The sequence below is a fragment of the Delphinapterus leucas genome, chromosome 11, assembly GCF_059928025.1.
Source record: "Delphinapterus leucas isolate spDelLeu-1000000601 "Yukka" chromosome 11, BTC_Dleu_Yukka2, whole genome shotgun sequence".
Taxonomy (NCBI): domain Eukaryota; kingdom Metazoa; phylum Chordata; class Mammalia; order Artiodactyla; family Monodontidae; genus Delphinapterus; species Delphinapterus leucas.
Genome location: NC_143139.1, coordinates 4,318,558 through 4,606,915, shown reverse-complemented (window position 1 = coordinate 4,606,915; position 288,358 = coordinate 4,318,558). Strand labels below are relative to the sequence as shown.

Sequence of the window (288,358 nt, the reverse complement as noted above, 5' to 3'; positions counted from 1 at the left end):
CATTAAAACGTTAGCCGACTTGAAAGTTTCTTTGCCTACGAAGATGAATTTACCGAGCACCCTTCCAGGAAAAACAGAGATGTCACAATGAAAAGTTTTCCCTTTCATCCTGTGAAAGAATTCTAGGGGCTTCCCTGGTGGTGCAGTGGTTAAGAATCCGCCTGCCAATGCAGGGGTCACGGGTTCGAGCCCTGGTCCAGGAAGATCCCACATGCTGCAGAGCAACTAAGCCCGTGCGTCACAACTACTGAGCCTGCGCTCTAGAGCCCGTGAGCCACAACTACTGAGCCCACGTGCCACAGTTGCTGAAGCCCGTGTGCCTAGAGCCCATGCTCCGCAACAAGAGAAGCCACTGCAATGAGAAGCCTGCACACTGCGACAAAGAGTAGCCCCCGCTCGCCACAACTAGAGAAAGCCCGTGTGCAGCAGCAAAGGCCCAACACAGCCAAAAATAAATAAATAAATAGAAAAAAAGAATTCTAATGCGAATACCTCCCTGTGTATCATAGCACCTTCTGCTTCTTTAGGTTATTTTCACAGCTGCCATCTCATTTGGTTCTGTCAGGGAGTAAGAGGTAGACTGCCATCTCTTTTTATCCCTGGGACATTGGTTTGCTTCCTCCTTTCTGATAATAAGAATGATGTGGTTGATGGTATCTCATGTTTTGCTTTGGTTACCAGGAAGCTCAGAGCCAAATTTGTAGCTCAAACATCACTGATTCTCTGTTGTTCTGTACTATATTTTCAGAGTCTAGAGCAGTGCCTGGCACATTGAAGGCCCTCGATAAATACCTACTGAGTGAAAGAATCACTTACCACATGCCAAATTCTGTGCTAGGAGATGGGAACCAGAGCCTGTTTCATGGGGATGTGACCTTTGCTGAATCACAGGGCGCCACATTTGGTTGAAGGCTGTGCTGTCACCATCTTGAAATACCTAATACACTTTGAATGAGAAGCCCATATTTCCATTTACACTGGGCTCTGAATTCTATGATGAGTCATGATGGGGATGTTCCAGTGTTACTACCTGTATGAAGGTTTGATCTGGAGGAAGGAATTCAAAGAAAAGATATATATACCACGACTATGTATTTTAACATGAAAGATATATGTGTGTGCATACACACACACACATCTGCATGAATCTTTTGATTCAGAGCCAATGCCTTTTCTGTCATCTTTCTTGTATAAAACACACCCTTAATGCATCGTCCATGATTTCCTGTTTTCATTTCTTGAAAGGGGAGGGAGAAGTTAAAGACAGACTTGAAAAGAAATCTGCAGAATTCTTCTGTAGTTTGTTAATGCCCTCCCCAATTTTTTACAGCTGTTTCACTCACTGCTAAGCAAGTTTTGGTGCCTTACCTTTATCAGGTCTTCCCAAATGATTCAATTGAACTCTCATACAGATGAATACTTTTTGTACTCACATTTCATTGGCTTACATAATATTTAATTCAGTTACGTAAATTACAATAGCGTGCACAGCTAGCGTGAACCAATTTGGGAACAAATACAAATGACCCTTGATAAGCAAACTCTAAACAAGAGAGAAGCAGAAATATTCAATCACGTTAAAGAGTGGCCTACCAGCTTCCAGCATTCAGAGTATCATGGGTACCAATCATAGAGAGGTGGAAAGTGTTAGTGAATCTGGAAAGTCAGTTAAGGGGAGGTTGGTTAAGTGGATTTCTACTGTTTTAATGCTATGAGAACACATAACAGGGAGATTCAACTCCCTTTGGGCCAAGGAGGTCATAGAAGTCCTCCCCGAGGAAGTTATGACTGAGATGAGCACTTAAAAAAATAAAAATAAAGGTAGGGGTTGTCTAGATGAAGAGAGAGGAATGATCGGGGCTGTAGGAAGAGCATGTGCAAAGGTCCCGTGGAAGGATGGGTTTACAGCAGATTCAGAGACGTGAAAGAAGGTGGTGTAGCTGGAGCATACAGAATGAGAATCGTGGGGTGTGAAGCACAGAGAAGTCAGGAGGGAAAGACCTGGCAAGCTTTATGGGTCATGTTAAGGATTATGGGTTTTGCAATGGGAGTGAGGAAAGCTACCAAAGATTTTAAGCAAGAAATATGACATTATCAGATTCCAGTTCATAAAGATCACTCTGGCCGCAGTGTGGAGAACAGACTGGAGGGGAACAAGAGTGGTTTGGAAAATCAGCAGTAGTCCAGGGAAGAGGTGCTGTTAGTGTACTTGGGTTGTGATGATGGACATGAAGAGGATACTTAGAACTTGGTGATAGATTAGATATGGAGGGAGGGTGATGACTGATCGAGGATGACACCTAGTTTCTGACTTGTAAAACTGGGTGGATGTTGTGTCTATTCATTGAACTATTCATTGAAACTATGTTACAAGCCTATAGTAATCAAAGCAGTATGGTATTGGCATAAAAACAGACATATAAATCAATGGGATAGAATAGAGAGCCCAGAAATAAATCCATGCATATATGATCAATTTTTTTTTTGACAAGGAACCAAGAATATACAATGGGGAAAGGAGAGTCTCTTCAACAAATGGTGTTGGGAAAACAGGACAGTGACATGCAAGAGAATCATACTGGACCATTATCTTACACCATTCACAAAAATTAACTCAAAATGGCTTAAGGACTTGAGTGTAGGACCTGAAATTATAAAACTTCTAGAAGAAAACATAAGCAGTAAGCTCCTAGACATTGGTTTTGGTAATGATTTTTTGGATTTGAAAACAAAAGCAAGAATAAACAAATGGGACTACATCAAATTAAAGAGCTTCTGTACAGCAAAGGAAAACATCCATAGAATGAGAAGGCAACTTACTGAGTGGGAGAAAAGTATTTGCAAATTGTATATCTTATAGATAGTTGATATCCAAAAAACAAAAACCAAAAAATTAAAAAATGGGCAGAGTATCTTAATAGACATTTTTCCAAAGAAAACATACAGATGGCCATGAGGCACAGGAAAAGATGCTCAACATCATAATCTTCAGTAAAATGCAAATCAAAATCACAGTTGGGTCTCATCTCACAACTATTAGAATGGCTATCCTTAAAAAGACAAGAAATAACAAGTGTTGGCGAGGACGTGGAGAAAAGGGAACCCTTGTACACTGTTGTTGGGAATGCAAATTGGTGAAGCCACTACAGAAAACAGTATGGAGCTTCCTCAAAAAATTAGAAATAGAACTACCATATATGATTTAACAATTCCATTACTGGGTATTTATTCAAAGGAAATGAAAACACTAACTTGAAAAGATATATGTACCCCCTACATTCATTGTAACATTATTTATAATAGCCAAGACATGAAAGCAACCTAAGTATTCACTGACGGATGAATGGTTAAAGAAGATGTGGTATATGTATTCAACAGAATATTATTTAGCTGTAAAAAAAGAAGAAAATCTTGCCATTTGTGACAGCATGGATGGACCTTGAGGGCATTATGCTAAGTGAAGGAAATGAGACAGACAAAACAAATACCATATGATCTCAGTTGTATGTGGAATCTAAAAAAAACCCGAAAAAACAAACAAAACCTAAAAAACCTGAAACCATACATACAGAGAACAGATTGGTAATTGTCAGAGGTGGTGGGTGGGGGTGGGCAAAAGGGATGAAGGTGTCAAAAGGCACAAACTTCCAGTTATAATATAAATAAGTCCTGGGGATGTAATGTACAGCATGGTGACTGTAGTTAATAATACCATATTATATATTTGAAAGTTGCTAAGGAAGTAAATCTTAAAAGTTCTCACCACAGGGGAAAAAATTTGTAACTGTGTGTGGTGATGGGTGTTAACTAGACTTTTTGTGGTGATTATTTCTCAGTATACACAAATATCAAATCATTATGTTGTATGAAACTAATATAATGAAAAAATAAGGACTGTAAATATCCATTGAAACTAGCAACCTGGAGGTCACTGATGACTTTAAAGAAAGCTGTTTCCTGGAGTGATGGGATAGGAAGGCAAATTGGAGTGGGTTGATTAGGCAGTAGGAGATAAGGAGATGGAGGCTCTGCAAATCCTTTCTAGGAGGGAGACAGAGAGATAGATGGATGGATGGATAGATAGATAGATAGATAGATAGATAGATAGATAGATAGATAGATGGATGGATGGATAGATAGATGGACAGATACATAGATGATGGATGGATGGATGGATGGATAGATAGGTAGATAATGGATGGGTGGATGGATAGATGATAGCTGGATGGATAGATAGATGATGGGTGGATGAATGGATGGATGAATGGATGGATGGATAGATAGAGATATAGAGACAGATAGATATATAGATATATTTACACAAATATATGTGGAGATATGTATGGATATCCATTTGGATAGTCATATCTATCTCTATATATACATTTGTATACATACAAACAAATCCCTATTTTATTGTTGAGAAAACAGGTTCAGAGAAATTATATGATGTACTTAAAGTTGTACAGAAAACCTGTAGCCAAGCTATGACCATAGACTAGCCCTCTGACTCATCAGACATAGCTCAGCACCCGGAAAGGGGGCTGGATCTCAGAGCTCTTGGCAAATCACATATTTTCTCCAAGTCTCAGTTTCCTTAGCTTTACCTCATTGGTTGTGAGGATTAAATGCAAGAACCGCTCAACAACCGGACCCTAGCAGCACTCTGTCTCAGTTTCCATGTCCTTCCTACCCCTCAATTTCCTTTTCTCCTTAATCTGAGAAGAGGGAGATAGCATGAAAGGAGAGAGAGCATTTGGATATTTCTTTAGAAGGGTGATGAGCTGGAAATTAGGTTAAAATCAGCTGGAGAGATGGAGGGTAGATGTAGCCAACATACTGGCGGCCAGAAAAGTGAGTGAGCAGAATGTGCCATCAGGGAAAACCAGGAAATGTCTTTCCCTGGAAGTCTTTCAGCTGAGGCAATAATTCCTTTCTGCGTACTTTGAGCCGTTTGTTTAACGCTGCTGTCTCTGACCTTCACAGGGAGTGATCCATTAACAAGTCTGAGAACTTTGTCAGCAATCCCCAAATTGAGTCTTTATTAGCATTTCAGAGGAACATCTAAATGCCACCACTGAAGCACTGGCTCCTTGGTCTCCTGAAAGCCCGTGTGCAGAGTCCTGGCCACTGAGCTGAGTGACCAAGAGGGAATGAGGCTGCCCCCACCCACGCACCCACCTCTTCATCCTGTCCAGAGAGTCCAGAAAATGCAGGTTACCTAGGCACCTACGACTAGTCATCCTCTGCCTCCGGCCCAAAGATGTTAAACCAATTTAGATGACTGGGTTTTGGCAAAGGTATTTATTTTTTCCAAGTGATTTTCAGGCATGCCGTTATTTCCTAGTGGAGCCCAGTTTGAGAAGAGAACCGTTCCCTTCCAGCCTGAACCAACGTATATGTAGATTTATCTAAAGTTGGGGTGGCATGAGGGTGGACCGTGAATGACACTTGCAAGTTCTGACCAACACAAGGGGCACACAGTTTGTAGCCCTGTAGATTACCTTTGGGTTCTCCTACCCAGTGAGTTTTTCGTATTTTTCACATGAACCAAACCCAGAAGTTACAAATGCCATTCCAAGTGCTTGAAGAAACCATTTCCAAATAATTCATTCAGCATCACGGTGATGGCCAGAGGCTCTTTTTCCTGCTAGTTGTGGGCAGGTGTGGAGGAAGAAGTGGGAGGAAATTAAGCCAACTGGATACAGTCAGAATAAATACAAGAGTGGAAGGGTTGCATGGCCCATCAGACTCAGCTCCTGGAAAAGCTTAAGTAAATAACCTTCAGCTATGACCTGAGTGAAACGGGAAACTCAAACCTCCCATTGTATCAGAGAGGTTTCCACAGTTCACGGACTTAGCTGTACTCAAGGGCCCCCTTCCCATAGCTGTTCTCTCCCAGCCCCACACAAACACTTAGGTTCAAAGCATTCAACCCTTTTTTTTAAGGCTTGGGTACTCAACCATGGCATCTCTTTCCTTGGTGAACTTTAGGCCGTGGTTCAACATTTGGTTTATAATTTAAACATCACCCTTAAAAATAACTGAGTGTTTACAAACACATAATGTTCATCCTTCTCTTCTTATAGAATATTAAAGAAGGTCTTAGAGAATCTAGGACAACTTGAACATCAAGATGAATAATAATACTAAAGGAATAATTAAGACTCCATGAATCTACACTAGAAAGAAAGAAAAAGAGAGAGAGAGAGAGAGAAAGAAAGAGAGAGAGAGAGAGAGAAAGAAAGAAAGAAAGAAAGAAAGAAAGAGAGAAGAAAGAAAGAAAGAAAGAAAGAAAGAAAGAAAGAAAGAAAGAAAGAAAAAGAAAGAAAGAAAAGCTCTTCCTTATCATGGAAAGCCAACTAATAAATGTAGAAGAAATGACGGAATTAGAAAATCACCATTTGGCAACCATCATAATAATTGATTTAGGCAAGAAACATCAATGGATGCTAAAACCGATCGGTAAAAGTTTGAGGAGTATTCAAATTTTATATAATCTCAATGTCTACCCATCATACACTTACTAATTACAAGGGGGAAAATAGTCATTTTGCAGTGGAGAGACCTGGCAGACACCCCCTTAAATGAGTGATCAAAATTCACATCAGCAGTAATGGGACACATTGACTATGTGCTGTCTGAAATGGAGTTCCTGCCAAATGTGTAGAATCTAGTCACCAGGAAACATTAGACAAACCCAACTTGAAGGACAGTTTACAAACATTGAGCTCTACTCTTCAAAAATGTCTACGGCATGAAAACACAAAGACAGACTGAGGAACTGTTCCAGGTTAAGGGAGACTAAATTAGAGACATGATAAATGAACATAATACGAGTCTGGATTTTCTTTTTCAATAAAAGGGCGTTATTGGGGCAATTGGTGAAATCTTTGTCAAGTCTGTAATTCAGGTAGTAGTATTGTTATCAATGCTAATTTCTTGATTTATAGAGTTGTGTTATGGTAGTATTAGAGTATGTCTTATTTTTAGGAAAGACAGTCTGAAGTAAATAGGGGTAAAGGGGCTTCATGTCTGCAACTTAATCTCACACAGTACACACACACACACACACACACACATACACACACACACACACAAGAGGATAAACCAGAGTGAAATGTTAATCTTTGAGGAATCTGGATGAAGAGTGTAGATGGATTCTTTGTATTATTTTCACAACTTTTCTATATATCTGAAGTTGCATTTTAAGAACTTTTGAAAGATGTCTTGGCGATTAGTTGTTAAATCCTCTTGTTTGATGGTAGCGGTCTTGCCTGAGGACATCCAAGGGGCTGGTGGTGGGGTTAGGCTGGGCACTACCTCTGCTGCATGCCATAAATCCAGGGAGACAGAGGCAAAACCGTTTTGCTTTTCATTGCCAATCGTTCTGTGGGCTCTCCTTTGAGATCTTTCTGGATCTTTCATTGTCTGGTTTAAACTCAGATAATGTAACCTATGACAGAAGAAGACACTTAGAACAGCTGCTAGGGCTTGGTGTTAAGAGTGGGGCTTCTCTGATGAATCCTCCCCAGAACTGTCCTTGATTCAACCATTTCTAAGTGTACCCTAGAGCAGTGAATACATCTGTTGTTGAAAGGAAGGATATTTGAGTCCCCTCCCTGGCCTTATTCTAGGCAGATCTGTGACCTTGGGCTGGAAATTGAATCTGTGGTCCTCAATCTTGACTCTGATTTTGCTTTTCTTTGTGCCCTCGCTCAATTATCCAGGAATACCTTGATGGATATTCCATCAAGCGCTAAGATATAAATATTTTCAGGTTTTTAGGAAGGACACCTTCTGCAACACGTCTTACACGAACGTGGCCGTTGAATTCAATATCCTTAAAGAACTACCCACATATGTTTTTTCTCCATCCACAAAACATCCTGGTAGTGTCTACATTTTATCTTCATTTGATTTTATGTGGAAGCACTAGAGTGAGGGGAAATGAAGGAAATCCAGTTTCCAGCTGGACTATGAAATCCGTAATACATGGTCATTCCTCCTCAGACCCTCCCACCTTTCCTTAGCAAATACAAACTCCTTGCCATGGGTTCCTGACTGTCTCCAGCTGTTTTGTTTTCTCAGCGGTTGAGATGAGAGAAAAATGAGAATGGAAATAGCCCCTCTTCCCACCTTTTGTAGAAGCCTTTCCCACGCTATCCACCATTCCCCTCCCAACTCGCCACCTTTAAATCCTTAAAGTTCACTTTTTCTACGGAGGTTTCCCATGTTGATGCCACTGCATAAGAGCAGCTCATATTTATTGAGTTCCAACTTGTTGCATCAAATGAGAAAACCTATGCAAAGCGTGAGGCACTGGACTAGCATGTAACAAACACGTAATACATCTGATCGTTTACAGGTCCTCAGTGCTTTTCCAAAACCCTCAGGGCCAGATGAGTTTTGGAATTAATTTATTAATTAATTTTGCAGATATAAGAAAGGTAATGAGGTACTGCACTGTACATGAAAAAGACACCCTCAGCTGGGTCGGGGGGAGCATTCTCTAATCAAATGCATTAATATGTCTAAAATGAAATGTATGAATATTCATATTAAGTGGAATAAATAAAGCCTATAAATAGCTTTACTTCTGGTCAAGCCCGGTTTTGCAACCAAATGAGTTTGCACCAAACTTACAGTAGAACTTCCTGTTGGGATTCGGGGACTGTGGATGAGAGATTGTGGTGTATCAGTATTCTTAAGTTACTGATGCTCAGAGAGGTAAAGAGATTCCTATAGCTGGGAGCAGGGCTGGGATACAAACAGATTTTTCTGAACCTGGAGCCCAAGCTTTTACCAGGGACTGACTCTCCTTCCCTCCAGCTATAGCTCAGCCTTCTCTGCAGCCTTCCCTTTATGGGCCTGCATCCCCACTGTTCTGACTCCATCCACTACATTCACTCACCTTTCCCTCCTGGGTACGTTGTGAAGTCCTTAGACTGAGTCAGAAGTTCTGCCTTTCACATGCATTCCCTGGAGAGGCATCCAGGATTTCCAAAACCGGGATATGTACCACTTCCCCAGGGAAACAAAGGGCCCAGAGAGGCTCATCTCCACAACTTCTTTTAAAATTTTATAGAGAATTTAAAATGTTTATTGGAAATTTACATAACATAAAATTAACAACTTTAAAGTGAACAATTCAGTGACATTTGGTATCTTCACAGTGTTGTATACCCGCCACATCTATCTACTTCCAAAATATTTGCATCACCCCAGAAAGGAAACTAGTACCCGTTAAGCAGTTAATCCTCATTTCCCCCTCCCTCCAGCCCCTAGCAACCAGCAGTCTGCTCTGACGCTATGGATTTACTTGTTCTGGGTATTTCACATAAATGGAATCCTATATTGTGTGACCTAGAGTGTCTGGCTTTTTCACTGAGCATGATGTTTTTGAGGTTCATCCTTATGGTAGCATGGATCAGAACTTCATTCCTTTTCATGGCTTAGTAGTATTCCATGGTATAGATAGACAACATTTTGTTTATCTGTTCATCTATTGATGGGCATTAGGTTATTTCCCCCTTTTGGCTACTGTGAATTGCACTGTGAGGAGCATGCAAGGAAGTGCATTGTTTGCACAATTTCTTTTTAAGATAAACTCTCTGCTCCAGCCAAGCGTCAGCTTTCCCTTTTACTGCCTCACTCAAGGCCCCTCTGCTGGGGTTTGGTCCAGGTTGGAGCCGGTTCCAAAGCCTAGGATGAGGCTGAATATGCAAAGGACTGAGAGGAGATGAGGGGGCCGAGGAGGAAGGAGACAAAAGGATACTAGTTTTCTTTGCTTTGGCTTTAAATTGTATTTTTTATGCACAAAAGTAATGCATGTTAATTGTGGAAACTTTTAAATATGCAGAAAACACAAAGAAGAGCTTTTTGAACCTTCTCTTTAAGTCCATCACCCAGGGAGAGGTTTCTGGTCATTTGTAATAATATCGTTTATACTGTTTTTTTGCTTATTTGTTTTTAAAATAGACTACCTTTTAGAACAGTTTTAGATTTACAGAAAAATTGAGAAGATAGTAAAGAGAGTTCACATATACTACCTACCCAATTTCCCCTATTATTCACATCTTACATTAGTGTGGTACATTTGTTGAAATTAATGAACCCATACTGATACATCGTTGACTAAAGTCCACAGTTTATTTAGATGTCCTTATTTTTTACCTAACGTCCTTTCCCCAGGATCCTATCCAGGAAACCTCGTTACATCTAGTCATCATGTCACACAGGCTTTTCTTGGCTGTGACAATTTCTCAGACTTCCCTTGTTTTTGATGACCTTGGCAGTTTTGCGGGGGTCTAGTCAGGTATATTGTAGAATGTCCCTTTATTGGGATTTGTTTGATGTTTCTCTCATGATTTAGCTGGGCTTGTAAATTTGGGGAGGAAGATCACAGAAGTAAAGTGCCGGTTTCCTCACTTCATATCAAGGGTGCATATTATCAACATTACCTGTAACTGCTGACATTGGCCTGGATCACCTGGCTGTAACAGTGTTTCTCTGGTTTCTTCATTGTAAACTTACTCTTTTCTCCGCTCTTTCCATATTGATCTCTTTGGAAACAGTTACTATGCATAGCCCATACCTAAGGGGTGGGGAGGTCCCGTAGTGTTTTAAACGCCGTTATTTTGAACAGTAGGAGTTCACTAAAGGAAGTGATCACTTACCTGGTTAACCTACCCTTTCCATTCTGTTAAGTATCCTAAGTATGTGATACACTGAATACTCACTGAATTTAGGTGTCTAGGACACCTGAATCATTCAGCTCCTGCCCATTGAACTGTATCCTTACCAGTCAGTTCCATTCCCAAACCTAGGAATGCCAATTGTATTTGTTATTGTAAACCACATTATTTAATTATTAGGGGATTCAATAAACTATAAGTGATAAAACTATTAACCAACCAGTTAACAGGTCTAATTAAAATTCATGGACGCGGGACTTCCCTGGTGGCGCAGTGGTTAAGAGTCCGATTGCCGATGCAGGGGACGTGGGATCGATCCCTGGTCCGGGAAGATCTCACATGCCACGGAGCAACTAAGCCTGTGCACCACAACTACTGAGCCTGTGCTCTAGAGCCCGCAAACCACAAGTACTTAAGCCCACGCGCCTAGAGCCTGTGCTCTGAAACAAGAGAAGCCACTGCAGTGAGAGGCCCATGCACCACAACGAAGAGTAGCCCCTGCTCGCACAACTAGAGAAAGCCCACGTGCAGCAACGAAGATCCAACGACGAAGACCCAACACAGCCAAAAATAAATAAATAAATTTATTTTTTAAAAAATTCATTGACGCCTTTATTGTAATATTGTTCTATATCAAAAAAGTCCTGGCTTTATTTTCTCTGCTAGATTAATTTTACAATTAATTTGTCAAGATACGTTAAAAGAATCTGTTGCAATTTTCATTGGGATTTTTTAAATTCATGAATTAATTTGGGGAAATTAACTTTATAATATAGAACATTTTTACCATGGCACAGAAACTTCCTTTTACTCAAATCTTTTTTATGTTGTTCAGTAAAGAAGGTGTCATAGTTTCACTTTATAGATCTTATATGTTTCTTATTAAGTATATGCCTATTTTTAGGACTTTGTTGCTATAGTAAACGCTATTAGATTTATCATTTGGTTATTGATGATTTATAGGAAAGCAATTCGTTCTTGTATATTTTTAGCACTATCTGACATCTATTGATTCCAATAATTTTTTTTTTTGACCGTGCCTCGCGGCATGTGGGATCTTAGTTCCCCGACCAGGGATTGAACCCGCGCCCTCTGCATTGGGAGTACAGAGTGTTAACCACTGGACTGCCGGGGATAATTTTACATACATATATATATATATATATATATATATATATATAATCTTGGATTTTCAAGGTAGATGATCATGTAATCTGCATACAGTAACAGTTTTGTTTTTTCTTTTTTATTATGTCTGTGTATATTTTTGTGTGTACAGATTTGTCTGGATCTCCAGTAAAATGTTGAGTAACAGCAGTAATCGAGGTATCCTTTTTTTGTTCCTCATTTTGATGGGTAGGCTTCCGTTTTCACCATTCCTGGTAGATAACCCACATACACTGAAGAAAATTTCCTTGTATTCCTAGTTTGAAAGTGGGATTTTTTTTCTTATGATGTTAGTATATAAATTATGCCGCTAGTGTTGAACCAGCTTTGCATTCCTGAAATAAATCTTACTTGGTCATGAGCTATTATCCTTATATTATATGGCTGAATCTGATTTGCCTATATTTTGTTTAGGTTTTTTGCATCTATGTAAGGCTGGCTTATAATTTCTTTGTCAGACTTTGTCTTTGAGATCACATTAAACTTTTTAAATGAGTTTTGTGTTCTTCACCTTTTTTCTCTGCTCTGGAACAATTTATATATCACAAAGATTATCTGCAACTTTTAGGGTCAGGTAGAGTTCATCCATGGATACATCTGGGTCTAGTGACTTTAAATTTTTTTTAAACATTCTAATTGAAGTATGTCATACACAGAGATAAGCACTCAATTCATAAGTTTTGGCTTGATGAATTATTCCAGAGTTAACATTCTCCTAGGACCACCACCCAGGCCAAGAAATAGAGCATGACTTAGACCCAAGAAATAGAGCATGACTTAGACCCAAGAAATAGAGCATGGCTTAGACCCAAGAAATAGAGCATGACTTAGACCCAAGAAATAGAGCATGACTTAGACCCAAGAAGCCCCTTCCTGCCTCCTCCCAGCCTCTGCCCCCCACTTTCCTCCCCAGACATCATCGCTGCCCTGACTTCTATCACCTTGGATGAGTTTTGCCTGATTTTGCATTTTATATAAATGGAATCATACAGTGTATATACTCTTGTGTTCTTTTGCAGTGTGGAGCAAGAGTCTGTTCATTTTAGTTGTCTAGTATTTCATTGTATAAAATATGCCACAATTTATCTATTGATTCTGCTGTTGAGGGGTATTTGCATGATTTTTGGTTTTAGAGCGTTATGAGTAACCCTGCTCTGAACATTTTTGCACATGTCTTTGCGGCATTCACTCACACATTTCTACTGGGAGTGGAAAAATAGGGTCAGTGAATGTGCATATGTCGACCGTTACTAGGTTCCACCAACTGCTTTCCAAAGTGGGTGTATAAATTCATATTCCCAGAAGTAGTGCATGAGAACTTTAGTTGCTCAGTATCCTTACCAACACTTGATTATGAGTCTTTTTTTAAATTTTATTTTCGCCACTGTGGTCTGTGTTCAGTTGTATTACAGTGGGTTTAAATTTGCTGCTCCTGATAACTGAGTTGAGCACATTTTCCTACATGTTTTGGCAATTTGGATATCGTCTTTTGTGAATGCCTATTTGGGATGTTTACCTATTTTTTTCCCCACTTAGTTGTCTTTTCCTTATGTGTAGGATCATTGAGTTTTAGATTAAAAACTTAGCTCTCCAAATATATGCACTTAAGGCTATACACTTTACCCTGTAAGTACTATATTAGCTGTATCCCATATATTTTGATTTGTCATATTTTCATAATAATTTAAGTTTAAAATACCTACTATTTCTTCTTTGTCCTACAGGTTATTTAGAAGCATGTTGCTTAATTTCCAACTACATGGAGATTTTCTCGTTATCTTTGTATTATTGATTTCTAGTTTAACCTACTGTGATCAGAGGACATATTCTGCATAATCTGAAAATGTTTCGAGACTTGCTTTATGAACTAGCATATAGTCAGTTCTGGTAAATATATTTTGTCAAGTCTATATGCACTTGAATTCTGCATTTGTTGGGTATCATACATCGTATATGTAAATTAAGTCGTTTGTTAATTATGTTGTTTAAATCTTTTATAATCTTACTGACTTCTGTCTGCTTATTCTATAGTTCCTAAGAAACATATTATAATCTCCCACTATAAAGCATTACACTTATAATTTGTGTACTTTCTGTATATGATATATTTTGATAAGAATTTCACTAAATACCTCCCACTGTGGTTGTGAATTTGTCCATTTCACCTTTAAGTTTTGTCAATATTTGTTTATGCATTTTGAAGGTATGTTGTTTTTTGGTGTTTTTGGTAAATACAAATTTACAAGTTTTATGTCTTCCTGGTGAAATGACTTCCTTTACCATATTAAAATACCTTCCTCGTCTCTACTAAAGACGTATTTCTTGCTTTAAAATCTACTTTGTCTGATATTAATACAGCTGCAAGTTTTGTTTGGGTTAGTGTTTTCATTGTATAATTTTTTATCTAGATATTTTATATAAAATATTGGAGAGATAATTTGATTTTCTATGTAGTGTCCTCGTCCATAGAATTTTGTCGTTGTTGTTTCTTGTAGACAGTTAGATTAGGGCTGATCAATAATCCAACTAGAGATTTGAAGTGGGCTTTCGTGTTGGTGGGGGCCAGTATGGTTCTGGTTCACCCTTACCCCTAAGGTATAGTCTTTTGGGATCTCAATGGAAAACTGGGGAGGCTAACCAGGTATTTCCTCTTGGGGGGTTCTGATCTCCAAACTTTGTTCCCCAAACCTTGACAGGTGGTGAAAGTGATCTCAGCTTCACAGCCACAATTTTTGATCAAATGTCGCTAAGGGAAGAGCCACATCGAGTGTTGAACTCACCAATCTGGACTTCCCTCTGGGATCTTGTTCTTACAAATATTTGCTGTCCTGGTGGCTCCCCAGTGCCTTGAATAGATTATTTCTTTATTTATTTAACTTTTAATCCAGCTCTTCTACTTGTTCTCAGGGACAGGTTTGGTCTAAAACAGGCTGGAACAAGCTTCCATTACTGAAAGTAAAAAGGTTAGAGCATTTCCTGATGCCACTTTAAGAGTTACATCTTTCATTACCTTTTCAGTTTTGCTGTCATTATTGCTCTAAGTCAGGTTTTCTACATCTTTTGAATAAGTCTCCTAGAAAATCATTTATTTCATCTAAGTTAAAGTTGTTACAAAATTATATATGGTGTTCTTTCACAATTAAAAAATATCAGTATATCTTTTGTTATGTTTCTTTTCTCATTCTTAAGTTTCTAAAAATATTTAATATAGTTTTCTTTACCAGAGTTGGCAAATATTTATTTTATTGTTCTTTTCAGTAATCATATTTCTTGTCTATCAATTAAGTTTATGGTTTTAAAAAATTTGTTCCCTAGAGGATCTCAGTTTTTGGCCAAGTCAAGATGGTAACTTGAGAAATATTAAAAAAATAAATGAAAACCTTCCCTTTGGTGTAAGAGAGAGTCACGTTTCAATCCTGAATCTATCATTTACTATCTGTCTTATGTTGGGTAAATCGCTCTGTGTCTCTTAGCCTCATCTGTAAAAGAAGAAGAAAAATATCTATTCTACAGTTTGTTGTGAGATAATATATTAAAGAACTTATTACAATGCCTGGCATGTGATTAAATACAAAAATAAGTTGTTGTTATTATTCTGACATGTGAACAATGGAGCAACGACGACATAGTTAGAATTGTCATAGGGCAGATATCACAACTGCCAACACACATTTGGGATGCCACATAAAGAAATTACTCTTACAGAATGAGGTGTTGAAGGTAAGAGAGAGACCTAATTGGTCAGACTTGGGTTTGGATCTTGGCTCTACCACTTACTTAGCTGTGTGACCTTGCATGTGGTACTTAACATCTCTGAGCCTCAGTTTCTCACCTGTAATATGTAGATAATGATAGGATTATTTTGCGGGCTAACTGATGTAATGTATACAAAATTCTTAAGACAAGGTCTCGCACATAAACTTTAATACATTTAGCTATTACTATGAAATGGCTAACTCCAGAAGGTAGAACTGGGACCAACAAGTAGAAGTAAATCTTTGGCTCAATTTGAGAAGGATGTTTCCAAAGATTAACGTTCTCCGACAATGGACAGGGCTAGCGTTTGTAGTAATAAGTTATATACTGAGCAGCACATTCAATCTCCAAGGCGCTTTCAGCTCTGTAATTCTGTGATTTCACAACAGTATGAGTGTTCCAGATATTTTCCCCTTTCCAGATTCCTATGCTGTTTTACCTTTTCTCTCACTTGGCAATTGCTTCTCCATGTTGTGTGTTCTTTTTTGGCATTATTTGTTTATTCTTTCGTTCAATCGCAGTGCAGGAAGCCCCATGCCAGATGTTGATAATAAAGTGAGGAATGACACCAGACCACCCCCTACCCCCTCCAAACTCTCCTGAGGCCACAGGCCAGCAGGGGAGAGAGACATTAGTCAACATTCTCCCTACTGAGTGTGGGGCCACAGTCTGAGATGAGTGCCCCGAACATAGGTGAGCGTGGAGAACCTGACCCAGATGCATGCTTGGGGTCCCCCTGAGTAACTGACATGCACAGTGAAATTCACATCGGGCTTGGGATGGCTGAAGCAAAGTAGGGGAATGGGTGAGTCTTGTCATAGGTGTCCCTCCACCTCTCCTAAAGCCACCATCTCCCCCCACTTGGGTTCATGTTATTATCACATTGCATCCATCACTTGGGCAATTCCTCACGTTGGGCATCTCTCCTGAACCATCCTTCCTGACTTGTCAGAACTTACCTGTCTGCTGTCTCACTTCCTTATGCTTGGCTCAGCATTAAAAGATGCTACTTCTTTTCGATTAAATCTTTGCATTTTATCAGAAACTCTTACTGTATTAAAGAAGCAGGGTGTGTAATGAGGGCATTCCAGCTATTTTCTCAGGCTTGGGGAAGCCATATTTTGGGGCAAAGAGCTTTTCACTTCCACTCTAACCACCCCATGCAGTGGTTGTACACTTGATCTCCACTGAATCTCCACCCTGCTTCTCCCCACCCCATCTCCCCACACCCACAGACTTTCCACAATAGGCCTGGGTCCCTCCTACCCAAGCATTCACACTTGGGGTGTTCTTTCTGCGGGGCTCCAAGGGAAAACAACAGGCAAAGGAATCTGCTCCATCTGGTCCAAGGAAGGAGACCCCGAGAGGAAGCAACACTTCCTCTGCTCAGCCTTTCTTCCTGGGTCACAACTAGGATCAGCCACTGTCAGCTTCTCCCCCAAGGAAGAGAGACAGCATAAGGGGAGCCAGTTCCTGCTCCAGTACCTTCGGGTCTGGCTCTGTCGTCTTAAATCACCTGCCTCGAGCCCCTCTCTCAGGCACTGGAATACACAGAACCGTTTTACTTTGGGAGCAGACAGACTATGGAGTGAGCCCTCACAGAAGGCTTCTACTGAAATAGATAAAAGCCCTCTGTCTACTCTAAATAGTCTATGATATCAGCTGGTTACTTTTGTCTCTCCCTCCTCGTAAAAAAGAAGTCCAGGGCTTCCCTGGTGGCGCAGTGGTTGAGAGTCCGCCTGCCCATGCAGGGGACGCAGGTTCATGCCCCGGTCCAGGAAGATCCCACATGCCACGGAGCAGCTGGTCCTGTGAGCCATGGCCGCTGAGCCTGCGAGTCCGGAGCCTGTGCTCCGCAACAGGAGAGGCCACAACAGTGAGAGGCCCGCCTACCACAAAAAAAAAAGTCCAGGCAGCACCATTTGGCGATGTTGTTGTCATTATTATTATTATTGTCATGTTGGCAAGAATTGTCTGTGTGCATGCACGTTCTGTCTAGACTCATAGAAGAATTATTCTACATCAGTGATGACAAATCGATTGATGGCTGTGAGAGAAAGGAGAAAGTCTTGTAGTCTCAGAGAAGGAGAAGTCAACCAGGGTGATTAGAGTCAAAGAAAATAGATTCCCAGAGTGGATAACCTACTTCTTTGTTATACAGCAGAAACTAACACACAACTGTAAAGCAATTATACTCTAATAAAGATGTTAAACTTCTGTTGACGATCGATAGGTTATCAGCAGAGGAGCCGAGAGGGGGCAGTAGGCAATGTGATGATGAATGGATGGAATGCTTGACCTAAGGCAGTGGAAGGGGTGGCAACTACCTGCAGCAAGGGTGAGGGTATAAAGATCTAGAAGAAAGCTCCGGAAATGACCAAATGGCAGAACATGGGATTTGGGAAGAAAGACACCAGAAGTACTCAGAGAAGAGAACAGAAGATTGAGAAGTCTTTGAGGATATGAATGAGTCCGCAGGCCCTGCCGTTCTGGGGTCCAATATGGTTTTCCATCAATGGACATGTAAGTAAGACACGTCTGACCAGAACTGGTGGTCAGATCCTGGCCTGGACTGACTAGGCTACTAACAAAGATGGTCAGCATCTGAGTGCTTAGTCACATCTTGGCTTAGGAGTGGGGATACGGAGAAGCCACTGTCATGCAGTCTTTCTAAGCTTTCCTGAAGTAGGGTGTCCTGCAGGATGGGTGAGGCCAGTACACGGACAGAAGAGCACAAGAGGAGCCCGTGCCAGCAAAGGGCTGCCCGTGGTCCTGTCTACCTGCTCCACACCCTCCTCCTCTTAAACTTTTCTGTGGATGTGAATACATATATCAAGACATCAAGTTGTACACTTTAAATATATGCAATTTATATATGTCAAAGTTATCTCAGTAACATTGTTTAAAAAAAACTATGGTTAGATCTTTCAAAGTCTCTGAATAGATGGGGTATCAGACAACAAGTTTTGATGAGTAGCAGACAGAGAAGGGTCCAAGTCAGAGCATTATTGAGGAGGTAGGTCTTGAGCAGAGGGTTCCATGAGCACGCAGTGGAATGTGGGGATTGGGTGTCCAAGGTCATCCAAACAGCTGAGAGACATTCCAGGAGGGAAGGCAGTGGACCCCAAATTACTGATTTGAGGGCTTTTCTGAGCCAGTGGGAGTAGCATCCTTGCTAAGCTGCCATTGGGTCATATTCCAGCGCTAAAACATTCAGTTGTGCCCTTTTAGCTAAGCCCTCAAAGCCGCTTTTTTTTTTGCGGTACGTGGGCCTCTCACTACTTTGGTCTCTCCCGTTGTGGAGCACAGGCTCCGGACGCGCAGACCCAGCGGCCATGGCTCACGGGCCCAGCCGCTCCGCGGCATGTGGGATCTTCCCGGACCGGGGCACGAACCTGCATCCCCTGCATCGGCAGGCGGACTCTCAACCACTGCGCCACCAGGGAAGTCGTCAAAGCTGCTTTTCAAAAAATCATTCTTCAGCACCTCTTGCCCTCTTGTGGGCATATTTTTACAATAAAATCTAAAGTTAATCCTTTTCCAGTTTGTGACCAGGCCATTTTGCTTTTATTATTATTTTTTTAATAAATTTATTTATTTATTTATTTATTCTTGGCTGTGTTGGGTCTTTGTTGCTTCACGCGGGCTTTCTCTAGTTGTGGTGAGCGGGGGCTACTCTTTGTTGCGGTGCACAGGCTTCTCCTTGTGGTGGCTTCTCTTGTTGCGGTGCACGGGCTTCAGTAGTTGTGGCACGTGGGCTCAGTAGTTGTGGGTCGTGAGCTCTAGAGCACAGGCTCAGTAGTTGTGGCTCATGGGCTTAGTTGCTACACGGCATGCGGGATCTTCCCGAACCAGGGCTCGAAACCGTGTGCCCTGCATTGGCAGGCGGATTCTTAACCACTGCGCCACTAGGGAAGCCCCATTTTGCCTTTATCACTGCATTTCTCCCCAGTAAAAGTTTCTTGCATGATTGCTGGATGTCAGAACTCATGGTTAGTGGATGCATATTTCACTACTGGCCTGGATTGACCCTCAGTACTGTGTGGCAAGGCCATGATGGAGGTATGTATTGGGTGCTGTGGAGAACAAAAGGTGAAAACTTGACTTTTGCCTTGAAAACTAGAAGAGCATCCCAAATGAAATATTTGGGATGGGTTTTGAAGGATGAGTAAGAGTTTGCTAGGCCGTAAAGGAAAGAAAGGAGACAAGAGGTTTTAGGTAGAGGAATACATATGCAAAATAGAGATGCTCTAAAAAACACTATTTGTTTGGAGACAATAAGAAGTTCTGTAGGGCTGTGTCAAAGGTTAATGTAAAAAATTAATAGAGACTAATATTTATTGAGTGCTTACTAAGTACCAAGCACTATCTGAGCACTTTAAGTGTAGGAACTGAACTGAGTCTCCCAACAGCCGTTTGAGTTTTATCATCCGCATTTTAATGATGAGGAAACACAGATGCTCACGTGAGGGAGGGTATGAGATGTAGCACAGTAGAAGGCCGGAAATCTTGGGGCCAGATTGTGAAGGGCATTCTGTGTCATGCTAAGGAGTTGGCATCTTGTCTGTTAGGCCATTGTTTCTCAAGCTCTGTCATGTGAAGCCAGTGATCCTTTGGAGGTACCTTAAGAGCAGTTACTAGTATCAAGGGGGTGGTGGAGCAGGTTGTTTCCAGCTGTTACTCGTTATATTTAATGGGTTAGTGAATATTTCATGTGGAAAAACTGCTGCTGTTCAAAGGAATGTCTAGAAAAGCACTTCTTTTGACCACAAGGAGCCATTACAGTAAGTCCCCTACATACGAACCTTCAAGTTTCGAACTTGCAAACATGCAAACATGCGTTCGCATGTCCAATCACGTAAGTTAGTTCACGTGTCTGACGTACATTGTCACGTGCGTGCATCCTCTACAAGTGGCTGTGCTTTTGTGTACTTTACTGTACAGGACTGTGTAGAGTACCGTAGTGCAGTGTCTTTATTTCAAGCTAGATCTGCAGGAGGAGGACTTCATTGAACTCCTTGCCATGCAACACGAGGAGCTGAGTAACGAAGACCTGATGGAATTGGAGGCCCAGAGAAAAGGACGAAGAGAGACAAGAGGAACAAGAAGTAACTGAAGAACTGAAGAGATTCATGATGCAGGAAATGGCAAGGGGATTTTCTTTATTTGAGGAGGCACTGTTAGGTTTTGAGGCACAGGACCCGAACGTAGAACGGTGCGCGAAGGTTGCAGCAGCCGTTCAGAATGCAATCCAGGGCTACCGCGTCATCTGTGACGAGAAAAAAAGAGCTACTACCCAGACATCACTGGATCGTTTTTTCAAGAGGGTAGATAGAATTGAATCCAGCAAGGAACCAGAACCTGTGCCATCAACGTCAGGCGTGAGTGAAATTGCAGCTTGCTCTCCGTCTCCTGTTGCTGGCGATCCTTCAGCTCTACCATCTCCCACCTCCTCTCCCTCCTCCAGTCAGTAACTCTTCTTGCCTTTTCCCTTGATGCCAGCCCCTGTATGCCAGCTGTTGTACCGTACTGCTGTACTTTCCAAGGGACTGTACTGTAAGATTAAAAGTTTTCTTTATTTTTTGTGTTTCTTTATGTATTATTTGTGTGAAAAATATTATAAACCTATTACAGTACGGTACTATATAGCCGATTGTGTTAGTTGGGCACCTAGGCTAACTTTGTTGGACTTGTGAACAAATTGGACTTACGAGCACGCTCTCGGAAGGGAGCTCGTTTGTATGTAGGGGGCTTACTGTATAGAGTTTTAGACAAGAAAACAGAATGTTTGTACCTTTTCATGTCGACCTTTGTGGAGCAGGATTAGATGGGGGACACTGAGGGCAATGAATTGGCTTCCTTGTCAAGAAAGAAAATACCATGGTGCTTAGAATGCAGGACGCCCCTCTTAGATATTTGCCGAAGGTTCCAGGCTTTTTAGAGTTTACGATTCAGGCTTCACAGCCCTGAGAAATCTAAAACATGCACATGTAAGAGAAGCAGCTCTTTATGTGAACTGGGAATGGGATCATTTGTGTACTAAGATATTTACAAAAGCAAGGGCCTGTTCTCTAAATACAGTGATATCTCTTCTACTCAGACTTGCTTATTCTACAGCTTCAACATCCTAGAACCAGGAAACCTTCCGAGCAGTCAAAGCAGATATCATACTGCCCGTGCACTGAAACTCACAGACCTTACTCAGATCCATTTGTTCTTACTGACATACAATTCTTAAAGGCCATAATGCTGCATAAACTGCTTTCATATATATTATCTCACTTTAATTCCCACTCACTTTACTTTTTGAGGACTTCCTTACTGTCTGGAAGTGCAAGGTGCTCCAGACTTGTTTTGTGTATTTCCTGACCCAGTCTTTGAATCAGCTATTTCTTTGAGAAGCCTGGTCCCTTTCACTGGAGGATGGTGTTAGAAACCAAGATCTGGGTACTAGCTGTGCTCATTGCTACTGGAGTGCCATGGCTTTTAGGCTCTTTCAGCTGGCAAAGCAAGGCGATAAATGTGTGTACACTATCTCACGTATGTACACATATCAGTAAAGATTTCTAGGTGTAACCATGTGGGAACATGAGTTCATGCTAACGTCTTCAACTCTAATCCATTACCACATGGTTTATTCTAGCCTCCGCCCCTTGCTTATCTGTAATCTCTCACTCCAACAGTGGACAATTGGCCCCCACTCCCCACCTTGCATTTACTTAATTGTCCATTTCCAGGACACAGTTATAGCAGAATCATTTTGTTTACTCACACCCCCATAGGAAATAACTGTCAGCTGGAGTACAGTGCTTACGTGCAGTTGCTTTGCCTGTAGCCTTACAAGTTTTTATCTATTGATCTCCTGTTTTCAATTGTATTGATTTCTGCCCTAATTTTTCTTGTTTCTTTTTGGGGGGTGGTGGTGGTAATTTGCTCTTCTTTTTCTAGTTTCTTAAGATGGAAGCTTAGATGACTGATTTTAGATCTTTTTTTTTTCTAATGTATGTATTTGCTGCTATAAATTTCCCTCTAAGCATGGTTTTTGTTGCATCTCACAAATTTTGACAAGTTGTATTTTCATTTTCATTTAGTTAAAAAAATTTTTTTTTAATTTCCCTTGAGATTTCTTCTTTGCTCCTTCTGTTATTTAGAACTGTGTTGCTTGCTCTCTAAGCATTTGGGGATTTTCCACCTCCTTTAATTCCACTGTGGTCTGAGAGCAGACATTGTATTTTAAGATATGTTAGTATGTGTTTTATGGCCCAGGATGTGGTAATGTTCCTGAGCACTGCCTGTGAGCTTGAGAAGAATATGCCTTCTGCTACTGTTGGATAAATAGTTGATAGATATCAGTCATAGTCAGCTGACTGATGGCGCCATTGATTTCAATTTGTCCTTGCTAATTTTCTTTCTGCTCAATCAACCCATTTCCAACAGAGGGGTGTTGAAGTTTCCCGCTATAGTACTGGATTCATCTACTTCTCCTTGCCGTTCTGTCAACCTTTTGCCTCACAGTATGGCGCTCTGTTGTTAGGTGCACAGACATTTAGGATTGTTACGTCGTCTTGAAGGACTGGCCCCTTTATCGTTATGTAACGCCCCTCCTTATCCCTGATAACCGATCTTGCTCTGAAATCTGCTCTGTCTGAAATTAATATAGCTGCACCACGTTCTTTTGATTACTGTTAGCATGGTATATCTTTCTCTATCCTTTTACTTTTAATCTATATGTGTCTTTGTATTTAAAATGGTTTTCTTTTTTTTTTTTGCGGTACGCGGACCTCACACTGTTGTGGCCTCTCCTGCTGTGGAGCACAGGCTCCGGATGCGCAGGCTCAGCGGCCATGGCTCACGGGCCCAGCCGCTCCGCGGCACATGGGATCTTCCCGGACCGGGGCACGATCCCGCGTCCCCTCCATCGGCAGGCGGACTCTCAACCACTGCGCCACCAGGGAAGCCCCTAAAATGGTTTTCTTGTAGATAACGTATAGTTGGGTCTTCTTTTTTATCCTCTCTGACAATCTCTGTCTTTAATTGGTATATTTAGACCACTGACATTTAAAGTGCTTATAGATATAGTTGGATTAATATCTACCATATGGCTTCCCTGGTGGTGCAGTTGTTGAGAGTCCGCCTGCCGATGCAGGGGACGCGGGTTCGTGCCCCGGTCCGGGAAGATCCCACGTGCCGCGGAGCGGCTGGGCCCGTGAGCCATGGCCGCTGAGCCTGCGCGTCCGGAGCCTGTGCTCCACAGCAGGAGAGGCCACAACAGTGAGAGGCCCGTGAACTCAAAAAAAAAAAAAAAAAAAAAAAAATCTTCCATATATGTTACTGTTTTCTATCCCTTGTCTTTATTCTTTGTTCCTATTTTCGTTTTCCACTCTCTTTTATGGTGTGTGAATGTGTGTGTTTTACTGTGGTAAAAAATACATAACATAAAGTTTACCATCCTAGCCATTTTAAGTGCACAGTGCGAAAGTGTTAACTGTATGCAAGCCGTTCTGGAACGTTTTCGTCTTGCATGACTGAAAGCTTATACTTACTGACCAGCAGCTCCTTGTATCTGCCTCCCTCCAGCCCCTGGCTACCACTCTTCGACTCTCTGCTTCTGTGGGTTTGACTAATTGAGACACCTCATCTACGCGGGATCGTGCAGTATTTGTTCTTCTGTGACTGGCTTTTTCCACTATGCATAACGTCTCAGAGTTCATTCATGTCGTAGCTCGTGACAGGACTCTCTCTTGTGAGGCTGGTGTTATGTTGTGTTTATACCACATTTTCTCTGTCTCTTCGTCTGTTGATGAATGCTTAAGCTGTCTCCTCCTCTTACCTATTCTGAATAATGCTGCAGTGAACGTGGGAGTACAGATACTTCTTCAAGACTTATACACTACCATGTGTAAAATAGATAGCTAGTGGGAACCTGCTATAAAGCACCGGAAGCTCAGCTCTGTGCTCTGTGATGACCTAAGTGAGTGGGATGGGGGTGGATGGGAGGGAGGTTCAAGAGGGAGGAGATATATGTATACAGATAGCTGATTCACTTCATACAGCAGAAACTAACACAACATTGTAAAGCAGTTGTACTCCAATTAAAAAAAAAAATAAAAAAGAAGACTGTGCCTTCAATTCTTTTGGATAAATATCCAGAGGTGGGGTCACTGGATCATACGGGAGCTCTAGCCTTAGTGTTTGAGGAACCTCCATACCGTTTTCAATAGCAGTTGCACCATTTTCGATTCCCGCCAACAGTGCACAAGGGTTACAATTTCTTTACCTTCGGCACCACACTTGTTATTTTCTGTGCGTGTTTTTTAAAACTAGTAGCCACCCTAATGGGTGTGAGGTGTTCTCACTGTGGTTTTTGACTTGCGTTTCCCTGATGTTAAGGACGTGGTGCATCTTTTCACGTACTTATCCACCATTTTCATGCTTTCTTCGAAAAAATGCTTATGGAAGTCTTTTGCCCATTTTTAAATCAGGTAAAAAAATTTTTTTTTGCTACTGAGTTTTAGGAGTTTCTTTTTTTTTTGGATATTAATACCTTATCATATATATGGTTTGCAAATATTTTCTCCCATCCTATAGATTGCCTTTGAGTTCTGCTAATGAGCCCCTTTGCTGTGCTGGAGTTTGACGTAGTTCTGTTTCTCAGTTTTTGCTTTTATTTCCTGTGATCTCAGCGTAATATCCACTGCCTTTGTGGGCTTAATTGAGCATTTTACAACGATTCTATTTTCTATAGTTTTTTAGTGTATCAGTAATACTTCTTCTTTTTGAAAAAACTTGTCTAGTGGTTGCCCTAGAGTTTGCAATATATATTTACAACTAAGCCAAGTCCACTTTCAAATAACACTGTAGTGCTTCATGTATAAGTACTTTATACTAACAAAATAATCCTAATTCCTCCCTCCCATACCTTGTATCTTTGCTGTCCTTCATTTCACTTATATATAAGCATATATATAGATACATAAGCATACATAATAGAATATATTGTTGCTATTAATTCGAACAAACTGTTATCTTTTAGATGAATTAAGAACACTTATTCCTTCTTTAATGCTCTTCCTCTTTTTATGTAGATCCGAGTTTCTGACTGATATTGTTTTTCTTCTCTCTGAAGAACTTCTTCTAACATTTCTTCCAAGGCAGATACGCTGGCGATGAATTCCCTTAATGTTTGTCTGAGAAAGTTTTTATTTATCCTTCAGTTTTGAAGGATAATTTTGATGGATACAGAATTCTAGGTTAGTGAGGTTTTTCCTCAACACTTGAAATGTTTTTACTCCACTGTCTTCTTGCTTGCATGTTTTTTTGAGAAGTTGGACGTAATTCTTTTTTTTTTTTTTTTGGCGGTACGCGGGCCTCTCACTGTTGTGGCCTCTCCCGTTGCGGAGCACAGGCTCCGGACGCGCAGGCTCAGTAGTTGTGGCTCACGGGCCCAGCCGCTCCACGGCATGTGAGATCTTCCCGGACCGGGGCACGAACCCGTGTCCCCTGCCTCGGCAGGCGGACCCTCAACCACTGCACCACCAGGGAAGCCCTGGATGTAATTCTTATCCTTGTTTCTTTATAGAATAGATAAGGTTGTGGTATTTTCGCCCCCCTCTGGCTTCTTTCCAGATTTTTTCTTTATTTTTGATGTTCTGCAGTTTGTATATGATCTGTGTAGGTATAGTTTTGTGGCATTTATCCTGCTTGATATTCTCTGAGATTCCTGCATCTGTGATTTAGTGTCTGATATTAATTTGGGGAAATTCTCAGTCATTATTACTTAAAATATTTCTTCTGTTCTTTCTTTCTTTCTTCTCCTTCTGGTATTCCCATTACACAGGCATTACACCTTTTGTAGTTGTCACACAGGTCTTAGCCACTTTTTCTTCCCCCTCCCCCTCCCCCTCCTCTCCCATCTCCTCTCCCTTCCCCCTCCTTCTCCTTCTTCTTCTTCTTCCTCTGTCTTTTTCTCTCCTTGTTTTTCAGTTTTGGAAATTTCTATTGAAACATCCTCAAGTTGAGATATATAGAGAGAGATAGAGATTCTTTTTCCAATTCTTTTCCATTGTAAGTTATTACAAGGTATTGAATACAGCTCCCCATACTATACCTTGTTGTGCTAGGACCTTGTTGCTTATTGAGAGATCCTTTCCTCAGCTGTATGTGATCTAATGTGCCCATCAAAGGTATCCTTCATTTCTGTGACAGTGCTTTCTATCTCTAGCCTTTCTTTTAGATTCTTTCTTAGAATTTCCATCTCTCTGCTTACATTGCCCATCTATGTTATCCATTAGACCCCTTAGGTTATTAATCGTGGTTGTTTTAAATTCCTGGTCTGATCGTTCTAACATCCCTGCCACATACCAGTCTGGTTCTGATGCTTACTCCGCCTCTTCAGACTTTGTCTTTGCCTTTTAGTATGCCTTGTAATTTGTTCTTGCTGGGTGGACATGATATCCTGGGTGCAAAGACTTTAGGGATGTAGTGGTGAGGCTAGGGGGAGAGGAAGCCTTCTATGGTCCTCTAATAGGTCTGAGTCCTTTAGTGAGCTTGTGTCCCTGGAATGTGAGCTCCACAAGCACCTCTCAGTCCTCCACCTCCATGCTTTAGGGGGGATACGATGTCTAGAGTGGGCTGTAGGTATTTCCCTTCTCCCACTGGTTGGGCTGTGATCAGACCCCAGTAGGATAGATTCCAGTAAACTAGTTTCTCTTGAGCCCAGGCCTTGTTAAGAAGAGCAGAACGCTCTTCCTTTTCCCTTCCCTCCCCCCCCCCCCCCGCCGCCGCCAATAATCACTGTGAGAACCTGGTAGAGATCTTGGAGGTAGAACTGACAAAAATGGGGAGGGGCTCCCCCCGGAGTTTTACCTCTCAGACTTGTCCATCCTGAGGCTCTGGCATCTGTCAGTTACAGTTTAGGCTTTCCCGCCCTGGCTGGTGGGTTTCTAGTCCTCTAAGTTGTGCTCTTCCGTACTCACTTGTCTGTCTCTCCAGTCTGGGGGGCAGTGCTTTGCCTTCTGACTTCACCTCTCTGATGGATCTAAGGTTTGTTGATCGTTCGGTTTGTTCAGCTTCCTACTTGTTGGCAGGATGGAGTGACGACTTCCAAGCTCTTTCCAGGACAGACTAGATACTGGGAGTCGACGATACCCTCTCCATCCTTGGCAGGCACAGAAATCCAGTTCACACCCTCCTTGACCTTCATGGTGGTCCTTAACCAAGGAACTGCTCTCTCTGCCGTAGTGTCAGGTAGCAGCAGAAGTGTAAGCATCACGTGGCCACGTCCGAGGGGCTCCCCGGGTCACTAATCTGCTTGCCTGGGGGAGATTCTCTTAGACCAGTGGTAGTTCTCAACCGACAGAGATTTTGTCCTCCAGGGAACGTTTGGAAATGTCTGGAGACCCTTTTGGTTGTTACAACCGGGGAAGCTGCTACAGGCATCTAGGTGGTAGAGAACACTAACCATACTAATGGCACAAGATAGCACCCCCTTAACAAAGAGCCGTGCAGCCCCAGATGTCAGTAGCTGAGGTTGGGAAGCCCTGTCCTAGATTAACCTCGCAGTTTTCTTCCCCAATCACACCCCACGCCCCCATCTTCAATACAACCAGGGTTGAACCAACTTGACGCCTTGAAATTCAACTTTTCTCTTGATTATTCTTTGGTCTTTTCACCAACCTTAGGGGCCAGTCACGATTCAGCCAACATTTTACTGTTTATGGCTTACAGGGCAGCGAGCTCATTACTTTCTCTTGTTATCTTGCTTTATTCATTCTCATTAGATATTAACTGAGCCCTTACTATGTGCCAGGTGTAGTACCTCAATATGTGGGAAGGGTTCTACCCCTGTTTTTGCAGATGGGAAAGCTGAAGCTCAGAGAGGTTAAGTGATGTATCCCAAATCACACAGCTTGGAATTGGCTTATCTGCTGGATACACAGGCTGAGAGTAGCCACTGCAACCCTTCTCTCTGCTGGGATTTGCAGGTGCCCAGATGCTCTGGCCAAATGAGACTGGCGTCAGCATCTGGGTTGAGGAGGTGACATCATCGTGGCCAAGGGAAGAAGAGGCCCCCATGTTCCAAGTCCCCACCCAGGTGCTCTGCAGGCCTCCCAGAGAGCGTGAATGGGTTTTGATGGGGGATAATAGTCTCTCTCCAAATACACTCACTGCTGGCCCTTCTTACTGAGCCATTCAGCTTTCAAACGGCTCTGTACATTAGCCCAAAGGATGGGTGTTTTGTCTTCTTTTCCCCCTGCCTTTTTCTTTTTTTAGAGAAAGCAATTTGCTCCTTTCTGATGTAGAATGAGATCTGGCAAGTAAGTCCTTGCTCTGCTCCTTCCCCTGTACCCCTCCCACCCTCGGTTGGAAAAACGTTGCTGGGGGGAGCGAAGGGGGAGAGGAACACAGGATCCATGCTAAGCAAAACTATTTGCATAAGCCGTACACTTGGTTCTTAGAGCTTGGGCTGATCTAACCTATGACAAATTCCTCTGTCTCGGCTACCTGCCAGCTGCGTTTTCATCGGGGCTGGCAAGACAACTAAAGTCTACATTCTGTACCAATTAACGACCTTCAGGGAGAAGACCACCAATCGCAATGCCAGCGCACTCTGCTTGTTAAAGGGGACAGGGGGCCTTGTTGGACAAGGCCCAGGCTTTTTTCTTTAGGGTGGTGGGCGGCGGGGAAGCAGGCCAGGAGGAGTGAGGGGTGGACTGGGGCGGGAAACACACCAGAAAGACCAACTCTGAAGTTGCAGGACCCCTCCGGAAGCCATCTGCACAGGCCAGAACATCGTAGCGAAGCCTGGCGTATGCAAGGTGACTCTAGCAAGTAGGGCAGGGCCTGGAGTGAGGGGCTCCCTTTTGGGGAAAGGGACTTCTGCTGGCCCGGAGAGCTGCAGACGACCAAGGGCAGCCCTGTCTGGAAATGTCGGGGCTGCCTTGCCCACTGGCACCAGGATGGGAGACGGGGAGGTGCCTTGGCCACGCCCACCGTGCAGACAGCCGCAGGCTCTGGTAGCATCACCATCTCTGGTGCAGAGATCGCAGGTGTGTGTCTACAAGCCACAAAGGGAGGAAAGCCTCTCTTCCCCCAGGATTCCAGCGATTTCATTTTTCTTTACTGTTGGGCAGTGCGGAGCGCGATGACAGGACCTTCTGAAAGAACATTGGGGGTGAGGGGAAGGCCCATGCATGACCTTGCCATCTCTCCCAGCTGCCCACTTGTGTGCTATTGTACGTTGTATGGCCCTTGGCCACTTCCTGCAAACTCTGTAGCCATCCCGCTTTTCCTTCTTCACCTGGATGGAGAAGGCCTCCAACTCTAACACATGAGGGCCTGAGGGGACCCCAAGAGATCATTCCCCTGACCACCCTGGCTTCAAAACTTACCCCTCAGGAACTAACCCCAGGTGGGTGATGGCATGGCAAGTTTTTAAAGAATGAAAGAGGGTACCCAGCGTCCTGTCTTGCCTGCTCGGATGTTGGATGGCGCAGGGAATCTCTTTGTGGGAAGGATGGAGGCCCCGTGCTCCTGGTGGAACCCCCCTTCTCCCAGGACCTCCCTCCTACCTGCCCAGCTGTGCCTCAGTTTCCTTGAGGGGAAACGGCACCCTCTGTCTTCCGGCTCACATCCACCCCCCGAAACCAAGCATCCCATCTCCAGAGCCTCTGATGTGGAACTAGTCACATCCATCTGGGCAGTGAGAGGTAAAAGAGGGGCTGAGGGTCCTTTTCCTCTAGAGGAGCCTGGAGTGGAAAGATGGGGCGCCCCTGGCTCACCCCTAGCCCTCACAGGCCCCCAACCACCCCCATATCCCCAGCCCCATGCTTCATTAAGGGAGCACAATGTGTCCCCATGGTCGCCTGCCAGCCGGGATGTCCTGTGTGACAGCAGATGCAAAGAGAATGAACAGGCGGCTGAAAGAGCCGGGGACAAAAAGAGCACATTGTCCCAAGCGCTGAAAGAGCTGCCTGAGAGGGGACATATGCATCTGAAAAAAATACCCCAGTGGGTCTCCCCCCTGCTGGCCCCAGCCCGCCCTCACCCAGCCTTCAACCGATGCTGCACAAAGGGGTCCCCAAGCCAGGCAGGGCCGGCCCAGCTCCAGGCTGACAGCAGGACAAGCTTGGAGGGAAGGGTCTCAGAGGCACAGGCTCCCTCCAGGGAAATTCTCCACCCTTGTCCCCTGTCCGTCATGGAACCCTGGAAGCCGGGGAGCTGGGAGTGTCTCTGGAAATCACTGGCCCCGCCCCCTTAATTTACAGGTGACAACGCCCAGGCCCAGGATAGGTGAGGCCCTACAGCTGGACAGGAGATGCCAGGCCGCCCGGGTACCCAGATCTCCCACAAGCCTGGTTCCCCACACGTTGGGGCCATAGCCACGCATCCAGAGGATCACGGTGGGCTTCCAAAGGGGCCGGATAGTGTGGCTGAACCCCCCCCCCGCCGCTCTGCCGGGGTGTGGACCCCAAACTCAACTTGCGGAGAGACTGTGTCCTACCCACGAGAATCCCAGGGCTTGGCTGGATTTGTGAGACAGGGGCCTCAAGAAGTGGGAGAAGAAGAAAAAGCTAGCTTGAGAGACCACTTCACACTTTTGCAAAAGAAAAAGTACGTGGGTTTACAAGTCAAATGCAAGAGCCCGAGTCCTCTGTTCCGGTTTGTGAACTTGGGCGATCCAGGAAGCCTCTGTAAGTCTCAGCTTCCACGTTAGAAAATCAGCGTGGATGCTCTGCCCACGTCAGTATCCACATCAGTACCTATCCTGGTACCAACACGGAGGTTGGCGCCATCTGCCCACCCCTCCCAGACGGCCACCTGGGGGTCAGATGCCACAAGGGAAACGGTGAAAGCTCTTTGTGGACTATAGGGCGTGTACACGTTAAAACATTATTTTTAACCCTAGAAAGCTGTCGTGGTCCAGGACCATGTTCCTTTGTAGGACATTTTCTAACCAGCATTCGCTTCTTGACTTTGACTTTGGGGAGGGAGAAGGAGGACTGATGGGAGTGAAGTTTCTTTTTAAAATCCATTATACAGGGCTTCCCTGGTGGCGCAGCGGTTGAGAGTCCGCCTGCTGATGCAGGGGATGCGGGTTCATGCCCTGGTCTGGGAGGATCCCACGTGCCGCGTAGCGGCTGGGCCCGTGAGCCATGGCCGCTGAGCCTGCGCGTCCGGAGCCTGTGCTCTGCAACGGGAGAGGCCACAACAGTGAGAGGCCCGCGTACCGCAAAAAAAAAAAAAAAAAAAAAAAAATCCATTGTACATTTGATAATACCTCCTTTCAACCATAACGGACAAAGGGACTTTCTCGAAAGCAGACTCTCTTCATCAAGGCAGGCGTCCGTGGGCTCCCTCGCCCTTCAGCCTGTCTCCAGTGAGCTTTCTGACGTGAGAAAGGTCTCCTTCCACCTGGAGCCACTTCCTCTTTCCTCCGCAGCCCCTCCCGAGGTAGACTGACGTGGACCCCACAGACTCAGACGGCAGCCCCCGGGGAAATGAGCTCACCGACTGGATGCTAGCAGATGTGGGGAATCTGTGTGGTCTCTCGCACAGCTGTTCAGAATTCTTTTCCCCTGAAAGTTTCCATTCTGTATCTGGGGTGGTGGGCAGGGGGAGGGCAGGCCAGCAGACAGGGAAGGAATGTCAGCTCTCCACCCTGTTTGGGGGCTGCTTTGTTTCTTTGAGACCTTAGTGTGGCAGAGACATCATGCACCCTGCAAGATGTTAGAAATGCGTTTGTTTTGTTCCAGATGTGACACCAGGATCTCCGAATCGGATTATACATATTATGTTGCCATGCCAACACACACACACACACACACACACGCACACGCACACACGCACACATGCACACACACACACCAGGATCCCAAACTGTGCTCAGCGCTGAGGAGCGAAACAGAGGCCTAAGAGAAATAATGTTTTCTTTCAGAGAAATTTCCCATGTGACATTTCTGAACCAATCGGAGGCCTGGTCAATGTCATGCTGCCCAGAACCCAGAGGAAGGAGTTTCCCTTTGGATGGGGCTGATCAGAAGAGGCTTTGTAGGGAAGGTGGGACTTGACCTGACTGGAAAGAAGGCTATAACTTGGGCAGAAAGGCAGGGCTGGGCACCCTACACAGTGTGACAGGGTGAGGGAGAGGTGGAAGTGGGTGAGCCTCTTGCCCACGGGCACCCGCATATGCCCAGAAGCCATCTTAAAGACTCCTGGAGCTGAAGGCCAGTGGAGAACCAGGTCTGTCCCCACCACCAAACAGGATCAGGACCAAATTATCCTCCCTCATTTGGAAAGCCCAAGAAAAAGATTCCAGAATTTCTGGTAAGTTTTTCTGGAGTTTTATGACCATAATTGTCAACATATCTTCCCTCATATTTGCTTTGAATCCTTCTGGCAGCCTGGGATTCATACCTGAAACCAAGCCTTAAACTTTGAAAATGCGTGGCCCCAGAGAGGTTTTGTGGGCGGAGAGGTGTCACTACAAACATGATGAGCTCCTCCAGTGCACCAGGCCCGGTCAGGCGCCGGGCAGTCAGAGGTAAATTAGGATTTTCCTGCCTGCGGGACGCTCAGGATGTCATAAGCAATTGAAGCAGAACGTCAGAACGTCTCATAAATTATAGGCAAAAAGAATTCACAAAAGAGCTACCAGGTCTGCTCAGAGCTTAGGGCATGATCAGGAAGGCTTCCCAGAGGAGGTCGTGGTTGTGCTGAGCGTGAAAGGATGGAGAAGCGTTGGCCAGGTAGACAGGGGAGGCCCGGGCGTTCTACACCCTGACCCACAGGAAATGCACCAGGGCTGGGCAAGCATCCCTCTTGTTTCCTCCAAGATCTGGCTCTCATAGTCAACTTAGCATATGATAAAAGAATAATAAATAAACGAATGAGCTTAGAAGTAGTGCAGCAAGCCACAGCATCGTCCAGGGCATTTGCAAACCTTCTAGGTACCAGTGTCCATAGGGTCTTTTGTTAAATGGTTGGCACTCAAGACAGAGTGTTCGAGCTCTGACATTCCTGGCAGGGAGCTGAGTACGCTGGGGGCAGGTGGTCGTTCGCTCGTGCACAGACCATCTGAGAAAAGGATGCGGTGGGAGGTGAGGACAGCTTGAGCTGAGGCCGTGAAAGCTAGAATGATAATGGGGGTGGAGGTGGGGTGGAAGCAGTGGGAGTGGGTCATTGCTGGTCTACTGGGTGGCCCCCGGTCCGTCCTCAAGTTCTCCTGTCACGTTGTCTATGTCCATGGCCCCTTCCTCGTTGGGCTGGGAGGGCAGCACCGTATGGTAACAGTAACCGCAAAAGTAACAGTAACGAGGGCTTCCCTGGTGGCGCAGTGGCTGAGAGTCCGCCTGCCAATGCAGGGGACACGGGTTCGTGCCCCGGTCCGGGAAAATCCCACATGCCACGGAGCGGCTGGGCCCGTGAGCCATGGTCGCTGAGCCTGCGCGTCTGGAGCCTGTGCTCCGCAACGGGAGAGGCCACAACAGTGAGAGGCCTGCGTACCACAAAAAAACAACAACAACAAGAACAACAACAAAAAAAAAAAAAAAAAAAAAAGTAACAGTAACGCTGGAAACTCACCGTGAACCAGGCTCTGCTCTAAGCACCACATGTTTCTCAGGTCACTTAATCCTCATGACTCTGTGAGCTACGTGCGACATCAGCCCCCTTTCACAGACAAGGAAACTGGAGTGTCAAGTGAAGCAAACTGCTCGGCGTCACATCGCTGACCAGTATCAGGACCCAGAGCTGAGCCCAGGCGAGGGGGTCCCGGAGCCTGGGGTCCTGATCATGACCCTCTGGCCCTTCCTTCAGTGATAGAGGGCAAACCAGAACCCTTGCCCTACCCACTGATGCCTGTCTACTGCATTTCAAGTAGTGAGAATCGTTGTTATTATTATAACTGCCTTTCCTACCCTCCCATCTTCATTTTCTCCTAATCTCAGGATACAGGGGTAGAGGGGCCGCCCAGAAAATAAATGGGTGTCAGAGTGAGGATGGGGGCGGATCCCATATTGCCTGATGAGCTGAAAGGCGTTCTGGGCCTCTCTGTATCCCATAGAGTCCTTTTCTTTTACTGGAGGCGGGGACGGGATTAGAAGCTCCCCTTTGACCCTCCAAAACCCTAAAAGAAAGATATCTCATTACATAAACGGGAAACCGAGGCACTGGGACAAAGATTCATGTACCAGTCATAGGACCCTGAGCACATCAGGGCAGGACAGGACGGTGACTCCTGTTATACTGTCTGACTTCTCACTGTCACTCGTCCAGGACCAGACTGGGAAGGGGGGCAGCCACGCGGCACACAAGCCCGCATTTCCCATCCCTCCTCCAGGACAGACTTCACAAATCCGTGGGGCCTTCTTTCCCACTGAGCTTAGATGCTGACTCAGCAGACTTGTCAATTTAATGCTTTAGGGAGTCACTGTCTCCTAATCTCATTTGGCCCATGAGCTGAAACCCCCTTTGATACCCCTGGACAGCCATTAGCTGTTTGAAGGCCTTATTGAGATCTTGAGTATCTTCCTAGATCTATAACTAATGTACTGTCTCCAAGGGGAACTGGACATTTTCTCACTGTGAGACTATTGGGCTAACTCAGGTTTCTTTCATCTTTTATGGGACCAGGGCAGGAGGAGTAAAAATCTGAGCAGAGGGCTTCCCTGGTGGCGCAGTGGTTGAGAGTCCGCCTGCCGATGCGGGGGACACGGGTTCGTGCCCCGGTCCGGGAGGATCCCACGTGCCGCGGAGCGGCTGGGCCCGTGAGCCATGGCCGCTGAGCCTGCGCGTCCGGAGCCTGTGTTCCACGACGGGAGAGGCCACAACAGTGAGAGGCCCGCGTACCGCAAAAAAAAAAAAATCTGAGCAGAGGCCTTGCATTAGGTTGAATAAGGAAACTTCTGTTGTGTGCCAGGCCCTGTTAACCATACGATCCAGCTATAGCCCAAAGCTGCTGCTTAGAGCTGTGCGGGATATACTTAGACTGCCGTGGGAGTGGCAGCCCAGAGGGTTGAACAGTGCACAACCCGTACAACTGTCTCCTGAGGGCCTCGCCCGGGCAGCTCATAGTCTAGATGGGGAAGTGATGTCTAAACAGACAGCCATAAATCAGCCTTCTCCGCACTGTCACTGAGGCACCTCCAAAGAGCACAGTGAAGGGAGAAGCCAGGATCTTTCTACTTGGGAGGCGGGGAGGTCTTCCCAATGTGAGTGCCCTTAGCTAAGCATCGAACATTCATCGTGTGTGTGGCTCTGGTGGACGTCGGCTGACCATGTTTGCAGACCACACAGCGATGCCTGGGTGCCTGCAGTGAGGTCAGGCCCCTCCCAAGAATCCCCTTGTCTGTGCTGCTCAGGGCTGCCTGGGAAGTAAAGGTCCTCAGAGACAAGCATGACCAATGCAGAGAGGAAATGCAGAGATTTATTATTTTTTTAAGGCAGAAACCCCAAGCCTCAGCCCCATAGTACATCAGTGTGTAGCAATCAGAGCCACAGTTCACAGCCTGCCTGCGAGGGCTGGGAAGGGAGCCTTTCTGGGGGTGAGGTGAGAGCAAGGCAGTTCCGGGACATGCTAGGCTCTGTTTGTGCAGACCTCATATGGAATCTTTTCAAGCCGGGAGCGTGTGGGTTCCTCTGTTTCCCTCCAGGAAAATCCGTGACGTGGTGAAGACTGGGCAGCCAGAGCAGGGGGCCGGCGCCCGGGGGCCCTTTGCCCATAGCGGTGGTCTGTCTCCTGGGGGGAGCACAGAGCTTCAAAGACTGAGAGCTTCAGCTTGAGAGCGCCGTCTCAGGCTGAAGGTCAAGACCATGGCCTGGTTGAGGAGAGGGAAGGGAGTGAGGGTTCTCAAGAAAAACGCTCCAAGGACAGACAGATCCAGCCCCAGGCCAGATGAATCCCCCGGCCCAGGCCCCAGAGGGAAGTGTCCAGCGTGTCCTGCAGCCGCGGGGGAAAGTGTAGAAAGCACTGCAGCCTCAAGACACAGGGCCAAGGCCGGCTGACCACCAGGGCCAGCGCTATTGGACTTGGGGTCCGTGTCACTGTTCCCAAAGCTTCCATCCCTGTCCTTGTCTGTGAGTAGGACCCCGTGTCCTCGCTGCGGCTCATTTAGGTCCATCAATATCTTTCTCCATCCCCTCACAGCTCACCTGCCACATTATCGCTGTGGTTCTGGCTCCCTGGGCCGCAACCCACCAGGCTGTGCCTACAGCTCCTCTGCGGAAAAGCAGCCCAGCAGTGCAGCTGGCTCCCCAGATTCTAGCTCCAGCACCGCGATCCTGTTTCTCCTTCCTGCACAGGTGGACCTGTGTGCTTTGTGCCTTGGTTTAAAATAAAATTCAGTTTATCCAATAAAAAGATGAGTGGGTGTGTGTGTTTCATTGGATTTTGAACTTCTTAAGGGCAGGAACCAGTCTCCCACAGTGCCTTGTATAAGAATCTCACACAGTCACCGTGTGTTGCTGGAAGGAAGCAAGGAAGGGAGGGAGGGAGGGAGGGAGGGAGGAAGGATGGAAGGGAGGGAGGGAGGGAAGAGGGAAGGGAGAGATGGAAGGATGGAGGGAAGGAGGGAAGAAGTCATATATTTTTGTGAAGACTCCTCTGTTACGGAGGTGATTTCTTGTTCTTGAAGGCCGTCCTCACAGACACTGCCTTCTTGTGTGGATCTAACAAATTCTGTCTGAAACAGAAATCCCGTAAGCCATATGCTTTCACAAGGATATGTACGGGGATGTGGCGTTCCATATCTAATACACAAAGAACGACAGATAGTTTTAATAAAATGTGTCCTTAATTATTTTCAAGACAGATTTCTCCAGCACCTACACTATGGCAGCCGCTACACTGAAAAAATGCGGGATAGAGGTTGGGGTCTGTCCTCAAGGAGCTCAGAGTCTAGAGGAAAAGAGAAAACGGGAGCCCAAATCCACTCAAGGTCAAAGTCCTCGCATGGGGTGAGGGATGGAGAAGAGGCCCTGGAGACATGTGACACAGGGGCTTTCTGCCTGGAAAGTCTGGGGAGGAACTGTAAATCTGTTTATTGATTGCCAAGAATGCTTGCCTTGGAAACTAGAGGGCCGCAGAGGCAGTCCCAGTGGTAAAGCGTCTCTAAACTGGGTCAGGGACAAAAGCAAAGGACAGACGAGACCATAAATAACGAACTTATAGGGCAGAAGGTGTCAGCTCCAGCTCTGCAAGGGAGAGGGAACCAGGAGAGTAAGGATTTGATGAGCGGTTTAAGAAGGCTTCGAAACCAATCCATCAGTTCGTTATTTCTTCAGCACTTTTCGCACCTCCCTAGAATATGACAGCTACTCCCGAATCGATTTCCCCAACTTCAATCTCTCCTTGGTCTCATCCACGCTCTACAGCATTGCAAGGTTGATTTTCTGGGCTATCTCTTTGATCTCGTCATTTCTTTGGTTACAAACTTTCACAAGTTCCACTGAAAAAGAATAAAAATAAAATTTCGATGGGCATTCCAAGTCATTTGAGACTCTTTTTAACAAGCCGTCCAAGGAATTCTGAGGCCCGCTAAGGTTTGCGAATTATTCCTTATACGGCTTATCTCTTCTACCAAGGAAGTTGATCTCCCGGGGGAAGAGCCTCCCTAATACATCCGCTCAGAGGCCGGCGCATGGCAGGTGGTCAAGAAATCACGGAAAAGTGACATGTGTCTTCCGAGCAAAGGCTGCCTGTCAAGTGGCGTTGGGTGCCCTGGGGAATGGAGGAGAATTAGATGTGTTACCGTGCGTGGTTCAGAGTCTATCAGAGGAGACAGGATTAAAGACACAGGATAGCGCAGTGCCGGTCTGCAGTGTTGTTCCTGAAAGCGACACAGCGCAGCCGAAGGAAGAGGCCCCGGACGCTTTCATCATATGGCCTTATATGGCTGGACACTTTCTCCATTGTGCTTTTTCCATTCCTTAGCTGTTGAGGAAGAGGCCAGCAGACCAGAGGAAGATGACTATGGTGACAATCACAGTCCTATTACCGCTTGTGATAAGAGCAGCTGACCCCACTATGTGTCACACACTGTTCTCCACATTTTATATATTAGCTTATTTCATCCTCATCACGACCCAATGACAGGGATCGGAGAGAGGTTGGAGTCGGAGAAATTAATTTGGAAGTTATTGCGTTGTGCTAGGCAACCCAACGGGACGATGTTATTAACTGGTTTTACAGAGGTGGAAACTGAGGCACAGAGAAGTTAGGAGAGAATCTACTGATTTAAAGTGACAGGTTTGAACCCCCCGGGTGCTAAGGGGTTTGGGAAGGGAGGGACCTCGGTGGGACCTGCAAAGTGCAGAATGGGATTTTAGACCAAACCAGGAAATTCTTGACATCTCCAGCCTTATCCTTCCTTCTGGCCGGCTATTGCTCCTTGTTTGGCTTTCTGAGAGCTTTCTGGCTCTGTGCTGAGCTCACCTTTTCCCCTACTTGGGAAATCTCTCTTTCTCTTTATCCATCTCGCTTTAACATCCTTCCATCATCCTCCCACCCCTTCGGAAATCCTAGATGTCTCTCGGCGTGGTACCCCTACATCCAGTCACCCTCCCCTCCTTGCCCCTGGCTTGGATGGGCTCTCTTAAAACGCTGAGGATCTTTGAGGCGTCCTCCACCCTAGAACATTCTTTTCACTTCTTCCTTTCCTTCATCCCATAAGGTATGGAAAAACTAGGTCTTATAGCTCCTCGTATAACTAGAGCTTAAAACCAGAGGCACAGAGGCGTAGATCAGTGTGATCCTGCAGGGCCAGTGCTCTGGGGGACTCGCAGCAGCTAAGTTCTATGCCACCCCTGACTTACTGTGTGACCTCGGGGCCAGCCACTTGCCCTCTCTGTGTCTCAGTCCCCCGTGGTGGGATCATAATATCTACCGCCAAGCAGTGCTCCGAGCATGAATGAATTATTATCCCAAACGCCCTCTGAGCTTCTGGGACAAAGGTGCTGTGTTAATACACAGTATCCGTCTTCTTCTTCTTCTCGTTAGTATTATTCAAACCCAGATGGCATTATTATTGTTGTTGATTGACAGCTCCGCATAGCTCCATTCACGGGTGTCAGAGAGCCAGGCGGTAGTTAACACAAGCAAACACCATGTTTAAAACAAAGCCCAAGGAACACTCCAGTCGTCTGTGCCTTGGGTTGCTATTAGCACCAGAGCAGCTGCGGTGGCAACACGGAGGGACAGGGCAAGGAAAAGCACCCCGGAGCACAAAGAAGGAAAGTGGGTCTTGACACTGATCATATAATCGTGCTGGGCTTTTATAGACACTGGGAGGCCTCAGACAGAATAAATGCTTGAACTTTATCCACGGTTTACAGGCAGCGGCTGTAAAGGTCTTTGTTGCTGTTGCTGCCATATTAATGACCCAGCTTGGGGCACTGCTGCCGCCGCCGCCGGCCGCTTCTTCCAAAGAAAACAAATCAAAGTGAGTAACTCGATGTCCGGCAATGAGTTTTCCATTATAGAAAAATAAGTATAAATCTTGCCCAGTTGGGCAGCCACACCGCGATGTCGGAGGCTAGTAAGGAGGTCAAGGTAGCTAGACGCTTTGAACCCCTGAACCAGCGCATCAGAAAGAGGCAACTTCTCTTTGTTAACTGCAAAATCAACAGATAAAAATAAACCGTGGTGCACAGGCTCTGTAGACGGCGTTTGCCCCAAAGGAGTGAGGTTCGGACGTAGGGGGAGTGGGGTCCCTTGAACTGGTTCTCCATTACCTTTCCCACTCTGCCGATGCTGATAAAACCCCACGAGCCATTGACCCTGGACATGCAGAGACATTAATCTTCAGCTACGGGCCAGGCCCTGCAACGTCCAAGACATTGAGTCAAGTGGTATCTTGAGCAGAGGCAATGGAGTGCCTTGGAGGTTTTAAAAAATGACTGTCCCTAAATGTTCCTATTGTCTTAACAGAACTTGGGGGGCTTTTAGGAAACTGAGCAGTTGAGGCAGCACGCCTTTGGTTGCGGGTTCCGACCAATGGATGAATGACGTGCGCTCCTAGGGTGTGGAAAAGGGAGATGAATTGGGGGAGGGATCAGCGTGGGAAGTAAGTCAGGAGGAAGTAGAGGAGGAAGGTGGGGACCCTGAGTAAGAGAGAAGACTGGGGGGTTTGTCCCTGGTGGGGTGTGATGGTTTGGGGGTGCAGTGAAGGGCAGGGCAGGGACAGCGTTAGTACCAAGGGAAGGAAGTCAGGCACCTGGAGGCCCAGGAAGTGAGGCCTGAAGGGGGAGGCAGGTGATTCCTAAGTGGTGCTGGTTCTAGGGTCTGGGACCCCCTCCCACCCTCATCCTTCATTTAGAAGCAGCAGAAATAGCCCAAGGTGCCGTTTGGATGCAGGACTTTTCTCCCCTAAAATAGGAGTTACCAGCCCCTGCAAAAATATATGTGTTGCTTTTACCCAAACCCTTTGTTTTCTTCTCTGTATTTCCTCTCACCTTCCTCCTCACCTAACCTCCTTCCTTCACTGATTCCCCCCTGCCACCTTTTCTTTCCCCACCGACCACCTCTTCTTTGCCACCAGGTGAGCGTCCATCCATCCGTTCACTCTGTCAGTGTGGGACTCCTTCCAGAAACCATCCTAGATGAGAATAAGGCAGCGTGTCCGTCCGGAAGCATCAGAGGCAAGCTAGTTCCGAGCAAGCAGGAAAACAAGCCAGCGTGGGTGTGCCTGTGTCAGCTTCGGCGGGGGTGAGGGGTGGTACCAGCACGGAAGGCGTCAAGGAGAAGTGGGTGTCTGAGCCGAAACGTGAAAACCAAACGGGAACTCGCTGGGGAAGCAGGGCAAATGGATCTGACATGAAGGGGAAACGCCCCGTGTGCTCAAATGCATGTAAGTCGGCCAGAGAGAGAGAAAAGACAGAGTGAGAGGCAGAACCAATGCAGGACAGGGGAGGGGGGCCAGGCAGGCTCTGGGTGATGGGCTCCCCAGAGAGGCTGGAGCACACGGTGGAGAGAGGTTAGGCTGGGAGGTCAGTTCACAAAAGACAGATGCACCATGATGAGGGGCTCGGACCTGATCCTGAGGGTGTGGGATCCACCTCCGATCCTGGAGGTGCGGGATCCACCAAGGGGACTAGATCAGACTAAAGAGAGGCCACTGGGGCTGTGAGCTGCATGGGTAGGGGCCGGGGCCTGGGGAGGGACCGGTTGGCCAAGAGGCTGCGTCATCTCCAGAGAGAGACAACCTGAGCTGAGCTAAAGCCAGAAGGGGGCAAAGAAGACAGAGTGTCTAAAAAGGTGGAATCACCCAGAGGAAGGTGGGGAGAAGCAGGGAGAGGAACCTGCCAGAATCCCAGCAAGTCTAACTAACTCCCCATCCGACTCCCGCCTTCCGCAGCTTTTCCCTCGAGTGTATTCCATACTCCTCCCCTTCAGATTCCTCTCCTGTGTCTCTGCTTTTGTTCACATCTCCCCCCAAGAACTTCCTCCCACCTGGGTACATCACCGTGCTTCCAAACAATGTTCCCTCTCTACTCTCCTAAAATTCCTTCTCTGAATCTCATTTTCACCTTTGTCATTCTCTCCTTTTCCCAGTCCCATGCTTTTCCCAGCTTGATGCCATGCCACAGTGGGAGCCGGGACCTGCTGCTGGTTGCAGGGGCTAGACTGGCTTCCAGCCTCTTACTTCAGGGCTGCTTGGGAGACAGAGTTGAAGGCTTCTCCTAGGAAGCAGCATGGAGGAGATTTGGGCTGTGGAGGAGAGAAACCCAGAAAGATGACATCAAGGGTGGATTTAAGGCAGGCATAAAACTAAATGGGTCTTGTTTCTTCCCTGAAATAGTCCTTTGGGAACAGATTCAATGTGGTCCATGGAGATGTCCACATTCCATAGTCCTAAACTTGGGATTTTTTTTTAGTATGGGAGAGATCCTAATTCCTAGGAGGGCAAGAGGGAAGCTGCCTTCCCCCAACTCCTCCCCAGCAAAGCATCCTCCCGGGGGAGTGGAAACATAGACTCCTGATTCCGGAAGCTTCAGGAACGACCCGTGGAGGTTTCAGAGGAGCCATGAGGAGTCATTTCTGTAGTCTCCATGTTAATGAGGCCAGAGGAGGTTAGTGATCGTCTGCTGGATGCTCTGCTACTTTACATACTTCGCATCTCCTCTAACCCTCACATCAACCTTTGGAGGTAAGTGTAATTATAATTCCACTTTAGAGATGGAGAAACTGAGGTCTGTGGCCTTAGGAAACTTGCCCAGGTCTGCATGAGTCCTCAGCCTTCCCCACTTGGCCATGCACTGCTTCTACTGTCAAGCTAATGTTTGAAAACAAAAGTAAACCAATAACAACCTACCTTAGCCTAACATAAATTTAAGCCCACATTTTTTCTTTCTCTCTCCTGAGATGTTAGAAATGGATCTCACTGTCTGGGTTTTGCTTTCAAACAGAGAATTAAAAATGTTTCCCACAGAATTTTGATGCTTTTCTCCAGATGAAATATTTGGTACCCTGAAAAGGTATTTGTTTGTTTGTTTTTTTGAAGACAGCCTCCAATAAAAACTTTGACTAAGCCTGCCTTTCAGCTCTTTCCCAAGACAGCTCCTCTGGGGAACCGATCTTTGGAGGGATATGTTGGAAGGATTTCCCAGGACCTTCAGAAGGAGTCGAAGTTCTGGAAGAAAATTGTCTACCCACTGCATGGAAGGGGATTGGAAGCAGGCTTCATGGGCGGCAGCCGGAGGTGGAAATAGACAAGGGAGTCCAAAGTCAGTGTGCAGAAGGTGAGGGACAAGTGGAGTGGCTGCTGTCACCAAACACCTAAAAATATGAGAGTGGCTTTGGGACAGTGGAGGACGGCAGCTGGAAAGACCTTGAAGACAGTATTAGTAAAAATCTAAAGGGTCTCAAAGAGGCTGTTAGCAGAAGCCTGGTGTCCTTCGAGAAAGCTAGCTATCAGGATTAAAGAAAAATGAGGGAACTGTTATTGGCAACGAGACAGAAGAGGATCCATTATGTAGAGGTGGAAAGTTGAGCAACACTCTTGTCTGCAGTACTGGGGAGAATAGAAAGTGCACCCTTTGAGTTGGGTGATCTAGCTAAGATTTCCAGGCAGGGTTAAAGGTCACCCTGACGTCTTCTTGCTGTAAAATTTGAGAGCAGAGAGAGAAGCTCAAGGGAACAAAAAAGTTAAATATAAAGGACACAGACTCTGCACAGCAGTTTGGAAGGTCTCCTGCTTCTCCAGATGGAAATCAAGAATAGCTTCTGGAAAAAAATAAAATTCAGGGAATGGGCAGAAAAACATGGTGTAATGACAAAATTGAGAGTATGACTGTAAAGTCCTTTGATAAGCCCTTGGAAAAATTCAATGTAATGCCTTAGAGCATTTTGTTCATTCAAAAACAAAAATGAAAACAAAAACAAAATCCAGGACTTTTAAGAATCCTTGGTAGCTTTGGCAGAAGCCAAAGGGAGAGAATGATTTATCCCCAAGAGATTTGTGGATGTGACTTTTTATTTTTCTAATGGCATGAACCGCAGTAAGATTCATAGGAGGTTTCCAAATGTTTTAAGAAAATTGTACAAGCAGAAACACCACTAGCTTGGACTGAAAGAGACAGAGAACATACCAAAATAAAAGAAAAAGAAAAAGGTCTTTGGGCCCCCAAACTTTTACAGGCTGAAAATAGTCTGAGAAAATGTCTCAGCTGCAAATATAGGTTACCTTTTCAGGAAAAGGAAGAATGGCTGTTAGGACAGAACCAAGACCGCAGCAGGTAATTTCCAGGGCTTGGTCTCTAATCAGGGAACAGACCACATGTTCCCATCAGATTTCAGAGTTGCTTTAGACCAGGGACTCCCATATGTCTCCTGTTTCCCCCCTTTTTGAATGGGAGTGTCTCTAGTGGTTATTCCATGCCCGTCCCACCACTGTGTGTTGGGTGTAGGGGAGAGGGCAGATAACTTGTCTCGTTAGTTCCCGGGTGCTCAGATAGAGAAGACTGCCCTGGAGGGAGCGTGTGTCTCCTTGGACCGTCCAGCACAACCTCCTTGGCACTTTGCACACACTGTTCCCTCTGCCTAGACTTGTCTTCCCTCACCTCCCCGCCTGGTTAATTCCTATTTGTACTCTAAGATTCAGCTCAAAATGACCGCTCCACGAAGCCTCGCCAGTTTCATCAGCTAAAGTTAAGAGTTATGTTTCTGTCTTTCTGTAGGATTTGCTATGGCTTTTTATCACCCTGAACTGAAATGGTTTACATACTTTCTTCCTCCCCAGCTGGCCCATGAGTTCAAACGTGGTAGGGATTGTGTCTTATCATTTTTGTTGTTTATCCAAACTTATTGCAAAATTAACACAGAAGCTCAACCAATGTCTGACATTAAAGCAATAAATAGGAGGCTACAGATGGCCTAAAAGCTTTGATGAAGGAGAGTGAGTGAAGAAAACCTAAACGGTGTGCTTAGCAACCGAGGCCTGGAGAGGAGTCCTGTCCTGGAGGTCAGTGTCACCGACTTGGCATTTGGGAAATCTGCACGCACTTCCCAAGTGGTGAGCGAGCCCAGGGAAGAAGTAGCTTCATCCTTTTTGGGGAGGGGCTGGGCACCTTGTTCTCCTTGACATGTAATCAGCGACTTAGAACTAAGTGCTTTCAGCATTTGGCAACACATTAACAGAGCGTGAAGGGGGATCTGGGGATTCTGGAAATCGGAGCATCAAATTCCTAGAGATCATCTCAGACCTAAAATCTTCTCTTTGGAGAAACCACCTCGGAAACTTCTGTTAAGATCTATGAGACCAGAGACTGACTGTGGCCCCTTGTACCTGCTGGCACAGAGCAGGCACTAATTTTTTTTTTTTTTAAATGGTCGATTATTGGCAGATGTGAAGAAGGAAGAAGGGAAGGGGATGTTTTGGAAATGTTCTAATGTTGCTTAAACGGGTAGCGGTTTTTAAATGAATGGTGCGAGTTTATACATCAGTGGGTATGATATCGTAGGGGAGGTTTTATACCATCAGGACAGTGATATCCAATGGCTATGTCCCTCGGACCTTTCTCCAGAAGGCCTCCTTCATCTGGATGGGACTCTGTCCTCCCCTAATTCTTAGTAATACTCCCTCTGAGAGAGTCTGAGACTCTCATGTCCCCTGTTGTCATGGAAACCCCATCTGGATTCCAGGGAACCAGAGTCTTGAGGAGAGATGATTCATGTTGGGCCCAAGATAAGATTTATTGAAATGATTGATTTTTCTGTTTCTCCCTGAGAGAATCTCAAGGTCAAGACCTAAGAATGATCACAAATACACAAATATGTATCTCCTCAACTCCACAGAACTTATACAAAGACATTGCAGGAGGGCCACTTGTGAGATGCATCTTAAGAGGGGCTGGCAAGACCTCTCCCTAGCCCCCAAATCCCCCTTCAGCACAAAGCTGCCCCTGGCTAGGTCAGTGGCTTTGTGAAAAGCAGAAAAGTCGGCCCTTCCTTCAAGAGGACACGGCTCTGTGCCGGGGGGCGTGGCTTGGTGAGCAGAGTGCAGATGGGTTTACCGTCTCACTCACCCCTCAGCTTCAAGTTCTACGTCAAGAATAATCTACACAATCGTAAATGAAACTCCTATCGTCATGGAGTCCAAAATTCCATCACGAGGATCCATTCTACGTACCTGGACGAAAGCATCGTTCCCCACTTCATCAACTGTGAACAGCCCCACATACTGGGTACCCATCCAGCTCCTGTCGGCCATCTAGCACTGCATTCTGTTTACCAAACGACAAGAAGTAGTGGCAGAGATGGGGAGGGGACACCAGGCAGAGACCTGAGCTGTGGAAGATCCCAGGGGAAAAGACTGGTTTGTGGGAGGCCCTGGAAGGCCAGGGAGGCCGAAGTTCAGGAAAGAGGCTGGGAGCAGTGGGCTGGGGGGAAGATCAGCAGGGCCAGACCACATTCACCTATTTCTTTTTTTTAATAAATCTTTCCAAAGTTTGAAATGTTATTTTTTTATCTTTTTTTTTTTGTTGTTGTTGTTGTTGTTGCGGTACATGGGGCTCTCACTGTTGTGGCCTCTCCCGTTGCAGAGCACAGGCTCAGCGGCCATGGCTCACGGGCCCAGCCGCTCCGCGGCATGTGGGATCTTCCCGGATCGGGGCACGAACCCGTGTCCCCTGCATCGGCAGGCAGACTCTCAACCACTGCGCCACCAGGGAAGCCCTTTTTTAATCTTTATATTTTTTCCAATATTTGAAAATTTGCAAAACTTATTTCCTTTTAATCATTTTAATATGGCTACTAGAAACTTCCAAATTACATATGTGGCTTGCGTCATATCTCTATACGGGTCTAGAACTCCACTCAGCTCCTGGCACTTAGCAGATGCTCGTAAATGTGATTTGAAATGAAAAGAAATGAAATGTACCACAGGTACCTGTCTCAGAGCTGACGGATGCGTCCTCTTTAGACAGTGCTGCTTTTTCTTCGTGGCTATTGTTTGCTCTCCTCTGTCTTTCTTTCCCCCAGAGTTTTACTGAGATATAATTGACATGCATCACTGTGTAAATTGAAGGGGCACAACATAATGGTTGGACGTACAGATCTTGTGAATTTTGTTCTCCTCTTCAAAAATTCATAGTTGCGGGCTTCCCTGGTGGCGCGGTGGTTGAGAGTCCACCTGCCGATGCAGGGGATGCAGGTTCGTGCCCCGGTCTGGGAGGATCCCACACGCCGTGGAACGGCTGGGCCCGTGAGCCATGGCCGCTGAGCCTGCGCGTCCGGAGCCCGTGCTCCGCAACGGGAGAGGCCACAACAGTGAGAGGTCCGCGTACCGCAAAAAAAAAAAAAAAATCATAGTTGCTTAGCACAAAAGATCAAGCCAATAAGCAAAAAGATATTTCCAGATATTTTTTCTTTAAGTAGAAAAAATCCCCATGTCCCATTCCCTCATACCCTTCTCTGGGAGGGACTACGACCTCTCAAGTACAGTGAGATGGCTGGTTATACAAGGAGAAAAGACAGTTTATCGAATTTCGATCCTTTCTGTAGACGTTGAAATCGATTCAGAATTCTCAGTTGTCGAAAATCCAAATCCTTCCCTTTGAAGCCCCACGACGGCTTCAAAGTATCTATGAGAAATAGTGCAAGGAGCAGAGTAAGTAGTTAACCGCCTTCTGCTAAATAACGTTAAATGAATAAAGCTTTGAGGTCAGATTAGGAATGCAGAGGAAATAGCAATCTGGGGGAAAATTTAGCGTTTCTTTTTTTTCTGAATCACTAGGAAGAAGAAAAAACCTCACATAAATTAAATTTCAGGTTTTCAGAAGTCTGTGACGACTCCTGGCAACAGGGAGCAAAGTTCTGGAGTTAAATGTGATGATAAGTTCACCTTCGCTTCCGAATTCTCTTCCCCATGTTTTGCATATGTAGTTTTACCCAACACATGCCTGGGCCAGACACAGGAGCCCTGCCGTGACGGTGCTGGACCAGGGGAAGGTGGGCTTGTGGGAGAGGGGGTCACCATAGCTGGGATTTGGGGGAAGAGTTACAGGCAAGAAGCGGGTGTAGACAGGTGCCAGAGGAGACTGTGGTTTTAGGCATTTGTTTGTTTGTTTGTTTAATTACTTGTTATATTGGATTGCATTTCTTTGCCCAGAAGAGGTACAGGTTTGAGATGAATTTTAGATGTTTTTAGAACAAAAATGTTACTCATTTTTGAATCTTCTGTTTTTGCCGTAGCTGTGCGACCAAGCTGGAGGAAAAGAAAGCGCGAGGAACTCCCACCAGACTGAAACCCTTTTTGTTTCTCGCATGTCACAGAGCCTTCATTCTGTTCCTGAGGAAGAAATAGTATCCTGAAGGATTCCCGAAAAGCTGGACAATTAGGTAAATATTTTTGCTCAAAAAACATGCCATTTGGTACCACTTTCCTTGATAAATTCTTTCCCCTCTCAAAAAGGGAGCAAAAAAAAAAAAAAAAGTAACCTTTCTCCTGAGATGAAATCATAATGAATAGAAAGATACAATCGGGTTTTTATAGTGTTACAACAGTTAAGCATACTAGAGCTTGAAGAATTTAAGCTTTTTCCATCATATTTTAAACTTTTCTAAAAATAAAAAAATAGAGCTCAGGGTAACATCTGTTCTTTAAAAGGATACCCTGTTATTGAGGAAGGAAATGAGACAGTTGGTCCCTAATCATGTTGCCTTAATAGTTGTAAAAGTCACACTTTTACAAAAGGGATATAGGTTATCTTAACCAGCTTCATTTAGAGTTAGCATAATGGCCGTGATATAAGACAAGCTTCATGGAAAAACTGTCTCCACACTTTTCCCCTTATTTCTAAATGCACTTGATCAATATGATACACTACAGTTGATCAGAGCAGACCTCTAGATAAACAATTGACCATGGAGGTAACATTATGGCTGTAAACCACATGTACTTGTGTCTACTCAATCTTTTACACCATATGATTCATTCATTCATTCGTTCATTCACTCAGTACACATGTGTTGAGTGCATTGTATGGAGAAGAAATAACTTAGCCTAAAGGATCTGAAGCCAACTTCCCAGCTGAAAAGGTTTTTGATCAAAGTCTTGGAGATTACACGTGTGGCAGAATGGCCATCCTGACAGAAGAAACAGCACATATAAATACACGGAAGAATGAGAGCACATGCTATGTTCAGGGGGCAGCACTTAACTTCAAGTGAGAGAGGCCAGGATGCCCGCAGTGGAGTGGGCTGCACCTGGATTGCAAAAGGCCTTGAGTGCCAGCCCAAGGGGGTTATATTTTACTTTATAAGAAAAAGATGATATGAAATGGACCTCCAGTCAAGTAGGCTCCCCTTCATCTCATATTTCTCCATATTCCCTGTGCTCTAAGCACAAAGCAATGAAAGACAAAGTATGAAAAGAAAAAACAAACCTAAAAAGATATCGCCAAACTCAAAAAGAAGAAAAAATATCTTTATGGATCACTCAAAGCAGTGAGGAGGGAGGAAGCCATGGCCTTGCAGGCCACAGCAGAAAAGAGCCTGGCTCTTTTGGGGTAACAGAAGCTAAGTGTCCACGCAAAGGATGGTGGAAGCAGGCTAACTGTCCGAAGACAGGGTCTGACTCTCCCAGAAGGTACAGGATGAGGGAGGTGGGACCCAGGCTCCCAACAAGGAACTGATCCAGGTTCTGTGAGTGACTCTGCAATGTTCTTATTCTCACTGTGGGGCAGGAGACTCCAGGAAACCATCATAAACCTGGCTGTGGACTGAGGGCGCAGGGTGCTGGGTGGAAGCATCCACAAAGCTTTTCAACTGGATGCAAGAGAGAGGGAACAAAACAAAAAGCCTCCCGTATAAAGTGAGCCTGCAAACTTTCCAGAATATACATAGGAAGTGAGTGCTAAGAAAAACAATCAACAAAATCAATAATTCACGCCAACTGAAAATAATTTTACAAAGCAGTCTGATGAAGGCTTAAATAGAAAGTTTAAGATAATCAAAGAGACGAAAAAGAAATTTCATTCATTAAAAATAAACAATTTAAGATAATAAGAATTCATAATTCTGTACTTGCAGTTGGATTAAAGGCAACAACTGAAAGCAGAGATTATCAAAATGAATGAGAGAGAAAGAGAAAGAGATCCAGCCATATACTAGTGACTGGAAAAATACACCTAAAACAGTATCAGTCCAAAAGACTGAAAACAAAGAGTGGGCAAGAGAGAAGATAGATCATTCAAATTCCAAAAGAATGTTGAGCAGCAATATTAATATTAGACAAAATGGAATTTATAGCAAAAAAAATAAGGAAAAAGAGAGACACCATATAGTACAAAATGAGTCATCTGCCAAGATGATGTAGCAACCATGACTTTGCACACACTGAGCAACATGACTTCAAATGATACAAAAGGGGGAAACTGATCATTCTATACAAATAATAGATTTTTAACATTCTTCCAATAGAAAATGATGAATTGTAAAAAAAACCTTGTAAGACTGTAGAATATTTGAAGAAAATATATGTAAATTTACTTAACAGCTTTATACAGAACACCCACACACAGTAAATAAAGATTATAATTGATTTTCATGTTAACATGGAACATTTGCAGACTTGATCATGTCACAAAGAAGATTTTAACAATTTTCCAAGAATTTATATCATACATATTTTCTGATCACTATGCAATTAAATTCCATACCTACAAGCCAGGGAAAGAGGTTTTTGTTTTGTTTTTGTTTTTAGTAAGTGGAGAAAAAAGCATGTCTGGTAGCTTAAAAATGCTCTCCTAAATAACTTTTGGGTTCAAGAAGAAATCATAAAGTCCAAAATAATTTAAACTAAGAAAAAGGGAAAGGATTACATAAACACATGTGATGCAGTTAGTGTAGACTTATAAGGTTCAATTAAGACCTAAATTTAATTTATAAAAAGAAAGAAAGGTAAAAAGTAAATGAGTCTACAGTCAATCCAAGAAGCAAGGGGGGTAAAAAACAGCAAGACCCTAAAAAGAGAAGGAAGGAAAAAATAAGGGTGAGCTAGAAATCTAACAATACAAAAGATCGATAAAATCAAAATTTGATTTTTTGAATAAAAGAAAAAGTTCTAGTACGCATAATAAAGAAAAAGGCACGAATAAACAATACCAAGAACAAAAAGGGGAACAGAACTATATTGCCTTAGAAGGGAGATTAAACAGATCGTAAGAGAAAATGATACATTTATGCAAATAAAATTGAAAATTAAGAAGAAAGGATTAAGATTTTTTTTTACAATGGAATAAAGGGAGAATGAATACCAGGGTGAAATTAGCAGTCTCAGCCATACTTTCTAGGCCTAGTTTATTAAGTTTTTAAAAAATTCGTTAAGTCAATGATAAATTTTATTGAATGTTTTTTCTTCATCCCTTGAGAAAAGCATACAATTTTACCCTTTACATTCAGACGGCGGTACAGCATAATAAGAAGAACCTGGATCTCTGAGATGTCCCCAACGGACTGGGTTTCTTGAGCATGAAAAATAAATTTCTATCTTGTTTAACCCACTGCCATTTAGTCGTTTTGTGTTACCCTCAGCCAAGCCTAATCCTAACTGATAGGAAAAAGGAACACGTTAACCTAGTAAAGAGTATTTATTAAGATATATTACAAAATCGCATCTAGTGACAAAGTAATGTGAGCTGGGCCCCTGGAGTTTTGGCTTGCAGGGGTCCTGAGAAGTGAAACTCAGTAAGCACCCATGTCCAAGTCAGGAGGAAACAGAACCGCTCACTCTAGCTGCTTCTTTTCAGCCCTGTGCCAGAAGTCATAGCTAATACAATCAGATAAAGAATTTAAAAGGAAAACGGTCTTTATCAGCAGGCGGTGTGATAGTCTTAAGAACTGTTATAGATAAACTTTTGGAATGAATAAGAGTGATCACTAAGCTGGATGTAAGGCCAAGAAACAAATCAGTAGCCTTCCTTAATCGCCAGTCTTAGACGATTAGGAATGTAATTTTTTTTAAATGTCTTATTCGCAAAACTGAAGAAGGTGCTTGTGGAGAAGCAGATGGAATATTATTGAAGGAAATGATAAAAGACATGGTATATTAATTAGGATGCTTTCACGTGCAAGTAACACATGCCGACCAGAAATGCCTTAGCTATGAGAACATTTATCATTTGGTGTAACAAGAAGTCCAGCACAGGCAGGTGCGGGTTAGTCCTGCGACGCAAAGACGTCATCAGACGCCCAGGATCTTTCCATCTTTCTGCGGCAGGGCTTCTACCCTCAGATTTGTCCTCTCATGGCTGTAGGTTGGTTGTATTAGCTACAGTCTATGTGTAAAGTCCCCTTCGTACAGCCTCATTCTGAAGGAAGTAAAAGAAGTATCTCTTCACACATCGTGTTTATCAAACTGTTCTCATAGAATGTCGCCTCTAGTCGCACTCCCCGGGATTAAGTTGTGAGGTCATGCCTACCGGCAAGGGAGGCTGAGAAAGCATCTCATATTTTCAGTCTCTATCGTGGGAAGTGTGTTCTTCCAGTAAGAAAGGGGGTGGGGTGGAGCAGGTTACTGAGGAAGAGGCCACCCCCAAATAAACGGACGGAGGGACCCGATAGCATTACTGCTCCTCCAATTTAAGTCTATGAATTCAGGGCAATTACAATCAAAATGGAAATGAGTTTTTTTCCCAGGCACTTGAAAAGCTTATACAAAAATTAATATGGGAGGGAAAAAAGGGCCGAGAATAGCTCAGACAATTTTGGAAGGGAACAAAATTGGGGACACGTGCCCAACTAGAGATCGAAATACCTTGTAAAGCCATAATAACTAAAGGCGAGAACACTTATGACAACACCCACTTCACAAAACTGTTACAAGAATCACGTTATAAGGCCTACGTGAAAAAGGCTTTGTTGACTGTAAAATGCTGTCTAGATGTGAGACGGTACAGAGGACAAAGGTGTATATTGCATCTCTGAGCTACAACGCTTCCTCCAGCAGTAAAATTAATGACATCGACTTCTTTACTCCCTACCTGCCATAAATTCTTCCTGTGAGTGGGCTCAAAGGAGGGTAAGAAAGAAGCACGAAATCTTCCAGTTGGAGGGAATCTTGGAGGTTATTATTTCAGTCTCCCACTCAGCGGAGGAATCCTATCTACAAATTCCGGCCCCAGGTGGCCATCCTGTCTTGGCTTGAACACTTTCTGTGATGGAAGGGTTACTCCCTCTCAAAGCATCTCGGTCCTCGGGCAGGCAGCAGTGACAGTTAGAGATGGAGCTGAAATCAGACTCCCTCCAACCTTTTTCCACCTGTCTTAGTTCAACCTTCGGGAACAACACATAACGAATTCACTCCCTTCCACCCTTGACAGCAAATCAAGGGTTTGAAGAAGGCCATCAGGGCCTTTCCCTGGGATAAACATTCTCAGCTTTTTAACTGTCCCTCCAAGACCTTTCCCTAAACAGGCTGGCCTCCCCGGGGTGCCCACTCCTTGGTCAATATCCTTTTCAAAGCTGGTGGTACCTCCCTGCCACTGCCTCCAAATGGAAACAGCTTAAATGTCCACGAGTGAGTCACTTTAAACAAATTAAGGTATATGCATATGATAATGGATGGTGTGACTATTAAAACTGTGTTTTCAAAGAATATATAATGAGTTGGGGGGAGGAATTCAGGATATGATGTTAATTTCAAAAAAAAAATTTTCCCTCCATATTCCTCCGACTCACACAAAAAAAAGACTTGAAGGACACATACCAAAACGATACCAGTAGTTATCACTAAATGGTGACAGTTAGATCATTTTTGTTTTCTTTTTTTCACCTTTCTACATTTGTAGGTTTTCTACCATGACTATACTTTTCTTTTGTAATTAAAAAAAGAAAAATTACAGAGGCCCACAAAGCTGAATGTGAAGGAGAAACATGGTGCCTGGAACAGACCCGGATGCTCTGATGCGGGCAGCCAACGGGGTGCTCACCATCTTGGTGTGACCATGACAAGCATTAGTTTTTTGGAGCCATGTCAGAAATTTGTCAGAAAATTGAGCTTTTTGTTAACTAAAATCCTCAAGACTTTTTTTTTCACATGAACTCTCGTCAATAGTTTGAATAACTGAGTCTTTTTTTTTTTAATCAAAATGAAAATCTTTCATTTTCCCCCATTAAATTCCATGTGTTTGTTTTGGCTCCTTGCTTAGCAAACCATATCCTGTTTCTGCCATGCTGTGTATTACTTATACGTTTCCATTTTGTGTCAGCCCTCATTTATATGTTGGCCTACCGTTCGCGTCATTGAAAGATATTTAACAGAACCGGTCCCCACAGAAGGACCAGAGGCATCTTGTACTGTACACCTTTCTTTGGATGACTTGGCTCAATCATTCAGTGCTTTCTGGGTACAGTGGGTTGCCTAGTTGTGCCTTTACCCAGCTGGACATCATCTCTTCCTTATCTATTCATCTTACCATGAGAAATTTTGCCCAAATCCCTGCTGAAAGATTCAGTACCTCTGGGACAACCTGGTGATTTTTGATAACCTTTCAAGAAAGAAAAGAATATGAAATGATGTTAGTATGATGTGGTTTGTTGTACACAAACTTGTGCTGGCTTTTTGAGATTTCTGCTTCCTTTTTGAAGCGATTTCAATCTAACTCTTTAATAACCCAGGTTAAGGTTTGCTGGGGATCAAAGTTAAACTCAATGGTGCAAACTCTCCGGAAGCTACATATTCCCCCTTTTGATAACTCGGACCGTTTCCCATCACTAATCCTTTGGCATCACTCCTGAGATCCCTGAAAGATTACCGACAATGGTTCTGTGATGAAACCTACAAGTTCTGTCATCCCCGGGGATGAGATTTGTCAGGACCTGGAGACCTGAGCTTATTTGAAGAGGCCAGGTATTTACTTCCTGCAGAGCTTCACACCTAGGGCTGTAGTTTCCTTTTAACCATGTTGAAGATCCTTCTTGGAGATAGAGGAGATGACAGCTACTTAGGAGTGGAGCAACTCTGCTTTGTATCTGTCATCTTCTAGCGTAACACCGTCTGCCCCTGGCCCTTCCCTATTCTCCCAGGTCAAAGCACGCTCACACAAAGCTCTGTTAGCTGTTCCGGAGCATTTTTTTGCAAGTCTCAGCTAGATTCTGAGCCCCAGCCTTGCTAACACAATGGCTGCAAACCCATGACACTCTTTGCTGTTCTCCTCTTGTTCTGTGCTCCTCCCTTGCACTGTTATAAAGGCTCTTGGAGAACCTGAGGCTGCTGGAGGGCTTCCTTTGCTGGCTCTGGGTCTTCCCTTTGCTCCATTGTCGGGATCGTGGGAGATTGTACTGTCAGAATTTAATTTCGGGAAGAATTTTTTTTTAAGTTGAAGGATAGTTGATTTACAATGCTGTGTTAGTTTCAGGTGTACAGCAAAGTGATTCAGTTATAATATATATGTATATATATACATATATGTATTCTTTTTCAGATTCTTTTCCATTATAGTTTATTATAAGGTATTGAATACAGCTCCCTGTGCTATGCAATAGGACCTTGTTGTTTATTTATTTTATATACAGCAGTGTGAATCTGCTAATCCCAAACTCCTAATTTATCCTTCCGGATCCCCTTTCCCCTTTGGTAACCGTAAATTTGTTTTCTATGTCTGTGAGTCTATTTCTGTTTTATAAATAAGTTCACTTGTATCATTATTTTAGATTCCACCTATAAGTGATATCATATGATATCTGTCTTTCTCTGACTTACATCACTTAGTATGAAAACCTCTAGGCCCATCCATGTTGCTGCAAATGGCATTATTTCATTCTTTTTTATGTATATACAGTAGTATTCCACTGTATATACATCTTCTTTATCCATTCACCTGTCGATGGATTTTTAGATTGCAGGAAGAATGTTTCTTTAACACATCCTCTGTCCTCTTACCTTTAAACAACAAAACACCAACATAATAAAATAAAACACAATAACAACGGCAACCAAAAAGCTCCCCTTTAGGCTTGCTTCTCATCACGGATGCAAACGAGGTCTGATAAGACGCTGGAAGTGGGCATTTAGGCTCCTCGTGGTACATTTTCTTAGAAAAACATATGACAAATGATGAAAAATGTTGCTTAACTTGCTTCAAATACTAATGTGGAGGAGCTATTCTTTCCTGTTTATTGTGCAGTGGGAAAGACGGGAGAGGAGTGATGGAGAAACAAGGCAAATTAGTATTGAGTACCAACCACGTGGTTTCATTTAATCTTCATATCAATCCTGGAAGCACCGTCCCAATTTTAAAGGTGGAAAAAAATGAAGCTCAGGCTTAAGTAACTTGAAATAACTTTTTCTGTGGTCCAAAAGGTAGAGCCAAGGGTTGAACTCAGAATCAGTATGATTCTGCCGTTCATGCTTTTTTCTACATAACAGGTTGTAGGTAAGCAGCTCACAGGACAATCCAGTCCAGAGATGTGTTTTTTTGGACCACCCTGTATTTTAAAATTTTTGAATATATTGCCAACATTTACAATGTAGGAGATTTTACATCAAATTCCAGATTTCCAGCTTCTTTTGAAAATCTCTGGACCCACATTTCTCCCCATGGTGACCACTGGCCAAGCTGAATAATGGCGATCCCTTTAGAGAGACCATGCCCCCTCCAGGTTGCCATGATCTCGATCCTATCCTCATTTACATCCTCTACTTGGTCCTGCTGGTATTTGCATTTGCAATGCCCTAGGCCATGCTGATGCTCTACTGGTTTTCCTGGTTTCAGAGAGAAAGACTGCTGCCGTATGCAAAAGAAGGGAGCAAAGGATACGAAAATCACAGATATGTCTCTTACACTCAATTCAGCCTCATTATTGCCCTGGAAAGGGGGCTCCCAGAAACTCAAGATGTCCCCAAAAGAATGTGCTTGTTTGTCCCAGGCTCCTCTGTTCCCAGTTATGTACTCAACTCTCTGTACTCTTTCTTAAACCACAGCGTCTAGTAAGAGTATCATTTAAGACTTTGTAACCTCCGACAATGGGCAAAAGAGTTTGTTCCTATGACTGTTTAAACGGAGGTCTCAGGCATGATCAAACTCTGTGCTGTCCCAGAAACTCTGGCTAAGAGATCTCTCCATCCACAGCTGGATGCTACGGACAGAACAGTAAAAAATGTACGTAGGCTAAACAGGCCAGACAGTGGGGATATAAATAGGCCAGACAGTGGGGAACCAGGCTGGGGATCAGGAACCCGTTTCCTGCTCTTGGTCCTGTTCTTATAAGGACACCAGAGCGTAGGACATTACAGCGATACAGACCTGAAGAGGCAAGTCCGAAACTGGGGCTAGTAAGTTTGAATGACAAATGCAGGGAGAAATATGAAAATCATTTTGAAGGGAGAGATTCATTCATTCAGTCAGTCATTTGACACATATGTATTATGTGTCCACTACATGTCAGACACATTTTAGGCCGTGAGGATTCAGAAGTGAATGAGACACACAGAAATTCCTGCCATCATGGAGCTTACTTTTTTATAGGGAAAGACAGACCGTAAACAACCAAACAAACAAGACTAAAAAGGAAATATATATAATGTCAGTTGATGATAAGGCTGTGGAAAAACTCAAGCAGGGCAAGGGAGTTAGGGAGCTTTTTCTGAACGCTCGTGAGGCAGATCCAGTGGAGCCTGGGGTGGGGGGAGGGGAGAACTGCTGGGCCAGTGAGTGAATTTGAGGGCTGGGACCCCGCACACTCGTGGGGGAGCAGGCCAGCCCATCCCTGGGGATGGTATAAAGGCAGAGACAGATAGGCTGGTACACGGGGTGACCGGAGCTTCTATAGCCAGGCTGGTCACCAGGCTGAACACGGGGCCTGAAGGGAGGGGACAACTCAGGAGCCGGGACCAAAGGCCCACGGAGAGGTCGGTAAGGGGAGACGTCTTTAGTTCCAGTAACTGACTCTAGAGGACAGACCTTTAAACCATGAGACACAGGAGAGCTGGGAGTCACAAGGAAATGAAGACCGTGGAAGCTTCCATCAGAGCCTGAAAACCGGGGAAGGGGTGAACCCTCTAAGAAAGAGGGGATCAGAGAGAGGAGCCCGGGCCAAGGGGGCGCCTTGCAGGAGCCCCCACTCAGGGAGCCGTGTGTGTGTGTGTTTGTGTGTGTGTGTGTGTGTGTGTGCGCACGCACTGGGGTGGAAGAGGAAGCAAAGAGCCTTGCTTTGTCAGTCGGTTCAGACCTACTTTCTTGCCTGAAGAAGTGGAGACAACGGAACCTGCAAAGGAGTGGAGAGCATCGCTTGAAGGAAGGAAGGAGGCGCCAGCCGGGCCACCAGCCTCGGGAGGCCACGCAGAGGGGGATGGTGGCTTAGAAAGTCTCCAGACTGAGAAGAGGAAGGTCCCCGGCTTTCGAGGGAACAGCTGCAGTAGAGGAAGGTGGGCAGATGCCAGTCGCGGGGGCTTAAGATGTTGATTAAAGGACGAAGTGGAGCCAGCACGTGGGTGGGAGGTTCCACATGTTGAAGTGGTGTCCCTACCAAATGAACAAACAGAGGAAAAGCCATACGGTGCCTCCAAGGACCAAGCAAAACATTTTAAGGGAGTTGGAGGATGACATCAGGAAAGGGACCCTTGGAGAGGGCGGGATGGTGGAGACGGTGGTCACCACGCCCACACGCGGCCCGGGGTGTTTCTGTCTGGGCTTCCTCCCAGCAGATCTGGCAGCTGCAGGACATGTCCAGACCCTTCACTTGTCTCCGAGCCTCCTGGCAAGATGGTGCCCAACAAGGACATGGGAAAAAGGAGAAGCACGGTGTCCTAATATCTCCCAGATCTGTCTGGGTGGGAGCCTCCACGGCTGGCACGAGATAGCGTGAAGCAGAAGGTGTAGGTATCGGTCTTGTGTTGCTTTCCTCATTCTCTTTTTGACTTATTTCCCCACTTGTCCCTAAGTCTGGATGCAAACGTGTGTCTCTGGGGAGCGTTCTAACAGAGCTCTATTCAACATGAGAAGTCCGACGGTTTCCTCTTGCGGATGGTGACTTCAGGGCTGGACCCTGCCTCATTTGGGAAATAATAACACACTGTGCTTTGGGTCCCAAAACATCCTCCTAGAACCACCTTACGAAGGCCTTCATGGACACGCATAGCCAAAACCTTCAGCCACAGTAGAGCAGGACCGCTTCACACCCCCCTTCTGCTATGTACTCCTCTTACGCTCTTAGAGAAGGTCTTATTAAACCTTTTAGAGCTAACGCACCAGTGAAAATGTTTACTCTGGGAAAGAACTTCTGTTCTTCTTATATTTTAAAGATACATGTACTTATTTTTTGATGCATTGATTAATTTATTCATCAATACGTTAAAGTGCAGAAAATAAAGTTTAAAAAAGATCGCCTCTCCACTTAAGGGAACAGCCATTTTCATGTAATAAAACAGATATTACTGATAGTACGTGAAACATGCCAATCCTCGGCCCCGTGTCTGATGTGCGTGATCAGATTTAATCTTCAGAACAAATTGATGAGGGACGTAATTACTGTCCCTATTTTATAAATGCGGAAAAGGAGGCTCAGAGACATTCACCGGACCAAGAACTGGTAAAGGGCAGAGCCAGGGCCCCATGCCCCATCTGCTCCCCTGAACGCATGTTTCTACATCATTGGGATCCCCTGATGGGGTTTAATGAGCATTTGTTCACCGCCGCGGTGATGAGGGGCTTCCCCGTGGGAGGAAATCCTGCAACCCATCCCTTCTCATCCTGCCCTAGTGATGCCCTGGTTCCAAGAGGACCTGGACTACCTCCATTCCTGTCTCAGGAGAGCCTCTGGGGGTGGAAAGAGGCAGGAATGGAGCCTCCTGCTGGTGGGAGGCCGGCTGTGTAGATGCTCAGGGGCTCACAAAGCAGCCCCGTCCTGTCCCGGGACCCCTGGAAGCCTGACCTTGCCCTTCACTTGCTCAGGAGGAAGGAGGGGCTGATCTTACCCTCCTCCCTTGAAAGATCCAGCAGGGGAGTGGGAAGTATCAGAGACCAAGCTGGAAGGGAAGGGGAAAGACCGGCACAGCAGGGGTCCAGGCAATAACCCGCCTGGAATTTGCAACCTGGAATGCTGGGGGGACGAGGGTCAGGGGTTCAGGCACGGGAGGGATAAGGCTGGCTTCCCAGGCGTAGGATTTCCCAGGGAAAGTACTTCCTTAGCTCCTAGTGACAAGCTTTGGCAACAGCAGGAGCTGTGGCTTAGGTGGTGTCATTTCTGGATGATCATTACATGAAAGGGAGCCAGGGTGCAGGAGTTTATGTTCCCACGTCTGACGATCCATCCAGCAACACATGTGGCTGGGCTGTTCCTTCACACACTTTTACTTTTGCTTTCCTGGAAGGAGTTCCAGTGTTATCATTATGTTTAACAGTTATAAACACTCCCATCTATTACGAGCTTACTAAGCACCGGTTTCACTTCTCTTTGCCTGGGAAATTTGTGTTTATCACCCCCAACCAGGGCAATGAAAGCGCTGTACAAACACTGCTTTACAAGCTGGGAGTGACTTGTTAGTCTGCAGCTTCATTATAGCAAGTAAGCGATGCGGCCTCTCCGTCCCTGACTTCTCCTGGAGATGGAAGACTCCCCCTAAGTCAGAGGTAGTGACCCCAGGGAGCTGAGAGAGCCTCTTCTGACCTGTGTGGGGAGGTCTTAGGAGCGGGGAGAAGGTGTTTGCTAGTGTGGCCCAGGGCACTCCCCACAGGAAGAGAGATGTTCACTTCCTCCTAAGTTCTGGGCTGTAGCCTCACTGCTCACTGTCACAGCTCTTCTCATATCACAGTTTTTTGGCAGCCTCTCCCCCAAGACTGTGAACTTCTTGTAAGCAAAGTCTCTGTATTTTTTCTGTATCTCTGCATCCCTAGCGCCATGTCTGCAGCAGGGTCTGGTCCCTGGGGAATGCCCAGTGCATGTGTTTCTGACATGCTCAGGAAGCATGTGAGTAGCTTATTTTTGGAAAGACTTGACTTTTCCTTTGTTACAGTCTCATCACAAGTCTTTCTTCACAACTCTAGTACTTTTGTGACAGTGGTGTGATCCTGAAGTGTCCTGTTAAGATTACTCACTACAGTTTACAACTTACTACGGACAAGTGTCTCACAAATGGGGTGCGGGGGAGAGCCCGTCCTGTCTTTCCACGCGCTGATGTCTTTGCGGGTGTACACCTGGTACTGATGTAGGACACACAGAAGCAGTTCTCCCTTACTAAGAAATGTAACTATACTATTTATTAGGTAAGTATAAACCTGGCCTCCGACCCAAAGCTTTAGGTATAGGAAAGGTTGGACTAGCATAGGCACCAATGAGTCAGGCTCCATCCTGAACCAATTTAGTAATTTTGTACATTCAGCAACTTTTCTCCAATCCTTAATCTGCACTGGCTTCCAGAAGAAAGTGAGCCAGTTTGGGCTTCATTATCAACTGTGTTAGAGTCCCTTTTTTGTCTTGAAATATACCAAGAGGTCAAGAGTTCAACTACTGGAGCTCACCTTTCCTTGACTCCTAAGATGAAAAAGGCACTTCCTGGTGTTAGGGAATTACCTCGATGTTCTTTTTTTTTTTTTTACAGCATAGAGATTTTTTTTTTTTTTTTGGTTTAAAAAAATTTTTTTAACATCTTTATTGGAGTATAATTGCTTTACAATGGTGTGTTAGTTGCTGCTTTATAACAAAGTGAATCAGTTATACATATACATATGTCCCCGTATCTCTTCCCTCTTGCGTCTCCCTCCCCCCACCCTCCCTATCCCACCCCTCTAGGTGGTCACAAAGCACCGAGCTGATGTCCCTGTGCTATGCGGCTGCTTCCCACTAGCTATCTATTTTACGTTTGGTAGTGTATATATGTCCACGCCACTCTCTCACTTCGTCCCAGCTTACCCTTCCCACTCCCTGTGTCCTCAAGTCCATTCTGTATGCCTGCATCTTTATTCCTGTCCAGCCCCTTGGTTCTTCATAACCATTTTTTTTTTAGATTCCATATATATGTGTTAGCGTACGGTATTTGTTTTTCTTTCTGACTTACTTCACTCTGTATGACAAACTCTAGGTCCATCCACCTCACTACAAACAACTCAATTTTGTTTCTTTTTCTGACTGAGTAATATTCCATTGTATATATATGTGCCACATCTTCTTTATCCATTCATCTGTCGATGGACACTTAGGTTGCTTCCATGTCCTGGCTATTGTAAATAGAACTGCAGTGAACATTGTGGTACGTGACTCTTTTTGAATTATAGTTTTCTCAGGGTATATGCCCAGTAGTGGGATTGCTGGGTCGTATGGTAGTTCTATTTTTAGTTTTCTAAGGAATCTCCATAGTGTTCTCCATAGTGGCTGTACCAATTTACATTCCCACCAACAGTGCAAGAGGGTTCCGTTTTCTCCACACCCTCTCCAGCATTTATTGTTTGTAGATTTTTTGATGATGCCCATTCTGACTGGTGTGAGGTGATACCTCATTGTAGTTTTGATTTGCATTTCTCTAATGATTAGTGATGTTGAGCATTCTTTCTTGTGTTTGTTGGCGATGATAATGGCCTGGAATTCATTCAACATCCAGGAGGGTTTATTGAGCACCCCGGGAGTGATGCGGAAACACTTCCCAAGGGAATTGGTAATGGGAACTGGGTCTTAAAGGAGGAGTAGAATCTGACTGAGTGAGGTGGCTGGGAATAATAGTCCACCTTGGGGAAGTGACCTTAGGCCGGGGAAGAGCCCACACACACTGAAAAGTGGGCATGTCCATCTGAATGGAGAGAAGGCTGGTACCTGAGGAACATGGGTGGGATGGAATGTCAGGCCAGGTATGTTGCCTCTGAGTGGCACACTGAGGTGTTTGGATTCTAAACCAAAATGTATCCTCAAAACAAAAAAAGGAGGACCTACTTACAGCACAGGGAACTCTACTCAATATTTTGTAATAACCTATAAGGGGAAAGAATCTGAAAATATATATATGTATATACATATATATACACATGTATATATATCTCTGAATCGCTGTACACCTGGAACTAACACGACATTGTAAATCGACTCTACTTCAATTAAAAGAAAAAGGTAGAACAATTTTACTGAGAGGACACTGAAAGCCAAGATAAATGAGAACAGTTAGTTAGAAAATGTTAGCTGGCTCGAGATGTAGAACAGAGACCATCAGACCTTGAAGGGGCCTTCAACTTCATCTGGTCCAAATGCCTATTTCCCAGATGGGGAAATTACAGCTGAAATAAAATCAAAACCTGCCCGCGTGCGCTCAGCGGATAAAGCCAGAGCTAGAAACTAGTGTGGTGTTTTTTCCCCGCCCCTGCCCCCTTAATAAATTCAAATCTCCAGACTTAGACAAATCACATCCCAGGTTGCTCAAAGAACTCCCAGAACCCTTGTCAATAATGTTTGAAAAAGCATGGAGAATAGCGGAACTGTTAACAGACAAGAGAAGAACAAAGTTGTCCCGATTCTCAAAAAAGGGGGAAAGGGGCACATTATAAAAACGAAAAGCCAGTCAGCTTGACAATTATCCCTGGCAGAATATTCTAGAACAGAATTTTAAAAAGCTATTTACTCCACGACCATTATTATAATGATAGAAACGAAGGGGGAAATAACCCACAATTTGACCACTTTAACCCATCAACTGAACAGATTATTAAGTAGACTCTTTGTAAGTCTTTAGAAAAGCAGAGATCGCTCAGAGCCAACCCGAAATCTCAGAAAACAAAACACGTCTTCATTTATTCCTTTTTTGATGGGGATGTTGGACTAGTAGAAAGCAGTGGCGTCAAAACCATACTTGCTTTTAGCACGGCGCTTGACAAGATCCATCATAATCTCCTTGTGGCTAAGACGTGAACTGGCTCACAGCCAGTGGGAACAGCCATGGCTGGTGTAAGAATTGCACCTAAAGGCTGCTGATCAGTGCGTATATCAGCCTGAAAGGACGCTACGGTGGTGAGCCATGGAGGTCTCTCTTTACTCTTCCCTGAGAGTATTTTTGTCTTACAGGGGATGCTTATCAGATTTTCACATGACACGGCCAAGGAGGAATAGCTAATATGAAGGACCCTTGCTGTGTTCTGTGAATTATGTTAAATATACTTTTCCCACAAAATTACCACGCTTAAATCGTACCACCCTGGGAGGCAGGTAGGAATGTTATCTCCATTTTAGAGATGAGGAAATTGATGACTTGAGGCGAATCGGTTGCTTAAGACGACACAGCTCAGGAGGGGAGGGAACAAAATTCTGAATCCAGGTTTTTGTCTGGCACCAGAGTCGGAATGAAAAGATCGTGTGTAATTTGGACAGACCACAGCTATGAGCTTAAATCCACATTGTGTCACAGAGCTTAACACCTGCATTTTAATTCTAAAAATCAATTGCATATCCAAGGATTGGGCCAATCTGACCTACCACACCCATGGGAATGACCTGGGGGTTTTAGTTGCCCACAGGCTCCATCGAAAAAAACAAAAAAAACAAAAAAAAAAACAACAGTGAAGAGAGTTAACCTAAATTTTGATAGTGTTTAAATCAAGGCAGCTAAGGGTCCTGCTGGCTATGTGATCAAAAGATATTTGAAGATAAATCAGAGAAAAGTAACCAAGAGAGATGCAGAAACTATGTTGTATGAAAAATGGTTGAAGAAGCTGATACTATTCTAGGCTGAGAAGGCCGAAATCATCACAAATTCAATGAGGAGTCATATAAAAAAAAACAGCAGAACGGGATCCGGGAGTAGAAGTTATGAAGGGCCAGGCTTTGGCGCAATCTGAGGACGAACTTTCTAACTGTTGGAACTGTCTGGAAATATAAGACAGTGGTCAGTTTGCAGTTACCATGAGAGTTTAAGCAGACTGGAGAGCCCTCGTTAATGCGGAAGTGGTTACCGTGGGAGCTGACAGGGAGACAGAGGCCACATATTCTTCCCTCCAAACCCAAAATCCCGACCCCGCTTAGATGTTCGCTTATCGGAACTTGGTTAGTCGTTAGAGTTCAAATAGTGAATTATTCATCAACTGACCCTTCAAATAATCCTCACACAGCTCCAGATTTGTTAAAACAATATGGTTTCTTGGGAAGTAGGAGAGTTCCTACTGTAATTCCTAATTTCATTTGGGGCTACCCGAATTCAGGTCAGCATCATCTCACTGGCAAAGACCCATCCGTATCAGAATAAGAATCTAAACCTTATCACCAACTCCGTTTTTGGGCACTACTTAGTTAAGAGATTTATAGTTCTTTACTAATACTTTTACCCCGAAGTATTTATACTGCTTTCATTCAGTCCGGACCATTTCGCTGATTTAGGGTAAAACAGTACAGTTAGATCATCGCTATTCCAGAAAGCTATTCTGACATGTGCCTGACAAAAGCTGATCTTGGTTATCCAGAAACAAAGGAATTCTCTGGTTTATTAGGAAGTTTGTGCTCGCATTTTAACATCAGAGCCATTCTTGCCTGTCTGCCAGCGCCATCTAGTGATGCAATGAGCACATTTTTCCAGCCTGGGAGTAACAACCCAGTTTTGAATAATCTATGAGGGACCACCCTTCTTTTCTGGACCCCAGAATATTTGGATTGGAAGAAACCTCTTGGGGCCAAATGTTTAATACCCGTGTATCATCCAGGCAAGCCTTCCCCAAGATCCCACCCAGAGATATCAATTTCTAGTCTAGTCTCCAGAATGAGTATTAATCCAGGAGGCCAGAGCTCCCAGGAAGAGTGAAAATGAACAAATTGAATGGGAGAGATCATAGTGATTTTTCTCATCTATTTCCTTTTCGTTTCAATTTTTTTAGAACTCAGGGCAGGTTAAGACTTGATGCAAAGGCTTGTGACCGGACACTTGCAGAGATGTTGCAGAAACAGCCCCGGAGAGTAGGTGGCACTAGATAGGAAAATGCACAAATATCTTACAAAGTGGTGTAAGAACTTAATTTTTTTTCAGGGAACTGATTTTTGAGAAGTGGTTGCTGGGCAGATATTGTTCAAGTCTATGCCAATGACAAGACTCGTCTTAAACCATTTCTTATTTAACCCACTGGGCTTTGAAGAGAAGCATATTATGCGCATTCCTGTTCTTGTTTCAGGATTATTCAGGATCAAGGATAATGTTGAGGATATTCTATCAAATTATTATAAGCACAAGACAAGCATCCTCCCAAATGCTACATGGAGATGGAGGTGTTTGGACTGGATGATGCTAAGATCCCTTTTCTCCTCTGAGAGTTTCTTATTTGGTGATTTGAGGCCATCCACAAGATGGATAAGGTGTGCCTTTGTATTAGGGACACCCAGCCCATGAGATCCAGGACTCAGCAGGGTAAGAGCCTCCTTGTTGCTTTAGGCGCACAGGTGAGTCAAAGCAAGGTGAACTGGACCAGAGATCTGATCACTCCTGATTCTTAGCTACTTCCTGTCCCTTGCATTCTTTACATGGTTTATCTTATATCTTTGTCAAGTCTTACATGTGGCTCTCTTTTTAGTGTCCTCCAGTAAATGAAAAGTTCCTCAAAGGCACAGAGTGTATCTTTTGCTTCCTGTATCTCTTGCCTGACATATCTGACCCCAGCATCTCCTTATGGCATCAAATCATGGGCTGTGAGAGCTGGCAGCCACCCTGGAGATTACCTGGTCCACTTATCTCATCAGATGAGAAACACAGGCCCCAAAAGGGATGTGACTTGCTTAACACCATTCAGCTCATCAGAACCAGAACTTGGATCAGCCCCTGAATCTCCTGACTGTCCTAGACATTAACATGGCACATCCCATAGTGGCAGAGAGGCAGGACGCCTCCCCACCCCCAGCTGGGAGCAGCTAACCACGAGCAAGAAACTGCTCCAAACCCTCATGTATGTGAATATTGCCTTCTACTCCATAATATGTCCGTGTTTGTTTTAACATTAAAATGTTAGAATTATTTTTTCTCGTAAGGAAAATTGATACTGAAGTTATAATGGGAAAGAGCTGTTTGTCTTCCTTGGCATAAAGCTGTAACCCTCAGAGTCAAAACAAAGTTGTAACTTTTGTGCTTGGAGCTGAGGAACCGTGAACATCTTTCCGAGTGTGGCTCTGGGTCCCTGAGGATAGAGGTCAGGAGGAGGCGAAACCAGGGAGGGGAAAGCCAAGATCCTATCTTTTTAAAAAATTGATTGTTTTAACAGCCTTATTGAGCTATAACTCACATACCATACAATTCCTCCATTTAAATTGCATAATTCAGTGGGTTTTGGTATAAAGGTGCTTTGTCTTGAGTGAACAGCTACAAACACACATCCCCACACAGTGCCTGATGGAGTAGAAGGAAAGGCGAGATCTAGTTTTTAAATGCAATTTACGCTCCACCCTGCCTCCTCAAGATCTGTAGGGCATTCTTAATCCACAGAAGCACCCCTTCACTGCTCCCCAACTCCCCTTCCCAAGCTGAACGGAAGCTCTATCCATAGACAATTATTTAATTTTCTGGGCAGAAGCAATGGACCGCAGTGATGAACTTGCAGGAGAGGCAGTTCTAGGGTTGGTAGAGAAGGGAGCAAAGGGCCAGGGAGAGGGTTGTAGGTGATAGAGCAGGGAACAACACTGCTTTTTTAAAAAGAACATAAATTTGTCCTAGCGGAGTACTTGAATTCCAATTGCGATTGGGTGACGGGGCTGGTTGTAGAAGGGGATGGCTGGAAACCATGCAGAGTAGTGATTGGGAACACAGCTTCTGAGGCCAGGAACCGAGGTTCAGATTCTTGTGTTTGGACAGGTTCAATCATATCTCGGTGCCTCAGAAGGGGTTAAAGAGAGTACCTACTTTACAGGGTTGCTGTGAGAATTCTATTTGTTAATTACATAAAGAGCTTATAACAGTGTCAGGCCCTAAGTTCGTGTTATACCAGGCCCTGTTCCACCTGCACACCTTCTCCTCAAACACATACACACACAGACACACATACTCTCTCTCTCTCTCTCTTAGGAACTCTGACCAGCTGTTCCCTCTGCAAGGAATCCTCTTTGCCCAGATATCACTCAGCTTGCTCCCTTACTTCCTCAAATCTTAGCTTCTCAATGAGGACCATCTTGAATACTCTCAACGTCCCTTACCCATATCTGTGTTTTTTCTATAGCTCTTATCACCTTACAGCATACTATACAATGTGCTTGTTTATTACATCACGTTATCTGTGTCCATCCCCCCACACCCGAGCCCCAAGCCTGCCCCACCTCACCTTCCCCAGCACGTAAATTCCACAAGGGTAGGGATTTTCCTCTATTTTGTTCACTGATACAGCCTAGGAAGCTAGGGACAGTGCCTGGAACATTGAAGGAGCTTGCTAAATATTTGCTGAATGAGGAACCAAAGAGCAACTCATATTAGATAATCCGCTGTGGTTTCCTGACCTCCCTGGATGTGATTCTTAGGAATGTCTGCAGTGACCCAAGCGCAAGCGGGACACCCTCCAGCCACCCTTTCCACCACTCAGGGCTTGTACTTGCCTCCCTGTCTCCTAATTTTAAAAATGATATCCTATTGACGCGCTTTCCTGCTTCCCGCTTCTCACCTTGAAGATTCTCACACGCTAAGTCGTTTCTGTTCTCTCTTTCCAGATCATTCCTATTAAGTTCTTTTGGACAATGCGATGACCAAAACCCTAGAGTGGCATTCCTGGAAGGAAAGCACCAGCCAGGAATGTCACAGCCCGAGAGCCTTTTCAGAATTCTGCGTCCTCTAATTAGGATGGCCACACATCTCAGCTGCCGCTTTGGACTGTGCTGTGAGCTGCATGTTGATGTCCACATCTTCCCCCCCCGCCCCCCCACCCAGCAGCAAAAACGAATCATCAGTGGTATTCGCAAGAGAGCCTTTCCGTTCAGTGTGAGTGAATTATTTAGCACTTCATTTTATTTTTCAGTTGAATTTAATTCCTTGTCCTGTTTCCTAATTAGGAAGATTTACAGGATTCATTCTGATTTTTTGAAAAAAAAAATTCCTTCCTAGGGACGCTTATCTCGGCTTCAGCAAATGTTTCATCTGCTTATCTCACCTCTTAATTCCTGCTGGAGTTGTTAACTGTCAGACTCCAGCAGCAGGGCTGATTCTGGCGCTGCCTCACTGTTGGCTCTTTTTCAGACTGAGGCTGGGTCTTTATATTCAGGGCCGATGGGCACAAATGCAGCTTTTTCTCCCTCACTCCTGGACCCTCTCGCGGCCCCTCATCTCTCCCTGTGCCTCTTCCCGTCTCCTGCTTCCCCCTTTCTGTCGAAAACAGCCTGTCCCCCATATACATTCCTAGCTAGCCCCCTCCATTTCTGGCTGTCCATGTGGCCGTCAAAAATAAAAACAATTATGAAAATAACATTTAAATAATAGATAATACTATATAATGCATCTCACCAGTTACTTGGTTCTTTTTTCTCTTTCTGTTGTCTTAGGGGAGGTAGATTCCCCCCCACCAAATATTGACCTTGCCATTCTCTTCCTTCATCTGCCTGTTTTCTCCATCTGATTATTTTCTTGCTTTCCAGACATAAGATAGGTCTCCTCTGCTCCATTTCCCCCCCTCTCCTTTCCCCTTGGGCAATTCCTCCCTGCTCTCCTAGCATTCCAAGATCTAATCAACTCAACCAGGTGCGAGGGAGGCTGCCACCCCTCAGGATCCCTGGGCTGGGTTTAGCGTAGTTTAAGATATCATCACCCAGGACACACATAGGACACATGAAAGATAAAGGAAAATGTCTTCTATTTGTCTGGCTTTCCTGAGAAAACTAGTGACCGTGGTCAGGATGCATAGTTTCTACAGCTGTGGCACTTAGCCTGGAACGATGATGCAGAGGGAAGCCGTCCCAGCCCCAGACCGTGTCACAGACAGTCATCTCTTGGAAGACCATGAGAGGCTGAGCCCCATGTCTGAACCCTCCCTGGAAAAAGTTATGGGAAAGTGTATAACGTTGTTTCCTATGAGAACAGTTTAGAAAGTCCCAGAAACATTCCACTTCTTCAGCAAAGTAAGAGGTGCATTGTCATCAGTTATGAACCCAAATACCTAAGGGGCCCAGGAAGGTAATTTAAACGAGGAAAAGAGACACAGGTCAGGTAACTCAGGTAAAGCTAAGAACCCGTTCCCAGTCCAAAGGGGTCAGTATGACCAGTCGTTGGCACAGGAGAATGGTGTGTAAGGGAAGCTGGAGAAACACATTATTTAATGTGAAATCTCCCAGTTTTAAAATGGTGGGCACTTATCAAAACTTTTAAAATACTTTGTGGGCTAAAGCTCATTAGCTCTGTTTGTGACCCCTGGACTAAAGGATCTAAGGTCCCTTCCCACACTTGCTCTCTAACAGTGGTCATAAATCCAGAATAATAAGAATAAAGATAATTACCAGACTTTTCACAGCTCTTTTCAGTTTATGAAATGTGTTCTCTTCATATTAGGGATATGGCAGTATATTTTAAAAACATAGCCACCTGAGATATATATCCACGTCAGTTGTGTTCTCTCCATCTCCCTCTCTGACCACCAGCCCAGGCAACCCCAAGGCTTCAAGGAAATGAAGTATAGCTCCAACCCCCCCAAAAAGTCAAGGACTTCATCCTAATCTTTCCAATTAAACTTGCTTTGTAGAAATCCACTCCACCTTCGAAGAAGAGCTAGTTCCTAAATTATTTAAATTGCTACTGTTCACTTTGCAAAACTTAAAGACAATCACCAAAACCCACAGATAACAATGGATCAATTTCATGACTTATAAATAAATTTTATTCCTAAATAAAAGATTAACAAATTGAATGCAGCAGTTTTTTCAAAGAATAATGAATATGTGACTAAGCAGAGTTTATTTCAAGAAGGTAAGGATGGGTTGAACATTAGAAAACCTACTAGTATAGTTCATTATATTAATGAGTCAGAATAAAAAAGGAATATAGTGATAGAGCTCAAGAGACAGTTGATAAATTTAACATCCTTTCCCAATTAAAAGCTTATAGTGAACTAGGAATAGAAAGGAATTTTTTTAAAGATGATAGTGTATTTAAAGAATATCTAGGGGCTTCCCTGGTGGTGCAGTGGTTAAGAATCCGCCTGCCAATGCAGGGAACACGGGTTCAAGCCCTGGTCTGGGAAGATCCCACATGCTGCGGAGCAACTAAGCCCGTGCGCCACAACTACTGAGCCTGTGCTCTAGGGCCCACGAGCCACAACTACTGAGTCCTAGTGGCCACAACTACTGAAGCCCGCATGCCTAGAGCCTGTGCTCTTCAAGAAGAGAAGCCACAGCAATGAGAAGCCCGTGCAATGAAGAGTAGCCCCGGCTCACCGCAACAAGAGAAAACCCGCGCAGCAACAAAGACCCTACACAGCCAAAAAAAAAAAATATATATATATCTATCTAGCACCAACCAGGGCAAACGTTTGCCATACCTAACTAAAAACTGAATGCTCATTACCTCGTCCTGTATTCTTCAAAAATTTTCTGAAATTTTGGCCAATGCAATACTAAGAGTGAAAACTGCATTATTTGTAGGTGATGTGATTGTTAACATAGAAATTGCAGAGAGATTGGCTGACAAGCTATTAAAACTAATAAGACGTTTTCAGCATGGTAGGATGTAAGATACATACACATAGCATTTCATAGCTTGTACGCATGTTACACACATATACACTTGAAATAATCCACTGTGATAGTTAAGTAGTTTTCAATTTTTTACTATTCCAAAAAATACAGCAATAAACATTCTTGTACAGATTATTGTGTACATTTGTCTATTTACCTCCTTGAAATTAGTTCCTAGAAATGGAATTGTTTAATAAAAGATTATGGAAATTTCAAATTTTGATACATAATGCCAAACTAGACTCAAGAATAGTGTGTGTTGGGCTTCCCTGGTGGCGCAGTGGTTGAGAGTCTGCCTGCAGATGCAGGCGACACGGGTTTGTGCCTCGGTCCGGGAAGATCCCACAGGCCGCGGAGCGGCTGGGCCCGTGAGCCATGGCCGCTGAGCCTGCGCGTCCGGAGCCTGTGCTCCGCAACGGGAGAGGCCACAACGGTGAGAGGCCCTGCGTACCGCAAAAAAAAAAAAAAAAAAAAAAAAGTATGTGAGCAACTAAGACCTAACACAGCCAAAAATAAATCAAAAATAAATCTTTAAAGAAAAATAATTTGCACTCTCTAATTTATTCTGGTAAATGGATTGGGATAGGGATCTTCACTTTACCTTTTTTTTTTTCCCCTCTTTAATTTTTGCCAAATGCTAAACCAGTTGCCCCAGTATCACTGCTCAAATAATCCTTTCTTTCCCCACTACTTTGAAATAGAATTACTTTACATATTGGAATGAAGGATATCTATATCATAGTAGGTGAAAAAATCTGTAGGTATTCTTTGATCAAGTAAAAAAATTTTAATGTGTGGAGGCATAGAAAAATTCAGAAGGAGCTTAAACTGTTCCTTTTTCATTTCCTATGGGTATATGGTGCTTCTTTGCCTGGAAGATTCTTCCCCTCTTGTAGCTCAGGTTAACTTCAATAGGAGGGCATCCTTGAAGCTTTGGCTTAAACCTCTTGGTGGGGGGGTTGGATTGGGGGGCGGCAGACACCCTGTCCTAGGTAGGCACCCTCTCAAAGAACCCTGTACTTGCCATACTACCTGTAGACCATCCTGCACCTTTTAATTTTATCTAAATTACTTCTTACTTTTTTCTCTAGACTCTAAGCTCCATGAGGACTGCATATGGGTCACTTGCTCATTGCAGAGCCTAGCACAGTGTCAGTATCTGGCAAATAACCGTCACTCATTGAGCACTTACTGTATACCAAACACCATGCTAGGTGCCTTCAATGAGCACACTACACGCTTAGATACTATTATTATCACCTCTGAGCACGAGGAAACCGAGTCGGAAGCTTGTCCCACAGGCTATTAATTCCCAGGCCTGTCTGCCTCTTGGCCACTACACTCCCTATACGGTGATCAATAAATAGCGGAGGTCATCAATAAATATCGAGGCTTGAGGATCACTTGGAGGGGACTTTGCTGAAGGGATGCAGCCCTGGAGGGTGGCTGGGCTGGTAGCCCTTTAACAACCGCATTACAGGCCCCGCCCACTCCGCGCCGAGGCCGGAAGGGAGAGGCACTGGTGGGGGCGAGCTTCCGGGGGCGGGGCGGGGCGGGGCTGGCGCTGGTTGGCCGGCTTCGGCCGGAAGTCGGGAGGTTCGAGGGGGGTCCGAAGACGCCGGCTTATGACGGGGAGGCTTGCGTGGAGGTTGTCTCTGCGTTCTTTCGCTCCCTGGGCCCTCGGGAAAAACCCAGCACCCCGACCCCGTGGCCAGCCCCTTCCGCCAGGCTCTCTCCGCTCGATTTCGCCACCGTTATGTGGGAAGCGAATCCGGTGAGTAGCCGGGCGGGACGGGGCGGACCGATGGGCGGGGTTGATGGGAGAGGGCGGGAGGGTTTCCCGGGAACTACGCCCTCCCCCCCAGGCCGCGCAGACCGGCTGGTGAGTTCCGGGGACGCGAAGGCCCCGGCCCCGGCGGCTCGGGCAGTTGCCTTGCGAGCAGTGGAGACGGCTCGGTGGGTTCCCAGCGCCGTGCGGCTGTCCCGTCCCACTGATTGGACTCGCTGTGGTTTCTCCGCCCCCGTCCCTCCACCGTCTTTGTAAACTTGGCGTTTTGCTCTCTGGCTGGAGTTCCTGGGCTTCGGACCTGTGACTGACTGAGGCTCAGGTGTACTGCCAGCCCCACCCCCATCCCCGTCCAAAGCGAGGGGACTCGGCCTCCGGGTCCTGAAATGGGCCTAAGGGGGACCGCCGGGGCTCCTTTTCCCTTCCTGGTGGACAGCCATGGAAAACTGGGGTGGTCGAGCGTGTGTTCTAAGCCTCTAGATGGTGAGGTTCTTAGATTTTTTTTTTTCCCAGTGGACAGAAACTGATGACCTGGAGCTTTTCCACTGCAAGTCTTGTGTCTCCCTCCGGTATTTGCATTGTGTCTGCATGCGTTTTTGTTTACCTTGCTTTTGTACATTTATTTATTTAATATGCCGCCCTCAATGAGTGGAATCCGCTTGCCAAGAGTATTCCATTAATCTGTTAGAATTGAAATCGCCTAGTTACACGGCAGATAAGACACTATTTACGCCTTTGAGTTGACTGGAAAAATGGCAGAATCACGTATCAGCAAATTGTTGGCCTAAATATGTGCAACTACCCCACGTGCTGAGATAACTTCCTAAATTTAGTTTAATAACCCTGTTTCCATATTTGCAGTAACTCCTTTGCTGTAATCATTACTTCTTTTCTTTTCCCATTCCTGGCATATATTTCCAGATAAGTTAGAGAGTTTGTCCGTAAATTTGCTTCTGTTTTTACACTTTTACCCGGTAGAAACTAGTCTGTTGGTCTGGATCTTTTTGGTTGCGTATCATGGTTACATCCCAGGCCATCGAAGAGCGATGATCATTATCTAAGACCCACCCCTCTTTTTTTTTTTTTGGTTCAAACATACAATCCTTTAAGGCTACATCAGAGGAAAGTAATTGCTGGGTTTCGATTTTAGCAAAGATAATTTCAGATTGTGAGAATGTGCTCTCTCCTTACATATCCAGTGTCACTTAAGCTTCACTTTCTGTTATTATGTGTGTGTTTGTGTCGTATGCAGTTTTTACTGGCAGTCCTCCTCCTTCCTGGCTTCCCCATAAGACACCCTTTAGTCGTCCAAGTACATGTCTTGCCCAAAGTCACATGTCTTAAATCCTTCACCATGTTAGAAGCTCCATATGGGCAGAGACTTTTGTCTGTTTTGTTTACTGCGATATCCTCAGACTAGGGAACAGAGCCTGACATATAGTAGGCACTCAGTAAATATCCACTGAATTAACAAAGCGGTTGCACCAGTACTAGAAAGAGTCCTTTGCTCCCGTTGTTCATTTCTCCCTCCTCCATCACATATACATCAGAACTGGCTACTGGGTCACTCGTGTGTTTGTGAGGATTATAAAGGCATTAATGAGTATCTCATATATTTGCTTTGTTACAGCATTATCTCACTTCTTTGGAAGGAAGGCTTGGTTTTCTCTGAAATCTCCCTAATGATTTTGCTTGATTTCAGTAGAGCAGACTGACTTTTGTTAATAGTGGTGAACCTTCCACCTCCCAGCCCACATTCTTCTTTTGACCCTTATCATGCTGCTCTGATAGATCTTAATGCTCCTGTGTTTTCTTACCGGTCCTGTTTTTCTTCCTCTGAGCATATGAATGTTGTCAATAAGGACAGTTTCATTTTGTAAAAGTACAGTGAACATTCTGCATGTGGATTTCCTCTTGTAATTTGTTAGTTTCTTTCACTAGAAGAGGCATCTGAATAGTCTGTCCAGCTGTGCTTGTGGGATGGAAATTAATTTTAATGTTTCTCTAAGCCAAACACAATTGGAAAGATGAAAACAAAACCCACAGTGCATCCTAAAGATAAACACAGATGACTTTTGTATTACCCACCAATTTAAATTACTGTTTACCATTTCTTCCCATTGAATGATACAATAAATTCTGCTTTGTGGAGGAAGGCCATAGAGAGCTGCTTTAACTGAAGACTTCTGCTAGTTTCTCCCTGTATTTTTTTAGTAGCTTCCATGACTTTGATATGCCACCTGTGATCTGCAAATTTATCTCCTCTTGCAAATACGCCTTCAGTGTGATACTGTATTCCGCTTGCAAGTGTTTTGAGGAAATACTACACTGACTCTGGCCATGATAATGCTCAGAAGCAGTCGCCCCTTCTACGTGGAAAGTCTCCATGACATGCTTTGAGTATGGAAAATCACCGTTGAACTTGGAACATTTTCTTGGGCGGATAACCAAGGAGCTATAAATAAACTTTATCTCAGTACACCATTTTATTTTATTTTTCAAGACAGTCATGAGGTCAGTGATGATTCTGTTCAAGCCTGTCACCGACCAGGCCCCTTGGGGTCCCTGCCGAGGCAGAAGCAGGTTGACAGGGCTCAGGCACTCAGTTTTGGTGTGAGATCCTGGCAGTTCTCCACCCACCTGGGGGGGTGGGGGCATGGCCCTGGACTGATGTCCCCCAGTGTAGGAAAATGGCAGATCTGTAGGAAGGAGTTGGAGGGGATGCCGTCACTGCCTTGACTCTGTGTACCCTGACTTTGCCCTGCCTTTTTCTGTATCTTTGCCGCTGTCTTCCCCCTCTTTGCAGGAAACGGAGTCAGTATCAGCATTACATAGGAGGGAGTTTCAGTTTCTCTCTGACGACAGAAAATGAAAAATGACAAACATCTGTTACGATAACAAATCATCTGTTGCAGTGATAGGACCTTACTTTGTAAAGAGTGACAAACTCTTCAGAATTCCTTTTCGCTTATTAATTCATATGATTAGAACAATCTAATGAGTTAGCTAAGGGAGAAGGAGGTGAATTCCCCAAGATCTCGCAGGTGGGTGAGCCACAGAGTCGTTTAGCACCCGTGTCCTCTCTGCCACCACCCTGCCGCTCGGTTGGGGCAGTGATGACGTTTGTAAATCGGTCCAGCGCTTTACCCGCTGAGCCTCCCTTTTCTCTGTTATTTTATATTCACAGCTGCTTCCACGCTCGCTTGGCACTGTGATTCTCTCCTTACTCTGTCCAGCCTCTTGAGAGAATAGTCTTATACTTCTTGTCCTTCGTACTCAGACCTCAGCCCCCCCAGCCCCGCCTCTGCCCCAGCACCTGACTTGCTAGGGGGTCACCGAGTGTTTCCGAATCACCACGCACAGCGGCCACCTGCACACCTCACTCTCTTCTGTCATTTTGCAACAGTAATGCCACTGGAGGTGTTTCTCAAAACTCTCTTTTTTTGATTTCCTGGGACTGTATTCCTTTGGATTTCTCCTTTCTATGATTCATCCTTGAATCATAATCTTGGGTGAGCTGCACTGCCTTCTTCTGCCCCTGAAATGTGCCACCTTAGCCTTTTTCTTCTCTCGGCACATCCTTTTTTGGTGAGCCCCAAGGCTTCAGATATCTCTTTAGTGACTCTACCTGCCAAATGGACGTCTTTAGTCCTGACCCCCTTTCTGAACTGGGTGATGGACAGCTCTACTGGTTGTCCCTCCGGGAGTTCAAAGTCAGTATGTCTGAATCCAGCTCCCTCAGTCACTGAGTCATTATTTCACGCAGTCAGTCAACAAACACGGAATAAACATCTATTGTCTGGAAAACACCATTCCAGGCACTAGGAAGGGGCAGGGCAAACCTGGACCAAGTCAGAGCCTGCCCTCCAGGGCCTGGAGATACAGTTTGAGTGGGGACAGTGTTACCAGAGGGCATCTGGGGGCCTGGGAAGGTTTGTTGAAGCAAGTTACACTTGAGCTAGGTGTCCAAGTCCCAGGAGTGGTCTTGTGGGAAGGGCAGAGGAAGCAGCATGGCCAAAGGCCACGGAAGTGAGAGAGAGAATGGCCGCTACAGCTTGGATGGAGGAGTGACGTGGACAAAGCGCATGTCCTGTGGTCGTCTCGGTGAGGACATCGCGAGAGGAGGGTGGGGCGCTGCGAGGACAGCAGCTGGCATCTGTGGGACATCCTGGCTGAAGAGGCAGCATATGCTATAGACGTACCTTCGGGCTGGAGGGGGACAGAGGTAGGATGTGTTCCTGGCAGTGAAAGTTCTAGAGAATGTAGTGTCTGTGAAGGTGTGTTCTTAGGGTCAGCGTACGCTCACAGGTTCATAACCGACAGCTTCATCTTCGTGGCATTCTTTGTAATTGTTCTAGCAGTGGGTTGGGCTGAGCTGACAGAGGAGTGTCGCGTGCCAGTGTTTGGCGGCTGGGGGCAGTCTAAATAGCGCATGGGGTCTTCCAGTACCTCTGAGGTGGGGATTTATAAATGATGGTTCTCTTTTTTAGTGATGAGACTAAGGCTCAAAGTTGGTGCACTTTCTGAATGAGGACAGCCAGGTTCTAAACCCAGAACTTTCTGGCTCCAGAACAGGTACTCTTCCCAGTCCAACTTAGGATCTGGGCTTTAAAGTGAGTAGAAAAGACCCTGTGGGAGAGTCACAGGGACTCAGAGCTAAAGGAAGGGTTCTCGAACTGCAGGAAACCTTGACGTTTCTGGGACACCAGCTCCTGTGCGCCTGGACCTTTGCTAGTGACGCAGCCCATGAGCAGGAGAGAAGCACTGTGGCCTCTTCCCAGGGTTGGCACGGCAGATGCTGCACAGGCTAAGGAATGAGTCTAATAGTTTTTGGTATCAGGGGAGAAAACAGAGTTTGGGAAGCAGGCTGGAGGCACGTGTTTGTGGTCGAGGCCTGAGGGATGGGGTGAGGCAGTTTGCCCATTGTGACCCACCTGGTCTGATGTTCAAGCAGGGTGCCGAGGTCTTTGGCTCATGCAGCTCCCCCTCTAAGAGTTAGACCTGCTTTGGAAATAATGTCTGAGGGCAATACAATACTCATGTATTTATTTAGCACCTACTATAAGCCAGTCAGCTCTAAATCCCAGGGTTTACAGTGGTGAGCAGAACAGAACAGGCCCAGCCCACACTGATTTGCAGTCTGTGCAGGGTGGCGACGTTAAGCCGATAATCACACAGTACCATTGAGCTCCAATTGTAGTAGAAGCTCTGAAAGAAAAAGTACGGTGACGTGTAATAGGAGGAGCTAGTGCTGGACTTGGAGATCAGCTCAGGCCACCCAGTGAAAGTTACTTCTACAGAGATCTGAAGGATTGAGCAAGAGTTAGCCACGGAAAGGCTGGGTGGGAGCGGGGGAGGGCTGTTCAGACAGCCGAGACAGCCTGAGCAAAGGCCCCGGGGCAGAAAGGAGCTTGTGAGAGAAGCGGCGTGGCTGGAATGCGGTGAAGCAGGGGTTGGGGCCAGCAGGTAGGTAGGGACAAGCCGTGTGTGGCTTTGTGGTACATGTTTAGGATTTGAAATCTATCCTTGGAGGAGTGGGGGCCATCGAAGTGTTTCACACAGGAAGTGACATGAACATACTTGCGTTTTGAAAAAGATCATTCTGGCTGCTGTGTGGACACGAGTTATTCATTAGAGAGTGTACGAGACAGATGATGGCCTACCACCGTAACCGTGTCCGTGCCACCGGGACTGGGGATGTGCTCAGTCCCAGAGCAAAGGGGAGTTGAGACTGCTGATCACCTGACTCCTGACAGGGAGATTATCTTGGATTATCCAGGCTAGGTCCTTAAAAGTATCTATAGAAGATGCAGACAGAAGTGAGTCGATGTGAGGATAATCAAGAATACCAAGGGCTGGGGGGAGGGGGATTGGGAGGTTGGGTTGACATATACACACTTTTGATGCCATGTCTAAAATAGATAACTAACGAGAACCTACTGTAGAGCACAGGGAACTCTACTCGGTGCTCTGTGGTGACCTAAATGGGAAGGAAATCCGAAAAAGAGGCGATATACGTATACGTACAGCTGATTCACTTTGCTGTACAGTAGAAACTAACACAACATTGTGAAGCAACTCTAATCCAATAAAAATGAATTTAAAAAACAAAGACATACAAGGTTGCTGGCTTTGGAGATGAAGGGGACCACGAAGCAAGGAATGTGATAAGCTTCTAGAAGCTTCCCAAGGAATGTGATAAACTTCTAGAAGCAGGAAAAGCCAAGGAAATAGATTCCCGCCCCGCCCAGCCCCCCCGCCGACAGCCTCCAGACAGGAATCACTAGTTGATTTTAGTCCGGTGAGTCCCGTCAGACTCCGGCAGAACTGTAAGATAAGACATTGTGTTCCTTTAAGCCACTAAGTTGGTGGTAATTTGTTCCAGCAGCGATTAAAAACTTAACACAGAGAGGGAGGGAGACGCAGGAGGGAGGAGATATGGGAACATATGTATATGTATAACTGATTCACTTTGTTATAAAGCAGAAACACACCATTGTAAAGCAGTCGTACTCCAATCAAGACGTAAAAACAAACAAACAAAATAACAAAACTTACACAGAGAGCATCGGAAGGTCTGTTCGAAGACACTTAGGAACCTATAGTGTGGTCCGGGGTGAGGGTGAAGGGGACTTGGACTAAGCGGGAGAGAGACAGCTGTGGGTCAACCCAGGCTGCACTTCGAGTGCAGGGTTCCTGGCCCAGGCAGCCGGGAAGAAGGACCATGTCCACTGAGATGGGGAGACTGGGAAAGGGGAAGATGTGGAGGGGACCAGGAGTTTGGTTTGGGGCCTGTGATAGGTTTAACGTGCCTGTGAGGCATTCAAGTAAAAAGTCAAAGGGGCAGTTGGATAAGTGAGTGGAGCTCAGAGGAGAAGGCCGGGCTAGAAGTGGCTGTTTATGGCCTCAGCCTGTATAGACAGAAGGTGCTTAAAACCTTGGGAGCAAGTGAGATCCCTAGGACAGTGTTTCTCAAATTTTCAGCACCCATGCAGATCACCAATTTTAAACAATATTTTATTGTTTATTTTAATTTTATATTATGTATTTTAAAAATGAATAATGTTTTTATTGTTAAAAAGATGACATTTTTGCAGCCTCTTACAAAGTATCTAACTTGATAGGTAGCTTGAGATGTGGGTTAGACCCAGACACTTGAATTTTTTACCCTATATTTCTATTAAAATAGGAAATCCCATGCTGTAATTATAGATTGTCAAGATTTGCAACTAGTGTTTGCTGGCCCTGTTAGATGTTTTGGAATACCAAGATAAAACACAGACTGAGAAATTGTGGGAATTCTGGGGCTATACCTAGAGCTGTGGCAGTTGCCAACTTGATGCACTTATAATATTAAATAACTGTAGGGGTGGATGTTTCACCCAGCCGGAATGTTTGGAAGCAGGGAGTGAATGGATTCTGGGACTACTTCAGTCTCCGGAAAATATCTGTTCCTGTTTTCTTGTACCGTTGGCTGTGCTCTTTATACAGCCACAGTAGTAAAGTCAGCCTCACTCTCTGATGAGTAAAGAAAACCATCAGACTCTGGGAAGAAATCACAGCCCAGCAATTGAGCCATTTGCAGCACGTTTGCTGACTTGGAGAAATCTGGTATCTTACTCTCGGCGTTAAAATTTGGGGTATTTTGGCCTTGAAATAGTAGGTTCCAGTTATTTATGTTGCTGACTCTATTTCAGCATCTACTTCAGTAGGCCTCTGGAAATCAAGAATGACCATTGGTATTATTAGCATCATGAAGAAACGTTTTTATCTCATCCCTCCTTTCAGAAACTCTTGTCAGCACTTCTGTCCTTGACAGCTAGTAAACTTAGGTGGGAAGAGTAATCTTGCACACACTGCCGTTGCTTTCCTCAGCATCTGAGAGCACATACTCTGAGTTGCCAAGATTTGCTCGTATTCAGTTTTCACTGTTTCCTTCCACACTCGGTTACAATCAGGAGGCACATTGGTGCCTTCTGACTGGCCCAGATGTTTAAAACATCTTTTAGGAACCCAGCCGCACCTTTCCTTGCTATTCGTATAGCTCATGCTCTGTCAGTTTTGAATGGATTGCACCTTTTTCAGCCCGTGTCACACCTCACAGAAATACCATCGCCTGAATGAAAACTGACTTCCCTTGTACCGTGAGCTTCCACCCACAAGCAGAACAAAAAGTTGTCGAGTATTTCTACCCCGTTACATACTACCTGTACTGCAAGAACAGATTTGTATTTTTGCTCGTAGTTTGTTCAGTTTTAAAACTAAACATGTTGAAACACTCTAAGTGGTAATAATTGCTTTTCTATGTCATGTGCCGTTGATAAGATGTGACTTCCAACAGAGTCATTTAATAAAGAAATTTTGTCAGTAGTTTATTTTTTTTTGTTACAACAATTAAATTGGGCATTAAATTTGGATTGACAGCTTCTCAGCAATACTCAGATTTTTACCGGTTTTAGCTGGGTGATGCCCCTTTAGTCTTGGTCCTTTCTCTATCCTTATCAACAAAGCACATTGACTTGGGGCTCTGTTAGAAGATTATGTGAAAATTTATTTGGTTTTACACCATTATATTTGCTGAACACTAGCTGATATGAACTCAGTAACAGACTGAACATATTGAGATGCTATGAAAATAAAAGGATTTTTGTGAAAATTGTAATTAATCTTACATTTCAGCTTTGCAAACTGTATGTGATCAAATTTCTTTCATTACTTTTTTTGTGTGAAAAATGCCTTTGAACTACTTCCTAATTCTTGAGGACCATGTTTTAAAGATGCCGAGAAAGACAAAAAAGGGCTAAGACTGAGCTCCAGTAACCTACAAGTTATAGGCTGAACCGAAGTAAAGTTGCAGAGGATTGAGAGTTTGTGGCCAGAAATCTAAGATGATCTGGAGAGAGTGATTTCATGGAAACCAAGTTCATGGAAACCAAGAAAAAAGTAATACAGGACAGTGGGTAAACTGTGAAATGTTACTGAGAGGTCAAATAAGACAAGGTCTGATAAAAGTGCATGGGATTTGGTAACTTGAAGCTCATTGGAGGTCCTAGCACGTGCCTCCTTGTGTGTGTGTGTGTGTGTGAGAGAGAGAGAGAGACGGTGGTGGGAGATATTAGCCCAGAAGCTAGAAAAGCTAAATTAGAGTGGGTTTTGGCATGCATGGAAAGTGAAGAAATAAACAGTGTGTGTAGACACACAAAGAGTTATAAGCCACCAAAGGAGATAAAGTGGAATCCTGAAAAGAAGGTATATGATAAGGGGAGCAAAGAACAGATGGGACAAAGCAAGGTGATAAACTTAAACCTAACCATATCAATAATCATACCAAAATAAATGCTCTAAACACCCCAATTAGAAGGCAGATTGTCAGATTGGATTAGAAAGCAGGACCCAACTGTAAGTTGTCTACAAGAAACAGACACTGAATGCAAAGACACAAGTAGGGGGACTTCCCTGGTGGCGCAGTGGTTAAGAATCCGCCTGCCAATGCAGGGGACACGGGTTCGAGCACTGGTCCGGGAAGATGCCACATGCCGCGGAGGAACTAAGCCCATGCGCCACAACTACTGAGCCTGCACTCTACAGCCCACGAGCCACAACTACTGAGCCCGCGTGCCTCAACTACTGAAGCCCGCGTACCTCGAGCCCGTGCTCCGCAACAAGAGAATCCACTGCAATGAGAAGCCCGTGCACTGCAATGAAGAGTAGCCTCTGCTCCCCACAACTAGAGGAAGCCTGTGTGGGACAATGAAGACCCAACGCAGCCAAAAATAAATAAATAACAAATAAAATAAATTATTTTTTTAAAAAAGTAGAATAAATAGAAAGAGATGTACAGTGCTAACACTAGAGAGAAAGCTTGCGTGGTATGTTAATATTAAAGTAGGTTTTTAGAGATAATATTAGTGATAAAGAATGTCAGTTCCTAATGATAAAGAGGCCTGTTAATCAGTAACAATCCTAAACATTTATACACCTAATAATAGAGTGTCAAGATACATGAAACAAAACTAACAGAGCTGTAAGGAGAAACAGGCAGATCCCATTATAGTTGGAGATTTTAATACCCCTCTCTGAATAATTGATAGAATTAGTAGGTAGAAATAAGCAAGGATGTAGAAGACTTGAACATCATCAACCAACTTGACCTAATTAATATTTATAGACCAGTACACCAGCAACAGCTGAGCACACATTTTTTTCAACTACACAGAAAATATTTAACAAGATAGACCGTATTCTGGGCTATAAAAGGAGTCCCAATACATTTAAAAGAATTCAGGTCTTATAAAGTACACTATCTGATTAAAATGGAATTAAATTAGAATTCAATAAAAGAAAGATCTGTAAAATCCTCGAGTATTGGTAAATAAATAGCACGCTCTAAAATAACCCATTGATGAAAGGAATAAAAAGGGAAAATAGAACATATGAAAGCATATCAGATTTGTGGTGTGCTGCTACAACAGTTCTTAGAAGGAAATTTATAGCTGTATTGATGCTTATGTCAAAAAAATGTCACAAATCAATGACCACAGCTTCCTCCTTAAGAAATGAGAGAAGAGCAAGTTAAGCTCAAGCAGGAGCAAAGAAATAAAGTTTAGAGTGCAAAGCACTAAAGTGAAAACAACAGAGAAAATGAAACCAAAAGGAAAGAGGGGATACAAATTACCGATATTGAGAATGAGAGAGAGAATATCACTACATAGTCTACAAACGTTAAAGGATGATAATGGAATGTTATGAACAACTTAATGTCAATCAGTGTGACAGCTGAGATGAAATGGACATATTTTCTAAGACACAAACTACCAGAGCTCCCTCAAGAAGAAATAAATCACATGAATGGCCCAATATCTACCAAAGAATTTACATTTAAAGAAAAAGCCTACCCACAAAGAAAACTCTAGGCCCAGTGGTTTCACTGGTGAATTCTAACAAACATTTAAGGAAGAAATAATACCATTCTGCACAAACTTTCAGAATATAGAAACGAAGATAATACGTCACACCTCACTCTATGAAACTGGCATTACCCTAACTCCAAAACCAGTCAAAGACATTATAAGACAACTACAGACCAATATCCCTAATGAGCATAGATGCAAAAATTTGCAAAATTTTTGCAAATCAAACCTGACAGTATATAAGGAGGTTAATGCATCATTATCAAATGATGTTTATCCCCAAAATACAAGGTTTGTTTAATATTTGAACAGCATCAGTGTAACTCATTATATAAGCAAACTAAAATGAAAAACTGTGATTATTTCAATGCATGCAGAAAAAACATTTGACAAAATCCAGTATCTATTCCTGATAACAGACCCTCAGCAACCTTGGACAAGAAGAGAACTTGTTCAGCCTGATATGGGGTGTGCAGAAAAGGTTAACTCAGCTCAAACCCTGGGTTGCTCAAACCTTGCACGTTCTCCAGAAAGGCCTGTTTCCATGACTGTCCTTTGCCTAGCTCCAGAGAACTGAACTCCTGGAATGGTTTGTCTCATGAGTGTATCTGCATGCCTGAGAACTTCAGCCATGCTCCACCAGTCTGTCCAGAAAGTTTATACTAGCAGTGTGATTTATGGTGAGTTCCTTCCCTCTGGAGATCTGGAACTTCAGCAGCAGAGGACATTCACACAGGCGCTATAGGCTTACATGACCAACTCCCAATAAAAACCCTGGACACCTAGGCTCAGGTGAACACCCCTGATAGGCAACACTTTGCAGTTGTCACACATGGTTGCTGGGAGAATTAAGTGTGTCCTGTGTGACTCCACTGGGAGGGGCCGCTTGGAAGCTTGCACATGGTTTCCTCTGGACTTCATCCCGCCTACTTTCCCCCCTGTGTTTATTTCACTTTGTATACTTTTACTGTAATAAACTGTAACCATGAGTAGAACAATTTCTGAGTTCTTCTCTTATGAACTAGAGAGTGGTCTTGGGGACCTCAGACACAAGGGGCATCTGCAAAATACCTGTATCTAATATCAAACTTAGTAGTCAAAGGCCAAATGCTTCCCCACTAAGATCAGGAACCAGGAAATAATGCCTGTTCTTTATTCAGCATTGTACTGGTGATTACAACCAGTGCAGTAAGGCATGAAAAAAAAATAACAGGCATCTATATGCTAGAAGAAGGAAGTAAAGCTAGCTAGCTAGCTAGCTAATGCCTATAGAAAATCTGATGGAATGTCCAAAAATCTCCTAGAACTAATAAGTGAGTTTAGTAAGGTTGCTGGATACAGGAACCATATCCAAAAATCAGTGTATCACTGTGTACTAGCAACATTCAATCAGAAATTGAAATTTAAAATGCAATTTGATTTGCAATAGTATCAAAAATATGAAATACTTAGTTGTGAATCTTGCATAAGTGATATGCAGGACTGTACACTGAAAACCATAAAACATTGAAACAGTTAAATAAGACCTAAATAAGTCAAGAGATGTACCTCATTCATGGGTTGGAGTACTCCATATTGCTGCGATGCCAGTTCTTCCAGATAGGTCACCATGCAATCCCAATCAAAATTGAAAAGATCTAACCAAAGCAGTTCTGAAAAAGAAGAATAAATTTGGAGTGCTAACACTACAGTGTGGTATTGGTATCAAGATAGAGAAAATGTTGATTAGAACAGAATAGAGGGTCCAGAAATAGGCCCACAGACAAACAGACAACTGATTTTCTATAAAAGTAAGACTCAGTGGAGAAAGGATAGTTCACTCAGTGTTTGGTCAGAGGTTATGCTTAACCCCCTTGTGCCAGTGAGGCTACCCCCCTGTGTTGATGGATCTGTGTGCAGCCTTGGGAATGCTGTCATGTCTGCCCCGTGACCTGCTCTGACCGCTCCTGGGTAGATACAGCCTAGAGCTTGTGCACAGCCTTCCCGACTCCCACCGTTGACTATAATCCCAGGAGGGCTTTCTTGGCTGTCCCTGGTTCTCTATTAAATTTCTGCCTACTGCGCCCTTCTGCTTGTATCAGAGCTCCGGGCCTCTCCTTAATTGTTTTTCATCAAAGATTTCCATTTTTTTCGATAATGCTCTTAGACGTGAGGTTCTCTATACTCGGTTACACGTAGAATCAGTCCCCTCAGGCAGAGTCATGGATCTCTTTGTCCTTAGGATGTGCTTTTCCTCCTGCAGTAGAACCCCTGTGTCACTGGAGCTGGAGTTGGGAGCCCACTCTTCCCAGAGTGACACCCTGGGCGGGAGGGGTGGTGGCAGCCCCTGGTCTACTTGACTTAGCCCTCCTGCCATGAAACCACTACCCTAGAAACCACCCTGTACCTGGGTGGGAGCAATCAGGGCCCAGTATTCACAGCTGGCTGGGCTTGGACTGGAGCTTCTACCAAATGAGTGGGGACCGGGTAGAGGAAAGGAGATCGGTCCTCTGTGTTGCCTGCCCAGAGTAGACCTTCTGCACTTGTGGGCAGCCTGACCCTTCCAGGGTCAGGAGGGAAAGGGAGCTGGAGGGAAAGGGAGCCCCTGTCTTCTCGTCTGCAACACTGAGCGGGTGGGGTGGGGAGTGGTGGACCAGATCTTGCCCCAAATGCCTGTTCTGGAGATTTAGTAGATTTTCTTGAATAAATATTTCTCTATTTGCTAGATGACCTTAAGACAGTTTCCAGAGACGTTAAATGTTGCTGTTCTTTTAAATAATGCCCACCAGTTAAAATGCAGTTTTGCTGGGGAGCGGCCCACTGCACTCCTTACTCTGTCATTCCAGAAGTTCCACCCTGTTTGTAAGCTTTCAGTATCCAGTTTTGGACCTTCTTCCTATAAGAGACAAGGAAGTTTGCATTACAACTATGATTTCCTCAAGGTGTTACGTTTATCCTAACAAAATAAATTATATTCTGTTTATTTTAATAAACTCATCAGAAAGGTTTTAACCAATCTGGAAGGTGGCATTATTTTTCTCCCATAGAGCAGGATTTTGATTTTAAGCCCATCTTCCACCCGGCCTTTCAATTTGATGATCCAGATTGATTGCTCCCAGGCTCCATAAATATTCCGGTTGGAATAGCTAGCGTTGTAGACAGGTTCCACCAGCATACCCATTGCACTGGAAAATTTACAAAACGCTTTTCCAATTTATACTAGCTTTTTTGTCCTTCTTAGCCTGAAGTGCAGGAATTATCATCGTCTGCCAATTAAAAACCAGAAAAGCATGGCAGATTATGGTATCGTGGCTGATCTAATTCATTCCACTAACATTCATTCACTGCCTTTTCCCTGGTGGACACCTGGCGCACACTCCTTTTGTTGCCTGTAAATGTATTCTATCCTAGATCCATTACTACTCTGGTTACAGTATTTTAAAGTTATGCGTTGAAACTTGACTTAACTCTTTGAGCCTAATTATACAGAATAGCCATTCCTTTGGAGGATGAACTTGTAGAAAACCATGAGTCAGTCTTACGAACTGAGTCTGAGTCTTTGGAAAGAAAGCCATAGCATCTGTGAAGCAAAGCAGTCACATTCAGCTTTGGCCCCAGAGGAAAGAAGGAACAACTGTCCATGTAGGAAAACGAGGCAGGGGACCGACAACTTAGGGAAGAGCTGACGGTCCGGAGGCCTCGGGTGTTTCTAGAATCTTCTTTGAACTGCCAGCTCCATGATTCTAGACACATAATTGTATCTTCTCTGCTTCGTTTTATTTCCCTGAAGTTAATTGGAGAATGACTTCTCCTGTGCTTTGGGTTGTAGAGGAAAAAATTAGTGTAAACTGACAAGGAATTTTATAAAATTTGAAGCACTTCAGGGCAGTGGTAGCTGTCTGTGGTGCTGCCCTCTCCGCATAGGGATGAATATGAGATGAGTCTGTCCTACCCACCTCCCCCTGCGAGAGCTGCTTATGACAGGACGCTCTGAAAGGACTTTTGTGAAACACGTCCACTTGTAACCTGGCTCACGGTGTGGTCTTGGGAACAGTGTGACATAGCAAAGCACACATGTTGCATGTATGCTGTGTAAAGGGGGCTTTCCTATTTCCCATCCCCTTTTCTCCTAGATGGAACTCATAAGCCACATATTTATCTTAACTATTTCCTTGAATCTCATCCTTCCAAATTTTTCTGGTTATTTTCAGAAGAAAAATAAATTTAAGTCACTCTCGCTTTCTTTGTCTCTCAGTAAAGTGAGCAAATTATGTGAACAATAAGTGATAGAAGGAAGAGCAGGCGTTGTGAACAGTTAGCCTACACAACTGACCTTAGATCACTGCCTTTTTTATTGGGTTAAAATAGATAAGGTAAATAGTGGGCCCCAAATCTGCAGCTCTTGCTCCTAGGGTGTTCTGGTTTTCATTTCTTAGTGGCCAATCCACTTTAAAACATGAAGGAAAAATCCCGAACATAATCACAGAGCATCCCTTGGAGAGAGTTTCCAAACGTGAATGAGAAAATAACAAGTCCCATTGCCTGAGCTCAGGTATACTGTGCCTGGTACTTCACTGCAGTACCGAGCATCACCTCTCCCAGCAGCCCCGGGAGGAAGGAGCCTTTCATCTAGGTTCTGTGAGGAGGAAGCTGTGGCCTTAACAAGGCCATGGAAGCTTATCCCAGGTTACACCACTTCTGTACACTTTAAACAATGAAATTTAAAGCAGATATTTTCCAAATTACCCAAGTATAGTACATATTCTTTGTTAAAAAAAAAAACACAGAGATATAGGAAATCACATTTTTAACGAATCAGCAGAAACCATATAAGTTTATATGTGTGTATATGATGAAACGCGCACACACGCACGCACGCGCGCACGCACGCAGAGAGAGAGCAAAGCCTGACAGTCGCACAGTAAAGCAAACAGTACTGATTAACCTGGCGAAGGAAGGCGAGAGGCGCCAGGAATGGAGGTGATAGTCAAAAAGAGTCTAGCTTTATCTTAAAGGTTCTGGTGTTTTGCAAGGAGAGATTTTCATGTATCAGCTGTGCAAATTTAAATTAATAATTTAAAAACCCTTAAAGAATGAGGACAGAAAGCCGCATTCCAGATAAAGTTGAATCTTTGACTAACTTGTTCGTCCCTTTTCTTCATCACGGTCTCCACCCAAGAATGTTTAAAACTTTTCAAAGATAATGTGTACATAATATAGGCAAGATTATAAAGTCATTGATAAGGAAGTATAAGGTAGTATTCTGTGGTGCTTACATGGACAGACCCTGGATCCAGACTGCCTGGCTTTGAATCCTGGCTTCCACGTTGTGTGACGTCCTCATTTATAAATTTGAGGTATTAACAGTACATATCTTAAAGGGTTGTTGTGAGGCCCAAATGACTTATTATTTGTGCAGTACTGAGGACAGCACCTGGCACATAGTAAGAGCCCTGTAAGGATTACTATTATTATGATCCTAATATTCAGGAAAAACTATGATAAACGTTTATGTATCCATCCAGACTTTTTCTGTGTGTATGTACATATGCGTATACCCACGTCTATATTTCATGTGGGTAAATATAGATGTATTTTTTATTAAAATCGGATCATACTGTTTATCGTAACACTCTTTGTACTCGACGCTCTATGTTATAAACATCTTTCTGTGCCACTAAATGAAATATGGATACTTTATTTATTTGGCCACGCTGAGCGGCTTGCAGGATCTTAGTTCCCCAACAAGGGATTGAACCCAGGCCCCGGCAGTGAAAGCGCTGAGTCCTAACCCCTGGGCCGCCAGGGAATTCCCAAAATATGAATATTTAAAACAAAAGTCAGTTGTATTTGGTCTTAACTAGTTGTGATAGTGGATCCTTTTGACCAAATATGTGAACATTTGATAAGACAGAAATTTCTTGGCATTAAACTGAGAATCTGGAGTGCTTATAGGTGTTGATACAGCTTGCTTAAGTGGTTGCGTGGACATTGATATATCCACCTAAGTGTCTGATTGTTTGTCTTATTTGTTAAGTGTGAGGATATTCAACATTTTTTAAAATAAAGACCAGATTTTTAAATCAGATCGTGGACAGTTTAAACAAAAAATTAAATTTGTGGTTTATTTCATAATCCCAAACTGAATCTTTCCTTTTTCTTTCTAAACAGTCCACTATGGAATTTTTCCTATAAGCAATTAACCCAAAAGACCCAAATCATTTCTGTAGCAGTTGCTGCTAAAAAACTGGAATGTTAAGGCCCATGTCCAAGAAAGATGTGCAGATGTGATAATTTAACATTTTAAAATGTTTATCTTCAGAGCCAGTATGCGAGATAGAATGCTATTTGTCAACATCACTGTTGGAATACAGCTCTTTGTGAGAAGAAAAATGATATGTGAAAAGCACACTGGTTATTAAAAGAACGATTTCTTCCTCTCCCTCTTCCCGGCACTTCAGGAGATGTTTCACAGAACAGAAGAATTCTTATCCAAGACTACAAACAGCGAGACAGATGAGATGGACACGTCGGACACGCAGTGGGGCTGGTTTTACCTGGCAGAGTGCGGGAAGTGGCACATGTTTCAGGTAGCGCCCCTCGGGCGGAGCAGGCGGGGTTTAGACTCACCGAGCACCGTTGTGCTGGTGTGAAAAGGGAGTCCGGGCGGCACCCGAAAGAAATCAAACCTCAGGGAAGTCAGAGGGTGGAACGAAAAGAAAAATCAGAAATTCTTCTGGTCCTTTTCCTTTCCCCAGGTTTTCACAGTGTTTACTTAGAAGAAACGGTGTGTGTTTTCTGTGTGTCCAGAGTGCAAGCGTGACTGAGGGGTACGTGGTCTCGGCACCTGGGAGCAAGGCCAGGCCTGCTTTGGTGGACAAAGGGAAGGGGAAGCGACCAAGCCGGTCTTAAACGCCTCTGTGCTCCTGGTGTTAGGTTAGAGGGTGTAGAGATGTCTTCTCCTCCAGCCTCACAGCAACCCGAAAGCAGATGCTAGCACTCTGTCTTACAGCCAAAGACAGTGCAACTCAGAAAAGTTACTGTAGTTGGTCTTGAGTCACACAGCTCGTTAACGGTTAAGCTGAGACCTGAACCCATATTCAAGAGCTTGTGGATTTTTTTTTTTTTTTTTTTGCTAACAAGGCTACTTAAAGAAGATTTGATTTGAGCCACTTAAGATGTGTAATTTTGGCAATAATTTGGAAACACTGTAATACTTTGGAAAAAGTCCTTATAACCAGTTATCGAAGTTTCTTTGCTGGAAATCCTTAAGCTATTTTCCATATGCTGTCTTAGCTGTGATTCTCCCCGTGTGTTGGGAACTAGAACAGGTGATTAGTAAGTTTCCTCTGTCCCTCCACTCTGTCTCCGTCCCCCATTACTGCCTTTGTGGCCAAGCCATTCCTGTGAACAGCTGGTAAATGAACTTTCTGGTTTGTCTTAAAGCCGGATACCAACATTCAGTGTTCAGTTAGCAGTGAAGATATCGAAAAAAGCTTCAAAACAAACCCTTGTGGCTCCATTTCTTTTACTACTTCCAAATTCAGCTACAAGATAGACTTTGCAGGTATGTTTTTTTCCCTAATAGTTGTGTGTTCTTAGTATGTTGATATGGTGAAATCTGCAGTTCTGAAAATCAGGATTAGTTGACATACTTGCGAACAACAGAGTAAATCCTTTTTGTAACACATCAAAATACCTGTAAAAAAATTCAACATTTAAAATCTTTTTGAGCAACATTGCCTTTTATAAAGGTTATTTATATGCTTATAGATACTAACATATATGGAGACTGTCATGTATTTTCCTGTAATGCTTCTCTTCTAAGGAACACAAAACACCTCTAAGCCATTGTTTTATTCATCATCCTTTCAGCTTTTTGAAATAGGTAGGATCAGTCAGATTTCAAGGATCAATCAGAGAGGTTACACGCAGAGTCATAGGTAGCTGGATTGAGTTTTAAGGCCACAGTTCAGCTGAATGACCCATCTCTTGGTGTCTTTCCTAGAAAACTACTCTTCAATGGACATTGCCTCCTGCCACTTTCTGATTTTGTTGGCTCTTTCACAGATTAACCAGCTAATCTGGAAATCAGCCCCGCTTTATATTGCATCCATGATACATGGGCATATTTTTAGGGACCCCACGAGAAACCTGTTGGACTCACCCTGCAGTTTCAAGCTGCCGGCCTCAGCTGTTTACTGCTTTGAGGCAAACAGAACCTGGAGGGGGAGGCTTTCTTAACAAAAGCGCCTTTGGGCTGCCACACAGCTCAGGCCTCTAGATGTTCTTTCCTATTTTCTGGGAGTAGAGTCCTTATGACAGAGTCAGTGCTATACTGTGGTGAGGGAGGGTGTTGAAACCCTAGGAGATTCCCTTGGAGGATCCAAGGCCCAGTCATGCTGCAGGAGGTTTGTCCACTAAGACACTGATGGAATCAGATCTCTAATGACTGTTGTGCCCCTAGAGTTAGTTTTTTTTTTAAATCAAGAGTTAAAGCCATTAGATTCTTACTCCTGACTAAGCATAACATATTTTACGACGTTAGGCAAATAGGCTGCCTTTAAGGGGGCCCGACATTTGTCTTAGACGGAAGGTGTCAGCAGACACTTCAGTCTCGAGTACCCCTGTCAGTGTTGAAGCCATACTGAGACATCGCAATGTGCAGACACCAAGCTTCATGCAGAGCACGGAGTTTGTCAGAGCTTTTGGTAGGTAGCCCAGCAAGCTGCATTTTCTGAAAGAATATTTTCTAGTAAGCTGTATTTTTTGGAAGTTTTCTCTCAGACGGTGCAGTTTATTTAAGTCTTTATCAAAGAATTGGAGTCACACATAATAGCGCCAGCTCCCGCTCCTCTGTGTGATGACACTGTTTCAGAGGCACAGGTATTAGCATTCCCCGTGTACCACGTGTAAAGTTAGCCCCCATGGTTCTGCCACAAGCCAGCTCGGCTTCTCTATAAAAATGGTGAAAAGCAAACTCAAAACGAGGTAGTATGAGAAGAACGCAACACAGGCTTCAGCGCATGTGCTGGGATGACCTTTCTTTTTCCCTGCGCGGTGGTCACGCCAGTGTGTGCAGAGCCTAGGAGAATACGGAAAGGGCAAACGCACTTCACACAGCATTGGCCTGGATGGGTGAACCCCTTTATCTTGGAGTGGAATGATGCCAGTGAGACAAGGTAGACTGACGAGAATCTCATATTAAGACTTAGCACCTGACTTTGTGGGAATGAAGAGGGGGACCTAGTAAATATTGCCACAGCTGAGGAACAGAGGAAAGAAGAAAATGATACTTTAGTTAGTTCATTAGTCTTTCATCACTAGAATCTTTCATATAAGTCTGTGTTGAGTCTAGCTAGGTTTTCTGTTTTTTTGGTTTAGGTGTACAATTTAAAGAGAAGGCAAGAAATGTACAAATTTTTGAAACTCTGTGAATTGTACATGTTTTATCATGGTAATGTATCTTTTTATCATTTCCAAAATTTTTGGAGAAATCAGAGTAACACTTTTCACTTAAGAAGCCAGCCAGAAGATTCAGTACTGTAATTTCTTTCTCTTTCTAGTACTCTTAATTTTCCTAAGTTGAGAACTCTCCTGTTTTCAAGTCAGTTTAACCCAAGTATGGTACAGAAAGGGATAGACCTTACACACTGAGGCATGTATGAGGTTAGCTTCCTCCTGTGTGAGCTTAGATCAAGCAATGAAGCTGCTTTTTATGCCATGATAAACAGATGTTGGTCAAGTATCCCTAATATACTGTGCTTAGTAGCTACTCCCAGAGCTCCATGATTCCCTGACCATCATGTAGTGTGGCTAGAAATTTTCATGACAATTTATAGCACAGTGTGTTTCCGTGACTTATCTAACATCTTGGTCTTTTTGCACAGAAATGAAGCAGATGAATCTCACCACTGGAAAACAGCGCTTAATAAAAAGAGCCCCTTTTTCTATCAGTGCTTTCAGGTATTGTGGAGAGAATGGGGTGGAAAGCAAGAGTGGGCTTTTTCTCTCTCTTGTCTTCCTTAATACTTAACAGAGGAACAAATAAACTGAAAATGTTTCGGTAGGTTATTTTTAATAATCTTAATATCGATCTTTTCTCTACTGAATTTCACATTCATTGATGCAAGAGCAGTGTTGTTATTTTCTGCTGGCATTTCCTTTCCTGTTGTCCTTTTCATTTCCCCTTATATATTTGTATTTTTCAATTCTTTAGAGCACTTTGCATGGTAGTTACAAAATGCTTTATGCTGCTCTCTGCTATAAATCCTTAACATAACCTACTGAGGTAAGTTTTAATTAGCTTGGAAAGACTCTCCCAGGACCATCCAGTTATTTGGGCCATAAATCCTAGGTAATTACCCACTTTGTCTTCACCTGCACTGAACCCCATTGGGCAACTCCTAGAAGCAATTTCAAATCTGTCGTGACTAAAGGGGACCTGGGAAGATGGGAGTGCATGGGACAAGGGCACAGCCTCCTGCCCCCTGGATCTGGGTGGTCAGTTTTCCTTTTTCTGTCTCCTGCCGTCTATAGCCTGAAAAGAGAGTATAAATGCCAGAAGAGAATAAATATTTGTTATTCATATGAATGGAGTTGAAGGGCATGTCTCCTGTTTTCTGGAACGATTCCTCAATCAAGTATTGAAATTCCCGTTGTTCAAAGAATTTAAAATGAAACAGAAACAATGCTAGCATGTGAATTGTAGGAGATGCCCATTTGTTCCTTTCAAGGAGATATTTTGAAAGGATTAAAGTTAGAAATTTTTAAAGTTTCCGTCACTTAGCTTCTTGAGACTTTTGGCTTACATTTTAGGGTCATGATTTAAAAGTTACTCAAGTACTTATATAATGAATGCTCTAGTACTTCTGTGGAAGGGAGAGAATCTTACTTCCTTACCAGCTACATCACATCCTCATTCTTAAGTGTAAGCATTTTAATAAAGGAATTACTTATCTTCAAAGGGTATGGAATCTGGGAGAAAAATGAGACATAATAATGGAAAATTGTTACTGTAACTGTGTGTTATTATATCTGGTACCCTTTGGTGGGGAGAAGCACTTAATGGGGTCAAGCACTTTGTTCTCTCACAGACTATACAAGCCATAGAACAAAGATAGGAGAGGGAGAGAATTAGCGACAACAGAGGACAAAAAGCAAGATAATAAAAGAGGAAGAACAGTTAGGTAGGATACAGCAGAGTGATGAAGATGAAGAGGTATTGATATACAAATGTTTATTTATTACAGGAATACATTGGGCATTTTTTGACATGCAAAGTGAGTAGCACATTTCCTATTGACAAGGAATTTATAATTAAGGCTACAAACATTAAACAAACAAACAAAAATATCTTCCATAGCTAAAGGATACATCAGGCAAAGTAAAAATACAAAGAAAACAAAGAAAACCTGGGAAATGTATCGTTACTCGGTATCACAGTCAAAGGGTTCACCTGTATAGTATTTGAAGTACTTTTTGGAATCTCTGAGTAGAAGACCAGCAACCCCTTAGAAGGATGAGAACAGAAGAATTCTTTGAAGAATTTGAACAGTTCATGCAACCTCACTCGTACTAAGAGAAATACAAATTATACCAGATTATTTCTTACCATCAGATTGACAAAAATTCTCATGTTTGACAGCACACTCCTTTGGAGAGGTTGTTGGCAAATAGGCATTCTCTCCATTTCTGGGGGAAATGCCAATGAGTATAGCCTTCGAGGGGGGCACCTTGGCAGTTTCTGTCAAAATCAGGAACAAATATATTCTTTGACTCAGAAATGCCTTTTCAAAGATGTAATCCTAAAAATTGACACGTGGCCATGTACAGTGACAAAGGGACAGACTTGTTCTTTGCAGCATCCTTAACAGTAGCAAAGAGTTGAAAAAGGCTAAATGTCATCAGTAGGGGACTTGTCATCAGTAGGGGTGGTATCCTTGCATATCAGTAGGTAAGAGAGCATCCATGCAACGGTGTCTGCCGTGTGCCAGGCTCTGTGCTAGGATGCTCACTTACCTACTGATATGCAAGGATCTCTAAGAACATAGTCAGTGAAAAAAAAGAGCAGCTGCAAAAGACACCTGATTATGCTACCGTGCGTGTGTGCCGAAAAAAAAAGGCTTGTGTTAACCTAGAGAAGTTCTGGAAGAATACCCAAGAGACTAAAAGCAGTGATTACTTGGAATGGAGGCCAGAGGTGAGAAGTGAGAAGAGCAAGAGGTGAGAAGACCAAGGACTGGAGTGGGAGGGAAACCATCCACCGTTCACTTTTTTATACCTATTCATCTTTAAATCATACGATTGTGTGATCTTCCCAAAGTTAAAATGAGTTAAAGCATACGCTAAAGATAGGCTTGAAACTTATGAACGTCTTCCATAGCCTGCAGTCACCAGAAAGGATTCATATCAATATTATCAGTCACAGCCTTTTGCCATCCAGCTCGCCAAGATCATTGTCTTTTTCTGTGTTCACGTCCAGTGGCTTACACATGGTGGATAACTTTGCTGGCTTCTGCGCTGAGTGAGTTCATGAGGACCGTGCCGGGGCATAGTGGCCAATAAAGAGAGAAAGGTTTAGGTTTGCGTTCGATCTTGAAGGATGTTGAGCATGCGGCCGAGGGTTTTGGATGGTATTTAATAGGCAGTATACATCTGTTAAAGAGGTTTGTTTTTTTAATCAAGAATTTTTGATTTTCTTCTTGGAAATTCCTTTTCTTCACCTAAAATCTTCCTACATTTAAAAGAAATTCTGAAAAAATAAGAAAAACAAGACCGAATTAAACGACTCTTTTTGAAATTTTAATGTTATGTAGGATTAGACGTTTCCCATCAGATTTCTTAATTCAGCCCCTAAAAAGCTGCACACAAGCGGATATTCAGTAAATATTTTAAAATAAAGAAACCAAGGACTACACTTAATTGCATTTGTCACAATAGCGCAGCATGGAAATTCAGCTTGGGAGAAAACGTCTAAGTCATTGACAGTGATTCTAATCAGCTTCTAATATTTTGTTTTGTCTTTTCTGTTTAAAGTTATATCTGTGAAAATGAGGCCATCCCCATGCCACTCCACTGGGAGAATGTGAATACCGACCTGCCCTACCAGGTGAGAGCAGCGCTGACCAGCTGCAGGTGGGAGAGATTGGAAAGGACCCCAGTAAAACTGTGCAAACTTCTCTTTCCAGCTCATTCCTTTGCACAGTCAAACACACGAATACAATGAAGTTGCTAGTCTCTTTGGGAAAACAGTGGATCGCAACAGAATTAAAAGAATTCAGAGAATTCAGAACCTAGACTTGTGGGAGTTCTTTTGCAGGTGAGACAGTTTCTACTCTGAACCCCCTCCTTGGCCTCTGAGACTTTTACAGTCTCAGAGACAGTGAAGCACAAATGTTTAATCATATTCATTGTCAGTGGCACCACCACGTGAGCTGTGTGGACGCACTGTGCGTGTTTTGACCTGGTTTTTCAGCTCTCTTCCTCATCCTCAGGGAGAGCTGCTCTGTAAGCCAGCACCAGCATCCCGTGCAACACTGTCTGACAGCCTCTTCTGCACTGCTTTCAGAGTTTCGAGCTGGGCATCGTGGCTGAATCAGCATTACCAGGGGGTCTGGGGAGCTGTTTAGTTGTGTCACTATGACTTTGTTGGCTCAGACTTCCCAGCCTGTAAGTCATTTGCTTGTTTTTAGTTTTGAAGGACATTGTAAAACGTACCTTCAGATTCCCTGCTTAGCCCAGAGTTTATGTTCTAGATTTGAAATCTCCATTCGTTAACTCAATTTGGGCTGGAAATGACCCATTGGATTGCTTGGGGTGCACTTAACCTAAAAGTAAAGCCCATTACAAGAAACTTAACAGGTATTTTCCACATGAACACATTGTGCTCTAGTTTTTTGAATAACATGGTAATATAATATAATGTAATAACAGTAATAAGCATTACTTAAAATAAGTGATTTTCTGAAATACTTTTATTAAATCTGTGTTCAAGGCTTGACTTCTAATATTTTTTAATACAAGCATTTAACCTTTAGTCAGGAAAATTTCAAATAATAGAGTCTAATGTCATGAACCCTGTGTATCTATCATCCTGATTTAACATTTATCTCGATTTACCGTCATAATCTATCTCCTCTTTTGCTGTGTTATTGTTGTTGCTGAAGTATTTTAAAGCAAACCCCAGGCCTTAACTCATTTCATTCTCATATACTTGAAAATCAGGCTGACTTTTGTTTGCTGATAATATGCGGAATTCTTTGATGCTTCTGGTAGGTCAGTTCCCACAGCCTGAGTAAACTCCAGGTTTTATTCTCATAATAGTTTATATTATAAAATAAGGGTTTTCGGCTTGTATTCTTTGTAATTTTGAGTCTTTGGGCCCAGCCCACTTTTATGTCTGACAGTACTGTGTTTAACTGAGTTTAGGTTTTTTTGTTTGTTTGTTTTAATTTATTTTGGGCTGTGTTGGGTCTTCGTTTCTGTGCGAGGGCTTTCTCTAGTTGTGGCGAGCGGGGGCCACTCTTCATCGCGGTGCACGGGCCTCTCACTGTCGCGGCCTTCTCTTGTTGCGGAGCACAGGCTCCAGACGCGCAGGCTCAGTAGCTGTGGTGCACGGGCTTAGTTGCTACGTGGCATGTGGGATCTTCCCAAACCAGGGCTCGAACCCCTGTCCCCTGCATTGGCAGGCAGATTCTCAACCACTGCGCCACCGGGGAAGCCCTGAGTTTAGGGTTTATTCAGGGGATAATGGAGAATGGAAACCTCCGTCTTCTTTGATCTTATTCTCTCAGTGAATAAAGTAAGTTTTCCTAAAATGTTCTGATGAAGACTTAATTCCTTCTTCTTAATCGGGCCTCTGAGGTGGAATTCCTGTCAGTCTTCCTCGTAATTTGAGACCTCAATTTATTCCTAGCGGTAGAAATGTTCCAGCGAATCCCCAACACATCATATACTAAGAATCTCAGTGGAGATGTTTTTACTCTGTAGATGCCATTCATGATGTTATGTGAGGTCGGCCTATAGAAATCTGTGATGGGAAATGAACCTGCCACCTGCCATGACAGCAGAAAATACTGAGTCGCATTTTAAGGACAGCCTGTCATTCTGATCTCTGCCTGAAGGACGAAAATAAACTCATCCACCCCATTGTCACGTAACCTGTGACTCACTATACAGGCGGGAAGCCCACGTGAGTCCAGCAGAGAGATGTCAGTTTGCATGTTGTCCAGGCCTTCCTTCCTTCCTCCCTTCTTCCAGAAACACGTTCCAGAACCAGTTTTGTGCCAGGCACCGTTCTAGGCACTCGGGATGTAAGAGTGCACAGGACCAGAGCTTGGACAGAAGTAGGTTGTGTGTGGGGTGTCACGGAGCACTTCCTAAGCCAGTGTCATCTAGGCTGGATGCGGGAGGAGAGGGGAGGGCACCCCAGGCATCGGGAGCAGCATGGGCCAGAGATCGATGACAAGAGGGAATGTAGAACATTGAGAGGATTTCAAATAGGACAGAAGATAGGATGGATGGCGAGAGAAGATGCTAGAAAAGGACTCAGGAGGTAGAGCGTGCAGGGGTTTGTGGGAGACCCACTGGGTGGTCGTGTGATTTTCTCCATCAGCCTTATGAGTTGGACTGACCTGGCGTCTGGGTCAGAGGGTTGGCACAGGCCAGGCCACGCGGGGCCTTGTGAACAAACTAAGGGGTTTGGGTTTTTCCCTGGGATGGTGGAAAGCCACTGCAGGACTTTAAGCAAGACAGTGATGGAGCTGATGTGCATTTTAGAAAAATGATTTATCAGCTACACTGTGGAGAAGGCGTTTAAAGCACTGGTTCTCAGGGGTGATTTTGCCCACCAGGGGCGTTTGGCAATGCCTGGAGCTGTTTTTGATTGTCGTGGGGTGGGGTGGGGGGCTACCACTGCATCTGCGGCGTGGAGGGCAGGGATGCTAAACACCCTGCGATGCACAAGACAGGCCACGCAACACAGAGCTCCCCAGCCCCTAACAGTCAGCAGCGCTGAGGCTGAGAAACTGGTTTAGAAGGGTCACAGAAGGGTGACCAGCCAACTTAGGAAGTTGTTTCAGTCGTTACAAATGTGACACACTGGATGGCCTGAGCCAAGGTGCTCTCGGTACCACTGCAGTGAAGAGGACTGTTCTGAGATATTAAAGATGTAGAATGATACTGCCTGGTACTCGATTTAATGTGCGTGATGGGGACACGCACATTAGGGGAGGTGGGGGAGATGGGAAAGATAACTCCAGGGATTCAGACTTATTTGTTCTCATTGACTGAGGGAAATGGGTAGGAACGGGTTTTGGTCTGGGGAGGGCGGGGCGGGGTTAGCAGTTGATACATGGGTTGGGAGCTCAAGAGAGCAGTGTAGACAGAGATAAAGGTTTTGGAGTTACTGGAAAGTGTGGGGTCATAGAAGCCAAAGGAATTGATAAGATGACCAGGTATTTTATGTCGATTAGGAAACGAAGGGGGTAAGGACCAAACTCTGAAAGGGATGAACAGAGGAAGAGAAAGCTCAGTGAGGAGACTGAGAAGTAACCACATAAAGTGGAAGAAAACCCATAGAATGTGGAGTCACAGGAGCCAAAGGAAGAACATGGTTGACACAAGTATGTGTCATCCTCAGGGTCACATACGGCAGAGATGCCAAGAAAGATGAATGTTGAAAACGTCCTTTGGATTTTGCAATAAAATGTCCTTGGTACCCTAGGCGAGAGCAACGTTGGTAGATGCTATACTGTGTGTACAGCAAACGCTGACAACTCTTTCAAGGCGCTCGACAGTGAAGAGTGAGAGATGTGAGAAGATGGTGATGTGGGCGTGGGAAGGGTGCTTGGTTTTGTTTTTCGAATTTAAAGATGGGAGAGACCTGAGGATATTTACGTTATTATAGGAAAGAACCTATGCAGAGGCAGAGTTTAAAAGACAGCAGAGGGCTTCCCTGGTGGTGCAGTGGTTGAGAGTCTGTCTGCCGATGTGGGGGGGCGCGGGTTCGTGCCCCGGTCCGGGAGGATCCCGCATGCCGCGGAGCGGCTGGGCCCGTGAGCCACGGCCGCTGAGCCTGCGCGTCCGGAGACTGTGCTCCGCAACGGGAGAAGCCGCAGCAGTGAGAGGCCCAGACAGCAGAGAGAGGGAGGGGTAATGGGGTGGGATTCAGAGAACGCGGGTCAGAAGGAGAGAGACAGGGTGGTCCAGTTAGATTTACAGATGAAGATGGGGAGGGGATCAGAGATGAGGTAGGTCAGGGAGTTCTTCCTGATACTTTGTTTCCTTGGGGAAGGAAGCAGTGAGGTCTCCTGCAGAGAATGAGGTGCTAGGGAGGGGGATGTGAGGGAGAGAGAGGAAAAGCGGAGAGAGGAAACAGCCACTGTGGAACACGGAGGGGAGAAAGAGCTAACCTGGGAACCATGGGGTCTCCATCAGTGTCGAGGGCTGAGCTGACGTGGGGACGTGCGGATATGGGGTGGGAACCATGGCGATGTTGTTTGATTGATTCCAGCACTCCCAATTCTAGAGCAGTGAGGGGAGACGGTTGGATTGGTCCAGGGTTGGGAAGGATAAGGCAGCAGGAAATAAGAGCAGGGAAGGCTGCTGCTTTGTTAAGAATGCTGATTTAGGTGCGAGGTTCTCCATCCTGGCTGCCTGTCAAAATCACCTGGGGAAGCTCTTTAACCTGTATGGGTTATCTGTCACCCATCCCAGAGCCACTGAATCAGAGCCTCTGCGTTCTGACAGTTTTATCTTTAAAAAGGTCTACAAGTGATTCTGGTGTTCAGCCAGGAGGGAGAACCGCTGGTCTAAACTGGACGAACCTATTTCAGTCCAGAGCGCGAAGCTCTTCCTGCTGCATTTGGAATGTGGGGCACACCCAGCCTGGCCCGGTTGGCACCCTAGTCCCTGGGGGGGAGGGTACTTTTAAGACATCTTTGAGAAGTGGGTGCAACAGCATTTTCAGTAAGTTCAGAGATGAGTGTGGGGCAAAGGTGGGCAGGGTGGTGGAGAACCTAGTTTGGTTTCAATCTGTGACTTTCCCTGAAGGTTTAACTGGAGCCCAAGAGGCCCTGGAACCCAATGTTAGCCTTTCTAGATCAAGGTCGTAGTGTGAGTCCCCGCATGTCCTGGTTGCCTTGGCGATGGGCACTAAAGTAAACTGTGCACACCATGGGGGGTGCAGAGCTGTGATCACCCCATCCCATAGACGGTGCACCTATCCAGTGACTGAGCAGAGTTTCAGTGCCCACACTTCCGGCTCTTTCACTAACCACCACTTCATTTATCTTATCTAAGAGAGACTCGAGTGAATTTTCAAACCAAAGTTCATTCTGATCTGCACCTGGAAAGTAGTGATGAGTGAATATCCTGATTACGGCGTGGATTCTAGTCACTACAGACCGTGAAGCTTAATATTTGAAGGACATATGTTAAAGAAATGTTTACTTAGAAAAAACCCGAATGAATTCACTGATGCTCCACTAACTAAGAGGACTGCCATAGTGGTAGGTGGATAAGCCCCTTAGACAGTGTAACTTGATTTCTACGAGTGGTTGAGAAAGGTCCTTACGATGGAGGCGAGATGGAGAGATGGGTGCCGGGTGACCATACAAAGGGAAAAAGTAATATCTGGTTAAAAGTCGTATCAAAGAGTAACTTGAATGGCATGCATGCTTTCTTCTTGAGCCCTTCCACATCTCTGTCAGGAATTTGGATGAAAATGTAGGAGGCTTGCTTATCACACTTGTGGAAGGTTCAAAACTAGAAGGGGAAGCTTACTTGTAGGGTGAATTAATCAGGAGTCAGAAAGACCTTGGAAGATTGAAACAGTGAGTCTAAACAAATGTGATTATCTTCTCTTAAAAAGATTTTTTTCTCAGTTAGAAAAGCAACAAATGTGCATTGTAAAAAAGACAAGGCAGACAGTACATAAAGGTCTAAAAAGAAAGTTGGCATAATTTGTTCTTTGTGAAAACATGCTGGCTTTTTCTGAAATAAATGTTTGTTTAATGCACATCCTCCTAACGTCATGCTTAATGGTCTGAAAAGACTGTCTCCAGTAGACGAAAGCGTATGCATTTGAATTTTGATACATGCTGCCAGAGGGCTCTGAGAAGGACCGTACACATTTCCATTCTCTCATCATTTAAGGGCAAGCGTCCTTCCCCCCAACCCCAAACAGTCCCTAAGCTGCCTGCTCTTTATAAATTCTATACTTTTAAAATTACTATATCAAGATAAAGCTTAATTGAAATAAACCTATTGCATGAGATTTAGAAATCAGTTGCACAAATCTAGCGAGCGGAGAGAAGCCTGCTTTGAGAAAGCCCCAGCAGTTTTAACTGACCGCAAGCTTCCATCAGTAGCGTGATGCCTGGTGCAGAGCGAGCTCAGCTGGGCGCCGTCCCACGACATCTAGGCCCTGTTTCTGTTTCTTCCCAGCATTTTCGGACTAGAAGGTGTCCAGCAGATTCCTGCCCACTAAAGGCTGTCCAGGGTGGAGAAAGGCCTAGAAGCTGTGCCATGGGAGGAATAGTTGAGACAGTGGCGTCTGTTCACCTGGGGAAGGAAACCTATCAGTGTCCAGAGTTATTCCTGGATACTTGGAGTTGTTTTGTGTTAAGTGTTTGGTTGTTCTGTGTTCGGAAGGGAATAACTAAGACGACAGTAGAAGGACCAGGGAGGCAGGTCCTGGTTCACCGTCGGGGTGGCTTTCTCACTACTACAGCTGATGGCCAGTAGATTGGCCGCTGTGCAGGGCGGGGAGCACCGGGGGCAGGGCAGCTCTCATTGCAGAGCTAACGGGGGAGGGTTCTTTTTCATCTTTAAGACATCTTTTGAATGAAATATGTTTAAATGAAAATGCAGCCAGCAGTTTACAGACACCCATGTACCCACCAATCAGATTTGACATTTTAATATTTGTGACATTTTCTTCATCTTTGTGTCTGGGTTTTTGTTTTTTTTTTTTTTAAGATACACAGCATTAGAGATCAAGGTGGAGTGTTTCCCCCATCCCCATCCTCTCCTCCTTCTTTCCCCCTCAAGTTGCTGTGATACCTTCTTATCCATGTTTTTATATTTGTTACTACCTATGTTTGTATACCTCTACAATATGCATTATTATTTTGAGATAGAGGTCTCTTTTTACATCATTCTTTTTACATTAAACATTATTTTTCAAGAGGTATCTATGTTAATACATATAGATCTAGTTCATTATTTTAACTTTCATGTATAAATATATAATTATTCATTTTGCTGTGAAAGAATTTTAGGCTGTTTTCAGTTTGTTTGTTTTTTTACTATTACAATAAGTCCTACATTGAATAGCATTTTATGTGTTGGAAGAGGATTGTCCATTGGCAAGAGGTTTGAACTGGATGGCTTCATGTCCCTTCCAGCCCTAAGATGCAAAGTTCCGTTCAGTTTAACCAACATGTCCTACTGTGGGGATAAAAAGATTAAGGCATGGTCCGTGCTCAAGGAATTCACTGTTTAAAGACTCTGTGAACTATGTATTATTTACTGTTTGTAGTGTCATTTTTAGGCGTCTGTAAAGCTTGGCTGGTTTAGGCGATCAGTCACTTTACTATGATGGGGCATTGTCTGGGATATCTATAGTTTTTGGTATAATTTTCAACATTCAGTGTCAATATTAACTAATAATTTTTGATGAGATGATTTATGTGTCCAAGATCATTTGAGATTATTTTTTTTTTCCAGAGCTATTTGTCCACTTATGTTGTATGTTAAAGAACTGTGTTCTGTTTTACCCTTTCTATTGAGGTTTGCTCCTTGAAAAATTAATAATGCCACTTATGGTAGATATCTGTGTGTTTTGTGTCTGTGTATTGTGTTTTTAGGAAAAAGGCTCAGCTCAAGAAAAAAAGAGGTGTGCCTCAGATTAATGAACAGATGCTGTTTCATGGCACCAGCAGTGAATTTGTGGAAGCAATTTGCATTCATAACTTTGATTGGAGAATCAATGGTATACACGGTGCTCTCTTTGGAAAAGGTAACTATCAGAATCCAGTTGGAGCGCTAGAAGAGAATCTCCTCTCCTGAGAGAGGATTGACTGTTTGTATCTCAGGGGCTTGAGAGTCACTAAGTTAAAAGTTACTGTACTGGGTTCCTGGCACACCCTCAGAGTTTCTGAGACACCGAAAAGCCACTTCCTGCGTGTGCAAGATGGAAGGAAGACTTTTTACACCTCTACCAGATTAGATAACCCTCCAAGTCCCAGTCATTCAGATGGGGCATCATGTCCAGATTAGCTGATTTTTGCATTATGACGTTTACTTTCCATGCATAAGTCCTTTCCATGGATAAACCCATACACTGAACTGTTTTATGTCAAGTACATAGAGCACTATAAAATAAATCAATTAATGTGTACATTGTACGTAGGTCTATTTTTTTTTGTTTTGTTTTTAAAAAAATGATAGGTAGGAATATTAATGAGCATGGGGGAAATCCTCACCTTTTTTCTAATGTTGTGAAAGTCTAAGTTCTCCAGTTTGTGCTCACTACTCAAGCAAATTAAGGAGAGAGAGGAGGGGAAAAGGTAAGGGGTGGACATTTCTTTGCTTGGTCCTTATTTTGTACCTTCCCTCCAGCAAGAGAACTGGCTACCACTCAGGATCAGGAGGTGCTACATTTTTTTTTTTTTTTTTTTTTTTTTTGCGGTACGCGGGCCTCTCACTGCTGCGGCCTCTCCCGTTGCGGAGCACAGGCTCCGGACGCTCAGGCTCAGCGGCCGTGGCTCACGGGCCCAGCCGCTCCGCGGCATGTGGGATCCTCCCAGACCAGGGCACGAACCCGTGCGGCAGGCGGACTCTCAACCGCTGCACCACCAGGGAAGCCCATGAGGTGCTACATTTTTAAGAGTAAATTAATTTTTAAAATAGCGACTTTAAAGGCCATCCCATTTATTTAACTGTAAGAGGATCAGAAAGGTGTTACATTAAGTCCCGTCGGATTTGGGTAATAGGAGACTTTGCAGTTCATTTCCGCAATGTTTTAGGGTAAGTATTCCCTTCACGATGTCAGCCTCCTAGGCCTACCACTTTGGAAGAGTCGGATTCTTCGTGGAGGTTTCCTCTTTAGGCAGCGGACAAGTGAGCTTGTCCTTTTGGAACGTTCAGGTGTGAATAGGATCACACTCTCCAGAAACCTTTTCCTGGATATGGGGTTCTCTCAGCTCCAGAAATATTATTGAACAGTTACCCGGTAGCACAGAAATGTGGTTTCTTGGGGTTTGAAATCACCTCTGCAGACCCATGGTTTCACTGTGCTCCCCAGTGGATGCTTAGATGGGTGGGTGGTGGATGGGGAAAGGGTGGAAGGAAACAGAAGTGGGAGGGAGGTTCGAGCAGTGACAAGGCAGGTCCTGTCACTTGTAATCACAGAAACCATTTGTATCCATCTTACGTACTGGATTTCTTTATAAGGCTCTTTTTGAAAGCACAAGTCTGGTTGCTACGTTTTGGTGGGGACGGGGATGGTGGTGGTGGTGGTGGGGACTCTGGTCTGTACTAACAGATCTATCCCAGTGGCAGCCTGCATCACAGCTGTCCATAACAGACGGATTTCTGTTCTTTTCTTTAAAACCTACCGGCGAGGAAATTCCATGTCTATTCCTGTTACACAGTTCTGTGTGTCTCTCCCCCTCACAATCGCAGTGTTTTTTTGCTTGTGTTTCCTACGCTCCTTGGAGTAATCTTGGCTCTTCGGGCTCCTTTTGTTTAAGGAACCTATTTTGCTCGAGATGCTGCTTATGCCAGCCGCTTCTGCAAGGATGACGTAAAGCACGGAAACACATTCCAGATTCACGGCGTAACCCTGCAACAGCAGCATCTGTTTAGAACGCACAAATCTATGTTTCTTGCCCGAGTGCTGATTGGAGATTACATAAACGGAGACTCCAAATACGTGCGCCCTCCTTCCAAAGACGGGAGCTACGTGAATTTGTATGACAGCTGTGTGGATGACACCTGGAATCCCAGGGTCTTCGTGGTGTTCGACGCCAACCAGATCTACCCCGAGTACTTGATAGACTTCCATTGATTTCATTTCCAAGCTGCCATGGCCGAAGAAGTTTTATTTTTCGCAGGGAGATCTGCTTGCCGGTCACCTAGCTGCTCAATGTTAATTGTCTGATCGTTTTGAAACAGATATGAAAGAAAGGGGCCGCCCTATAAAAAGACATGCTGACTTTAGGGTTGGTTTGTTGTTTGTTTTTGTCCATTACTCATCTTTGTTACAGATCGATACCATTGCTGTTTTAACACCTGGGGTGAAAGGCAGCGCTCAGAACGCAATCAGCTGAGTCCCTCCATCTTTAACGTTTACATCCGTGTCTTCAGGGTAAATGTTTTCAGCTCAAATAGACTGATTCATATATATGTTCAAAAAATAAAAATATAGGCATAAAGGTGTCCCTTCAGAGGAACTGAGCCTTTGTAAACGAATTCTGAGATGATGGTGCACCGATCTACGTGTTGCCGTGTTAGTCTTCCGAAGGGGGGTGGAATTCAAAACCTTGAAGCAGCCTGAGTACCTTGAGGAAAATAGAAACAAGAGAATCGTTGGCAGTGCTGCCAGACAAGCCAGAAGGGGAGGGTCAGGACAGGGCGCCCTGCTCCCGGTGCCTTCGGGCGGCAGGCTGCGCACCCGGCCTCGCCCTTCTCCTCCTCTTCTGCTGAAATGACTGTGATCAGCCCGCGCGTCGTCCCCCAGCGCTCCTGAATTCTTGCACCAAGACTTACTGCACAAGGCTTTTATTGCATCTTCAGAATGAAACTTTTATTTATTATTTAAAACACATACTTTCCCTTTGTTTTGGGGTCCCTACAATGATTACTTCTAAGAGATTTTTTTACCTGCTGCCCCCACACACACAGCTATTCAGCAATGATTTATAAAATTCACACTTCTAAATTGTGCCTCCCCAGAAAGCCTGGGATGCTTGGAACAAGTCTGGGTTATTCTTTTGAGCAGCAGTTGACAATCTGCTAACTCTCTTGAAAAGTTAGGTATAATGCATAATCACGCCCAGTGGAAGTTTGTTTACCTGCTGCATCTGTTTGGCTATTCTGTTTTAAGGAGGGCTAAGTGATGTTGGAACAGCTTCCTGCCCCTCAAGCTATTCTAGCAGAGGCTGGACGGCAACGAGGCAGAGATGTTACACAGGAGTTTGGGTGTCAGGTGGGGGAATTGGCCATATGACTGTTAAGTGTTTTTCCAACCTTGATTTTCTATGATTCTACCTGAAAAAAAAAAGAACACTGGTATCTTTTCTGAGAAACCTTTTTCTAACTCAGTTTAATACTAAATTCCCTCTCCATCATCTTCACTCAGTTTGGGCTGAAAGGTAGTGAACGTAATTTAACTTCTCAAGAAAAATCCAGTAAATGTCTATGCCTGGGACGCCCGTTCCCTCGCTTGAACTGGGAAGGCATCTAGAAATAATACAAATAAGGAGTAGGGAGCATGATGAGGTGTGTAATTCTTCAGCTGCCACATACCCCCAGATCCTCATCGTAGCCCAGAGCACACGGGATTGTGCAGCCGTGCATGGGGAGTACCTAGTACTCAGGAAGTTGCATGTCCAATACTTTGCAGTCAAGTGACAACAAACGTTTCCCAATTCTGATGTGCAGACTAACAGCCGGTTTCGATGAAGCGCTGTTAGTGTTTGGAAAGGACACATCTTAGAAACACGCCGAGGTCATCAGGGAAATAAAGGCGGGAAAGTCACCAGGCTGCCTTGTGGGAGGTGGCACACCGCTGCTCCGGACTCGCTCCCAAAAGAGGACCTTAGAGACATCAGGGAGTCAGATTCTGAAAAGCTCTTTCTTCTGCTTGCTTGTTATTTGCATACAAAATGATGTCAAAATGGTCCGCACTTCAACACGGCTACCTTTTTTTCTTTTTCCAACTTAACATGATTGCCTCTTGTATCACTTGAATGGGGTAACTGTTGTAGCTTTGGGGGTTGTTACTCCTTTGGACACGTGCCGATCTGATCTACAGGAGACTAAGAGCCCAAGGTTGAAACTTGCAAGGCAACCGGTGTGAACTCTGCACTTCGCTAGCTGGCTCATCTCTAGTAGGCAGAGTGCCCTGCAATAGACACTGTAAGTAACAACTGTGCTGTTATTCATGTCTGAGACCCTACTCCAACTCCCCTTTTATAAGAAAGGGCTGATCGTGATGACCTTTTTAAACGTGGTAGTGTTGAGTTCATCAACGTTAGTGTTCCCTTTGTTCCCATCAGTAGATGGAGTTGAGAATCGTATCGTCAGTGTAATCACACCGGACGCCGCCGTTTGCCACCTTTCTCTCGTCCTCACGTAGTGTTGGGGGTGGGAGCGGGGAGAGAAACATTCCAGAGTCATGAGTAAATGATTTTTAAAATTCTGCATTAAATACACTCCAGCTGATAGTAACTCTTCTTTTCCACTTTGGTAAAATCAGCCTCAGGGTGAAAAAAAACCGTGTTTATAAGAAACAGTCTCCTAAATCTTGGCCGTAACGAACAGGAAGGTTTTGTATTAATGCCAAATACAAAATACAATAGACTGCTCCAGTGAGGGTGGTCAAGACTTGGGAGCCATGTTGGATGTATGAATGTATTGTTTCTACGTGGAGTGATTAAAGCTTTCCGTAGCAGGTCCTGGAGGTCTGTGTGTGCCATATATTTGTTTCTGTGATTCCTGTGTCTCATCTCCACCTTGCGTTATTTAAATCTAAGTTTTCAGCTCAAACTTAATGGACTCCAGAGGTGGTGGTTTCCTGTAACTCTTATGTAACCGACTTGCAGGTGGGGGAAGACCCTTGCTCTCAATTTGAATCATCACGAGCACTAGCTAAGCATATAACCCGTGGGGAACAGCATTTACTCCGTGCAACTGAAAATTCTGAAATAGACCAAGGCCTGGCGCCTTTGCTCTCAGTGGCTTCTGGCACAGAGGAGCATTCTGGAGGGTGTCGGCCGTCACCCGAAGAGCAAGCTTCCTGAGTCCACCAACGTCCAGCCACTCCCGGTATGTCCTTTTGAAGTACGTTAGACATTTCACTTAATCTTTTTTTTTTTTTTTCACTTAATCTTTTAAGCTTCTGTTGGCCAAAAAGGAAGGTATCAAAGATACCTTAATTGTAGAGCTGCGAGAAATGCAAAGCAGAATGACTAAGGCTTATCTACCCATGGAAACAGTCAAGATTTCCGTTCGCTAAAACCGTGTCCCAGTCTGTCTAAATGCCAGACTATTATTGAGATTCATTATGATGAAAATTCACCTGAGCTTTGATGATGTAGAAAAGTGACATCTTTACAGAATTGTGCCTAAGCCATCCAGGCATTTGAGGTCACCTCCCGGGTCACCAGGAGCAGTGCTAAAAACAGTCTTAATAGTGAGCGGTCCTGGTCGTGCTTCTGTCCCAGACTGCCCTCTGGCCCCAGGGAAGGCGGTTTTATTTATTTTTCAACAAACATTTTATTTTGCATAAAACAGTCCACTTCTAGATGAAAGTATACATTCTGTACTTGTAAAGAGAAAAAGGAAAGGTAATGAAAAGATAGCAAGGAAAAGAAAAACAAAAGCCTTGTCAAACATAATTTTTGATCAGAAGCTTTAGCAAAGTGATTTTGCTTCATTTTACCCCTTTGCACTAAATGCAGGAAGAGGTTTGGTGAAACAAGCCGCCCTGCCTCACTCCCTGTGAATAATTGGATCATGATGCTTGGGCACCGCTGATGGAAGAAAGGAACGTTTTAAAGAAATATGAGGTACCTGGTTCTCGGGGGCTGCCTGGTCAGTGAGAGTGATGTATAAGGGAGAGGTGAGCCCAGAGAGTGATGTATAAGGGAGAGGTGAGCCCAAACGTCTTGGAAAGGTGTTCATAGCTCATCCTTAACCTTCACTGTTCCGCAGGAGTAGTTTTCTTCTCATGTTTTCCCAGACTCCAGGCTGGGAGCTAGCTGGGGAGCTGGTTTGGTCCCTCTCTTCCCCTGCCCCCTCCTCTGCTGCCCTGGGCTCCATCCATCCCAGGTCAGAAGGTGTCTTGCTTATATTCCTGACACCTGCCGGCTCCTTCCTTGCTGTGACTCAGCTCGGCCTCCTGCTGTAAGATTATGTAATGCGTTTTCTCAACTCTAATTTCCTGGCTTCCGTTCCTCAGCCCTGCAGGCTATGAACTTGGCTTTTATTTGAACTTTCTCCCTGTGTGGCTGTGGATCTAAGAAATTAGCACTGGTTTCTTGTGAGAACGGAGCATAGGGCCTTGCCAAAGACATTTGTGTTCCCTGCAGCCTTTTAGCTTTGCTGTACCTTCTGTGGAGACGCTGCACAGCGAGCTGATTCCGGCTCTCATCTCACTGTTTAAGCCAGCTCAGGAGAGTCACAATCCAGAATTGAATTCAGATCATCTCTGCAATCTTAACCATAAATCCAGATGGTGCTTCTTGTGTTTTCCTGTTCCTGTTTAAGAAATACCTTGTCCTGAGAGGCTCCTAACACTTTAGTATCTCCTTGGGGCACACGTGGAAGCTGCAGGCATTCTAAGTCCACGCTCGATGGCATTCTGAGAGAATCAGTATGCCGGCCCAGTTCCTCCTCTTTATTCCTTTAAGAAAAAGATCAAGGAACTTCGCTGGCGGTCCAGTGGTTAAGACTCCACGCTTCTACTGCAAGGGGCACGGGTTTGATCCCTCGTCTGGGAACTAAACTCCTGCAAGCCATGCAGCCAAAAAAAAAAAAATCAAGCCCCACCTTTTTTTTTTTAACATCTTTATTGGAGTATAATGGCTTTACAATGGTGTGTTAGTTTCTGCTGTATAACAAAGGGAATCAGCTATACTTATACATATCAAGCCCCATCTTGAGAGTGCTGATCTGAGTTTTCTTTCTGGCTTTGCTCTTTGGCTCCGTGTCACCTTGGATAACTCACCAGAGGGGGAAGGTCACTTCTCAGAAGGTGAAGTTTGTGAAGGACTGACCGGACTCTTGTTAGAAGAAAAGCCCGTGGGTGGATTTCTCTAGGCAACACCTGACCTGACTGGGGCCCAGGAAGCAAGCGTTTGGGACGGGAAGGGAAGGGATTGACCTGGTTCTCCCCGAATCTCCCGCCACTCAGTCTGTTCCCCCTTGAGTTCACGACTCTGAGTTCCCGGGGTGCGCCCGGCAGTGACCGAGCCCAACACAGCCCTGCCCTCGCGGGACCTACCGTCCAGCAGGAGGACACATCCTGAACTGTCACAAGAGCCACCAAAAGGGAAGCTGAGGCCACTCGGGAGCCTGTGACAAAGAGATCTAACCTATCCCGGGCGTCAGAGGAGGCTTCCCTAAGGAGTGACATCTGGATGTGGAGACCCAAAAGAGGGGGGTGGGCGTTAGTTAGGTGGATTCTGGATTCTGGCCACACCCAGCTACCCTACCAGGCTCCGGGAGATGAGGGACGAGGTGTGGGTGGAGGCCCATGGAGCCCTTTTTATCATTAAAGTGAAGGTGACAGGATCAAAGCCACTTAAAGAACCAGAAAGTGTTGCCCTAATGCCCGCACTGGCCCTGGCCCTGGGAGCCGGCCTTCAGGGAGCCCGGCCAGCACTGGGGTTACCTGGGGACAGCAGCGGGGCTTGCGAGGATGTTTACTCAACTTACTAAATGTCCAGATGCGCGTTAGGCAGAGTTGTTACTTCCTGCCCCCGGGCCTTTGCTCATGCCTTCCTGTCTGCCCCCTCCTGCCCTCCCAGAACACACGCTACATACCTCCTTCTACCTTCAGAGTCCTGTTTATCTGAGGCTTGGGCTCTGGGGTCAGAGGACCTAGTTGAACCCTAGCGCCACCACTTGCCAGCTGTCTGACCCGGGGGAGATTACTTAACCTCTCTGTGCTTCACCTCCTCATGTGTCAGTAGGGATAGTAATAGCGCTACCTTGCGTGATGAAATGACGTCTGTGAAGTGCTTAGGATAACGCCTAGGGAAGTATTATCGGGTGTTAATATATAAGACCCTTCCTCTTTCAGGAAGTGTTCTGTAACGAAGACAACCCTCACAGCCCTGGGATCCTTACAGGATCCACGCTGCACTTGGGGTTCTTTTTGTTTCTCCTTAACATTTACTTGGTCAGTGCCCTTCGGCCAAACACTCGCAGAAGCAGCCCTGGAGCTAAACAAGCAGGGTTGTAGTGAGTGAGAGTCCAGACCAGGAGCGGTGGAGTGTCCCAGGAAGAGGGGCTTAGAAAGAGCTTATTGAGGGTTTGGGGGAACATCTAAGGAAATGGGGCTTTGCCCTAGATTGGAGGCTGCCAGGAAGCAGACAGGCAGGTCTACGATTAGGTCTTATCTGCAGGAGGGAGAGACAAGCCTGTGGTTGTAAAGAAGCAGCAGCCCTCGCTGTGGCTGAGGGACGGGTGTTTGGTGTTCTGTGGGTGGCACACTGACCTTATTTTCGTCTGTGCTTAGACAAAATTATGAGGTGGCCTTGCTGTGTCTCATTTGGTCATAGTCGCCTCGTAACCTTGCCCAAGGTTGGCATTCCGTGAGTTTATGAGCAATGGGAGAATAACATGGCAGTGCAGTTGCCAGGCGAGGTTCTGAGTGTCAGGAGCTGTTCTCTTTTTCTCTCTCAACCTATTAATTAACTATTTATTTGGACTAGTTTTCTTCTCCCAGGGAAATTGTAAGTGAATATATTCATTCATTCAACAAAGCACTAGCTGAGTATCTGTCTGGACTAGGTACCAGGCACTGTGTCAGGCAGGATACAATGGTGAAAACCCTGCCTTCCTTCAAGGAACTCAAAGTCAGGCATAAGGGGAGATTTAAAGACTGTCTGTGTCACTCCATTTTGCTAGTTGAAATGCCTTCTTCAACTTGCCCACCAAGAAATTCTCCATCCTGTCTGGAACTCCCAAACATCCAACCCCTGCACCCACGAGGCGGGGCTAGAAACTCAGCATGAAGTTTAGACCTGCCACCCCTCCCCGTACCTTGCACCCCTTGGACTGTGTCTGCCCAATAAAGATACCCAGACCAGGTGTTCTGCGTGTTCCCCACTGCACCCCTGTGCGGTCCACACTCAGGGCCGTGTAAGGGAACTCGACATCCTCACATCCCAACACTGGACTGGCTCCTCTCATAGTTTTCTCAGAAGGATATTTTAATTCAACAAACAGCTTAATGTTTTCTGAATGGCTTTGCTATGTAGGGCGATTCTGTCTGGGTGGAGGACCGACACCACGATGCTGGGGGTTCCTAATTAGACTGGCATCTGGGCAGTGAGATGCTGTTGAGGGTGGAGCAGCAGGGCACTAGAGGGCAGCATCTCACCCCAGAGCCCAAGCCGCAAAGTCAGGAGCTGAGCTCCTGTGACTAAGCCTCAGAGAACAGGGTGGAAGGTCCCTCCAGAAAGTACCTGGTCTCCTCTGCCACGAGGTGGCACCGTCCCTGGTCAAGTCCATCTGGGTCTGTGTTCATCCCTTCTGTAATAATTGCTGGGAAAAGCAGGCCCCTTTCCAACAGTAACCTCTTCAAATGTTTTAGAATCTGGCCTGTCGGAAAGCGCTTCCCAGATAACCTCTTTACGTACTATCATTGAATCCTATTTTCTTTCCTTTTCTCATATGAAATTTTATGTCATCCAGCAAATAATTTGGGGATACTTTCTGAGTCCATAAATACAAAGATACCCTTCAAACCTTCCATCTTCAGGCATCAAATAAACTCACAATCTCTAATCCTATAACTTCTCTCTTGCCTTACTCTCCACCTCCTTATCTCCCCATGAGGCTACCTCCGGGGATGCTCTGTGTCATCATTAAGTTATGGAGCCCCAGAGTTTCACCATCCTCCTTGGCACAGATAAGAGACTCACTTTCTTACAATTGTAAAGTCACCACCTCGGAACACTGCATATCTGTGCTCTTTACCAAATGTGTGTCCAAAAGTTGGGCCGTAAACTTAGCTTAAAATTGGAATCTATGGCATATCAACACACATTTCTGAAATACTTCTCTCAAAGTCCGAGGAATTGAACTTGGTACACTGCAGATTTTTTAAAGGTAAAATTTCATACCGTTCCTGTGAAACTGAGGTGGGGTCAGGTAGTAATTTGTCACTGCTGCGAGGACAGGAAAAGCTGACTCCCGAGGTCATGTGTCAGTCTCAGAGCTGGCCGAGATCCCAGCCACAGGCTTTGTGATCACGGGGCCAGCGATCCATCTTTTACTGTAACTTCGTTGTAATGTGGCTATAGTTGCCTGCTCTGGGCTCTGATATCCTCCATTTAAAAACTATATGTATTACAAGATCAACATTTAAAAAATATGTGTGTCCTGGGTTTAGCATTTTCTGTTTGCAGAGCGATGTGATGTAATGAAAAACATAAGTTTCAGAGTCAGACCACTGCGTGTTACAGACCCAGCTTAGCCACTTTCTAGCCACGTGGGCTGGGAGAAGTCGCCCAGCTTCTCTGAGCTGCTGTCCCCTTGTCTTTTAACGCTGCTGTGAGAATCACCCGAGACTGGGCTATGAAAGCGCTTGGTACAGTGTCTGATGCACACTGGCTGCTCCACGCTTAGATACAGTTTTATCCCTGGCTGAGCTCTTCCCAGAGGAGGGCATCTATCAGGCCAGGGTGAAGGCCCAGAAGCCTGGGAAAAGTGACAGTGGAGAGCTAGTGTCAGATCTCAGCACAGGCCTTCGTCTCTCAAGGAGCGTAAGAGCACAAGATGCAGGAGAGGAAAACCAGGCACGGACAGGCCAAGCGGCACGAATAAGAATCCATCTGTGACCTAGATTCCATCCCCCGGCTCCAGACAGCCTGGTGGGCTGGGGGCGGAGCAGGTTGTTGATAAGAGTTCCTTCCAGCCTGAGGACTCTCTGTTGAGAAGTCTTCATACATTTTCATCATCAACAATGACAATAGCACCTAATGCTTTGGCTCTTCCTAGATTACCATGGCCTGCGTTAAGAACCTGCCATCACCGACTGTCAAGTCCTCAGGGCCAGTTGTAATGTTTCTTCTCTTTTCTTCTGGCAGAATCTAGCTCATTGTCTTAAATATGCGCGTGTATATTCGTTGGCTTTACAGTGACCTGCGTTAACTTGAATCTCATCTTGGCTCTTCCCCAACCTTGGCAAGTCACTTCCTCCCCCTGGGCCTCAGCTCCACATCTGTAACATGAGGGGGTGGTCTAAGGCCCATTCTAGCTCTTGTCTTCTGTGATCCACAGCTCTCAGTCTCTGAGAGCCGCCAAAAATAAAAACAAGGTCACTTCTGCAAAGCAATTTATGTTCCCAGTTCTCCCAGTTTAGCATCAGACTTGGACCATAAAAAGGAGGGTAGACAGAACACTAAATAATAAGCAAAATGTACTAAAGGATGAAGTGGCAGAGATTGAGGGTATTTCAGTGGAGCCAGAGGTTTTTTTGTTTTTTGGTTTTTTTTTTTAATATTGGCTATATTACCAGTGCTGTACAATATGTCCTTGTAGCTCTTTTATTTTATTTTTATTTTTATTTATTTTTGCTGAACCGGGTCTTAGTCACGGCACGTGGGATCTTCGTTGTGGCATGCAGAATCTAGTTCCCTGACCAGGGATCAAACCCAGGCCCCCTGCACTGGGAGTGCAAAATCTTACCCACTGGACCACCAGGGAAGTCCCTAGCCAGAGGTGTTTGAGAGAAAGTGGACGCTCTTGCCAGGTGACCTTTGAGAGTCTGGTCCATCGTAATAAGAGGAATGATACCAACGGGGGTGTCCCCTGCTGCCATGCAGGTTAGATGACATCCACAGGCAGGGAGCATCCTCATAGGGAATCTAGATTTCGAGGAGTTCCCCCAGACGTCTGGGGCTGTGAAGCATAAGGTAACTGGCACAACTCTGGGTGCTAAGTCCCCACCTAGAGCAGAGGGAGTACAGTGGCTTCGCGGGAGCTGGCTGGCTGACTTCATGCCTTCGTCTTCTATGTGAGAAAGCAAATTGCAGGGGAATGACACGGGGGGTCATTCTGAATAAATTCTAACGCGTATGCAAAGTTAGATCGCTCAAAACGAAATGCTCTTAATCGCAATAACAATTTACACAGCACAGCTGTCTGGAATCTTTGCGGCTGAAACCTGCTAATCTAGGGAAAAGACTCAGGACTGAAAAACAGGCATTTGCCTTGTTTAGCATGTAGCCAGCTCCACAGGTACATTGTCCATTCACTTGTCAGCAGTGCAGGGTGCACTTTGGAGCCCAGGGAAGATGAAAGTCTGTTTACCGTTCGGACTAATATGACAGCGAAGAAGCTTCGAAAGTGTATGGCAATATGGGGCAATGGTTGTTACAATAGCATTTGGCGAACTTGAATAAAGTATTTTGGATGGAAATAATGAAACCAAATTCACCCACTCATTAGCCTCTAATTCACTCTCATTTCCTAGAGGAAAAAAAGGAACTAAGGAGTTTTGGTAATGTGAGGTTTCAGCTATTAAAACTACCAAATGAATTCTCGAAAGTAGAAACTGTTCATTGTTGCTTTAGTCGTTAAACATCACAACAGCGTCCTACCGTAGAGCGCAAAGAACTATATTCAATATCCTATGATAAACCATAATGGAAAAGAACATATAAAGAAAGAATGCATATGTATATATCACTGAATCACTTGGCTGTGCGGTAGTAATTAACACAACATAGTAAGTCACCTGTACTTCAATAAAAACATTTCTTAAAGAAACCACAAAACACTGATGACCATCCACTATGTGCCTGGGGATAGCCTTTCACGTACCAGGCCCAGTGCTAGAACTGACTTCAAAGATGAACAATGGATGGTCCTTGCCTTCCAGGAGCTCTTGGCCTCACAAAGAGACACACAGGTCAACAAATAAATGATAATTCCTTGTGATAAGTGTTGGTCAGAGAGACGAATTCACATGTCCTGGGAAATACAAAGGGGTCAGACGCACCTGGAGAGCAGGGTAGGTTTTAACCTAAGGGTAAGGCCACTTTCTACCTCGATCTTGAAGGAAAATACAGGTGACAGAGTGAAAAATGATAGTCCAATCCAGGCAGAAGTGAGCGTGGGTGAACACGCCGGCGGGGGGGGCTGTGTGTCCGAGGAGTGGCGAGCAGGCGTGGCCACCACGTGTGCTTGTTTGGGAAGCAGAGTGGGGCAGCTGAGTCAGCGGAGGCACGGCCAGGGGGGTGGCTCGGGCCAGGTTGGGATGGGCTTTGTGTTCTAAACCAAGAAGTTTGGATTTTGTCTGGGGAACTGACCAAAGTTTTTAGGAAGTTCAGGCACAGTCGGCAAGACTGGATAAGTAGAGACGTCGTTGGTGGAGATTAAGGATACGGAACACAGAGCATCACTGGAGAGCGTGGTGGACATTCACGTTTTATTTACCTGGTGCTGTTCCCATCTCCTGGGAACAGCAGACACACCTGGGCGCACCTGTTCTCTCCTGACCCAACTTGAATAAGTGAGCCTTAACAAGAGCTACCTTTTTAATTTAAAAATAATAAAAATATTTTAATACAAAAGGCATCTCCTTGGCTATAATGATTGTTCTCAGGGTGGGTACCAGATACAAGCTAGTTCAATCATATTGTCTTATTTTCTCCACTGTCCAGAGTGTTTGACCAACCGATGGGCATGTGACCTAATCTGACACCTTCCGTGATAATTCTGAATTTTGACTTGTCACTAAGGGTAAGGGCCTTTTTTTTCTGATGCTGAATCTGTCAAGTTCCAAACCTAGAGATGCTAATGGTTATGTCTCTAATATTTGGGAAAAGCTCATCTTCAGTAGGAAAAAAAAACAAACAAAACCTAACATATGGAGAGAAGTAGACGTGAGAGACGGAAGGAAGAAAGCTCTGGTGGCCTTCCAGCCTCTGGTGCCAGGCATCCCTGAAACTAGTTTCATCCCTGCCTGTCCTCCGGTTTGATTAACACGAGCCAATAAATTGCCCTCTTTGCCGTAGGTAGTTACTATTGGGTTTCTGACACTTGCAAACGAGAGTCCTGACTAATGCAGACAGGAAGATAATGAAGTCTGACCTTGATCCATTGCAGTTTAAAAGACTCTTCTCTGGGTGCTAATGGAGCTCAAGGGCAAGATCAGGACCAGGGATAGAGGTTTGGAGGTCATGTTTGGATTAGTAGCTGTCTGAGCCACGGAAGCAAATGAGCTCCCCCAAGGCGAGCGTAGGAAGTGACCGGCGGTGGGAAGTGACAGGCGGTGGGGAGGCATCGTGAAGAATGCCAGCATGCAAGGGCACAGGAGGACCAGCTGCCTCGCTCTCAGGCCTTTTCTGATTTCGCCCAGCTCTTCTGTTCTCATGGTCCTCCACGGGGAGAAGGCAATCTCTAAATCCACGAGGGGCCACCAGCGCGCTCGCTCTCTCACTTTTAACTGTTCTAGGGCCACATCTTTTGAAATCTGCCTCCTATAGCTTTTAGGCATCAGAGCAATTCTAATTCTTCTTCCCCCAAACGCTCTTCCTTATCTTTGAAATCTGTGATCTCATAGCTTCGGTCTTCTTCTTCAGGGTTAAGTCTCTCACGTCTTTCAGCCGATACTCATCTGACAGTGATTGGATTTTCCTGAACCCTTCGGGTCTTTTTCATGGATGGTGGTTCTGGTGGTTCTGTAGATGTCGCATTGTTGGTGTGCTCGTGACAGGAGGTGAGCTCGGGGTCTTTCTACTCCGGGTCTTAGCTGCTCTCTGAACTCTTCTAGATGCTTGTCCATGTGGCTTGGCAAGGGTGGTGTCTGGAGCAGATACTGTTTCCGATTTAATGTGCCCAGCACGGAGCACAGTGGAACTAATGTCTCCCTGACCTGAGCACCATGCTGGTTGAACAGTTGGGAAATACTGCCCTTGTGAACAACCAAAAGGTCCTAAGGCTTTCTTTTCTTCTAGAAATTGCTGGGAAGCCAGCCAGATAGAATCCATAGTGGTGATCGTGTTCGAGCCTAAGTAAAGGCCTTTACATTCTTCTCTGTGACATTATTTTTAATATAAAAAGATGATCATTGTAACATTATCTTTTAAGACCAAATACAAGCACACCTCATTTTACTGCACTTTGCAGATGTGTTTTTACAAATTGAAGGTTTGTGGCCACCCTGTGTTGAGCAAGTCTGTCAGCGCATTTTTCCAACCGCATTTGGCTCACTTCGTGTCTCTGTGTCACATTTTGGTAATTCTCACAATATTTTAGACTTTTTCATTGTTATTATATTTGTTATGGTGATCTTTGATGTTACTGTTGCAAAAAGGCTACAACTCACTGAAGGCTTACATAATGGTTAGCCTTTTTTAGCAATATAGTATTTTTTAATTAAAGTATATATATGGGTTTTTCTAGACATAATGCTATTGCACAGTTAATAGACGACTGTATTGGATAAATACAACCATTACATGCACTGAGAAGACAAAAAATTCACGTGACTCACTTTATGGAGATATTCACTTTATTGCTATGGTCTGGAACCAGGCCCACAGTTTCTCTGAGGTCTGCCTGTAATTAGAAACAACATACCTGGTCAAAATAGGAGAATGAAAAATATATTTCAGTACATACATAAGATGGAATATTGTGTGTCTGTGAAATGGTCTTTCTGAAGGAAGGATTTAGGAGATAGTAAATGGATTTAAAAAAACAAACTGCTAGTACCACCTCAAATTATTTAGGATAAAATTAAAATATAACATTGATTTCTCTCTTTATTCCTCATTTTGCCACTTGCCTCTCCCTAAGGAGGTGGCCATCTGGGTGGGGAGCAGACTTCCCTTGCCCCCTAAAACTGCAGTTGTAGAATGAACTTCTGTGGGTTTTAATAGCGATGACGTGGTCCCAGGGTGCATCCTAGTCTATTTATTGTCTTTGGGAGAAAATCACTAGCCACCTTGCCCCTGCCTACATCCAACAGCTTGTCCTTGGCCAAAGGCAATTGCACTGTCTTCCATGTCACTAAATTTGGCAGAAACTTGTTTGCGTGAAAATGAAGGAACGTGTCTGTGTCCTGTTACCTCTGTCAGTCCATGATGGGCAATTGTGTCTGGAGCTCTGGGGGAACTTCTTAACTGTCTCCAACCCCCTAAAGGGTTGTGATGCAAAAGATCGTGCCCAGATGCCCTCCATCCTCTCTGAGGACAGACCAGAGGGGCCAGGTTGAAACGACAGAACAAGATGTTTCCGGAGACATCAAAAAGAATTGTCTATCGTGGTTTGGTTTTATTTTATTTTATTTTAAAATTAATTTTTATTGGAGTATAGTTGATTTACAGTGCGGTATTAGTTTCTGCTGTACATCCGTCCACTCTTTTTTAGATTCTGTCCCCGCGTAGGCCATTACAGAGTGTTGAGTAGCGCTCCCTGTGCTCTACAGCAGGTCCTTATTCCTGTCCTGGTTTTAAAACGCAGAATTGGTGACAAGGGCAGCAGTGGAATTCCTTGCCTTGAGGATGTTTAAGGACAGGAAAGACAGGCAGCTGGACTGGGCAACCTCCTAGGGAAGGTGACGTAGCGAGGCCGCCCCTTCATGAATGACCCTCCAGGCAGACACGCGCTTGTCCTTAGAGCTGCTCTCATGGCTGATCACGAGGTGGGCTCGTGCCTCATCTCCCCCGCTGCCCCAGCCTCTAACAATGTTTGGGGCAAGGAGACTATCTGACGTAGCCCCTTGTACATAGGAGAGACTCAGGAAAGGTTTTGGAGGGAATGAATCAGTGCAGATGAAAAGTGTCTTCGGAATTCCCTAGTTCCTCACCTTTTTCACCTCTTCCTCCTTTCGGCCCAGTGCCCAGCTCAGGTGAGCTCCCAAATCTCTTCCAGCTCAGAAATTTTACTAGTCTGGGTTTGCTTGGGTTGTCACGACACGCTTTCACCTTTCTTGGCAAACACAGATCTCACAAGTCACACCTAAATGTGAATTTCCTAACAGAAATAATAGCTGCAGAATAATATACATTATTTCAGTGAATCCTCACAATGCTATGGACTGGCATCATGATCCCAATTTTACCAGTAAGCAAAGCTCAGAGAGACTGACACGTCCCAGGTTCAGTAACTAACAAGGATGTAAACTCACATCTGTCTGACTCCAAAGCCCGGCACTTAAACACAAGGCCAAGTGAGTTCTCTCACCCAGGAATATACAAAATTATCTATGGATATGGATATGGATACGTATACCTATATCTATACCTGTATCTATACATATACCTATATCTATATATCTATCAAGGAGGAAAAGCCCAAGAGACATTAGTCTCTTTGCTTAGTCTCCTGTGATGGGATAGCAAGTCCTGTTCACCAGGGTGAGGGAGACATAAGTTGCATCATATGAGGGACTAAATCCCCGCCTACACTGGAGACCAGTCCTGGTATCCGGCCGCCTGAGTCTAGCTGGCCCCAACCTGCTCTGCTCAGCCTATAAGGGGAGGCAGGTCCCCAGCTGTCTACCGGCATGGGGGTTACCGGGTGCCTTAGGGATGCTTGGTGCCCTGATACTTGAGTGTGTGTTACTGCCTGGCCAGCGTGGGCCTCAGCATTGTGTCCACCCGCAGGGCCAGTTTCCATCACCTCCGATCTGGCAGCTGAACCACGGGAAGCAGGATCTCTGTCAACAGCCCAATTTTATGGTTTATATTTCTCTCCTTCAGTTGATTTGTTCTCATTTTGGGTCACTAATCCCCTGCGGGGAACTGATGATCAGACTCAGGTCACAGAGGACCAAGGCTGTTATGGGTTTAACTGCTACATCAGAAATAGCTGGTACTGAAATCCGGTGCGTGTTACCTGCGGGCCTTGTGCATTGAGTTTTCCTGGCGAATTTCTTACTTTTTGACCAAATATGTTGGTCTTCTGAGACTCCTTTATAAGAAAGTTATAAATTCCCTCCTTGTCATTATGGTGTAATTCACCAGGAAAGTATGATTTAATTTGCACACAATTTTCTTGGATTGAATGAATCAGCCTAAAGCAATTGTCTCTTGAAGGTTTGTTATCCCATCACTGGAGAAGACGGTCTAATTAGCATTTTAGGGCAGGGACTGGCCCGTTCTAAGGTGAGGGCTGAAGGGGAAACACGGGTTTATTTTCAGTGGCACTGGCCTTGGTTTCCAAAACTTTCATCCTCTGTGCTGAAGCGAAGACAGGGTAGGGGGAGCTGGGACTTGGGGCCCCTACTTTGAAAGGGTAATGAGCTCTGGGAATACACCCACTAGGCTGTGTAATTCTCCGTGGGTGAGGCCTATTGCCATACACTTGTATCCAGACATGCGCAGTGCGGTGATTAGCAGTGTAGACGCTGAAGCCGGGCACCCTGGGTTCAAGTCCTGCTAGGGGCACTCGCAGGCCGTGTGGCCCCTCTGTGCTTCAGCTGCCCCGTCAGTAAAGCATCGCCTGTCTCCCAGGGCTGCTGTGACAGCTCGAGGGGTCAGTACACCTCAGTGTTACTAAACACAGCCTGGACTGTAGCAAGTACTTTACATCTAACACGGTGCCCAGTGCCTCCTGGGCTCACCCATGTCTGCGAATGAATAGAGCAGCCTTCCATGGCTCACCTGTCCTAATTCCCAAGGATAAGCGGTATCCTTACCCCTGGATCAGAAAGGTAGGGACACATCTCTAGAAAGAAAAAACTGACTAGTGGGAATGACTGACCGGGAGGAGAGTGAAATCTCTTTGTGGTTCTCGTAACAATCCTGACTCTCCCGGGTCCGGGAGTCCGGGCTGTAGTCCTGCGTATTTACCAGGAGCTGGAGGTGGGGGAGGGAAGGGGCTCGTGAGTTCTTCAAACCAGAGAAAGGACGATCCTCTGCTCTGAACGTGCGCGGGTCCACGCTGGCTACAGCCGCCGCCGTCCGCCAGAGGGCGCCTGGGGTTGACGTCCCATAGACAGTAACCGCGCCTACCCCTCCAGAGGGTCTCAGCTGAGTTTCTCAAGGACTGTCCTTGGTCTCTCTTGAATTTTTACCGCCTGGAGCCTTGACACTATCAGCTCCCCCTCCCACCCTTCTTCATCCTCTTTCCTGTGACCCCGAGCCTCTGGTTAAGGACTATGCCCTGTATCGCTTCACAGCATTTAGAGATCACGGTGAACGCGATTCTGTGATCCCTCGGAGTAGATTGCCCGGTGGCCTTCTAAGCATTATCGCTGTGGCAGATCGTCTCGCCGTCAGCCTGTCTTTAACATGTGTGTTTGCATGCACGTACGCATGTGCACATATACCCACTTGTATGTAATTTATAAGTGAGTATACGTACATGCACTTGAAGAATATGGTGTTTGTACTCCTATTCCCTTAAGATGCCTTGCTTCTCCTACTGCTTGAGGTTAATGGCTTTCTGTGTTCCTTCTACCTTGCCAAGATTGCAATCTCCAGAACACTTACCTTGCTACCGGACCAAACTTGGGTCCCCTTCCTTGCTCACGGGCAGTAAAGCCGTTCTACTGACCCTGGCTTGTAGGGAAGGAAAGGGCAGGATTTATTGCAGGTGCCAAGCAAGGAGTCCGGGACAGCTAGTACTCCAAACACCCGAACTCCCCCATGGGTTTCAGGAAAGGATTTTTAAAGGCCAGGTGAGGGAGAGGAGTCCCAGAGTATGTGATCAACTTGTGCACAGTTCTCCAACTGGCTGATGGTGAGGTACCAGGGCAGTGTCCCAGGGGTTCCCATGATCAGTCCTCAGCCTCCAGGAGTCCTGGGGTCTATGTGCCCACGGTCATCAAGTAGTTAACTTCTCCCATTTGGTGGGGGGTTTCACATCTGTAAAACAACTCAGGAAATGTGCATCAGATACTATTATCCGGGTCCTTCAGAAAGGAGCTACAGCAGAGGGTACAGGGAGGGGTCTGACCCCGAAGGCCCCATAGGTTCCTGCTCGGTTACAACCTTGCACCAAATGTGAGGTGTAGTTCAATGCCTGGAAGCGAAAGGAAAGAAAAGGAAAAAATTGTCCCATCTCATATTCTGCTAGCGTAAGAATGCTTTATATTTTTCAGGAAACATTAACTTTACCAGGAGATGAACTTGTAATTCCTACCAAGTGAGCTAGTTGACCATACCTTACACACACCGCAGGTACACAGACCATACCTCACACACACCGCATCTACTGGGTAGTATACTGTCTCCACATGTGTTCTCCCCGAATTCTCCATCCTCCAGATGCCAGGGTCCTCAGGGAAAGAGACGGCGCTTTTCAGCTTTTCTCCCCAGCCTCCCTACCAGAGCCTGAAAGACAGTCATTAGTTACATGAGGTTAGGGTAGTCATTTCCTTGATTGGTTGTCTGTGAGGGTTGGCGGGTGGGGGGACTGTGCGTGTTGTTTGCAAGGAGCAGACGTTTCTGCCGGCTCAGGAGGAAAAAGGGGGTTCATTGCAGGATGACATGAGAGCTGGAACTGGAAACAGTACCAGGATTCCAGCAGTTTTAAGACACCTGTCCTCCTTCTCTCTGCCTCAGTGTCTCTCTCATGACACATTTTCTCATCTCTGTGTATCTGCTCTTCTTCCCTTTTGTCCTTGCCGGTCCATCTCCTCCATCCTCTCCAGCCTAAATCCTGATGGGCTTAACCTGCTCCTACTGCTTTATTGGACAGCACGCTTCTTGCAGACTGCCTCATGGACCAGGGCCCAGCCTACGATTGAGCTTCCCGGGGTCCGATGCATAATCATCTCATCAGTGGCCACTCCCGCCAAAAAGACTGCCTGGCTGCGCAGCTTTGAAGGCTGCAAGGGCAGTGCAGCTAAACGGAACAATGAACACAGCAGGAACATTGCAACTCACAGCAGAGCATCCCTGGAAAAGGGCAGTGCTACCCTGTAACAAACAAGCATAAAGAGTGACAACTCCTGTGATCTTTTGGGCCAAGTTTGTTTCAAACCCTTCACACATAGTCACTCATCTGACCATTTGTGACGTAGTGTTAGGGTTGCCAGATTTAGCAAGTACAAAAACAGGATGGACACCCCTGCAATATTTGGAACATACTTATGTTGCAAGAAGGGGGACCGCTTCCAGGGCCCGAGAGTGGGCTCTTGTCTAACACTCAGAGATAAATTGTCTGAGGAGACACACGTGCTGACAAAGCAAGAGACTTTATTGGGAAGGGCCCCCCGCCCCCTGGGCGGAGAGCAGGAGGGTAGGGGAACCCGGGAGAACTGCTCTGCCACGTGGTTTGCAGTCTCGGGTTTTACGGTGATGGGGTGAGTTTCCAGGTTGTCTCTGGCCAATCATTCTGACTCAGGGTCCTTCCTGGTGGCCCGCACATCGCTCAGCCAGGATGGATTCCAGCGAGAAGGATTCTGGGAGGTTGGTAGGACATATGGACTGGAGGCTCCTCTCTCCTTTTGACCTTTCCCGAAGTCTTCCGGTTGGTGGTAGCTTGTTAGTTCTGTGTTCCTTACCAGGACCTCCTGTCGTAAGATAACTCATGCAAACCTGGCCAGGGCAGGGGGTTTGAGTCAGTGGTTCCCCTAACACTTATACTAAGGAATTATTTGTTGTTTATCTGAAATTCCTATTTAACTGGGCACATTGTACTTTATATGGTAAAAGCCTATTTATCCCCATTTTACAGATGAGGACACTGAGGCACAAGGAGACTATTTGCCCAAAGATACACAGCTAGGAGGTGGCAAAGCCAGTTTGGCTTCATTTCCTGTGCTCTTAGCCACGGTGCTAAGTTGCCACTTTAAACCTATGTTAATGGCAAAGACATGCAAACACACACACACTTTCTAATAAAAGAGAGTCTTTTGTGCGAAATAAAAAAGAGTCCTTTCTTCAAAAATAAAAATCAAACACCGCAGTGTACTTAGTGTACTCAGAGTCCAGGCAAGAGACAGAAATCACAGCGGAAGTTTGAACAGGGAAATTTAATAAAGAGACTTTTGACTGTAGAAGGGGTTGGCAACTATGAAAAGGGGTCCAAGAGAACTCTAAGGGGTAGAGAGCCAGTAACTGCAGGAAGCAGCCACTTGGCTGGAGACTGAGGGAAAAGTGAACAGGGAAGAAGCTTAGAAACTCAGAGTAAAGGGCCCACATGCACGCTGGCCTCAGACCCCAGAGGAGAGTTACCTGTGCCACGGGAACACGCTGCTTGCAGCATGGTGATGGGTGATGGTGACCAGGATGGAGACGCCCACTGCTCACCGCCAAGGGCAGCCTGCCGCCCCTATGAGTAGCCAGTGGGATGCCTGCTCCCTGATCTGCTTGCAGCTGCTCTGAGAAACAGACAATGGGAAGGGGAAGAAAAAGGCCCTTCTTTCCCAGCCCTGCATTGTCCCACCCACACTCCTATTGTCCAAACCTCATGTCCAGCCAGCTGGCAACAAGAAACCTAGCCTGTAGGGTCCAGCTCCAGTGTTACAAAGCAGGAGAAGGATGGGGGGGTTTGGAGCTGAAAGACATTAAATTAATAACTGGCACAGATGGAAGGTAGATTTTTCATCCCGAGGATGGAAAGAAGCCCAAAACATCATCATGCAAAAGGGCGATAGATTGACTCAGAGAGGCACTTGCACCTAAAAAACCGAAGGTTTGCATGAAGACATCTCTTGGAGTAGAGCTATAAAATGCAGTCTGCTGGCTGCCAAGGTATTGGGTAAGCAAGACAGGGTGTTATAAAGCCCATTGTGGAAAAACATGCAGAATGCTGAGGGCTTTTCAACTGAGCAAATGCCCAATGCCGCGTTACGATAGCTGTCTTTTCAATGATTGAGTAAAAACGTCAGTGATTAAAAGACAGATCACTCTTTTGAGAGCCTCTTTGGTTATTACTTTCAAAAATGGTGATAAGCTTGTACTGTGCAAAATAGCATTTACCCCCTGAAATCTTGACATTTCTGGAGAGTGTGAGACTGACGTTCGTAGGGTCTGGGGCGCAGACTTGGTGAGCTGCGAAGAGCCCACTCACTGCCTGAGGGCGTGAGCCTGAGGATGGTGAGTGAAGACAGCTCTTTGCACGTGAAGGAGGGAAAGCCAGGCATCCGTCCGGTCTGCTGCCTCTGCTTGCGATGGTGGCCTATTTGTGCAGCCCGCAGTTACTGCTCTCTGCGCAGCCCCGACCTTCCTGCCTCCATAGCAGCTTCTCTAATTGCAAAGTGTCCTCCTTGATTTGCTCTCCACACCATCGTGTCCATGCCGCGAAGTGCTGACTCTCAGGCTCGCTGGGCAAATTGAACACATCACTCTTTGAAATGCCGGCGGTGCCAGGGTCAGTCCAAGGAGCCCTCTTCTATATTGAAGCATGCTTCCTTCTCCTGCCCACCCCAGCACTGGTGTCTCTTAGTATTTATGGGACGTCTGCCCCCAGCTGTACCAGGTCCACATGAATGGAGTCAAGCCCCAGGCCATCCTGTAGGCATGGAAATACGGCCTACCTAAAGCCCATGCTTTAAATGCACCCTCTTTAAACTTGAGACCAGGGCTACATCCTACTCTTTCTTCAAATATCTAAGTGTGTTTTAGGGATTTTATACTTCTAATACTTACTTGAGAAGCAATATAGCACAGCGCTTAAAACCATGAGCTAGACTTCCTGGGTTCAAATCCCACCTCTAACGTCAACAGATTCATGAATTGGGGAGAGATTTTTCATTCCTCTGTGTCTAGTTTCCACATCTATAAGATGAGCATAACAATAATAGTGTCTATTTCAGAGGGCTATAATGAGAATTAATGTACATAAACGGGACTTAGACTAGAAGCCACTGCTTTGGGAACTTCCCTCCTGCCCTAAAGAGCTAGAAGACAGGGGCTTCCCTGGTGGCACAGTGGCTGAGAATCCGTCTGCCAATGCAGAGGACACGGGTTCAAGCCCTGGTCCGGGAGGATCCCACATGCCGTGGAGCAACTAAGCCCATGCGGCACAACTACTGAGCCTGCGCTCTAGAGCCCGCGAGCCACAACTACTGAGCCCCTGTGCCACAGCTACTGAAGCCCGCATGCCTAGAGCCTGTGCTCGGCAACAGGAGAAGCCACCGCAGTGAGAAGCCCGCGCACTGCAACAGAAGGGTGGCCCCCACTCGCCGCAACTAGAGAGAGCTCGCGTGCAGCAACAAAGACCCAATGCAGCCAAAAATAAATAAATAAATAAATTTATTTAAAAAAAAAAAAAGAATTAGAAGACATTGAACAACAGGGAGTGTAGGACTAGGATCTCTGAAAGAAGAGAAACAGATTAGGGGAGCCCTATGATGCCCCAGCCGACTGTCTGGAGGCAGTTCACAGGCTGCAATGCAGGGCAAGGGGATACAAAGGAAGTCCTGCAGTCTCATTAAATGGATCAGAGCTCAGAGGTTGGGGAGGCCAAGGCAGCTAGAATTTGTGGTGCAGAGAAGCCCCAGACAGCTGCAGAGGGGTCCCCTCCAGCCTATGGCTGATGATCTGCATTTGTGTGAAGCAAAACTCCACAAGGCTGAAGAAATCATCATCGGAAAGAAGTAGGTTGAGCAATTACCAGAGCTCATACAAGGCTGAGGATAATTCCCATTCCACTGACCTGAAAGGAGAAAAATTACACTACGCAGGACGTCGGGCAGAGTTCTTAGAAGGGTCATCCTCCATAGTAGAGCTTTGCTCTGGACCCACTTTAGCAAGCTTAAAAGCAAGCCTCTAAAAGAATAAACATACCTGCATATAAACTTAATCATATTCCAGGACAAAACCCAACATTCTTTAAAGGAGTACAACAAAATCCAGCACTCAACATCATAAAATTCACAATGTTTGTCATACAATAAGAAATTACCAGGGATCCAAAGAGGCAGGAAAATATGACCCATAGCCAGGAGAAGAAATAAATTGATAGAAATAGATCAAAAAATGAGAGAGATGATGGAATTAGCAGATAAGGACCTTGAACAATTATATATATGCTAAAAGATGTAAAGAGAAACATTAACATATTGAAGAAGAAAATGGAATACATAAAAAAAATCCAAATAGAACTTCTAGAGATGCAAAATATAATGTCTGAAATGAAAAGTATACTATCAAGCAGTATGAACTAATTGATATTGATAGAATATTCCAGCCAGCAAAAGCACAATACACATTTTCTGGAAGTCCACATGAAACTTTCACCAAAATAGACCATATACTGGTCCATAAAATTAGTCTCAATAAATTTAAAGTATTTGAAATTATGTTCTTTGGCCACAACAAAAATAATAACAAATATATCAGGAAAATCCCCATATAGTTGCAAATTAACACTCTTCTAAATAACACATGGTCAAAAAAGAAATTAAAAAGAGAATTAGAAAATACTTTGAACTGAATGAAAATGAAAACACACATGCTAAAATTTGTGAGATGCAGCTAAAACAGTGCTTAGGGAAAGATATATCACGTTGAATGATCACATTAGAGAATTTAAAAGGTCTTATATTAATAATCGTATCTTCTATCTTCAAAACTACAAAAAGAAGAGCAAGTTAAGCCTGAAGTAAGCAGAAGGAAGGAAATAATAAAAATAAAAGGATAAGCTAATGATACAAAAAAGAAGTAGAGAAAATCAATGAAACCAAGACCAGGTTCATTTGAAGAAATCAATAAAACTGATAAACCTCTAGCCAACCTGATCAGTAAAAGGAGAGAACACACAAATTACCAGTATCAGCAATGAAAAAAGGATGTCACTACAGATTCTACAGACGTTAAAAGAATAACCAGAGAATATTATGAACATCTTTATGCCAATATATTCAACAACTTCAATGAAATGAAAAATTCCTTGAAAAACTCAAACTAACAAAGCCCATTCAAGAAGAAAGCGATGGACTGGAAATTCACATATCTATTTAATATTTTAAATCTGTAACTTAAAACTTGTCCACAAACTCCAGACCCAAATGGTTTCCCTGGTGAATTCTATCAAATATTTAAGGAAGAAATAATACCAGTCCTACAAAAATGCTATTATAAAGCAAAAGAGAAAAGGTGTTCCCTAACTCGTTTTATGAGTTCAGCATCATTCTCATACCCAAACCAGACAAAGTTATTACAGGTGTCCTCTGTTTTTTGAACGTTCGCTTTGTGCACTTGACTTTTATGAAAGACCTATATTAGTACCTGTTTCTGCTAACCGAAAGAAATCCGAAGAGGATTTTTGCTGTTATGGAAAAAGGCAAACAGCTTTCAACGCTTGTTTTGTAGTGAGCCATTAGAGAGGCAGTGTGCACCCCAGAGCGGCAGCAAGAGTGGCCCGGCCAAGCTCCTTCCCCAGGAGCAACACTCAGCACCTCCGCATCTCAGCCTCAAGCCTCCACCGCTTTGAACTGTGTCTGTGAGCATCCGTGCTTTATCTCGATTTATTTTGTGCCTCCATTAGCAAGATGTGTCCTAAGGTCATTGCTTCTTTGCTTTATGCCATTTCGGCTTACAGAAGGTTTCATAGAATGCTCTACTTTCGGAGAGTGGAGAAAACCGGGACTAGAAAGCTACAGACCAGTACTCCTCAAGAACATAAATGCAAAAAACCCTTAACAAAATATTAGCAAATTAAATCCAGCAACATATAAAGAGAATAAACATCCTGGCAAAGTGGAGTTTGTCCCAGGAATGAAATATTCATTTAATCTTTAAAAATCAAGCAATGTATCAATAATTCATCACATCAGTAAACAAAAAGAAAAACCACATGATCGACTTAACAGATGCAGGAAAAGGATTTGAGAACATTCAAAACTCATTCATGATAAAAAACACACAGCAAACTGGAAATAGACTGAAACTTCCTCAGACTAATGAATGGAATCTAGGAGAAGCCAACAGCTAACATCATATTTATCGGCGAACAATTAGAGGCTCCCTCCCTAAAATTAGAAAGAAGACAAGGGTGTTTGCTTTCCTCACTTCTACTCAACGTTATACCAAAGCTCTTTGGAAATGAAGTCAAGTAGAAAAAGAATAAAAGGAAGGGAAAGGAGGAAGTGAATTGGAAAGGAAGAGATAAAAATATTTACAGTTGACATACTCTTAATATGTACAAAAAAGTAAATCTACGAAAAGTGAATAGAACTACAAAAATGAACCTACAAAAAAGTGAATAGAACTAACTAGAGTTTAGCAAGATTGCACATACAAGGACAATACATAACATATCAATTGTGTTTCTATATACTAGCAACTAATAATTGGAAATTGGGATAAAGATAATACTGTTTACAATAGTGTCAAAAAACATGAAATACTTAAAGTTTACCAAGATGTATGCAAGAGCTTTACACTAAAAACTATATGCTTTGGGGCTTCCCTGGTGGCCCAGTGGTTGAGTCCGCCTGCCGATGCAGGGGATGCGGGTTCATGGCCCGGTCTGGGGATATCCCGCATGCCGCGGAGTGGCTGGGCCCGTGAGCCTTGGCCGCTGGGTCTGCGCGTCTGGAGCCTGTGCTCCGTGGTGGGAGAGGCCACAGCAGCGAGAGGCCCGCGTACCGCAACAAAACAAAACAAAACAAAACAAAACTATATGCTTATGGATGAAAAGACTGGATATTGCTAAGATGTCAGTTGTCCTCAAGTTATTCTATAAATTAGACACATTATCAAGCTGATTCTTAAATTTATATGGAAACTCAAAGATCTTAGAGTAGTCAAGACAATTTTGAAAAAGGAGAAGATTTGTACCAGCTTGCATTACCCAATTTCCAGATATATTAGAAGCTACAGTAATCAAGACAGTATCATATTGGAATAAAGACAGACAAGAAAGTCCAGAAATAGACCCACACATATATAATCGATTGATTTTTGTTAAAGCCACCAATTCTATGGGAGAAAAGGTAAACTTTTTAACAAATAGCAGTGGAACAATTAGATAGCTATGTGGGAAAAAATAAACGTTGACTCATGTCACACCGTACATTAAAAAATAACTCACAATATTATAAATCTAAACATAGAGCTAACGTTTTTTAAACTTTAGAAGAAACTATAGGAGAAAAATTTTGTTACATTGGGTAGGCATAGGTAGGACACAAAAGTACAAACCAAAAGTACTGATGAGTTAAACTTCATCAAAGTTTAAAATTTTGCTCTTGAAAGACAATTTCAAGAAAATAAAAAGGCAAGTCACAGACTAGGTAAAAGTATTTGCAAAACATGTATCTGATAAAGGAGTTTTATCCAAAACAAGAACTCTTACAATTAAGTTGTAAGAAGAAAAATGATTCATTATTTTTTAAGTGTAAATGATTTAAACAGACACTTCACCAGAGAAAATATATGATTGGCAAATAAGCTCATGAATAGATGCTCAACACTATTTACTCATTGGAGAAATGCAAATTAAAGCCACATTGAGATACCATTACACATCTACTGGAATGGCCCAAATTAAAGAGACTAGCAATATGAAGTGGTGACAAGGTCCCTGAGCTATGGGACCTTTCATACATTGCTGATGGGAAAGCAAAAATGATACAGCCACTTTGGAAAAACAGTTTGGTAGCTTCTTATAAAGTTACTAAATGCCTCAGCAATCCCACTTTTACGTAATTATCCAACAGAAATGAGAACATACATCTATACAAAGACTTACTTGTACACGGATTTTCTTAGCAGCTTTATTAATAATAGCCCCAAACTAGATACATCCAAAGTGTCCATCAGTTAGTTAAGGGATAAACAAATTGTGATACATTCATTCGTTAGAAGACTACTGATAACATGCAACAATGTGGATAAATTCAGAAACAGCATGGTAAGTAAAAGCAGACACTCAAGTCTACACAGTGTATAAGTGCATTTATATGAAGTTCTAGAAAAGGCACAACTATAGTGATAAGAAGCAGAACAGTAGTGCCTGGGGTCGTGGTGTGAGAAAGGTTTGGTGGTAAAAGGGGCACAAGGGAGCTTTTGGAGGTAATGGAAATGTTCTGTCTTGTCGTGATTACAGGGTATATACATTTGCCAAAGCCTATCCAATTGCCCTCAAAATGGAGAATGGATAAATAATGGCATATTATTCAATAATAAATAGTTATAAACTACTGATGTATAATAATGTGGATAAATCTCACAGACATTATACTGGGGAAAAAAGCCAGACACACAAGAATACTGTATTATTCTGTTAATCTGAAGTTCTAGAATAGACAAAAAAATATAAAATAAAAATTAAAAAAATATATATATATATATTATCTACAGTGAAGAAAAAGAGAGATGTGTTTGGATCTGAAGCAGGGCCCAGGAATATTGACTGGGAAGAGGTAACTTTTGGGGGTGGTAGTGATGTCTGCATTTTGATTGAAGTGTAGGTTACACGGGTGTGTACATTGGTTAAAAAAAACTCATTGAACTGTATACTTAAGCTCTATGAACTTCATTGCATACAAATTATTCCTCAATAAAATTTTCTTAACAATTAAAAAATGTTTTCATACACATTATTTTGTTTGTTCTCCACAACAGACTGACAGAGGAATGCAGCAAAAATTCTCCCCATTTCAAATTTCAGAAATCCAATGTTCAGATAAAAAATTCTTTGAGTTTCCTGAGATCACATAACTGCGATAAGATTCAGTCTTTTACTCCTATTCCATTCTTCTTTCTATTACTTGTGGTATTTAGTGGTTTTAGCCGAACCATGAAACAGGGTGTAAGTTGGGTCTTTTATAAATACGTGAATGGGGTATAATGTTCCAGAGCCAAACCAACCCTGCGTGTTTCCTGAAACAATTGACTCAGATAAAAACTAGAACATAAAAATATTCTCTACAGTGATATTTCACATAGGCATGCACAAGGTTAATTTTAAAAATTTAAAAATTGAAATATAGTTGATGTATAATATTATGTTATTTTCAGGTGTACTAGGTAGTGATTTAATATTTGCATACATTGTGAAATGATCACCATGATAAACCTAGTAACCATCTGTCCCCATACAAAATTATTACAATATTTTATTTATATTCCTTATGCTATATATTACATCCTTGTGGCTTATTTATTTTATAACTGGAGGTTTGTACCTCTTAATTCCCTTCACCTTATTCACCTGTCCCCCCACCTCCCTCCTCTCTGGCAGCCACTCATTTGTTCTCTGTTATCTATGAGTCTGTTTCCATTTTGTTTTCTTTGTTTGTTTTGTTTTTAAAATCCACACAAAGTGAGATCATACGGTATTTGTCTTTCTCTATCTGACTTATTTCACTTAGCATAATACCCTCTAGATCCATCCATGTTGTCACAGATAACAAGATCTCATTTTTTAATGGCTGAGTAATATTTCATCAGTAATATACATTGCATGTATATATATGTGAATATGTATGTGTATGTATGTATATATATATATGTGTTGTCTTTTTTGATAGTAGCTGTTCTGACAGGTGTGAGATGATACCGCATTGTGGTTTTAATTTCCCTGATGTTTAGTGTTGTTGAACCTCTTTTCATGTGCCTGTTGGCCATCTGTATATATTCTTTGGAAAAATGTCTATTCAGGTCCTCTGCCCACTTTTTAATCGAGTTGTTTGTCTTTTTGATGTTGAGTTGCGTGAGTTCTCTGTAAATTTTGGATATTAGTCCCTTATCAGGTATATCATTTGCAAATATCCTTGCCCATTCAGTAGGCTGCCTTATGTTTTGTTGCTAGTTTCCTTCACTGTGCAAAAGCCTTTTAGTTTGACATAGTCCTATTTATTTTTGCTTTTGTTTTCCTTGCCCGAGGAGACATATCCAAAAAATATTGCCAAGACCAATGTCCAAGAATGTACTGCCTATGTTTTTTTCTGGAAGTTTTATGGTTTCAGTTCTTGCATTTAAATCTTTAATACATTTGAGCTTATTTTTGTATATAGTGTGAGAAAGTTGTCCAGTTTTATTCTTTTGCATGTAGCTGTCCAGTTTTCCCAGCACCATTTATTGAAGAGGCTGTCTTTTCCCCATTGTGTATTCTTCCCTTCTTTGTCTTAGATTAATTGACCATAAGTGTGTGGGTTTTTTTTCTGGGCTCTCTATCCTGTTCCACTGATCTATATGTTTTTGTGCCAGTACCATGCTGTTTTGATTACTATAGCTTTGTAGTATAGTCTGAAGCCTGGGATCCTGATTCCTCCAGCTCAAGATTGTTTTGGCTATTGGGGGTCTTTTGTGTTTCCATAAAAATTTTAGAATTATTTGTTCTAGTTCTGTGAAAAATGCCATTGGTATTTTAATAGGAATTGCACTGAATATGTAGATTGCCTTGGTAGTGTGGTCACTTAACAATATTAATTTGTCCAATCCAAGAACACAGCACATCTTTCCGTCTGTTTGTGTTGTCTTCAATTTCTTTCACCAGTGTCTTAATAGCTTTCCAAGTACAGGTCTTTTACCTCCTCAGTTAGATTTATTCCTAGGTATTTTATTCTCGTCGATGTGATTGTAAATGGGATTGTTTTCTTAATTTCTCTTTCTGATAGTTTGTTATTAGCATATAGACATGCCACATATTTCTGTATATTAATTTTGTATGCTGCAACTCTACTGAATTCATTTACTAGTTCTAATAGTTTTGGGGTAGTGTCTCGAGGATTTTCTATATATAGTACCATGTCACTGCAAACATTGCTATTATTAATTGGCTTCTTACAAAGGTTACTTTGGTGTAAGTTCCAGCTTTGCCTGCTCAGTGGTTTACATTTCTGGGAAAACTTCAGAAAGGGTCCATTCCTGCATCTCTCTACCTCTAGATGGCACTCTTCTCATCCCAACCCAGATTTCAAGGTTTCCAAAAATGCCAGGGAAGAAGATGGCACAGACGTTGCCATGTATTCTTCTTTGTGTGAAGGTTCTCGCACAAAGAATCTCCCTCCCTCCCTCCCTCCTTCCCTTCCTTCCTTCCTTCCTTCTTTCCCCTTGTTCAGCAAATGTCATTGAGCACCTACTATGTGCCAGGCATTGAAAATGCAAATGACACAATCCTTTTCCTTAAATTACAGCTAGTAACAGAGACAGATGTGTACCCAGATAATCAACATGATTTTAAAGTGTGTGATAAAAGCAGAGAGGAAGAGGACCCCGGAAGGGAAGGTTAGGTCTAGATTGTGAAGGGACTTGTATACCATCTAAGGGGCTAGATTTACTCGGGGGAGGGGGGACATCAGAGAACCGGGGAGGGCCTTAGCAGGCAGGAGTCAGGACCACATCTGAGTTTGGAGAGGTCACCCTGGCCTCAGCATGAAGGGTGGATTAAGCTCTGAGAAGATCAGAGCCTCCTTTGCTGACTGTCCCTCCTTTTCCTGACCTCCAGATACTGGAGGGTCTCAAGGCTCCATCCTGGGCATTCTCATACCTCCCTTTCTCACGTCTTGTCTTCTCTAGCTGCACCCCCTCCGCTGCTGCCAGGTGATCTCACCTCGTCCCTGATTTAAATAGGATCTGTTGAGTGATGACTCCCAGTTTTATGTCTCCAGCCTCTCTCCTGACCCACAGCATCCTGTATCTAAAAGCCTTCTTGGCCTCCACTTGACTGTCTAAAACCTGCTTTCCCCCTCATTTTCCCCAGCATAATAAATACCACCACCATCCACCAGTGAGTTCCCATCAGACATGCTCTTCCTCTTTCATGACCCCACACCAACACATCAAGACTGGTCCTTCCCCAGAACACATCGTGGATCCATCCCCTTCTCCCCACTTTCTCTACTATCCGGCTCGGCGAAGCCACAGTGACCTCTCAGTAGTTTCCTAACTGCCCTCTCTTCAGTCATTTCACCCCCTCCAGTCCACTGGCCAAATGCTAATCGAGTGATTTCCAAAAAACATAAGTCAGATTACATGACACCCCCCAACCCCTGATTAAAACCTATCATTAGTATCCACTGCACTTAGAAAAATATTCCAGCTCCAACCTGAGGACAGCAAGGCTTTCTATCCTTCGGTCTCCGAGCCTCGCCCTGCACTAGCCTCTCCGGCTTGCTGCCTCCAGCCTCCTGTCTTTGGGTCCCTGGAACGCTCTACACCTCCTCCTCCTGGGAAGCTCTGGGTGAGGCCGGCCTCTCCTCCTCCAGGCCTCAGCTCCCCATGTCCTCCTAGAGCTGCACTGTCTGTGTAGCCCCTCTGCCCTCGGCTACCTCTCCCTCTGCTTTCTTCCTAGAGCTTACCTTAATTTCCAATGATCTTACTTAGAGGTTTTATTGTCCAGAAGCGTGTGAGTGAGGCTCTCTTACTCATCACAGTGTCCCGGGCCTAAGAGAGCCCGATGCAGGATGCACACCCTGAATAAAGAGACATGGCTCGTTTCCAGGGCCACGGCAATAGTTCAGGTGAGCGATGATGAGGCCTTGACCTTGAGCAGTCAGTGTCAGGATGGGAAACAGGGGAGCTGTCAGTCAACATACGTGCAGAAGATTGAATCTGCAGGACTTGCTGACTGAGGGTGTCAGGGTGAGGAAAAGGAGTGAAAGACTTTTCTTGTCCGGGTGGATATGATGCCATCGATTTGTGATGCACAGTCCAGAGCAAGGAGCAGGAATGAGCATGGAGACGTGTGGAAGCTCGAGGCTGGAGAGGAATGAGGAGAACTGATGACCTGATTTGTAGAATTGGCTTCCGTTCTAGAAAAATTTTACAAGTTTAATTAGACTTGAAGATACTTTCGATTAAAATCCAGGTTTTTGCAAGTTAGGCATGTACTAAAATATTGTATCTGAGTCTACCTCTTTCTCTACTTCTAATTCTTTGTCTTCTCTTCTACCTTTAGAAATGGTGTTTTGTGTGTGTGTGTGATACACTCAAAGAAAATGCCAGAAAGTGAGTAGCCCGATTTAACTGTCTGATCAGGACTCTGCTATTTTTTTTTAAATATAAAGTTTTTTGGCTTCAAAACATTTAAAATCTCCAGAACCACGTGACTTTTTCAGATCCTTCGTATACTTTGAGCCCAGGTAGTGAAATTTACTGAAGTAAAAAGGAATGGAGAGTTTTAGGGGTGGATGGCACGTCGGAGGTCATCAGTTCAGCAGAGGAAAAAATGCCCACGTTCAACAGAGCTTGCCAATGGCTGAAGTGGGAAAAGAACCCAGGGGATGTCCAGCTAACTAAATCCACTGAGCAGCCCCGAATCTCGACCTGGCTTCTGATGGCAGCTTCTTTGGAATGCTGGTGGCCTGTTTTTTGCTGGCTTGTCACGGTCTCTGTATTAACTCAGTTTAATTTTCCAGCTGTCACAGCCAGCGCCCACCCTCATCCTTTTCCATTTCAGGGCCGATCCACGGTATTTAAGCAGAAGCTACTGTCTTGTAAATGAGCTTACTTACAAAACAGAAATAGAGTCACAGATGAAAAAAACAAACTTATGGTTACCAGGAAGGAAAGCGGGGGGGGGGTATAAATTGGGAGAGTGGGATTGACATATACGCACTGCTATATATAAAATAGATAACTAATAAGGATCTACTGTACAGCACAGGGAACTCTACTCAATACTCTGTAATGACCTATATGGGAAAAGAATCTAAAAAAGAGTGGACATATGTATGTGTATAACTCATTCACTTTGCTGTACACCTGAAAGTAACACAACATTGTAAATCAACTATACTCCAATAAAATTTTTTTTTAAAGTCAGTCGTCTGACTTAGTACATCCCTGACCCCTCCGTCCCTCTTTCTGAGATAGGAACCCTCGCTTGCGCCCTTCCCTTCTGCTTCCATTGCAGGGCTTCGGGCCCCAGCAGGTGTTTTGTATTCCTGGAACCAGCAGCCAAGTCGTCTAGGGAATGATCCCCGGAGGAGAGCTGGGAGAGATTCTGCATATTTGTCACCTTCTAAACTCTTCTGACAGCCTACCTTAGCCTGCCTGGTTCCTCCACTTAAGAACCTTTGTCTGTACAGTGGAATTAATACCAATTTATCTGACAGATACTGAAACAGCATGGGCGCACGCGCCGTATTGGCTGACCATCGTGCTAGCGGTAGGGACCAGCCCACCTGGTCCTTGAGACACGAGAGACCATGCATGCAGGAAGGCCATCCTCGCTTTCTAAGCTTCAGAAGAGACTGACTTGTGAGCAGACTGCACCCGGGGCACATCCCCCAGTGGCCAAGCTCTTATCCCCAAGATCCATACTTGGCTGTGGCCACACAGGGCCTCAAAAGATGAGAGTTCATTTTCCATTCATGGCCTCCCAGGGCCCACCGAGCTTCAGTCTCAGGCTGGATGGGAATTAAAGGTCACCCAGGAGAACCATCCATACTTTGTGACCATATGGGGACATTCTCCAGGTGTGACTTACGGATCTGGTCAGGATGGAGCCCGAGTCTGCATCTCCATCATTTACGTGCCTTTTGAGTCAGAGAAGGTTCACGTTGCCTGCCCAGAAGTGAATCAAAATCTTGCCTGGGAGTCGATGTCCCACGTGATTGGATTTCAACTTATATTTATAGACTCGTGCTACTGCTCCCTGGCACAATTCTGTATTTTAGCAAAACGATATGGTTTTTCTCCCAAATACATCATGTGCTTTCCCATTTCTAAAAGCTTCTACTTCCACGTACATATCTTTGCTTCTGTCACTCACAGTTACATCCACCCTGAAGGTCTGATTTCAGCAATACTTTCTCCATAAAGACTTTCGTGACTCTTCCCCTCAAAGACTTCTCGCCTCCTCAAAACTCTGACGGCTCAGTTTGTATCAGTGTTACCACGTTAGCTACTAGTTTAGGTATTTGTGTGCACCTTGTCTACCTCCTGCTGGAACTGGATTGTAAACTCTCCGAAGACGGGCCATTCTCTGCCATCTCTGTATGCCCCACAGCATCTAAGATAGCCTTTTGCACGAACTAGGAGCTCCATAAACATCTGTTGTGAAATGAATGAGAATCAAGAAATGAGTAGTTAAGGAATTTTGGAAAACTCAGCTGGCGGCGGAGTCCAGAGTAAAAGAGAAAGTCAAGAGCAGGAAATGTGCTGGTTTGATCCCTCTTTGGAGGAAGCCAGCTGCAGCCCTAACAAAATTCTTTCCTTAAAAAAAAAAGTCCCAAAGCAGCAAAGTTGGCAGAGGAAGTGATGACGTCAGCCTTTCATTCCTTCCCAGATGTGTCCCTCAAAGAACACTCAAGACACCAAATGACATCTCCAGGCCTCATCTACCACGTAGGTCTCCTGGAGCATGCGCGCGTGCACACACACACACGCATACACTCATTCCTGGGGGACAAACAACAAGTATGTTTTAGATGCTTGATAAGTATTCTTGTTGGGGCAGAAAGTGTCACCCAGGTTATGCAAGTACAAAGCATTAAAGTACATTTAGTTCTTTTTGTGTGTAAAAGCCAAGATGGTTAGGTGAGAATCTATTTTTGTTAGATTTATGATAAATCCACATGGAGTATCACAGGTACCAGAATTACCTCTATATCGTGATGCTAAAAAGCATTGAGCAGGCGGCTGAAACCTGACACCATGTTCCAGAGCTCGCGACAGTGAAATCCAAGGGCCCACAGGGGCAATGGACCACTGGAAAGGTGTGACCTGACCAGGTCTGGCTTTAGCTGGGGCTACCGTTCAGTCAGCCCGGGGGGTTCACAGGGAGGGAGAGGGAATTTATGTCACAGCAGGATGTCCTTGTCTGTCCTTGTCTCTCTGGGCTTACGTCTTCCAGAGGGCACGTCTCCCTTGCTGAATCAGTCCTGGGCATCAGACTTTGCTTTTACCGATTTATTGAGGTATAATTGACGTACCTTAAAATTCACCCCTTGCAAGTATATGATTTAATTATTTTTAAGAAATGTATAGCGTTGTGCAACCATCACTTCGAGCCAGTTTGAGGACATTGCTATCACCCTAAAAATGTTATTAAGTTCATTTGCAGTCAACATTGACTCCCATCTCCCGACCCAGGTAGTCACGGATCTGCTTTCTGTCTCTGTAATTTGCCTTTTCTGGGCATTTAATATAAATGAATCATATAATATGTATAGGCTTTGCAACTGGCTTCTTGAAGCATGATTTGTTTAGGTTCATCCATGCACAGGTATTTCACTCCTTTCTAGCACCAAACAGCATTCCGTTGAGTGCATATACCACATTGGGTTTATCCATCCAGCAGCTGGGAGACATTTGGGTTATTTCCAACTTAGAGCTATTATGAATAATGCTGCCGTGAACATTCACTTACAAGTCTTTGTGTGAACACACCTTCATTTCTCTTGGATAGATTCCTTAGAGTGAATTTGCTGGGTTTGGGGTAAGTTTATATCCAAAGTAGATGTACCATTTTCATTCCTGCCAGGAATGTGTAAGTGTTCCCATTTCTCCAGATCTTCGTCAATACTGTCCTTCTAAATAGAGCACACTAGTGAGTGTGTGGTGGTATCCCACTGTGATTTTCATCTGCATTTCCTAATGACTAATGACGTTGAGCCCCTTTCCATGTGCTTATTAGCTGTTCATATGTCTTTCTTGGTGAAATGTTTATTCAAGTCTTTTATCCATTCTTCAGTGGGGTTGTTTGTCTTCTTATTGAGTTGTAAAAGTTCTTTTCATATTCTGGATACAAGTCCTTTATCAAATACATGTTTTGCAAATATTTTATCCCAGTCTGTGGCTGGATTTTTCCATTTGTTAAGGTTGTTTCTTGAAGCATAAAGGTTTTTTAGTTTTAATAAAGTGCAATTTATCCATTTTTTATGGCTCTTGTGTTGGAGCCATAAAGATTTTCACAAGGTTTCTCAAAGATTTTTCTCCTATGTTTTCTTCTGAAAGTTTTATAGTTTTAGCTCTTACACATAAGACTATGATCCATTCTGAGTTAATTTTTATGTGTGATGTGAGAGAAGGATCTAGATTATGGATATCCCCCATCCCAGTCCCTCTTGCTGCAAAGATTCTCATATCTCCATTGAATTGTCTTGTTACTTTAGTTGAAAATCAAATGACCATAAATGTAAAGTTTTATTTCTAGACTTTCAATTCTGTTCCAATAATCTATATGCCCATATTGATGCCAATACCACATTGCCTTGATCACTGAAGGTTTTTAATAAGTTTTGTAATCACGTGGTGTAAATCCTCCAACTTTTTTTCTTTTACAAAATTGTCTTGGCTACCCTAGGTCTTTCCATTTTTCATATAAAATTTTAGGATCAACTTGTCATTTCTACCAAAAATCAAATTAGGGAGAAATGACATCTTAAGAGCATTGAGTCTTCCCATCCATGACCATTTCACCTTTGTTTATTAAGATCTTACTTTAGATTTGATTTGTTCTTCTTCTTCTAGTTTCCTAAGATGGAAACTTAGGTTATTGATTTTAGATCTTTCTTCTTTTCTAATATATGCATTCAATCCTATAATTTCCCTTGAAGCACCGCTTTCGCTGAATCCGACAAATTTTGATAAGTTGTATTCATTTTCATTTAGTTCAAAATATTTTAAAATTTCTCTTGAGACAGGAAAGTAGGTAATGGTTGGAGAGGTAGGTAGACTGACTTGAGACTTCTTTCGCCACGAGTTATTTAGAAACGTGTGATTCAATCTCCAGATATTTTGGGATTTCCCATCTTATCTTTCTGTTATTGATTTCTACTTTAATTTTGTTGTGGTGAGAACACACTTTGTATTATTTTTATTCTTTTAAATTGTGTATAAATGTTGTTTAGTGGTCCAGAATGTGTCTATCTTGCTGAATATTCCATGTGAGTTTGGGAAGACTGTGTATTCTACTTTTGTTGAAGTGTTGATTAGATCCAGTTGATTAATTGCTATTCAGTTCAACTATATCCTTACTGAGTTTCTGCCTACTGAATCCATCAGTTACTGGAAGAGGGGTCTGAAGTCTCCAACTATAATAGTGGATTTGTCTCTTTCTCCTCGCTTTCTGTTTTGCCACTCTGCTGTCAGGTGCATACATGTTAAGGATTGCGTCTTCCTGGGGAATTGACTCCTGTATCACTAGGTAATGTCCTTCTTTATCCATGATAACCTACCTTGTTCTGCAGTCTGATGTGCCAAATTAACGTAGCTCCTGCAGCTTTCCTTTGATTAGTGTAGCGTGGTGCACCCCTTTCATTTAATCTATCTGTGTCTTTATATTTAAATTAGGTTTCTTATAGACAACATATAGTTGGGTCTTGTGTGTGGGTCTCATTGTGACAATCTCGGTCTTTTGATTTCTGTATTTGACATTCATATTTTAAGTGGTATTTTATAACATTGGATTAATATCTACTGCATTTATAACCATCTTCTATTTGTTACACTTGTCCTTTGTTTCTTTTTTTATTTTCCCCTCTTTCTTTTCCTTCTCAATTTCTTCCTCCTGTCCCTTATAATATTGCTGTCACTCACTTATCTATATGGTATAATCACCCCAAATATTGTTATTACTATTACTCTAAACAAATATTTATCAATTAGATCAATTAAGAATAAGATAAGTAAAAAATTTTATTTTACGTCACTTATTCCTTTCCTGATGTTCTCCCTTTGATTATACAGATCCAAGTTTCTGACCTATGTCATTTTCCTCCCGTCTTTTTCTTTGTCTTTGTTTCCGTTTATTTTTTAATGGAAGTATACGTGATTTACAATGTTGTTTTAGTTTCGGGTGTATAGCAAAGTGATTCAGTTATACATACACACATTATATATATACATTTACATTCTTTTTCAGAGTCTTTTCCATTATAGCTTATTACAAGATATTGAGCAGAGTTCCCTGTAGTATACCGTAGGTCCTTGTTGGTTATCTATTTTATATATAATAGCGTGTATACCTTCAGGTGAGACAGGAAGCTCTAGGGAACTGGAGCTGGTTAATTGCACTCCCCCCCCCCCCCCGCCACACACCCAGTGGATAAGGCTCTGGTAAAGTTGGTCCCTTGGAGAGCAGAACTTCGTTATGGAGAATGTTCTGGGCATATATAAAAATGGTCACTTCCCCCACCCTCTGCCTGAAACATGAAGGAATTTGTGTCGGGTCCTGACCTTGAGAGTCCAGTGGGTTCCTGAAAGTTGAACTCATAAAAATGGGGCGACCCCCCTAAAACTGCACCTCCAGGAGATTCTCACTCCTAGCAAATCCACACTCAGCCTCCAGCAGTTCATCAAAATTATCATTTAAGTGTTCCTACCCTTTTATGGCCACAGCGACGTCTTCCCCAGATGAGCTGATCAAGGCTGTGGTTCTCCATATTCACCTGTTCCCCCAGGATGGTGCCTTGCCTGTGACGTCCATTTTCTGATATTCATTTTCTAAGATATTCATTTATTTTCAGTTGGTTCAGCTTTTATCTTGAAACAAGTATAGAAGTGATGAGTTCCAAGCTCTTTACTGTTACAGCTGGAACTGGAATTCCTCCATTCTTTTACTTTTAATCTCATTGTTTCTTTGACTCCAAGCCACTTCTCTTGTAGACAGGATATAGTTGGATCTTGCTCTTATTTATTCAGTCTAATAATCTGTGCTTTTTAAGTGGAGTGTTTAGTGACAATTCTGTACCCAGTTCCATGCGTGGGTCTTTTTTCCCACACCACCAAGCAATTCTCCGACATCATCCGGGTTTTCAATTCAATTTTGACACTACCTGGAAATAGCATCTGATTCCACAGGTTGAGGGTTCAGTCGCACATTCCCCCACTTCAGATGCCAATTGTAAGTCCAGGTTGTTACCTGTGCTTCTGACCAACCAGCTATAAACTGGAGGCTCCCACGACCCCCTCCTCTGGTTTGATTACTTTGCTAGAGTTGCTCACAGAACTCAGGAAACAAAGGATATCAAAAGATACAGATCAACAGCCAGATCAAGAGATACACAGCACAAGGTCCCAAACAAAAGAGCTTCTGTCCCGGTGGAGTTTGGCGCCCAGCATGGTGGCACATGGAAGTGTTCTGGTTCACCAACCTGGAAGGTCTCCAAACCCCATCCTTTGGGGGTTTTATGGAGGCCCCATTACACAGGCATGATTGTTTAAATCGTGGGCTATTGTAATTGACTCAACCTTCAGCCCCTCCCCCTTGCCCAGAAATCAGGGGGTGGGACTGAAAGTTCCAACTCTCAGTTCATGGTTGGTTCCCCTGCCAACTAGCTCCCCCATCTTTAGGGGATTTCCAAAAGTCATCTCATTAATATAAACTCAGTTGTGGTGGAAAGGGGCTTGTTATAAATAACACGACACCCTTTTTACCTTTATTGACTCTGAAGCTATTTGGGGAACTGAGGACAGGAGACCAAATATTATAACAAAAGATGCCCCTATGGCTCTAATCACTTAGGAAGTCCCAAGGGTTTTGGGAGCTGTGAGTCAGAAATCATGGGCAAAGACCAAATATATATTTCTTATCATAAGTCACAATATCGCAGTAGCCCATTTACATTTAGTGTAATTACTGATATGGTTGGTATATGGTCTGCTATTTTGGTATTTGTTTTCTATTTTTCTCATGTCTTTTTTAATTCCTCTCCTCCTCCCTTCCTTCCTTCTTTTGTGTTAAATAACTATTTTTAGTGTATCCTTTTAATTCCTCCGTTGATTTTTTTGCTATATTTTTAGTACTTTCTTGATGGTTGCTCTAAGTATTATAATATGCATCTCAACTTACTACAATCTAATTGAGAATAACACTAAATTAATTCTAGAAACTTTGTTTCGATATATTTTCCTTTCCTCTCCCTCCTTTGTTCCATTATTATCATATCTATTTCTACATAGCTGTTTCTACCCAATAATACAGTGTTATAATGTTTGCTTTATACAACTTCTTTTAAAGAAGTTAGGAGAAGAAATGAGAAAATATATTTATAGAGTCTTTTGTATTTACACACATCTTTATCATTTCTGGAACTCTTCATTTCTTATTGTAGTTTTGAGTATTATCTGGTGTTACTTTCTTTCAGCCTAAAGGACTTCCTTTAGTATTTCTCGTAAGGTGTGTCTGCTAGTAAAACATTATACTGGTCTTTGGTTATCTGGGAATATCTCTATTTTGCTCTCATTTGTGAAGGATGGTTTTGCTGGATATAGAATTCTCGGTGGACAGATATTTTTCAGCACTGTAAATATGCCAGTCTATTCCTCTGTGGCCTCCATTGTTTCAGAATGGATTCATTTGTATAATTTCTACCTTTTTATTGAGGTTTTTAAAATTCATTGAATCATTGTTGTCGTACTTTCCTTAAATTTTTAAACATAGCTTCTTTTACTTACTTAAACATATTTATAATAGCTGCTGTAAAGATTTTGTCTGATAAACCCAACATCTTAGGGACACGCAGAGACAGTTTCTCTTGATTGCAATTTTTTTTCTGAATATGGTCACACTTTCCTGTTACTTTGCCTGTCTTGTAATTTCTTTGGTGAAAACTGGGTATTTTACATAGTATATTTAGCGACGATGTCTTCTAATTTTCCGCTAATGGTGTTGGTTTTTGGTATGTGTGTGTTTGTTTAATAACTTGCCCGCACTAAATCTGCTAAGTTTACCACCTCTGCAGGGTGCGTCCATGAAGGCCTCTGCTGTTTTGTTTTTCTTGTGTTTTATTCTTGAGCCTAGCTTTCTATACTCATCCTTTGTCTTCTTAGATCAGTGTTCAACCAAAGATTGGTCACAGGTTGGGCTCAAGTACCGCGAGCCAGTAAGACCTCCACTGTCTGCTGATAAATCTGTGAGTGAGCTGGGCAGCACACTCCAATGTACAGGTTTTTGTTTTTTTTTCAAGTCTGCGCAGGCTTCTGTTTTCCATCAAGCCCTTGCATCTCCACCGTACATGTGGGCAGGTTCCACTGGCCAGCATTGTGTGGGTGACCTGGGCTGTTCCTGTCTGTGCAGTGTTTGCAACCTGGGTCAACCTGTGATACGTGGAGAGTTTATCCATCTCCCCATGGCTGCTTCACCTCCCTCAATTTCCTGTTAAATTTCCAGGTAATCACCAGTCCATTGCTCACCAGTTTCAAGCTAGCAGAGCTGCTGGCCCTCCCTGTCCGCTTGCTTCTGAGATCACTGTTTAAACTGACACCTCTCCAAATACAAAGAGGCCACTCTGGCAATGAGAAAACGCTGCTCATTTTTCCAGTCTGCCCTGGTTGAACCATCAAACAACAGAGCTTCTGGGGATGGGAACAGCTTCAGTCGTTTTCGTGGACAAACATTTCTCAGTTTGTGGCATGTTTTCGGTCAATTTCTGGAGGGCTGAAATGGTTGTTTGTGACAGTTTTGACCAAGCTTTATAGTTGCTTTTTGGAGAACTGGTTTATCCAACTCTTTACGTACTCATGCTGGAAGTTACCCTCTGAGCAGGAGATTTTTACTGTGTCTTTCCCAAGCCTGGAGAGGTGATGTACAAGGAAGGTAAGAGCTCTGGGCTGAAAGCTTTTCGGTCTGGACTCTGCCTGTTAACCAGCTCTTGCCCTTTGCCATTTCCTTAGCAGGAAAGCATGGGGGTGGATGGGTGATTGCCACCATTTTTCGCATTTTGAAAATGTTAAGTTTCTAATAGAATTCAGCTCATAAATGTGCACAGTGGACCTAAAAATATTACTTGATTTCACCCTTTCCCTGATCCTGATGTCATTTTTATGTCAAACTTTGTCTCCAAGGAAGGTTATGTGTGTGTGTTTCATCTAAGAAGAGGCAAGTCCTTTGACTCCGGTAGAAAAAGGAGGTAATTGACTTCTTTTTCTCCCTTCTCTTTCCTTCCATTCCCTCCTCTCTTCTGTCCCCCCGCCCTGCCTTCCCCCCACCCTGTCTCTCTCCTCGTTTCTTCCATTCTATCACTGTGAGCCCTGACATAGTCCCACGCTCTGGGCTAAGTGCTGCCTACGTGAGTTATCCCCTCTGCTCCCCACGACACCCTCATCAGGTCGGTCCTGCGTCAACGACATATGATACATGAGGAAACTGAAGATGGGAGAAGCTTCCCAGTTTGCTCAAAGCCAAAGAGTTAGTTTGTGTCTCCCACTCTATCCCCTTCCCCTCTGGGACGCCAACTCCAGAAGTAAATTGGGTGCGAGGCGGCAGTGCGACGGTGTCTCTGGGAGACATGGTTGGGAGTCGGGGGTGGGGTGTAGGCTGTTCCTCCCTCTGTGAGCTGAGGGCGAATTCTTCCTGCGCAGGGGCAGCATGGGAGCTGGATATGGCCCTGGACTTTGGATGGAGACGGCCAGGAAGGCCCTTTGGGCAGGAGAACAAAGTTAGCACAGCACTGATGCTGGAGTGCAAACGAGGGGCTCTTAAAGCCCTGTCGTCGGTGAGTCAGAAGGAGCAAGCTCACAGGTGCCGAGGGCTTTGGAGGCCAGCCTAAAGATTTTGGATTTCATTCAGAAAACACAGAAAGGGTGTTCATGGAAGGTTTTTTTGTGCAGAGAGGGGACAGGTCTAGACCGTGCTTTGCATTTGTCATCATCTGGCCGTCCTGTGTAGGGAGCATTGGGTGCAGGAGAGAATAAAAGTATACAGTCAAGGGCTTCCCTGGTGGTGCAGTGGTTGAGAGTCCGCCTGCCGATGCAGGGGACACGGGTTCGTGCCCCGGTCCGGGAAGATCCCACATGCCGCGGAGCGGCTGGGCCCGTGAGCCGTGGCCGCTGAGCCTGCGCGTCCGGAGCCTGTGCTCCACAACGGGAGAGGCCACAACGGTGAGGGGCCCGCTTACCGCAAAAAAAAAGTATACAGTCCAGGTCATTGTGCAGAAAGAGGCGAGGAAACCTGAGCCCAGGTGACAAACTGCGAAAGGAGACGGGGCAGGCCAAAGGCGTCACCAAGGAGATTCCATGGGACTTAGGAGGACTCACAACCTCTTGAATCAGTAGCAAAATCCTACTACAAATCTCATCTTTTATTGCTGTCTAGTGAGCTGTTTTATACCCTCTGTATTGTTTTTCCTGAAATAACGTTAAGCAGTTGTAGTCTTGATTCTTTTTTCTTTTCCAATGGGTCAAGAGACAACTGTAGCTTTAAAAAAAATAGGTCATTTACATTTTCTCTGGGAGGCAAGACAGATGCGGTCCTTCTGCACGGTGCCTGGGAGAGTCAACATTGAAAGGTCTGTTTGTTTTTTTGGCTTCCACCTGTTGGAAATTCTGTCATCGTAGCCGCTCATAATAAGGAAGAAGGGCCAACAGGAAATTCCTGCACTGGGACAGGGAATGTTTCCACGGTTCCCCTGGGGGACCACACACACACGAGCAACTGGCCTCCCATTATAGTTGAGAGCAGCACATTAGCAAGAAAACACAGAGACGCAGGGGGGCGGGGGTGAAGAGGAGAGCGCATCTCCCTGAAGCTGCCCTGCAAGCCCACGGACTGCTCTACGTGCGCCCCCCGCCGGGGCGGGTGGGCAGCAGCTCGCTCACAAAGAATAAGTGGAGTTTGGTGAGAAAAACAGCCCCTTGGAAGCAGCGATTCCTTAGATGAGTCTCAGCCTTTCCAGCCCTCAGTTACTCCACCTGTAAAATAATACAATGAACAGTAGCAAAGAATCAGTAAGAGCCAACGCATTTGGCATTTTTTATGTACCAGCTACTATTCTAAACCCTTTAAAGACACACTCTTATTTAGATCCTTAGAGCAACCCTGTGATACAGGAACTGTCACTGCCTACATGCTAGCAATGGAGGAAAGTTCAGTAACTCGTCAAGGTCGCAGCAGACAGGTTGGAGCACCGAGGTCCAAGCCCAGGTCTCTGGCTCTAGACGTACTTCACCGCTAATATCTTAAGACCTCGTGGGACCCAGAGGGGCAAACAAGCATCAGTACGTGGAATGGCTTTAGGACTCGAAAGGCAATCTCAACCCGCAACGTAACAGTATTAATACTACCTTTTAACAACAACGACAGCAATGGTAGGTACCTCTGATGCCCCTGATCTCTCTGCCCTCAGGGATGGGTAGGCTTCACATCAGATGAGCTACACGAGCCCTTGCAATCCTCGGATGCTCATAATAAAGGTCCTCCTTTCCCCTCAAGGGGCTGGGAGAAGGGCAGGCCATCTGTGCAGCTGGCTCTGCTACCTGGAAGGCCAGCCCTCACATGTGTATGATGGGACAGCACAAGACTCAGAGATGGACACAGTCATCTTTGACCTTGGGGCTGACGCAAGCAAGCATACCCCAGAGCAGGGACAGAGAAACCTAGTGCGTGGCGCAGGGGTGCGAGTAGGAGGGCGGGTGAGGCCTGACAGCCTTCTGAACCTCTGGTGGGGACGGCTCTGGTGCATCCCTGCCGCTGGGGTACGGGGCGGGACGGGGCGAGGGAAGGCTGTGAGCCTGTGGTACCCGGACTTCATGGAGAGGCACGTCCACAGCACATAGCAATTTATAACAGGATCTCGATAAGTGTTTATCGCGTGTTTCCATCCCTCCTGGAACGGGGCTTGGTGTGGAGGGCAGGGGAGCAGAACCGGGGAGAGAAAGGAGATGCTAATCTATAAACCAGCAAGGGAACCGTGGGTTCACCAAAAAGGGGTTGAGAGTTCTTTTGGAGCCGGCGTCTGGGGAAGGATTCCCTGAGAAGCGGGCATTTCAGTGGGGCCTGGATGGATGAGTAGGATTTCGTGCGCAGGCAGAGAAGAATGGGAAAGCGCATTCCAGGCAAAGCAAGAGCCCCCGGCAGCTGGTGTGTGGCCGCCAGAGCGTGGCTGCATGTGTGTGTTTGGGGGAGAAGCTGTGAGTCTGGAAAGTTAGCTCGTGTCCAGAGAGTGTACGTGGAGGGCCCTGTGTGCCAGGCTCAGGGTCATCCTTCAGCCTGACTGCCTCGGGAGGCCTTTGAAGATTTATTTAATGCTTTATTAATTGTATGCTTTTTATCACACAAGCCCTCATGGCCACGGTAGAATGTACAGAAGAGGCAGAAGCGTACAAAGGACAAAACCCCAGAGATACCGGCTGGAGGGGGCCTGGGTGTTGCAGGTGTTCAGGGAGACTCACCTAGTCTGTAACTTTTTCTAGCGGGCGGCTAAGGCCGGGGACTGATGTCCACCTTTAGAGAAATGCCTGGAAACATCCTGGAATGGGGGCAAGAGGTCTCAGGGACTCCGGAACAGAGGGACCCAGGAAGCCCGACCAGTCAGGCAGGCTGTCACCAGCAGCCCCGCCCTCGACACCCAGGCTCCCCCGCAGGGCAGTCAGAGGTCGCCGCCGGCCCGGCCCCCACACGGCGGGCGCGCGCAGATCCCGGAGGGCGCCCAGGAGGCGGCGGCTCCCGGCGCCGCTTCCGCTGGGGGCCGGTTCATTGGCGAGGGGTCGCGCGGAGCGGTGGGAGGGCGGGCGGTGCCTGACAGCTGTGGGCCGGCGGCGCACGGTGACTGCGGAGTCGAGGCGGCTGGTGCAAGGTGGGTCCGGAGAAGGGAGGGAGTGGAAGGTGCGGGTGGGCGCCGCCCCCCCCTTGCCAGGCAGCCGGCCTGGGTGGCGCTTCCTGCTCTCTGACCCGCCGCGGGGGCCAGCGAGTGTGTGCAGCACATGGAGTTCAGAGGTGTGCGCCCCAGGGAGCAGCTGGACTCCCCACCCCTGTCCCCAGGCCCCGCCTGGCCCTGCCCCCCACCCCCCGACGCTCTGAACCCTGTGCGGACTAGAGGAGGGCCAGAAACCCCCGGTCTGAGATCAGAAGGGACCTCAGGGACCCTGTCGCCACACCCAGCCTCTTCATCTCACAGAAGAAGAAACCGAGGTTCAGAGTGGTGAAGTGACTTGTCCAGGATGGCAGGTCTGGAAGCCAGAAGTCCTCACCTTGGAGGTCAGTGCTGCTAGGAGCCCTTGCGACGGGGCCAGGACAGCAGGCTGTGGCCCTGAGTAGAAACAAAGCGCTGGGAGAGACGGAGTCAGAAAGACAGACAGAAAGAGAACCTCCCAGAGCAAAGGAGGGTCAGGAAATGGGGCGGCACTTCCTCCCTGGCCCCGCTTGAGCTGTGGTCTGGCTGCGTGACTCAGCCAGCCTTGCTGACTCTGGCCTAGGTGTGTGTGTGCATGTGTGTGTACGTGGGTGCGTGCACGGGAAAGCCCTCTGACTACATACGTCTGTCCACATACACACAGTGACCTTGCTGGGAGTCTGCCCTGGGTTTGGTATCTGGAGAGGATACCAAGGACCCCAGATGACTTAGTTCTGAGTGGCTGCAGACAGCAGGAAAGGCCTGGAGGGCGGGGGTCCCCGGAAGGGGGAGCCGATCACAGTCCAGGAGAAGAGCCTGACTCATGAGGCGGTGAGTTCCCTGTGTCTCTGGAAGAAACCAGCATGTGCCAAAGAATCCTTTTATCAAGGCTGTGGGCCTAGGAACATGACACTTGCTAGGGCAGCGTACCCCGTATAGAATTGGACTTATTTTATCTTGAGGGTCCAGGGTTCGTGTCCTCTTTTGGGTGACATTACCATGCACGGCCATGTTGGGTAGTGTTTGCCCATCAGAGCTGCTCTGTGCACAGTTTTAGGGGATAGATGAGAGGCTGGTGTCTGCCCTCTGAGGTCCCCTCACCCCTCAGTACTGACTGGAAAGGGTGATGAACAACGTGAGTCTAGGGTGAGTTTGCAGGAGGGGGTGATCACCTCTGCAAGGAATGGGTCAGGTGGCCCTCTGGAGGTGGCGCTTCGGCTGGGCCTTGAGGAGAAGGCTGGGTCAGGGCATTTGGGGGCAGGGACGTCTCAGCAGAGGCGGGGAGGTGGCGGTGTCCGGGGAACAGGGAAAACGCAATGGACAGTGTGGTGCAGGATGTTGGTTGGGACGAGGTCGGGGAAGGCCTGGTGTGTCAGGCCAGGAAACTTGCACTTCTTATTCGGCCTGGGCATTTTTGGATGGGTCCTGAGAAGGGCAGTGAGGTCACTGGGGTTCAGAAGAACTTGTCATTTGGCAGCGATATTTGGGAAGCAAAGGATGCTGTGGGAGGAGAACCCGGGAAGGAGAGGAGGTGAGCAGGGCTGCAGGGCGTGCAGAGAAGGGCAGGACCAGGGATGCTGCTAAAAGGGACCAGGGTAGGAGGAGAAACCATCTGTTATAGGCCAGCACCCGTGGTAGGGCCTTTCTACCCAGGATCCCATTTAGTCCTCCCAACAACCTTACGAAGAGATTGTTGCTACTGTCTCCACTCTGTAAAGGAGGAAACGGAGACTCAGAGAGGTCAACAACTTGTCCAAGGTCACACAGCACATGAGTGGTGGGGCAGGGACTGAACCAGAGAAAGCTGGAATAGATCCAATCTGGCAGCTAAATAAATGTTAGAGGCCTGAACAGAGGAAGAGACTATGGTGATGGAGATTGGGGTTCCAGTGCTGCACAGGGAAGCCCGGGTTTGGAGCAGGGTCGGGTTTGGTGGTGATTGGAGACGTGTGAGCCTGTGATGGTCCCAAGCACCGGGATCGGGGCTGCAGTAGCTATGGCTCTGCACCCCTGCCTCGAGGCTCCCTGTCATGGGTTTGCTGAGCCCACAGGCAGCTGGGGGGTGGCCGGGGCTGAGGGAGTCTGGTGAGGGATCCCCCAGGGATCTGGTAAGTCAGTCGCTGAGTTCACGCCCACACGGAACATGCGTGCGTGCTGTGCCCGTGCTCAGGGCCCTCAGGCATTTGCCATTACTCCTTGGGCGAGAATTCGTTCAGGTTGTCACACTGTCCCAGGCCTTGGTTCCTTCCTGTGTTTCACCCATGAATAGGGCTGGACAGACCCTGAAGACGTGTTTGCAGAATATTGCGGAATTCCACAAGTGCCTTTTCAGGATCCTAAGAACAGGGCCAGGCCTCTTACAGTGTCAGAGCATCTGGGTTACCTAGGGCCAAGTGTGCTCAGTTTTACAGATGGGGAAACTGAGGCTTCAGAAATCACGGTCCTTCACCAGTGGTGAGTGAGTGGCAGAGAGGGTGCCGACCCCTGAGCTCCTGGCCCTCTCCACTGCCATGCAGGGGGTAGCCTCCAGCCTCTCCCTTTATAAAATCGCCCCGGGGGGTTGTTTTCACAGACAGACCCCTGCATCGGATGGACCCTTTCCAACTGTTATTCTCTTTTCCCCCGTTAAACAATACACACTCACACCCATACACAAAATGGAAAATGATTTCCATTCACCCGTCTGGTGGTCAAGTCATGTTTGACGTCTCAGAGGGTTTCCATTTCTCTAAGGGAAAAGTGGTGAGACCTACCTAGTCCAGTCAGTGAGCCAGAAAGCATCCCATCCCCGTGTGCAGAGCCAGGGGAGTCCCCACTAACGGCCTGTAAATAAGGTGGCACCCATAGGGAAGCAGCGGAGAGAACAGGCGGGAGACCAGGAGACAAAGGGAAGAGAAAAGGAGGAAAGGAAAACTGAGCAAGTTTCCGGCACGGGGCAGAGCTACCTTTGGGGACACACCCTCTGGGGACCTGGTTGTCTGATGCTCAGACAGTGTGGAGCAGGGAGGTAACCAGGGGGACCTAAAAAGAGACAAGAGCTACTCAGCCTGACCATCCATCCTGCAACCCGTTCACGTTCACGTTTGAGGGTGAAAGGCAGAGTGTTGGCAATGATGCTGGGACAACGGGCAGAAGCTAGGCTGTCCTGGGCGAATTGTCGTCCTGATGGCAGCCAGCACATCGAGCGCCAGACGCGGATCTGCTTGTTAAAGCCTCACGAGAACCCAGTGGCGTAGGCGCTGCTATCATTCCCGCTTTATAGGAAGAGTACATGAGGAACAGAGAGGCAGAGCACCATGCCCAGGGTCACACAGCCAGTAACTGGCAGAGGCAGGATTTGCAGCAGGCTGCCCCCGAGCCGGGGCCCACACCTCACTGGCCCTGGAGGCTTGGATGCACCAACAGCTTTGGCACAGACAAGACTCCCTGTCCCTTTCCACGACTCAGCTCGTGACCTTTTGGTTCTTGTCATCCCTTCCCCGCCGTTCTCAAAGGTCGATTTAGCCTGACTTCATCTGTGGTTGAGCCCGAGGTGATGGGGAGGAAGTACCTTGCAGGTTCTGTCCTCTGTGGCCTCTGCACCTGCTTCAGGCTGGTCTCTCCCTTCTTTCTTGCCTTGTAACCGCTCTGCCTGTTCAGACAAGGTCACGGGGACGGATGGACTGGGTCAGACACGGGAAGACCCTCTTTTTTTTTTTTTTACATCTTTATTGGAGTATAATTGCTTTGTGATGGTGTGTTAGTTTCTGCTCCATGACAAAGTGAATCAGCCATACATATACACATGTTCCCATATCTGGGAAGACCCTCTTGAAGGCCAGTGTGGGGAGTGGGTTGTCTGCCTGAGGGGACTCTCAGGGGCCACCGTCTGGGGGACTAGGTGACATTCAGGGGCCTCTCCCAGCTTGAGGAATATGAGCTTTTCTTTTGCGACAGATTCTTCCCTTTGTCAGTTTGTTTTGGCTCCCAGCCCTTGTTTCTCAGAGCGTCAGCGGGTCAGCGGTACTTTCTCCCCCGCCTGTTTGTTGACACACCCTGGTCGAGCAGCAGAGCCTGACTCTGGTGACACCCCCGCAGCTCTGGAAGATGCAGGGAGGAGGGAGCAGGCAGGTGTCCCAGGAGGCTCACATTCCCAGGGCCTCAGAACCCACTGAGCCTGTGCTGAAGGCCCTTTATTTGCATAGCAGAGCAGCCCTGTGGCTGGTTGGCTTGGCCTGGCCCTCTGCTCCCGGGACCCCTGGGTCTGTGCAGCTCCCTGTCCTGCTGGGCCGAGAGGAAAGGTGAGAAGGGCAAGACATAGTGCACACGCTGTGGGTGTGCTGAGACCTGCCGCATCCAGGATCCAGCGGTTTGGACGCCCGCCTCCCAGACCTGCATTTGCATCCCTGGCCAGGCAGCTTCCTGAACCCCCTTTTCAACTCAGGGGAATAGGAGGCTGGCTCCAATGGCTGAATTACCAGGGCAGACAAGAGGAAAGTCTCTTATTACTGGGCGATTGGCTTATTTTCACTTTATTTACTTTAGAGATCACTCTGATTTACTTTAGAGATCACTCTGTGTTGAGCTCCGGGATTTGGTGAATGGATGGAGCTTTGCCACATTGAAGCTGTGTAAACACAAACCCTTGCCCGCTGGTTTGGAAGGTTACATTGGTGCTGAGGTGGGGGAATGAGACCAGCTTCCCGCAGCGCTACCCTGATCCAACACAGAATGTCAGGAACCCCCTTCCCACCTGTGCCTTGAGGCTGGATGCGCAGAAATGCACCAGGCATGGCTAAGAGCTTGGCTCCAGTGCACTCATTGGCCCTTACTACAGCCTTGCAAGATAAGTGACTATTATTATTATTCTCCCCATGTTATGGATGAGAAAACCAAGGCTGTGAGAGCTGGAGTAACTTGCTTGAGGTCATACGGCTCCTAAGAGGCTGAGCTGGGATTTGAACCCAGACAACCTGGCCCCAGGGTCACGGGCTCAACCCAGCCTGCCCCTCGGGATGCTGAGCGCCGGGAACAGTTCTGACTCGAACCAGCCATGTGTCCTCGGGATTCACTTTTCTGGCCGGCAGGGGCTGGGTCACCACACCAGCTCTTGTTCTTGATTGTGATCAGTTGTGCTTTTCTGTCCCCTCTTTGTGTCTTGCTGTCGCCCGATCCTGCGTCTGCCCAGGGCAAGGTACTTTATTTCTGGGGTGTGGTTGTCCTGCTACAAACGTGGCTAAGTGTGTTTCCTAGTTCTCCAGCAGGCATTCTTTCTAGCATTTTAATCTTCTGCGCTGTGTCTCTCTGGCACATTTCTTTTTTTGTTGGGGGGAGGGGTTCAGCAAGGCATTTAATTAATTAATTAGTGAACTTTTAATATTTTAATGTTATTGGAGTAAGTTGATTTACAGTGTCGTGTTAGTTTCAGGTGCACAGCAAAGTGATTCAGTTATGCATGTACATAGATCCACTCTTTTTTAGGTTCTTTTCTCATATAGGTTATCACAGAATATTGAGTAGAGCTCCCTGTACTGTACACTAGGCTCTTATATACAGCAGTGTGTATATGTTAATCCCAAGCTCCTGATTCATCCATCCCACCATGTTTCCCCTTTGGTAACCATAAGTTTGTTTTCGATATCTGTAATTCTGTTTCTGTTTTGTAAATAAGTTCATTTCTATCTCTATTTTTTAATTAGATTCCACATATGGGTGATATCACATGGTATTTGTCTTTCTCTGTCTGACTTACTTCACGTCGTATGATAATCTCTAGGTCCAGCCATGTTGCTGCAAATGGCATTATTTCATCCTTTTCTATGGCTGAGTAGCATTCCATATGCACCACGTCTTCTTTATCCGTTCATCTGTCGGTGGACATTTAGGTTGTTTCTGTATCTTGCCTATTGTGAATAGTGCTGCTATGAATATTGGGGTGCACGTATCTTTTCAGATTATGGTTTTCTCCAGATATACGCCCAGCTGTCTGGCACGTTTCTTGTCGCTTGTCATTACCATCTCCGTGAACTATATTAGCCCCTGCTGTGTTGCCCTGTACTCAGATTTTGGGGGTTCATCTTTGCTCGGGGCTCGGGGTTCTGGCTTCAGTAGATGTGGTGTAATTGTGAGGATGAAGGCAGCTGGAGAAGCAGCAAGGCCCCCAACAGACTCCCACAGGGACCCCTGCAAATAAGAGAACGTATGGAGTGCCTGCCATGTGCCAGGCACTTTTTCTCCTCTAGGACTTGGCATCCCCATTTTACAGATGAGAAAACCGAGGCTCAGAGAGGTAAATCGGTCGTCTGAGTTCACACACCTAGTTCTGGTATAGACACCTCCCTCGGGGACACCCCACCACTGGCTGCCTGCAGAGAGCTGCCCTGGTGAGTGGAGGGCTCTGCTTGATACCAGAGCTCTGTTAACACACCTGTAAGATCCCCTGACTCCACACCAGCTGAGCTGCCCCAGGCACAGGCCAGTCAGAAATACAGGGGTGGGGAGGGCCAGTTAAAAAGTCTGCTCTGGAACTTCTTTTTAAGGAATGCAATTTTAATACATTGAACCACAGCTCAAATCAGAAACAAAGACACAGAAAGGAACTGCTAAGGGAAATGAATGTTAATGAAAAAAAAAAAATGACTAGGCCTCCATTATGTAATCACACATTGCAAACTAAAAATATTTTTTTAAACGCACAAGCCCTATTTACTGGAATTAGAAATAGAATCAAAAGCTCTAATTTGTACTGAATAGTGATCATGTTACTCCACACACCACATCTGAATCTCCTGACACTGGAGGGACTAAATCAATGCGGTTTTATTGAATGTTAATGCACCCCCCCCAAAAAAAAACCCTCCAGAACAAAAGCAAAATGGTTGAACACTTACTGTGTGCAGTGCATTGTACTGGGAGAAAGAACAAAGGCCACAGTACTTCTTCCGACAGCATAGGAGACCCCTGCCGAGGGAGCAGGACAGAGTGTACGTTCTCTAGAAGGACATGGGCTTTGGAGAGGCTTAACTAGTTAGACGAGAACAGAGCAGGGCCTGCCAGGATGGTGGAATTCAGCAAATGGGAGTGGTGGGGTCCTGGAATAATGTTCCATGGGGGCTCTTCAGTCCATCTTAGTAGACAGCGTCTGAGGACCAGTCTGCATGGAAATTAGACCGATGAAGTTCTGCCCAGGCCGTAAGATGTGCCTTGACCCTCCCCGTATTTCTAAGGGTCACCTCCTCCTCTGGCTGGCCTCCACTGACTCAGTTTACCATCTAAAAGCTGTGAGGACCCAGGATGCGGCCCTGGGCCCTCTGAACCTTCCTGTTTCCTGTGGACAGAGGTTGTCGTATAGAATCAAGCACAGCTGGCCCTGCCTGGTACACGAGTGTCTGCTCTGGAGGGGGGATCTCTAGAATCTGCATGGGTGTGGGTGTGTGTTACATGGACCACGCTCCGTTAGGAAGGAGATGGTGATCGGAACCCCACGGAAGGTGCTGTGGGGCTGAGGGGGAAGCAGGTAGGCCCACCCTCAGAGACTGACTCGCTTCGTACATACTTATCCACCAGGAAAGCCAAACAAAACAGACGGCAAGGAGAAGCCAGGTGATACCCTTCTAACAATAGGCCACTGTTGATTTCTTTCCTGTCTGCTGCCTTGCCAGCCCTGGTTGGTTATAGGGCCAAAGGCAGCTTTTCACAGTTGGCCCCGTCCGAGGTCTGGTCACAATGGCTGGTGGAGACCTCTCTGCCCCTGCCTGCCCGGGGCTGTGGTGGGCCCCTCACCGGGCAGCGGTGCCATGCTCCGTCTGCAGCCGGCGGAGCCTCTGGGCTGGGCTGCCCAGAGTCACTCTAGAAAGAGATGCTAAGTAGCACAGCGATGGTCCTGGCTGGCCATCTCGCTCTCACCCAGGGGACACGTGTACCCACCCCACTGCCTATGGCACTTAGCTTGACCTCCAGGCCAACGGAGCATGTGTTTTCTTTCCTGGGACTAAGACACAAGCTGAGTGACCAGCTCCCGTCCTCTGGCCCTGCCCCATCTGGTGGGGTCCTGATGCGGCCCTCCTAGGATGCAGTTCTAAAACTCAGTGCCGGGGGCCAGAGCCGGCAGATGGGTGAGCAGCTGTGCTTGGTGGCAGGTTCATGTCGGGAGGAGCTTTTCTGCGTGCCGCTTGTGGGCCCCGGCTGCCTCACTGATGAAATAGCTGTCCTTCCCATCTCTTAGGCCGGTCATGACAGTGGGATGAAGCAGTGACGAGGTGAAAGTGCTTTTAAGTGGGGCTGCTTATATTTTTTGCAGCCCAGTGGTTTCCATCCATTCATCAAGTTGGGCTTAATTAACCATTTGTTTCATAGGTCATCTAACAGGTCCACGTGGTGTCGGCTCAGGCCTGGGTGTCTTTTAACAGGGTGGCCGCACGGTCCAGTTAGGGGACTGAGGCTTAGCCGGCGACCTATATTCCGGAACTCTCTGGTCCGCCGAAGCAAGACCCTCAGCTGGCAGTGGGAAGAGTCGGGCTGCCTGGGACCTCAGGGAGCCTGGACTCTGCTTCCATCCAGAGCAGCCTGGAGACACCCACAAATCTAGTGAGAATCTGAAGGCTGGTCATCTTAAAGAAACCGTCCACAGTGGGTCCTGTTGTTCAGAGCTTCTGCCCCCCCTTTGCAAATATTTGCCCAGGCGTGGGGAGAGTGGATGTAACCACGGATAGGAAAGGAGGGAGGATGCTGGGAGTCAGGGAGTGCGGATGTGTGTGGTCAGACACCCATGGGCTTCAGTTGGTGTCGATACAGTCAGTTCTCATTCCCAGAGAGCCTCCCATGTACGGAGCCCTGAGCTGTGAGATGGGGCCAATGTTACCATCCTTCACTTAGAAGTGAGGAACTGAGAAGCTAAGCAACTCGCTCAAGGTCACACAGCCGGTCAGCATAGAATCAATCCAAGCACGGGCGCTTGGACAGCAGAGCCCCCACTCTTAAGAGGGTCAGCCATGTGGCACTGGTGATGATCCTTCATACGGATGGAGCTCTTTGCCGTGTACACAGCCGTCCACGCTCTGCTTTTCAATCTTTACGGCAGTGAGGTGAGCATTATGCTGGGGATTATATACCTGACGGTGCATAGTAAATGAAATTATGACTGAGGAAACAGTTGGGAAATTGTAAAATGCTCTACAAATATGGAATAATTGTTGACTCCAATTTACAGGTGAGGAAAATAAAGTCAGAGAGGTTCACTGGCTTGCCTGGGGACACATAGGTGACAAAGGGCACAGTAGGGATGCCAGCGCGGGTCCTAGGACCTCCTAACTGGTGCTATTTGTTTCCTTGACATCATCAGGGAAAGACTGGTTCTGAGTTTTTCTGTCCCTTCTCCGTCCCCGTCTCCCCTCCCTGCCCGCCACCACCAAACTGGTTCCATATGAAAACTAGGCAGAGAATCTAAAGGAGACTAAGCTCGCTTTCCTTAGCTGGCTTCCTTGTCCTAAATGAAAAGGAGAGTGAAGTTAGGGGTGGTTAGGGGTGGAGCTGGGGAGGGTATCTGTCAGCAGGGGTGCGGGGGGCAGGATGCAGAAGCTGCACAGAGGGATCCTCTGTGTGCTGCTACCTCCTAGTTGGCGGAAGAGCCCTGGGAAGGGGTGGGCAGGACAGGCCATTTTTCCCCCGTGGATGGGCCAGCATGTATTTTATGATCTCATGAAACTGTGAACACAAATTTATTTTAAAATTGTGAGTTAAGCTGGAATCCAGGGTCTATCCCTGGGGCTTGTGTGTTCACATGCAGTATTTATAAAATAAAGAAATCATAAATATTTTGTCTGAAAGATCTTAGGCTTGCTACTGAAAAGATGAAAAGAAAACCTCTGAAGCATCAGCTCTGCAGTGCAGCCTTTTACGACGTGGAAAAGTGCTAGAGTTCTATCTCACGCTTGAAGCAGAGGGAGGGATTCCTTCTTGCTAACACGTCTTATTTACTTGCTTGTTTATTAATTTTTGAAAAGATAAGAAATGAACATTTATTTCACACCTTCTAAATGCAGAATCTATGTTCTGAGCATTTATATGTGGTGGCTCATTTATTCCTCACAAAGACCTTGCTTATGTTTTTGTTTTTTTTTTTTTGCGGTACGTGGGCCTCTCACTGCTGTGGCCTCTCCCATTGGGGAGCACAGGCTCCGGACGCGCAGGCTCAGCGGCCATGGCTCACGGGCCCAGCCGCTCCGCGGCATGTGGGATCTTCCCGGACTGGGGCACGAACCCGTGTCCCCTGCATCGGCAGGCGGGCTCTCAACCACTGCGCCACCAGGGAAGCCCAACTTATGTATTTTTAAAATGAGGCTATCAAGATTCTGAGAGATTAACGTGATTCAAACTTCCCAGATAGTAAGAAATGACAGCAAGATGCGAGATAAATATGTCTGACTCCCAATTGATGTTATTTCCTCAACAACAGACTGAGAAAATCTATTTTCATTTTCTTTGTTTTTCATTCCTTCTTTAATCTCAGATCTTCCATCTAGAATCTTTCCTCCCATCTGAAATACCCCTTTAAAAAATGTCATTTAATGAGGGTCTGTTTGTGACAAACTAGACTTTTATTTATTGGAGAATGTCTTCATTTCTCTTATTCTTAGAGGACATATTCTTTAAGGCTAGAATTCTCAGATGACAGTTATTTTGGCTTAGCGTGTGGAAGGTAATCTACGTTGTAACCATTGAAAGGGAACGCTTTCTCCTTGGCTGCTTTTAAGAATATGTTAGCCTCTATCTTTCATGTCTCTTAAGCTCCCATATTTTTCTGAGTCTTTGTCTTTTTGGGCTGCATTTGGTTAATTTATTTTGACGTAGCTTCTAGTTCACTGCTTCTTTCTCAGGCTGTATCTACTATGCTATTAAGTCTGTCCACAGTTTGTGATTTCAGTTATTTAATTTTTATTTCTAAAAATTCTCTTGGGTCCATTTTTTCTTGAAATCTTCTTGATTATTTCTCATGGTTTTTTTTTTGTTGTTGTTGTTCCCTGTTCATATTTACTAGCTCGTCTTTAATTTCTTTAATTACATTATAGTCAGAACCTGAATATCCCATTATCTGAAGACATGCCTGGCCAGTGAGTTCCTTCCTTTCTTGCCAGCTCATCAATGCTTTCAGAAATATTGTTTTTTATCCTTTATACAAGATTTTCAGCGGGAGGTTCAGTCTAAGTACTTAGCCTGCTGTAATGCGGGAAATAGAAGTCCAGCATATTTATTTAGTATTGACAAAATTAGGAGAGGGAAAAGCAATCCAATGGAGGTCAGCCCTCTGGACCTAGAAGCCCACCCTGTACCTAGAGGCTTCTGGGAGCGCCCGAACAGCTCGTGAGATAACCTCATTGAGGAGCAATCATGGCGTGGCTCACCCAGCGGAGACTTGTTCTGTTCAGCACCCACCCACCGAGGACGTGATGCCAGAAGGAGCATTGACCAAACAAGAGGAGGAGATTTTCAAGAGTCATTTTATCTCTGAGAGTTTCCAGGATGGATGTAGAGAGGACCACTGAGTCCAAGGCAGCCTCCACCTCTCCTCTGCCTTTGCCGTATCGGAACCCCTCCATCCTCTTAATCCCACTTCTAAATAGCTTAGCATCCATTCACCTGTACCAACTCACCTGCCTCCACCCTGGTCAGGACACACCAGCGTTTGTCTGGACTGTAATATTCCCCTAACGGGTCTCAGTGTATCCACGCCCCCTCCTCCCCCTCCTAAATTCATTCCCACAAGGAACCCAAGTCACCTTTTAAAAATGCACGTCAGATCCTGTCTCTTGCAGCCTTTAGGTGTAGCTTCAGTGATTTCTCACGGCTGTGTGGGTGGAGTCCCAGGTCAGCATTAAAGCCAGAGATCTCATCCCAGAGAACAAAGCTTAATCCTGCCACTTCCCTGATACCAGAGGAAGGTGGGCCTGCATCTCCCTTAGGGGCCAGGAAAACATTTCCAGAGTCCCTCCCACGAAGCCCCTCTCCTGTCTCAGTGGCCAGCAGGGGATCAGAAACCCACCCCCACCACCCTCCGGCAAGGGCCCGCACTTGCTTTGACTGGATGGGGCCCTGAGCTGAGCAGAAGGTCGCTTATTACCCTGAGTGATGACCAAAATTGGAATCTTTTTGGAAAGGAGGAAGGGAAAAATGAGTGATCTTAGGCAGGCAACCGGGGTCTGCTGCAAAACCTGACCCAGACCACAGCTGGTAGCTGATTTCAGAAGTCCCAGGAGGAAAACTAAGAGACTTTCAGGGCGTTCTCTGTCCTGAGATCTATAATGAGTTACTTGAAGCCAAACTGAGGACACCTTCCCTCTGTGTGTTCTGCCGGCAGGTCCCGCCCTGACCACAGCTGCCCTTCAGGAGACTGGCCTGGAGCCACGGTCGGGCCACTGGGCTGCTTGTCAAGGGTGGGGCAGTGGCGACTTGCCGCCTTGCCTCGTCAGCCCGGCCTGGGGCTCCACCTGGCACTCGGCGTGGCCACAGGGAGAGCTCCAGGAGGAGCCCCGGTGCAGCAGGACCCCGGAGACCGGGATCCAGAAGAAACCACAGGAGAGACCAGTCAAGGTGAGCTGTCCCCACCCCTGCCCACCCCGGGTGTGTAGCTGGACACGAGGCTTCTTATGGTGAGAATCAGAGGTTCCTAGAGGCAGGTATGGTGCGAGCAGCCACCTGCAGGGAGGCTGGGCTGAACGAGCAGAGGTTCTGAATGATGCCACAGGAAACAGTATCTCTCGTCTTCTGTAGCCCCTCTTCAAAACTGTTGGTCAGCTTGCCAAAGTGGACTCCCAGACCATGTGGCCCTTGTGTTTGCTGCGTGCCGGGTTTGTGGAGGGCTGCAGAAAAGGCTCACTGTGCCTCCAGGGCCTGCCTCTCTGAACAGAAAAAGGAAGTGCGTGAGCAACCAACGTGAGAGCCTTCGCTCAAGGGTGGCGGATGAATGTCACAGACAACAGTGGGCCTCCGCGGCGGGCGAGAAGTTTGAGTTCCAGGCCAGGAGCAGGGGTGACAGCGTCTAGAAGTTGTCTGCTAGCCTGACATTCTAGTTTCGCCAGTTCTTCGGCCGAAAGGAAATACAGTAGAACATGGAGTCCGGATGGCAACACAGTGAGGTTGAGTTACGGGTGACCCATGTAGCGTCCGCTGGGGGCTGAAGTCATGCTTATTTGGCCCCTGTGATGTGTGTTGTTACGTTCTATGTGTCTGTCTCAAATCTTCAGATTGTCGACTCCTTGAGGGCAGTCACAGAATACTCTACTTCTCTTATATTCTTCACGGGGTCGGCACTCAGTAATTGCGTACTGTTTGATTGTTCGCCGTATACCTATGTGATAAAACGTGATCGGTCAGGGCCTAGAATTTTCATTCGTTGGGCAGAGTCGCCATCAGCATCTCCTGAGCACCTCTTGAGGTGGGAGAATGTCAGATGCCTTGGCCACTAGAGCTGGCCTGAGTGTATTCATTCCTTAGGGCTGCCCTAAGGAGTGCCGCACACCGGGTGATTGAAAACAACAGAAATGTGTTGTCTCACGGTTCTGGAGGATGGAAGTCCAAAGCCAAGGTGTCGGCAGGGCCCTGCTCCCTCTCCGATCTTCAGGGGAAGTCCTTCCTGGCTTCCTCCTTCTTCTGGCAGTCGGTTGGCAATCTTGAGCGTTTCTCGCGAGGCTTGCAGCCGCATAATCCACGCTGCGCCAGCGTTGTCAGATGGGTTACCCCGTGTGTCTCTGTCTTCACGTGACTGTCTTCTTCTGAGGACCCCGGTCATATCGGGCTACCTTCTGAGGTCTTGGGATTTAGGACTTCACTGTGCCTTTTCTTGGAGATCGTAATTCAACCTGGAACACTAAGTGAGCGATTTTCAGTGACAAGACTAGGACGTACACGGGGCCGGGGTGAATAGTTACTGTGTCCCTTCGTGCAGGTGGAAGGAACAGGGAGATGAATCAGTGGGCCGTGTCCTCTGTTCTCTCGGCATCCTCCAGGGAACGTGGCTGGGCCCAGTGGAACACACATGACGCTCTGGCCAGTGGAGGGACGCCACGCTCCTATCGCTGCACCTTTTTTATAGGACAAGTCAGGGGGAGGCCTCAACAGAAGGGAGCAAACAGACCATCTGGGTTCCGGTCAGCCTTAACTTTGGAGGAAGGTGGAGAAACCCAAGCTCAGAAGGGGGTGGAGAGCGGCACGCCCTTCTCCTGGGAGAACAGGAGCTCCTGGGCCCAACCAGCTCATTGCCAGGCAACCCAGAGGGTGTTCCAGATGCCAGATTTGAACAACCTGCTGGTCTTCAAACCCAATACAACTTGGACCCCTTGCTGCCAACTTTCTGCCTCCCGGTCGGGACCCCTTAGTGCAGAGGTTGTAAAGCTGAGGCCAACAGGCCACGTGTAGCCTGTAGATGTGTGCTGTTCACGGTGGCTGGTGTTCACATTGTTTTTATATTATTTTTGGAGTAAGTGCTATATTCACATAGCTCAAAAATCAAATCATTATAGAAAGATATCTAGTGACCTCTTATACCAGCCTCCATATGCCCATCCTGCCCCCTCCCCAGTAACCATTTTTATTTGTTTCTTATACACCCTTCTAGACTTTCTTATTGCAAAGAAGAAGCAGTACAAACATACATTCTCCCTCCATCCCATTCTTTCGTACATAATTATAGTATACACAATCTACACGCTGTTTCACCTCGCTTTTTTCTCTTCCTTGATCTTGGCAATCTTTCCCTATCAGTGAACCAAGAGCTTTCTCCTTCTTCACAGGGGTGTAGTATTCTGTTATATGTATCGCTATGAACTTCCGTCTAAGAACTGCTGCATCCCATAGATGCAGGAGTTTTTTGTATGGTTGTCAGTGTTCTGTTGTAGGGATGCACCGTCATTGATTCAACCAATCCTTGCTGAGGGACACAAGCTGTTTATAGCTGTCTGGTGTTTATTACAAGTAACGTTGCAGTGAATAAAACTGTATTTCGTCCTGTACCCGAACACGTACAACATTTTAAAATTCGGAAATATCTTTAAATGATCCAAAGGGCTGGAAACACTGAGTTCTAATGACTGTATGTTGACAGCTGGTTGGAGCGAGTGGCAGCTGTCTCTAAGGGTCCCTAGCTGGGGACCAGCCTGCCCACATCCAGCGTTTCCTCCACCCCCTCTCTGTCTCTTCCACTAAGGCTAAGTGTGGACTTTCACGGAGCACATGAGGGTGCTGCTTTTCTCATAGTAGATTAAGAAGGAAGGGAAATTGCTCTCGTCCTCATGTCTCTTCAAAATGGAAAATGAAAGCCAGGGAGGCTGTCTTTTTCCAGAAGAAAGGGAAGGGCAGACGTCTACGTGGATGTGGTTCTACTTCATTTGCACCTGATGGGTCGGCCCCTGTGTGTTATCGTCTGAGCGCTTGAGCACACCCCTGCCTTGCTAGGCCCCGGCCTTCTTCTCATCTCAGAGTAGGAGGGAAGGAACTCTGCTCGCTGGTTGCTTTTGCTCTGCTTGGAGAACTTTAGCTGCTCAGAGACCAGCAGTAAAAACGAACACGACAGTCAAGAGTACTGTTCGATGACATATATCATCTCACCAGAACCCCTACTCCTGTTCTATAGACAAGAAAACAGTAATGGAGTGAAGTCGCTCGGCCAAGGTTCATAACTTGTACACAGCAGACCTAGGACCTGACCCAAGAATTTAAGGCTCTAGAACCTGTTGTTTTAGCTGATATATTATGCTGCCTCCAAAGTCTTAGAAAAGAGGTGAGGTTTACGGTTACACCTCTCACCTCTGTGACTGTTGTCAGTGGTGGCATGGTGAGGACGGTCACGACAAAGAGAACATCTCTGAAAATGGGTGAGATGGCGACGTGCCCCAAAGAAGGCACATAAGGAGGATGCCATTTCATTCTCCTAACAAAGGTGATGGCTCATCCTTTGTGGTCTGTCACATTGTGTAGAGAGGAATTGGCTTCATTGCCCCTGAGGGTCTTTTATACCCAAACATCTATGGAGCGCCTTGTGCGCGCCAGGCCCTGTGCCTGGTGTGAGAGACGAGACGAGAGAGCCACATCCTGGTCGGAGGGGCCGAGTAAGGACATGTGGACCGAAAGCTGCAGTGCCACCTGGTACACGGATGTGTCAGGCTGGGTCCTGAATTTCTTGACAAAAGAAACAAATTCACTGTGGAGCAAGGAGGTGGGTGGTTTCCTGTCTTGGGTCCACCGTTGCCTGATGAAGGAAGGAAGCAGGGCCCGGAAGTGGAGGCTGTGAGTTAAGGTGTTGAGCCACCCTTCTGCCCGCAGCCTTCGGGGAGGCTATTGGTCCTCCTCTCCGGAGGCCGTGGGCTCCTTGAGATGGCCTCGGCCGGGGTTGAGAGGCGGCCGGAAGGAAGCCTCCTTTCCCCTCGCTGTCCCCCAGCTCAGCTTTTCTCCTTCCTGGTCATTTGTTGAGCAGCTGAGCTGGGCTTACCTCCCTGTGAGGCACTTACTCTCTTCGCCAGTGAAGGACCGGCCTGGCCAGCCTGGGGGCGGGGATGGGGCCTGGAGGGCACAGTTCACAGGCCGCAGCCTGGGACTTTTGAAATCACACCCTAGCAGAAGGATCTGCAGGCGGGGGCTTCTTGTCACTGGGACGCGCCTTTCTTGGTTTTTTATTGTCACTATCTTTCATCTCCCCCAGGTTTGCAGCATCTGTCATCTCTGTGGTTATCTTAGAACAACGGGCTGGGGGGTTGCTTTCTATTTATTCTTTCTCGAGTGTGACGCTAACCACAAGGACCTACAGGCAGGGGGAGGGGGAGGGAGCCAGTGCCTCTTCAAACCCTGTGGTCCTCCGTGCAGCTGGGGCTGGTGGTGAAACTGACAAGACCAAGCTGGTAGATGTGCCCCAGTGACCGTGAGGGCGGGGGGGATGTGGCCTGTGCTTCTGTGGACGAGCAAAGGGAGCGAGTTGCTTTCTGGGTACAAAGGAGAATTTGGAGTCCGGAGGGAATACAGACAGCAGGCATTTCTAGGGCCACAGCTGTGTGGGCTTCTCCGTGCTGGCAGCCAAGTGGACATTCAAGAGAAGAGTCTTGTGTCCTTCTTGCCCTCAAGGAACTTAGTGACAAGGAGAGGAGATAAATAACAAGGATTTACTGTAGAGCCCAGGGAACTATATTCAATATCTTGTAATGGAAAAGAATAGAAGAAAAACGAACATAGATATATACATATATACGTGTATATGTAAAACTGAATCCCTTTGCTATACAGCTGAAACTAGCACAATACTGTAAATCAAGTAATACTTCAATTGGAAAAAAACAAAAAGAGGAGCAGGATGTACAGCTGACCTGCGCTCTTGGGCCCGTTTTCTCATTGGAGAAATGAATGAGGTTGAAGTTGGTGAGGATCCCTAATGGGGTCGGTGGAGTAGTGCCTCGCTGGGTTCCGTGAGTGGATGAATCACCTGGGGGTCTCCTTATAAAAGGAACATTCTGATGCGGTAGGTCTAGTCCAAGCCTGAAGATCCTGCATTGCCAACAGACTCCCAGGTGCTACTGCTGGTCCCAGGACCACAGTGCTTTGAGTGTTGAAGCCCCGCAGGGCATTCTGGAAGTCTGTGGGGTGGCTTTGAACTGCCATGAGACTAAGAGATGCCCTTGGCATTGACTGGGTGCGGGTTAAGGTTAGGGTTAGGGTTAGGGTACAGGTTAGGGTACAGGTTAGGGTTTAGGGTTAGCGTACAGGTTAGGGTTTGGGTTAGGGTACGGGTACGGGTTAGGGTTTGGGTTAGGGTTAGGGTATGGGTTAGGGTACAGGTTAGGGTTTGGGTTAGGGTACGGGTTAGGGTTAGGGTACGGGTTAGGGTTAGGGTACGGGTTAGGGTATGGGTTAGGGTTAGGGTACAGGTTAGGGTTAGGGTTAGGGTACAGGTTAGGGTTTGGGTTAGGGTACGGGTTAGGGTTAGGGTGCGGGTTAGGATTAGGGTTAGGGTTAGATTTAGGGTTAGGGTATGGGTTAGGGTACGAGTTAGGGTTAGGGTACGGTTTAGGGTACAGGTTAGGGTTAGGGTACGGGTTAGGGTTAGGGTTAGGGTATGGGTACGGGTTAGGGTATGGGTTAGGGTTAGGGTTGGGTTAGGGTTAGGGATACTCCTTGTGGTTCCACGTGCAAATCGACCCCATCAGTGAAGAATTGTTACCTGCCCTGCCAAACTCAATCCAACACAAAGAGAAATCACTTAGTACCTTTGACATAGTACTGTGAACCATTTTCAAAGAAGTTATGCCCAAAGCCCAGTGATTTAGGAGCTGGTTGTTTTGGGACGAGAAGCCTAAATGGAATAAAGGCAGAGTCCTGAGGTGATTGTATAATTTTCCCACTGCACGCGTTCTGTCTAGTTTAGAGCATTTCCAAACATACATTTAACTGAAAAGGGTTTCAGTGCAATGTGGAGTTACTGCAAAGGCAAGGAAGCCTTTGTAACAGGAGATTCGAGACTCCGTCTTACGGACACAGACAGGCCAGCACGTTATTAAATTAGCAGTGAACTTCTTTATAGAAGCTGTTTCTGAAATAGTTTATAGTCTACTGTGTGTATATGTATAATCTAATCTATCTATCTGTATACATATATATAGGGAGTTCAATGATAAGAAACCTCTTGCAAAATTTATACATTACAGTGATTTTCTTTGGGGTTGCCTGTGTGTTTCACTCTGACTCTGATGTTCTCATTAGAGATCTACCAAACAACTTTTTCCAATCCATCTTCCTCTCCCCTCTCCCTAAAGGAAAAAGGTAATGTTTCCAAGACTTTTTTAATGCTAAAGACTGAACAATGGGATTGACATATATACACTAATATGTATAAGATGGATAACTAATAAGAACCCGCTGTATAAAAAAATAAATAAAATAAAATTCAAAAAAAAAAAGACTGAATATGTGTGCCTACCCCCCTCCATGGGTGGAGTTTCCAGGTTAGAGACTTGTTCTCCATGATACTTTGTTCCATGTCTCAGCACGCTAAAGTATATTACATCATACTTGTATATAAGGCTTAGCTCATTCACAAGAATAATTTACTTTGTTTTCTCTATTTCTACACTTGTAATTTAATTTCACAGTGAGGTGATTTCCTTCCTGTTGTCAGATGCAGACAGGTAAACGGGTTTGTTATTTCTCATCCTAACATGTCTTATTCTGTTGTCCACTGCTCTTTTATTTCCTTGTGGTCCTTATATGGATTGTTCAGCCTAACCTTACCCATCACGAGTAGGTATAAGCATGTCTGCCTCATTCTGGGTTCCAGGGCATGAGTACACACATGAGTACTTCCTTACTGAAAAAGTTATTTTGTTATAAATGGCATTCCCTTTTCTCCTTCAGATTACAATTAGAGTTCAGTGATGCATATGGGTCAACTGATTTATCTAGGAGTTTCATTTCCGGTGGCGAAGGGGGCGTTTCCAAGTATTTGTTATAAAAATGGGGTGTTGATTGGAGAGGACCATGGATGAAATGATCTCGGAGGTCTCTGACCTTCTTTGTGCAACACTGAAAAAACAATAGATGACAGGCAGTGTGATTTGTGAGTAAACTGCAAACCATCCTCTCAGTGAAAGCTGGTGTCACCCATGATGTCTGCTTGGATGAGAGGCTGTGAGTCTTCGAGCCTGGGAAACTCTAAGGAACCAAACAACAAAACCTTGCTCCCCTCCCCGACCCCGCTCATCACCCTTTGACCCCGCTCGGGATCATGTGAAACTGTCCCCAGATGATTCTAATGTACTGAGAGGTTCTGGTTGTCCCAACTACCAGAACCTATGAATGTGAGCCTATCAGAAAAAGGTTTTTGCAGATGTCATTCAGCTACAGATCTCCGGGTGAGACCATCCCGATTATCCAGATGGGCCCTAAATTCAATGACAGGTGTCCTTAGAAGAGACACATGGAGGAGAGACCCAGAGAGGACAAGGCCGTGTGAAGACAGAGGCAGAGCCTCTAGTGATGGAACCACAAGCCAAGGGACACCGGGAGGCGCCAGAAGCCAGAAGTAAGGAAAGGACTCTCCCTAGCGCCTTCGGAGGGAGCACGGCCCTGTGGACACCTTGATTTAGGACTTCCGGCTTCTAGAACTATGAGAGAATACATTTCTGTTGTTTTAAGATACCTAGTTGTTTCTTTTTTTCTTTTTTAACATCTTTATTGGAGTATAATTGCTTTACAATTGTTAGTTTCTGCTTTATAACAAAGTGAATCAGCTATACATATACATATGTCCCCATATCTCCTCCCTCTTGCGTCTCCCTCCCACCCTCCCTATCCCACCGCTCTAGGGGGTCACAGAGCACCGATCTGATCTCCCTGTGCTATGCGGCTGCTTCCCACTAGCTGTCTGTTTTACATTTGGTAGTGTATATATGATACCGAGTTTTTGATCATTTGTTTCGGCAGCCCCAGCAAACGAATGCTCTGCCTATAGCGTGGATAAAATTTGGTGAGATGGGGACTTCCCTGGTGGCACAGTGGTTAAGAATCCTCCTGTCAATGCAGGGGACATGGGTCCAATCCCTGATCTGGGAAGATCCCACATGCCACAGAGCAACTAAGCCTGTGCGCCACAACTACTGAGCCTGTGCTCTAGAGCCTGCGAGCCACAACTACTCAGCCCGCACGCTACAACTACTGAAGCCCGCATGCCTAGAGCCCATGCTCTGCAACAAGAGAAGCCACCGCAATGAGAAGCCCGCGCATTGCAACAAAGACCCAACGCAGCCAAAATTAAAGTAAATTAAATAAATAATTTTTTAAAAAAAAGAACCATTTAAAAAAATTTTGGTGAGATGGAGGGAGTAAAGGAGTTTTTCAGAAATTGAAGCAAAATGAATGAAATTGAGAAGGCATGGCTAGAGGTAGAATAGAGGCAGAGCGGCTACCACAGAGGGCTGTTCCTAAGACGAGTGGGAACTCCTTCTGTACAGAGCCCCCCCAGAGCACCCCAGAAGTTGACGATGCCTTTCCTCTCCATCTCTCCTGGCATATTTCAGGGAATTGGCTTTGCCACACCTCCTTAGAGCACAAAAGGCCCAGGAACCCGGGAAGTGAGTTTGAACTTCCTTCCACAAGCATGGGGGCTACCGAGGGATATTGAGGAGGGAGCAATGTGGCGAAGTTTGGAGGCCTGCCTGCCTGGCCTGAGGTTGCATGTCGCAACACTGAGTCCCTTCTGCTCTCCGCCCCTCCCTGCACTGGGGGTGGCGGGGACCTCTTTCCATGGCGGCTTCGTGAGTTTGAGTGAAGCATTTGTTTCCCAGCCCGGGAGGTCTGGGTGACTTCACCAACATCAGTGGGTGGATCTGCCGACGTCTTAGAAGTTGATCCCTTCTGCAGACCCCTAAATAAAGCTCCATCCCTTCTGATGAACCCCAGAGGGACTGTCCTCAGCCCACCGCATTGGAATGAGAGCAGCCAGCTTCCAAGCCTGCACAATGCCAACTGTACTTTGTTAATAACCAGCCAGTTATCTTTTGGAGGCATCTCGTGGGCACTGCGTTGAAACCCAGACCCAAACCCTACTTTCTGCCAACACAAGCAAGGGAAACGTTCTTTATGGAGCCTGGGAAACCAGAGTCCTCCCTGACTCTTTGGCCAGCCCAGCGGGAGCTGACGGGTTAGAGTGTTTGTACTGGAACTCGTTAATCACGTGACTGGATCGCGGGTGTGCATTTCCCAGGCATTGTTTTGAATAGCAGACTCAGAAAGGACCAGTAGCACGGGAGCAGAGAGGTCACCCTAGGAATGATGGCCTTAGGGGTGGAGAAGCGATTAAATGCTACCTGGCAGGAGCTGTCTGGGGATTACAGTGCCCTGAACTGGGGGTGGGCAAGGGGGCCTGGATGGGATGCAGAGAGAAGCAGAAACAAGGGAGCAGCCACCCATCAGCCGTGTTGCGGATTCAACGTCACCTGGTGTCCCAGATATGAAGGAAGGACACAGGAACACCTTCATTTGATTTTGTGGGCATGGATGTCTTTAAAGAAAGCAGGTCGGGCTTCCCTGGTGACGCAGTGGTTGGGAGTCCGCCTGCCGATGCAGGGGACACGGGTTTGTGTCCCGGTCCGGGAGGATCCCACGTGCCGCGGAGCGGCTGGGCCCGTGAGCCATGGCCGCTGAACCTGCGCGTCCGGAGCCTGTGCTCCGCAACGGGAGAGGCCACAACGGTGAGAGGCCCGCGTACCGCAAAAAAAAAAAAAAAAAAAAGCAGGTCACTTCCTCCATGGACACCCCCCTTTGACACTGTGAGGTCAGTAGCTTCTGTTTTAATGTCAAGGGCGAGGCTGCAGAATGCTGGGTGCAGGTCGGAAGGCAGCTGCTGACCTCGAGGTGCAATGTTGGGGTCCCCTGGATAGGATGCTCTGGTAGAGGTCATTCTGGGCATCCTCCCGCTTCCAGGAACCCTGCCCATTATGGGTTGTGAAAAAGAATGGCATCTTCAAGTGAGCGTGATGCTGAAGCCGGGGACGGAGGACCACTGCTGCCGCTAAGCCTCCCCGGGCGCTGAGCTGCCCCCTCTCGAACCTTCCTCTCACTCGGATCCTGAGACGCGGCACCAGTGAAGATGTTTTCAGTTAAGCAGCAGAGTATTCTGAACGCAGACATACAGGCTGTTTCAAAACCTCCACCTCCGATGTCGTCCTATTGGCAAGAAAACCGGAGGGATTTTCCCGGTGTGGGTGGAGATCACCCACCGATCTGACACTAACTGGCCCCCTGAACTGTGGGGAGAAACTGGACCCCAGGGAGTCATGCCTCCCGGAGAATCCCTGCTGTGATGGGATGTCTAGGCCTGGCTGCCTTCCCACAGGTGGGGACAACCCGGAGAAGGGCGGCCCCAAGACCAGCCACAGGTCCATTCAGTGGACAGACACGGGGTGCGGCCTCGTGCTCAGCACTCGGGACAGGGCTGAGGATGCTGCTGGGAACAGACCAAGCTGCCCTCGGGGAGCTTAGGTCCAGCAGGAGAGAGAGAGGTTAACTGATGCTACACATTGTTACGATGGGCATACACGCTAGAGAGGGGTCGAGGTCCCTGAGAACCTACAACAGTAAACCTAGTCTGAGGGTCTTAAAGGGCATCTGCCTCTTTAAGATCTGCCCTATTTACAAATGGACCCTCTCCATTACAGATGAGGAAACTGGCTCCCAATTCTGTGTCCACCTCGGCCGGGGGAGTTCATGTCTGCTGTGGTCGGGGCCAGTTTGACGGACATTGTTGGGACAGTGTCGAGGTCCAGGAGGTCATAAAGCCCAGCGGTGGATGGGGGAGTGGCAGGGGTGCCTGCAGCCCGGGCTGGTGTGGGGCTCTTTCCACAGGCCCTATTTCTGAGAGGCAGGAGCTCTTCCAAGGGATGGGTGAGTCCCTGTGGAGCTGTTTGTCCCTGAGTTGACATCAGAAATAACAGCATGCTTGGGAGGCAGCCGAGGCACGGTCTGTGCTCAGGTGTCAGCACTGCCTCCAGGCTGCCCTCCAGCCTCTCCCTCCCCTCCCCTCCCCTCTCCTCCCCACGCTGAGCCGCTGGGCCAGCCCAGGTCACCACAGTCCCTCGCTGCTCTAGTCTCCTTGTTTCTACGAGGTTTCTGTCTGACTCCGTCCTCCACACTGTCTTCAAACTGTCCTGGTTCTCTTACCCTTGGCTGTATGACCTCAGGCAGGTGACTTGACCTTTCTGAGCCTCGTGTGTAAACGAGGGCGGTCGACATCACACACGGTTGTAAGTGGGATCAGTCAGGACAATGTCCTTGCACCCAGCACAGCGCCTGGCATGTGCGTAAGTTTCTGCAACCCATGATAAGTCCTTATCACCGACGAAATAAAGAATGACCCCCTTAGCATTCAACTCATCCAAGAAGCTTCTGTGGACTCCTGTTCTGTGCTAGTAATTGTGCTAGTGCTATGGCTACAGAATGAGTGAGCCGGGATCCCTGACCTCCAGGAGCTAAAACTTCAGTGGGGGCAGATTTGAATAGAACCAGGCGCAATGCAGTGTGATGAGTGATGCATTAACAGCAAACACCAAGGGCGACAGGAGCGCAGAGTAAGCAACTGAGTCCGTTTGGCCTGGCTTCCCAGGCTCCCAGGCCCCCAGTCCTACCTCTCTCGACGTGAATGCCCAGGCATAGTCTCCTTGCTCTCGTTACCCCAAATCGGCCTCCCCTGCTGCAGCCTGGTGGGCCATTTCATGCTGCCCCCTTTGCCTGGGATCTTCACTTCTCACCAGATCACACATATGTTTATCCTAAGAAGAAAGATCTGAGAATGTAGCAACCAGTAAAGAAGAGAAAAAAAATCACCCATAAACCCAATAAACAGAGATAATCACTAGTAACATTGGGGTATATTTCCTTCCCATCTTTCTTTTTTCAGTACACACTCACACACACACACGCACACACACTTATTACCTTGCCCCATTCTACCTCATGTTTTAGGTTGTCACATGCATCTGTCTGCATTTGACGGTGAGCTTTCTGCGGGCCCAGCTGACGTGTCACTCACTTTTTATCCCTGTCCCCTAACCCAGCATCTTGCACCAGGGGCCTCTGTAAATGTTAGCCCACAAGAACTGCCGGGTGAATTCATGTGGCCCTGGGAGGCAGCACACAATTATTCTGAGGAGGCAGATGTGCTGTCCTGGGCTTTGCTGGTTGGTTAAAACTCACGTGCGTTCCTCAAGCACCAGCCACTGCTGGCCCGTCAGGCGCTCTGCTGGGTGACTGGGGAAGGGGATGAAAATCCGTAACGATTCAGCGGCTGCAACACGGGTGGGTGATTAAGTGCGGTCTGCATTGCACATCGGGTTGAGTTGAAAGCAGCTCTACCCCTGCTATTTGATGGAGGTCCTTTTCTTGCGTTAGAATGACACAGTTGATTCTAGCCAATCTTTCTTTATTCTTTCTGATCACAAATAGTGTCGGCGTGTCACCCGGGAAGGTGGGAGTGAGATTTTTCTTCTCTGAGATATCAGTTTTGGCTCTAAAATACCTTTGCTCAGATAAAACTCAAGAGACTCTTGACCTGGGGTTGGAAGTGGAAATGACAGATGCTTCCGAGAAGCTCGGTTTTGAGGGGGGTGGGTGGTGTCAAGTCAGGAGGAGACCAGAGGGGAAAGTGGAGCAGAGCAGAGCACACCGGGGGGTTTCACGGGGACAGAGGCAGCAGAAAATGTTCACAGAACATCAGGACCCCTTCAAGGCGTACGTGGAGACCATGGGCGGCTGGAGGCATATTGACTACCTTCCTTTTTGGGAATAAAATGTAGGCACTTCATCGGTAAAAATGGCAACCGAACAGGAAGAACAGATATAAGGGCGACAGACCCACTTGCCTTCTGAGACTTGTATGTGAATATGGCAGGATGCTTGTTATTTAGATGTCCTTTTTCTTTCAAGGAGATGTGGCAGAGCAGAGGCTATTTCTAGAATCAAATACCTCTGAGGGAATTTCATGACAAGATCGAGGAAAAAGTCTACAAGGTTTTGGCTTCTGATGAAAAGTATTGAAACCCAAGTAAAATGAAAGGGAACCTTAAGCTAACACATTATGGATATGGGTGATGTGAAGGCATCTCAGCCAGAGAGGCTCTTTGGGAGCCAAAGCGTGGAGAGGAGAGCATGGAAATATTTAGGGCTCAGGCTAAACGCCAGGATGAGACATGAAATTGAGGGGCCCTGGTGGCTGCAAAAGGAGCGCTTAGGAGCCCGAGGCCCAAAGCCAGGACATTGGTGGTGATGGAAGGGAATGTGCTTTGTAAGAAAATCCAAAATCTAGTTTTCTTCTCTACTCCGCATTGCTGTGGGTGGTAAAGGGATTTAGTAGAAAGAACGTAGGTTTGGGATGCACTGGATTTGACTCTTGCCGTTTGGGGATACGGATACGTTCTTAATATTTTCCCCAGACTCAGCGTACTCCTGTATATGACTCCCAAACTGCCCTCGCCTCCTCAAGCTGCCCTCCAGCTCTGAAAGCTCTCCTCCAGGCCTCACACCCCCCTGTGCTCATGCATTCAGGGCCTGTCCCGGGGGGCTGGGGACGCAGCAGTGAACCAGAGCGACAGAGCCTCGGCTTCATGGAGCGCGTGTTCCTGATCAGGACCGTGCAGCCGAAGTATATGCGAGCACACGAACTTTCTGATATTCTAGTTGCCACTGACGAAGAAGGAAAGGAAGCAGGTGAAATTAACTGTATTAACATTTTCTTTAACCTAATGTACCCCAAGGCTATCATTTCAGCATGTAGTCAACCTAAAACTTTATTAATTAGACATCGCACATTCCTTTTTTGGGAACTAGGTTATTCTTACAGCGCATCTCGTTTTGGACTGGCCACATTTCCAGTGCTGGACAGCCTGGTGTGCCTCATGGTGACTGTGCCGAGCAGTGTGGCTCTGGGGCTCAGGGGTGACAGTCCGCCATCCCCACCAGCCGTGAAAACAGAGGGAAGCGTTTCACTGCAGGCCCCGCTGCTTGCAGGAGGACGCTGCCAGCCCGGAAAGGGGGACCCCCTCCCTGGGTGCTCTGCCCCTCCCCCCGGCTGCTGATTTCATCCAGAGAGAGGAAGATGCCATGCCCCAGGGTGCTGCCCTAGTCTGTGGGTTCAGGTGAGGGAATGACACTGAGCTCTCCTCTCTGTAATAATAATAATAGTAATAATATAACTAGTACTTAATGAGCACTAAGCATAGGCCGGGCCCTGGGCTAAGCACTGTATCTTTTTTTTTTTTGCGGTACGCGCGCGGGCCACTCACTGTTGTGGCCTCTCCCGCTGCGGAGCACAGGCTCCGGACACGCAGGCTCAGCGGCCATGGCTCACAGGCCCAGCCGCTCCGCGGCATGTGGGATCTTCCCAGACCGGGGCACGAACCCGTGTCCCCTGCATCGGCAGGCGGACTCTCAACCACTGCGCCACCAGAGAAGCCCTATTATCCATGTTTAACAGAGGAAAGTGGCTCAGAGAAGTTAGGAGCTTGCTGAGAGTCACACATGTTGCAAGTAACAGACCCGGGGCTTGAACCCAGGGTTTCCTAAAGCCAAAGCCTGATGCTCTTAACACAGAGAGAGCGCAGAATGAGATCCCGGATGAACCCAGCTTCTCCGGCCTCCGCTGAAGGCTCTCTTCCTCTGCTCGCAGGCCTTGGAGATGAAGGTTTCCCCACGGGTGACTCAGTGTCCCAAGGAGAGGTAGACAGGAGACGTCCAGCACCCTGGGCCTGGCCCTCCACCAGCTGTTGTCCAGAAGCCGTAACCGCTGACATGTTCTTATGACAAATAAGACAGCACGAGCTTTGGGTGCCATATAGTCATGTCTGTGTTACAAATATGATGTTAGCTGTTAGGCTTAGATGACAGACATCTCTGTTGGCTCTGAAGCGCCGTGTGAAGCTTGCTGCCGTTGTTGTGTGGTTATCACCATTGTCAGGGCTGAGTCTATGTGGCTGGCTCACTCACTGTAGCCCCGATCACCGCAGCAGTGCCTGTGATGTCAAATGGCAACCAACACTCCTTGAGTTGTCTGCTCCGGTGGGTCCCAGCACCTGGCGGTCTGGTAGTTGGCTCATGCATGTATCGCAGTAGAATCCGCTGTGCAGGTGACCTAGTTAGCCAGGTGTTACCAGCATTTGCCAGCTCGCCCTGTGCTGAAATCTTCTTTACGTTCAGCCTGGGGTGGCTAGCAGCATGCCTGGCTCTTCAGAGCAGAGCGGGAGAGACACTTAAAATCCCTCTGACGTGATGGAGCGGCCGGGAAGCCAGCCACCAACGTCTGGAGGAGAAAGGGCCCGCAGGCTGTGCTGTGGGTTTTCCGGGCATCCTCGTGACCTTGCTGAATGGGATGACCTTGAGGAACATCCAGATCCCATCCACTCTCTGAGGCCCACTTTAAATGTCCCCTCCTACCCTGAAGACTTTCTTCCTTGTCAGCCCCTCCCATCCTGTCCCATCTGTAGTGTCCTGTAGTGCTGAAGGCCTGGACCCTCACTTAGCTCTTGCATTGTTAGCTACACGTTTTCTGTATGGCCGTGCCCCTTCTTTCTGTGGCTTCTCTCACTGACAATCACGAATTGACTTGTGACATCCCTGGTGATCTGGTTGGTAAATTCTGCTTTGCTCCAGAGAGGGTTCCAGGGTCTGTTCCATCGCTGTGAGTGTCCGTGCTGCGCCCCCCCCCTTTTTTTTTTAACTTTTCGGCCATGCCACACAGCATACGGGATTTTAGCTCCCTGACCAGGGATCGAATCCACTCCACCTGCAGTGAAAGCACGAAGTCTCAACCACTGGACCGCCAGGGAGGTTTCCCCACACTGCCTGTAATTAAGTTTTCATCCGGCTTTGTGCTCTGCCTCTCCATCCAGAATACACATCCTTTGAGAACTGTGCTCTTGTGATCTTGGCCTCCAATTAGGGTGTCTGCCTGGCTTAGGTTCAGTGACAATGTATTGCTCCATATGGAGGAAGGGCGAGTGCCCCGATCCAAACAGCTTCCTCTGATGCTGATCATTTGCGTAATACCCTTTACTTTTATTTCGCTGCAATGACCATGATTTGTAGTATATATTCACTAATTTGGTAAAACCTCTCTCCTGCACTGGAGACCTTTTTGGCTCTGCACTGTATCCCAAGACCCAGTTCAATACCCCTAGAACCTGGCAGGAGCTTGGGAAAGACTATAGTTTTATAATGTATGGATGAGTCAATCAGCTTGGTCACTGCAGGAGAGGCAAAGGCGGTGGTGGGGAGAGGGGCCGGAGCTGGGGTGCTCAGCGGCTTTTGGAGGGCTTCAGCTGTAAAGAGAAGTGAGATCAGTTACAGAAGGACAGGTGGAATAACAGAAAACACATTGGCCTTGAAGTCAGGGCCCTGAGGGTCAGGCATTTTCCTGTACTGAAGTTTATTTTCTATGTAACCTTGAGAAAGTCTTGTGAGGGTCGAAGGAGGTATTTATTGTGAAATTGCTTTGTAAGCCGTAAAGTGGCCTGAAAGGGCATTACTCATCACCCTAAGATCTGGTCCGTGCCTACCTGTCCAAACATATTTCTTATTCATTTGATTTAGCTAGAATAATCCTCTCATTTTAAAAAAATATATGTTTTTTCCTTTATTACAAAAATAACACATTGAAATTACAAAAATATTGGAAAATTCAGTGAGGTACCACCTCACACCGGTCAGAATGGCCATCATTAAAAAATCTACAAATAACAAATGCTGGAGAGGGTGTGGAAAAAAGGGAACCCTCATACACTGTTGGAGGGAATGTAAATTGGTGGAGCAACTATGGAAAACAGTATGGAGGTTCCTTAAAAAACTAAAAATAGAGCTGCCATATGATCCAGCAATCCCACTCCTGGGCATATATCTGGAGAAGACTATAATTCGAAAAGATACATGCACCCAAATGTTCATAGCAGCACTATTCACAATAGCCAAGACATGGAAGCAACCTAAATGTCCATCAACAGATGAATGGATAAAGAAGATGTGGTATATATATATATATACAGTGGAATACTACTCAGCCATAAAAAAGATTGAAATAATGCCATTTGCAGCAACATGGATGGACCTAGAGATTATCATACTAAGTGAAGTAAGTCAGACAGAGAAAGACAAATACCATATATCACTTATATGTGGAATCTAACATAGGACACAAATGAACTTACTTACAAACAGAAACAGACTCACAGGCATAGAAAACAAACTTATGATTACCAAAGGGGAAAGGGAGGAGGAAGGATAAATTAGGAGTTTGCGATTAGCAGATACAAACTACTATATATAACCTAGAAACTGTCATACAGTGAAGTAAGTCAGAAAGAGAAAACAAATATCGTATAATATCGCTTATATGTGGAATCTAGAAAAATGGTACAGATGAACTTATTTGCAAAGCAGAAAGAGAGACACAGATGTAGAGAACAAACTTATGGCTACCAAGGGGGGAACGGAGGGTGGGATGAATTGGGAGATTGGGATTGACAAGTATACACTACTATGAATAAAATAGATAACTAATGAGAACCTACTGTATAGCACAGGGAACTCAATTCAGTGCTCTGTGGTGAACTAAATGGGAAGGAAATCCAAAAAAGAAGGGATATATGTATATGTACATAGCTGATTCACTTTGCTGTACAGCAGAAACTAACACGGTAAAGCAACCATACTCCAATTAAAATGGTAAAGCAACCATACTCCAATAAAAATGTTAAAAACAAAATAAAATAGGTAATCAACAAGGTCTTACTGTAGAGCACAGGAAACTATATTCAGTATCCTGTGATAAAGCATATGGAAAAGAACATGAAAAAGAACGTGTGTGTGTGTGTGTGTAATGGAATCACTGTGCTGGACACCTGAAACTAATACAACATTGTAAGTCAACTACACTTCAATTTAAAAAAAAGAAAAAACAAAGAAAATTCAGAAGAAAAGCAAACATCTCTTAAGGTTATCATCTAGATCTAACACTATTAACATCTTATATACAGCCTCAATGAGTTTTTTTCGGAATACACGTGACCGAAGTTTGCCAGGTGTCAGCAGGTGGGAGCAGACACAGCAACACACCTGTGTCCTCCCAGTGCCCTGACTTTGCTGACAGCTCTGCCTGGGAAACCACTAGAAGGAGGAACCTCCCCAGTCTGCTTCCTTCCAGCATCCCGGGGGGCAGAGCTGGCAGCAGTGCCAGTGAGGGTTGTAGAGGGGTGCTCTAGGGATCGGCTTATCTTCCTCCAGCACTTTCTATCATCTGAAAATGCTGAGTGGGTTTAGAGATTTATTGTTTGCCTCTCTCCACTGGAATATAAGCTCCACGAGGTCCAGAGCTTGCTGGATTTGCCTGTTGCTGCCTCTTTGGCACCTAAAACAGTGCCTGCCCAGAGTAAATATTCATTGAATGAATGAATGAATGAGCACCCACATGCTGTACAGAATAAGAAGGATTTGCTTCGGATGGATTGTGCATATTTTGAGCTGAGCAGAGGCCACGGTCATTGGGGATACCCATCGGGTCTGCAGTTGCGGCTGTGGCTGGAGCTTCGGCCGAGTGTGGCAGATCATCCTCACCCCCTTGGCCATCACCACTGCCTAACACTATAAGCAGCCATACTCCAATAGAAATTGTAAAGTCAGTCATTCCAAGCGTGCACACAGACCCTGTGACTTAGCACGTGGCCAAGGCATTCTGCCAAGTCCCTCTCCAGGTTCACGGTCTTAGCATCCCCAAGCTGCCCCAGGCCAGGAGCCCCATCCTCTCCCTGTCCCAAAGCCTGGTCCTCCCCCAGTATCCTCAGCTGGCTCTCCTCCTGGGGCCATTATGCTCCTCTGACAAATACTCTGCACGTCTCACTTAGGTAGGGATGCCACAATTCTGCATCTCAGTCTTCAAGGCTGAGCTTCAGTGATGCAGACGCCATTTGTGGGTTGCATGCAGAAAGCTTCACAGCTGAGAGCTGGGGCTTCTGGAGGGGATGTCTAGTTTGCCCTGAGGCCACCCCCTTCTCACGCACAAGGGTCTGCCCTCACTGGGCTGGGGACAGTCTCCAGACTCCCGTGGCTAAGCAGACAGCCCACTGCTACCCTCGTCCTCACCTCCTCGTCCCCCAAACCTGGAAGAGGATAGGACTGAGTCCGTTTTCTTCTGAGACATTGCAGCCCTATTAGGAGGGGCTTTTTCTGCCAGTTTTCTCTAAACTCATAAAATTGCGGCCCCAGTGGAAAGTAAGGCGTTCTCATCTCTGTGTGTTTCCTAGGTGGGATTTGAGTCACCGGTAGCAAAAATGTCCCCCAGATGTGAGGGTTTACCCATCCTCTGAAGAGCCAGGACCTTCATCCACATCCCACAGCCCTCAACACCAGGCCCTGTGCTCGTGCCTCTGATGCTGTGTTTAATATTCATGAGGATCGTCTGTGGACGCTTAGATTGGAGAAACCGAGTTCATCAGACTAGCCATTTCTTCCAAGCTTTCTTGAGCACAGCTTCTTTCTCTCTTTTCTTTTTCCCCAGCTGTGTTAAGATGTAATTGACATATATAACATTATAGAAGTTTAGGGCATACAACATAATGGTTTGGTGTATGTTCGTGAATATATGTGAAATGAATCCCACACTTAAGTTAACATCCATCACCTCACGTAGTTATAATTTTTTCTTGTGATGAGAACTTTTAAGATCTGTTCTCTTAGCAACTTTTAAATATGCAATAGAGTGTGATTAACTAGTCACGCTGCTGTACATTACATCCTCAGGACTTATTTATCTTATAAGGGAAAGTCTGTACCTTTTGACCCCCTGCACCCATCTCCCCACCTCCTACTGTTGGCAACCACCAATCTGTTCTCTATACCCATGAGTTAATTTTTTTTTAGATTCCACATATAAGTGAGATCATACAGTATTTCTTTCTCTGTCTAACTTATTTCACTAAGCACAACGCCCTCAAGGTTTATGTTGTCACAAATGGCAGGAATTCCTTCTTTTTTATGGCTGAATAATATGTGGATATCTAATTTCCCAGCACCATTTATTTAAAAGACTGTCTTTTCTCCATTGAATATTCTTGGCTCCCTTCTTGACTATATATGTGTGGATTTATTTCTGGACCCTCAATTCTGTCCCATTGGTCTATATGTCTGTTTTTTATGCTGGTACCATACTTGTTTGATTACTATAACTTTATAATATAGTTTGAAATCAGGAAGTGTGATGCCTCCAGCTTTGTCCTTATTCCTCAGGATTGCTTTGGCTATTAGGGGTCTTTGTGGTTCCAAACAAATTTTAGGATTTTTTTTTAATTTCTGCAAGTAAATGTCATTGGAACCTTGATACGGATTGCATTAAATCTGCAGATGGCTTCGGGTAGCATGGACCTTTTAACAATACTAATTCTTCTGATCCATGAACATGAACTATCTTTCCATTTATTTGTGTCTTCTTAGTATCTTTCATCAGTGTCTTATAGTTTTCAGTGTACAGATGTTTCACCTCCTTGGTTGAATTTATTCCTAAGTAGTTTATTGTTTTTGATGCTATTGTAATTGAGATTGTTTATTTCTTTTTCAGATAATTCACTGTTAGTATATTGAAACGCTGCTGAGTTTTGTATGTTGATTTTGAATCCTACAACTTTGCTGAATTTATTGATTAGATCTAACAGGTTTTTGGTGAAATCTTTAGGGTTTTCTATATATAAAATTATGCCATCAGCACACAGACAATTTTATGTCTTCCTTTCTGATTTGCCTGCCTTTTATTTCTTTTTCTTGCGTGATTGCTCTGGCTAGGACTTCTAGTACTATGTTGAGTAGGAGTGGTGAGAGTGGGCACCCTTGTCTTGTTCCCGATCTTAGAGGAAATTCTTTCAACCTTTGACCATTGAGTATGATGTTAACTGTGGGCTTGTCACATATGGCTTTCCTTATGCTGAGGTATGTTCCTTCCGTACCCAGTTTGTTGAGAGTTTTTGTCATGAATGGATGTTGAATTTTGTCAAATGCTTTTTTGGCATCTTTTGAGTCGATTGTACAATTTTAATCTTTTGTTCTCTTAAGGTGGTGTATCACACTGATTGATTTGTATATGTTGAACCGTCTTTAAACCCAGGCATGAATCCCACTTGATCATGGTGCACAATCCATTCAATGGTGCTGTTGAATTTAGTTAGCTAGTATTTTGTTGAGAATTTTTGCATCTGTGTTCATCAGGGATATGAGGACACAGTTGCTTAAGTATTAGATGACAGAGGTCTGTCCTTCCCCATTGGGGAAGTTGGTGAAACAAGTGGATATCACTTAAGTTTGTTTAAAGGAGGCCTTTGGAAGAGGAAGCTTGTCACTTTTCCTAGATCTTTTTGCCCTGCAGTTACATGTGGGCAGAAGAGCCTGGAGCCTTTGCTGACCCCTCTCCACGAGGAGCTGGTGCCAGGCACTCGCTTCTCGTAGGAATCGATTCCCCATGGAGCATGCGCGTCTCTCTGCCCTTCTTCCTCTGCTCTCCGCCCTTCCCCATAGCAATGGTGAGGATGCGTCTGCGTTTGTGTACAGTATCACTGTTCACTTTCATACTCACTGTTCCATCTGACCCTTGTCCCATGGGACAGGTGGGAAACAGTTCTGTGTCCACCCTAATGCCCCTAGCTCTTAGCTCTTTACTCTCAAAGCCCCTGTTTTCCCTTCGATCATGACGTTCCATCTGCTTTGGAGACTTGGCAGGGAAGGATTGGAACTAAGGGGAACTGGGAGCACGTATTTAATAGAAAACACGGAAAACATTATCATTCATGCTAAGTCGAGAGAGCTGACTTAGGTTGGGTTCCCTGGAAGCAGACCCTGAGAGAGGGCTGACCAGGCAAGTGGTTTATTAAGGAAGTGCTCCAGGAAGGCCTGGTAAAGGAGTGGGACACAGGACAGGAGAGGGGAGGAAGCCAGAGTGTGATGTGGGGCAGAGTTCCAGCTTCAGCCTGGCCTGACAAAAGTGTAAATCCCAGCTCAGAGTCTTCTGCACTGAAGCAGGGAAGAATGGGCTTCCCTGCTTCTGCACCAGGCAGGTATTGGCCAAGGGCTGTTTAGGGGTGACTGGAAAACTTCAGACACTTCCGGCTCTGTCCATGAGACAAAGCAACTCCAGAAGCCCAAGGATGTGCCTTCTAAGAGTCACAGGCGCAGGGAGCTAGAACAAAGGTGGGGACGGTGGAGGGGGTGGGTAGTGCACAAATACTGGAGGGGATGTGGGTGGGGCATCCATAGTGTCGCCTTGGTAACTGCATCCGTAACTGTGTCCAGCTGTACCACTTTGTAGCTTCCTCATCTGTCAAACAGGAATCGTGTTAATTTTACTTGCCCATATCATAGAATGATTGTGAAAACGAAATAAAATGAGAACAGGGGGCCCAGAACCATGTTGACAATAATCAAGACATTATACAAAGCCAGGTGCCATTATGGAATCATTCTCTTCCAGGCCCAGAGGATATATTAGCTCTTGGTCTTCGCTCGTCTGTCAGACATCAGCACTGACAGTCTTGGGAAAGAGCTTGTTCTGTTGGGAAGAAAGGAGGCACGTTTTTACTGTTGATAAATTTTGCAGCAGTGTCTTTAATATATACCAGGCGCCTTGAAATACATCTGATTAACCACCAGATCTCACGCTGAGCCTGTGTTTGGCTTTGGTGTATTCATCCACAAGGAAGTATTGGAAAGCTAACCATAACAGGACTAACCATAACAGGACTAACCATAACAGGACTAACCATAACAAACAGGACTAACCATAACAGGACTAACCATAAAACAGGACTAACCATAACAGGACTAACCATAACAGGACTAACCATAACAAACAGGACTAACCATAACAGGACTAACCATAACAAACAGGACTAACCATAACAGGACTAACCATAACAGGACTAACCATAACAAACAGGACTAACCATAACAGGACTAACCATAACAGGACTAACCATAACAGGACTAACCATAACAAACAGGACTAACCATAACAGGACTAACCATAACAAACAGGACTAACCATAACAGGACTAACCATAACAGGACTAACCATAACAAACAGGACTAACCATAACAGGACTAACCATAACAGGACTAACCATAAAACAGGACTAACCATAACAGGACTAACCATAACAGGACTAACCATAACAAACAGGACTAACCATAACAGGACTAACCATAACAGGACTAACCATAAAACAGGACTAACCATAACAGGACTAACTATAAAACAGGACTAACCATAACAGGACTAACCATAACAGGACTAACCATAACAAACAGGACTAACCATAACAGGACTAACCATAAAACAGGACTAACCATAAAATAGGACTAACCATAACAGGACTAACCATAACAAACAGGACTAACCATAACAGGACTAACCATAACAGGACTAACCATAAAACAGGACTAACCATAACAGGACTAACCATAACAAACAGGACTAACCATAACAGGACTAACCATAACAGGACTAACCATAAAACAGGACTAACCATAACAGGACTAACCATAACAGGACTAACCATAAAACAGGACTAACCATAACAGGACTAACCATAACAGGACTAACCATAACAGGACTAACCATAACAGGACTTAGCTCTTGTAAAACGCCTTTTATCTTCAAAGTGCTTTACAACCACTAATTATGAGACGAATTGGTGTGAACAGCAACCGTGTCACGGAGACCTCCAAACCGTTATCAAGGCCTTTAACGTATCTTATAATATAGCGAGAGAAGTGTGAATGGTGCCGCTGAATATTGGTTGTCCAGCCTTGGAAGAGTTATTTTATAGAGGTAGAGACAGCTGTTCCCTGTCTCCCTTGAGGCCAGACAAGGAAATTGGACCTAATTCGAGGAAAAAGGAGGCAGAACATAGCGGTTGCGTAGCCACAGCAGGCAGAGTGGTGAGTTGCCCTCTCAAAGGTGCTTCTGTACAGCTGCCCCTTTAAATGGGCTGGTGGGGCATGTGGCCCCACCATATATGTGGGGCCACATGTGTGTCCTAGGATACAATTCAATTCTAACACTAACACAGACCCCACAGGGTAAAGGCTCAGTCCCACAAGACTGTCCCCATTCAGGTGCCAGCTGCACGTCCCAAGTTGTTACCCTGTTGTGCTCCACCCTGCAGACCTGCAAGCCCTGTACTCGCCCAGCCTCAAAACCGAAAAAAGGGCCTGGAGACAGCAACAGAGACATCAGTGGTTTATTGAATAGCGGATTTTACATGTCGGAAGCAAAAGGGTCCTGGAGTGACACCCCGCCATGCACGGCAGACAGCAGGCAGGACCTGGCCGCGGTGTTGACTCCCAGGGCAAGAGGAAGGTTACCAGTTATAGAGGGGATTGCCATAGGTTGGCCCACCAGTTGGTTACCAGGAAAACCAGCAGAGGGACACACCCCTCACCACCCCTTTGATCAACTATCATGGTGGAGACGTTCTGATCTAAAGAACAGTCCCTAGCTGGGGCTAGGAGCAAATACTAGGCATTTATTGATTAGGCTGCATGATTAAGAGGGAAGGTCAGTCATGTGAGTAGGTGTGGGTGCAGCAGGGACTGGTCGAGCAGGGGATGTACAGAGAGCAAGAGAGCAGCCACCTTGGGGGGCCTCATCATACACCCCCATAAGTCTGACCGACTAGCTGTAAATTCTGAGTTTCCCACCACCCCTCCTCAGGTTCAAAAACTCTCTAGCGCACGGAACTCAGGAAGGTGCCTTACTTATTATTACCATTTGTTATAAAGGATACAACTGGGGACCAGCCAGAAGGAAGAAATGCCCAAGGCAAGGGAAGATAGGGTATGGCATGGGTGTGGCACCCCCTAGATCTTCCACGGGTTCGCCAACCCGGAAGCTCCCCAAGCCCCATCCTTTGGGGCTTCTTATGTAGGCAGAATTGATTAAATCATTGGCCATGGGTGGTTAACTCAAGCTCCGGCCTCTCTCTCCTTCCTGGAGGTTGGCAGTGGGGCTGAAATTTCCAACCTACTGTGGACAAAAAATGTCACCATTTCAGTAAACAACAATGTTGAGACCATCAAGCTATCGGCCACTGCAGCCACCCCCAGCCGTGCACCCTGAGGTGATACAGGATGGTGAAAAACAAGATACTGGCCCTAGATATTTACGATGCATATGAAAGGAATACTTTCAATGAGCCCAGACTCTTGCATCTTCCCAAACATAGAGAAGTCCTAAAATCATTAACTTGAGATGTCTGTTTTTTGTGATTAGCAGTAATCTTTTGATCTTCGACTACAAGTTTTATTTTTCAGCAAAAACTCCTATGTATACCTGGCTCCTTCCTTTCCTCTTTGGAACAGAGCTATCTGAGAGGCTGCCTTCCCGTGCTAGGGTCCTCAAGAGTGTCCTCAAACAAAACATAATTCTGAACTTTTAGGCCGTGCATTTTTTTCAGTCGCCACTTCTAATCACACAGTTGGTTCCTCTGGCCACCAGCCCCCATTCCTGAAACCCACCCAGAGTCACTCCTTAGCATGAACTCAGGTGTAGTTGAAAAGGGGCTCATTGTAAATGACAAAAGGCCCTTCTTTCATTCAGGAAATTCTGAGGGTTTTAGGAGCTCTGCACCAGGAACAAAGACCAGATAGATACTTTTCCTTGTACCACCAATACGTTCCCTTCTCACTGGGCCAGTTAGGAAGCCAGCACACACTTACTGAGCACCTGCTCTATGCAAAGTACCAGGCTGGGAATTTGTTCATTTAAATGATCAAATATCAATTTCACACTTACTAAGATTTACTGATAGAGCTTCTGCTTTTGCAGAAGAAATAAGACATATCATGTGCACTTGAAAATCTAGCCAACTGGATCAAGCCGGGTGTTCTAATGCATAAAGCATGAAAGAGTAAGTACTCAGAGGGACAGAGGCCAAAGCAGTCCAGACCAGGGAGTCAGGGAAGACTTCTTGGAGGAGGCGGACTTAGAGCTGGGCCCTGAAGGCACATACAAGGCTGAGAGTTGGCGCAGACTGTGGAGTGTTCTTACAGGGAGGGAGGACGAACTGAAAACTGCCCTTCATTGAGTCCTAGAAAACAAACGCAGCCCCAGTATGCCTCTGGTCTTCTCACTTACTCTCAGGGGTGGTAAGTTTGAGTCCCAGCTCTTCTTGGTGACCCTGGACGGATCACGTAACCTCTCGGAGACTGAGTTGTTCATTACTAAAAGAGGGAAAAGACAGCCAGTCCTGACAGCTTCACAGGATCACTATGGAAATGGGATGATACAAGTGAAAGTTCTTTTTCAACTGTGAAATATAATTAGCATCATTATGAGTTTATATGTCTTTCATTATTTTATCACCTCCCAAGGAGTCATCTCGCTATCAGAATGTCAAACTAAAAAGAATAATACTGGATATGCCCTAGAAATTATTGTAAGAGCTCACACTTACCAACTGCTTTCTGTGTGCCAGGCATCGTTTCCAAGTGTTTTACCTGTTTTTACGTTGCCCGGTCCTCACAGGAAGTAGGTACTGTCACCTGCTTTTTTACAGATGGGGCGATTGAGGGTTAGGGCCTGTGTGGATGGCATGTGGGTGGCCCAGAGCCTCTTCTTCCCCCACGTCCTATGTACCAGATGCTTTTGGTGGCCTGCCCTCATCACAGTGAGAGGACTGACCATTTCCTTGTCCTGTGGCCACTTCCAGCTGCTGGCCTCTGTCCCTTTGCCTGGGGGCTTTCTCCAAAGCCATCACCCGTGGCCCACTGGAGCACTGGGGGTTAACACCCTCAGGGGCAGCCTCCCCATGACTGAGGGGTTGACATACAAGTAGCCTGACCCTTTCCCCTGGGGTTGGATCCCCGAGACCTGTGATCTACCCTCGAGTTCCTGGGAGGCCCCAGGCCCCAGCAGCTGCTCGCCCGTTGTTGGCTGGAGAAGGTGCCTCTCACAGGCTGCTTTCCTTCCCACTCCCTGGCCAGTGTTTCCCGCGACCCTTCCAAACAAGCCACTTTCACCCAAATCCCTGTCTCAGTGTCTTCTACGACACCACCGATTAGAAGCTGAATTGTGTCCCCGAAAGGTATGTTGAAGCCTTAACCTGCAGGACCTCGGAATGTGACCTGATTTGGAAGTAGGGTGATTATGAATGTAATTAGTCAAGTTGAGATGAGGTCCTTGAGTGGGCCCTTAATCCATACGACTGGTGATAAGACAGGAAGAGGATGGGGGCAGACACGGGAGGGGAGAGGCCACGTGATGAAGGAGGCAGAGCTCACAGGAGAGATGCGGCCGAAAGCCGAGGACTCCAGGGTGGCCGCCACCTCCAGACGCTGGGAAGAGGCAATCAGGATCCTACCTGGAGTCTCAGGGAGCACAGCCTGCTCTGAGACATCTGGATTTTGGACTTCTAGCCCCAGAAGTGTGAGAGACTAAGTTTCTGTTGTTTAAACCACCCAGCGTTTGGTCCTCTGTTGCAGCGGCCCTAGGAGACTAACACACCTCCTGTCTGAGGTCTTGATTCTTCCTTAACTTGTTCCCTCCCAGGGGTCCGGTAAGACCTGTGAGCATCTCACGTCCTTTGCTGGTGCAGCTCCCTTTCAGATCCTTTGCTCAGCAACCCTCCTGTGTCCTCACAGCTCGACACGACTGGCCCGTCCGCCTCTCTTTGACACGGCCAACGCGGAGTTAGTGGTGGACATGTGGGGCACTGCCACGTAGAGAATATTCCTCCATTGGAGCCTGGGTAATTCATGGGATTTGAATGGATCCTGAAGATGCTTTGGGGCTCTTGACTTCCTAACTGTCTGCTGCAGGAGAGATTCAAGAGAGATCAGGGTGACTTTCAAGTCGGTCTCGGGCGTGGTGTGCCGCAAGGTATCAGCCATTCTCCAGCTCCGTGGAGCCCAGAGTGACGGGGAAGGGAGCTTAGGGCCTTCAAAAGGGATATGGGCTTGGTCCATGAACGTCCTGATTACAGCAGTTACTAAGCTGTGAATTACTTTGGAGGTCTGGGAAATGTTCCTGGAAATATCTGAGGGCTGGATAATTTCCATCTGTTTATGAAGACTTTCATGGAACCATTCTGGAGGGAGAGTGGCAGTTTGCCGGCTCTGATAGAGATGGGCAGATAAAAGTGGGCTCTTTTTTCCCTTTGTGATCGTGATGGCCTTTGCCCTTTGCCTCTGGAATGCATCGCACCCTTTTCCCTTTTATGGGTGTACTGTCTGGTGGCCAAAAAAATCTTGGAGACAGAAAGCTGTGTCCAGCCAGGGCCCAGGACATCACAGGGCTTCATCCAAGTGTGAGGCAGCCAAGCCCATCACAGGGCTTCCATTTTATTTTGAAATGAAAGTAGAAGCACTTCTGTTGTTTTGTCTTCCCTTCTACTTGGAAACCCCACAGATGCTGTGGGAAGATTGCAGGTCAAAGCCAGAGGAGAAAGAAGGCGAACTCATGAAGGGAAATTGTCTGCAGGAGGGACTCTGCCCTGCTCCCTTACTTTCCAAGTTCACTTAGCTGCCTACCCTAAGGGACTGAGCATTTTCATAGGGAAATTACTTAATTTTCAGCCATTTCCAGCTTGCCAGAGTTGAAGGTAAGAGGAAGAAACAGGATCCTGGGAATAAACACAGTAGGCAGGCCTAGATTTGCAAGTCCCGGGGAATATGAGAAGGGTCTGGCTGACCTATTCTTTTTTTTGAAAAAAATAGATCTAGGGATTCCCTAGTGGCGCAGTGGTTGAGAGTCCGCCTGCCGATGCAGGGGACACGGGTTCGTGCCCCGGTCCGGGAAGATCCCACATGCCGCGGAGCGGCTGGGCCCGTGAACCATGGCCGCCGAGCCTGCGCGTCCGGAGCCTGTGCTCCGCAACGGGAGAGGCCACAACAGAGGCCCGCGTAAAGCAAAACAAACAACAACAACAACAAAAAAATAGATCTAGTCAACTATTGACATACAATAAACCACACATATTTAAAATGTATAATTTGATGTTTTGATATATATTTGTATCTACATGTGTGTATGTATGTTTGCATATGTGTGTCTGTATGTATGTATATGTATATCTCCATGAAACCATCACCACAATTAAGATTTCGAACATATCCACACCCCCAAAAGTTTGCTCTTGCCCATTTGTCATCCCTCCTTTTCACCCTTCCCCACCCTCCCTTATCTCTTTCCTGTCACTATAGGTGAGTCTTCATTTTTTATAATTTTATAGAAGTAGAATCAAATAGGATGCACTCTTTTAGTCCAGCTTCTTTCACTCACATGATTATTTTGAGATTCATGCGGTTTGTTGCTTGGATCAACAGTCCCTTCCTTTCAAAGCTGAATGGCATCCCTCTGTGTGTTTATACCACAATCTTACCAGTTCACCTCCTGATGAATATTTGGGCTGGTTTTGGCTACTACAAATAAAGCTTCTGTGAACCTTCATGGACAAGTCTTTGTATGGACGTATGCTTTTATTCTCTTGGGTAAGTAATATTGAGGAGGGTCATGGCTGTATCAGATGGTAGAAGTTTGTCTGACTTTTCTAGGAGACCACAAAGTGTTTTCCGAAGGGACTGTACGTTTGTGTACATTCCCACCAGTGACATATGAGTGTTCCATCCTGTCACCCCACATCCTTGCCAAGACTTGGTCAATCTTTTTCATTTCAGACATTCTAACAAGTGTGTAGTGGCATTTCATTTTGGTTTTAAATTTCATTTCCCTGATGACTAATAATGATGAACATTTTCATGTGGTTATTTGATATCCACATGTCTTATTTGGTGAAGCGCCTGTTCAAATGTTTGTCCATTTAAAAACAACTGAGTTGTTGATTTTCTTTTAAAATTTTTAAAATAGACATAGTGTTGTTCAGGCTATATCTATTTCTTCTTGAGTGAGCTTTGATATTTAGTGTGATATTTCAAGGAATTTGTCCATCTCATCTAAATTGTCAAATTTATTGGCATAAAGTAGTTCATAATATTCCCTTATTATCCTTTTAAATGTCTGTAGAATTTGTAATGATGTCATCTTAAATTCCTTATACTATAATATGTATCTTCTCTCTTTATTGATCTTTTTAAAGGCCTAGCTTTTAGTTTTGTTGATTTTCTCCATTGTTTTTCTCTATGGTTTTCTATTTCATTGATTTCTGTTCTGATTGTTATTATTTCTTCTCCTTACTTTGGGTTTAATTTACTCTTCTTTTTCTAGTTTCTAGAGGTAGAAGATGAGGCCATTGGCCTGAGACCTTTCTTCCTTTCTAATATATTTGTTTAGGGCTATAAATTTTTCCTGAGTACTGCTTTAGCAATATCCTACAAAATTTGAAATATTGTACTTCTATTTTCATTTAGTTCAAATTATTCTTAAATTCCATTTTCATTTCTCCTTTGAGCCGTGGGTTTCTAGAAGTATGTTACATAGTTTCCACATTTGGAGATTTTCCAGAGGTCTTTCTGTTATTGGTTCTAACATAATTCTATTGTGGTCAGAGTACATACTTTGTATGACTAAATTCTTTTAAATTTATTGGAACTTGTTTTGTGGACCAGAATATGGACTGTCTTGGTAAATGTTCCATGTGCACTTGAAAGTGTGTTCAGGTTTTGTTGGGTGGATTGTTCTATAAATGTCAAGTAGGTCAAAATAGTTGACAGTTTTGTTCAAGTCTTCTGTATCCTTACTGATTTCTGTCTTGTTTTATTAATTATTGATAGAGGGATAATGAAATCTGAATGTGATTGTGGATTTGTCTAGTTCTCCTTGAAGTTCTATCAGTTTTTGTTTTATGCATTTGCTTTTTGCACCTGTTGTTAGGTGCATATGTGTTTAGATTGTTTTATCCTATTGATGGATCGCCCCATTTATCATTATGAAATGACTTTATCTCCATTAATATCTTTGTTCTATAGAATCTACTTTGCCTGATATTAATATGCAGCTTTCCCTTGACTAGTGTTAACATGCTATGTATTTTTTCAGTCTTTTACTTTTAACCTATTTGTGTCTTTTTTAAAATATATATTTATTTATTTACTTTTGGCTGTGTTGGGTCTTCGTTGCTGTGCACGGGCTGTCTCTAGCTGCAGTGAGCGGGGGCTGCTCTTTGTTGTGGTTCACGGGCTTCTCATTGTGCTGGCTTCTCTTGTTGTAGAGCACGGGCTCTAGGTGCACGGGCTTCAGTAGTTGTGGCTCACGAGATCTAGAGCGCAGGCTCAATAGTTGTGGCGCACGGGCTTAGTTGCTCCGCAGCATGTGGGATCTTCCCGGACCAGGGCTCGAAGCCGTGTCCCCTGCACAGGCAAGCGGATTCCTAACCACTGCGCCATCAGGGAAGTCCCCTATTTGGTCTTTATGCTAAAGTACATTTCTTTTAGGCAGCATATAGTTGGGTTGCCTCAGTTTAGGGTGTCTGTCAGGCTCCACCTGGGTTTCCCCTTCCTGTGCCATGAACTGAAAACTCTTTAGGCAATAATGGGGCATATTTCATTTGTTTCCCATCTCTCAGGAACAAGCCTTAGACTAGAGGGAGGCAAGTGTGGGCCCTTTGGGAGCAAAATTTAAAAAGCTAGTCACTCTCAGATACACAGCTTCGAGAGTGGAATCCTCTCCTTGCACCTTAAGAAGACGTTCTCAAGAGTGGGAGTACAGGGTTAGGACCTGAGACTCAACGCCTCTTAATCTGATACTTTAGGGGCCTCCCTCCACTCACCCTAGTCCCAGCCCTGCTGGTCACTATCCTTCATTGCCTGATATCCAGTGTCTGGAAAACCATTAAAATAATAATAATAATTATATATATATATATATATATATATATAATCTGGATTTTGGGTTATTTCAACTGGGAGGGTAAATCCAGTCCCTGTTGTTCCATCTTTTCTGGAAATAGAAGTCTGGACTTACTCTTTATGAGATGAAAATCCCATATAAAGAGCTTCCTGACTGAAATACCAATGCTTTCAGGCATCCCTGCAAAGAATCTACGAAAGAGCTGTCTTCCTTCATTCAACAGGGAATCAATGAGCACTGACTTTATACCACCTTTGGGCTGATACCTGGGGTTAAAATCAAATAAGAGGAGGTGCCTCTCTCCTAGAGCTCATAGCCGACCTCTTTAGAACTGTGAGATTGCCTCTTTCATGCCATGCATCGCCTGTGACATGGGCCAGGGAAGCTGGGAGCCAGAGAAAGTCAGACCTAGAACGGAGAGATCAGGTTTACTAATTCCCAGGCCCAGAATGGCTTTGGGGCTCTCTTAAGCTCACACGGCTGGTCAGTAGTAGTGGACTGCTATGCACTCTATTTTGAGGGCTATAGAGGAGGAACCCAACCCCAAAGACCTTCCTCCACTGCCGGTCACCATGACTGAAATCCACCATTAGAGGGCGAGGAAATGGGAAAATGTATATAGAGACCACGGTGTGGTGCCTGCCTCCAAGTAAGCACTCCAGAAATGGAAGCTGATCTACCAGCATCTGTGTTCTTGCCGTTGATTTAGATCGGGAGAAATTCTCTGGCCACCTCCTTTCAAGCTGGAAATGTCTGTTTTCCTCTCCCCCTTCTTCTCTGCTCTCTTTGATGGGCTGGCTCATCTGTTAGTGATCAGGGCACATTTCCCCTTGTTCCGAGCTTGTGCTGATGTAGAGAGAAACGGGCACTGGTGAGTGGTCCTCTGCTTCCCTCCCATCCCCTCTCATCCTTTTCCAGCCTTCCTCCACCCCTACCATGCCCACTCCTCTCTCTCATCTTCCACCTTCAGGTTCTGAAACGACTCGAAGAAATTGACAGATCTGGATGGCCACGCCCGACAGGAGAGTGGTCTCCAGACCCCGGGGACCTGGCTGGGGGCACCAGGGGAGCGGGGCCTGCCTGGGCTCCCTGGACGACCTGCCGTGTGAGGGGACCCAGGAGCTGGCACCGGCACAGCTGACCATGCTGAGGAAGGCACAGGAGTTCTTCCAGACCTGTGATGCCGAGGGCAAGGGCTTCATCACCAGGAGGGATATGCAGGTAAGAGGGTCCCGGGTTGCACCTGCCCACCTGGAATGCATGGGTCTCCCTTTCTTGGGCTGGGGCCTGCCCCACGGGAGGTGACGTCTTTATTTTTTTATTTTTTTATAAATTTATTTATTTATTTTTGGCTGTGTTGGGTCTTCGTTTCTGTGTGAGGGCTTTCTCCAGTTGTGGAGAGCAGGGGCCACTCTTCATCGCGTTGCGCGGACCTCTCACTGTCACAGCCTCTCCCGTTGCGGAGCACAGGCTCCAGACGCACAGGCTCAGTAGTTGTGGCTCACGAGCTTAGTTGCTCCGCGGCACGTGGGATCTTCCCAGACTGGGGCTCGAACCCGTGTCCCCTGCATTGGCAGGCGGACTCTCAACCACTGCGCCACCCAGGAAGCCCCGAGGTGACGTCTTTAACAGAAAAGATGCCGTCAACTCTGTCCTGGAAGGAGGCATCGGCCTAAACTCTCCTGGGAGCTAGATCTCCTGGGTTCATGCTTTTTCTGGCCTTCACTTGGTGTCAGGCTCGGGGGCTATTTTCTCTGAGTCAGTAACTCCCCAGAATTGTGGAAAATGGTGGTAGCAATATAAGAAACTTAAGTGAGACACAGAGAAGAACCTTCTGGAACAAAGGTGGAAAGGGACTGACTTGTTACTTTACAACACAGCTCCGAGCTGTGCCCAAGCCACTCCCACGAGGTGCCATGACTCTCAGTCAGCTCTGTCACGGTGTAACTGAACCAAACTTGGATCCGTTCGCCCGTGCACAGTAAAGCCGATCTACTGACCCCAGATTGTGGTGAAAGAAAGGACAGCGTTTATTGCAGGCGCCAAGCAAGGAGTCCGGGACAGCTAGTGCTCCAAACACCCGAACTCCTTCAGACTTCCCTGGCGGTTCAGTGGTTAAGACTTCGCCTTCCAATGCAGGGGGTGCAGGTTTGATCCCTGGTCAGGGAGCTAAGGTCCCACATGCCTCAGGGCCAAGAAACCAAAACATAAGGCAGAAGCGGTATTGTAACAAATTCAATAAAGACTTCAAAAATGGTCCACAGTAAAAAAAAAACACCCGAACTCCTCAATGGTTTTCAGCAAATCATTTTTAAAGGCCAGGTGAGAGAGGGGAGTCCTGGGGTATGGGATCAGCTCGTGCACAGTTCTCTGGTTGGTGGTGGTACCAGGGCGGTGTCACAGGGGTTCACATGATCAATCCTTAGGCTCCAGGAGGCCTGGGGGGATGTGCTCGTGGTCATCGAGTAGTTAACGTCTTCCGTTTGGTGGTGCTTTTAGCATCTGGAAGACAACTCAGGAAATGTGCCTCAGATACTGTTATCCAGGCCCTCCAGAGAGGAGCTACAGCAGAGGGTATGGGGAGGCGTCTGTCCCGCGAAGGCCCCGTAAGGTCCTGCTTGGTTACAGCAGCGCTAGCAGCCACAGGCAGTGTGGAAAGAGCAGAGTGTGACCTGTTCCCAAACAGCTTTACTTACCTACACTGAAGTGTACATTGTATGTCATTTTCATGTGTCACCAAACATTATTCTCCTTTTGATACTGTTTTCAACCATTTAAAACTGGAAAAGCGATTCTTAGCTCTCTGGCTGTACAAAAACAGGCACTGGGTCCCATTTACAGGGCGGGGTGTGGTTTGCCCACCCCTGGTCTGATGCCTTCCCAGTGTCTTCCTTAAGTCTCTCATGCTGCAGTCATGATTTCACCCCGAGAATAAAGGAAGCGCAGGCTGCACTGGAGCTCTGACAGCCTCTCCCCACACCGCCCTCCCATCACTCGTACGTCAGGGGCATTTTGGGGAGGGACACACAGCTGCACAAAGGGGGGGAAGACTCGCGATGGGCAGGTTTTCTTTTCTTCTTTTTTTTTTTGCGGTACGCAGGCCTCTCACTGCTGTGGCCTCTCCCGTTGCGGAGCACAGGCTCCGGACGCGCAGGCTCAGCGGCCATGGCTCACGGGCCCAGCCGCTCCGCGGCATGTGGGATCTTCCTGGACCGGGCCACAAACCGGCGTCCCCTGCATCGGCAGGCGGACTCTCAACCACTGCGCCACCAGGGAAGCCCAGGTTTCCTTGAGGCTGGTTTTTCATAGTACGCTGAAGTTGGGCCATGAAATGCAGACCCTCGTTCGTATCCGTCCCTCCTCCACTCGCTGTGTGAGCCTCGTGGCCCGGAGGCTTGTGACCTGGATGGAGCACCGCAGGCCTTTCTCCCACCAGCCCCACAGGGTGGAATATTCTGGCTTTTCCCAGACTCTCCCCCGTCCAGTAGGTGCTTCAGGATTTGAGGGGAAAGACCTGGGAACAGTGGTACCTTAGCCCACAAGAGAGCCTGGGCCTCTCTGGTTTTCAGCAATTGACACCTGGTAAATTTCTGCCACTGATACTCATCCCCAAAGCCTCACCCCACCTGGAAGTCCAGCCGAGGTGTGTTTTGAGAAAACCTTGACAACCCCAGCCTGGGAATTCATAGTTGTCCTTCACAGGCCTGTGGCCATGTGGTTGTAGGAGTGGTTTTCATGGCATGTTTCGTTTGTGCTTCTCCTTCTAGAAAGAAAGAAAAGGGAATTCTCTTTTATTGAGGGTCAACCGTGGGTCATATGCACAGTGCAACTCAGCACTCTCACTGAATATACCCCCATTAACCTGCACCGAAGCCCTCTCTTTAATGAAGGCCGGGAGAGGCACGGTGAGTTTAAACTGTAAAGTATCAATTGTTGAAGAAATCATTTGCATTGGGCTCGGCATGAAGTCAGAAGCACCAGATCCCAGAGACGCCACAGCAGCCTTGCTCCCTCCGGCCTCACCCCTGGTCCAGACAGCAGGAGGAGGGCGGGGCCTCCCACCAGCTAGTCTGCTGGGTCCGTGGCATTCAGCTCTGCCGGCTGCAGTTTCCTGAACTTTCTGCGTGCCTGTGGATGGCGAAGCATTTGAAAAGTTCAGCTCTTCTAGCTGAGAGAATGATATCACGAGAGAACAAAACGCGTCATCGAAGGGCCACCTCTCTGCCGCTTTCATGGTCACATCTGGAGGAGGATGGGCTGGAAGGAGATTTGGGAAGAAAGTCACCCTCTTGTTGTCCACCCTGGGTTCCCTGTGAGGTCCACGCGCCCTTGGTTCTCCTGGCAGGACTGAGGACATCTGCCTGCTGCTGTCACCCCTGCACGTACCGCGGCAGCCGGTGGCTGGCCCCTGGGTGCTGGTCACCACCCCCTTTCTCACCCTCGGCTCCCAGCACGGCCTCTCGGGACCTGGAGAAGAGCTCACAGCATGCTCGCACACCCAGATCCAGACGCCGGGAAAGGCCTGTTAGGGCGGAGAGTGGCTGGGTCGGGGTGGGGAGCCTGGGCAGGAGGGGCCGGCGGGCGAGGGGAGCTGGCACAAAACCGCACACAGTTGCCATCCTTTGAGGGAGGGGGAGGGGCAAGGCTGCTCCCCTCGTGCCCCCATTCTCCTTTCTCCTGAGTAACGGAAGAACTCCACCTGCAGGGGCTGAGACAGGCTCCCAGCCATCCGAGAGGTGGGGAAACCCAGGCATCTGAGAGGTGATCGGAGAGCAGCAGCCGTGAGCAAACAGACACCCTGACAGAGCAGGGCCACAGACGGAAAGGAGCAGGTCCCCCGGCCGAGGCCAGGATGCAAGCCGCCCGGAGCTCGGGTTGCGCACGAGCAGGTCCTGCTACGGGAGGTTGGATGGATGATACTGACCTGTGAGCGCAGAGTTTAGGCAGGAGTTGGAGGGTCTTCAGCTCCACCTGTGGCCCCCCAGACCTCACTCCCTCCTCCACAATAAACCCCTCTGTGTGTCCCATGGAGATCATTCCAGGCAGAACTGGGGTGAAGATTGCTTTGCAGGGAGGGATCCCCTAGAGAACCACAGTCGTGAGCCGGAGGGTCCCTAGTGAGAGGCAGAGGGACACGGGAGGACCAGGCTGGAGAGGGCATGAAGGGACCCCTCCAGTTGGGAGAGGGAGATGGGGACAGGTCGGGCAGGAGATCTCTGAAGACACCAGCAGCCCCCTAAACCCTGTTCCTGACTTCTTAGAGGCGTGTAATGGTTATTACCACCGCCAAGTACCCACCCTGCAACACTGCCTGGAATTCCTGGATTAGCCAAACTGTGAAGAACCATCTAGGAGCTGGCCAGCCAGCCGAACCTGGCTCACTCGCTGTTTCTGTGAGTGCCGTGTAATTGGAACACAGCCGGGCTCTTTCCTTCTCATACCATCCACGGCGGATTCCAAGTTACAACACGGACTTGGGAAGCTGTGACGAAGGCCTGCAAAGCCTCAAATACGCATGATCTGGCCTTTACAGGGGCTGCCAGTTGACGCCTGATTTAGGTTAACAAAGAGACTCTTAAAGAATTTTGTGGTACATTGCCCTGAGTTTTAATCCTGAATCTGCCACTTACCAGCAGTGTGAATTTGTGTAAGTCTCTTAAGCCCTCTAAGCTGTAGCCCCTCATCTGTGAATTATTTATAACTAACTCCCAGCGTTAGAAGAGAATCAGGCGCGTGTGTACATGCAGAGCACTTAGCCCCGAGCTGGGACCTGAAAATCTCTCCATAAATGCTCACTCTGTGTGTGTGTGTGTGCCATTGGGGGTGGGGGGACTTATACCCCGAGTCTTAACACAATTCCTAGTGTCCTCCACTCTGTGATGTTTCCTAATTGTGGTAAAATACACGTGACAGAATTCCCCATCTGCACCATTTTTAAGTGAATATTTCAGTGCTTTTCAATACATTCACATTGTTGTGTAACCCTCACCAGAACTCTCCTTATTTTGCAGAAGAGAAACTCTGTCCCCATTAAACACTACCCATCTCCCAGGACCACCATCCTACTTTCTGTCTCTATGGATATGGCTCCTCTGGGGACCTCGTATAAGTAGAATCATACAGTATCCGTCCTTTGGTGACTGCCTTATTTCACTTAGCAAAATGTCTTCAAGATTCCACATGGTGGCACATGTCAGAATTTCCTCTCTTTTTAGGGCTGGATAAGATTCCATTTTATCTATTTACCACATTTTGTTTATTCATTTGGCCGTCGATGGGCACTTGGGTTGCTTCACACCCTTGGGTGTGAATCACGTTGCTGTGGAGAGGGACGTACAAATGCTCTTGGAGTCCCTGCTTTCAGTTCTTTGGGATATATACCCCAAAGTGGGATTGCTGGATCATATGGCAATTCTATTTTTAATATTTTGAGGGATCCCACACTGTTTCCGCAGCGGCTGCACTGTCGTACTGGGAGGTCAAGTGCAAGCCATCTGTCTGCCTCAGAGATCAAGAAGGGGCATTTCTGCTGGAGAGGGTCCCTTCAGTTCATCTCTAGTTGGTGCTGCTCTTGTTTGTATCCATTCTATGTGAGCGAGGGCAGTTTGGCTTCTTAGAGGACATTTGGCCATGTCTAGGGACATTCTTGATTGGAATGACTGGAGAGGGAGATGCTACGGGCATCTACTAAGTGATGTCCAGAGATGCTGCTAAATGTCCCGTAAAGCACGGGACAGCTCCTCCCCCACCTCCCTCTCCAACAAAGAATTCATCCGGAGATGTCAATAGCACGGAGGTTGAGACTCCCGTCTGCACCCAGCCGTCAGCCTGAACCAAGCACATCAAGGCACCAGGCAGAATCAAGGTAGATCCCGCCTCTGGACCTCACAGTCCCATCCTGAAGATGTCTGGTGCTTCTGGGCTCTACCGCAGGGAAGAGAGTGGCTGGTGCTGGGAGAAGGGTCTGAAGAGGAGGCTTTGGGAGCCTGGAAAGAGGGAGAGATTAATCTGGCCGTAAAGGTGGATCTCCTGGTTTTCTCTTTAATGAGCATTTCCCTTAGATGCATTTGAAGCTGTGCAACCCTTGGCTTTAAGCTGCACGAGGCATGTTGCGGGCTGGTGACCAGGAAGGTAGAGGGTCCGGCTGGGCTGTAGCGGGAGACAGCGTTTTCCCCTGGCTCTGGGAGCCTGCGCCCTCAGCATGGCTCCTGCAGGACTGTTTCCTGTTCCATGCCCCAGTTTATAAGACCTCACCGAGCATCCCTGGGTGGGGGACGGGGGCTGGTCAGGATCTAGAGTGGATGGGGTCTAGACCAGTCCTCCGTGGACAGGAGCTCAGGACCGCCTGCTATCACTCGTAGTCACTCGTTTATTGATTCACTTGTTCATCAAGTATCTAAATACCGCCTGGTTGTCAGCATTGGGCTAGATCCTGGGGCCATGACAGTGAACAAAAGTGAACGGGGTCCCTCTTCCCAGAGCTTCCAGGCCACTGAAGGAGCAGACATTCATCCACTAATCGCATCCATCAGTATGTAAAGTACAAAGTGAGGTGAGACTTATGAATGAAAGAAATGCGTTTGGGGGCGTCTGGATCGCTGGTCTAAGCCGGGGGCTGCCGAGGCTTCCTGAGGAAGTGATGCAGGAATTCAGAGTTCAGAGGAAGCAGGGATTTAGAGTGAACTGGAAGGCGGTGGAGGGAGGCCACAGATGGAGGGAGTGTGGAATCGTAAAGAGCCACTGGTTGGGCCATGGACAGAGTGAGGAGGGCAAGCCTGCCTTCTCCCCGACTCCCTCCCCCGCCACCTGCTCTTCCAGGTGGGAGTGGGAGACAGGATCCACCCGTGAAGCGGGATTCTGGAAGGCTGGCACGGGTGGTGCTGGCCGGGCAGACTTTTGGTGGCAGGGGTGGGATAGCAATGAGAGAAAGGAATTAAGGATGCATGGATGCACGGAGAACCCTTAGCTGACAGCGGAAGCCCTGAAGGGGAAATTGCTTCTTTATCCCAGCCTGGCCTCCACTGTGACTTTAGGGAAATCTCAGAGCTTCGCGGGTTATCAGCACCATGGAATGAGTCATCGCGTCCCTCTCCACCTGGCTTGGCTCCTTTAGTTAAAAATGTAGACAGCACTAGGTACCCAGGGGACAAGAGCAGAATAAGTTGGTTTTACATGGCTCTGCAGGCCCAGAGAAGAAAGATAAATAAGAGGTAATTATGGTTATTAAGACTAAAGGATTTTCCGGGTAGGGCCAATAAAGAGAGGTTGAGGCATCAGGCATGTGCAGTTTGCAGAGAAGGCTGGAGAAGCCCTCGGTACTACTTTGGCAGGACGTGAAGAGGGAGGATGACTTGGAGAATGTCATACTGCCCTCCCCAGCTTCAGTGACAGCAAGAGGAGGAAGCTGGTTTGAGACAGAGACAAGGAATGGGATTAGAGCATGGGAAGGACTTGGGGTCAGAAGTGTTGTTGGATTCAGGGATGGCGCCTGAGGCGGGGTGTGACCTAGCTTTTCCTGGGTGATGCTAACAAGAGTACGGGTGCCCACGTGTGGGTATTTTGGGCAAGAGGCAAGTTGAGGGTCCCACTGACTCTGCAATTCCTTTCAGCCCCTTTCTGGGTCCAGCACAGTGTGAGAGACCACATTTTAGAGATCACATTCAGGCAGAGGGTAGGGAGGGGGGCAGGATTATCCCAAGGAAAGGACTGGAATCTTGGGTTTTCACTCTGCCTCCAACGTGATGCCTTTAGCTTCAAATGGAGCTAATGAACTTCCTGCTTGCGAACTGGACTCCATCCTCGCCCTGCATTCTCTGCCTTTGGCTTTGACACAGCTGGTTTATGGATTGTTGACAAGACAGAGATTCTGCTGTTTGCTCAGCAGATGCGCTTCTGGAATCCTTGCACACACTCTCACCTTCCTTTCTACAAACCTCATTCCTATGTAATTCAGTGATTCTAAAGGGCTCCCACATCATCCTGTCTCCCCACGTTGTAATGCATCATCGCCCCTCTTAATGCGAGTACCTGCCAAATTAATCCTTATGGCTTATCAGCTAGAAGGGTGCCTGAGGGTCCAACCGAGTGTCTCGCAAGTTACGTTATGGGCTTTCACACCTGCCAGCTCTTTTTGACTGTTCAGATGGGCGTGTACCTTCCTTCCTGTGGCCCCGTGGTCCTTGTCTTCAGCTGTCAGTCACTTCCACAGCGGCAATTTTGTGCAGTCGTCCCTCGGGGAGCTGGGAGGATGGGGGAGGGTCAGCTGGGCTGTAATGAACTCCCTTGGGGAGTCTTCATTGGGAGGTTTTGATTATTAGGGTAGAAGAGGGTACTTGCTTCAACGATGCAAATTAACGTTGGCCTGGGGCCACCGGTGCATCAGGCAGAGGCCAGAGGGAAGCATCCACAGCTCAGCCACTTTGCTCCTCAGCCATCAGTGTCTGCCTTTCTCTCCCCGCGTGGTCTGGGGCAGCCCAGGTCCAGTGACCTCACACCCCATCTTGGCCAGCTCCCTTTTACAACACAAATACTCTTTTTTTTTTTAAGTTTTTTTTTTTTTTTTTTTTTGATGTGGACCTTTTTAAAGTCTTTATTGAATTTGTTACAATATTGCTTCTCTTTTATGTTTTGGTTTTTTTGGCCGCGAGGCATGTGGGATCTTAGCCCCCCAACCAGGGATCAAACCCGCACCCCCTGCATTGGAAGGTGAAGTCTCAACCACTGAACCGCCCGGGAAGTCCAACACAAATACTCTCATCCATACCTTAAGGCAGTGGCAGTTCATGTCTTTTCAGGAAGTAGTTGAGAGCCAGCAGGGAGTAGGAGTGGGGGGCCGGCTGGTACGATGGGTGCGTGTCACCCAGTGGCCTTGTCCAGCTCCCCTTCAGAGCTAGAGGACCATAGTGTGTGTCCACAGAAACTGCAGCCCTGGGACATGAGTGGCCTCCATCAGGGAAGGCTTCTGAGAGTGCGACCCACACCTGCATGGCAACAGGGGGACAGAGGGAGGGGCTTGGGCAGAGCAGGTGAAACCAGAGTGAAACCTGATTGTGCCATTCACTCACTGAGTGACCTTGGTGGGTCAGCGGCCCTGGTGGGGACCTTCTGCTCCCCCCTTTCTTTCTCTACCTCCCTCATACGTTTTACTGAATGCCTTCTCTGTGCCGGGTACTGTGCAATATTCTTTACATTCATTATCCCGTTGACCTGGACCGCATCGTGTCGTGCAGGTATTATCCTAAACGGGATTCAGTCCCATGCAGTTCTGGTCCTTTACGGCTGTGAACAGTGCCAGTTTTGAAGTCAGACCTGGATTTGATCCCGGCCATGTCACTTACGGGCATGGACAGGTCATTTAACATCACGCTTCATCTGTAAAAGGGGGATACTAATGCCCACTTCAAAGAATTGTCGTGAGAATTAAATGCAAACATATATGTAATAAATTATTTATAAATATAGTAATAAATGTACACATATTTACTTATAAATCATCCCGCAAGTTGCCTACCACATGAGTAGGCAACCAAGAGATGGTGGATGTCCTGATATTCAGAGGAGGAGAAGGGTGGTGAGGCTTCAGAATCTGGCCTCTGGCTTTTGTCGGCGGGGCGGAAGGCGCTGCCCCCCTCGGCAGCCGTCCGTGATGAGCAGTGTCAACCAGCGCGGTCTGGATTGTTTTCAGAGGCTGCATGAGGAGCTGCCCCTCAGCCTGGAGGACCTGGAGGACGTGTTTGATGCCCTGGATGCTGACGGCAATGGCTTTCTGACCCCAGTGGAGTTCACCACTGGATTTAGTAAGTTCTGGGGGACTTATATGGGGCATATAAGGGGCATCCCTGCCCCACCAGCTCTGAGGGTCCATGAAGCACAAGCTTTCCTGCCTCCTGAAGTCTCCGGGCTGTGGGGCATTTGGTCCCTTTTCGTGTGTCCACCCCCGCCGCTCACACCACTGCTGCCTCAGTGCCCGCCACGCTGTCCCTGCCAGGTCCTCTCCTACTGGAGAGTGGCAAGGAGCGAGCAGAGAAGCTCTGGCAGGAGATCAGCTTAAGAGAGGGGCTGAGATGGGATTTCCAGCCTGTCCGCTTCTGCTGACATACCAGTGGACAAGAGTGGGAGGCTTGTGCGGCTCGTTTCAACCTGAGTGTGGCTGAGTCCTCCAGGCTGAGGGGCAACAGATTTCAGAGGAATCTGTAAAGGGTTGGAATAGACCAGTCGTTCTCAAGGTGACCAGGAGGGAAAACAACTGAGATGCGTGAACAAGATAAAAAAAAAAGAAAAACAGATCCACCGTCAGATCCAATACTGACCACATATTGATTACAACGAGCACGGGTCAGATAAATCTCCGCACACCTGCCTCCTTCAAGGTGCCAGGTATCTGCCTGGAAACGTCTGATGCCTTTCCTGACCTTCAGGAATTTATAATTGAATTCATACAATTGAATTCATTTACATTCACGTAAATGTGAAGCACAGTGATGCTGGCGGCCAGGATCACAAGGTGATAACACAGAGCATAGGCAGGCAGGCTGCTCGAGTGCGATAGGGGAAAGGTCTTGTTTAGAGGAGAAATCAATGAAGAGATGATTCTAAGCCGGCCTTTCAAAGATTAAGAACCACAAAGGTGCCGTAGTACCCGCCATGCGCTCTGCCTTTCTAGCATCTCTGGCAGAATCTCATCCAAGTAGGAGAGACATGAAATCCGGAGCATGGCGTCCAAGGATCTTGGCTACAGGGAGTCTGGCCTCCCCTTTTCTCCTCTCAGCTGAACCTCAATCGATTCCTGGCAGCTGAGGAAACAAAGGTCTTCCTGGGCGAGTGTTGCCTAATCCAGATCTTGTGCCCATGCCTCCCCCAGGTCACTTCTTCTTCAGCCAGAAGCCGAGTGAGGAACATGCTGCTGAGCACCTGGCCCAGCTCCAGGAAGAGAAGGTGTATCAGACCAGAGGGTGTGAGGGTCTGGGTGACATGGACGAAGATGAGGAAGGCCAGTTCCAGATGCTGATGGACAGGCTTGGAGCCCAAAAGGTTTGGGAAGAGTAAGTGGCGACTGTGGTCTGGGGGATGGAGCCCAGCCTAGCGGCAGCCTCCCCATCTGTTCTGTCCAACCTTAACGCCTACTAAGCCCTCAGCCAAGCCCTGGCCCCATGCAGCCTGCCCTTGGCCATGACCTGTCTGCGTCAGGGTCTAGGGCTCTGCCTCTGCTTTTTACATTATTTTCACTGGAAACGCTCCTATCCCCTGATCTCCCACACTCCTTCCTCACCCCCTGCCGTCCACAATCAGTACAGTCCTTGGCTTAGCCTTGCTCTCTGAGGGCTGCCCGCCCATCAGAGGGCTGTGCAAGGGTTGAAACCCTTGAGGGTTTCGGTGCGTCCCGCCTAAGGCTTCCTGTCACCATCAGCTCACCAGCATCTCCACCTCCGCTGGGTCTCTGGGGCCGCAGTGCGTCCCACGTGCTGTGCTCCTGCCAAAGCCACCTTACACGGAAGCGTCTGTGCGTCAGATCCCTGAGCCGAACCAACCCTGTTCTGGAAGCCGAGGTGGGAGGTGAACCTGTTTTTTACCAGCTCATCACTTGGGTGATCAGTGACTCAGCTGAAAATTTTAGGTGGCTGCCACTTCAAACCAAACGTAATACCCCCATTTTTTTTTTCTTTTTTGCAAAAAGTGTTTTGTAAGAAAGAGACACATAGATGTAAACCCAGACCTTTGCCATTAATTGAAATGAAGTCAAGTGATGTTGTAGCTAGTGGAAACCAGAGAGTCGCCCGAAAAACATGGACTAACTTCCGCCCCTTGCCTTTTTGTGTTGGGGTCTCCAGGTCTTGGGTTGGGTGTGTGTTTCATGAGTGAGGGGGGAATGGCCTGATGGTTGGAGCTGATGTGTCTGGAGCTTGGGAAGAAGAAGACTGTGGAGGAGAATGATAAAGGGGAAGCAAGAGAGAGGGGCCTTCACACAGCATGCAGGCCAAGAAAGCATGGGTAGCTCCCAGCGTCTTTTAGGTTGTGGCAGAGTTGAGACAGGCTGGCAGAAGCCTGGGCAAGCCAGAGGGGACACTAGCTCCACTGCTCCAAGGACAAGGGACCAGATCCCAGTGACCATGCCCACGACCCCTTGAAGGCTCGTCCTGGAGGAGGGGACAGGAGAGGGCAGTGTGGGCAAGCCAAGGGACTGTCATGAAAGACAGGCATCTCTCTGCCCACCCATCACTTTTTGACTGCCACCCTCCTGCAGGGCTCTCAAATCAGAGTTCACCAGAGGTTTCTCTGAGGACGTCAGACAAAGGCCCGCGCAGGGCCGAGCCAACACGAGAGCTCCTGGAGAAGAGAAGGCTCTGGGGAAGGTTCCAAGAGTGGTCGATAAAAACCCACACACAGGAGATGGTGCCCGGCCACTGTCATCCTCCTTGAAGTTAAACAAGAAGGAAGTGGGCTTTTGCTGCAGCGTGAGGGAAAACGGTCCAGACTGTAGGACCCCAGATGAGGAAACAGAGGAGGCTGGAAAACTTCAGAGGTCTTTAAAGATCTCAGCGACCAAGATGGTTTGCGTACTGTTCTGGAAGCGGGGAGATGGATGGACTGACCACCCGGAACCCTTTCTCACCCTGCACCCCTGTATCCTTCCAAGAGAGTGACCTTGGCTTTGTCCAGAAGTGGTAGACAGAGCACCTGGGCTCCCGGCTTTTCTCGGTGCTTCGACTGGCTGAGTGATTTGGCAGCTAATCGGCCTTGGCTTAATTTTCATCCAGCATCGAGAGACTTATCCCTTCTCCAGAAATCTGGCGGGAGGTGATGTGGCCACGACTAGGAGGTTCAGGTAGCTTTGGAAGAGCGTCAGGTAGGTCTGCAAATCTCACTGGAGGCTCTCACCCTAATGGTTCTCTGCCAGGCTGCAGCAGGAACCCAGGGGATGGGAGCAGACAGACCTCGGCCAGCAAGGTGCGTCTTGATTTTATAATGCATTTACCTTATGAGGGGCAACCTGCCACAGTGATGGGAAGTCATCGTGGTATCTCCCAGAGACCCTTTATCTCGGAACCCTTTGTGCAATCCCCATTGTATCTACAGTCCAGTAGAGCGACAGCCACAGCATGTTCTGTATGGGGGAAAATGGAAATTATTCTGGGAAACAGGAGGCTCCTTACCTCCCCTTCTCTCGTTTTCTAGATCTCTCATGTCATCCAGATCAGTGCTAGGTTTTCAACAAATAATAAATACTTGTTGGGTGGGTGGATGGGAGGATGGATGGATGGATGGATGGATGGATAGATGGATGGATGGATGGTTGGTTGGATGGATGGGAGGGTGGATGGGTGGGTGGGTGGATGGTTGGATGGATGGGAGGATGGGTGGGTGGGTGGGTGGGTGGATGGATGGATGGGAGGATGGATGGGTGGGTGGGTGGGTGGATGGATGGATGGTTGGATGGATGGGAGGATGGATGGTGGATGGATGGATGGTTGGATGGATGGGAGGATGGATGGGTGGATGGGTGGGTGGGTGGGTGGATGAATGGATGGACGGACGGGAGGATGGATGGTTGGATGGATGGGAGGATGGATGGGTGGGTGGGTGGGTGGATGGATGGATGGATAGATGGATGGGAGGATGGATGGATGGATGGATGGATGGATGGTTGGTTGGATGGATGGGAGGGTGGATGGGTGGGTGGGTGGATGGTTGGATGGATGGGAGGATGGGTGGGTGGGTGGGTGGGTGGATGGATGGATGGGAGGATGGATGGGTGGGTGGGTGGGTGGATGGATGGATGGTTGGATGGATGGGAGGATGGATGGTGGATGGATGGATGGTTGGATGGATGGGAGGATGGATGGGTGGGTGGATGGATGGATGGTTGGATGGCTGGGAGGATGGATGGGTGGGTGGGTGGGTGGATGAATGGATGGACGGATGGGAGGATGGATGGTTGGATGGATGGTTGGATGGATGGGAGGGTGGATGGGTGGGTGGATGGTGGATGGATGGATGGTTGGATGGATGGGTGGGTGGGTGGGTGGATGGATGGATGGGAGGATAGATGGACGGATGGATGGATGGATGGATGGATGGATGGATGGCCTAGATGAGTTGGTGGATGTTTGGGTGGAATGGAGCAAGGGAAGGAAAGAGGGAAGGAGGATGATTGGATAGATGGTCAGGTAACTGACCAGAAGCAGGCTCATTTCTCGGTGGGCCTCTTCTCTGCTGGGTGCAGACAGTAACACTTACGTCCAGGCACATTACTAACATGGCACTATCAAGTATCACTTTTGAGTGAAATTTCTCAGATATAGTGCTTGTTACACAGCACAAGGGATTTTATTCTTTATCCTGAGGGTCCCTAGTTGTAGCTGCCTTCAGATCACAGTGGTTTTAGAATTTAATGAGTGAGATCAGATCCCCCTCTGGCTGTCTGTCTGATCACTGGCTGTAGACTGTTGAGTTTCTCCAGAGGCAGAGCAGGTCCATGGGTGTGCCGCCTCCCGCCCCCACCCCCATCACCGTGACCTTGGCCCATGTGTCTCCTCTGCTGAGCACCAGCGTGCCTGTTGGGGAGGGAGCGGTTCTAGGCACGCCACTCTGTGTCTGTGCCTCTCTGCCAGGCTCCGTCCTCCCGACTCTCCACCCGTCTCTCCGTGTGTGCACACACATCTCTCAGGCTTGCTCGCTCCTTCCCTTGCTTTCTCCTCTCCGTCACGCCCGCTGCCTCCCGGCCCCAGTGGGCTGCTGCATCTTCCCTTCCACTCCCTGCGGTGACAACTGCTTCCTGCCATCCGTCAGATGCCACGTCCTTCGCTCTCAGCTGTGAGGCCCATCCCTCCTGGGGCGACAGGCTCGCTGCTTCAGCTCCACGGCGCTTGTCCTCACACGCGCTGGGCTCCTGTCCTCCCGCTGCCTCCTGGCATTTGGAGATGCTCCTGGCCCGCGGCTCTGTGTGCTCAGCACCACCAGCTCATCGCGGGAGACAGAAAGCAAAGCTGTTGAGTGTGGCCATTAGGAGGCCAGCATGACTCCTGGCTCCATCACTTCCCAGCGGAGTGATCTGAGACCGCTCACCTCACGCTGAGACCGCTCACGTAAACGGGGGTGTTAGCAGCACCTGCCTCACTGGAAGGTCAAATGAGCAAACGTGCATAAAGCAGCCAGCATGCGGCAAGCGCTCAATAAATGTCAGCCACTGCTGTCGCTGTACTGACAATGATAATGATGTTCTAGCCATCGGTGTCACACCTGGGACCTCCGTGTGTCCCATGAAGCCTCATGTCCACGCTCCCACCCTAATGCTCCTTTTTCTCTCACAGTGAAAATGATGTCAAGAAACTCTGGCTGCAGCTGAAGAAGGACGAGCCTCACTTACTGTCCAACTTTGAGGATTTCCTGACCAGAATCTTCTCGCAGCTCCTAGAAGCCCACGAGGAGAAGAATGAGCTGGAGTGCGCCCTGAAAAAGTGGGTACCAGTCTCAGCCGCCCTCTGTACAGACACGTGCAAAGCAGACACACCTCTTCTGTCTTATATTCGGTGACGCCACCTTATGACCATCCTCCAGAGCGGGGGCCGGGCCTGTGGCTGTCCCCGGGTATCTATTTCTAAGACCTCACTCACATTTATTAGGCCCTCACCATGTGCTAGGCGCGATCCTAAATTCCTACACAACCCATTGGGATATTTATCATTATCCACAATTTACCAATGGGAAAGTCGAGGCACTGAAAGGGTAAGGAACACGCCCCCAGAACACACAGTGTGTAAGCGGCAGAGCCAGGACTCAGAGCAAGATGGTCTGGTGTCCGAGACCCATTAGAAACCACTGTGTCTGCCTTGGGGCGGTAAGGCCCCAGCCTACAGGACCTACCCCCATCTCTGGACCAGCCCCCGGCCCTCCTGCCGTCTCACTCCCGTCATGGTCTTAAGTTTCTCCTGCTGCCCTCCTGGCCCCGGGCTCTCTCCAGATATTCAGTGCTTTCTAGAACTCCTCCTGTACTGGAGGATGCCGCCCCAGGCAACGTGCTTGGGACCTGAAGAAGCTGCTTGGGAGCCAAGCCCGAGTTGGCCAGGCCCCGGGCGCCGCAGGTGCGGGCCTGCCAGGTGGGTGTCCCTTGGCCTGCGGGGACGAGTGTACCAGCAGGGCGCTGTGCTTGTCCACACTCATCAACGAACGTTACAGCGAGGAGCTCGATGTTGTGACCCACAGCGTGCGGACCGCTGTCCACGCACCACCCTGAGCTCCCTTTCATCTCGTGCCTCCCCCCATCAACTCTAAAGTAACTTGCTGAGACCCACTGGCTATACACAGGTCTGGAAGAGGACCTTTCGGACCCTGAATTATGAGCAATCGTGGCCGTGTGGTGCTGGAGGGAACACGGTCGGGCTAGAGGAGTGTTCAGAGCATTTTGGGGTGAGGCTCCCAGGGCTGGGAGAGAGAGGGGTTGAGGGTATACGCTATAGAGCCTTTAGCTGAATAAGCTGTGAGTCAGAGCTGAGTCCGAATCTTGGTTCTGCTGCTTACTAGCTGTGTGACTTAGGCCAAGTTACTTAACCTCTCTGAGTTGCAGCTTCCTTATGTGTAAGATAGGGACAGTAATACCCGTGTCATAGGCCTGTGAGGATTACATGTCAGCATTTAGAACAGTGTGGGCACTTAGTAAGTATTCGATGAATGTTAAAATAATAACATTTATTACTATTTTAAATAAGTACGTCTGTGAGTCTTGGAGGATTTGCCTGGCTGAAGTGGAGAGCTGGAGGTGAAGTATAAGGATCGCTTTATCCTTCCAGACAACACAGTGTAGAGCTTTGCTGTCGAAGCCTAGTCTATGGAATCACCTGGAAGCTTCTCGGGAATGCAGAGCCTCAGGCCTCGCCCCAGGCCTACCGACTCTGCGTTTTAACAAGATGTCCAGGTGCCTCTTGCATGGATGCGAGAAGCAGGCCCAGGGAATCAGGAGCTCTGGGTCAGAGTTGTGTGTGGCCCTCCAACCAGCTAGCTCTGTGACCTTGCTCTGGTCTCTTGGCCTCTCTGAGCCTCGATTTTCTCACGTGTAAAATGAGGCTTATTTTCTGCCCCTCACCACCGCCCCCTCTGAGTCCAGCACTGCTCACCCCAAGGAGCCACAGTGAAAGTCAGGGGCACCCCCAGAGGGGACGGCTCCCTTGTTTCCTAAGGAGACGAGGGCCGGAATGGCTGCAGTGACCCAGCTCGGGGCCCAGAATCTTACCTGCAGGGGGCCCCTCTGCTGGCCTGCACCTCTGCAGGGAGAGACTTACTGCAGAGCCTCTTGGGCCGTACATCCATCTCTAAGTGGCCTCCATTCGTGTTTTGGTTCCAATTCAACGATGGTTAAAAAGGTCTTGAGCTGAAAGTCAAGGTCACTGTCAGCTGCATGGTCGAAACTAGCTCAGCCAGGAGTTGCAGTCTTCTGTGCCCATCCTCCGTTCATATGCCTGCCAGCTACCCCTGCCCCAGGTCAGCTGATGGAGTCCACTCCGGCCGGGGGACTCGGGTGGGCTCGGGGCTCACTGAGCTCTCTGGCAGTCCTTTTCCTAGAGACCTGTAGCGAGCAGAGCACTGCAACAGGAGACAGGAGCAACCTGAGGTCCTGCCCAGGCACCGCCACTGACCGGCTGTGTGACCTCAGGCAATGTGCTTTACCTCTCTGTGCATCTGTTTCCTTACCGGCAACATTCGAGAACGGGATTGGTGTTGTTCAAATTTTCTGATTGTGACTGGCCGGGAGACACGCGCTTGACTTTGCAGCTCCCACACACTTGTGTGTGTGAATAACTGAGGCAAAAGTTTCATGAAACGTGTTCACCCTCGTGACATGTGACGGACTCTGAGGTTTTCTCTTAGAGTCTCTTGTGTTCTCTTCTCTTCTGTTAAAGAAAGAAAAAGGTTGTTCACATCTTGTTTCCAGGTTCCTCCTGGACCAGGGGATCCCTGAAGGTCCTTGCAGCATAGAAGTCAAAGAAAAAACTGAAACCCCAATGGGATACAGAATAGTTAGATGGGAGGTTTTACAGATGGTTCAGCATGAGGCTGAGTGATTCTGGGACATCTAGGAGGCGAGTTTGGGGGTTTGGGCTTGTTTGCAGGAGGGGCACCCTCTGGCTGGTGAAGGGAGAGAAGGGAAGGTCTGGGGCATCGTTTGACTCGGGCAGCAGTCTGGGGAACCCTGACTGTCAAAGCATCTCCCAGTCTCCGCCACGAGCCGGTTGTTCAGTCCAGGGGCTAACACGTCACTCCATCTGGGAAATGAGCGCTCGTCCCAGAGAGGGCGACGAGACTTGCCTGCTGTGCGCAGCCGAGGGCTGGGCACCGGGCTACAGTCACGTGTGACCAGTAGCTGCCATGTAACGGGCACTTACTCTGTGCCAGGCTGAGCTGAGCCAACGGAGCACAGAGTCCCCGTCTTTGAGGAGTTTACGATCACACCAGTGAGGCAGAGCCGTAAAAATTCTGCCGCACAGCCGACCAGGAAGTCCCCGTGCTGTTGAAACACCTGACAGCGTGGCCATTGGCAGCAGTGGCCCCAGCTGCCTCCCCCTTTTCCGAACCACACACCTCATTTCTCTGTCCCACGGGGCCCAGAGACTTGCGACCGACGTGGGGGGAGTCCTGGTCCCAGGTCCCCAGCCAAGCCGTGTCCCTCAGGGTTACAGTTTCACTGCAGTGAGTGAGAAAGGCCCCCCTGCGGCATCCTCCAGGGTCACCTCCAGCCTCTAGGAGGGAGGATGCAGCGGGGGCAGTGCTTGGGCTTGACATCTTAAAGCTGATGTCCGGAGGCCCAGGCTCTAGGGCAGTGTCAGAAGCAACTCCAGGCCTTTCCTCCCGGCCGTGTATTTTATTTTCTGACCCTGCATGTCGGGAGCAGAGGAAAGAGGCAAGCCTGGGGGCCTTCAACCTCCCACCCTCTTGCCTTTGGGACAGAAGTTGAGAAAACCTCAGATCTGAGTTAGACTCTGGGTTCAGTGTTTGACACTGGCGCGTGTCCACTGAGAAGCAGCCACGGCCCGGCGGGGTGAGGTGGGGGCCAGGTGGAATGCAGGGCCCTGAGCTGGTGCCCAGCTCGTCTGCGGCACCTCCAGAGTGGACTGCATTCCCTCCACTTCCCTCGGAGGAGGAGAGGGTCAGATTGCAACCGAGCCGCTTTTCTCTGTGTGCACCACGCAGAGGCTTGGCGAACCTTACATTTTACCGTGGGAGACGTGGTTTGACGTGAGGAGGAACTTCTGGCCGTCAGAGCTACGAATTCCTTTGCCACTGAAAGCACCCTGCCCAATTATGTTGACCTGGAAAAAAAAAACTTGAGCTCTCCAGATGTAGAACGATGCTGCCTGGAGGCAGCAGGAACTTCAGACCTTTCACCAGTAGGGGATGCTGGGGACCTACTCCAGGAGGGCCCCGTTGCCTTGGTCTGGGGTGAGGGCTCCAAGTCTGCGCGTATAAAATATCCCAAGGGATTCTGACTTTGGACCCGAGTTGGAATCTGCCAGAGGAGTTGCCCTGGTTGAGTTCCTTACCAAGATCTAACGCGGAGGATGGGGGTAAGAATGGATTAGGCTGTGTCTGGGGAGTGCTTTGAGCTCTTTGAAGAAAAGTGCTTTCGAGATCAAAGGCAGCGCTCTCAGTCTTCTGCAGCTCAGTAGCCTGTTCTGCATCCTCGGTGGACCACCCTTGGCCTTGACAAGTTTTCCGATGCTCCCCACACCCTCACGGGCATCAGTCCCTCCTCTGCGCAGTCAGTCCTCGTCCAAATGATTCAGGCCTCGGGCAGTTTCTCGGGAGCGTGGGGGGTGGGGCTCTGGGAGGGCTTCGCCTGCAGCTCCCACCCGGCCACTATCCTGCTGCTTTCTGTCTAGACCAATTTCCCTCGGCTCTGCAAGGGTGTCCAGACCAGGAGGGAATGTGTCTCACAGCCTGACAAGGCAGCCCAGCCGTGATCCCGGCACCTGACCCAAGCCTGGGAGCTGGTGTTCTGTGGTATGTGTGTGTGGGCGGGGAGGTCATCATTTCCTTGGCCTTGCTTCCAGGTAGGGCAGCAATTAAAGCCTCGTGCGCATGGCAGGTGGCCCTTATGCACCACTTGTGACGAGCCTTAGCTGTGTGGTTCTTGAATGTTAGCTTGTTTCAGAATGACCATGGACTCTTGATTAGAGAGTAAATTCCCAGGTCCCTCCTCCAGGGGGTCTAAATCAGTGTGTTTTGGGGGCAGGGGACCCAGCAATGTGCATCTTAGCACACGTTCCCCAGGGGTTCTGATGCAGGCAGACCCCAGACCCCGCTGAGAAATGCTGCTCTAGCCTGTTTCTCCAGAAGGTACCAGCCTGCAAAAGGCACGCCCAGGAGCCCTTCCAGTCTACAATTCCACTCCTGTTCTCAGCGTGGAGGGAAGTTCTTGGGGAGGGCGCCAGGCCATAAGGCCACAGCTTAGTCACGCACGTGTCCTTGTATTGGTATATTATTATCGGAGGCAGAAGCACACTGTTAACTTGGCCCCGAGAGCAGATGGAAAGGTGAGGTCGATTTGTGTGCTGTGTGCATACCGCGGGCATGATCTGTAAACCTGACTGATGAGAAATGGTTTGCTTTATCGGATGGGATAAAGCTGCAAAGTTGGTTTGTACAAGGCAGCAGAATCTAATTAGGGAGAAACCATCCATCTTGAAAATCCAATTGGCGATTTTACAGCCTTTGCAGAATTTTCTACAAACTCTCATGTTTGCCTTTCATTCACCTCTACCCTCATCGTGTGGGGCTGTGTGCCTGTGAGAGAGAGAGGGACAGACAGAGACAGAGGCAGAGCGGCATTAGAGAGACTGAGAGAGACTGATTTCACTGAGAGAGACTGATTTCAGGGGAACAAGGGAACCCTAAGTGGGTTTTTCTAGTAAGAGCCTCCCTTTGCAGCCGGAGACCGCAGTTGCGTGGGGAAGGCGGCAGGGGGCAGTGGTGAGTCTGAGGCCCTCACGACCGTTCTCATCCCCACGGCAAAGCTGGCGGAGGCTGAACTTGCTTCCATTTTCTTCTCCGGCAAATAGCAGACTCGTTGAGATGTTTCTGGCCCAGGGTCTTCACTCCGTGATCAGAACGTGAGGGGCGGGGGCGGGGGTGGAGACCCGGGAAAGGGGGCAACCTCCAGACATTCGGCCCCATTCCTCACCCCAGGACGTGCTCACTCCACAATTGACAGACCCCAGATGGAATTTAGATGCTGACAATCCTAAATGCAGAGGTTTGGAGTTGTCAGGTTTTTTTTTTTTTTTCTTTTCTTTTCTTTCCTTCTTTTTCTTTTTTTTAAAATTTTTATTGGAGTATAGCTGATTTACAATGTTGTGTTAGTTTCAGGTGTACAGCAAAGTGAATCAGTTATACATAGACATATATCCCCTCTTTTTTAGATCCTTTTCCCATATAGGTCATGATCCCTGTGCTATCCAGTAGGTCCTTATTAGTTATCCATTTTATATATCGTAGTGTGTATATGTCAATCTCAATCTCCCAATTTATCCCCCACCCCTTTCTCCCCTGGAAACCAGATGTTTTCTACATCTGTGACTTTATTTCTGTTTCATAAATAAGTTCTTTTGTATCTTTTTTTTTTAGATTCCACAAATAATATCGTATGATATTTGTCTTAAAACTGAGGATGGTGGGAAGGCAGTGTGGTACTGTAGATGCACGTGGGGTGGGAGTCGAGGCCTGGATCCTTCCCCCACTCTGGCCCAAGGAACCAGGTGACCACACACAGGCCACTTGCACTGCCCCGATCCTCACTTCCTTCACATGGGATACAGGACACTTGTCTGTGATGGGAGGGGAACTCTTCCTCTCTCTGCATCTGCCTTTCCCCAGGCTTCGCAAACCAGAGTCCTGTGGATCGGACCACTGTCGGTCCACACGGAAACACATGAGATCAGAGCGACTGCTCTCCAAGGCCAGCGGCCATTTCTGAAGCTCTGCTTTGAGTTCAAGCTTCTGAAATTTATCTAAACTGTAGAAGAATGCCATTTGTTCTGTTCAAGGTTAAGACTATCCTTTCATTTAGGGAAGGAAGATGCCACTTTTCTTCCTGGAATGATTTCAGCACACCCTGCCTAGAGCCTAGAGGCGGGACCAGATGACTTTCTGAGACCCTTTGTTCCTAAGTGAAGGCAAAGGAGAGAGGGAACAGGAAAAAAATATGTTGACCAAGTAATATTCTATAGCAGAAAGGCTCGGCCTGTGTGCCATTAGCTGGAACCCCGGTGGAACTGAGTATTAATGCTCTGTTCTAGCCTGGTACCTTGACTCTCTGTGTGCTATGCACTTTGTGAAGCTTAATTAATTTCCACAGTACCTGTGGGAGGCTGGCAGGGAAAGTCCTTGCTCGCTGCAAATTCTCTCTGAAGGCCTCTTTGAACCTAAGCCTTGTATTGACACAAGCATCACTATTCCCAGCCCATTTTGCTCCCCACGTGTCCCATCCTTAGATCTCCAGTACCCCTGATACCATGCACGTGCACACTGCACACCCACACACACATACACACACACACACACACACAGTCATCCTTCTGAGAGGGGGCATCCACCACAGTCAGACGTCCTGGGTGGCACTGCATCCTCGAGGTCAGACCTGGGCCTCTCACCCTGGCTTTCAGTAGGTTCCATCCTTTTCAATCCATTACTACCCTTGCAGCATCCCCAGTATATAATTGCTCTCCTTCCCCCCACTGTCGAACATCTCCCTTTTCTGTACTCAGCCTTTCTTAACTTTTCCCCTGATAACTCTACACCCGCCCCACTGCCGGAGCAGGTAGCTTCCTCCACTTAACTCAGCCAAGGCTGTGTGGTCACAGAATTATGTCAGCTGGAGCTCAGGAAGGCACCATGGGGTGGGGTTGGCACCGTGGGGTGGTGTGTGGCCTCTTCTGCCTGTTCCTTTCCTCCACGCCACTTACGCGTGGACTTGGAGTTCATAAACGCTGAATTCCTGGTGGGCAGAGACCATTCGGTAAGTCTAAATTACGTTACCCAGAATGTTGTTTTATGAAGTAGTCAATCAATGCTTGTTAATGCTGGTGGTGACGTAATGGGTCTGCTAGACCTTTCCACAAGCATGATCTTACTAAGTCCACATGATTTCTTTCTTTTTAAAGTATTTTTATTGGCGTCTAGTTGATTTACAGCGTTGTGTTAGTTTCAGGTGTACAGCAAAGGGAATCAGTTAGACATGTACATAGATCCACTCTTTTTTTAGATTCTTTCCCCATATAGGTCATTACAGAGTATCGAGTAGAGCTCCCTGTGCTATGCAGTAGGTCCTTATTAGTTACCTATTTTATATATGTGGTGTGTATATGTCAATCCCAATCTCCCAATTTATCCCTCCCCCCCTTACCCCCTGGTAACCATAAGTTTGTTGTCTCCATCTGTAACTCTATTTCTGTTTTGTAGATAAGTTCATGGGTACCCATTTTTTACACATGACTTCTTTCTAATACGGGTATTACCATCTGGTTTTCCAGATACAGAAAACCTCGAGCTCATTGAGGTAATGTGACTCGTCCAAGGCCAGAAAGCTTATAAATGTCAAAAGCAGGATTTGAACCGAGGCCTTCTCACTCTGACCCTAATGAACTCTGAGCCCACTGTAGGTGTCAGCAGGGGGTTAAGACCTACACGACCCTGGACTACACAAGAGAGGCTCCGCAGCTATGACAGTGAGACAGAAGGGAGAGGATAAATAATTAGTGCTCCTGACTCTTACTCACTCTCCCTGGCTCCTTCACACATATGTCCCCCACCCCCCTGAGAACTCACGTCTCTCTCCCTCCCTTCTCTTATCTATCTCTTCTCTGTCTCCTCCTCCCTGTGTTGTTCAAAATAACTAGGCATAGATATCATAGAATGAAATCATTAGACACTGCCCTGGGGGAAGGGAGTGTTTTCAGAGTGGTTAATAGAAGACAGGTTGCATATTTATGCTCACATGTAATTAACTGATAGCTCAGAGAGCTCCATTACACACTGTTCTTCTTGTGTTCAACATGTTTACCAATGACATGAATTAAGGGAGATATGGAAGAATATTTTGTAGTAATAAAAAAAAAAGGTCCATCCATAGAGAAGATACAACAAATATAAACCTGTATGTGCCAAACAACATAGCAAAACACAAAAAGCAGAAACTTAGAAAAACAAAGAACATTTGATAAAAACAAGACTTTAAAAGCATTTTAAAAGTTTAAAAGACTTCAACAAACTTATCTCAAATTTGACATATCAGTCAAGCAAAAAGCACATCAGAGCTTCCCTGGTGGCACAGTGGTTGAGAGTCCACCTGCCGATGCAGGGGACACGGGTCCATGCCCCAGACCGGGAGGATCCCATGTGCCGTGGAGCGGCTGGGCCCGTGAGCCATGGCCGCTGAGCCTGAGCCTGCGCATCCGAAGCCTGTGCTCTGCAACGGGAGAGGCCACAACAGTGAGAGGCCTGTGTACCGCAAAACAAACAAACAAACAAACAAAAAAAGCACATCAAATATACAAAGTGTTTGAAACCATCAACCAGCAAGCTTGATTTAAGAGATGAATGGGGAGTTGTGCGCCTTGCAGTAGAATACACATTCTTGTTATAGAACTTATGTAAAAATTGACAATATGGGGATACAAAGGAAAGGCTAATAGATTCCAAAAAGTAATCCCTTACCAATAAAGTTTCTTACTATAATACAATAAAACTAGAAACCAACAGTTTATATATTTTTTAAAATGCTCTTCCTTTTTTTCTTTTTAAAAATATATTTATTTATTTTATTTATTTGACTTCACAGGATCTTTGTCATGGCACACGGGAGCTTTAGTTGTGGCATGTGGACTCCTTAGTTGCAGCATGGGGGCTCTTTAGTTGCAGCATGCGGGATCTAGTTCCCTGACAAGGGATCAAACCCAGGCCCCCTGCACTGGGAGCTCAGAGTCTTAACCACTGGACCACCAGAGTAGTCCCTAAAATGCTCTTCTAAGTAAATCTCAGATAAATTAAATAATCAAAACCAACATTATAGGTTATTTAGATTACATTATGATTGAAAACTTAAAGTATCAACAGAATTTGGAAGGTCATTGAATACACTGGGCCACCGGCTGGGATCCATTAAGATAGTGACAGCTGAGAAAGATGGACTGAATCTAACAGGCATAAAACCTAACAGAATTGCATTTGAGATCTTGCCAAAATCCAAAACACCAATGGCCAAAGCACAAGGTGGGAGAGAGAGGATTCAGTCACACCACCTTTTTCTTTGTTTTTTAAATTAATTAATTAATTTATTTTTGGCTGCTTTGGGTCTTCGTTGCTGTGCATGGGCTTTCTCTAGTTGTAACAAGTGGGCTTCTTGTTGTGGTGGCTTGTCTTTGCTGTGGAGCACAAGCTCTAGGTGCATGGGCTTCAGTAGTTGTGGCACATGGGCTCGGTAGTTGTGGCTCATGGGCTTGGTTGCTCCGTGGCATGTGGGATCTTCCGGGACCAGGGCTTGAACCCATGTCCCCTGCATTAGCAGGCGGGTTCTTAACCGCTGTGCCACCAGGGAAGCCCCTCAGTCGCACCATCTTTAAAACAAAAACCATCACTCTGCCATCAAGTTTCGAGGTTTTAGTCGACAAATGGGTTCAGCGTTCATCAACTATGTGATGTGACTGCCCAGAAAAGTGAATGTGCTCTTAGGCTGCATGAATAGGTAGGCAGCAACTAAAGCAAGAGAGATCTAATCTGCACCGATCAGCCCTCATACACTGGGCATTCAGTTTGTGACTCTATGGCTTGAGAAAGCTCAATTAGAGCCCATTCAGAGAATAGTAAAGGGGATGGTGAAGGGACTTCCAAAAGAAAAATTCCATGTGAGACATGGCTGGAGGAAGTGGAGAGGCATGACCACAACCCAAGGCTACTCCTTGATGCCTTAACGCTGTTTTAAAATATATGAAGGGTTATTACACAGAGGCAGGATAAGGTCATAGAAAGACACATGTCTATGAGCCAGAATAGTCCATAGATGAAAGAGCTGCTTAGAGATCCAGCATTCCCTCTCCCTGGAGGTGTTCTAACCCGGTCTGGGTAAATACTTGGTGGAGATATTGTGGCGAGGATTTTAACACTGGAAAAATAGGTGGTTGGATCAGACAAGCCTTCCAACCCCGAAATTCTTCAATTCCCCTGGAATCTGGTATTTCCTGCCATGTGGTCCACCCATGGACTTCTGAGTCTGGTATCCAAAGTCTTAAATTTATTTCTTACAGATTTTCGGCATTAACATTTTGAGCACAGGCCCTGTGGGTGACATCAATGTCTGAGTGTTCGTAACCTAGTGAAGACAGCATAAACCCAAAGGAAAGAGTAGTTCAGGGCTTTGAAATGTTCACATAAAGACATACGGTGTCCTCCGAGGTCAGAGAAGGGGGTCAGCGCGTTGGAACAGACAGGGAAATACTCATGGAGAAGACTTCAAAGTCTGTGTTTGTGTGCGTCAGGCAATCTGAGTGGTTTTAGAAATAGTGGCAACAAAGGGGTGTATAATAAGCAAACATAATCCATTGCCTCTTTCCTCTGATGGCAGAACGTGGTGAGCCCGGCTGGAGCACCATAAGCCATATGCCCAGATTTTTTTTTTTTTTTTTTTTTTTTTGCGGTACGCGGGCCTCTCACTGTTGTGGCCTCTCCCGTTGCAGAGCACAGGCTCCGGACGCGCAGGCTCAGCGGCCATGGCTCACGGGCCCAGCCACTCCGCGGCATGTGGGATCTTCCCGGACCGGGGCACGAACCCGTGTCCCCTGCATCAGCAGGTGGACCCTCAACCACTGCGCCACCAGGGAAGCCCTGCCCAGGTGTTTTGAGAGTGTCTCTAGCCATTGTTTCTCCCAGAAAAATAATTTCTCTGCAGCCCCTGCTCACACACAGCCTGCATCTCGAATGGATCTCGCTCTGACAGGAGGTTTGATTGACTAAGCTTCCTGTTCTTCATCTTGCTGATTGCTTCTGCCCCTTTCCAAACCTAGCAACCCTTTTATTCTTGAAACAAAGACCCTCCTCCCCTTGGGGAGTGTTAGCCCTTGCCCCCCGCAGCCCATGATAATAATTACGATAATAAATAATCCCTTACATCCATTTAGGACTTTGCAGTTCAAATACCTTGCAAACCTGCTCTCTTGTTTGGTCATCGAGATGATGCTGGGAGGAACCGGGGGTACAGGTGCTACTTTGGGATCGGAGGAGGTCTTCTGCCCTCTGAGCTGGTTTGGTGATGGGATTGGTGTGCACAGCACCTTAATTATCTCATTGCCGGGGCTCGGGTGTCCGGCCCTGGGTCAGGGCTCATCCTCTGAAGACATTCAGGCCTTGGCAGCCTACCAGGATGCTGGCTGGTTTTGTTCAAGAGCATTTGCAAAGAATGAGCTCCATGTCTGATCCAGTGTGGGCCCAGGATCGCGGATGCCCGCCTGCATCCCAGGACTTCTTTGTGGTGGGCGCATCCTTTGTGTTGAGGGCTGGGAGTAGGTGCCATTCAGAGGCTACCTCTCTCTTCCCCCCCATTTGTTTGTTTGTAGCAATTTGCAAAATTACTTACTTCACGACTAACAGACTGACATGTGAGCACGAGAAGCATAGAGTTTATTAATTTAATCCAATAAAACTTCAAGTTAATATAACACATTTAATGATAGTGTGGAATTAATGCTCTGCATGGTTATTAGGCCTAAACGGTACACAGCTTATGTGCCTGACCGTAACCAGTGTTGCTTTAGCAGCGTCAAATCCATTTTTAAGTTTTTCTCATATCACTTTATTAGTTCCCTGGTGCTTATATAGTTGGAATCATTGTCTCTAAAGTTTTCCTGGATACCGTTTACCACGTAGCATTGGAATTTCTTCCAGCACAGGAAGATAACTCCAGGCACCAGGGGAAGACCATCTCTGCTTCTGAAATTTCCTTTCCACTGTATCATTTCTGCCCCTGAGGTGTCCCTATGCAACAGCAGGTGCCTCGGCTCCTTACTTCTCGCCAAGGTTTTCTTGTAATTGTCATGGGGTAGCTAAGAACCAAAGCAACAGTCCAAACATTTGTCATTTACCAAGAAGAGAGTTCTCATTCTTCACCAGAAAGACGTTTGTTACTCCTGGGATGGGAAGCCCAGTGATGAACACAGAGCCTTGGCTTGGAGGAGTCTTGGAGAGCTGTGTCCTCTTGCTGAGCACACCCTGGGCCAGTGCCATACTCAGAGTCGGGTTTGTGGTCTTGGGGATACAACCAAGAAAGGGAACTCAGACAGGTGAGTGACCTTGACCGTGCAGATCCACACCGGTTCCCTCGTCTGGGTCAGCTGTGTGGTTTCTGTCGAACTGGAAGGATGCCAGTCAAAATGGCAGCCTGTGCATGTGGTGCACAGGTAGCGAGTGAGGAAGGGGCAGCCTATGGGCTGTGGTGCAGCCTCGGGCAGCGGGGGAGGCCTGGCGCTGGACTGGAGTCCCAGGGGTACTTGGGGATACAGGGAGGTGGGACTTTGAATGACGGAAGGCTCAGGGGAATGAATGCTTTCCCATCCTTGACGTTTTCTTCCGAAATCTCTCTGGTACCTCTTAGAACCGAGAACCAGGGCTGTTTGTTCAATTATAAACGCCTCCTTCGTTGAGTAAAGAACAAGGCAGTGCCAGCATTTGAGTTTAGAATGGCAGGTACCAGAATTGGCAGTAGGTGTGTATATTGCAGGTTCAAAGCAGCCCTGGAGAGCTATGACGTAAGCCTGCTTGCTGGAGCCTAGAGTTTCCTTAACAGGACGGAGGGCAGGGAGCGAGGGGCAGAGAGGACCTTCCATGCCCGGTCAGAGAAGAGGTGTAGAGGTGCAACCCCCTGGGAATGTCACATGTGATCATCTCCAGTCTTGGTTCGAATGCTAATACCTGGTCCTTCCCGTTTGAACTTGGGGGAGTACTTGAAGGAGGATCTATTACTGGGAGAGAAAGAGGAGCCATCCCGGGGTGACCCACAAACCTTGTCCCCAGAGCCGTATCTGTCTTCATCTCCATGTAGGAGCAGAGAGGCCAGCTACGTACTTCCTGTCCTGCGGGGCTCTTCGGAGTAGGAGGGGACGCTGAGAACCCAGCGTGTCACTATTGCCATCAGCATTTACCCAGCCTCACCCTTCCCATGGCCCTGTGCCGAGATGGGTGAGCCCTTGGACAGGTGTGGCCCCCTTCCTTTCTAGGGGTGTTGTGATGGTGGCGGTGGTCACCACCATGGAACCCTTTGAGATCCTATGAGAAATGAGGGTCACGCAAAGTTCAGCACATAGTTTCCAGGAGAGTACAGTTCAGGTGGTGCTGATGGAACCAGGTAGAGAGAAAGCGCCCAAAGTGGGAAACAGATACACCAAGAAACCAAGCAGAAAGGAAGCCCACACCACACACCTTTATGCTGTCAACAAGCATATAGGGATCAGTGGGCAATAGGACGGTGAGTGTCACAGAGGCTGCGTGGATTGGTGCTGAGATAAAGCAGAGGACAGGAAGGTGGACCCAGGGATGCCTGGGAGGGACAGCTGGGAGATAGGAGGATGAGAGGGTCCTGCTGGGCCTCAGTGGTCAGCTGATCCCGGGGAGCTGACCCTGCAGCCTTGGCTGGCCCGACCGCCATGGTCACCCACGCCACCCAGAGCTCCACTGGGGGATAAAGGCATCTCATCGCGCTCTCTTTTTGTCACCTGTGCAGGAAAAGTGCTGCCTATGATGAAGAGATCCAGCACCTGTACGAGGAGATGGAACAGTTAATCAAAAGCGAGGAAGAGCAGTTTCTCCTGAAGGCAAGAGTCCGTTCCCGGGGCTTGGCTCTGCGGGCCAGGCTGCAATACCACCTGCTCTGAGCACGCCCTCTCCCCAGCCCCGGATCTAAGATTGCAGTGCTGCATGGCACTATTGATTTCCTGTTTCCCTGCTTTGTTTATTTTTTTCAAGGCCATTGTCACCTTCAAATATGGCATATAATTTCCCGGGTTTATTTTTATTGATTGTGGTCTGTCTCGTCCTACTAAGATGTAAGCCCCAAAGAGCAGGGATCTTTACCTTTTACGTACTAATGTACCCTCAGCACTTCCACCGCGCTTGGAGCACAGCAGGCAGGCGTTCAACAAGTAGTTGTTGAATCAGTGAATGAATGAACAAGGAATCAATGCAGAGAAGGATGGAGGGGCTTTACCAGTTGAAGCAGCCTGAAGCCTGGCTTGACGTTAGCTGCTCCCGAGACCTCCACGGCAAGCCTGCACGAACGCGACAGCCCGTGCCACTCCACGCCCAGCAGCTCCCCTAAGGGGACCCTCGTTAGAGCCGATGCTTCCCATCCTTTCCCCTTGGAAACCTAGAAATTTTAATTCCCAAGACAACTCAAGTGCCACTCTTCTCGAATTCCAAGGGGGAAAATGTAAAACTCACATTCCTGCTCTTAGTCAGGCACTTAGCCTTCCACCAAGCCCCGTTGTTTGTCTTGGGAGCTCAGAACTGGTGAAATCCCTTCCTGTTCCAGGCTAAGCAGGATCCTTTAGGGGAACATATTCATGAGACGGAGCTACAGGAAACTCCCTCTTACCCATTTTCGGATTATCCACTTGTTGGGTTCTCAGCGGAAAAGTCTTGGATTTGAAAGGCGGCCTCCTGTCTTAGTTCGGGCCATTACAAAAATATCATAACCTGGGTGGCTTATAAACAACGAACACTCATCTCTCACGCCTTTGGAGGCTGGAAGTCCAAGATCAGGGTGCCAGCGCAGTCGGGTTCAAGCAACAGCCCTGTCCCGGGTTGCAGGCTGCCAACTTCTCTGTGTCCTCACGTGGGCAAGCAGGCTCTCTGGGGTATCGGACGAGGGCACTAATCCCACTCTGGTGGGCTCTGCCCTCGTGACCTAATCGCCTCCCAAAGAGCCCACCTCCTTGGGGCCATCTCCTTGGGGTTAAGTTTCAACGTATGAATTTTGAACATAGAGACCCCATCACTGGCTTGCTGCCTCTAAAGGCTGAACCTGAGGCGCTGTCACATCGCTCCCCTGCTCCTTAAGGCAGGTTGGTCTAAACCAGCGTTTCACTTCATTCTGCCGATTATTCACACCACGGCCCCATTTCTTATCACAGACGCCCTTCCAGCTGAGAGGGCGTCAGAATGCTTTCCAGAAAAAGCCGGTTGTGTTCTCCACCCAGAGCCCTCTGGAGGCTGGGCAGTATTTCCAGACCTCCCCCTCGCCTTCCTTTTTAGAGCGCTAATGCGTCCTGGCTGACACCGCCCTCCCCCGACATCCAGCCTTAGTAAAGGCGAACAGGCAGAGAGAACACGCATCTCCTCACCGAGCGGACCCTACGGGGGCGGGGGGCTTTTCCAGAAGCCTCAGCCTTACCGCCCCCCCCCACGCATCCCCTGCAATAGTAGACCGCTCCCTTTACCCCAGTGGCTTTGTGCACAGAGGGGCCGAGTTCTGGGGGGGTGGGGGGCGGCATTCGGCCCCCTCCCCCCCACCATGACTACAAGTCAAAGGTCATAGCTAAGGAAAGATGCTGCTTCCAGAAGCAATAGGTGGGTCAACGCCTGGGGACTGGGAACGGAAAGAGGTCGGGGCTGGGGGGGGGGGGGGAATTCCAGGGCAAATCTGCCCCAGTTGGGGGGTCTGACCCCGCTGCCGCGCCCCACCCTCCAGCCCGGCTCCTCCCTTCTCAAGGCCTCTGAGCCCCAAACGCCTTTCAGGCTCAGCTCTGCGATGTACGCTGTTTGCGTACGCGTGGGAGCCGTGAACACGTGTTGGCCGTGCTGCGAAGCCTTTGGGCGCGCAGGCGTGGCCTGGCCACCGTGTGAGGTTGGTGGTCTACAGTTCATGACAGCTTGAGAGGCTGCACCCTCTGGCCAGCTTGGCGCTCGGCATCTCACTGGCCGTGACCCCCTCAGCACTCTGTACCCAGCAGGGCCGCTAAGACACTCCGTCTGGCCTTTGCGAGGCTGCCGGCATCAGCCGGGGGTCCTGGAGCTGCTCGCCCCACCCCCAGCCAGCGGGGTGGGCAAGATTCCCTGCAGCAAACGTTGGGAGCAGAGGCTGCCTGGTCATACCCTGCCTCCACCGTCAGGCGTGGCCGACACGAGGACGGTCACAGGCTCCCCCCGAGCCCCGCTGACCTGTCCAAAATGGGCAGAGAGGGCTTCCCTGGTGGCGCAGTGGTTGAGAGTCCGCCTGCCGATGCAGGGGACACGGGTTCGTGCCCCGATCTGGGAAGATCCCACACTCCACAGAGCGGCTGGGCCCGTGAGCCATGGCCCTGAACCTGCGCGTCCGGAGCCTGTGCTCCGCAACGGGAGAGGCCACAGCAGTGAGAGGCCCACGTACCGCAAAAAAAAAAAAAAAAAAAAAGTGGGCTGAGGAACGAGGTGGCGTCCCCAGATGAGGGGCTGAGGAAGAGCCCTGGGCTTTGACAGGGGCTGCTGTCCCCTCACCTTGCTGCTTCCAGACAGGGCTGCCCCCTAGGGCTGAGTCTCACCACTGTCTTCCTTGGGGAGGTGTCGTTCCACATCACGGAAAGCCCGTGGGGCTCCTGTGGTGAGTTATATGGAGGCTATGATGCTTTCTTCTCTTCCTACCTGGCCTGCGCCGCGGCCATGCCTCGGACAAGCAGAGAGCATGTTTCCCAAGAAACAGCGACGTGGAAGAAAAAAGCAGGGAGACTGGGCAAGGCAGTGCTGGACCCCAAGTCTCCCGCTGCCCACTCAGGGCCCTTACACCGGATCAGGCTCTAGTGAGAGTGTCAGGCATCCTGCCAGCTACACACTTTCCTCTTTGTCCCACGACCAGGCCCCTTCCCGCTTGCATCACTGGGGTCTCCACATCCCTGAGTGGGGAAGGCCGGTTCTAGGGCAGGGGGGAGGGGCTGTGGAGCTCACGGGAGAGACCCCCCCCCTCGGGGCTTGGGAGCCCTCCGTCCCAGCGGGGACACAGCGAGGGCGTAGACCCGCCTGAAGGAGGAAGAAGTGGGGCCCCTGTGTTTTCAGAGGGAGGGCAGTTTAAAGGATTGAATGACTGCGCCCAACATGGACAGAATAAACGAGCCGGAAGGACATTCCATCTTCCAGTGGACAGACGGGAGCCTGAGGCCTGAGATTCCAGCTCAGCCCCTGTTCTGTTCCCCGTTCGGTACCCGCCCACTAACCGACGCTGCCTCTCCTGTGGGAGGAGGTCATCCGACATGTCATATGTGGTGGGAGCTGGCGTTGGGCACACTCTCCATCTGCCAGGGCAGGCGGGTGACCAAAGCCCTGGGATGTTGTGGGAAGACCCCAAAGGATGGGCGGGCCCCTCCCTGCTGTTGAGCAGGTTCAAGGTGGGGGGAAAAAAATCTCCATCCCGGTGCATCTGGGCCTCATGTGTCCTTCTTCCCGGCTTGGCAGGACACGGAGAGGTTCCAGGCGTGCAGTCAGGAGCTGGAACGGAAGCTGTTCTCCAAGGAGCAGGAACTGGAGCGGCTCATCCAGAAGCAGAAGCGGGTATGTTCGTGTCCGTGTCCTCAGAGCACCTGCCCTGCACTCCATCCCCTCCTGTGGCGCTTGCCCACTTTCCCTGCCATTCACTTAAGGACTCTGTTTTCTTAAATCTGAGAAGAACCATTTAGTTGAACAAAAGAGAAAATCTGAAATCACAGGTGATCCCAAGATAAAGCCTTTACTCTCCAATGCCTGGTGTTTAACTTTGGAAAAATTGCCAAGAATTCTCCCAAGTATCCCCCGCAGGCATCGTGGTGTAATTATGCCCAGGAGCCGCCAGAACGCCAAATCGTTACTTTGTTTCCTGCATCCTGTGTGAGAGATAAGGGGGATGCTGTGGTCACACACACTGATATCTGGGGGGAGGCTGCAGACTGTGATGTCTTCCTGCCAGGAGGGCCAGGGATGCCTCCAGCTGGAAGAGCAGGTTGACCAGGACAAAGGTCAACTTGTCCATCCCCTGTCTTCCTATGTGCCCGTACAAGGTGCGTCAGCCTCCTTTGGGACAGTTCCCGTCACCACGCAGGGTGGATGCAGACACCAGACGTGCCCCTGACGCACCTGAGTCCCCAGAGGCAGGCTGGGTGGTGTCCCAGGGTCCACCCACTGTGGCTGGGAGTGCGTGGCTCAGGACCCCAGGGAGATGGGTTCCCTAGGCAAACCTCGCGCCCACAGCCTCGTCTCCAAAGCAAGGGGCTCGTAGGAGAGAGAGGCCCGGGTGCCGCTTGGCCTCCTGTTTTGTTTTGTCTGGTGCTGGAAGGCATCCAGCCCTGGACAGACCCAGACACATTGGTTCCATTTGAATAGAAAGGGATATTTTTAGCAGCACATTAAAATACACTTGAAGACACCCCCATGCTAAGGCTGGAGACGGTTCCACTCCTCTGAGTACCCAACCTGTAGGTTTTGGTTTCTCTCCTGCAGCAAGACGCTCTCACCACCAGCTGCCTCCCCCTCCCCCACCCCCACCCCCGCCCTGCACAGTGTACCTGGCTTCTCCTCCTCTCTTTCCTCTTCACTATTATGCATTAAGTTCTCACCAGTTAGATTTATCCCTCCAATGAATGATTGCCACTCGACTTAATTACTGCATGCTTGCCTGATTACTCAGGGGCCTCTTGAGAATCACACAATATTCCTTGTTGTTGCTTCCTTCTTCTCTTACTGGCCACATTCATTAAACTGAATTTGTCCTTCCTGCCTCCAGAAGTGTGTGTGTGTGTGTGTGTGTGCATTAAGGGGCAGGACAAAGCTGACTGAGGCTTGAGGGCAGTGAAGGGCAGTAGCATGGGTTCCCGCCCACCAGGTGGAGGAAGCAGGGCGCGGCTGGGAAAGGCCAGCCTGATGGGGGTGGAGCTTGCTCATCGCTCCCCTCTGCACAACGCCCCCGTCCCTTTCCAGCTGGAAGGCCAGTGCACCGCCCTGCACAACGACAAACACGAAACCAAGGCTGAGAACGCCAAGCTGAAGCTCACCAACCAGGAGCTGGCTGGGGAGTTGGAGCGGACGTCCTGGGAGCTGCAGGATGCCCAGCAGCAGCTGGAAAGCCTCCAGCAAGAGGCCCGAAAACTCCACCAGGAGAAGGAGATGTGAGTGTCACCCTTGTGCCCTCCAGATCCGTCCCCTGCTGTGAGCGCGTTAGCCCGCCCCCCAGACCCTTCTCCTTGCTCATAACATGGGGATGGGGCTCCTTGGTCCCTGGGACCTCTTCTAACCTTCTAGGATTCTGAGACTGTGAAGCAGACCAGTTCTGTGCCGAGCACGCCCTAGGATTGACGAGAAACGTACAGCCTCATTCTCAGACAACGTATTATGTGATTAGAAAGACGTTATCCAGCCAACAAATAGGGGGCAGTCTGGGGGAAAATCCTGAGTGAGTGGAACGACCAGACATTGACTGTCATGGTTCGGAGACCTGGGAGAACAGAGTGGGCCAGGAAGACTTCCGAGGTCAGCATGTAGTTCGACAGGGCGTGTGACAGTGCCCTGGACGCTTCACCCCAGCTCTGCCCATTTTTTTCCTTCCTCTTTTTCCTTCCTTTTTCAGCCTTCCTCTGTGTGGGCCCCGTGTGGGCAGCCCCATATCTCTGGGGACTGGTTTGCTGATAAACTAGGTGTCCAGCCATTGGGTTCGGCTTGCTGGATGGAGGTGCCCCTGGGAACAGTCCAAGGCTGGGTCTGCACCTGACCCAGAGAAGTCACTGAGGAAGCGGTCTCAGGAGTGTTAGGCTTTGAGAACAAGGGCTCTCTGAGGCCCCGGAATCTCACTTGCTTATCTGTTCACCCATGTACCAGTGCATTCACTGGCAGATTCACATCAGCAACATGTGTTGAAAGCTACTCAGCGCTTTCAACACTGTCTTGGGCACTCAGCGTACCTCACTTACGTCGAAAATCTGACATTATCTCATTTGACCTTCTCAGCGTCCAGGTACCGTGGTTATCAACTCTAGTTTATGGATGAGGAAACTGAGGTTCAGAGGTGTTAAGTACCTGTCCTGAGATGCTAAGTGCTGGACACATGCTGCTGACTCCCCACAGTGACAAATGAGTCAGCCGGAAAACTGTGCCCAGGACTAGGACTGGCCACCCTTCACTTACTCGTTTGTTCGAGGACTCATGTAGTCATTCTGCAAAACCTGGGTGCCTGGTCCTGGGTGAGGTAAGGTATAAAGTCTGATTTCAAAAAAAGGGCAGTCTTACCAATGCTTGATGTTTTACATGTGTTAACTGTCTTTGTTCAAAAGCCCTGACTCTGTCTGACGGCTGGCAAATCGTTGGTGCATCAGAGCCTAAATCAAATTGTTCTGCTGGGGCTTCCCAGGTGGCACAGTGGTTGGGAGTCCGCCTGACGATGCAGGGGACGCGGGTTCGTGCCCCGGTCCGGGGGGATCCCACATGCCGCGGAGCGGCTGGGCCCGTGAGCCATGGCCACTGAGCCTGCGCGTCCGGAGCCTGTTGCTCCGCAACGGGAGAGGCCACAGCAGTGAGAGGCCCGCGTACCGCAAAAAAAAAAAAATTGTTCTGCTGTCTGCCTCATGTGTAATGTCCTGTACTGTTTGGGAATGATCTAGAGTGAGAGGGAGGGGATGGGTTTGGATTTGGAGTGTTACCCTAGGAAGACATCTCCAGTTGAAAAAGATATGTCTTCCCAAGCAGCTGACTTAAAGTAAAATCAACCCCTCCATTCCAAGGCTTGGATGCCCGGTGGAAGGACAGTATATTTCATTGTAAACAAGCAAAATCGGTCCCTCCGCATTGAGATCAGGTCAACCAGGTGCTTAACTTTATAAACAGAATTAAGGAGTCAGGCTCTTAAAATTCAATCAAGTCCTGAAAGCGACAAAATCTGAAAGGCACAGGCATGAGAACCGCAAATGGAAATGAGCACCGGAGCCCGCGTAACGAATCACAGCGTGAGGACTAAAATCTTTCTGAAGTCTTATCTTAATTAAGCAAGCCAGACACACAGTCTCTGGAGGCTTCGAATTGAAAAAGAGGGAAGGAGGGTTAGGAGGGAGAGAAATGAGTCCAGAACCTTTGCGACTTTGTTTCAATAAGAAGCTTGCAGCGTGTGCAGCTGGGGAACCTGCTGGAGCCCAGGAGAGCGTGTCTCCTCCAGAGCGGCCCGGAGAGAAGGGCAGGGAGAGGCTTAGCTTGTCCTCCGTAGAGCAGGATCCCAGACCAGCAGAGCCAACAGGACCTTTGTGCTGGAACCCACCTCTTCATTTCACAAATGAAAACCAAGCTCAGAGAGGAGTAGTGAGCAGCTCGCAGCCACCCAGCTAGTTAGTGTCAGAAAACAAGGTCAGAGACTCGTCCTCCTGATACCCTGTGCTTCCCCGATGATGTCCAGCTGCCGGATGCTGCTGGGAGGGGGGAGAGTGGGCCTCTAGATCAACAGACCCCGTCATGTATCAGCTGGAGCTCTGAATGGACAAAATGAATTTTCCTGTTCTCTGAAGGTGCCCAAGGAAGGAGAACTAGATTTTAAAATCAGATGAAGAAGGAGCAGTCGAGCAGGGGAGACAATATAAAGATGAAGGTCGGCTGGAAGGCAACACCTCTATTTTGTTAATTAACTTGTATCTGGGGGAGAGGTGGTTTATGACAAGGCACGAAATGTGGCAGAAAGAGGTGTGCCCCCCACCCCCTGACTCCCAGCCTCCCATCACCCAGAGGGCACCAGTCCTGGCTCCTTCCAGAGTGTTCTGTACATGTGCGTGCACACACACACACACATGCACACACACAGACACACACACACAGACACACACCCACGCACACACACAGACCCCACACAAACACACAGACACACTCACACACAGAGACACACACAAACACACACTCAGACACACAGACGCACACACACACAGAGACACACACATGCACACACAGGCACAGACACACAGAGACACACACACTCACAGACACACACACACACACAGACCCCCCCACAAACACACACAGACACACACTCACAGACACACACACACACACTCTTTACAAAGTGACAGCACACACACTGTTGTACATTTGCCTGCGTTTTCCACTTGACAGATCCTTTGGAGAACGCTCCATATTTCTTTCTTTCTCATAAAAACACAGCCAACAGCCCTTCCCTCCCAGCAGCCATAAACCTCTCACCAGTTACTACCGCAAAACGGCAAGTTCTGTTCCTTTCACTTCACCTGTTAGCCAGACATAAACTTGTAGAACATCTAGGTTAGAAGGACTTTCAAGGTCATTTTAGTCAAATATCCAAGTGTCTTTTTTTTTGCAGAAATGCTTTTCTATTTGTTAACACAAAAAATCTATCTGAATATACATATGTGTGCATGTTTAGACAGATGTGTGTCTACTAGACAAACAGACGTAGGTTTGCACCGATACATACCACGTATGTGTGTGTAGTTGTGTGTGTGTGCACGGTGCCAAGGTCCCTGGTGCCTTGTAAGCAGGGCCAGAGGAGGCTTGGACTGAGGTCCTCTTGGTTGTGGAGGAACTGGCCACTCGGTCAGACACTGTGAGGACCCATTAGGTTAGGTCTCCGGTGTGAGTGTCTGTCCTTAGCGGGGAAAGCCCTCTGCTTTCGGCTGCCCCAGGAGGAAGCAGGGCCCGGGATGGGGGTGGCGGAGCCCCAAAGCCGGATGCAGGTAACCTGAGCTCCCAGGGCGCCAGGCTGCGACCAGACAGCTGTGCTCACCGGGTGCCCTTCGGAGCAGAGTCCCAGATGGCATTTAGGGACCCAGGATGGATAATAGGGAAGACATTGTTTTCCCTCCAGTTGACATTAAATATAATTGGCAATAAAATGTTGGGAGTTTGCAGCTCTGCAGGAGCCAGAGAAGTTCTGTTACTGAATAAGCATTGTCTGAGGTGAACTTGGTATTTGAGACAGTCTGTTACTGTCGCAAAGTGACTTTATAATTCTGCTATAAAGGGGGAAACCCCACAGATACCGCTCAAGGAATAAGGCGATTGCGAGTCCTGTGGCCCCAGCAAGCTCGTGGTGACGTGGATGGGCTTTGCCAGGGGACCGTCCTTACGCAGCTCAGCCTGCGCACAGTCAAGGCAGCCCTGATGGCCCGTGGCAGTGACGCATTTACTAGGTTGTGGCTTGGAAATACGGGACCCTTTGCAGTAAGCTTGGGGGAGATTTTAAATCTCTGAACTGTGGTGCAGAGCACAGAGGGAAGGATGGAAGCAGAACTGTGCAGTTAAGCAAGGCTTATTTTCCAACATCACCCCATTCTGCTATTTTTTTTTTTCTTTTCGGTACGCGGGCCTCTCACCGCTGTGGCCTCTCCCGTTGCGGAGCACAGGCTCCGGACGCGCAGGCTCAGCGGCCATGGCTTACGGGCCCAGCCACTCCGCGGCATGTGGGATCTTCCCGGACCGGGGCACAAACCCGTGTCCCCTGCATCGGCAGGCGGACTCTCAACCACTGCGCCACCAGGGAAGCCCTGCTTTATTTTTTTCCTTTCTTCTCTGAGTGGTGCTGGCTTCCTCCTAAACGCCCCCTCCCCCTCCAGCTCTCTTCCTCCCTCCATCCCTGCCATCTGCCCTCCCCGCCCCTCCTTTAGCCCTCTCTCTTTTCTCTCTTCCCGCTGCTATTTGTTGACTGCACCTCCAAGCCAGCCACTGTGTCGAGGATATAGATGTAAACAAAGCACACACAGCCCCCTGCCTCGCAGCCTGAGTTGCCCTCCAGCCACGCTCTGTATGTCTCAGCTTCTCTCTCCCCTTCCTCAAAACTCCTATGATTGACACGCTCACGCTGTGATGTAAATGACGGATTATGATTGATACATTAAATCTCTGCTTTGTAGCTAGAGATAAGAAATTTTAGTCAAAGAAATGAATGTGCAACAGTGGAAATCCCAGATCTCCGGGAACAGATTGGAGACTGTTGGGGGAAAGTGGGGAAGGAAAGATAGGTCTTCAATAGCTCCTGCATACAAACTAAACCAGCATGGGGGGGACGGGGGGAGGGAGAAACACCAGCTCTGCTCTCACCCTCCGAGGCTGGGCTGGAGAAGAGTATTGATTCTGATTCCCTGACCTCTCGTGGGGGCGGGGCAGGACCACTGGGAGCCTGAGAAAACAGTGCAGTCATCATCAAGCTGTATCCTTGGGACAGGGAGTCGGGGGTCTAGATTAGGACCCTGGCTCAGTCCTGGGTTGCCAGGGAGAGTTATCAAACCTACTTGACTATCTGTGTCTATAAAACAGGGATCGGGCTTCCCTGGTGGCGCAGTGGTTGAGAGTCCGCCTGCCGATGCAGGGGACACGGGTTCGTGCCCCGGTCCGGGAAGATCCCACATGCCTCGGAGTGGCTGGGCGCGTGAGCCATGGCCGCTGAGCCTGCGCGTCCGGAGCCTGTGCTCCGCAACGGGAGAGGCCGCGACAGTGAGAGGCCCGCGTACCGCAAAAAAAAAAAAACAAACAAAAAACAGGGATCATTTCACCTTCCAAATAGGGTGTCTGAGACAACTTGGTGAGACCTGGCTATAAGGCCTGCACGAGGCCGTGCTCTCTCTCCAGAGGAAGGCCAGCCCGGGCACCACCTTCTGGGTCCAACTTCATCACTGCCTCGTGCCCTGGTAGCACCCCCTCCCCCCACATGTCACTCATCACTGCCGTCTTGCATCCCCTGCAGGGAAGTGTACCGCGTCACGGAGAGTCTGCAGCGGGAGAAGTCAGGGCTCCTGAAACAGCTGGATTTCCTAAGGTGCGTCCGCATCCCAGAGCCTTGGGTGGGAAGGGGCACCCCCAGAGTCTCCCCTGCCTGCTGAGGGAGCACCCACATTTCCCTGGTCCCCAACATACTGTTGGACAACTGAGCACCACCTCTCCATTATGTTTGGTCCATTTACACAGGTGCCCAGCCCCCTCTCCAGTTTGTACCTCTGCAGGCAGGCGCTGCCTCCTCCTGCTTGGTACCTGGTACGGTACTTGCTCAGGTAGGAGGAGAACTGAATTTACGGAGCATCTAGTCCATGCCAGAGGTAGTATCTCCTTCATCTTCAACAAAACCTGGGAAGTAGGGCAGCTGTTAATACAGGGGTTAGCCATCAAGGAAGCTGATATCAGAGAGATGGAGTAATTTACCAGAGTGACCCAGACGCTCGCTGCCAGAGCCGGAATTGAGTCCCCAGCTGGCTGGTGCTCTTTAGTCTGCCATATTCTGTTCATGTTTGTTGAATGAGTAAATGAATCACAAACAGAGCAGCAAGAAGGGCGTTAGGAGTGTCCTCAGCCTGTTAAACTACCTGTAGATTCAAAGCTCATTGGTTTGGTTTGGATTATCCCCCCCCCAAAAAACAACCAAACGCAAACGGGTGTGGGGAAAATGGAATGTTCAATTTTGCCTCTGAGCTTTCTAAGTTACTATACTTGCTGCCTGTCAAACACCTCTTGGGGAATAGTGATGAAATTTGGGTCCTGATTTTTAAAGTGCAGGTGGGTTTGAGTTGGGTACCTTTTGAAGGTTTTTAGGTTGTTTTTTTTTTTTTAATTTGAAAGCAAGGTAAGATCACTGCATCTGGCATCTTTGATGCCACCAAATAGAAAAGTTCTTCAAACTGAATGCATTTCAGATTTGTTTCCCTCAAGATGTGATTCCAAAGGCCAGGGAGATGGAAGTGGTTCTTAGGGGCCAAGTTTTAATCCCTGTGAGAGAAGGTGTGGATTCTCAGGAAGGCTTTAGTGAAGGCAGAGAATAAGATGTACAAGAACGAGTTTGGTTGGGTTTTTTCCCTTTTTTCTATTGTACTTAGAAAAAAATACAGAGGCAGATTCAGTGTGAAGGCGCAGGGGAGGATGACGAGGCAGCACTCTGCCAACACTTGGGGGTCTTTTGCATGGAGACCAGCGTCTGTGCAGAATCCCAGCCTGAAACTTGCTGTGCTGTCGCCTGGTCCCCGAGCCAGCCAGGGAGAGCCCGGATGTGGCGGGAGAGCCCACGGCAGGCTCTTCCTCCACAGTGAGATCTCCGGGTAGAGACAGACAGCCAGGGGAAATGGGCATCAGGGAGAGACAGAGAGAGCTGGGAGCAGGTGGGGTGGGAAGACAGCGGGAATTGTTGGGGGGGGATCGGGACCATGGCCGGGGTGTGACCCAGGGGCGAGGGGCTGCCGTCCTAAGGGAAATGGGGGCACATGGAAGTAGTTTCAGGGTGCTTGGTAGGAACGTGCACTTTGGAGCTGGATCTGGTTCCAGACTCAGCCCAGCCCCTCATCACCTGTGCAACCTTGAGCAGTTGTCAACAACCTGGACATGCCTGTGTCGCAGGCTTCCTGGGAGAATTGGGTGACTTGTGCGCGGCTGTCGCTACAGAGCGGTGCCGTGAAGGACAGAGGACACATGTACAGAGCAGAACATTCCCTTGCCTATCGGAGCCTCTGCATGGAGATGCTCCAGGAGACAAGAGACGAAGGCGTGGCTCCCCAACTTTCCAAAGAGTTGTTTCCATTTACAGTCGGCCATCTCCATTTCCCAGCCTCGCATTCTCAACCCTCCACCAGGCTTTTTCTCCCCCTATTCCACCAAACGTGGAACCAACGACCTCCACGTTGCTTAAAATATGGGCCAGCTCTCAGGGCCCCATCCTTGTCCCCAGCACATCACTCTTAGCACAGCGTTTCTAGGACTCCTTTTAAAACTTGAGTCAGGTCAGGTCACTCCTCGGCCAAAGCCCACCCCCCATGGCTTCATATCTCATTGGGATAAATTCAGAGTTCTGACAGTGGCCCACAGGCAGGGGATGGCAGATCCCCACCTCCCCCATCTTTCCTCTGACCTCTGAGCATCTGCTCCCTCGTTTCCGTTCCACTGGATGAACACCACATGTCTCCCAACCCCAGTCCCTGCCCTTGCCATTCCCTCTGCCTGTGACGCTCTCCCCCATCCCTGCTGGGCTCTCTCCTCCGCACCCTTTAAGCCTCTGCTCAGATGCCACCTCCTCAGTGAGGTCTTCCCTGACCACCCTCCATCTCTGGCCCTCTTTATGCCACTTCTTCCCCACTTTATTTTTCTCAATAGCAATGAAATACAAATGCCCTGGGGGCAGGAACTTTTTCTTCCATTCCTTGGTGTAGCCCTGACAGCTGGAGCAGTGCCCGGCACACAGCGTGGGCTCAGGGAGACACGTGTGGCATGCAGCCACACATGCATTCATGAATGAAAGGTTTAGAGGAGGGGGGGGCACAGCAAGTTCAAGGCGGAGCTGGAACACCTGGTCAGCTCTGTGGAAGGCTCCCTTAGTGATCAGATGGACCAATGCAGGATCCTGAAGGGCCCTGGGTGTCACAAGGCCATTCTGTGTATCCCCCTGCCTCTGACCTGACTTATACACAATTACCCTTAGCCACAATCACTAAGGAAAGTGGTTCCGCGCCCTCCCCGGGCCTTCCATGCCTGGCCTTCCTCTGTACCCATCTGACCGTCAAACCAATGCTATTGGATCTGTTGACTGCAAGCCCCATGTTTGAATAGATTCCCCTTTTCCATCCACAGGGAAAGGAACAAGTATCTTCGGGATGAACGGGACATATGTTTTCAGGTAATTGGCCAGTGCCCCCTCCCCTGGGGGAAGACGAAGACTGGGGTCCAGTGGCAGCCAGACCTGCGCTGGGACTGGCCCAAGAAGATCCTGAGGCTTGGAATCTGGTCACTCCTTTGTGTGTGCAGGACGGTGGCATAAGATTTTTTGAAAATAGTAAAAATTCAGGTTGACCTATAGGGTCATAGTGTGTTAATTTCCCGTGAAGTGACACACTTTCCTCTTGGCATCACGAGACCAGGATACTTGGGAGGGTCCCACATTTCTTGGATGTAGAAATGATCGTGCCATCCATGAGATGGTGCAGTTGAAATGGCATCATCAGTTTTAAACCAAAATGCTCAGTTTTTTTCTTCATTAACATGTTGATCGCTTGATGAAAATTTTTCATTTTTACACACTGTCGTAGAAAGAATTAAAAATGTATATTTCGGGCTTCCCTGGTGGCACAGTGGTTGAGAGTCCGCCTGCCGATGCAGGGGACACGGGTTTGTGCCCCGGTCCGGGAAGATCCCACATGCCGCGGAGCGGCTGGGCCCACGAGCCATGGCCGCTGAACCTGCGCGTCCGGAGCCTGTGCTCCGCAACGGGAGAGGCCACAGCGGTGCGAGACCTGCGTACCGCAAAAAAAAAAAAAAAAAAAAAAGTATATTTCACCGTTTACATAGTTGATTTTATGTACAATTTTTTTACCCTATGGGGACCGATGCTTCTCTGACCCTGAGTGCCACAGTTACATACTTTCCCAAATAGCACGAAAATCCTGTATTTATTTAAAGAATTTCACTTCCGGCTGCGTTAAACAGAATCTAGGATTTCTCATTCCCCTAACATCCTCCCCTTTAGACAGTAGCTGTGGAAGCTGTGAAGGGAAGAAAAAGGCGGGCAGGATGGATTGATGTGACATTCTGATTATCAGGATTATCGCACGGTGAATTTCACGTGTGTCCTTGGGCAAATCATTAGCCTCCTTGGGCCATGACCCCCATTATCACGTGAGGAAAGAGAATCTCTATCCTTTTTTCCAAACTGTAGGGATTTTTGTGCGTGTGAAAAACTCTTGGAAAGGAAGGTCTTGCGCTGGACTCTCAGCCGTTCAGTGCCCTAAATGTGGTCAGTACACAGCAGATAGTTTGCCCCGGATCCGGTGCAACCTAGTTTATAAGCGCAGATCCTTTAGGGACCTTGTACATCACAGTGTCTTTTCTACCACTGGCTGTCAGCAACATGTCTCTGCCGCCCACCTATGTGTACTATCAGAGCAAGGCTTAAGCCTACACATGTTTGTTTGATGGTGGTAATGGTTATAATTGTTTAAGAAGTAACACCGAATTTATTTTAAAACTTCCTAACAAATGTCGCCTTAATCCCTTGACCTGGCTTCCCTTCACCTGCCAAACTCATTCTGCTTTGAGAAGGGAATGGAATTAAGGGAATAAGAACCCTTGTGGGGAATGGAAGAAAGAGGGATAAAATCATGTTCATGCTGAATCACAATTAAAGATTAATTTGGGATCACAGCCATACCTGCGGGGGCCCTGGGAGCACTGCAGCCCCTCCTTCTTTCAGGAAGGATCCCTAGGAACCACGGGGCTGGCTGGTTAATGAGAGATTCTTCCTGTGATCTAACACCCCCCTTATCTGGAAGACATCTGTCAGGGGAGCCCTGGCAAGGCAGGTGTAAGCCCCCCACTCTACCCAGTCTCTCCATTGCAAATACGTGAGCAATTTACCTACAGCCAGCCCACTTCCACAAAAGATCTGAAATACCTTGTCCTAGCTTTGTAGCTGTGGACAAGGCTCTGGGTTCATTGATCCTCCTATCTGGGGGTTTGGAAATAAAGAGGGATTGAAACCCCACTGAAGAATGTGTGTGATTTAAAGATGCACAGAGTTTTTTCTGCCCATAAATATTTTTCCTATGCATCCCACATTTAGCTTGTCCTCTTGCAAATTATCACTACTCCTGGGAAGGGTAAGCTGGCAGACCCCAGGCTCGAAACTCTGATTAGCTTATTAGATGGGAGATGGAGGAATTATGGCAAGAGATGACAGCAAAAGGGAAGAGTGGGTGAAGGCTAGCTCGCAGGGAGCCCAGGCCATCTCTTGCTTCCTTTAGAGTTTTATTTGAAGCCTGTACTATGAGGTGGGGAAATTGAGCCCTTTTCTGCTCCAACGTTGGGACAAATCAGTAGGAGTGGATCTGAGGGCATTTTGTGTTTCTACAGAAAGACAAGGCAGCCAAGGCAAACACAGCTGCTTCCAAGGCAAGCCAGAAGCAGCGATCTGGCTCTGTGATCGGCAAATATGTGGATGGCGGAGGGATGCTCAGAAGGTAAGGCATCCCTGCTGTGCTCATTCATTACCTGTTCCTTGGTCTTGCCAGGTTGGGCGCAGGCTCTGAGCCCAAGCTGAGTGCAGATTGGCCCTGGCGGGAAGCCTGGGGTCAGCCACTATCGCTCCCCTTGAGTCTTGGAGGACGCGTGCCTTCCTGTTCTGACATCTAGGTGCAGGGCAAGCACTTAGGACAGGCCGTTCCTGCCAGGGGGCGCTGAAGAGGGGCTGCAGATCAGGGGAGGGACAGAGGGGGTCGGAGGAAGAGGGGTCAGAGAGAGGGAGGGAGTGGATGCTGGGCCGGGCCCTGCTGTCTGTTGAGCAGAATGGATGCTCTTGGTTTTCCAGGGACAGGACTGCGTGAGTCTGAAGGGTAATTAGAGTGTAGTACGGAATCTCCAGTCGTTGAAGTCCTTTACAGATGAGAATGGGGCCTGTACTTGACAAGACTCCTTTCAATAATTCATATTTAATTAACTCAGGGATAACATGCTTGGTTGTTGTTGGACAGCACACGATTGCATTTAAGTCCCCAGAGGGGTGGCCTGTTGCTCCCCGAAGGAGGCACGCCAGCCTCCCGCCCCTACCCCTGCCCTGTCTTCTCTGGGGCACGTGCTTCTTCCCATGGATGTGGCCACAGAGAGGTGGAGGCTGCCAGATCCCCACGTATCAAACCCGGGACAAAGTGTGTGAACCTGCTCATCCGGGAGACCCTGGGGACAGCAAGCATGAAATAGACATGCCAAGCGGAGGTGCCCTGGGGATGTCAATCTGCTGATGGCTCAAGACCTTGAACCTGACCATCATGAACTCCTCTTCTAAATCGCTGAACCAGGATTCACAACATGGGAGCCAGATTCCTGCATCAACAGTTCACCTGTTGGTTCCTCGGAATGGAATATGTGCTTCCAACAAGCAGAGGCCAATTGCCTACTCTGTACCTGACATTCTCTGAGTTCTGGGAAGTCTCCAAAGATCAATTAGACACGAGTCCTGCCCTTAATATCCATTACTGAGTGCCTGCCCTGTGCAAGACTCAGTGCCGTGTGCTGGGGATACGGAGTGAGCAAAATAGACCCCATCTCTGCTTTCATGGAGCTTATAATTGAGTGGAGGACACAGACAATAATTGATGAGTAATCGATAAATTGCAAACCCCGAATTCCCATGCAGACTCTGTCAGAGGTGACCGCTGTCTGCCACTGGTGCATAGCATTTTGTGGCAAAACCAAAAAGGAGCTTAGTCAGGCTAAGCTGAAGGTATTCCAGAGTGTAATAGTGCTTGAGAATTTCCCAAGTAAGAAACGCTTCATTTAGGGTCATTTCAGTGCCCATTTCTTTTCTAGTTGCAAGGCCTTTGAAAAGCCATGCTCTGCATCTGTGCGCGTGCGTACACGCTCACAACACGTGTTCACACGTGTGCACGCGTGTGTGTGAGCAGAGTGAAAGCAGATGGGAACACTAATTGTGTGCTCAAGTGGCTAGGCACTTAGTAGGCTCGTCAGAATGTCGAAGAAATTTGTTGGAAAGATGGCAGTCATTTTCTGTAAAAAGCTGATTTTATAAATAAGTGTAAGAGTCCTTGAATTGCTACAGATCCTTTATTTTATATCAGGGGATCCAAGCTAAGTCAGCACTTTTGTGAGCAAGCGCTATACCTTAATTTACCTTAGAAGTGTCCGGAGTTCAGAACAGTGATACATGCATTTTTTTCTCTTTTTTTTCTGTTTTTGGTCCTTAGGGGCCAGAAATGCTAGGAGCGGGGGGGCGGGAGTTGGGGCAAAGTGAAGGGGCTTTCCCTGTGCTGCATATTCTGTGTCCGTCGCCCACTTCCGCCTCACCACCGCATCCTGCTCGATTTTCTAGTTCTCGAGTGTGTGTGTGTGTGTGTTTGTGTGTGTGTGTGTTTCGATTCTGGACTCAAGTTCCTCCCCGTAAAAGAGTCCTCAGCTTGACTTGTTCATAAAGGCCTGAGAGGGGGCCGCACCAGGAGGGCCCGCGGGGCCTCTGCTCACAAACCTTGGGGACACAGCCCGTGCCCTGGACCCACGTCTGGTGCCCGAGTGCTGCACACCCCCCCGCTGCTTCTCCTTGTTCTGGTTGCTCAGGTGTTTCTGGAAGCAAACGTGCACTCAGGCCTCTGAGGCCACTCACTCCTGATCCTAAGGAGAAAGGAAGGAGAAGCGGGTGGAGGGCTTCCTTCCCACCCTGAGCTGGTGGTGGACGCTTGCCGTGCCGGGGTCCCTCCCAGAGCAGTGGTCCCCCTCGCCTGCATCCCCGAGGGCTGCTTCCCTAACAGGTCTGGCTTATGCACTGGCTTACTGGGGAGGTGGGCAGGGCGGAAGGGTGAGGAAACAGGCCTGGAGAGTTGGTGTCTTACCTGGGGACACACAGCTGGTAAGGGCTGGCATGGGACCAGGGCAAAGGCCACCGACCTTTAACCCAGGATGCTTTGTTTCCACATGTGTTATGCTTCTTTCTTCACACCTTTACTTCTCCTTTGTGGCACTTCCCACAGTCTGGAACAGTCATGATTGCTCTAGCCCTGCTAAGCCAAGCGCTCCACGAGGACGGGGGCTGTGTGCATCTGTTGCTGACTGTCATTAGCTTAATACCTGGGAGCCAGCATCACCTTCATCACCTTCACCTTCACCACCTTCACCTTCATCATCACCTTCACCTTCATCTCACCCTCATCATAAGGACATTGAACGAATGAGCTAAACAATGCTGGGTCTGGTTTTCCCTTTCTTGGTTCCTCTCTGCCCCCAAAAAGTGTGCTCCACAGCTCTCTGTCACAGACCCCCAGCTTCCATTCAGATACATTTTACAATATTCTCCCCACTCTTCATTCTTCTCCAAAACAGCCAGTCAGAGGAGGAGGAAGATGTGTTTGGCATCCTGCGGAGGAGAAGCTCCCTGGGCCTGAGTGGGCACCCCCTTACAGAAGAGGGGCCGGGGACCGGGGGTCTGCTGCCCCAGCCGCTCCGCAGAATCATGTCCATTGAAGAGGACCCGCTGCCCCAGCTGCTGGGGGGCGGCTCTGAGCAGCCACTGGGCCAATGCCCGGAAGAAGGGGAGGCCTCCGACCGGGGGGCGGAGGGACAAATCGGGCCGTCCCGACCTCTGGACCTCATGCCTGCGTCTCCCCAAGGGCAGCCTGTCGGAAAAGAGACCCCGTCTAAGGTAAGGGTGCATCCCTCACTGGCTTGTAGGTCACCCTGTGCCTTGTCCCTCGAGTGTGAGCCCAAGAGCCCCAAGGCCACTCAGGAAGCCAGACTCAGCAGGCCTGGTGATGCACCAAGTTTGTGTCCCTCGGGCACCACCCTTCTCCACTCTGCCGAGTGTCATGATGGAGACTCGGGGCTCTGGGGACACTCTCCTAACAACTTCTGTTGTTGGCCCCTATGTGTTTTTTTCTGATTCAGATTCTGCATTTATAGAGTAGGACCGAGCCTCTGCTGGGCAATTAGCGTCAGCTATCACACGCTTTAAAAAGGGTACCTCTTCTGGTCCGTTCTGTAACCGCCCCCTGCAGGCCAGTCCCTGCGGGGGAAGTCTGCCTACCATCGCTTTTCTCTCGGTTCCTAATGAGCTCGGCCCTCCCGGCAGTGTGACGCTGCACTCCCACCCTCCATCCCCGCGCCCCCCACCAGCTCTCCCGCTGTGTTCCCCGGGAGAAGGGGGCCTCGTGGACCGTCCTCCTCTGGATCACAAGTGATACTCCTTACCTTGTTTGTGACCCAGGCCTTGGAACTGGCCCCTCAGCCCTCCCCCTGCCCGCCACTGGATCCTCTAGAACAGTTCCCTCACCCTGTGGCGGCCTTCAGAGCTGAGCGGTCCGAGTGAGGCGTTGGCGTGCGTGCCAGCAAGCCCTCTCCAGCCCCTGCACGGGGACTTCTTGGCCTCGGTTATCATTCTTGGGCCTGGATTAAGATTCATGCCTACAAACCACTCCTCTGAAGGGCCCTTGGTGGGTGGGGCAGCCCCCCTACACCCCCTTCTACATCCCCAAAAGTGGACAGACTACACTTGCTGGCAGTGGGCACAAATGGGGCTTTAAATACCCCACGAGAGCCCCCCAAATGTGAAAGAAGTGTTAAGAGGGCCACGGGAGACGGGGTGAAGGAAGAGGCTGAGCGTCCGTGTCTGCCATGGCAGCTGGTCCTTGCGGTTGTTGGATGACGAGCATCAGAGATCTGTTCTCCCCTTAGGCGGGTGGGGAAGTAGAGCACAGAGCGAGGAGGCCCACCCAGCCCGCAGTGAGGGGAGCCCAGCCTTCGCACCCACCGCTCTGCATCCCCACCGGCTGCACCGGGATGCGCTGCTGTTTAGCTGGGACAGAAACTGCAGCAGAGAGGAAGTGTGTCTGCTGGAAGTCAGTCACACAGCAGCCTCAACAGAGGGTCCCTTGCAAGGCCGCTGAGCCATCAATTGGTACCAGCTTTCGGGAAAGTAGTTTGATAATAGGAATCAAGAACTTTAAAAGTCCACCTCCTTTGAACCAGCCCTCCTACTTCTAGCAACCTTTCCTAAGGAAATAACCAAAATCAGACAAAAATTTAATCCAAGAATGTAAGTGCATAAGAGCAAATAATTGAAAAAACAACAATAGGGACATAAATTAGACTATATTAATTTAATAGAATGTTATAGTGCTATTAAAAATCACATTTTTGGAAAACTTCAGTGACTCAGAAATATTTATATATAATTCAGTAACATAGGAACAAATAGAAACTTATACATAAATTTATATTATATATAATAATATAAATAAAGTATACATAGTATCTCAAATTTCTCTCAAAAAAACATATATTGATTCATCTATGTAGAAAAAGAAGCCTGGAAGAAATGTATCCAAATAGGAATAGTGACCATTTCAGGGTTGGGGGGTAAATTATGAATAGTCATTAATTTCCTCTCTGCTAAGTTTCCTAATTTTAGAAATTAGTATGTATTACTTTCATTTTTTAAAGCTTTAAAAAAATAAAAACAGTGGTGGGAAGGAGAATGGGAACAGATTCCCTGACTTGCCAGTGGAGGGAGCCTTTCTCCAGCCCCTCCCCCCAATTTTGTTGTCTCACTGTTGTTCGCGGGCAGGTGGATTGTCCCCCAGGTTAAGGGCAAGAACTGGAATAGCTTCGCTGCTCCTGTGAGGTGGGTCCTTCCCCAAACTGAACCATCACCGGGTTGATCGTATCCTGTCTGCGGAATAAGTGTCCTGCCGCAGGCGGGGGCCAGGGTGAGGGGAGCACAGAGAAGGTCAGCCACCGCCTCTGCAGCCAAGACCATCTCCTCCCACCGTCCCTGGGCCTGGGGTGGGCCAATGGCTGCACTGAGCTTTGGTCTCAAGCAAAGGACAAATGGAGCACGATCCTGGCAGAGTGATGCTTGTGCATTGCAGGAATAAGGAAACTGGGGCCAGGGCAGCGTTTCTGAGTGTGGGTTTCTCTCTTTTTTTTTTTTTTTTAAAGTTGGGTTTAAGTTTCTGTAATTGACCTTGAATTCCCTCCTAAGTACAGCATGGAATTGATTTCTCCCCCAAAGGCTGTTAATGGCTTTTCTCTGAAATTCAAGTACTGCTAATATCTGTGGCTACTCTGCTATAGTATTTGCTCGGTGAGAGGAGCTAATCCCCCAAATCCACTTCCACATAGATTCTAAAAAGCCTCCCCATCTGGCCTGGCAGTGCTGGGGGAGCACGCGGCTCTCTGGACTTAATGACCATTCGGAGGAAGGGCCCTGTGCCGGTCCTCACTCTGCCTCTCACTCACCCAGCATCCTGGAGCAAGTCCACTTCCCGCTGGGCCGTACACACCAGAGTAACAGGCAGGCCAGTTCCCAGTCTGTCCCGCTGCCGGGTGGAGAAGGACCACCATGACTGTGTTCTGGAAAGTTCTTCCCGTAGCCTGGCATCTTGGGATTTCCCAAGCTACTGAGTGGAGACTGTCTTGCCTTATTTCCAGGGCAGACAGGGACCCTAGATGGAAGGTGAGCTGGGACAGAAGGGCAGCATGCAGGGAGGCGAGCGTGTCTTCCATCCGGTCCAGGTTTTCAGTGACGGGGCAGAAACGAGAGGCCCGACCCCAGCCTGGGATGCCTCTGCCCCTGAGTTATAGATAAGCCTTCTATATCTTCTATATCTCCCCTTCCCCTTCAAGCACTCCACCTTGTCCTCCCCACCCAGCCCCTGCAGAGAATCTCTGCTTCCTCCTTAAGGCCCAGCCCAGAGCGCCCCTGCACCCCGAGACCCTTGATTCCTGGTCCGTGCTCTGGGCACTCGGAACATCGTGCCGTGACTATGTGTACACGTGGCTGCCTTCCCTGCACCACATGCCCAGCCCAGCGCAGGGCCTGCGGCGCAGCACGTGGGCAGCAGTGGTGGTGGAATGAAAGTCTCTCTTCCCACTGCTGAAGCTGGAAGGAGCCTTGGTGCGCTGAGCCCGAAGCTTCCTGCATCCAAGGCCCGAGCAGCCTCCCCGGTGCTGGTTGCGGGTCCCTCCCTGGACACCGCAGGGACAGGTCAGGGGCAGGGGTGGCAGGCGGCCGTCCCAGCATTTGACCCTGCTGTCTGTCTTCCACAGGAGGAAGGCTCTGTGTCCACCCCAGACCGGCTCTTCAAGATCGTGTTTGTGGGCAATTCCTCCGTGGGGAAGACGTCCTTCCTGAGCCGGTTCTGCGACGGCAAGTTCTCCCCGGGTTCAGCAGCCACCATGGGTGAGTTCTCGGCCCTGGGCTGCATCCCAGCCCACCTCTGGGAAGGGGCGGCTGTGAGAAGGGTGCCCAGGGAGGGACTTGGAGACCCGTAGGAGGGGCTGAGGGCTGGGCTGGTAGGCGAGGCCCCCCTCTGCCTGGTGCTCCACGGCTATGGGACCACGAACGGTTCCTATGCCCAAGATGAGGGGCTCTGAAGTTGGCACAGATGGACTTCCGGCCCTTTGTCCCCTCTCTGAGCCTGTCTGTCTTCAATCATCCCTTCCCCACTTTCTGTGTGTGTGTGTGTGTGTGTGTGTGTGTGTGTGTGTATGTGTGTGTGTGTGCGCGCGCATGCATGCACACTTGTATAGACGGGCAGGATGGAGGACAGTGCTCTGGGGGCTTCTTTTACCCATCAAATTTCCTCATCTTGCATCCCGGGCATGCTGGGTAACAGCTGGAGTCCACTGTAGACACTCGTTAAGCTCAGCTACTAATAGCTGACCAGGGCTTCGTGCGCCTCCATTATTATCTCGGGTAATTCTGCATTTAGATAGGAGCCTTTGCCCCTTCACCCAGAGGTGCTCCTTGCATTGGAGTATGTGGGAAGACGCAAGGGCATATTGACCTTTTAGTTTCTCCCCAGGTGAATCACTCGAGCAAAAAAAATGAATCCTTTGGGTGCCTTCTATGTGCCATTTAACCACGCTAAGTCAACTATATTAAAAATACACTGCGGGCTTCCCTGGTGGCGCAGTGGCTGAGAGTCCGCCTGCCGATGCAGGGGACACGGGTTCGTGCCCCGGTCTGGGAAGATCCCACACTCCACAGAGCGGCTGGACCCGTGAGCCATGGCCGCTGAGCCTGCACGTCCGGAGCCTGTGCTCCGCAACGGGAGAGGCCACAACAGTGAGAGGCCCGTGTACCGCAAAAAAAAAAAAAAACCAAACAAACGAACTAACAAGAATACATTGATATGATCTGAATATTTACCATGGGTTTTGATATTTATCATTTCCATCTGTCTTCCCAACAACCCTGAAAGGCAGGCACTGCTATCAGCCCAATGGACAGACCAAGACGCTGAGGCCCAGAGACGGGTCCTCATTCCCACCAGCTGGCCGTGCTGATACTGGTCCCCCCGCAACCCCACATGCACCTCTGCTGTCCCAGCCCACTGCCTCCCTAACAATATTGTGCTGTGCGTGCTCAGAGCCCAGCTTCTGCCACAGGAGGCGGGCAGAGGCTAGCACAGGCAGGGGAGGCCGCTAAGGTCCAATGGGGCATCGGAGGTCCCGGGCCTTCATCTCAGCTCTGCCACCGACCAGCTGTGTGACCTCGGGAGGAGGTGTTTCCTTTTCGGCTTCAGTCTTTCCTCACCTGAAAAAAATGAGAGATTTGAACCGGGCCAGCCAAGACTGCTTCCAAGCCCAGGGCTCTGTCCAGACCACCTCTGACCCCTGGAGGTCTCACAAGCTGGCCCTCCAAGACAATCCGAGACAAACTTTCCTGCCCCAGAGCCTGCCTGGGGAGAGTCTGGTCTCTTCCTCCAGGATAACCTGAACGGGCCATTCCTTCCAACTTTCTTCCTACAGATGGGTCTCTTCCCACGACTGTAGGCGCCCTGTTCTTACTGCTGAGCCTCTGCAGTTTCCAAATCCGGAGCCCCCTCCTGCCCCACACCCCGCCCCATTCCACCCAGAGAATGGGTGCATCCCACGGTGAAGAATCGGGACTCTGATGGGAAGACGGCTCAGAAGAGCCTGGCCTCATGCGGCCGGAAGGGATGGCTAGGAGTGACCCCCGTGTGCCGAGTGTGGCGACACAGGAAACAGCGGCTGCAGAGCTGCACTGGCCCTCCCTGGAGAGTTCCATGGGGTGGCCACAGAACCTGAGGTCACAGCTCGGGCATAGGCTGTGGGAGCAGGGGAGGGATGCCGCACCCCCAGGGGCGGCCCTCCGGCAGTGCACCTGCTGCCTCTCCCGTTGGTAAAATCAGGGAATCGGGGTCTGCTTACACCTCCAACTGATGCCCCCGAGATGGAAAGCTCTGAAAAAGAGAAAATCAGACTAATTCGCACTCCCCAGGAGGCCAATTATGGAAACACCTACAATTTAGGAAGGGGAAAAATATCAAAGTCTCCAAATCTGGGACGCCCTTCATCGAGCTGTGCAAAACGAGCCAGAGTAGCAGCTGGAATTAGCCTCCCCGGCACACGTGTCAGGGCGCTGATGTCACACCAGTCGCCTGGAAGATGCTCCCTTTAAAGACACAGATGAGCCACCGAGTCCTGGGCTCCCGGGGCTCAAGCAGGCCAACCCCTGTCGAGCACAGCAGCCCTGGACCCTCAGCACAGCACCAACAGGGGCGCGGTGGTGCCTTAAAGCTCTCCTCCATCACCGAAGGGACAGCCCCTCATGAGCACGTGACCTGTCCTCGACCTCCGGCTTGTGCGTGAAGTGGCTTCCATGATGCAACAGTCTGTCTTGGGGCGCCCCTGCCTTCCCCACCTTAGCACCAGCGGATCCCTTGTAAAGCAGGTGGGTGGGCCCTGCGGGTGTCCTGGAGACGTCAAACGACGGTTCTTGCAGAACGTTGGAGCTCATTTTGTCAATGAGAAGACTGACTGTTAGAGGCTAAGGCTCTAGAACCCAGGACTCTGAGTCCAGAGCTCTTCCCGAGGCCCCGCCTTGGTTCATGGCCCTGCTTTAAACCAGGGCCCATGGCCCAAGGTGTTTCTTCTGCCCTCTCCTGGGCACCAGTCCGTTGCCATCCCTCTCCTCAACTCCACAGAGAAATCCCGAGAGCTTCCCCTCTGGGACAGCTCGCTGGCACTCCCCGCTCCCAAGCCCTCTTGCTTGGAATGACCTGTCCTGTCCAGAAAGGACGCCCTTCCTGGGGTCCATCACCCACAGCTCTGACCCACACATCCCACACACAGCACACTCCACGGTGACGGGGCCCCCAAGGTCCAGTCCTCATTCAGGAACCACTGAGGTTGCAAGTCGGGGGTCACCTCCACGTGTTTGCCGAACGCTACAGCTGGACGTAAAATCATGGACACCCAACTCCCCTCCAGCACCCCTGTCACACCTCAGTTTACAGATGGGGAAAGCGAAGCCTCCCAGATGGGGGGAAGTCACATCGTCCAGGTCACACAGCTGGTCAGAGGCAGGACTGAGGCAGGAACATGAGGTCTGGGCTCCCGGACCGTTGGAACGGGTGCGGGGGAGGGAGGCGGTCTCAGAAATCCCTCTGGTCCCTCGTCACTCTGTGCAACCTGCTGGACGCTGACACCCCGTGTCCCCCCAAACCCCACTCATCCCTTGGGCTTGTTCGTCTACTTCCCGGCCTGCGGGTCTGAGGCTGCAGAGAGGGGTACCTCGTGGACCAGCGGACACTCGCCAAGCTCCCCGTCCACCAGCAGAGCGATTACCAGTGAGGTCGAGGGACCCAGCCGTCCCTCCACCACCTGCCTTTCCATCAGAGAGAGGGCTCATCCTCGGGGGCTTCAGATCAGGCCCCGAAGGTGTGATGACTGAGGCTGGCTTTCCCATGGGTTGTTATCAGGCTGTGGGCAGCCCCCTGGCCTCCCAGAGCACAGATGGGGGAAGCCCTACTGCTTTAGCTAAGAAAACACCCTTGGGTTTGGTTTCCATCTGTTCTGATGGGAGCATTTAGCCTTGGACTTTCTAGGTGAAACGGAGCTGCCAGGGACCCCGTGCCCAGGGTACTGCCATGAAAAGAGGAATGAGCCTCAGAACTGGGTTTGCAACTCACTGAGGCTGCTGACCAGCTCGGGCAAGGCTGGGCTCCTGCTTCTTTATCCTCCTATGGTTTGGGAAGAGAAGAGGGGTGCACGTGTGTGCACGTGTGAGGATGGGTACGTGTGTGTGTGTGCATGTGTGTGCAGATAGCAACCCGCACATGGATGTCTCAGGGGAGCGCGGTGAAGAGGGAGAGGTGGCACATGGAAACTGGGGATGCCAAGCATTCTACCAATGGGACACGTCCCTCTTTTCCTCACCCAGACACGCGCATCCTCTCTCCGACTCTCTTCTGTGAGCCCAGGGCCTCTGCAGTCCTGCTAACATTCTAGGAGCGGATGACCCTCCCATCTCTCCTCCCCTGCCCGGCCCCTCACACACTCGCCTTTGCCTGGAGACCGTGGCAGGGATGCCCTTTTCCATCAACTGCCTCTTGGTTGTCTGTCTGTCAGTCTGTCTGTCTGTCTCTGTCTGGCCAGGCTGCTGTTGCTGTCCCTACCTGAGCCCTCCAGAGTAAGGACCCCAGAGGCTGGGCCTTTTAGAGGTTGGGAGGGGATGCCCTCTGGTTCCAAGATCTGATGCCTTAAGGGGGAAAAGCGTTTTAAACCTGGTTGAGCATCTGTGAACATTCTCACAGGGTGTAGGAGGGAGGAATGTTTGTTATCAAAGCACCTGCATTTAGGTCCTCTGTCTGAGGGCTGCTGTGGGATCTGCCTGCCCTGCACCCTCTCTCTGGGATCCATGACTCCAGGTAGGGTCACAGCCTCAGAGGGAGGATTGCAAGTGGCTTGATGGCTGGGATTAGGAGCTCTGATTCCATCTCTAAGGGGGCTTTGCCTCTGATTCCCGCCCCCACCGCTTTCCTTCTCTTCTGTCCCTCCCTCCACCTGTCAAGCCCTCCCCTCTCGCCCCTCCTCCCCCACCTACCTTTGCATCACCACAGTGGGAGTCTGGAAGTGTGATCCATCCCCCAGGGATATTCGGATTTTACTGTGGGAACTTTGAAAAGCATTTTAAGGAGAAAGAAGAAAAGGGAGGGAGTGAGGAAGGAATCTGAGGACAGTCTTTCTGTCGCTTCATCTTCCCAAGGAGGGAGTAAATGATAATTCTTTCCGTTGGTAGATTGCTTTTCCATATGTGATCTCATTCGATCCCTAAAGAGGGTCTGGATTACACTGCAGTGAGTAGCCTGCGGTTCAGAAAGGTTCCGTGACTGGATCAAGGTCCCACAGCCGGTCAGTGGCAGAGACAGGACCAGGAGCCAGGTCCCGGGCCTCCCGGTCCAATGCTCTGTCCCGGCGCACACCACGTGTCAGGAGCTGCAGGGCGAGGGCCGCGCCCTCGGACTGATGGGATTCCGGGCTGGGGCGTGGGTTCCGGACTTGGACCTGATGCTGGGCTCCCCCCACAGGCATCGATTACCGCATGAAGACCGTGCGTGTGGACGACTCGCGGGTGGCCCTGCAGCTGTGGGACACGGCGGGGCAGGAGAGGTGAGGATCCCCCCCCCCCGCCCCCCAGGTAACCCCGCCTCTCCTCTCCCCGCGGGGGCGGGCTGTGGCGGCAGAAGAGGCCGCGCACCTGACCCGGCCCTTTGCGCAGGTATCGCTGCATCACCCAGCAGTTCTTCCGCAAGGCCGACGGCGTCGTGGTCATGTATGATCTCACAGCCAGGCAGTCCTTCCTGGCCGTGCGGCCGTGGCTGAGCAGCGTGGAGGTGAGCTGGGGGCCTACGGGCGGCCCCTCTTCCTGGGCCTGCTGCCCTCTCTGGACACCTGACTCACACCCCACCTTCTCCGGGAAAAAACCAGTTCAGGCGTCCATGCGTCAGTCCACCCAAGTGCCCGGCCCCAGGCTGGTTACTGGGGACCCAAAGGTGAACATGAGAGGTGCGGTCCCTGCCCTCATGGGGGGAGGGGGCTGGGGGAAGGACACAGGACAAATACCGATTAAGCCAATAATGGTGTCATTAAGATTGTGAAAAGTGGGGTAGGATTAGGGGAGGGAGTGTCAAGTGTCAAGGATGGATGGGGTCCCAAGGTGTTTAAACTGAGTCACCACCGCCTCTCCTGCATTTTTCTAGCTTCAGGGGGTCCCACCGTGACCAGCCCAGGACCGTCGTGCTCACGGTTTGGGGGCCTGGGTCACAGCCCTTCGCACGAGGAGGGGAGGCTGATCTGCAATGTGCGGGACCCAGGCTCACCCCAGAGTCATCTCAGGCCGGGCCCTCGAGACACGGGGCTCTTCCTTGAATTCTGGATTCTCTGTAAGACTCTGCTTTCTCGCTGTTATCCTTGCAACATGCTGCTTTGTAAGCGCTTTTTACTTCCCGACCACCTGCATGTCCTTCTCTGCCACTGAATGCAGATGTCTCAAGGCCAAGGGCAGTGTGCCAAGCCACTTAGTATTTTTTACAGGCCCCCTCCCTCCCGATTCTTTCACAGACAGTCAAATGGCCCCAGCTCCTTCCATCAGCAGGACCCATGCTTTGTTCGTTTATTTGTTCTAAACGCTGCCAGGCATTGTTCTGGGGTCCGGGCATTGTAGCACCAGATAAAAGAGACAGTGTTCCTCTCCCCCTGGAGCTTGTGTTCAACCCTCTGCTCAAGCTCTCCCCCTGGAGCTTATGTCCAACCCTCTGCTCAAGCCCGCGGCCCTTGCCCAGCCCCTTACCTGTTCATCAGTGAGGCTGCCACCCTGCTGCCCAGGGCACAGCTGCCAGCCCGGCCCCGCCCTCTGCACAGCTTTGTCATCGTGACCGGTATTCAGGTCCCACAGTGCTGGGCAGATGTTGGACGCGTGCATGGGTGCCGTGTCACCGTGCAGGCAGGATACGGGGGTTGTTCATTTCATTGGTTTCCACCCTAAGATCTGTGCTTCCTCGCACCAAAATCTGTTTCTCTTGAAGTTTGGATTGGATGGGCCACCCTTTCTCTCCTGTTAATCTACATCCTTGTCGTTACCAAGAAAAATGAGGAGCAAGAATGGAAGCCAGATGCAAGAGTTTCTCAGAAATTTGCTCGATAATACAAATTATTTTTCAAAATTATTGCGTCTAAAACACAATAGAGAAAATGTACGTTTGGAAATGTAGTGAATGGCTCTATACCGAGCTAAGAGTGGAGACAGATGGTGGGGTGATCCGGAAGTGAACCCTCTTTAAACTTTGTAATTTATGACATGATTTTTTTTTTTTTTTTTTTGTGGTACGCGGGCCTCTCACTGTTGTGGCCTCTCCGGTTGTGGAGCACAGGCTCCGGACGCGCAGTCTCAGCGGCCATGGCTCACGGGCCCAGCCGCTCCGTGGCACGTGGGATCCTCCCAGACCGGGGCACGAACCCGTGTCCGCTGCATCGGCAGGCGGACTCTCAACCACTGCGCCACCAGGGAAGCCCTATGACATGATTTTTGATAGCACCAGCAGATTTCTCTTCCTCGCGGAAGTTAAGCACCAGGAGAGACTTCAGGGATGACCTAACCCAGTGGTTTTGAAACTTTCCTCCTTGGAGCCCCGGAACCAGGCTGACCTTTCTCACAGCCAGAGACAGGCAGGGAAGGGTGGTCGTCACAGGTCTGGGCCTTCTCCCCCCACCTCAGAACCCCTCTATGACTTTCAGTTTTGCTTAGTGGAAGCTCAGCCACAATTTTGTTAGACAAGAGGGTTTCCCTCTGAAAATCACTGACATAATACAGCCATCTCATTCCAGATGAAGAAATTGAGGCCATGACCTGATCAAGGTCTCCTGTTCTTTTCCCAGCCACAGACATTTAATCGTTCCCCGTTATCTAAATTTTGATAAATGCACAGTGGGGTTTCCACGTGCACTGAACCCGAGGACGCGGAACCTGCAGATTCCGGGCTGGGGGCTGACTGTACCTCGCCATTTTATATAAGGGGCCTGAGCATCCGTGGATTTTGCTACCCGCGGGGGTCCTGGAACCAATCCCTTGCAGATAGGGAGGGGCAGCCGTGCACTAGAGCTGGGAAGAGGCAATGCAGGTAGTCTGGGCTTAGTAGGGATGGATGGAGAGAAGCTTACAGAACTACACTTTCTGCCCTTAGTAGGGGGGGCTGTAGTTTCTAAGGCCCCTGTTGTGCAGAGAGCCTGGGATCTAGCCAGGAAGTGGAACGTCTGGTTGAATTGGAAGGTGGTGGTGGAGGTGAAGAAATGTCAGAGGGTCATCGTTGCAGCTTGAAGCATGAGCTTGGCCATTCTGCAGAAAGCTGGGTCGAGCACTGCGTGGCTGGCCTGTTCCTGCCCGGGGTAGAGCTGGGAAGCTTCACCGGCACGCACCCCGCCAAAGCCACTCCCCAGTGGAAGCTGAGCTGAGATGGCAGATCCACCTGTGGTTAACTCAGAATTATCCCTATGTGGACGGCGCTTCTCTGTATACTTTGTAGTTTGCGTTTTCCTGCTTTAAAATTTTAGCAGAAGGTACCGGTAAATTTTAAATGATGATTCCAAACTTAGATGGACATCAGGATCACTTGTGAAGCTTTCGAACAAAACAGACACCAGGGCCCAAAGAGAACGATTCAGGTCCCGGAAATGCAAAACACACAAAAAACAAAAACAGCAAAAGTCCCCCAGGTGGTTTTGTTTCTCAGCCACCATGGATTCCAGCCTAAACAAGTGCTTCTCAAACTCTAATATGCATGAAGCATCTCCTGGAGACCTGGTTAAAATACAGGGCCTGGGTCAGCAGGTGCGGGCTGGGGCCTGAGATGCTGCATTTCTAACAAGTTCTAACAAGCCAGCGCTGCTGGTCCAGGGACCACACTTTGAGAAGCAAGATTCTAAATCCTTTTCAAAGATGTTTGTAATTTGCGGGGCACAACCCACATACCCAGCCTGCGCCACGCGCTCTGGAGGACTCAGTGTGATGCACCGGTGCAGCAGCCCCAGGGTTCTGCGAGCAGGGGCTGGAGGCTGTCAGGTGGGGTTGTGTGTTGAGGATATGGACCCATGGCGTCATAAATGCAGTTGTTCTCAAGACTCTTGAAAAGCTAAGTCGTTCTGCCTTGGCAACCAGCCATCAGAGACGTCAGGTGGTAGATTAAAACTTGACACCTAATTGGATCGGAGGGGAACTGAAAATAATCAGCCCTTGATGTTTGTGGCACACCTTGAATTTCCGTAGCACTCCCAGCGCTTCGCCAGCCCCTTGCCAGGAGAAGGGAGGGTGGAGGGGGAGCTTTAATAACAGGCTTTGGGTTCAGAAGCCTTATTATTAAGTGAATGGTGGCCAGCTGTTCCCAGCGCCCCTTCCCCCATCAACCTGAAAAGCCGTACCCAAGGAAAGGGCTGACATTGCCACGGATTATACACGGCAAAAACTGACTCCTAGGTTGCGACGGGCAGGAACAGCGGCTGGGGAGGCGTGGAGTTCCCTGCAAAGGACATTCTCATCGTCTCAGCCCAGCCACCGCCTGGCCGTGAAACGTGGGCCAGTCACTCCATGGAGGGGTGGACCAGAGGGTCTGGAAGGTTCCTCCTGGCCCCCGCGCTCTATAGGGTCTGGCACTCGACTCTCTGGGGGGCCGGGATGGAGCAGGTGTGTGTGTGGATGGGAGAACCCTGCCAGCCCAGAGGGAACCGAATGCCTTGGGCACAAGAGAAGGGGCGACTGTTCTGCCTTATGAGGTGTCCTGCCCCACAACCCCTCCTCTCCCACCTCAGCACCTTTACCTGGCCCGCAGGTCTCCTGCAGGAAAGACCCAAGCGGGGCCCGCACATGCTCTGTGCTGATTCTCCCACCATTTAGCTTTCCTGTGCACGTCCAGGGAATCAAAGCAGTTAGACCTTCCTACCGACTCAGCATCCCCCACCCTCCTGACCACCACACCTCGGCTCCGCGGTGCTGGTTTAACCAGTCCAATCTAGAGGAGAAACCAAGGGCCCCATGTTTAGACCGTCAGGCTCTAAGGGCCCCATGTTTAGACCGTGAGGCACCCTGGACATCTGAAGACTTTGGGGCCTGTGTCAGGTAGAGAAGATAGGATATGGTACAAGCCCGATGGGCTGGTATTCCTCCCGAATCCAGATGTTTGGTCCGCAATGTCTGCAGTCCTGGCGTGTTAACTTCTCGTCTGGATCTTTCTGTCATCCTCAGGAGCACTGTCCTGTTAGGCCTGTACATCAAGGAAGTGGCATCTGACCCAAGTCATCAACCAGCAAGACCAGTGCCTCTGAGCCAGAAAAAAACCATGGAGATTAATCTCCCGTAGCCTCTTGTTTTATAGCTCTGCAGCTTTCCTCTCCCTTCCTGGACGGCTGACTAGCTCTCGCTCTGTGATCTCTGCCACCGCTGACAAGGTACAGCACACGGCAAAAAACAGCGTTTCATTTTTCTTTTCGCCACGTTCCGAGCTGAGCTCAAAGTGCTGGCGGGTGAGAACGAACTACGCAAATAAATCTTGTTTTGACTCATCGTCCGGGGGGGCGGATAAATATGGAAACCCCCAATATATAATTTTGCAGTCATTTTCTTCTGAGCATAAATGCATGCTTTAATGTGCTGAGAAATTTTTTTGTTTTGCCTCTGGAGAAATAGCACTAAGTGCTTTTTCTTGCCTCCTAAAAAATAGATGTTAACACACACGCACACGCGCACACACACGCGCACACACGCACGCACGCACAGCAACCAACCAAATGCAACAGCTGCACGTCCTGAGCTGAAAGCCAGCCCTTGCTCTGAGTTGACAGCTTCTGTAAGCCAAAGTCAGAGACGGGGAATCTTTTGAATTTCAGCAAGTCTGTCTTCCACGAAGTTCAAGTTCAGAGAAAGGCAACTGAAGTGGTGGAAGGTGGAGAGGCTTGCTTGTGTGTCAGACCAGCTCTGGAGCCCACCTCACAGCTCAGGGAAGAGGGAGGGAAGAGAGGAGGGATCCGGGTGGGTCCCACGGAGAGACGTGGCAGAGCCAGACAGAGCCTGGGCCTCCTGCACAGAGCCTGTGCCCAGCCCGGGAGCTGCCCTCAGACCTGTCCCTCTGACCTGGTGTGCCCATGGGACTTCAGCAACATCTATAAAAATGTCTACAGGGCTTCCCTGGTGGCGCAGTGGTTGGGAGTCCGCCTGCCGATGCAGGGGACGCGGGTTCGTGCCCCGGTCCGGGAGGATCCCACATGCCGCGGAGCGGCTGTGCCCGTGAGCCATGGCCGCTGAGCCTGCGCGTCCGGAGCCTGTGCTCTGCAACGGGAGAGGCCACAACAGTGAGAGGCCCGCGTACCGCAAAAAAAAAAAAAAAAAAATTGTCTACAGACATTGGGTGGCCTTAGACTTAGTCACCAAAGGAGGTGCCTTTGGACTTTTAAAAGTAAGTGTGGCTTCATCTGGTGGATAATTATGAGCCCCTTTGTCCAAGCAGCGGACAGGCCAACACCCTCGTTAAGTAGGTGAATGATGTAAAGTGTGGGCAAAAAGCTCACGTCTCGAGGTTCAAGTCGGAGAGGACCATGAAGCCCCCAGCCCAGCCCCAGTGCCTCCTGTGTCGAAGGGTGACCTGGGGCCGGGGTGAGGGTGCCTCGCTGCCTGCAGTGGGTAGCACATGCACGCCCTGGCCTTATGTGTGTTCTCACTTATTTTTGCCACGTCTTTGGAGATAGGCCTGATTCTCCTACATCAGCACAGACCAGGGCCCTGGGAGGGGAAACGAGGGGTCCAGAGAGTTTGTGTAAGAGGGGAACATTGCAAAGGGCAGAAAACTACCGCTCCAGCTGGGGTCTGGGCTTTTTTTTCCTGCTCCTTCTAAGCTCTTTTATTTTTATTTTCTTAGCCAGGAAGCACTTTAGGAAGGAAGACTGCCTCTCCTTTTCCAAGAGGCAGCCCGGCTGCTCATGGTGCGGGGCCCAGATGCTGGGCTGACTGTTCCTACCTCATCCTATTTGGTCGTTCAGGACCTGGCATCCCCTTTACAAGGGAGGAACAAGCCATCGCCTGTAACAAGTAATACCAGGTTCCAGGCTAGAATCCCACCCTGGGATTTCAAGTCTGATGCTCTTATTTTCAGAGCATTTCCATGTCAAGAAATCCCACCAGCCTTAGTCATTCCTCACACATCAATCTACAAATATCTCTCTCGCGCGTGTGCTGCAAATAGCAAGTCTTCTGGCCCACATTCCTGATTCTTCCCCTTTTCTTCCTTTTCTGTGAAAAACTCTTCACGCAAGTTTCTGTGGCACAGCACAGGTGGGGAGCGGGGTATTCCCAGTACCCGCAGTCCGGTTACGAGGGAGCCTTATGGTCCACGCACGTAGCCATCAGTGGGTTTCTTACTTGCAGATAACTGGAATATGGCCAAGTCTACCCAACACATCCACCACCATGTGCACAAGTCAGTCTACTGCGGAGGGGCACTGTAAGATCTTGGGCCTCTGAGTCATCGTCACGAGTGTTCATTACCGTCTCACCACGAATATGTGGAAATACTGCCTTTAGAGAGTTCCGGTTAATGAGACACTAAATAGCAGAGAGGTCATTGGAAATAGTAATTCAGAGCGAAGATTAGAGAAAGGTGGCCCCGTACACTAAAGGGTGGGTGCTCAGAACGCTGACTTCGTTGGGTGCTCCTTTGGATTCTCTGAGCTTTAACATTCTCATTTAATACGTGAGAGGCTCTTCACTACTGAACTACAATAAAAATGAATGTGTAGGGCTTCCCTGGTGGCGCAGTGGTTGAGAGTCCGCCTGCCGATGCAGGGGACGCGGGTTCGTGCCCCGGTCCGGGAAGATCCCACATGCCGCGGAGCGGCTGGGCCCGTGAGCCATGGCCGCTGAGCCTGCGCGTCCGGAGCCTGTGCTCCGCAGCGGGAGAGGCCACAGCAGTGAGAGACCCGCGTACCAAAAAAAAAAAAAAAAAAATGTGTAGATTGAGGAACCACGGAGGCTTCATTTCGAATGTGATGCTATTTAAACCCAAAACAGGTGACCTGTCAGATGGACCATGGACATTTATTTGACGGGGTCTAGGGTAAAGCAGACGAACTGTTGGCGATAGTAGCCACCGGCAGGCTTCTGGTGTCCCACGGCCTTCTCTACTTAGTGACACAGAGCTGCAGCGAATAACTATTTATTACCAAATTATGATTAAAAGCCCCTCATTAAATATCTCACAAAGCAAAAATAACAATCTGCGTAAATGTGAACATTACCATATTGACTCACTCAGTAGCTATGCGTCCTGGGCCCTTGGGGTGCAAAGACCCTGGGGTGCAGGGACCCTGGGGTGTAGGGACCCTGGGATGTAGGGACCCTGGGATGCAGGGATCCTGGGGTGCAAAGACCCTAGGGTGCAGGGACCCTGGGTGTAGGGACCCTGGGTGCAGGGACCCTGGGGTGCAAAGACCCTAGGGTGCAGGGACCCTGGGTTCAGGGACCCTGGGGTGCAGGCCTCTGGCTGATATGACACAGGACACAGCCCCTGGAGGAGTAAGTAGGGTTGAGCCCTGGAATAAAACTGTTCTTCTGGCCCATGAAGTACGACTGCTGTGGCTCCCGTTCTTCCAGATCAGGGCTCCTTCAGAGCCAGGGCACCCAGGACAGGGGTCCCCATGGGGTGACCTCCAGGGAGGCACATGACAGTCATGTATCACGTGCTGTGGACCCAAGACCGTGACTCGGATGTGGACCCAGCCCTCGGGGAGTTACGTGCCCAGTTCAAGGCCGCAGGAGGTACACTGCTGACCGTGCAGCCCCTGGGCCTCCTCAAAAGCCCCTTGAGCAACTCCTTGTTCACTCTGGTCACATCGATCAAGTCTGATCACCTGGGGATGCCCTCGGGGGCTCCGTACGGACACCTATTGTACCAGCGCCAGCTGTGCCCTATCCTGCTCCCAGTGCCAGGTCACGGGGAGCGGGGTAAAGGGGGGGTCCCTGCACTGAGAGGGCTGGGAGGCACCCAGAGACAGCCTTGAGCACCTTGCAGAAGCCCGGCAAACTGGGGCTCTGGGAGATGGTGGTCCCCTCTGTGCTTTGGGGTAACTCTGCTACCACCAGCCTTTGTGGCAGCAGGGGGTTCGCAAGCTAGTTTGTGTCTTTGCAGCCAGTGTTTCCACCTGCCCTTCCCGGTTCTCCTTAAGGATGCTTCTCTCAGTTGGGGGATTATCTGTTCCGCAGGAAGCTGTGGGAGACCGCATTCCCGTTCTTCTGCTGGGCAACAAAGTTGACAACGAGAAGGAGCGGGAAGTGCCACGGGGCCTGGGAGAGCAGCTGGCCAAGGTGAGGGGCGAGCATCCCCGTCTCTCTGGACAGGGAGGGACCCCAAGGGGAGTCGGGCATGTACCCCAGAGCTGGGGTGGGAACCTTCTCTGGGAGCCCCCTGTGAAGTCAGCAGGCGGGCTGGGTGGTGTCCCGGCATCGTGGGGCTGGTCCAGCTGCCGCACGTGGAAGTTTCCGCAGAGAACTTGACTCAGGTGTGGGGAATTTCCCAGACTCTCTTCCTTGGAACTCAGAACTATGAATCCTCAGATAGTAGGAGCTTACTTATTTCAGTCCCCCCAGCTGATCCTTGAATCCCATCATCTGTGTTTCCCTACTTGGTTGCCTTCAGGGATGAAACACTCACTGCCTGTCGGGCAGCGTGCTCTTCCTTGGGCAGCTCTGTTAGAGCATCCATCCTTCCTACCGAGACTGAGCGTCCAAGCTGCAAACTCCAGATAAATTCAGGGCGGGCACTGCAAAGCCAGCCATTAAAATGAGCATCGACCCTCTTGCCCAAGCAGGGAACTGTCGTGGCGTGATGGCAATCAGGCAGCAACAAAAGCCATGCTCGCTCCTTGCTTCCTCTACTGCCTCAGGGTGGTTTTCGGGGAACTGTGTGTCTGGGGAGATAGGGCTTCCCAGCCCCAGGATTCCATAATTCTCAGTGTGCTTTGCTCCAGACAGGGACTCAGGACCTCAGAGGCTAGGAAGGCAGGCACAGGTGGTGAAACTCAAGGGAAAAAGGAAGAAGAAAGTCCCACAGCTGCATGTCCACGGGCTGCATCCACAATTCCCAGTCCAAGGAGCTCTGAGCACAAAGGTTTTTGCATTGCGTTTGGCAGAAAAATCCTGACCGGAACCGATGTGAGGCTATTTATGGGTTTTGTTTACCTCACTTTGAATAAATATTCAAATATTTCACTGAAGAATTATTAATATATTTGATTATAGCCTGCTATCCCAGATCCACAGAGGCTATTATATAATATGTATTATAGACAAGTATTCACTTTCTAAAACTCAAAAATTCTGGATTCCAAAATACATCTGGATCCAAGGTTTTTGATTAAGGAACTGCAGACCTGTGTTTTTAGTTTATCATCCCATTTTCTTTTCTTTTCTTTCTTTCTTTTTCTGTCTTTCTCTCTTTCTCTCTTTCTCTCTTCCTTTCTAGTGGAAAAAAACCCTGTGGCTCCGAGAAGTTAAGTGATTTATTCAAATTATCACCCGGCCCCAGGGGTGGGGTCAGGACTCGAAGTTGGAAGGCAAATCACGTCTCCCAGTTCTAGGTCCTGCGTGCTGCCCACACCCACACAGAGCCTTAAACCTTCCACAGATGGAAGGGGAGTCAGGGCCCAACCGAGGCGTGCAGGGACCAGACCAGGTGAAGGCAGAGGATGGAGCTGGGCCAGCGTTCGCAGGGCCTCCTGATCTGCAACCGCAGAAGTGTCTGCACTCAGCTACCCGTCCCCCCAGGGCGTCAGCCTCCAGGGCTCATGCCAGATGCCATTAGCATTGTCATTAAGGAAGCAGGAAACCTATTAATGGGAGTGATGAGTGGAATAAGATGGGCCTTGGCCATGGCACCCCTACCTCCACTCTCACAGTCCAGCTTCTGCCTACCAAAGTGATGGACAATTGTCCCGTGGCGCCAGTGCGGACGGCACGGGCAGCCGGCGTATTAATTAACTGGTGTATGAATGAACTGTGCCCGTGTCATGCGGAAAGCAGGCTGCTGGGAGCCCCGCTGTGGCCCGAACAGGCCCACTGCCATTCGTACCCTCCTGAGCCTCAGTTTCCCTGCCTGTAAAGTGGGACGGATGTTGCCCACCCTGGCCTCTGTGTCTCGGCCTGCATCACAGGCTGGTGTGAAAAGAAAGGAGCCCGTACATCCCGGACAGCAATTCCAGAAAGTGTAAAACACAAAGGCAGCAGTGTAGGTCCTATTGTTTTATAGTTGTTACGGCTCCCCTGAGAGATAGTTCCAGAGCCTGCATCAGTCAGGGAGCAGGAGGGACAGAAATCAACCTGGTACAGAGTGGGGAGGGGACGACACAAGGAAGTGAGGGTGTGGTCAGTGCAGAGGGGCATTCTCCCACGCCCCCCATGGCTCCCTTCAGCCCCCCCCCCCCATATTCTCCTTCATGCCCTCTGTTCTCTGATTCCAGGAGCACAACCTGATCTTCTACGAATGCAGTGCCTATTCCGGTCACAACACCCAAGAGTCCGTGCTCCATCTGGCCAGGTAAAGAGACACCACTCAGCCGGTCCCTCTGTCCATCTGAGCCATCTGGGTAGAGCGGCTGGAGGCCTAGGCCTTTGTGTGGGACCCCAGGGGTGAGGGACAGCCCTCCAAAACACAGTGACAAAGAGAAAGCCTCATTGCCTGTCACCCCGCCCGCCCCCCAACTGCAGTCTTCTTCTGAGCCTTAAAGCCTGCCTTTTTCCCAGGGATCCTCTATTTAAATGCAAATCCTCCTGGGAAAGGTCAGATCAGAGGCCCCTCAATGCTGGCTAATATTTTAGCAGGGATTAGTTGGCAGCCAGCTGGGTTATACTATGGGCTCCTGGGGGAGGGGGAGGGGGACCCAAGGAGAGGGGCTGCGGTGGGGGACACAGAGGCACCCAAGAGGACAGCACTCAAAAGATCAGTCCCGAAAGCCTCTGCCTACACTGAGAGTAAAGAAACAGAACCACACAAGCCCCATTTCAATCCTTGGGCAATTCACTCATTCATCCATCTAGGCATCCATCCACCCCTCCATCTGTCCCTCCATCCATCTATCCATCCATCCCTCCATCCATCTGTCCATCCATACAGCCGGCAAATACTGACTAGCGCTCATTTTGCACTCAGCCTTCATCTTGGGGCATCTAAAAAATATTTTTACTTGAGTAACTAAGAGCTCAGGACAACTTCTTCAATGCACTGGAGAGGCGCTGGAGTTATGGAAGACATAGGGAGCTATGGGGAAAATTCTAGGGTTTTCTCTGCCACTGATTCCCGGGGCAAGTCACCCTGCCTTTCTGAGCTTTGCCCCCAGCATAGGAACAGCCATCGTATTTTCCCTGCCCACTCAAGGGTTGTTGTGAAAATCAGAAGACATGCTTCAGGTGAAAGCTCTTGGAAGGTATAAAGCAGGGATAAGATACTTAAGGCTACTTTTAATCCTTCACCTCTTATAGTTAATCTGGAGCTGTGCTCATGCGGGAAGCCCCGCCATAAAGTTAATAACAAATAGATATAATTTCTGAGCCTCTGCTGTGTGCTGGGTACTGTGATAGGCTCTGCAGAGACAAAAGGTACAGTCTCTGCCATCAGCACCTGACTCTCTGCTGAGGGAGCCAGACAGAAGCAGTGCATTACACCCAGTGATGGGGCTATAATGGAGAAAGGATCCACATGCTATCAGCGCATCAGGGGAGACTTCCTGGAGGAGGTGTTATGAAGGACGCATATTGACTACACTCTGGCTTTACAAATTATAGTCGTGCACCTGTGCTCGTCAGGGGAGACTTGGAGGACTCTCTGATGCTCTGGGGAGGGTGGGTCCCTCCTCATGACCCAGATGGTCTGTAACCTGAGGTGCCTAGCAGCTTCTCTGCTGCTGACACTCTACCTTCCCCTCTCCCAGGATCCTCAAGGAACAAGAAGACACAGTGAGGGAGGACACCATTCAGATTGACCGCCCCGCCAAGAAGAAAGCCTGCTGTGGCTGATACGGGTCCCCTAGGACTCCCACCCAGGCCTGAGGCCACAGGGCCTACCCTGCGTCCTGCACAGATGCCCTCACCAGGGCCCACCCAGACCTTTATCCTTGTCAGCGATGTCCCCCACCCCAAAGGAAGGAAAACACATCCCGTCAGGAAAGCTGCTCTTGGAGCATCTTGGGGTCTTTCTCCCCCTTCTCTGTCTAGACCCAGTTGCCTATTCCTTTCTTGTTTCTCCCCCCAGCTTGGTTTCCTGGGGAAACGACAGATGGGCTTTTCCAGAGAAGCCACCACGTGCCTTTCCCACCTCCCTTCTCGCCCCCTGCCCTTAGGAGCCTCGGCACTGAGGTTGCCATGGCAACTAAGCAAGGCAGACTTGCTGCTTCCTGTAGGCCAAAGACACAGCACTGGGGCAGCTGGTCTGGCCTTGGAGCCTGTTCTCTGGATGGCAGTGGGATACCCTTGGCAGGTGCTTCGTGGACGTTGAGATGCCCGCGGGTGTTGAGAAAAGCACACTGGGGCACCTGCATCCTGTCCCAGCCTCTCCCCCCACTGGTCCTGCTCCTTCCCAAGCTTCCGGGCCCCTCCTCTCTCAGCAGCCACCATGCCTCCAGTATTTGTCCCCTTGGGTTCTCTGAAGCCATGCCTTCTAAAAACCACAGGCTTTGCTCCCCACCGCCCACCCAGACCCCTGACGCCAAGGTGGAGTGTGGGAATAAAGGTACGCCTGGGGTCAGGGAGTGGCTTACTAACTGCTTGACTTCGAGGAGGAGATGAAAAGAGAACCAGGGCAACAAAACCATCTGTTGCTAAACAGAGAGGCCGTGTCTGAGGGTATAAATAAGTATACATAGCTGTGTAAAAGCCATTTTCTAAATGTTTCTCAAAATAGCTCTTCAAAATGTGTGCGTGGTGATTAACAGGGTAGATTGCCAGGCGGGCAGGGAGGCCCAACACCAGGTCCGTAGTTACTGATTTCACTTTATGTTACTTTTTTCTAGAAGGCTCTATTTTCTTTTTAAAGTGTGGCTGTGATGTTGACATTTTGCTGGGGTCTGAGCGTGAACAGAGGGTAGCTGTCGGCCTTGGCACCCCTGTGAGGGCCCCGGCAACGGGCACTTGGATGGAGGGGACTGATCTGGGCCCGTGTGTGGGCCCGTCCGCTAGGTGGTGAGGTCCCAACCCCTGGCAGCGCTCCAGCGTCACTGGCTGGTGTCCAGGGGGTTGGCAAGGGCACTCTTGCCCTGGCTGGGAGTTTGGATGCAATGATCATAAATATCACTGCCTATGACCATTCTAGGGCTAGCCCCAGGCCCCCCGTAGGAAATTGGGTGATGTCCATGTGCGGTGGGGCATGCAGGAAGGAAGAGAGCAGAAAGTATCCACGGGCCTCCAAGAAGATGATTCACGACACCTGCACACAGCCAGCCCGACCGCGGGGCGGGAGGGAAAGCCACCGGCCAGAGCTCCCAAGGTTATTCCTGTGGCCTCTTTCCCAAACCAGCCTCAGGGTCAGAGCCCATGGGCCACAAGCAAGCGCTAGCCGCCACGTGCAGACTTTTTCTCTCGTCCAGCCTTTGCAGGCCCCTGGGAGCCCACAGAGGTGGGGGACAAAAGCCAGCACTGGGCACCAGGAGGTGCCCAGGACCTTGGGTAAGCCTGCTCCCTCCCGGGCCCCCGTCGCATCAGTAAAATAAGGGGTGGGTTGTTTCATGTTTCAGGATCTTCCTGTTCAGAGGGCTTGTGTCTGACTTATGCTGGCCCCCAGTCCAGGTGTGAAGGGACCCACAGGAAGCTCCTTTCCCTAAGAGAGGGCACTGCTGATGGTCTCACTAGTGGGATGGGTCACCCAGAAGTGGCTCTCCAATGTCTGTGTGTGTGCATGTGGAGGGCAGGCGGAAGAGAGGGGGCAGCATGGAGAAAGTGAACAAGCTCTCCCACTTCCGACAAAAAACAGAGATGTCAACGGGACTCATGGGGCCAGCAGGCTGTAGCCGGGGCTCCCTAAGCCCACAGGTGCCTGTGTACCCAGACAGTAGTCCCTGGCTTGGGTTTCGAGCAGGGTGGGCTTACCCTAGTGCCTGGCCTTCCGGCATGTTGGGTAAATCACCACGAACCCTCAAAGATCCAGGCAGAAAGAGGGGCAGGAAGGGTCGTTAGGCCTCTGCTGCTTCCTTCTCCAACCCCACCTGAAAAAAAAATGGCAGAGAGGGACCTCAGAGAGACTCTCAGAAGTTCTGTGTCCCTAGGTCTCAGCTGCCCCTTCCCTCCCTATTCCTTTGAAACAACCCCAGTGGCCGCCAGCCCGGCCCAGAGCCTAGCACTGTGTGTCAGAAAAGCCTCCTAGCTCCACCCCCTTGCTGCTGGCATGACCCTGAGCAAGTCCCTTAAGTAGGTTTCCTGTCTGTCTGTAGACGGGAGGTCTCCATGTCTACCTCACAGGGATGTTTAGGGATCAGGGGAGGCAGTGCGTGTGAAGTGCCCAGAGCACATAGGTGCTGACAAGGAGGGGCTATGGTCATGGTCAAGGTGGAGTTTCTGCCCAGACCCCTTGCCTTGCCTCAGTTTCAGATTTCATAGCAGCTAACACTAAGTGTCCTCGTAACTGGGAACTGCACGGACACCACCTCGTTTGTGCGCCTGCTTGTCCAGCCCATCCCCCCGGCTTCTGAGCTTGTGTCCGGCACTGCCTCTTGGCCCTGCCTGTCTTTGTCCTGCGGGTTTCCTGGTTCTCCAGTCGGACCCACGTCCCACCACTCTCCCTCCCTGCCGTGGTTCTCCCGGACTCAGCCCGTTCCGGTGCTTACCCAGGGATGCTCTGTGCTCGTCGGCATCCCTGGCCCCATGCTCGCTCCCCGATTCCGATTCCTTGGGCTTCTCCCGGGTCTGCTGCTGCCTTCACCCTGAGGGGCCACCACGAGCTCCATCACCACACCGACAGCCCTGTCGCTTTGCTCCTCGTCCCGCACTTATTTCCCCTCACAGCCCCTCTGGGGTCTTTTCTGTTCCTCTGTGATACCCCGACTTTCTCCCACTCTCCCCGCCCTGTACTCTTTCCCCGGTGTTCATACCTCTGCCCAATCTTGGAGTCCCCTCCCCCCTTCTCTCCCCCAGGCCCACAGGCGGCGTCTGCATCCTCCATCATAAATGGCTCAACCCTTTGTCTCTGTCATGAATGGTCACTGCTCCAAAGGGCCTTAAACCAATTTCAGCTAAGGCGTTAATGCCAGTGGTGTCCAGGGCCATATTGATACTTTAACAAAGAACTCTAAAGGAGAGAAAACTTTAACTCAAAGGAATAAATCCTTAGTGCTAGACTATCAAGCACCCTAGTGAGTCATGGGGGTCAAATATTTAGGACAGAGCTGCTTCTCCTGTACTCCTCTTAAAGATCTCAGTTTGCTTCATGTACTCTGGGGCTCTATTTCTAAGTCCTTATATATTTAAAAAAAATGTTTATTGGAGTATATAGTTGATTTAAAATGTTGTGTTAGTTTCTGTTATACAGTAAAGTGAATCAGTTATACCTATACATATATCCACTCTTTTTTAGGTTATTTTCCCATATAGGTCTTTACAGAGTACTGAGTGAGTTCCTTGTGCTCTACAGTAGGTCCTTAGTAGTCATCTGTTTTATATATAGCAGTGTGTATATGTCAATCCCAGTCTCCTGATTTATCCCTCCCTTGGTAACCATAAGTTTGTTTTCTACATCTGTGACTCCTTGGTAACCATAAGTTTGTGTTCTACATCTGTAACTCTATTTCTGTTTTGTAAGTAAGTTCATTGGTACTCTTTTTTTCAGAATCCACATATAAGTGATATTATATGATATTTGTCTTTCTCTGTCTGACTTACTTCACTCACTTGTATGTTTATAATGGTATCTCTTCTTGAGGAATTGACCCTTTATCATCATAAAATGTGCTGCTTTGTCTTTAGTCACAATTTTTGCCTTAAAGTCTGTTTTGTCTGTTGTTAGTACAGCCGCTCCAGCTCTTTTGGTTGATACATCTTCCTCATGATACATCTTCTCTGCCCTTTTACCTTCAACCTATTTGTGCCTTTGAATCTAAAGTGGTTCTCTTGTAGACAGCATGTAGCTGGATCACGTTTTTAAATCTTTTCTTCCAGTCTCTGCTTTTTAATTGGAAAGTTTAATCTGTTTATATTTAATGTGATGGGTAAAGTATGATTTGTGTCAGCCACTTTGCTATTTCTTTTCTGTATTTCATATGTCCTTTTTGTTCCTCTATTCCTCCACTACTGCCTTCTTTTGTTGTTTGTATTGGTTATTTTCTACTGTACAACTGTAATTCTCTTGTAATTTTATTTACTACGTATAATTTATTTGTTTTCTTGGTGGTTGCCCTGGGGCTCCCCATTAATATCTCAATTTACAACAGTTTGGATTAATAATGACTTAATTCCAATAGTATAAAAAATTTGTTCCTGTATAGTTTCCATTCCCCCCTCCCTGTTATTATTATAAATTACATCTTTATACATTTTATGCCCATCAACATAGATTTGTATTTATTGCTTTATGCAGTTGTCTTTTAAGTCAGTAGAAAGGAGTTACAAATAAAAAATACATTTATAGCATCTTAACTTATTTATGTAGTTTTACCAGTGCTCTTTATTTTCTCATGTTGACTGAAGTTGCAATTTAGTGTCCTTTTATTTCAGTAGTATTTCTGGTAGGGCAGGTCTGCTAGAGACAAACTCTCTCAATTTTGTTTATCTGGAAATGTCTTAATTTATCCTTTAGTTTTGAAAGATAGTTTTACCAGATATAGAACTTTTGACTGACAGGGTTTCTTCCCCGCCCCGGTCAGTACTTTGACTTTACCATCCCACTGTTTCTGGCCTCCATGGTTTCTAATGAGAAATCATCTGTTCATCTTATTGAGGATCCTCTGTATGCGATGAGTTGCTTCTTTCTTGCTGCTTTCAAAGTTCTTTGTCTTTGTCATCCAGTGGTTTGATTTTTATGTGTCTAACAATAGATCCCTTTGAGTTTATCCTACTTGCAGTTCACTGAGCTTCTTGGGTGCATAAATTAATGGCTTTCATCAAATTTGGGGGGGTTTTGGTTATTATTTCTTTAAATATTATTTTTGTTTCTCTCTCCCTTTCCCTTCCTTATAGAACCTGATTGTGCATAGGTTGGCGTGCTTGATGGCGTCCCACAGGTTTCTGAGGCTCTGTTCATTTTTCTTTCTTTCTTTATTTTTTATTTGTGTTCCTCAGACTGGATAATCTCAATTGCCTTATCTTCAAGCTCACTAATTCTTTCTTCTGCCTGCTCAGATATGCTGTTGGGACCCTCTAGTGAATTTTTCATTACACTTCTAGTGAATTTTATTATTGTACTTATTAACTCCACAATTTCTGTTTGATTCTTTTTGATAATTCCTGTCTCTTTATTGATATTCTCTGTTTGGTGAGACATTGTTCTCACACTTTCCTTTAGTTACTTAGACATGGTTTCCTTTAGGTCTTTGAACATATTTTAAATAGCTGGATTTAAAGTTTCAAAGACCTCACACTGGTAGCCATCTGCCCTGCGCACAAATCAAGCTCTGCTTGCCATCCCTGCTTTCTTTCTCCCACTTCACACAATGTAGCCAGGACTCTGGTCTCATTCCTTAGCCCCATCCCAAACCTCCTCCCCAAAGTCTTTCTTCTCTTCTAGATTGGAGGAGGGACCTTAAAATCAGAAGTTGTTTAGATCTGAGAAACCCTCCCCTCCACCTTGAGCCTTTGGCTGCCCTGCTGGAGAAGAGCTGCTCAAGGAGGTGTCCAGTTCCCTGGGGAAGTGAAGGGAGGCCAGAAATCCTCACTCAGTGTTCCCCCTCCTGCCAGGAATCCAGACATTCCACAAAGCTTCACTCACAAGGGATAGGTGTGGGAAGACTGCAAATCAGAAGCTTATTTAAAAAGCAGTTTAATTACTTCAAAATAATGAAATCACAATATATAAGCATACAAAAACCATGACTCAGCTGTCCTGTTGCTGACTGGCCCTAGGTTTCCTGCTATTTCTCCTCCTATCACTCTGGGGAACAGAAAGTGGCTCTACAGATTCCAACCAATTCAGTCAAAATCTGTACTCATTAGTTATTCCCTCCCTCCTTATCCCGGGGTGTGTGATGGTCGGCAGGATACGGGAGCTTTCTAAACCTCCCCACTTCCTAACTATTAATGTTTCTATTAATAGACATGCTAATTAGCAGCAGCAGTAACAAAGAACACCATAACTCTACCTTTCACACAAATAGGGCACATAATCAAACTGCCCTGTTTAGGAAGGACCCGAATGGTGCTTGGCAGAGGACCTGAGATCAATGTGGAGCCTGAGGAGCGCTCGTGAGGCTGGGCCATTTATCATCCTTGGGCAGGACTGGGTCAGGTCCAGGGACTGATCCCCTCCAAGGGCTGCGGCTTTATCAGGGCTCGGGCTCTGAGCCGGAAGTGGTAATTGCAGGCCCTTGTCACAGCACCGGGAGATTCCACTCCCCCAAAATAAGGACTCCTAGTTCCAGTGAGGCCTGTGCTATCATAATGATTATGACTGCACCCACCTGACCTGTAAAAATAAATACTACACATAAAAACACTGCACCCCTAAGCGAACATGCCCAAAGACATGGAGAGAGAAGAGGATGGAATCTTTTCTGACTCAAAAAGAAGAATTGAAACGTGGTGCTCAAGGGGCATAAGAATGAGTTTGGGTCACGTGACTACGGAAGTGGGGTTCAACGAGCAGGTGTAGAACTAGGTCACGGGCAGAGGGTTGGGGTGATCCAACCTCCAGTCCATGGGTTGCCGGGCCGTTCTGTAAAGTTTGGGTGTGGGGTTTATCTATACACAGTGTCCACGGACCGCTCCCCTAAGGGCACGAACATTCACCTCTGTCACCTCATTTTGGGCACAGTGGCCAGCAGTGTTTGCCTAAAGGTCCAGTTAAGAGCAGAGCCTCGTGTGTCGAGAGCAAGGCCCACCACTTGGTGGGTCACTCCGCTGGACCCCTGGACCCCTGTGGCCTAGTAGACCCATGGGGTTTGCCCGCTGGCTCCAGTGAGGAGCTGCTTCCGGCTTTAATACAAAGCGTTGAGGATCATTCCAGCTGCTGCGGTTTGATTGCCTTTCAGACAGTGTGAGGCCCATCAAAGCCTCTGTCTCATCACCCTGCAGCCGCCGCGGCTCCCACTGGCAGCTCGACAGCTCAATCTGACTTGGGCTCCGTGCCTCTGAGCATTAAAAGATACTTCCCTGCCCGGCCCTCTTCTTTCCTGGTGTGGAACCAGCCACCTTCACCCAGGCGCTGCCTCTCCCAAAGGCTTTCTCTAGCCCCTAAAGACCTGTGCAGAGTGAGAACCTACATACAAGTTTGTGGCATTGGGCAGAACCTGGACCTGCCTGATGCTCTGAGCCCCAGCTTCCCAGGCTATAAAACAGTTCTCTCTGCCCGACTACCCTCACCAGGTGTGTGTAGGTCAAATGAGAACCCTGGGGACAGGGCTTAGTCAACCGAAAAGCTCTAGGCAAACTAGTTATCACATCTATCTCCTATGAAGAGACCAGAGCAAAACACAATAGGCAAGAGAGAAAATCCTTCAAGTCTTGGTACTGGGAGCAGCTGGGGTCTCACTCAAGAGCATTTCCCATTTCCCTAGGCTAATAAAACAAGGAAAACCTGCATTCCTCCAAGCTAGACACTTGGTCTAAGAACACTCTGTATCTTCCCCCTCTGCGTTGAAGGTGGACAGGGGGCCCCGGCATCCAGGCTCCAGGCTCCCCCTGGCAGGGTTCATGTCTCATTCACTTTTGTATTTACTAGGGCCTGGCACGCAACAGACACCGGAAGGGTGGATGGGCGGATTTTAAGACTTTAGCTACCACACTCCTAATCGGACCATCTTTACCCTCATGGTTTATGAAACACTTTCACTTTGTCATGAGGCACAAGTTCTGGCCTTGGAGGGCAGTGAGTGACGGCTGCTCACACTGTTGTGAATGTACTTAATGCCTCTGAATTGTACATTTAAAAATGGTTAAAATTGTAAATGTATGCTATGTCTATTTTCCCACAATACATTTTTTGAACAACCTCTTTCACAAACGTTTATGTTCCATGAATGAGTAAAGGATGGATTCTCTTCAGTGCCACCACTGAGGCTCTAAAACACCCGATGTTTGTGTTGGGCCGTGTCAGGAGATGAGGGAGCAGGAAAGGAAGACCAGCTTGCTGACAGCCCTCGAGCTTCAGGGCACCGAGGGGAGGAAACACCTGGAAACCCACAACTATACATTGACGCATCATAAAAACACCATGAGGGGATTCCCTGGTGGCGCAGTGGTTGGGCGTCCGCCTGCCGATGCAGGGGACGCGGGTTCGTGCCCCGGTCCGGGAAGATCCCACATGCCGCGGAGCGGCTGGGCCCGTGAGCCATGGCCGCTGAGCCTGCGCGTCCGGAGCCTGTGCTCCGCGGCGGGAGGGGCCCCAGCAGTGAGAGGCCCGCGTACCGCAAAGAAAAAAAACGAAACACCGTGACAACGACCCCAGGCTCCCCTCCCTGCAGGGCCCCGAGTGAACTCCCCCAGCCCACTCTGCCGGCCTTGCTGCCCCTGCCCACCTGTGCACACCCGTCTCTTTAGGAGTTTGGCGCCTCTCCCTGGAGACAAGCTCCTGGGGATGAGGGGACCTCCATACACAGAAGGCCAACGGTAAGCATAGCCTGGCCCCAGAGTAGGGGCCAGAGTGGGCTGGATGACAACAAAATTGAATGACAGAGTCTTTTGTCGTTCCTGGAATTTTGTTGCATTGGCAAATATGCATTCCTACAACAGGAACTATGTTACCTTAGCACCCAGAAATATTTTGGTTTTGCAGAGATTTATGGGGCAAGTTTATGGGAAGGAGACTAGGCACTGGTACAGAAGCACTGGGCTGGGGGGAGGGAGCTGAGTACCGTCTTCAGGGGTAAGGGGCTGACTTTGGCATCATGCCAAGAGGACAAGTTTAGAACTAATCAACGCAGAGGACAGGGCTTTCGCGTCATCCCAGGGAAGTTTACCCAGTGACTGCCGTCCAGCAAAGGAGCAGGCTGCCTCGTGAGGTACTGAGCTTTCCGACACTAGAGGCATTCAAGCAGATGTTGAGGTTCTGCTTTAAGGAGTGCAGGTGAGAAACTACATACCATGAGCTGCCAGGCCCTCACCTCCAGCCCACTGGCCCCAAGAGTCTAGGATTCTTCTGAGCGGAGGTCGAAGTGACAGTATGTAGTATAAGTGTGTGACAGGGGGTCAGGATGGGTTACACCAGGAGGCTCCCCTGGCCCAGGAGAATGTTGGGCCAGTTCACATCTCGAGTTCAGTTTCCCACTACCCCCTCCCCTCCCCCCTCCAGCCTGTGTCGCCCTCCCCCAGTCAGCAGGGAAAGCACCTGCCTAAAAGCACCACAGAGAGCCAGCCGTGCTCCTACAGCTTCCCCGGCGGAGGGAGAGGCGCTGGATCCTCGCCAGCGTCCTGCCAGCTCCTCCACTGTGGCAAGCGAAATTACCAGCTTCGTACTGCAGATCTATTTAAGTCAGCCTTTCACGTCTGGTGGATTTAAAGACATGCTAGAAGTCAGCGTCCTGAATGTAAGACACAAGTAGATGAGGCTGCGTTTTCCTTCCTTCGTGCCAGCCCCGCCCTCTCTCCCTCCTCCCCGCCTCCTGCGCCCTCCCAGAGCAGTTTTCATTCATGAGGCCCATTTTCCCCCTCCCCACCCCTCCCCTTCTCTCAATGGCATGGAAGTCTGCAGCCTGAGCGGTGGCTGGGCGCCCCTGGGGTCTGGGTTCCCTCCTCAGCTCATAGGAGACAAGGGAGACCACCCCACGGGCATGCGGGGCACCCTCACTCCCACCTCAATCCCTGCCTGGCCGGGGGTCATCTGCATTGGCCGTTGTGTGCAAATGCAGTGCCAGGCTGACCCCAGAGCTGGGCTCACCAAGCCCCCTCCTGTCCCAGATGAGGAGACTGCAGCCCACTTACCTGGCGGTCACGGCCAGCCTTCCCAAATCTCCACATTCTGTTTTCCAGGAAGGCTGTTTGCTCTCTCCAGAGCCCCACAGCTCCCGATAAGCCACTGTGAACACCTCACAGGCTGCTGTCACAGCAGGGGTCACAGTCTGTGCCCAGATATTCTGGAGCCTTGGCCCACTTTGGTTGATCTAACCCAATTTTCTCCTGCCGTAATTTAAGCCATATTCCCTCTAATCTCTGAGCATCACCGCTTTGAGGCTTCATGAGCAGACCCGGCAGCATGTCCTCCATCTACAGGTAGGCAGCCAGGATTGCAGGGATTACAGTAGTAGAATCTGGAGAGCTGCTTTCCCAGAAACGACCCACCTACCGCTCCGCCCCAGTTGCACAAGGAAGGTGAGGCTTCCAACTTGAGGTTCTCAGCTTTGGATGCCCATTGAATCACCTGGGGAGTTTTTCTTTATTGTTACTATTTATTTATTTTTGTTTATTCTCCTTTTACTTGTTTTATTTATTTTGTTATTTTAAAATAATTTTTTAGAAAGATAATAATATTGTGCTTCTTTTGGGAGGGGTATTATCTGATGTCTGTTTAGTGTTTGAAAGTGTTCCTTTAATTTTGTTATTTTACTGATAATACATTGGTGGATTATTTCTTTCAACGCACTTGGTTGGTAAGTACTAAGAAAAAAAATAATACCAATCCTTGTATCATTGGACTCCCCCCACAAGAAATTCTTATTTAATTAGAAGTTAAAAGACCTTTTAAAAAATTGTTTACTATTACCAATATTAACAATGGCATGGAGTAGTAGAAAGTGAAAAACCCACCTGTGTGTGAACTCCTCCTCAGATCTGCTCTCTTGTGCCTCTGTCTCCACCCACAATCTTCCCTCTGTCTGGATTCCTTAAGGGCATTTCAAAGGTTTGCCTCTGTCCACACAGCTGGTCATGAGCGAAGCAGATGGCCTAACAGGGTTCTGAGACCTCCCCAGTACTGCAGACCCTCTCATTACCAGGCCTGGACAGTGGTCAGTGTAGGTGATCCCTACACTCAGGGGGAGAGTTGGGGCTCAGGTGCTGCACCCCATCACCCTGTGTCTGTTGGTCTATAGCACATACCCGAGCGCGCGTGCACACACACACAAACGCACGAATCCACACACTCCACCTATTCCAATTTCATCCCTGACTCCCTTCCCGATCGTCCTACTGTTACCCACCAGGGTTCTTGGCCTCCTTAATCAATCGAAATTGACCAGAGGCCAGACAGGAAATTCAGGCAAGGCTTTATTGGGGCCCCTGCTGAAGCAGGGGGGAGTGAGGACAAACGTCAGGTTCCCTTACTTGCTGTCTCCCCGATGGGGGGCAAGGCTGTTTCCCATATGGGATGAGGGTAGGGCTGTGTCCAGGGGTCAGGCCAGAGGGGTGGCTTAGGTGTTTTGCCCACTCCTTAGGCGGTGTTGTGTGCAGGGGGCATGCGCAGTGCCCTGATTTTGCTCCAGACTCTTCAAAAGTGGCAGCTGGGTTTTTTGGTCTCTTTGTATCTTTTGGTCCAGAATTTGCCCCAACTGAGCATGCACTGATTATTTTTGGTCCCGTACAGTTTCTTTGTATTTTGTTGCTTAAGGAGAGATATGTCCAGGTGCAAGCATTGCAGCAAAGGGTCCCAGGTCCCAGCCTGTCTCACTACCATGATGGTGTATACAAAGAATGTCACCTGCCATCTCAGTGAACAAAGGATGTTGCGGCCATAAAGCTATCAGCCACTGCAGCCCAACTGAGGGGATCTCAGGACGGAGGAAAACAGGACACTGGCCTTAGATAATTAACTTACATGTCAAAGAAATGACTTCTATGAGCCCAGACTCTTGCATCTTCCCTTACATAGAAAAGCACTAAATTCATTAACTTGAGATGTCTGGTTTTGTTTTTTCTGCTTTTTTTTTTGAGTTAGCAGTAATCTTTCGATGTTCCAGTTCCTGGTTTGGGGGTTTGTTTTGCAAAAATTCTTATATATCCTAGCTTCTCCCCTACCTCTTTGGAGTGGTCCCTCAGAGCCATCTGAGAGGCTGTCTCCCGGGCTTCAGTCCTCAATACGTCTGCCGAATAAAACATAATTCTCAACTTTTAGGTTGTGCTTTCTTTTCTTTTTTTTCAGTTGACAATAGCCTAAACTACTTTCCATGAAACTTTGCATACGTGCCATCCTGCCAAGCAATACGCTCCCCAGGGGCTCAGAGCCAGTGAAGGAGCTACTAGCAAAGAGAGGGCTGGAAGTGACAGAGTCTGCAGATGCTGGTGGAGGGGAGAGGCGAGCAGGGTGAAGTTGCCCCTGGGTTTACAGGGGGAGGATGGGTAGAGGCAGCCGGGTTTTAACACAGGATTTAATCAGGGTCTGAGGACTGAAGGATAAGGGGAAGGTGGGAGGGGAGCAGCCCGGCTGTCAGGAAGAGGAAGCAGTTTGGGGTCCAGCAGGGCTGGTGCAAGTCCCATGGGCTGGAGCAGAGCGAGGGAGGAGGGCTCTGGGGCGGAGGACGTAAGCAGAAGAGGCCGGAGCTCAAGAGCCTCCCCGAGCCTTCAAGAGGCTTTTAAATATCACCCGCCAGTGACAAGGAGCCACTGGAGGGTTTCAGCAGGGGAGTGGCGCTCAGATTTGCCATTGTGCTCGAAGAGGGTGGAGTGGAAGGATGAGGACAGGACTGGAGGCCGGAAGACAAGTTAGCATCTGTCACCCTGGTCCTGGAACACGACAGTGAGAGAGGCCAGGTGTGGTGAGGAGAGGGGAGGAAGGAAAACCTCAGAACCAACCAAGCTCAGCTCTCGCCGGGGTCCACATGTGTTCACTAGCCACCGTGCTGTCCGCCTTGGCCTTCCCAGGGTCCATGTGCATCCGGGATCCCCAGTACGTCCCCGCCCCGTACTTTAAGTCATTAAATCTCCAACTTAGTTGAATTTTTACTTGACGTTTCTCCAACTAAATCCAGAGAGCCTTATTTAGCAAAGGGGATTTCTCAGAATGAAGTTGGGGCTTAGGGATTATACACTGCAGACCTCAAGCCAGAAGAATTAAATTGTGTATCATCCACGGCTTGGAATTCCCCAGGCCATAGTTCCCTCTACGATCATGAGTAAACAAACCTAGCTGTGGTCTGTGGACTGGAAGAGAATAACAGAAAACCCACAAGTACCTGGCACTTTGGAGTTTACAAGTCTCTTCTGTGACACCCTCTGTGGACCATTTTCTCTCTGTGGAAGCATGAGGAACTCCTCCAGAGCATGGCTGGGACTCATCCAACCCAGGACCTTAAGTCTGGGGCCAGGTTGCTGTTTAGATGTGATCGCATCTACTGGTCATCTCCCCCAGGCCTCCCCTGATCCCCGACGCCGGCCCAGCCCTACTTCCCCCTCCGGTCCCCTCACCTTCTGCAGAAGCCCACCTCTCCAAAGGCCCACTCGTTAGGAACACGGTAGGAGTGATGCTTGAAGGGAATCTAATCAGAGATAATCAATAGGCAACATTAGCAGAGCTGAATTAACACCCCGCTGGATGAGCGTCACCCAGCCCTGGCCAGCTGGCAGCCGTATCCTTAATTCCATTTCCGCTCAGTTATTAAAATGATTTTCCAAGAGATAGTCCCAGCTCAGCAGAGTCACAGACTCATAACGGAGCTGAGAGCCTGGAGGGACCTGGCAGCCTGGTCCCTACCGCCCACTCTGCTGCATGTTGGCAAAGCCGCCGTGATGTCGTGCTGCAGTCCTGGCGGGAACTTGTTTCCGCCTCGAGCCTTTATTTCTCGCCCTGACCCCTGACGGCCCAGCAGCCGTTCTACTCTCCCCACTAAAGAGTCTGGGGCAGGATCTCCTTGGAAAACTCTGAGTCCAGGGTCACAAAATAAGAGGCATAGAGTCGCAGAAGCAGGAAATCACAGCTTCGTCATCTGGGTGGAGGCCTGGAGATGGTTCTAGGCTAGCACCTTCCTTGCATAGGTGAGAACAAACGCGGAGGCCTAGCAGGGATGGTGCTGACCTCAAGGCCACGCGGCAGGTAGGTTCCAAGGGCAGGAGCGTCGCGGTCAGAAGCCGTCCTCGGCCCATTTGGCAAATATCCCCCAGCACCCAGAAGACCTATGATGGGCGGGGTCTGTGCTCGACACAACGCAAACACAAGTGAGATGCAAACCCGCCCTCCAGGAGATCACCGTCGAGGGAGGCACAAAAACAGACGCTGACAGTACAGCAGGGTACCACGCCTGGGCACACATCCGCCCAGAGATGCAGGGAGTCAGGTGGGGCTCCGCGGGACTGTGTGTCCCAGCCCTGGAGGGGCTCAACTGGACCCAGGTCAGAGCCACAGCTGCAAACACAGTCATGACAGCAAACCCATGCCAGCTCCCCTCGTCCCAGGCACGGGTCCCACTTAGCTCCACCACTGTCCTCTGAGGAAGGTGACAGGTTACCTCCAGTGTGCAGGTAGAGAAAACTGGGGTGGAGAGGCTGCAGGTCACGCAGCCAGGAGGTTATGGGAGAATCGGGGTTTGAATGCGGTCCTCCAGCCCAGAGCGTGCACTCCACTGTGCCTCAGGCTCCTCCCACGCAAGGGGACCGCGGGTCCTCCGTGACGACACCGCGGGAGCCTCCCATCACAGGCAGGTGTGCGCTCTGGCTCCAACTCTGCACCACGTGGCGGGCGGCGTGAGTCCCATTTAACAGCCTGAGGTCCCCCAAGGCCTGGCCCCGCTCTGACTCCCCACCCCATTCTAATCCGGGCATCCTCAAGCTTCCTTCCGAATCGTTTCCAGGCAACGGCGGATCGTGTGCCTTGTCCCCTTGGCCCCAGAAAGCAAGCACTCTGACCCACTGTGGGCAGAGGCTTTGCCTGGAGGGGCTTCTCCCTCCCAGGGGCGCCTGCACATTCTTGCCTGGGACCCTCAGTTCTGAGAACAAGGAGCTACCGTCTCACTGTGCAGGATGCGTTCCCGGCCATCGAGTACTATCTCATCTAACCCTTGCAACAGTCTGGGACAGAGGTGTGATCATGATGCCATCTAAGAGAGAAAGGTTTCACACAGGCACGAGCAATTCCAGTACCTCGCTGCGGGTCTCAGCCATTGGCTGGAGGAGCCAGGCTACAGTCCCAGGTCTGTTTAGGCTGGCTGGAGTTCAAGGTGTCATCCATGACTGTGAAGCTGAGTGGGAGCCTGAGAAGCCTGTGTCTTTGGCTTCAAGCTCCATCCAACCGAGCTAACCAACTGTGGCCAGGAAGCAATTGTCATAACATCAGAAACCCATTACGACCCATGGAGACGCTGAAAGATGCTTCAGGAATACGCTCTGTGAGTGGAAAGTGATGCTGAGCATCACGGTCCCCTGGCAACAGCCGCCTGGGGCTGGAAGACAGAAGTATCCCGGCGCACACATCAGCCTGGTGCGGACCCGACGCGCCCTCCTGCCTCCCGGACAATTGCATCCCTCGAGCCGTCCTTGTGGGAAGAGCAGTACGACCTGACACCAGAAAGGAAGAGGCAGACGATCTCAGAGCTGCACAGATTGCCCCTCTGCGCTTCCTTGTTGCGGAGAGGCAATCCTACAAGGCAGCCATCTGAACTCCAGCCATTTTCCACCAGCATCCGGAGAAGCCTCCTCTCCACCCTCCACCCGGGGCTCCTCGGGGTCCTGCCGGGTGTACTTTGCACGTACATTTTCTGTGGCTGATTTTCTGAAATAGGCAATAAGTTAAGTCTATTGCCATTTTCCAGGGGAAGCAACTTCCAAATTGAGTTCATTAGCCGGAGAGCATGTGTGGCCTGCAAACCTTGTCCTGTCACTTTCCTGTTTAAAGCTCCAGTGTCTTCTCAGTGACCGAGGAAAAAGTCTGCTTGACACGGCCCCCGGCTCGCGACCGCGGACCCCGGCTGCATCCCAGGCCTCCCTTCTCCCCGTTCCCCCAGCCCCGGCCTTTTCCTTTTCTCTGCTCTTCTTTTCACACGTGCCTCCCTGTGTGGACTCCTTTGGGCGGGGCCTTCGCACCTGCCGTTTCTGCCTATGCATCCCCTACCTCTCTCTCCCTTACTCTCCCCTCCTCTTCTGCTTTGTCAAGTTTCCGTTTGAAGTCATATCTTCAGAGCGGCTCTCTTGATCCCCTAACAGTCTCTGCTCCCTCGTAATACGTCTCACTCTTGTGGAGCGTCTGTTCCTGGCGCCTGCTTTGTTCTCTGCTCTATTCCCAGTGCCTGGCGTAGTGTCTGCTGCCCAGGAGGGGCCGCGACAAGTCTATGGAATGAGGAAATTGGAGGAGGCTCCTCACGTAGCTCTCCTGGGTCCACCTGGGACCAGAACCGGAGCCACTGTGTTGAGGATGGCTCAGCACCCACGCCTAAGCTGGGAGCCACCTCCAGGTAACAGGTGGGGGTGTGTCTCCTTCCCCTGCCAGGTAGGTCTTCCACGTTTGGTGATCACACAGGATTCCTAGACCACACCTTCCTCCCCGCATAGGCGTTCTCCTGAGAGACGCACTCCTGGCCCTGAGCACAGAGAAGGACCCTCCTGTCCTGTTCTTTTCCCGACTCACCACGCCGTCGTGGCACACGCCTCTGTCACAGTAATGACGATTTATGCCAGTGGAGTGTTGGCCGGTTATTTCCTGTTCGGTGTAGCCAGGCAGCTCTGGAGCATTTCCGTGGCTGCTACTGCAGTCAAGATGGGTCTCGCGGGTCTTACCAGTCCCCGCCTCCTCTCTCTTGCTGGTTCCCGGAATGTACTTCTGAGTCTCTCACTCTAGCCGTCAAAGAGAATAGGTGTCCCCATTCTAGAAACTGAATATGTTATTGACCCAAAGCAAATATGACGTTTCCTGGGAAAAGCAGTGTGAGTTGAATTCCAAGGTGAAGTGAATGCTGCAAACTCCTACTGCACTTCCCCAGGATGCAACTCGGGCCCTAGGCCAGCTGGGTCTCAAGGTCACCAGGAGGTTCTTAGAAATGAGAGCCACAAGGGAAGGCCGTGCCCAGAGCACCCCAGGTGGGGCTGTGGCATCTCAGTAATTGAGGAGCTTTTCATTCTAACGGAAGGCCACATGTATCTTGGTGCCAGGCGGTCGCTGCCTGCCGAAAGGCTGGGTGACAAACGTCAAGACCTCAGCGAGCCGCGTGGGAAGGCTTTAATGAGCTAACGAGCAAAGCCACAAAGCAGGCCACTCCTGCCCAGGGCCTTTGGCAGAACTCTGCACGTGTGTCGCCTGCAGTGCTGTCCCCGAACCCGGGGCCTCAGCCTGCAGCCCCAGGGCCTAGCCCGCTGCTGACCGTGCATGGCGGTGCCTGCTGTTCCCCCAGGGCCGTCAGAGGCCCACGGGCCTCAGGCGCTGGCGCCCAGCTGTACTTCTCAATGACAGGGTTGGAAAGCAGGCAGAAATGTTATTACTATAGTAACCATAAGTGGAATTTCCATCGTACTTTCCATTTCCAAACGTGTTTTCTAGTTCTTTCATTTCATCCGTGTTACCTCCTTTCAGTCTTACCTGGCCCAGACTCACGTGGTTAGTTAAGCACCAGCGCTGGGGTTCGACCGGGTCCTTTGGCTCCAAAGCTCCGTCATGTGGCAGAGTCATCCAGGGATGGACGCTCGCCTTGGGAGGTGGGGACCGCATGGGCCTGGGTCCTTGGCGCAGCACCCTGGGGGTTTCCTCTGCCCCGTGTGTTCTGGCTTCTCTTGAGGCCGAGTCATTGGCTACAGCCTAGAGGTTGGTAAAGACGCTTTTCACTTCTGCGGTGTGAGATGACCTATCGCTAGGGTACAGGAAGGGCTCTGGGCCTTCTCTGAAAGTGACAGGCTGGGCCGCCGTGGGCAGTTTGCGGAGAGCAGGGCAATTCAGCAGGGTCTCTCTCTAGAGCAGATCAGGCCCCCCACCACCACCTGGACACAGCTTGTGTCCCCTGCTGAGGGGGCCAAGACTGCAGGGGACGGGGGAGAGGTGGGCTGGTCAGGGAGGACGGCTGAGGGACCCCGCTTCTCAGTTCTGGGGCAAGCGCAGGCCCCGCCCACCCAGAGACTGACCAGCCCGCAGTGCGTACCTGGATCCCCAAGGGCAGGGATGGTGCTGCGGACTCTGCTCTGTTATTACCAGTGCCCGGAGCCCATGCCGTTTCCAATACGTGTTTGTTGGCTGAATTTCTGCTCACTGAGCAGGCTGTGTCTGAGTCTCAGCTGAATATGGGCTGTTTCCAACAGGATGGGGGCAGAGCGGCCTCGGAGGCTCTGGACGTGAGCCGGGCACATCCAGCGTGGTCAGACAGGTGTGAGGTGATCTCCCATCCCCAGGAAGTCAGACTCCTCCCGGCAGTCACAGGACCACAGGCCAAGGGTCTGGGCTCCACACACCCAGGCGTGTAAGGTAGGATGCCTCACAGGTGGGGCTGTGCTCCAGGCATGAAGCCAGGCATGCAGGGAGGTGCCATTCAAGACGCCAGGGAGGGAGCAGGGATCCAGAAAAACCTGCCTTTAGGAAGCGGGCTCCAGAAACCAGGCTGGGGACCCGCCAAGTAGTCAAGAGGGGCGCCTGTGAAAGCAAGACGGAGCTCCTGTCCTATGTGGGACCTGGGACTTACAGATGGGAGACAAGGCAGGGCAGAAGCCCACGGATCTAAACTGGCCAGTAGGCCAGGAACAGGCGCTTGAGCAGGTGACCGCCCTGAGGCATGGGGATGGGCTGAGAGGTCTGGCTTAATTTCGTTCCGTTACTGAGGTCTGGAACCACGCTGGGCCTATCGGTGCAGTACCAGGTGTGGTGCCCAGAGGAGAGGAACGCTGCCGAGGGGGGACCAGGGAGGGCCTGGCAAAGGGGAGACGGGCATCCCCCGAGGGGCAGAGATCGCAGGGACAGGAGCCTGGGGGTCCTTGAGTAGTTCCAGGGCACGTTCCGTGGGAGTCAAGCTGGTCCACTGTTGCCTGGTTCCTCCCACTTGCACCCCCATCTGTCCAGGGGAAACTCCGGCAGAAAGAGGCAGATCTCTGCCCTTGGAGCTTGTGGCCCAGCGGGGAAGTCTAAGCCTGCAGTGGGCCTCAGAGCAAGCGTAGAGGGGCCCATGAACAATCCAGGCCAAATAAGACCACGAAAGGGGCACCGCGGCTGCAGGCCTGGGGAGAAGTGGGGTGGGATGGAAGGGAGAAATTCCCCAGAGAGGGAGGAGAGGAACATGGAGAAAGTCACTACTGAGTCGGGTACAGTCAAGGAAGGAAGGATGGAAAAAAGAAAGAGGCAGAGTCAGGGGAAAACAGTCACCACAAGTGAAGTGATCTCCACAGCATCCCTGTTGTTGAGCTGAGCCCTCATCCCATCGCGAGCGTGCTCAGAGCAGACACTGCTCATTTCCCACTGAATCAGGGGAGATGACAGTCCCACTGCAGCGCTCCCACGGGCAGGACGGAGGGGGCCGTGGTGGAGGTGCCTCTCCACACTCTCCCGACTTCACTCCTGCAGCCCAGGGGCAGAGCAAGGAGCCAGGGTGGCAGGCGCTGAAGACCCGGGGCCCGGGAGAGGCCGCGGGGCTGCCCGCTTCTCGTCTTCTGGCTGGAGAGGCCCGCAATACTGCCGGGCCTTTGCCCAGCCTGGGTCTCCCCTTCCGGCCCCCAGGGGTGTCAGGAATGCCTGCAGCTTCCGAATGCCCAGAGCTCCCGGGAGGTCATCAACCTTGCTGGCTCTTGGTGGCCATGTGGGATTTGGCCCTGTGGACCATGGATGGAATTCTCCAAACCCGGATGGGCTCCCTGCCCAGGGATGGGCAGAATCCAGGGGCTCCCCGACTCCCACTAAGGGGTTCCCCTCGCGTGCCCTCTGGGGGACCCCCCGTCCTTCCTCAGCCTCCTTCCTGCTTTTAACGCACTCACTGTTCTCCCCGATTAAGTTTCTCTATTTTTCTTGTCCAAAACATGTGGACAAAAGCATTCCACGATTTGCACTGTTGTTTGTCTCTAGCTACAAAGAGAGGCC

At 47.8% G+C, this 288,358-nt stretch overlaps 2 protein-coding genes across 11 annotated transcripts; both read left to right on the top strand.

Moving 5' to 3' along the window:
- Window positions 1-73,282: 73,282 nt before the first annotated feature.
- Window positions 73,283-110,054, top strand: PARP11 (poly(ADP-ribose) polymerase family member 11). 2 transcript variants are annotated; one of them, XM_022577335.3, is made up of 8 exons: window positions 73,283-73,465; window positions 90,828-90,956; window positions 91,813-91,933; window positions 94,257-94,332; window positions 97,405-97,477; window positions 97,557-97,687; window positions 105,240-105,391; window positions 107,127-110,054. In XM_022577335.3, the coding sequence occupies exons 1-8, from the start codon at window positions 73,448-73,450 to the stop codon at window positions 107,441-107,443; spliced, it is 1,017 nt and encodes a 338-aa protein (XP_022433043.1). In that variant the 5' UTR covers window positions 73,283-73,447; the 3' UTR covers window positions 107,444-110,054. The 2 variants fall into 2 exon arrangements, with proteins under 2 accessions (XP_022433043.1, XP_089776280.1); XM_089920154.1 differs by lacking the exon at window positions 73,283-73,465 and adding an exon at window positions 86,685-87,813 and having other exon boundaries at window positions 90,823-90,956.
- Window positions 109,405-272,953, top strand: CRACR2A (calcium release activated channel regulator 2A). Of its 9 annotated transcripts, XM_022577328.2 has the most exons (21): window positions 109,405-109,515; window positions 110,202-110,424; window positions 111,060-111,167; window positions 165,024-165,256; window positions 197,986-198,236; window positions 207,700-207,811; window positions 208,876-209,056; window positions 213,323-213,469; window positions 227,764-227,854; window positions 231,462-231,557; window positions 232,956-233,143; window positions 238,717-238,788; window positions 241,575-241,620; window positions 243,849-243,955; window positions 246,822-247,140; window positions 250,545-250,677; window positions 255,836-255,917; window positions 256,027-256,141; window positions 264,544-264,645; window positions 266,796-266,872; window positions 268,263-272,953. In XM_022577328.2, exons 5-21 carry the CDS (start codon window positions 198,021-198,023, stop codon window positions 268,345-268,347), a joined length of 2,169 nt encoding a protein of 722 aa, XP_022433036.1. In that variant the 5' UTR covers window positions 109,405-109,515; window positions 110,202-110,424; window positions 111,060-111,167; window positions 165,024-165,256; window positions 197,986-198,020; the 3' UTR covers window positions 268,348-272,953. The 9 variants fall into 9 exon arrangements, 7 of the variants coding, with proteins under 7 accessions (XP_022433036.1, XP_022433042.1, XP_089776278.1 ...); XR_016394848.1 differs by lacking the exon at window positions 256,027-256,141; XR_002645097.2 differs by lacking the exons at window positions 266,796-266,872; window positions 268,263-272,953 and adding an exon at window positions 260,539-260,741.
- Window positions 272,954-288,358: the final 15,405 nt, after the last annotated feature.

Coding starts and splice junctions, on each gene's coding strand:
- CRACR2A (XM_022577328.2), top strand. CDS start 198,021: ATGGCCACGCCCGACAGGAGAGTGGTCTCCAGACCCCGGGGACCTGGC. Junction 207,812..208,875: donor GGAGTTCACCACTGGATTTA/GTAAGTTCTGGG, acceptor TGCCTCCCCCAG/GTCACTTCTTCTTCAGCCAG. Junction 255,918..256,026: donor GACACGGCGGGGCAGGAGAG/GTGAGGATCCCC, acceptor CCCTTTGCGCAG/GTATCGCTGCATCACCCAGC.
- PARP11 (XM_089920154.1), top strand. CDS start 87,762: ATGTATTCTATCCTAGATCCATTACTACTCTGGTTACAGTATTTTAAA. Junction 94,333..97,404: donor TTTTCTATCAGTGCTTTCAG/GTATTGTGGAGA, acceptor TTCTGTTTAAAG/TTATATCTGTGAAAATGAGG. Junction 97,478..97,556: donor ATACCGACCTGCCCTACCAG/GTGAGAGCAGCG, acceptor TTCTCTTTCCAG/CTCATTCCTTTGCACAGTCA.